At 43.7% G+C, this 288358-nt stretch overlaps 1 protein-coding gene across 2 annotated transcripts; it reads right to left on the bottom strand.

Moving 5' to 3' along the window:
* Window positions 1–110117: 110117 nt before the first annotated feature.
* LOC126251590 (15-hydroxyprostaglandin dehydrogenase [NAD(+)]-like) lies at window positions 110118–263608 on the bottom strand. 2 transcript variants are annotated; one of them, XM_049952122.1, is made up of 8 exons: window positions 263460–263608; window positions 203131–203264; window positions 185045–185138; window positions 164451–164574; window positions 157619–157725; window positions 148304–148462; window positions 119336–119490; window positions 110118–112273 (listed from the first exon to the last, which is right to left on the bottom strand). In XM_049952122.1, the coding sequence occupies exons 2-8, from the start codon at window positions 203223–203225 to the stop codon at window positions 112159–112161; spliced, it is 849 nt and encodes a 282-aa protein (XP_049808079.1). In that variant the 5' UTR covers window positions 203226–203264; window positions 263460–263608; the 3' UTR covers window positions 110118–112158. The 2 variants fall into 2 exon arrangements, with proteins under 2 accessions (XP_049808079.1, XP_049808080.1); XM_049952123.1 differs by lacking the exon at window positions 148304–148462.
* Between the last annotated feature and the right edge of the window lie 24750 nt (window positions 263609–288358).

The raw sequence follows: 288358 nt of genomic DNA, 5'->3' as shown, positions 1-288358 counted from the left end.
AGGACGAGTCACGAGTCGGCACACGCAAGCAACCCATGAGAGATCGTCGGCCAACATACACGTCGTCTGACAAGACGACCGACCGACGACCGACCAAGGTGGTCCGCACTCAACTGATATCTATCGGCAACCGTCGGGCGAGTCATGGCTGTCCAGACCCCACTGCAGCCGCCCCCCGACTGAACTTTTGCCGCGTCCTAAGTCAAACACTGCCAGGTCCGAACTGCACTGCTAGCGCCTCCCACTCACTGGCAGATCCGAAATAACTCCGAACACACGACAACTGGGAAGTAATAGCAGCAGCAAAGATAATACGCCAGGGCTTATATCGGTAAGGGCCGCTGCTGCCGCTCACGGGCAGGCAAGGCGGCAACTCAGTGACACCAGTAATTGAATTAACATAACGAGGTGGTAGTACAGTAAAAACTGGATGTCTAATGAGATATGACACGAACACGAGCCACGCATGGCTCGATATGTTTATTAGTTTCAGAAATATAGACGTGCCAAATTGGACGTTTCTTTTTGATACATCCTGTACATTTAGTAACTGCGAACAGTGAATCCTACCACTTAGAGATCTACGAATGGATTCCCCACGAATCGGTGTTAGACATCGTTTTGTACACAGTCTATAGGACTTGATGCTATACCACGCATAAACAAAAACCACAACGTAGATGACACCGCAGTCTTACGTAAAAGCCGATCGTCCGTCGACATCGAGGTCACTAGAGAAGGCAGTCACAGGCTGTTACTCAACACCGACTGTAGGATGCTTGCCGAGATTTCGAAAAGTAGGCGACAGACTGACGAGTGGGTTTCGATAAAACAAAATGTTAGGAACTCGTACCCACCAAGAGACGATTACCAGAAACTGAACACGTAAGGCTGTTTGACGTTACATTTCAACGGACATAACAAGCAAATACGAAGTGTTGACCATTACCATGGCAAACACTTGTAATCATCTGCGAATCCAGAGGTGACTGTTCAGTCTAATGCGAGAGGTGCACAGTTTGCTGCTGTGACTACACGTGGAGCAGCTTCTACCCTTCCACTGCGACTCAGCATTTCTTTTCTACGCTGGCTCTTGTCGACTGTTTTCATCAAACAGAGATGCCCCATGATGGACAAGTAGTACCCATGATGAACGGTCGAACGATGAATTCTCTCAGTTATTAACGCGTTAATGTGACACACTGCGGCGCCACTCCACCTTTTGGACGTTATTATTTAAACAGACATTAGTGGGAGTCGTACCTCTGACGGAAATATTGAATCAGGTACGTATTATAATTCAACTTGACCGTTTCAGATTCTTTTCCGGAGGGAGCATCACAGCAGATATGAACTAGTTCAGTGAAATATGCAGACTGAGACGATGAATGGAAATTCGTACCAAGGCCGGGATTCGGACCCGGTCTCCTGCTCGTTAGCCATATACCCTAACCACTGTGCCACCCTGGCTGGTAAGCAGTAGACGCACGTTCAAATCTTGGTCTTAGTACAAATTTTCATCCGTCGGCTCAGTCTGCATACATACATCATAGATGTCTGAGACTTGAGGTCTCTGGAACCATACAGTATCATTTGATTCAGCGAATTGGTTAAGTTAACTTTCTGGAAGCCCGGATGTAGAAACACACAAAAATTCAATCACTTGCGTAACCTAAGTTTCATAAAAGTTTGGTGGCTTTTCAGAAGTTGACATCTGGGATATTATCTGTGCTCTTGCCTTTAACTATCGATTACCGATTCTCTTCGAACTCCAATTACACCAGTATTCTCAACAAAACTCAGTCAAAAAGAAAATCAATCTCCTCCTCTGGAAATCAAGTGCAAACTCCATCTATCATCGCCATAAAGACACTCACTTTAGAAATCTTGATGGTTGAATAAATTATTTCTCACTTTGAATGATGTGTCTCATTAGAACGTCATCTTTACAATAACGTCGATGTTGATCAACGTTCATGCATTTATTTTATTTGATTCACGCCGATAGGATGTTCTACCGCACCGTGGCCTTCACCTGGTGGACAATAGCGTTCAACTCTCTGATTGGCGGCTGCGCCACACTGTCGTCGACGTGTTACTGCGCTCTCCTACGACATGAAACAGACATTAAATAAACCCTTTAAAACCACTGCTCCAATTTTACGATCACGCAAATAACATTAACAATAATCTTTCTAAATTCTAACCAATGCCAGCAGAATACATGCATCATACGGCTTACATTGAAATACTTGAAATTGAACAACACACATTATTAAATACATAAACAATTAAATAAACACATATCAAAAGAAAAGAAGCAAAAGGTAGACAGGAGCCTAATGTTTCTGTGTTTTCTGAAACACAGTAAATATTTAACCAATTTCTTCATGAACAGTATATATCGGATATATACAAAGACATAGATGAATAAATATATTTTCTTGTAAATGTGGAGTACTTATGGGTTGACACGATCGATAGTAATCGGCCTCTTTGACCTCTAATAACTCGAATACTATTTAAGTTACATGCCTGTAATTCATACCAGTTTAGGTTTACACAAATAGCTTTCTAAAGACACGTAGATCGACGAAATCGGAAGAACCTTTTAGATTTTGGACATCCGTTGCTGGATGTTACTTGTATAATTTACCGTCAGATACTAAACTTTAAACTAATAAAGATATTGAAAATCTGATTACATCATCAGAATCGTCGTGTAATTAATGGTAATGTACATGTTTCTTTTTGAAGTATCATGATTTATCTGGCTACTATTAATTTCTATACGAACTGTGAAATGTCTGCCATTAAGGTTTCACAAAGTCCGCCATCTTTGGCACTCCCGCCGTGTCTGCTTCATTGTCACGAAGCACCGTCCTCGTCACAGCGGAATTGCCAGCCACGCGGCTAGACCATGCGCTGGGGCTGGGGCCACCCCTCTCGTCCGGCTAACGTTTGCCACCACGTGTTTGCTGCCGGGCCCCGGCTTTGACGAGCGTCCTGTGCGGCCACGCCAACTTAGAATATTTTCAGGGCGCCACAATTCGACCGTTACCTCACACGGTTACCACCAAACTGGTTCATGGTGTAGCTGTCACGGTATTTGGTTACACTAGAGCTTCTTAGTGTTAGCCTCAAATCATTTCCTCTGACCTCCTGCACATCGTGTGATCACTGTTAACTGAAACACTTGTACGGGAACGTGAAGCATTACTTGAAGAACGTCATTTCTTTTTATGCATAAATTACTTTAAAATTATTTTCTTTTGTTAAAGAAGTATCTTAAGGTACCTAAGAAAAATGTAATAAAACGTCTATTAACTAATTCAGATCAACGATATCCTAGAAATCAACTTGTGGCTGAAACAAATTAGAGAAACTACTTTCATTTCTTTAAAACACGGTGGGATGCTGTTAACACGGACACAAAGTTTACAACCATTGCACACGTAGCAAATCTGTGAGAGATCTCCGGTATAAACGGCCGCTGTCAATACTGGACTGTGCTACGGGAACTCATTGTTAGAGTGTGGCGTTAAAGTGACTGAATTTAAACGAGATGTCTGTACTCGAGTGACATTGTAGATAGGACAAAACGTTCGTGCGCACACAGATATTAGTTTACTGCGAAGTGAAAACATTAAATAATGAATTGCTGTAGCAGCAAAACGAACTAATTTAGTTTGAATAATCTAGTTTGTGAAGCCAAGCCACGGACACGAGCCAATGCGACCTTTGAATCTGTGTACAGCAACAGACCCCACGCCTACATATCGTGATCACATTAATTGACTGCCAACTCATTTTACGTCAGTAAACGATTTGACAGTAATATTTATGTTGCCAGCTTAGTGCTTTACATTCATTGTCATTACAGTTGATACTGCTGTTTCATCTCTCCATAATCAAATGTGGACGTCGAAGGCAACAGTCAAGGTAGCTAGACATATAAGATAGGTCATTCCGGTAGTGTCCGCGAACAATTTACCCACAGTACCCTTCGCGCTGTGACGTCACCGGGCAGAGAGCATTGAGTACGGTAGCAGTGGGTTGAATAGAAATACGAGTAATTGTGCCGTTGCAAACTGTAAAACCGAGCGAGGTGGCGCAGTGGTTAGACACTGGACTCGCATTCGGGAGGACGACGGTTCAATCCCGCGTCCGGACATCCTGATTTAGGTTTTCCGTGATTTCCCTAAATCGCTCCAGGCAAATGCCGGGATGGTTCCTTTGAAAGGGCACGGCCGACTTCCTTCCCCATCCTCCCCTACTCCGATGAGACCGATGACCTCACTGTCTGGTCTCCTTCCCCAAAACCAACCAACCAACCAAACTGTAAAAATTATGGAACTAAGACTAGTGGCATAGTGTATCATCGTTTTCCCAAGAATTCCCTACAAAGGAAATGGATATCTCGGTGCAAACGAGCTGACGAAATTAGTGTTATTAATGCCCGTATCTGCTCCACTCATTTTTTTCCTGAGGAATACGAGCGGGATTTGAATTCCTGGGTTTGCCGCAAAAGAAGAAACTTAAAGCAGATGCAGTTCCGTCTCAACATTTACCCAAGTGGCACGGAGATTTACGTACAGCTGAAAACAGCACTGAACCTGACAATGAGGTAAGCAAGCTGTTGTGTTATACTGATCAATTGGATTAAGGTACTAATTCGTTAACTTTTCATCTTCTCAAATGAGTTATCATTTTAGTACTAATTATTAATCACAAACGAAACAATTAATAGGCTTTTTTTTTTCCTGTAGGATGTTCGTGAGCGAGCTCTACGTTATCAGAAGAGAGATGTGTGCAAGAGAGCAATTGATACCTTGCAGTCTTGTGTCCGTCAAGGAAAAGGAAACTAGACCAAGACACAAATACAGTGCCCATTTGTGAATTCTCTGATTTGAAAGTGAAGGACGAAGTAAGAGAAAGTCTGAAATCAGAAATCGAAGTTCTTTGTAAGAAAAATGCTGTGCTTGAAAGTACCCTTAAAAAGTGTGAACCAGCCCTGAAGAAAGCCAATACTGTTAGACGCGCCTTATTAAAGAAGACAAAATTAAGTGCTACAGTGAAAGAAAGTGTCGTAAAGAAAAATACACTATTATTTTTACAACAGTGTGCCATCTTAGGCAATGTATAACACTTAAAACACTTGGTAATGGCACTTTGAAGCCGAAATCATGATTGTGTAAGCGTAAATGTAAGACTGTAAATAAACAACAGTCTAATGGCGGTACTGACTTTAAAGAAATATGTTATGACTGTGGCTCGACATTATGAAAAACTTAGTAAGTGTGTAAATTCCCATAAAGCAAAGAAAATTGAGTTAATTGCTCTCCATTTGTTATAAGGTCAAATGAAGGAACTCTTAACAAAAACGAAAAAAAAAGGAAGATTTTTTTACTTGTTAGTAATTTAATATGTATCAACTTATAAGATCAGACTACACGTACATCTATGTACATTATTGTTTTCACTTTCCACATACATAAAAGAAGTTGGCATTCGATTTGTGCAATACCAAATATTTAAAAGTAAGCGTAACTAGTACAATTAATAATCAGACATCGCAATCAAATACCTTTTTTCTCAAATGAACTCAATTTAATGAACATTTCCCAGTTTTGTCAAATCCTTGAAGGCAGTTTGTGTGCACAATAGCTTCAAGCCTTCAAGGGGGCGTCGAAGCATAACTTGAAAGATCTCATCTCTTTTTACATATAAATTATTTCAAAGTAACTTTATTTTGTGGACATGGTTCAAATGCCTGTAAGCACTATGGGACTTAACGTCTGTGGTCATCATTCTCCTAGACTTAGAACTACTTATACCTAACTAACCTAAGGACATCACACACATCCATGCCCGAGGCAGGATTCGAACCTGTGACCGTAGCAGCCGCGTGGTTCCGGACTGAAGCGCCTAGAACCGCTCGACCAAAGTGGCCGGCTTTATTGTGCGAATGTGCGCTCTCTTGTTAAGGAAATATTTCAGGTTGTCTGTGAAAAATGAAATAAATCGCGTATGAAATGTACATTCAGATCGACTACATAGCATAAACCAGCCTGTGGCTGAAATGAAACTCCTCTCAATAAACTGAATTTTCCCCACTTCTCTTGTCTCCATTGAACTGAGCAGACGTATTTTGTGTAAGTGTCTCTGTAGTAGATATAGATTTGATTTACAATGAAATATGTTAAAATGGGTTATATTCTTATTATAATTTATAACTAATAGTTATACATGCAATCATTTAGTTGTACATGAATTGTGGTTTTTATATTACTTGATTCAGAAAAACTACCTGGAACCGCGAGCTCAGCATATCATGGCATAGAAACGCAATATGCCGAGAGCAATTTACCTTCAGTCGTTGAGTTCAGTCTGCCATAAGCAAAGCGTGTCCCTGAGATTATCTGCGGATTATTTAACAGTGACTTGCGATTATTCTGAGGAGGTGGAAATTATCTGTGATCTGACCATTGTCTCCGAACCGTGTATCTGCTGTTCTCGATCCTGTCAGATAGATCCCATAGAAATGAGGGTGGTGTTAAATTACTACGGCTCGTAAATGGTAAAAGCTTCTGGAGTCAGTTTTGTTCTGAAGTCATTGCATTCCTTTTAGATGCGTATGAAATGCAGTTTGAAGACTGCGCGCCGCCATTAATAATGACCGTTGTTCCATAGCCCAATGAGAAGGAAATTAAATTCGTTTGACAAGTTGATTTTTTACACATTTTGCTACTTTATTCACTGCAAAATGTACTGAAGAACCAAAGATACTGATACACCTGCTTAATATCGTGTAGGCTCCCAGTGAGCACTCAGACGTGCAGCAATACGACGTGGCACGGACTCGACTAATGGCTGAAGTAGTGCTGGAGGGGAATTGACACCATGAATCCCACAGGGCTGTCCATAGATCTGTAAGAGTACGAGGGGGTGGAGATCTCTTATGAACAGCACGTTGCAAGGAATCCCAGATATGTTCAATAACATTAATGTCTGGGCAGTTTGGTGGCCAGCGGGAGTAACACAGAGGAGTGTCCCTGGAGCAATTCCGGACGTATGAGGTGTCGCATTGTCCTGCCGGAATTGTCCACGTCCGTCGGAATGCACAATGGACATGAATGGATGCAGGTGACCAGACGGGATGCTTACATACGTGTCACCTGTCAGAGTCGTCGTATTAGGGGTCCCATATCACTCCAACTGCACACGCCCCTGACCATTACCCACAGAGACAGCACCAGCTTGAACAGTTCCCTGCTGACATGCGGGGTCCATGGATTCATGAGGTTGTCTCCACACTCCTATACGTCCAGCCGCTCGATACAACTTGAAATGAGACTCGTCCGACCAGACAACATGTTTCCAGTCAGCAATAATCCAGAGAGTGTTATCGGGCCCAGGCGGGGTGTAAAGCTTTGTGTATTGCAGTCATTGAGGCTACACGAGTGAGCCTTCGGCTCCGAAAGCCCATATCGATGATCTTTCGTTGAATGATATGCACGGTGACATTTGTTGATAGCCCAGCACTGAAATCTCTAGCAATTTGCGGAAGGGTTGCACTACTGTCACATTAAGCGATTCTCTTCAGTCGTCGTTGGTCCCGTTCTTGCAGGATCTTTTTCCGGCCGCATGGATGTCGGTGATTTGATTTTTTACCGGATTCCTGATATTCGCGGTACACTCGGGAAATGGTCGTACGGGAAAATCCCAACTTCGTCGCTACCTCGGAGAGGCTGTGTCCCATCGCTTATGCGCCGGCTATAACATCACGTTCACACTCACTTAAATTTTTATAACCTGCCATTTTAGTAGCAGTAACCGATCTGCGCCAGATACTTGCTATCTGATATAGGCGTTACCGACCGTAGCGCCGTATTCTGGCTGTTTACATATCTCTGTATTTGAACGCGCATGCCTATACCAGTTTCTTTGGCACTTCAGGTAGCACAATTTGACCAAAAGAGGGGTCGTTTGATAGGACCCACACTGAGGCAACAAAAAATCTTAAATTTGGCAATGGAAGCCACTGTGAGGGGTGAAATTTGTAGCCGGCCGGAGTGGCCGAGCGGTTCTAGGCGCTACAGTCTGGAACGGCGCGACCGCTACGGTCGCAGGTTCGAATCCTGCCTCGGGCATGGATGTGTGTGATGTCCTTAGGTTAGTTAGGTTTAAGTAGTTCTAAGTTCTAGGGGACTGATGACCACAGCAGCTGAGTCCCATAGTGCTCAGAGCCATTTGAACCATTTTTTTGAAATTTGTAGGAGGAGATGAACGCTTGAGTACATGCAGCAGGAGCTAGACAGAGATGAAGAGGCTTGCTTAGAATAGACCAGTGTGGAGACCTGCAGCAAACAAGTCTTAAGACTGAAGCACAAATTACAACAACAAGAATAGGGGGTAGTGAGTGCCCAGTATTTGGGAGGTCTTCTCCCACATTACCTCACCTGGCCATCAGTTAATACCTGATGATTATGCAGCTGCAGCTCAGTCCGAAAAATATCTAGTGTTAATTCTGATTGCCTTCTCGGCAGCAGAGGTCTCAAACTGAATACCAGGAATACACCGATTCTTCACCAAACAGCACCTAGGGAAGGACAAAAAATATTAGTGTCACCGTCGATAGTGTGATAGTTAACACCTTTTCGTACCTTGACAGCATCCTGCGGTGAAATGTAAACCTAGATTCAGAGATTCAGTACAGAATTAACAGTTATACGAATGCGTTGTGTCTGTTCATGTGACTAGGGCGTCCCGTCGGGTAGACCGTTCGCCGGGTGCAAGTCTTTCGATTTGATGCCACTTCGGCGACTTGCGCGTCGATGGGGATGAAATGACGATGATCAGGACAACACAACACCCAGTCCCTGAGCCGAGAAAACCTCGACGCAGCTGAGAATCGAAACCGCGCCCTTACGATTGACATCCTGTCGCGCTGACCACTCAGCTACCGGGGTCGGACTGTTCTTCGGACATTTCCGAAAGAACAGACATCACACGGGATCTGCAGCTGTGATACATATTATGTAAATTGAAGATGGGGGGGGGGGGGGAGAGGGGGGATAGAAAGGAAAGGAGCTATTGATGTGCGCTGCATCGATAATTTATGCACAATCAGCGGCGATGAGTGAAAATGTATGCAGGCCAGGATCGAACCCAAGATCTCTTGCTTACCAGGCAGTTGGGTTAACCACTGCACCACCTGGACACAGTGGTTATCAGACTATCTGAGCACCCCTCCCGGCCTACCCACGTTCACCCCAGGTTGGGATGGTGTAGTGGTTAAACAACTGCCTCGTAAGCAGGAGATCCCAGTTTCGGATCCCTCTCTGGCGCACATTTTCACTCGTCGGCGCGGATTCCGCATAAAGTTCTGATGCAGCTGACACCAACAGTTCCTTCCCTTTGCTTTCCTTTCTCCCTCCTCCACCGTCAATTGACAAAACAGTAAGTCCTGATGGAGCATCCTATGCCACACAAACATCTCGAGTATTTGACAACCACGATCTCAATGCCGCAACCAAGATCCTCGTGTACAGTGCATTTTTTAACGCCCAGCCTGCTTTATGGATCTGAGTACTTGGCATGATACAGACAGTACCTCAAAAAAATGTAACAGTATCACCAGAGATGCCTCATGACAAGAGAGGCACACAAGTGTCAGCATCCTTGAAGAGGCACACGCAACCAGAAAGACACCAGTTACAATGGGCAGGGCATGTAACCGCACGACCAATCATCACATTCGAAGCGTTTTGCTCGTACTCTTACAGATCTATGGACAGCCCTGTGGGATTCATGGTGTCAATTCCCCTCCAGCACTACTTCAGCCATTAGTCGAGTCCGTGCCACGTCGTGTTGCTGCACGTCTGAGTGCTCACTGGGAGCCTACACGATATTAAGCAGGTGTATCAGTATCTTTGGCTCTTCAGTGCATACATGTCTTTTTCTCGATTCCACCTACAAGTGAACTTACCCAACGGGTACACTTCGATTTTGATCAGCTTTGAATATGTTGTAATATAGAGCGAAAGAAGAGACACATATTTCTTTATAGGTACCAATACTGTCAAGGAGGGATCCACCAGCTTCAAAAAAATATTTGTCAATGAATACCGTTGGAACGGTAACAGATATAAAAATCTTCAATGGCTTTTAATGTATGTCATTACAGTACACCCAATTTGTCAAAAAAGGTCACTTTTTTCAAAATACCCTCCTCATCACTAACTTGTTCATTTTGACGTTCGACTAATAGCAAAACGTATAGCATTGTTAGTATCAAATTCAATCATATATGATGAAGTGGTATTCTGAAGACTCATTTGTCAGAAATAAGCTAGACATATCTCCATATTACTGAACGCGCGCCCGAAATGTGTTTGTTTCAGTGCGTACTGTCTTGTTGGCTTGTTTAATAAGTCCCCCTAGGTAAATAAGTTCTAAATGTGTATTTTCTGTACTTTGTTTCACATATTTCTATTTTTATTTTATGAAATATAAAATATCTTTAGTTGTATTTGTGTTTTTTCTTTTACATTTAGTGTATTTCGCTCTTTTGAAGTTTAAGATATAATTATGTTAAATTTGAAATTGTTTGTACGTTGTTGTTGTAACACTGTTCTGAATTTGTACAATAATGAGGAAGCACACATTGTTCGGGTCAAAACAATGCTGCATTCTATATCTGACTGCTGTCATAAAACTTCAATTTTCCAATGTGCTTGGTGGGCAAAATCAAAGTACATACAGCATTTTTTTTCTCCAATCCGAACAATCTCTTTCAATGGTATTCATTCGGAAATATTAACCGCAAGGTTTTTGAAGGCGATGTTTCATCCCTTGAACGGCCGTATGGGCACGTTTGAAAAGTATGTATGTATCTTTCCTTCGCTCCACTGCAACATATTTGAAACCGATCAAAATATAAGTCCACCCCTTGGGTAGGTTTACTTCTTAGTATCTCCTAGTTATTTATCGGATTTACTCATCTTATCTTCAAAAGCTTCTGTTGCCTTCCTGACTGAATTGTTCATAGTCCACGTTTTACTTTCGTACAAGGCCCCTACAGACAATTAGTTTCAGTATGTCTATCTCTTAAATCTGTTTGATGTTAACAAATTTCTTTTTTCAGAAATACATTTCTTACTCTTGCCAGCACGCATTTTATATGCACTCTCTTGCATCCTGCATTAACCCGAAAAAAAAGACGGGTTGCATTTACCCGTATGACATCGCTAACCTCTCTCATGCGTGTCTTACCACGAAATACTTTTAGTGGAAAGTCGATTTCTACATTTCAACGCAGAATTTCACGTGCCCCATTCGTTAGAGTGGTCTCAAATTACTCTAGTGCGATATTCGTTTTATCGATATGTATTACAGCACTACTCAGTTGCTGCTGGACTATGATTATTGTTCGTTTATACAGGGTGCAGCTAAAATCCCTATACTGACTTTGAGTACAGGTTCCTTACACCAAAACAAAAAACAAATGTCTAGTAAATATGAGCCGTAAATGCATACCTTAAGACTTTTGACCATTTGTTCATATTCCATACTGTAAAACATGCTCTTTGCTTCCATATTTTGGGAGGAGATAATATGTAACAAACCAAGAAAAAAATGCCCACTAAACATCGACTCTAAAATGCGTACTGTAAGATCTATGATCTCTTGCTCATGGCCGCGCCTGGTAGCCTCGCGGTCTAAGGATCCTTGTCACGGTTCGTGCCGCTCACCCCGTTGGAGGCTCGAGTCCTCCCACAGGCATGGGTGTGTGTGTGTGTTGTCCATAGCGTAAGTTAATTTAAGTTAGATTAAGTGGTGTGTAGGCTTAGGGACAGCTGACCTCTGCAGTTTGCTCCCTTAGACCTTACCACAGATTGCCAATTTTTTCTTGCTCATGTTCGCTATTGTGAAACACATCGCTTCTATTGAACAAGTGCTGATAGCACTTACAGTATGAAATTTAGACCTCAAGTTACAGGACTTTTTTTTCTTGTTTTGGTCCATACTACCTGCTTCCAAAACAAGAGCTTACAATAGAAGAGATATTTCATAGTATCCAAGATGAACAGGTACACATAGCTCTAATGACATTTGTTTCTTGTTTTAGCGTAAGGAACCAGTCCCCAAGGCCTCTAAAGGGGATTTAGTTACACCCTGCATACTTCTAGTACTCTCTCGATACCATCTAGTTCGAAACGAAATCTATGTCGTCGCTTTCGGCCTCAACTTTTCTCCGAAAGCGTAGTGTCCTAAACAGCTTCGGAGGCGTTACCAAGAGTGGCTCTCGACTAGCCTACCGAAAGTAGTCGAAATCGGAGAGTCGCAGCGTGTGTGTTCTCTTTGTTGGCCTCAGCTGTAGCACCAGATTGCCTCTGTTAAAACTACAATTAGTATTATAGGCAGAAGTGAAATCTGCTTTAAAGCGTGAGACTTAATACGATCGTCAAAATTGAGCGTAGGATCTTCAGAAGCCGCTGCGATTTGCAGAGTCCTGTCTGTGGACGACAAGGAGTGATGAGGTTACGTAAGCAAACTATTTGCTTCACAAGTCGTTGATTATCGCGGCTACCTGGCAGCTGTAGCTTATGCAGTCTGCGACCCTGAAACTTGCCAATGGTGTTAGCATTCAGCCTTCAGCGCGACAGCGCGAGATAGATTACGTGCCAAAGACCTTGGCTGTAGGAGTCTTCATTTCGACTCTTCAAGAGGCGTCACACCTCGAAAACCACTTGATCGTCATTCTTGCAATGGCAGCCACGCAGTGGTTTCTTCATCCGAGGAAAGAGGAAGAAGTCACTGGCTGTCACGTCAGGACAATACAAGACAACTTTATAGTCCAAAGAATCGGCATGTGTAACTGCTTCCTGTGCCCTGTGGCGTTACTAGGAGACCGCACCTGCTCGTATTAGTCACATTTAACCTACAAATTTATGGTATATGCAGAACGTCGCCAGGAATGAAAGCGTTTAAAAAAATTTGTATTTAAGGTGCGAGTCGGATGAGGCACGAGCGATTTATGTTGAAGTACTTTGGAGGCAGTGATTAGTGTATTGGAAACAGTACAGAATGGTAAACCGAGGGTCGTGGGGTGGGGTCCCTCCGCAGAAAGTATTTTTTATTTTTTATATTTTCAACTTTAAAGTTTCTTATAGTGCAAAAAAAAAACACAAATAATGCTCAATATAATGTGTGTATTAATATTTTCATAAAAGGCATGGAAGGACAGGCAAAAGAAAATTTGGGATTGCAAATAACCAGGTCTGTTCAAAAAATTCCGGAACATTCGTAATTTCGCGCCAATAGTGTGTTGGAGCGAAATGCGGTTGACGCACACGCCTGTGTTTAAAGTGTATCTGCCGGAAGTTTGGAGCAACGCGTCTACATCAAACTTTACGTGAAATTGGTCCGCAGCTCGTGGTCCTGCGGTAGCGTTCTCGCTTCCCGCGCGCGGGGTTCCGGGTTCGATTCCCGGCGGGGTCAGGGATTTTCTCTGCCTCGTTATACTGGATGTTGTGTGTTCATCAACATTTCATCATCATTGACTTGCAAGTCGCCGAAGTGGCGTCAACTAAAAAGGACTTGCAATACGGCGGCTGAACTTCCCCGCAAGGGGCCTCCCGGCCAACAATGCCATACGAACATTTCATTTTTTTTACGTGAAACAAAGAAAAACATTTACAGGCACACATCAAACGATGCAGGTAGCCTGCGGCGGTGACAAGTGTTTAAGCCATACTCGATATTGCGAATGGTTCACACTGTTTACAAATGGCCGGACGGAATTTAAAGGTAACTCCCGTTCAGGATGCCCTTAGATGTCTACCGACGACGCTCATGTCAGGAACGGAAACGAAATGGCGTGTGCCAATCGAAAACTGACTGTCTGAGAGAGTGCAGAAGAATGTAACATTTCGGTTGGAGTCCGCAGCTCGTGGTCGTGCGGTAGCGTTCTCGCTTCCCGCGCCCGGGTTCCCGGGTTCGATTCCCGGCGGGGTCAGGGAATGTTGTGTGATGTCCTTAGGTTAGTTAGGTTTAAGTAGTTCTAAGTTCTAGGGGGCTGATTAGAATGCATCGTATTGCCGCCAAGACCGTCCCACGGCTCATAAGTCAAGACTAGAAAGACCCTGGCCTCGCCATCTGTGAAGAGCTTTTTGATCGCGCAAAGGGGAACGAGATATTCCTTCAGAAAATCATAACTTGCGATGAGACGAGGGTCTACGGTTATGCTGCTGAGACCAAGGTTCAATCTTCTCTGTGAGCCGGGGAATGTTCTCCAAGACTAAAAAAAGCTTGTCAGGTCAGGTCAAATGTCAAAGCCATGCTGATTGTTTTGTTTGACTCTGAAGGATTAGTTCATCACGAATTCGTGCCGCAGCTTGTCAGGTCAGGTCAAATGTCAAAGCCATGCTGATTGTTTTGTTTGACTCTGAAGGATTAGTTCATCACGAATTCGTGCCACAGGGACAAACTGTTAAACGCTGGTACTACTGAGACGTACTGCGACATCTGCGAGAAAAAATGAGAAGGAAGAGTCCCCCATTTCAAAAACAGGCGAGACATAAATTCGCGGAGCAGGTAAAACCCCAAGGGGAAGGAGACTTCCCCCCAGGCACTAAAAGAACACAGGCAACGAACACGACAGACAAGAAGAGTACAGATAAACACCAGACAGAAAGAAACAGAAGAAAAGAACATGGCCGGAGACTGGTTGACTGACCACCAGAACAAAAAAAGGGAAAGAGTCAACCATCTTGCGATGAGACGAGGGTCTACGGTTATGCTGCTGAGACCAAGGTTCAATCTTCTCTGTGAGCCGGGGAATGTTCTCCAAGACTAAAAAAAGCTTGTCAGGTCAGGTCAAATGTCAAAGCCATGCTGATTGTTTTGTTTGACTCTGAAGGATTAGTTCATCACGAATTCGTGCCGCAGGGACAAACTGTTAAATGCTGGTACTACTGAGACGTACTGCGACATCTGCGAGAAAAAATGAGAAGGAAACGGCCTGAAATGTGGCGAGACAATTCAGGATCTTGCATCACGATAGCGCACCCGTACATTCATCTCTGTTGGTGCGTGACTGTCGCACAAAAAATGAAATCACTGTGCTGCCTCATACTAAGTACTGTCCAGACATGGACCCTGCGGACTTTTTTCTTTATTTCCAAACTTGAACACCCCGTTGAAAGGACGAAGATATGCAACGTTAGACGAGACAAAATTCACAGAGCGTGCTTCGCGCGATCCAGCAAGAGACGTACGAAGCCTGCTTTCGGAAGTGGAAACGGCGTTGGCAGCGGTGTATTAATTGTGGAGGAGAGTATTTCGAAATAGACCATGCACAATAAATAGTAGGTAAGCGAAGAAAAAATTTGTGGACAAAGTTCCGAAATTTTTTCAAGCGACCTCGTACATGGCAAGGAGTGGATTGTGAGGCGATTTCTATATAAAATTAGGTACTTTTGTTACTTTAAAATTGTAGATTTACACTTACTGGGGAGATATTCATCGTGAAAACAGTGTAAGCAGTACAGGGTGTCCCTAATCACATAAATTGATAACTCAGGCTAGAAGTAAGATATAAATATGAAACTTGTGTCGAATTGTTTACAAACTATCAAAGTTTTTTTTCTGCTTTAGGTTCACAGTACGTAAGTAGTGGATGACGTGCAGTGCCCAAGAAGCCATGTTAACCAATCAGGAGAAGGCACAGTGTGTCCTGTGGTAACATGAGACACGATCACCAACCACAGTGCAGAGACACTTCCAGACAACATTTGGAAGGAATCCACCTGATGTCAAGAGCGTTAAAGCCTGGTATGAGAGGTTCAAGAACACAGGATCGGTTGCTGACCTTCCGAGGTCTGGTCGACCAGGAACCTCAGCAGACAGGGTGGAAGCTGTAAGGCAGTCCTTTCTGCGAAGCCCGAAGAAATCGATGCGCAGGGCCTCAGGTGAATTACAGATGCCAAACAGCTCTCTCCATGATATATTACAAACGTTTATTGTTTTGTGCATACAAAGTGTAAATCGTGCAGGCCTTGTTGCCCAATGACAGTACACGTCGATATGACTTTGCGGTCGAAATGCTATCACCTATTGAGGACGATGATGGTTATCTCAGACGAATTGCCTTTTCCGACGAAGCGACCTTTTTTGTCAGTGGAGTAGTGAATCGCCAGAATGTGCGCATTTGGGGTTCACAACTCCCTGGCGAGGCCATGGAGTGCACAAGAGGCAGTCCAAAGGTGAATGTTCGGTGCGCGCTATTGCAAGATCGAATTATCGGGCCATTCTTCTTCGCTGAGGCTACCATCACATCTGCAGTGTATCTCGACATGTTGCAACTGTATGCTGCTTCAGTATCACCCCGACGTCCTGTTTCAGCAAGACGGTGCACCGCCTCATTGGGGTTTGGACGTCCGTGCCTATCTCGATATGACTTTTCCTGGGCGATGGATTGGTCGTGATGGGCCAACGGTTTGGCCCCCACTCTCTCCTGAGATAACCCCATTAGACTTCTTTTTATGGGGTTATGTGAAGGACGAGGTCTATCGAACACGTGTACCAGATCTTGAAACCCTGCCGCAACGGATAACCACAGTCGTTGAATCGATCCCTCCAGTGATGTTGACTAATGTGTGGACGGAAATTAAATATCGCCTAGATGTGCTACGTGCTACCAAGGGTGCTCATGTGGAAGTTTACTGAAGTGTGAAAAAAACTTTGATTGTTTGTAAACAATTAGACGCCAGTTTCATATTTGTATCTTACTTCTAGCCTGAGTTATAAATTTAAGTAATCAGGGAAAGACTTTTCGGACACCCTGTAATTTTCTCGGGATCTTGCTGAGTATTTATAATTACGTGCATCTTTTGAAGCGTCTATATAAAAAAAACAATATTCTCACTGTGTTCTAACAATATTATCGAAGAATTCACGTTTTTCGGTCGAGGGTCAGCAAGCGAATGAGCTCCGCAGCCGTACCAAGCGTCGTCCCAACCGACCGATGGAGCGATTTTACCAGTGCCTCAAAACCTACTGCCTGCTCGTGTGCACCTTCCCGGAGCACCTCGAAGGTCACAATGAAACTAACGGAATACGGAGTCCTACACGTATTAATTACAGTACCTTCCTGGAAAATTATCTGCAGAGACCTCCTCGACATTCCAAGTACAATCCTTTCTTGGACATTTAGTTACAATCCCAAGTTTTCCATTGCCCTTCGTTCTCACATCTTTTATGAAAATACTAGTTTAGTGCCCGCTGCTTCGCTCACATACACTGTATGGCCTGCACAGATTTTTTTCGTTTTTCTTTAATCGAATTTGTCTGTCGTGCACAAATTGCAACACCTTCTTACCTTTTCACGCTACTTAAAGCCATGGGAAGCATGGTCTTTCCCAAATGTACTTCTGGCCAAAAAGCGAGTCTGATAGCTTGAATCTACGATTTTTGTTATAACTTTTTCATTTTTGAGGTGATATTACCGTAGAAAGTTTCATCCCCTAACACATATTTCCTTACATCGAACCGAGAAGTGAAATATCAGTTTTCATAGATTTAACTTTACAAAAATGTTTAGTATAAATACTTTCTTTAAATTTTCGTCCCCTATTTCACGCCTTTCGGGCTTGGATTTCCTAAAACAATGAAACATTTTTTTAAATTTCTAACACACAAACAAAATACACATTTTCGTACATTTAGCTCTGAAAACGCTTTCATAACGAGATAGTTTCGTAATACTTTTTATCCCATATTTCACTCCCCTAAGTGCTTGGATTTCCAAAAACACTGAAACACATTTTTTTTAATTTCCAGCCGAGAAGTGAAATACCAATTATCTATGTAGGTTTAAAAAAATCTTTTAGTAGTTCTTCACTGATGACTTATTTAAAAAAAAACTTTCTGCTACTTTTATACCCACGGCTACTCCGTGGTCTAGGGGTAGCGTCTTTGATTCATAATCAAAAACGTCTTCCGTCTCGGGTTCGATCCCCGCCACTGCCTAAATTTTGATAAATAATCAGCATTGGCGGCCGAAGACTTCCGGCATAATAAGTCAGCCTAATTCTGCCAACGGCCTTGTCAAAGACGGCAGAGGAGCGGATAGAGGTTCAGGGCACTCTCTTGTCCTAGGGGTGGGAAATTGCCCCTAAAGGCGGAAGAATCAGCAATGATCAACGACATGAGGATGCAGAAGGCAATGGAAACCACTGCATTAAAGACACGTAACGTGTATCCACAGGACATGTTGCCTGTAATTGAAGAAGTGTCATGATGATCTCTCCATTGGCAAAATATTCCGTAATAGTCCCCCATTCGGATCTCCGGGAGGGGACTGCCAAGGGGGAGGTTACCATGAGAAAAAGATTGAATAATCAACGAAAGGATAACGTTCTACGAGTCGGGGCGTGGAATGTCAGAAGCTTGAACGTGGTAGGGAAACTAGAAAATCTGAAAACGGAAATGCAAAGGCTCAATCTAGATATAGCAGGGGTCAGTGAAGTGAAGTGAAGTGGAAGGAAGACAAGGATTTCTGGTCAGATGAGTATCGGGTAATATCAACAGCAGCAGAAAATGGTATAACAGGTGTAGGATTCGTTATGAATAGGAAGGTAGGGCAGAGGGTGTGTTACTGTGAACAGTTCAGTGACCGGATTGTTCTAATCAGAATCGATAGCAGACCAACACCGACAACGATAGTTCAGGTATACATGCCGACGTCGCAAGCTGAAGATGAACAGATAGAGAAAGTGTATGAGGATATTGAAAGGGTAATGCAGTATGTAAAGGGGGACGAAAATCTAATAGTCATGGGCGACTGGAATGCAGTTGTAGGGGAAGGAGTAGAAGAAAAGGTTACAGGAGAATATGGGCTTGGGACGAGGAATGAAAGAGGAGAAAGACTAATTGAGTTCTGTAACAAGTTTCAGCTACTAATAGCGAATACCCTGTTCAAGAATCACAAGAGGAGGTGGTATACTTGGAAAAGGCCGGGAGATACGGTAAGATTTCAATTAGATTACATCATGGTCAGACAGAGATTCCGAAATCAGATACTGGATTGTAAGGCGTACCCAGGAGCAGATATAGACTCAGATCACAATATAGTAGTAATGAAGAGTAGGCTGAAGTTCAAGACATTAGTCAGGAAGAATCAATACGCAAAGAAGTGGGATGCGGAAGTACTAAGGAATGACGAGATACGTTTGAAGTTCTCTAACGCTATAGATACAGCAATAAGGAATAGCGCAGTAGGCAGTACAGTTGAAGAGGAATGGACACCTCTAAAAAGGGCCATCACAGAAGTTGGGAAGGAAAACATAGGTACAAAGAAGGTAGCTGCGAAGAAACCATGGGTAACAGAAGAAATACTTCAGTTGATTGATGAAAGGAGGAAGTACAAATATGTTCCGGGAAAATCAGGAATACAGAAATACAAGTCGCTGAGGAATGAAATAAATAGGAAGTGCAGGGAAACTAAGACGAAATGGCTGCAGGAAAAATGTGAAGACATCGAAAAAGATATGATCGTCGGAAGGACAGACTCAGCATACAGGAAAGTCAAAACAACCTTTGGTGACATTAAAAGCAACGGTGGTAACATTAAGAGTGCAACGGGAATTCCACTGTTAAATGCAGAGGAGAGAGTAGATAGGTGGAAAGAATACATTGAAAGCCTGTATGAGGGTGAAGATTTGTCTGATGTGATAGAAAAAGAAACAGGAGTCGATTTAGAAGAGATAGGGGATCCAATATTAGAATCGGAATTTAAAAGAGCTTTGGAGGACTTCCGGTCAAATAAGGCAGAAGGGATAGATAACATTCCATCAGAATTTCTAAAATCATTGGGGGAAGTGGCAACAAAACTACTATTCACGTTGGTGTGTAGAATATATGAGTCTGGCGACGGAAAAGCATCATCCACACAATTCCGAAGACGGCAAGAGCTGACAAGTGCGAGAATTATCGCACAATCAGCTTAACAGCTCATGCATCGAAGCTGCTTACAAGAATAATATACAGAAGAATGGAAAAGAAAATTGAGAATGCGCTAGGTGACGATCAGTTTGGCTTTAGGAAAAGTAAAGGGACGAGAGGCAATTCTGACGTTACGGCTCATTATGGAAGCAAGGTTAAAGAAAAATCAAGACACTTTCATAGGATTTGTCGACCTGGAAAAAACGTTCGACAATATAAAATGGTGCAAGCTGTTCGAGATTCTGAAAAAAGTAGAGGTAAGCTATAAGGAGAGACGGGTCAAATACAATATGTACAACAACCAAGAGGGAATAATAAGAGTGGACGATCAAGAACGAAGTGCTCGTATTAAGAAGGGTGTAAGACAAGGCTGTAGCCTTTCTCCCCTACTCTTCAATCTGTACATCGAGGAAGCAATGATGGAAATAAAAGAAAGGTTCAGGAGTGGAATTAAAATACAAGGTGAAAGGATATCAATGATACGATTCGCTGATGACATTGCTATCCTGAGTGAAAGTGAAGAAGAATTAAATGATCTGCTGAACGGAATGAACAGTCTAATGAGTACACAGTATGGTTTGAGAGTAAATCGGAGAAAGACGAAGGTAATGAGAAGTAGTAGAAATGAGAACAGCGAGAAACTTAACATCAGGATTGATGGTCACGAAGTCAATGAAGTTAAGGAATTCTGCTACCTAGGCAGTAAAATAACCAATGACGGACGGAGCAAGGAGGACATCAAAAGCAGACTCGCTATGGCAAAAAAGGCATTTCTGGCCAAGAGAAGTCTACTAATATCAAATACTGGCCTTAATGTGAGGAAGAAATTTCTGAGGATGTACGTCTGGAGTACAGCATTGTATGGTAGTGAAACATGGACTGTGGGAAAACCGGAACAGAAGAGAATCGAAGCATTTGAGATGTGGTGCTATAGACGAATGTTGAAAATTAGGTGTACTGATAAGGTAAGGAATGAGGAGGTTCTATGCAGAATCGGAGAGGAAAGGAATATGTGGAAAACACTGATAAGGAGAAGGGACAGGATGATAGGACATCTGCTAAGACATGAGGGAATGACTTCCATGGTACTAGAGGGAGCTGTAGAGGGCAAAAACTGTAGAGGAAGACAGAGATTGGAATACGTCAAGCAAATAATTGAGGACGTAGGTTGCAAGTGCTACTCTGAGATGAAGAGGTTAGCACAGGAAAGGAATTCGTGGCAGGCCGCATCAGACCAGTCAGTAGACTGATGACGAAAAGAAAAAAAAAAGAGTTTGAATTTTCAGACATGCTGAAACACGTATTTCTTTAAATTTCTGACTGAGAAACCAAAAACCAATTTTCGTAGCACTAGGTTATAAATTGCCTGAATAGCGATACTTTTAAAAGAGCTTTTAATCCCCCATTTGATCTTCTTAAGGGTGAACTTTCAAAAAAAGATCTTAAACGATGCCTACAGTATAATATCCCCGCCCTCTCCACATTTCAGCTTTCTATCCTTAGCGCTTTTGGACTGGACGATGATGGGTCAGTCAGACAGCACATTGCCTTTCATACATACAGATTGATAAATACAATTTACTAAGCAATATCACGGTTTATTTGTAGTGCAACATAAAAAATTGGACCAAAAAAAGTTTCCCTGTAGGAAGACGATCTCACGATCCTCGTATAATCCTTCAGAATTCTTTCTGCAGACTACGCTAACATTAATGGCACTTGACTCGCCCGGCCGCGCCAATTTGCTATTTTTTCTCTAATCGCTTTCCCATTTGGCGCTCCCACTTCCGTCACTTTTTTTTGGCCAAGCCCTACGTATACCATAAATATGGACTAAATGGCGAGGAACAGTTTGCCGCTTACGAGCAGAATCTGTCAGCACTGGAAATTCCAGAAAACACTCATCATCACCTGAGACAGTGCGTCTGTGCCTTTTGCGCCTGTGATCCATCCCTAACTTTACAGTTGCACTTGCTACATTGCTTCTCTGTCTCGGGGTCGTAGTGACACAACCAGCACTTTTCTACAGAGATCAAGTGGCTCAAGAATTCATACACATTGGCCAGACACAGCCGAAACATTTCCGATGCTGCCTGCGCTGGGCGCGCTTTTTGAATGGGTCCGAGCAGTCGCGGAACCCAGCGACCTTTCTAGTGTTTATACTTTCGTGCAAGACGTTGATAACTAATCAACTATTGCTTTTCACATTTTACACTGTCGCCCCGATTGTGACACTGTGATGTTTCAGCACCAGAAACTCCACATCTCTCGTGATTTCAGAGCTTCCACACCCCCTTCTCTCGTGATCCCCGTTTATTTACAGACTGGTGGTCTGTCACTTTGTTCATTGTCATTTGGACATGTTTGACTACAGGGGAAGCGTCTCCTCCACATAAACACCTGTCGTTTAATGTTGCCTTGCTACCGTACACTTTCACCAGCTCAGCATGAATTGCTGCGGCGTTGTTCCCCTTCAAATATAGAAAACTAGTTATCCACTCTATCACAGGAGTGAAGCATTTGTTTTGGCTCCCCTAGCGGCAAGCAGTGGTACTGTGACGTGGGTAATTAATTGTGTACCACGACAACAGCCACGTACCTGCGAAGAAATTGATTACTTGGCTTAACATTTAGAGATGATAATTAAGATATTATGACTGCTCCTATTATGTGTTCGCTACCAATAGACTGCCACGCACAAACTGTATGGTGCTCCTCAAATTTATTTGTCGCATTCTTGGGCCAAGAAAAATTTCATGAGCTGTTGGAAATTGCTGTCGAAATAGGTTTGGCAACTGAAATGTTCTGTTCCAAATATTTCACTTTAATACATTTATTTTCGAAAGAAACCTCTCTGAAAGTAACATGGCAAACTTGAACGAGCGAAGTAGATCACAAAAGCAGGAACTACGGCGCATCAACATTTCAACTTCTCGTCATAGAGAGAATAATCACAATTTCGCTGATATGGAATTTCTACAATAATTTCAGTTGGTAACACTTGTTTCTGCTGTGAGCACGTACGGTAATGGGGGTTTTCTCACGCATGAGATGGTAATTTCCAACCAAAAATTCTACTACTGCTCTCTCCTGTTCAACGAGCCTGCCTGAAGACCTAGTATCCACTCATTGCTACTAGACGCTGCCTCTAAGGTGAGATTCTGGCATGTGCTGTGCCTGAAAATACTCCTTCAATCACAGAAACCACTCGTGGACCCTAGCAATTTACTTTTGTATCTTCCAAACGAGAAAAATATTTTCCAGTAGAATTTATTTCTCTTCACGAGGTCTCCGTTATTTCCTCTGTGAATGTGCATTTTTCATTGTCAGATACCTACCGCTTCTATAGCAAAATTTTTCGCTCAGTTCCTTCCGTTCCTAGTGAAAAGTCGAAGATGCTTTGAGAAGGTAGTGAATCCCAACGTCAACTATATATGTAGTGCATTTATTCATCGAACTTGCCTATCAAAGTATTACAAAAGATATAACCTTGTTAAAAATAGTTCCGTGACTGATTTATGATGGAAACCTGTTCGTTTTTAGAGCCTATAAAATTTATTTCACACGTGAGGCGGCAATTACTACCACTGATGTAGACCTAATCATTAATACTAAAGTGGCGTAACAAAAGAAACAGAGTAGTGTGTCTTTGTGTGTAAGTGTCAGTCATCAATATGTTTCACGCTGTTGCGAAAATAATGCCACGTACATTTAAAGTACGCTAGAATGCTGCATTGTAACACGAGCTTCAATACAAGATGCAGAAAGAACATACAGGTATCTAACAAAAGTGGAAAGTTTCAGTAGACACGAAAAACTTCATAACTAGTTTGAAACACAGAGTTTGCACATGAAATTTTTCTGCAACTTTTAAGTCGTATTTTGTCACAATTCTGAAAGTAAAATTACTCCGAAATGTGACGTATCAGGCAGTCATTGTTCATTATATATCCTGTATATTGTATGTATCCCTTTTTGCAAAGTATGACTTTCACAATCATAGAAATTTTAGAAATTGTAATGAAATAAACAGTAAACTGTCAGGAAAAGCTTTTATGATATTATTTCACATTATACGAGGGCAGTTCAATAAGTAATGCAACACATTTTTTTTCTGAAACAGGGGTTGTTTCATGCAGCATTGAAATACACCAGGTTATTCCCCAATCTTTTAGCTACACAACACTATTTTTCAACGTAATCTCCATTCAATGCTACGGCCTTACGCCACCTTGAAATAAGGGCCTCTATGCCTGCACGGTACCATTCCACTGGTCGATGTCGGAGCCAACGTCGTACTGCATCAATAACTTCTTCATCATCCGCGTAGTGCCTCCCACGGATTGCGTCCTTCATTGGGCCAAACATATGGAAATCCGACGGTGCAAGATCGGGGCTGTAGGGTGCATGAGGAAGAACAGTCCACTGAAGTTTTGTGAGCTCCTCTCGGGTGCGAAGACTTGTGTGAGGTCTTGCGTTGTCATGGAGAAGTTCGTTCAGATTTTTGTGCCTACGAACACGCTGAAGTCGTTTCTTCAATTTCTGAAGAGTAGCACAATACACTTCAGAGTTGATCGTTTGACCATGGGGAAGGACATCGAACAGAATAACCCCTTCAGCGTCCCAGAAGACTGTAACCGTGACTTTACCGGCTGAGGGTATGGCTTTAAACTTTTTCTTGGTAGGGGAGTGGGTGTGGCGCCACTCCATTGATTGCCGTTTTGTTTCAGGTTCGAAGTGATGAACCCATGTTTCATCGCCTGTAACAATCTTTGACAAGAAATTGTCACCCTCAGCCACATGACGAGCAAGCAATTCCGCACAGATGGTTCTCCTTTGCTCTTTATGGTGTTCGGTTAGACAACGAGGGACCCAGCGGGAACAAACCTTTGAATATCCCAACTGGTGAACAATTGTGACAGCACTACCAACAGAGATGTCAAGTTGAGCACTGAGTTGTTTGATGGTGATCCGTCGATCATCTCGAACGAGTGTGTTCGCACGCTCCGCCATTGCAGGAGTCACAGCTGTGCACGGCCGGCCCGCACGCGGCGATGATGACACACGCTATGCCCAACGACTCACCGTGCTTTTGTCCACTGCCAGATCACCGTAGACATTCTGCAAGCGCCTATGAATATCTGAGATGCCCTGGTTTTCCGCCAAAAGAAACTCGATCACTGCCCGTTGTTTGCAACGCACATCCGTTACAGACGCCATTTTAACAGCTCCGTACAGCGCTGCCACCTGTCGGAAGTCAATGAAACTATACGAGACGAAGCGGGAATGTTTGAAAATATTCCACAAGAAATTTCCGGTTTTTTCAACCAAAATTGGCCGAGAAAAAAAAAGTGTTGCATTACTTATTGAACTGCCCTCGTAGAATTAACAAGTAAGCAAAACTAATAAGAATCTTCAGAAAAACACATGAACAGAGTAATTACGAGCAATTTTTTCTCGTAAAACTCATTGTATCCTGCAGGAATTGTAAATTTTCTATGATTATTGGAACATTGCCAGTGATATATGCTTTCTTGTAAGGAAGACTTGGAGGGATATCGTAACATTTAAGAGCAAATATAATCAGAAACAACTACCTTCCCTTTCATATTTTATTCATATTTAATATGCTTCCAATAGGGCGGTTGATAAGTAATATTATTTTCCTTAGGAATAACTCTTCACGCTGTTTCATCTGAAAGACACACATTTTTATAGTACCTCGTCCACCATTTCTTGAAAGCTAGAATATCATGTGGAATCACCATTATGATGGCGACACATCCAGACACACCGCTCCTCTTCATAAGCTCACGGTATTCCTCCACAGTACGTATTCTGTCGCTCCTCCTCATGAGCCGTTTAACAGCTTCGAAGTCCCGGTCACATGGCAGAAAGGAATGTCCTCATACAGGGAAAGAGTAGGTTATAGTTTTTAATGTATCATTGTCAACCACATGAAGCAGAAAAAGAACCAGTGTATGATTTCTGTTTTCTCGAGGACATGCGCCAGTGAACAATTTTAGATGCTGCACATTTATTGCTATCAACTTGAAGAGTTCCCTTGGCCGTTCCTTCATTGTAAACATACACTGTCGCATGGCCGGTCTTCGTAGGTTGTCTATGAAAAACATTGTGTCATGCTATTTTATATATTTCGTGCTACTGCTCGTGGGTAATAGCAATCAAGTTACTTTACTTAAAAGAACCAGTAAACTAGATGATATGACCCTGTCGGCTGGGTACAGACTCTCTAACCACAAGAGTGAACGACCTTTTAACGTACCTGACTACGTTTAAAATTTTTCAAGTAAGATTCATAGGTTCTGGGTTGCTCTGTAATCACTCACACGCTTGTGAATTATAGCCTCATAGATGTAAAAGTAGTGCACTTCGATAATTACGCAATATGGGTTACACCTACCCATATTTAAATCGAACACTAAAAAGTTGTAGTAAGCATTTAGGACTTAACTTTGAATACTATATTAATAACCCGTTAACCTAAAAGTGTGCTTAAGAAAGTTCACTTCACTTTGCAAAAGTTCGTGATGTTATTAATGAGAAAATTATGAAAAGTATAGGCTGCTATTCACCATATAGTGGAAATGTTGAGTCGCAGACAAGCACAACGAAAAGAACTGCTAAACGAGTACGCTTTCGATCAAAAAGCCTTCTTCTGAATTAGACAACACACACACACATACACACACAAATTCACGCAAATGCAACTCTTCCTGTCTACGACTCAACGTTTGCGCTATATGGTGAGTATCAATCTATCCTTTTCATAACATTCTCATTATTCCATCCCGGATTTGCCATTGCTAGATGTTGCTAATGTTTAGGTATCTGTGGGTTGCTAATAGGCAGAAATAATTATTTACTTTTCCTCAATAACGGAACTCTAATATTCTGAGGACCATGCCCCCAAGTTTGCAATCTCTTTCTCTAATATTGCCTACGATCGAGATATCATTAAGCAGACGGTCTTTTAAAATACATCACTAACGCGACCAAAGATGTTAGGATTCGGGTGCATCTTGCTATGAAGCTAGCGATATTGACTATTTCTTAACAGTTGTTACTATTTTCCAACAAAATGATATCAAATTAAATCTCTAGCTGGAAAATAGCATTGTTGACGGTCGCATTATCTAGATATTTGTTTGTGTGATTCCTCTCCAAAAAAAATTAATAATTCACTTAACAATTACGTCAACCATAGACGTTACAACTGATTACTGTTTCTACACTCCTGGAAATGGAAAAAAGAACACATTGACACCGGTGTGTCAGACCCACCATACTTGCTCCGGACACTGCGAGAGGGCTGTACAAGCAATGATCACACGCACGGCACAGCGGACACACCAGGAACCGCGGTGTTGGCCGTCGAATGGCGCTAGCTGCGCAGCATTTGTGCACCGCCGCCGTCAGTGTCAACCAGTTTGCCCTGGCATACGGAGCTCCATCGCAGTCTTTAACACTGGTAGCATGCCGCGACAGCGTGGACGTGAACCGTATGTGCAGTTGACGGACTTTGAGCGAGGGCGTATAGTGGGCATGCGGGAGGTCGGGTGGACGTACCGCCGAATTGCTCAACACGTGGGGCGTGAGGTCTCCACAGTACATCGATGTTGTCGCCAGTGGTCGGCGGAAGGTGCACGTGCCCGTCGACCTGGGACCGGACCGCAGCGACGCACGGATGCACGCCAAGACCGTAGGATCCTACGCAGTGCCGTAGGGGACCGCACCGCCACTTCCCAGCAAATTAGGGACACTGTTGCTCCTGGGGTATCGGCGAGGACCATTCGCAACCGTCTCCATGAAGCTGGGCTACGGTCCCGCACACCGTTAGGGCGTCTTCCGCTCACGCCCCAACATCGTGCAGCCCGCCTCCAGTGGTGTCGCGACAGGCGTGAATGGAGGGACGAATGGAGACGTGTCGTCTTCAGCGATGAGAGTCGCTTCTGCCTTGGTGCCAATGATGGTCGTATGCGTGTTTGGCGCCGTGCAGGTGAGCGCCACAATCAGGACTGCATACGACCGAGGCACACAGGGCCAACACCCGGCATCATGGTGTGGGGAGCGATCTCCTACACTGGCCGTACACCACTGGTGATCGTCGAGGGGACACTGAATAGTGCACGGTACATCCAAACCGTCATCGAACCCATCGTTCTACCATTCCTAGACCGGCAAGGGAACTTGCTGTTCCAACAGGACAATGCACGTCCGCGTGTATCCCGTGCCACCCAACGTGCTCTAGAAGGTGTAAGTCAACTACCCTGGCCAGCAAGATCTCCGAATCTGTCCCCCATTGAGCATGTTTTGGACTGGATGAAGCGTCGTCTCATGCGGTCTGCACGTCCAGCACGAACGCTGGTCCAACTGAGGCGCCAGGTGGAAATGGCATGGCAAGCCGTTCCACAGGACTACATCCAGCATCTCTACGATCGTCTCCATGGGAGAATAGCAGCCTGCATTGCTGCGAAAGGTGGATATACACTGTACTAGTGCCGACATTGTGCATGCTCTGTTGCCTGTGTCTAAGTGCCTGTGGTTCTGTCAGTGTGATCATGTGATGTATCTGACCCCAGGAATGTGTCAATAAAGTTTCCCCTTCCTGGGACAATGAATTCACGGTGTTCTTATTTCAATTTCCAGGAGTGTATTTGGGTTTTATCAGAACCCGTAGTTTCAACTAAACATTTCTTTAATTTTTATTAATGAAGAGCAAACTAATATTTTCTGTTTACTTCTGTTCCTATTAGATTCTTTTCCAATTAACTACTTTTCATCTTTTAACCCTTTCACGTACATGGGACACATTTGTCCCACTTATAAATCACCTTACTAATTGGACTGTAATCACAGTTGATGTGCTGCAGATGCTCTACTTGAAGCAGAGATATTTGTTTCCTTTAATATCGTACATCTTTGGTGGCAACAATTACTATAACTACCTTTAGTCGTCGGTTATTGTTGGTGGTTCTCATTTCGAGCAGACGCACAAATTTATTCACTTATTGTGTGCGTACTGTGTTCTCTGCCTTACTGTCAAAGCTTGAAAGTATATTCAAGTAAGTTTCTCTTTTACGTTAGACCATTCATTTAGAAAATAACTGCATTTCATCAGTGGAAATCTTTATTTTCATTCTTTCGGACATAGTTGTCCCATTGTACCACAATGGTAATTTGTGTACTTGTTTTTGAATGTCATGAAATCATTAATATTACGTAAAAAAAACGAGCAGAATGGTATTTAAAATTTGTACTGGTATAATTTCAAATCTGCTTTTAGGTCATGTGCTCCAGAAAAAGAGAATTTTTCATCATTGATGAAAGTGTTATACAGACTTTGGAGGCTTGCAGTAGTGATGACGAAGATAATCTGTTACTGGATGAAGAAGAAAAAATTTTTCTTGAAGGAGATATGGAAGATGAACATGTTATTATAGAAGATCCTGAAAAAGAAATACGTATCCCACATAGCAAAAGAAGGCATACAGACGAAATATCAGAACGACATGCTGAGGTACCTGATTCCCTTCCAGATTTACCAGAATTTATATGGTCCAGAACTTGCCAACCAAGACAGTACAGTGATAACATGAATCATGAATTTGGGAAAGTGCTTTTGTTTAGTGTCAGTGAAAATCGTGAAATACCACAGCCATTTGAAATTTTTTCTTCCACTATTGGCCTAAAAGATTTGGTGCATGATATATTAATTCCTGAAAGTATTCGGTATGCAGAACAATCAAGCAACGCATTCAGCACAAATGAAGATGAAATCAAGGCATTTCTTGGTATGAACCTGGTAATGGGGTACCATATTTTGCCTACATTTAGAAGCTACTGGGCAACTGAACCCGATTTAGGTGTTCCTTATATAGCTCAGATTATGCCACTACATCGGTTTGAAGAGATTCGGAAGTACTTACATTTTTCCAACAATGCAGATTTGGTGGATAATAATAAATAAAGGAAGACAGCACATACAAAGTGAGACCTGTAATTACCCATTTGAACAAAACCTTCCAGGAATCTCTTAGTGCAACTAGGGCTCAATCTGTAGATGAGCATATCATCAGATTCAAAGGACATAATATTATGCGACAGTATGTCAAAAATAAGCAAGTCAAATGGGGTTTCAAAATGTGGTGCAGATGTGATTCGGAAACTGGCTACCTATTTGAGTGTGATTTATACATTGGCAAAAAAAGCTCAGAACCTGAAGTAGGGCTTGATGAGTCAGTAGTTCTGCAACTGCCAAATCACTATCCCGACTGGAATGTGAAATTTACATAGATAACTTTTTTTAAATCTGCAGCTTTGCAATATTACCTTGGTTTACAAAATATCAGATCATGTGGAACAGTGCGCACCAATCGTAAAAACATCCCAAAGACATTCCCTCCAGACAAGGAAATGAAAAGAGGTGATTCATACAGTCTCAGTAGCAATGGTCTGACATTCCTCAAATGGATGGATAACAAGCCAGTTTTTCTACTGACTAATTTTATTTCCCCAATACCATGTACGACAGTGAAGAGGCGTCAGACTGGTTCTTCTGAAAAGATCAGTGTTCAGTGTCCTCTTATGATAAGAAAGTACAACAAGTGGATGGGAGGGGTGGACCTTATGGACCAGAAGAAAGTGACTTATGAGATCGATAGGAAGGCAAAGATTAAGTATTACCTGAGAATTTTCTTTGATCTTCTTGACATTGGTGTAAACAATGCGTATGTAATATATTCAAAATTGGCAGAAGAATCAGGATTGAAATCAACACTATCATCCCTAGAGTTCAGACAATGCATTGCGAGAAATCTAATTGGAAATTATTCAAGTCGACAAAGGAATTTATCAACAGTAGTGAAAACATCAAGAAGGTTGCAGACCAGTTGCAATCCAAAGAGTCCAGAGCACCGAATGATAAAATCAGACATAAGGAAGAGATGTGTTCATTGTGATTCAAAGTGTGTTGAAAATCGCACTTACAATATTTGTGAACAGTGTGGTGTTAATTTATGCTTTACTTCAAGCAGAAACTGTTTTGCAGAATTTCACATCATATAGACAACATATACACAGCCTCTGTAATTTTTCGATGTATTAAGTGTATTGTGTTCTGTAACTGTCCTTTAAGGACCACAGGGACAAATACGTCCCAGCTTTTTTTTAGCAGTACAAATAAAAATGTTTGAAATAATAACATATTTTGTTTATAAAACCTCCAGTTACCACAGAGATACAAAAATTATAATTGCTAGCACTTTAGTTTTCTTATGTACCTGAAAGGGTTAATAGTTAGTAAATATAACTTGTCTTTTCTGTATATGAGAGTGACATCTTGTTTTTTTTTTTTTTGTTAATGATCTTCACTTTAAAATTATCTTTAATTCCTTTTTTCACATGAAACTTTCTCAGTTTCAAAGGTAGTGTTGAAAGAAATAAACGTACACAGCTTTTCAGTTTACGTATGAGCGTGAATTACATGTGGGTCATTCGACGTAATATTTCCAAGTGTACGATATCGTCAGTCGTGATTCTCATTTAATGGGTCCAGTGGGCGGAACGTTACTAAAACTCAAAATTATGGATATCGGTAGAGTTTAAACAGTTTGGCAGTGGTACTGTACACCTGAGTTTCGCAAAATTAACCACATTGGGGGCTGTGTTTACTGAAGCTAGTGACGCATTCACTGCTCACTACAAATGCACGCCAATATGTAGCTATTGAGACGATACCTTGCTCAATTCTCCAGAAACCACCAATAAATGGGATAATGTCTTGCGTGTACCAGACTGTTGGGTGTTACCCTTACAGAACCACTAGGTTCTCAGCTGGAACTCGATCGGTACTACGCCGATCAAAACCGTTTCCTCAACGTACTAACTTTCCCCACAATGCTGGTCACAATAACCACTGTCAGTGAACCATGCGAAGCGAATTTCACTATAAAATATTATCTTACACTGACCAAGATCTCTGCAACATTTTCCAGCTTGTCGTAAATACCTCTTCAACCACTTCTATCCTCCACGGTATCTAAAATTATTCCTGCAAGCGGAACATATTTCGACCGATAAAGCACTAATGCATTAACGGTAAAATACCGTCCGATGACTTCAGCTTTAGAACCCAACCACAACCGTATGGTTGGCTGTGCGTCGTATTTTCTTTGCCACTGACTATGCGGGTGATCCCGAACGACAGCATCGCGCGTACCTCTCCTTGCTTCTAAATTTAACAAAAAAATATAAGACACACATATTAATAACAAAAAAAAGCAGGACACCCCAAGATCCATTACCGTGGACAGATCCGTGGACAGATCGATTTGTCTGCGTTGAGGCGACGTCTTGTACTACTCACAATTACGGTCAGTCCTTTTGACACGTTACTGCGTGAAGGCCATCATCTTTCTTACATAAAATTGTATATCTTGAATTGGGATGGTTGGTAGAGGAAGGTTTTGCATGAATTCGTAACACAGTGCTAAGTTATGCTTGTCAAATTCTAGGTCTTTCTGGAGACTCATTTTTAATTACTTTTGCTTCATGAACAAGTAACATCGACATTCCTTACTTTGCAGAAAGGGAACAGCGGAGCTAAATATGTCCATTCTGAATCTTTCATGAAAATCAACAGCCAGTGGAATCACGTTCCAGTGAATATATGTATTAATTACACTCCAGCTGTTGGTTGATGCAAACAAACGAAAATTTCAGATTTTGTTAGAAGTGCCCTTTCTGCATCTTGTTGCGCCGGAACTGAATAAATTTATTGAACATTCATCGTATTGTAACACTGTCAGTCCCGACTGCTCTTTGTTGGCTTCAAATTTTATTAACGTTTCCATTATTGAGCCGAAATTCCGTCACTCTCAGCACTTAGATCTCGTGCATAGCTACGTATGTAGTGTGTGTGTGTGTGTGTGTGTGTGTGTGCATTCCTAAGTGACCGAACTGCTGAGGTCATCGGTCCCTAGACTTACACACTACTTAAACTAACTTAAGCTAAGAACAACACACCCATGCCCGAGGGAGGACTCGAACCTCCTGCGGAAGGGGCCGCGCAGTCAGTGACATGGCGCCTCTAACAGCGCGGCCACTCCGCGCGACATAGGTACGTATGTACATCCAACGAACGTGAGTACACGAATAGCTAAGTAACAGCTCAGTGCACAGCAAATAACTGGTTTCTACAATCCTACCACAACCCCAAGTATATATTGCTGACATGCGAAGTTCACCTTTTAGTATTTTGTTTACTAACAGCCGCTCACATGGTTGCAGATGACATGAATTCGCTGAGTAAAAAACGGCAACAGAAAAAAGCACAGGAAATATGTCGCAAACACGACAATAATGGCTTAAAACATGCTGTAACATACCATAAGTAGGGTAGTATGAAAGTATTTAAAAAAACGAATAGTAAAAAAATGTAATTATGTGCTACTGTGTGTGTATAACCATGCTATTTTCTGCGTGTTTTGGATTAACGCCACTGGTGATGGTGATATTTGTCGTCGATACTAGTCTGGGAGAATAAAGAAATAAACCAATAACAAGGTGTTTTGCAACAAGGCGGACTCAATTTCTGATATTACTGAGGGGGGTTCAATAAATAATGCAAAAAAAAAAAAAAATTCTGAAAGCAGTTTGGTTTTATTCGGGGTTCCAATACACATATTATTCCGCACTCTGTGGATACAAAACCCTGTTTTTCAACATAATTTCCGTCAGTGCGAAGGCCTTACATTACCTTACTGGGAGGGCCTGCATGCCCTGGGGGTACCGCTCTACTAAGCGACGTCAGAGCCAACGACTTACTGCATCAATAACCTACACATTATCCACGTACTGCTTCCCATGGAACGCATCCATCTTTGGGCCAAACACATGGAAGTACGAAGGTGAGAGATCCGGGCTGCAGGGTGCATGAGGAAAACACTCTAATGAAGTTTTGAGATCTCCTTTTGCTTGCGCAGACGTGTATGAGGCGTTGCGTTGTCATGGAGAAGTAGGTTTCTATTTTTGTGTCGACGAACACTCTCGTTTCTTCAGTTTCCTGAAGGAAGCACAGTACACTCGAGAGTTGACCATTGTTCCATGAGGGAGGACATCAAACAGAACAATCCCTTCAGAGTCCCACAAGACCGTCGCCGACTGAGGGTGCGGCTTTGAAATTTTTCTTCGGAGGAGAGGTAGTGTCGCTCCACTCCATGAATTGCCGTTTTGTATCCGGTTCGAAGTGATGAACCCGTGTTTCCTCTCCTGTGACGATGTTCGACGAAAAATTGTCGCGATCAGCCTCGTGATGCGCAAGCACTTCTTCACATATGGTCCTACGTTGGACCTTATAGTCTTGTGTTATGTGGCGATGAATCCAGTGAACACACACATTTGAATACCCAAACTAGTGGACGAGTAAGTCGGAGCTACCAACAGAGACGTCCAGTTGGGCAGCGAGGTGGTTGATCGTGGTCCGTCGGTCACCTCGAATGAGAGTGTGCACACATTCCAACATTGGTGCTTTTGTTCGCTGCCAGGTCTCCGTAGATATTCTGCAAGTGTCTATGAATAACTGCTCTGGTTTTCCGTCAAAAGAAAATCAATGACGGCTCTCTGCTTGGAGCTCACGTCCTACACAGACGCCACTACGTCAGGCTACGTATAGCGCTGCTATCTCTCGGAACTTCATGAAACCACAGGGGCTGAACTGGGAATATTCTACGATGACCCACAACAAACTCCGCATTTTTTCAACTGAAACCTATTAAACACCCCTCTTAAATGGCGAATGGTATGAGCATTATCGCCAGCCGTTGTGGCCGAGCGGTTCTAGGCGCTACAGTCTGGAACCGCGCGACCGCTACGGTCGCAGGTTCGATTTCTGTCTCGGGCATGGATGTGTGTCATGTCCTTAGGATTAGTCAGGTTTAAGTAGTTCTAAGTTCTAGGGGACTGATGACCTCAGAAGTTAAGTCCCATAGTGCTCAGAGCCATTTGAACCATTTATGAGCATTATCGTTTCTGTAAACGAAGCGGGTTCAAAAGTTTATTAATGTCAGCGTTCCTGTATGACCATGCTCGAGGGTCTACGATCGCGGTTGCAGCTGTAGCAAGAGCTCCAATGTTTCTGTCATTCCCAGTTCGACGGCAACACAGGTATAATACTGACGACCGGGCAGAATCTTATGGGTCCTCTTTGGTCCCTCGCCCCATACGACTTTTCTCTTTCGATAATGGCGACGGTCATGCGTTCACAACGTTGTTCCTGCGTAATTCCACGCAGTCAGTGGGAACGGCTAAGCAAATACACTGAAGCACCAGAGAAACAGCTGTAGGCATGCGTGTTGAAATACAGAGATGTGTAAACAGGCAGAATACGGCGCTGCCATTGGCAACGGTTATATAAGACAACAAGTGTCTGGCGCAGTTGTCAGATCGGTTACTGCTGCTACAATGGCAGGTTATCAAGATTTAAGTGAGTTTGAACGTGGTGTTAGAGTCGGCACGCGAGCGTTGGGACACAGCATTTTCGAGGTGGCGATGAAGTGGGGATTTTCCCGTACGACCATTTCACGAGTGTACGATGAATATCAGGAATCCGGTAAAACATCAAATCGCCGACATCGCTCCTAATCCTGCAAGAACGAGACCAAGACGGAAGAGAATCGTTTAACGTGACGGAATCGCAGCCCTTACGCAAATTGCTGTGGTTTTCAATGCTGGGCCATCAACAAGCGTCAGCGTGCGAACCATTCAACGAAACATCATTGGTATGGGCTTTCAGAGCCGAAGGCCCACTCGTATAACCTTGATGAGTACACGACACAAAGCTTTACGTCTCGCCTTGGTCCGCCAACACTGACATTGGACAGTTGATGACTGGAAACATGTTGCCTAGTCGGACGAATGTCGTTTCAAATTGTATAGAGGGATGGACGTGTACGGGTATGGAGACAACCTCATGAATCCATGGGCCCTGCATGTCAGCAGGGGACTTTTCAAGCTGATGGACGCTCTGTAATGGTGTGGGGCATATGCATTTGGTGCGATACTTCTAGATGCGACTCAACCAGGTGAGACTTACGTAAGCATCCTGTCTGACCACCTGCATCCACTCATGTCCATTGTGCGTTCCGACGGACTTGAGCAATTCCAGCAGGACAATGCGACACTCCATATGTCCAGAATTGCTACAGAGTGGTTCCAGGAACACTCTTCTGTGTTTAAACACATGCGCTGGCCACCAGACTCCCCAGACATGAACATTATTGAGCATATCTGGGATGTTTTGTAACGTACTGCTCAGGATTTATGGACAGTCCTACAGGATTCATGGTGTCAGTTGCCTCCAGCACTACTTCAGACATTAGTCAAGTCCACGCCACATCGTGTTGCGACACTTCTGCGTGCTCGCGGTGCCCCTACATGATATTAGGCAGGTGTACCAGTTTCTTTGGCTCTTCAGTATAATTGTTTAGTTATCAAAGCTAATTAGCGATCGTAAATTTTGTAACAGTACGAGCTACTTCTAGTCCAAGCTGCCTGATATCGCTGATTAATTAGCAAATGCCGATAGTGGCAACGCCATAAGACATACTCTAGACTTTGAGAAGTCTGAAACCGTGTCCACACATACATACCATCAGGTAAAAATGTAGTTATAACACTAATCAAAGAGTAGAAGTAACCGAAGTTCTCAGATTACTTGAAATCGTTCGAATTAATTCTGTAAGTTAATGAGACTTTCAGTGCAATGAAATGAGTTCCTTTGATCCTACAGCCACTATGAATCGAGACAGAAAGGAATTATAGATATTAGTTGCGTTGATTTACATCTATGGGGCAACCTGTTAATTTGCCTGACTGGGATCTGTTCAACACACGTCTCTTGCTTACTAGGCCGAAAGTCACTACGTAATTCGGGCACAGTGGTCACTGCAGTCGCACGGACTACCCCAGCAAGCCTTCCATCAGACCCAAAATCTCAACGGTTACGACACACTATTGATATAGTGCCTCTGCTCGTTTGCCTCTTTGTCGTCATTACATGTCCGAAAGGACAGACACGGCATATATAACTAAGGTGATATTGGCAAATTATCCCTTGAGAGAAAATGCACACAAAACTGGAACTCTTACGGCAGTCGGTTAGATGCCGTGTGCAATGGGCACTGGCAGCCCGCTGGCAGCTAATATCTTTAATTCTTTCGTCTCTTACAATGAATTCTATTGAGACGGAACTGTTTTAGAGAAGCTGAAACTCGTCAGATTTTAGGTCATTTGAGGAAATATTAACTGAATAAAGTGATGTTCAAGCTGTCGACTCGCTGGGCACTGGTCTGTTTCTTTCCAGTTTGATGGCTGCTACTCGATTCTTGGCGGAATCGGAGACGCAGCGAACTTGGCGACATCGACTACCGCTTAGCGCAGTCCCAAAAACTCCTTGTTTTCCGACGTCCATTTAATCTGCACGCTGGAAGGGCACTTTAAGGTGAGTTTGGAGGCAGATAACTAAAATAATCGCGAGCACATTGTAAATACTACTTATAATCAGTTCAAAAATTCAGTATTTCCCAGTCAACAATTGTATTAACTCATTTGGGCACTCCACGTGGATACATCAAATAATACGAGGGTAATCCCAAAAGTAAGGTCTCCTAATTTTTTATAAGTACATAGACATGCTTATTTCTACAGTGGTTTGCATCAGTTTACCGCTTGAACATTTAGCTATTTTTCGACATAATCACCATTTCTGTCGATGCATTTTTGTAGACGCTGTGGCAGTTTTTGTATACCCATGTCATACCAGCTCGGCACCATGCTGTTCAAAAGGTCATGAACCTCTTCTTTCACCTCGTCGTCGGAGCTGAATCGCTTTCCGGCCAAATGTTCTTTTAACCGAGGGAACAAATGATAGTCACATGCGCCAAGTCAGGACTGTAGGGTTGGAGGGTGATTATGTTCCACTGAAACTGTTGCACGAGAGCAACGGTTTGCCGAGCGATGTGTGGGCGAGCGTTGTCACGGAGAATGTATATGCCCTTGCTTAACATTCCTCTTCTCCGGTTCTGAATTGCCCGTTTGAGTTTTTTCAGAGTCTTATAGTACGTGTCAGCGTTAATTGTGGTCCCAGCGATTCAGCTCCGACAACGAGGTGAAAGAAAAGGTTCAAAACTTTCTGAACATCATGGCGGCGAGCTGGTATGACATGGGCATACAAAAACTGCCACAGCGTCTACAAAAATGCATCGACATAAATGGTGATTATGTCGAAAAATAGCTAAATGTTCGAGCTGTAAACTGATGTAAACCATTGTAGAAATAAACAGGTCTATGTACTTAAAAAAGATAGGAGACCTTACTTTTGGGATCACCCTCGTACGTATTAAACGAGATGTTGAAGCCAACTGCGTGTACTTTTGATCGAGTTCCATAGCGTATTACAGTCTTCATACAATTGCCACGAGTTAGTTCACTGTGTTGTTTCACAAGTGCGTTAACAGCGTCCTTTCCGTGAACGTCCCATCCGATGTATGAAGTCAGAAACTAATTTAGAAACTGTGCACAATTGAAACTCCGCTCTCCCCCTCAATCGAGACACGAACTTCGTCTTGAATTGCTAAAAACGTTTGTCCTTCGACTCGCGCTCGTGACCCAATGCTTTTGTAATCCAACACATCTTCCCCACATCCGGCATCCCAAAGTGTGACGTTCTACCTGCCTTGCTAAGCCGTCGGTGGTTGTTTTTTGGAGGAGGAGACCAAGCAGCGAGGTCATCGGCCCCACCGGATTACGGAAGGATGGGGACGGAAGTCGTCCGTACCCTTTTAAAGGAGCCATCCCTGCATTTGCCTGAAGCGATTTAGGGAAATCACAGAAAACTTAAATCAGGATGGCCGCACGCGGGTTTGGACCGTCGTCCTCCTGAATGCGAGTCCACTGTGCTAACCACTCCGCCACACCGAAAGCCAGGTGTTGGCTGTTTCATATACCTTGCCGGAATGGCTTCCACACATTTGCTTCCAATTGGTATTTTTCTGATAAACTATAGCATGTGATTTAGCTATAGGTCTCTACCGTCTTTTTATAATTTAACTTTTATATTCCTTACATGTGTTCTCTTCTCATATATAACAGTAAGACAAATTACTTCAAACAATCAAATGGGCTCCCCCTTTGTCGCCCCCCCCCCAATTCAGTGGGATCCCTGAAGCATTGTCTTATTATGTCGTTTTTTCGGCCGCTGTGGCCGAGCGGTTCTAGGCACTTCAGTCCGGAACCGCGCACCTGCTACCGTCGCAGGTTGGAATCCAGCCTTGGGCATGGATGTGTGTGATGTCCTTAGGTTAGTTAATCTTCATCTACATCTATATTCCGCAAGCCACCTGACGGTGTGTGGCGGAGGGTACCTTGAGTACCTCTATCGGTTCTCCCTTCCAGTCTCGTATTGTTCGTGGAAAGAAAGATTGTCGGTATACCTCCGTGTGAGCACTAATCTCTCTGATTTTATCTTCATGGTCTCTTCGCGAGATATACGTAGGAGGGAGCAATATACAGCTTGACTCCTCAGAGAAGGTCTGTTCTGGAAACTTCAACAAAAGCCCTTACCGAGCTACTGAGCGTCTCTCTTGCAGAGAGTGTATCTATCATCTCCGTAACGCTTTCGCGACTACTAAATGATCCTGTAACGAAGCGCGCTGCTCTCCGTTGGATCTTCTCTATCTCTTCTATCAATCATATCTGGTACGGATCCCACACCGGTGAGCAGTATTCAAGCAGTGGGCGAACAAGCTACGTCCTTTGTTTTCGGACTGCATTTCTTTAGGACTCTTCCAATGAATCTCAGTCTGGCATCTGCTTTACCGACGATTAATTTTGTATGGTCATTCCATTTAAAATCACTCCTAATGCCTACTCCCAGATAATTTATGGAATTAACTGCTTCCAGTTGCTGACCTCCTATATTGTAGCTATCCTATGTATTGTAGCTATCCTATATATTCGCGGCACATTACACTTGCCTACATTGAGATTCAATTGCCATTCCCTGCACCATGCGTCAATTCGTTGCAGATCCTCCTGCATTTCAGTACAATTTAATTGTTACAACCTGTCGATATACTACAGCATCATCCGCAAAAAGCCTCAGTGAACTTCCGATGTTATCCACAAGGTCATTAAAATACATTGTGAACAGCAACGGTGCTACGACACTCCCCTGCGGCTCTCCTGAAATCACTCTTACTCCGGAAGACTTGTCTCCATTGAGAATGACATGCTGCGTTCTGTTATCTAGGAACTCTTCAATCCAATCACACAATTGGTCTGATAGTCCATATGCTCATACTTTGTTAATTAAACGACAGTGGGGAACTGTATCCAACACCTTGAGGAAGTCAAGAAACACAGCATCTACCTGGGAACCCGTGTCTATGGCCCTCTTAGTCACGTGGACGAATAGCGCGAGCTGGGTTTCACACAACTGTCTTTTTTGAAACCCACCCTGATTCCTATAAAGCAGATTTCTCGTCTCCAGAAAAGTCTTTATACTCGAACATAATACGTGTTCCAAAATTCTACAACTTATCGACGTTAGAGATATAGGTCTTTAGTTCTGCACACCTGTTCGACGTCCCTTCTTGAAAAAGGGGATGACCTGTGCCCTTTTCCAATCTTTTAGAACGCTACGCTCTTCTAGAGACCTACGGTACACCGCTGCAAGAAGGGGGGCAAGTTCCTTCGCTTGTCAGGCAATTCCATAATCATGATGAGATGATTTTCGAGATGAAACGGTTTCTGTACAGTAAAATGCAGACTTCTGGAACCAAGGTCTCCGCGAGTCACCCATCGTTGGGAATAACGAGTTCCATTGGAAGGTGTAGAGGAGGACTGACACCATCACCAACATTCATAGTCGTAGTTTGGCTTTTAGATGTGGTAACTGTAACTTTATGGCTGACTGTAGTACAGGAAAGTTCATGCAACGGTCTTACCTTGACAATATTACGTAACACGAATTTATACATTTGTTTCCCACTAATGTTGACAGTTGTCACACCCCTTACATGACTGAAATACGGACTCATAAACAAAAGATCAGGAGATGATGAAACGTAAAGCGCGAAATATGGCAGATGTTAAGAGCATTTGTTATAGACAACGATATGTGTTATCAGCATCCAACAAACAGTATTAAAGTACTAGTGGCCCATCTGTTTAGAGACGGTCTCTTTATTGCCTTATCGTTTAAGACTGGTGACACTCTTTAGCCATTACACACGAGATAAGTGAGTGTCAGATAAGTACCGTGAAAGTGCAAACATACACATGATTTTCTGTCAGTAAAAACCTTTTTACAAGCACCTCTAACTTTTCCTCTTCACTGTGAACTCGCATATATCTTGCGACAGTTGTAATACCAACGCATGTTTTTCTGTGTCTTTCTTTCATTTCTTCAGGCAGAGAAGTGCAGTCACTATTTTCATTTTTACCGTTGTTCAGTAGGGAGATATTACAATCACAAAAGTTGACCTCAAAGTATGTAGAAGAAGTTTAAAAACAGCTCTTGTCTGGTGACATACCACACAATTGTTCGTTGTAGCCACTGGTGTTGCAATCTGCATTTTTGTCCTTGCTAACGTTGTGGTGAAGCACTTAGCAAATCTGCTAGAGCAAACTCATACAGTGAGGTGACAAAAGTGTTAGGACACCTCCTGATATCGTGTCAGACCTCCTTTTGCCCGGCGTAGTGAAGAATTCGACGTGGCGTGGACTCAACAAGTCGTTGGAATACTGAGCCATGCTGGCTCTATAGCCGTCCGTATTTCCGAATATGTTGTCGTTATAGAATTTTGTGCACGAACTGACCTCTCGATTACGTCCCATAAATGTTCGATGGGATTCGTGTCGAAAAATCTGGGTGGCCAAATCATTCTCTAGAATTGCCCAGAATGTTCTTCAAACCAATCGCAAACACGTAGGGCCTTGTGACATGGCGCATTGTCATCCATAAAAAAAATCCATCGTTGTTTGGGAATATGCAACCCCTGAATGACTGAAAATTGCCTCCACGTAGCCGAACATAAGCATTTCCAGTCAATGATTGGTTCAGTTGGACCAGACGACCCAGTCCATTTCACGTAAACACAGACGACCCCATTTTTGAGCGACCATCAGCTTTCACTGCGCCTTTCTGACAGCTTGTGTCCTTGGCGTCCTGGGGTCTGCGCCACATTCGAATCCTAACATCAGCCCAGGAGAGGCGCTCCAAACGATCGCGTGCTGTTTGCAAAGAAACTCGCGTCGGTCGTCTACTGCCGTAGCTCATTAACGCCAAATTACGTCGAGCTGTCGCAGTTGTAGGGCAACCACTAGCGCCCTATCGCAAATCGCCATTTCACTTTATTAAACATTAATGATTAAAGTCCTCTTTTGACATAACTGGTACTAGGAGCAGCGTACAGGTCATCAGGGCATCGCATTAATAACAGCGCTTTGCAGCAAACCCATACATTCAATTAACAAATGAATATTGTTAATTTATTGAAGACGTTCAAAGTGTTACGATACAAGCAAGATTTTTCGGTTTCGCTCCAAGCATGTCAGTCAGTGACAGGATGTATTCTGCGCCCGTTCAGATGCAAGAGTCGACAATAGAATATATTCAGGTACTGTTCACATACACTGAAGAACCAAAGAAACTGATACATTTGCATAACACCGTGTAGGGCCACCGCGTCCACGCAGAAGTGCAGCAACATGACGTGGCATGAATTCGACTAATGTCTGAAGTAGTGCTGGAGGGAACTGACACTATGAATCCTGCAGGGCTATCCATAAATATGTAAGAGTACGAGAGGTTGGAGATGTCTCCTGAACAGCACGTTGCAAGGCATCACAGATATACTCAATGTCTGAGGAGTCTGGTGGCAAGTGGAAGTATTTAAACTCAGAAGAGTGTTCCTGGAACCACCCTGTAGCATTTCTGAGCGTGTGGAGTGTCGCATTGTACTGCTGGAATTGCCCAATTCCGTCGGAACGAACAATGGACATGAGTGGGTGCAGGTGATCAGACAGGATGCTTAAGTAAGTTTCACCTGTTAGGGTCGCATCTAGAGGTATCAGGGGTCCCATATCGCTCCAACTGCACATGCCCCACACCATTACAGAGCCTCCACCAGCTTGAACAGTCCCCTGCCGAAATGCAGGGTCCAACGATTCATAAGGCTGTCTCCATACCCGTACACGTGCATCCGCCCGATACATTTTGAAACGAGACTCGACCGACCAGGCAACATGTTTCCAGTCATCAACTGTCCAATGTCGGTGTTAACGGGTCCAGGTGAGGCGTAAAGTCTGCGTCGTGGAGTCATCAGGGGTACACGAGTGGACCTTTGGCTCCGAAAGCCCGTATCGCTGATGTTTCATTGAATGGTTCGCACACAGAAACTTGTTGATGGCCCAGCATTGAAATCTGCAGCAATTTGCAGGATATTTTTCCGGTCGCACCGATGTCGGAGGCTTGATGTTTACCGGATTCCTGATATTCACGGTACACTCGTGAAGTGGTCGTACGGGAAAATCCCCAGTCCATCGCCACCTCGAAAATGCTGTTGTAAGTAGGCTGTATAGGTTTTTATGTTGGTAACGCCACGTAGCGCTCTGTATGAAAATCACTGACTATGCTGTGTGCAGTCTGTGGATGGTTGGCGTTGTTGGAATATTCGCTATTGTAGTGTTGGGCAGATGGATGTGAACACTGCGTAGCGTTGTGCAGTTGGAGGTGAGCCGCCAGCAGTGGTGAATGTGGGGAGAGAGATGCCAGGGTTTTGAGAGCGGACGATCTGGACGTGTGTCCGTCAGAAAACGGAAATTTGTAAGACTGGATGTCATGAACTGATATACATGTTATGACTTCTGAACACTATTAAGGTAAATACATTGTTTGTTTGTTTGTTCTCTATGCCGGCCGCGGTGGTCTAGCGGTTCTAGGCGCTCAGTCCGGAACCGCACGACTGCTACGGTCGCAGGTTCGAATCCTGCCTCGGGCATGGATGTGTGTGATGTCCTTAGGTTAGTTAGGTTTAAGTAGTTCTAAGTTCTAGGGGACTGATCACCACTGATGTTAAGTCCCATAGTGCCCAGAGCCATTTTTTGTTCTCTACGAAAATCTTTCGTTTGCTAACTATGCCTATCAGTAGTTAGTGACTATAATTACTATAATCTTTTATTTAGCTGGCAGAATTGGCGCTTGCTGTATTGCAGTAGTTGGAGTAACGAAGATTTTAATGAGGTAAGTGATTCATGAAAGGTATAGGTTATTGTTAGTCAGGGTCATTCTTTTGTGGGGATTGCTGAAAGTCAGATTGTGTAGCGCTAATATTGTGTGTCAGTTTAGTGATGATCAGACTAAGTAAAGAGAAAACTGTTTGAGTACGTTGAGTTTTGCTCAGCTGTTAGAAAAACAAATAACGTCATTCATAATTTTTCTAAGGGGACGTTTCACTGTGCACCATCGCTCGTTCGCCGACTATAATATCACGTTCAAACTCATTCACATCTTGATAACCTGCCATTGTAGCAGCAGTAACCAGTCCAACAGCTGCACAAGACGCTTATTGTGTTATATAGCCGGCCGAAGTGGCCGAGCGGTTCTAGGCGCTACAGTCTGGTACCGCGCGACCGCTACGGTCACAGGTTCGAATCCTGCCTCGGGCATGGCTGTGTGTGATGTCCTTAGGTTAGTTAGGTTTAAGTAGTTCTAAGTTCTGGGGGACTGATGAGCACAGCAGTTCAGTCCCATAGTGCTCAGAGCCATTTGAACCATTTTTTTGTCTTATATAGGCATTGCCGATTGCAGCACCGTAATCTTCCTGTTCATGTACCTTTGTATTTGAATACCCATGCCTATACCAGTTTCTTTGGCACATCATCATACAATAATTAGCTCTACCTTGCTCTCGAAACTTATTAATTTTGTGAAAGGAGTTATTTCATTATACTAAACTGTTACTATTTTAGAGTTTTTGAAAATAAACGCATTCTAATGGTATCCCAGGACTTATTTCACAGAAACTAGTTACCTGCATCACTAATTAGAATCACAGGTCGCCTGCTCCCATCTTCTGAAGAATCCAGTGCACTACCAGATCTTATGAGGGGTCCACTTGCCCGATTTTCTAATACACTACTGGCCATTAAAATTGCTACACAAAGAAGAAATACAGATGATAAACGGGTATTCATTGGGCAAATGTATTATACTAGAACTGACATGTGAGTACATTTTCACGCAATTTGGGTGCATACATCCTGAGAAATCAGTACCCAGAACAACCACCTCTGGCCGTAATAACGGCCTTGATACGCCAGGGCATTGGGTCAAACAGACCTTGGATGGCGTGTACAGATACAGCTGCCAATGCACCTTCAACACGATACCACGGTTCATCAAGAGTAGTGACTGGCGTATTGTGACGAGCCAGTTGCTCGGCCACCATTGACCAGACGTTTTCAGTCGGTAAGAGATCTGGTGAATGTGCTGGCCAGGGCAGCAGTCGAACATTTTCTGTATGCAGAAAGGCCCGTACAGGACCTGCAACGTGCGGTCGTGCATTATCCTGCCGAAATGTAGGGTTTCGCAGGGACCGAATGAAGGGTAGAGCCACGGGTCGTAACAAGTCTGAAATGTAACGTCCACTGTTCAAAGTGTCGACAATGCGAAGAAGAGGTGACCGAGACGTGTAACCAATGGCACCCCATACCATCACGCCGGGTGATACGCCAGTACGGCGATGACGAATACACGCTTTCAATGTGCGTTCACCGCGATGTCGCGAAACGCCGATGCGACCAACATGATGCTGTAAACAGAACCTGGATTCATCCGAAAAAATGTCGTTTTGCCATTCGTGCACCCAGGTTCGTCGCTGAGTACACCATCGCAGGCGCTCCTGTCTGTGATGCAGCGTCAAGGGTAACCGCACCCATGGTCTCCGAGCTGGTAGTCCATGCTGCTGCAAACGTCGTCGAACTGTTCGTGCAGATGGTTGTTGTCTTGGTAACGTACCCATCTGTTGACTCAGGGATCGAGACGTGGCTGCACGATCCGTTACAGCCATGCGGATAAGATGCCTGTCATCTCGACTGCTAATGATACTAGGCCGTTGGGATCTAGCACGGCGTTCCGTATTACCCTCCTGAACCCACAGCCTACTCATGAACGATCGGCGAGCCAAAACGCATCGTCCGGTAGGATGACCGACCGACGATCCACCAAGACCGTGGCCTGTCTCAAGTGATGCGTGGCGGCAATGGTCGGGTGAGTCATGTTGACGCAGACCTCACTGCTCCAACCTGACTGCACTAGTGCTGCATTACAACTCCCTAACTGGCAGGTCCGTATTGTGCTCGAGATGTGTTCCAACTGACTGGCAGACCCGAACTCTCTTACGACAGACAACAACCAGGAAGTAATAGTAGTCAATCCAAGGGACTATGATAGGGGATATATGGATATGCGCTGTTAGCGCGACTGATGGTCAGGCAAAGCTGCAACTCAGTGACAGCAGTAATTTAAACTAGCGTAGTGAAGTTGAAGTACGTTAAAAACAGGGTGTAAAATACATGATGGCGGGAACACGAGCCAAGCACGGCTCAGTGGGAAAACTGGAGTGTTCCAAATTGGTTGAACTCATTAACTGATCTTTAATGCCTCGCTGAGTCGTTTCCGATCAATACGCAGATAGAAATGCATTTTGGAAATCTTTGATGGAGTGACATTGGCTTGCTATGGGTCTCATACACATCGAAGGTTCTTCCTGTAAAAAGCTACAGTCGAGTTGTTTGTCACTGGCCAGTTTGGTGGCAGCGAAAATGACAATTGGTGTACACAATCAAGGGGATGCAGGTCTGTGTGGTTATTTCTAAATACCTTGATTTTCTTTACAGACAGAAAATGTTTATAGTCGAATCCTTCGCGTTGTAGATTTTGAGAGGGTTCAGTGGCGTAGAACTGATTGTGAGATGACTGGCTTGTATGAAAATCACACACTCTTTGTAGTCTGCTCATATTACTGTGAGGCTGAAAAGTTGGTAACTGTTGCTATTGCACATTAGTTTGAAACATGGAGAAAATTTTCTGATATTGTCTACTTCCTGAAGTAATCTGTTAACTTTCCTATGTAGTGAACTGTTATGTGCACCAAGCTGGTTTAATGTTTGCTGCTTGGACTGATATTCTTGAGATTCAGTGAATGGAATGGGAGCTGTGTCGTCTGATTTCTTTTAGGTTTGATTTTCAAGTGTTTCTAATCTTGCCGATAGCTCATCACATCTTTCTGTGAATGTAAGCATGTGTATGGAACTGTTTGAATCTAAACATGACTTAATGTCATCTATACACATTCCTTCAACGTTCTGGATTCGTATGTCAACAGTTTTTTGAAATCAGTTACATCTGCCTGTATTTGGTTCTGTGATTGTTTTACTCTGCTAACCTCGTCTGTAACGGAATTTATACTAGCGTCAATATGGGTTGCAAGACCAGTGAGAAACTGCTGTACTTTTTTATTAGTATTTATTGTTATTTCACTCCCCAAGTGGGGCGGGCTGGTAGCGGCACAATACGCCGCTCTTCAGCCAAGAGAGGAAAGAACACATGACAGAGAATGGTATAAAGTGATGAAAAAGAAGCAAGAACAAAAAATAGATAAGTATAAACAGTAGATTTAAAAACAACATAGACGAGAGCCACACATACATGCGAAGAATGAACAGTGTGAGTCGACACAAAAAACAAAGAAACACCAGTGGGAAAACAAACGAATGATGCTGGCGACACTGTTGGTGCTGGTGGAACGTAGCACTGCACGTGGCACTGGAGTAACACTGACACCAAAACGAAAACGTTAAAAATCACTACACCTGAAGGAGACCTACCACCAGGTGAATGGAGGAGGGGAGGGAGAGGGAGAAAAGGGAGGGGGGAGAGATGGTAGGGGGAAAACCAGGAGAGGGTAGGAGGGGGTCACTGGAGGGGTGAAGGAAACGATCTAGAAGCCTGGGGGCAGCGAAAACGAGAAAGAAGATGTTCGGCAAGGGAAAAGGAGGAAGAAAGGAAGGGGGAGAAGGAGGGAGGCAAATGCTGTTCTACTTCCTGTATTTGTAGACCCTACTCCTAATACTGTAACAACTGATTGTTTTAGTCAGCGTGTTTACGGAGAAAGTCTTGGCATCGCTTTCCTGAGGTCTCAGTGTGAACTTTAAGACGTGCATCTAAGCGAGTGTCTTGTTGATCATTTCTTTCATTAACTGATTGGATTTCTTTAGAATGATATTTTCACTCTGCGCTGATATGAAAGTTCCTGGCAGATTAAAACTGAGTGCCGGACCGAGACTCGAACTCGGGACCTTTGCCTTTCTCGGGCAAGTGGTCTACTAACTGAGCTACCCAAGCACGACTCACGCCCCGTCCTCACAGCTTTACTTCTGCCAGTATCTCGTCTCCTACCTTCCAAACATTACAGAAGCTCTCCTGCGAACCCTGCAGAACTAGCACTCCTGAAAGAAAGGATATTGCGGAAACATGGCTTAGCCACAGCCTGGGGGATGTTTCCAGAATGAGATTTTCACTCTGCAGTGGAGTGTGTGCCGATATGAAACTTCCTGGCAGATTAAAACTGTGTGCCAGACCGAGACTCGAACCCGGGACCTTTGCCTTTCGCGGGCGTGAGTCGTGCTTGGGTAGCTCAGTTGGTAGAGCACTTGTCCGCGAAAGGCAAAGGTCCCGAGTTCGAGTCTCGGTCCGGCACAGTTTTAATCTGCCAGGAAGTTTCATATCAGCGCACAATCTGCTGCAGAGTGAAAATCTCATTCTGGAAACATCCCCCAGGCTGTGGCTAAGCATGTCTCCGCAATATCCTTTCTTTCAGGAGTGCTAGTTCTGCAAGGTTCACAGGAGAGCTTCTGTAAAGTTTGGAGGGTAGGAGACGAGATACTGGCAGAAGTAAAGCTGTGAGGACGGGGCGTGAGTCGTGCTTGGGTAGCTCAGTTGATTGGATTTCATCAGCAAGTTTTTTATAGGTTTCACTGCATTGATGTCTTAAAGCATTAATGTCATCTCTCAAAGGTTTGGTACTGTCTTCGCATTGCCTGGCTATCGCTTCATTTTTATCGCAAAGACGTTTTTCAATGGCCATAATGTCTGTATCTACCTATTTGAAACGGTAATCAGTCGTTTCTCTGTACGATTTAAGTTCGTCATTGAACTGATTGGTGGTGTCAACTTGTATTTATCGTATTTCTTGTCGCATGACAGAAAAGTGTTCATCATTTTTATTAAATCGTTCATTAAACTGAGCAAACTGCTTAACCATCATTTGCATGAAATTTTGAAGCGTCGCTTCTGTATTCTTTTTAAGTGATGCGTCAGGTGACACTTGTGTTTTGTGGTGTGGAGACATCATGTACAACCATGTATGTCTCATTTGTTGCGTTATCTGCATAATTACCATTTGCGGAATCTGAAGGATTTTTAAAAACAGATTGAGTACTTTGCACTATTGTTTCCTCAGAGATGCTATTGGCAATCTCTAAACTGTGTGAAAAGTAGGTAAATCACTGACCTCTTTCGGTAACCAACCAAACTTTGAATTGTGCGCGTCAGCCATGCACAGATCAGCGGCGTCCGCAATATCGGAACCTACCGTCCGACTGATAGTCAACTTAGTGCGTGAAATTATAGGTTTAGGAACTTGTTCATTAATTGGAGAAGCGGAACTCACGTTTCCTGTGGTGCTTTGCAGCTGTTGCAAATCCAATGAATATTATTTAAAAGAAATGATTTTTCAATCTGAGCTGTGGCGAGTTGGCGCCAATGTTATTGTTCATGTATCAAAATGGTTCAAATGGCTCTGAGCACTGTGGGACTTAAGTTCTGAGGTCATCAGTCCCCTAGAACTTAGAACTACTTGAACCTAACTAACCTAAGGACATCACACACATCCACGCCCGAGGCAGGATTCGAACCTGCGACCGTAGCGGTCGCGCGGCTCCAGACTGTAGCGCCTAGAACGTCCATGTATCGTTGAGATCGATTGTGGTTGAGCTAAGCTATTTTTGTTTTTCGCGTGTCTTGTCTTCTGGGTTGGCGGGCGAAGGGATTGGCTTGTAAGCTTTCGACGGGTAACCCTTGATATCTCGTGACATTCGCTGGGAGACGAGTGTCAACGGCTGCCGAACGAGCGTGATGACCGTTTCATGTTGTGGTGTGAAATTGGTCGGGCGACATGGGGAAGCGGCAAGGCTGTGGAACCCGCTCCTTCGTATTGTGTACGTGATATGAAGTAAGTTGTCGTAATTGTGTGTTGTTGACCGACGCACTCGGAGGCATTTAAATTTTATTACTATGGTAAGACTTTCATAATCGAACTTTAAGTTTGTGTGGAAAAGTTCAGTTGGCCTAGTTAAATGGTGGCCATTGTTTGAAAGTTTTCTCAGAAGTTTTACTAGTGATCTGTGTTTCTTGTAATCAAATAATTTTATGTTGGCGTTTTCAAGGCCTGCACTCTATTAATACAGTTGTCCATGTGTAAAATGATGAAGGTCAAAGTTGCGAATTTGTCAGCAGTATAACGTGTTCCTTTACACACCCATATATCGAGTCAAAGGTTCTGCCGAGTGTTTCTACACTCCTGGAAATGGAAAAAAGAACACATTGACACCGGTGCGTCAGACCCACCATACTTGCTCCGGACACTGCGAGAGGGCTGTACAAGCAATGATCACACGCACGGCACAGCGGACACACCAGGAACCGCGGTGTTGGCCGTCGAATGGCGCTAGCTGCGCAGCATTTGTGCACCGCCGCCGTCAGTGTCAGCCAGTTTGCCGTGGTATACGGAGCTCCATCGCAGTCTTTAACATTGGTAGCATGCCGCGACAGCGTGGACGTTAACCGTATGTGCAGTTGACGGACTTTGAGCGAGGGCGTATAGTGGGCATGCGGGAGGCCGGGTGGACGTACTGCCGAATTGCTCAACACGTGGGGCGTGAGGTCTCCACAGTACATCGATGTCGTCGCCAGTGGTCGGCGGAAGGTGCACGTGCCCGTCGACCTGGGACCGGACCGCAGCGACGCACGGATGCACGCCAAGACCGTAGGATCCTACGCAGTGCCGTAGGGGACCGCACCGCCACTTCCCAGCAAATTAGGGACACTGTTGCTCCTGGGGTATCGGCGAGGACCATTCGCAACCGTCTCCATGAAGCTGGGCTACGGTCCCGCACACCGTTAGGCCGTCTTCCGCTCACGCCCCAACATCGTGCAGCCCGCCTCCAGTGGTGTCGCGACAGGCGTGAATGGAGGGACGAATGGAGACGTGTCGTCTTCAGCGATGAGAGTCGCTTCTGCCTTGGTGCCAATGATGGTCGTATGCGTGTTTGGCGCCGTGCAGGCGAGCGCCACAATCAGGACTGCATACGACCGAGGCACACAGGGCCAACACCCGGCATCATGGTGTGGGGAGCGATCTCCTACACTGGCCGTACAGCACTGGTGATCGTCGAGGGGACACTGAATAGTGCACGGTACATCCAAACCGTCATCGAACCCATCGTTCTACCATTCCTAGACCGGCAAGGGAACTTGCTGTTCCAACAGGACAATGCACGTCCGCATGTATCCCGTGCCACCCAACGTGCTCTAGAAGGTGTAAGTCAACTACCCTGGCCAGCAAGATCTCCGGATCTGTCCCCCATTGAGCATGTTTGGGACTGGATGAAGCGTCGTCTCACGCGGTCTGCACGTCCAGCACGAACGCTGGTCCAACTGAGGCGCCAGGTGGAAATGGCATGGCAAGCCGTTCCACAGGACTACATCCAGCATCTCTACGATCGTCTCCATGGGAGAATAGCAGCCTGCATTGCTGCGAAAGGTGGATATACACTGTACTAGTGCCGACATTGTGCATGCTCTGTTGCCTGTGTCTATGTGCCTGTGGTTCTGTCAGTGTGATCATGTGATGTATCTGACCCCAGGAATGTGTCAATAAAGTTTCCCCTTCCTGGGACAATGAATTCACGGTGTTCTTATTTCAATTTCCAGGAGTGTATGTTTCAGAGTTATTGGAATGTCTTTGTGATTCGCGCAAAAAACCTTTGATTGTGCCAGCGCCTTGGCAGGGAGTGAAATGTCATCCGAGGTCTGGGCCTAGCTGTGTTTAAGGACCTGGCCACTACCGGGAGTTGTTCACATACCGCCTTCCAAAGTTTAGTATTTATCTTCCTTCCGCCAAGACGGTCTTAAGCTGGAAGATATATAAATATATATTGTATGTAACCTGTTCTTATACAAACACGTTTCCTTAAATATTAGCGACTGGCAACTGGCTAAACTTTAAATTGCATGGTGTCTCCAGAGTTCCTTGTGCAGCTCTTTCTAGTAGTCTTTTATTAACACGTGCTTCTTTAACGGATTGAAAGAGTAAGTTTATAAGGGTATTTTAGTGAAGAATGTTAAGTGTGGCCATCTTAATGTAATAACTCGTTTTAAGGAGTTTGATGAAGTGGCTATGTGAAGTAATTGATAATTGCTATGCTTAAGGTTCCCATAAATGCCTGGCGCATTAAGTTTTTATAACTTTCTATTAATGAGTACTGAGTACGTTGAGTTTCTAACTGTCTTTGCAAATCTTTATCTAGTGGCTCGTCCACAATTTGTAATTGTCAAATTCCTTAAAAGGCCTAATGTCAATAAACTGTCTTAATTATAAATTGTGACTACCAACCATGATTCCATCCCGCTTCCTCTTTTATGGTATCTAAGATATGGTGGGTAATTGTGGTACGAAAAGTGATACGTGCACCACAATCAGAGTAAAAAAAAATATTTAATGTGCCAGAATCAGAAAAGTATTAATCTTTGTAACAGCTTTAATGCGGGCAGCATTGCACAGCGCTGAGCCAATATCCAAAATTATCAGTGAACATTTGCGGGGTTTGAAACTTCCCCTTTGAACAATTATAAATGACTGTGCTTAAACTGACACACAATATTTTTTAGCGCAACGCAATCTGACTTTAAATAATCTCTACAAGAGAATGGCCCTGACTAACATTAACCTGTACTTTTCACAAATCACTTACCTCACAAAAATCTTGGTTACTCCCACTACTGCAATATAGCAAGCGCCACTACTGCCAGCTAAATAAAAGATTCAAACTATGGAAGGCACTAACTACTGATAGGGATAGTTAGCAAATGAAAGATATTAATAGAGAACAAACAATGTATTTACCTTGATATCATCATATATAAATATAGCAGTTCTTGACAAATTTCAAAACTCCGCCATCTCTCTCCCCACATCCACCACTGCTGGCGGCTCACCTCCAACTGCGCAACGCTATGCGCTGTTCACAGCCAGCTGCCTAACACTACAATGGCGAGTATTACAACAATGCAAAGCAGCCACAGACTGCACACAGCACAGCCAGTGATTTTCATACAGAGGTGGCGTTACCAATAAAAAAACCTAAACAGCCTACTTACATAGCCCCCATGCTACCCACAAAAAATTTTACAAATTTTTTTGGGCACTGGCCAATACATATTTGTTAAAAGTTTTCATAATCGTAATTACAATAACAAATAAATCAAATGCACACACTTATTGATACAATGTTGGTCAAAAGCTAAAATTTTCTCACAGTCCATAAAGACAGTCCTGATCATTCATCACATTGCAGTGTTTTCTCAAAGTCTGAGCAGTAAAAGAAAATGCACACTGAAGTAGTGGATTTCCATGCAATCTTGAAGAAGTAGCGTTGTCCTTCCAACGGAAAGACAGTACTGACTCTCGACATGCAGACAGGTCATGGGCCACAACAGAGCAAACCCACAGCGGAGTCAATCGAAGTTTTGAAGAATATCGTTTGGTAGGTCATCACAGAGCAGACCCACTGTAGTCCTGGTAGAGAGTACGGTATTGGTGGGCCGCCAGAGGCGCAGACCCACTGCAGTCCTTGCAGAAATAATGGTACTGGTGAGTCATCAAAGATGCAGACCCACTGTAGTCCTTGTAGAGATAATGGTACTGGTGAGTCAGCAAAGACGCAGACCCACTGTAGTCCTTGTAGAGATAATGGTACTGGTGGGCCACCAGAGGTGCAGACCCACTGCAGTCCTTGTAGAGATGGCCTGCAGCCATCTGTTGTGACTGTGCAGGTGCACAATCACCATTGAAGAGTCTTGCGGATAATATAGCAAGTCCATAACCACCACTTGTGCACTCACAAAGTTTTTGGAATTGTCCTTAGAACCAGCAATGCTGTTAACCAGTCCCTTGCTGAATTATTAACACACATGCAAACACTAACAGTCCCTACTTCTCACATATTGTCCATATACTATGACCAACAGAAACGTGTGCAGGGAAATGTAACTTACAAGTTAATAATATGATGAACTGGTGACAATTACAATTTTATAACATGAGAATACAATTACAAAGGTACAAAATACATCATTAAAGAACATAACAATACAGAGAACATTTGTAATACAGGCTTTACAAAAGAATCGAAATAACATATACATCAGTGTCACAGGAATTATGACATAAGTACATACATGAAAGATCAGAATAACTTTTGGAATATCAACTTCACACATGAGCATTAAAACAAAACAGAATAAATAATGTCTAAGCATATTTACAAGGTAAATAACATATTATTAATGCCAATTATATTTGTGGATAACAGTATGCCTCATCATAGTGAATGGAGCTTAGTATTAGAAAAATTCTACAACATAAGTCTTATCAGATAAACATATAAATACAGGAAAAACATAAATACACAAGGGAACACAAACACATAGTGGGATAACACAAGGAAAGGACAGGGTTTCTTTTACTGCAGTATTTTGCAAAAAAAACTTTCTTTACTTCTCGGAGATCTCCCTTCGTTCCTCACTATTTCCAAAAAGTCCTATCAATACCTGCTTTCTCTACTCTGTTCATATTTCTTTCAAAATAATTATGGATCATTGTACAATATTCATTTTGGCCCAAAACGTTTTCATATACCTTCAATGCATTTCTTTCCATTCATCACAACTAGTTTCTTATATAGTCTACCCCCTCTTAAGCTAACTTAAATCTACTGAGCTCAGATGCTAAACTAAGGGACGAGGCAATGCAGCAGCACATAAAACAATTAACGCAAACAGCAATGACAAAAAAGTGCAGATTTGCAAAGGAAGCAGCATTTTAGAAATTAGCGAAGCAATTGCAATATTACGACTAATATAAGGCAATGTGCAACAAACAAGAAAAGTAAATCTGGTTTAGCAGAGTAACACAAATTAAAATTCAGTAGCACTATGCCTGGCAAGCAGCATAACTTATACCTAAACATGACAAAGTTCAAGCAGAAAAAGTATTACACTAAAAATGGCCATGTCTAATACCTATGTCACATCTTAACACTAGAGTGATGCATCACAATTTATTCTACAAAAGAAATTAACAAGTACTTGAAAAGAAAACTATGATTGCAGTACCTGTGAAGGTAAATGTCTTTTTGTGCTCCCTCATTTTTTTTAAAAAAAATTATTATTTACTCGATCTGTAGACAGAAAATATTTATATTAGTACATCTATAAAATTTTGTTTTAACCAATGCTGCAATGCAGCTAGAAACTAGATATTAAACAAAATGAGTAAATATGTACAAAGGAAGGCATGAAACATCATTCATTAGCCATAGGGCATTTCATAAGGTAGTACAGAAAATCTCTCAACTCTCGTAGAAAGACGCTTGTCATAATCAGGTGTGCAGATGTAAAAATATTTCTCGTCATTTCATTAGGCATTTCTGTAAATATCATAAATTAAGAGCTCCACAGTGTCAACATATGTTTTCAAGTTCGACCGTGTCGTTTTTGCGATGCTCTCTACAAAGGAACGTCAATAACGAGGATAATGGCCTCCCCTTTTTTTTTTCTACCTGTGCCGCTGAAAAGGGCTCGCAATAATGGCTTTTCCTCCAGGCGTCTGACACACCTGGCCGCTCAGCTGGGCGCCCACGACGCATTACGTGCAGGTGGTCACTGAACTTTCTTACCGAAATATTTACGACACCAGTTTCCGCTACAGTGACAGTCTCATATAAAAATATTTCACAGGTCAAGAATTTGGGTTACAAATCTGTAGAAACAAAATCCTATAAATATAACAGCGTCCAAAAATTTTTCGCCAGCATTGTGATACATTTACGCATTTACACACATTTCCTACCTCTTAAAGTACGATTCTTGGTTTCCAACATCCTTTTTCACAAGTCAGTGTCCCTAACCGCTACTCATTACTCCTTACCTTATTACACATATATATATTCGTCGACGCTTCTTTAATATTTCATTATATGAAATATGTAGCATAATCAAATTCCTCATATAGCATCAGCTTCTTGACCATAAACATACCTCAGCAGCATAATACACATCGTCGTCGTAAAAATAACATCATAACACCTCAGTCAACTCTCGAAATCGTCGTAGCTTCCTCCAATAGTTTCAAAACCTAAAAAAATTCTCTGCTCATTTCAATAGTGTCATCAACCTCAAACGTACTTTAAAAATCATGATCCCATACCAAATACATCATTCAAAGCTCTCATAGTATCACAATGGTTCCGAAAAAATATGAACAGTTCACAAAGTACCGACAAAATACAATTTCATAAGTGTGAAATTATTCAACTGTGTAATTACGTAAACATCTGTCACTAATATAGTAAAAAAATGTTTGTTTCTCTCGGGTAAATAATCAGATAGCTGTGTAATTTGTGTGTTAGAGAAATATGGTACCGATGTGTAAAGTTGTATAAGCAAATACCACATTAGCTAGGGTTCCTTGTGCTTGCCAAACACATGGTACACAAAGTAAGCGTGTACCCCCCTGAGGATAAATGAATAATACCCTCAGGTGTTACAGATTACAGCAATGGAATGAAATGTATCACGGAATACCTTTGTATCATTGTACTTCAAATATCTTTAAAAATAAATGTTTTAAGTACAAAATTAATCACTCAAATACGTGTCCTATAGCGCTAAATGTGCGTCTTGCTGTAAGATAATTCTGTGGAAGTGTCGTAATTATCGTCCTCCGAAAGCTAAGTTCTGCAGAAGTCAATGTACTTACCTGATGATAAACAAAAGTGAAATGCTTCGAGTATAGATATCTTAGTTATTACGCTTATTGCCGTGATGAAGAAAGTACTGTGCTGTAACGTATTGTTGTGCTACGGAAAAGGCTGTGTCATTGTAGCTATACCACAAAAGTTACTACTAAAACATGTTTTACTTTCCAGAAGAATCCAGAAAAATTGTGCAGATATAAAACAGACACACCGCAAAAGCAACATTGTATATTGTCACTCGTCAGTAGCGTCTATGTTATTTTTCCCTGAGCCAGCGGGCGCACGTGGCTGCCTCCGGTGCGAGTTATTGTCTGTTTCTTTGTTGGCGCGCGTCGTTACTGGGATTAGGAGACCTAACTTCTACAAATTCGCCTTGCCGAGAGGGCCCTGCCCTGTTTAAATCCCGCCAGTTCTGATGCAATTCAGGTCTGTCGTTACGAATATATCGTCTGTCGTCATGTCGGTAGGTTCCGTAGTTTCTTCCTTGTCCGTCACGTGGTGGAGAATTTCTCCCTGAATCGTAGCTGTGCGCCGAACTGTTGCGTCTGAAGTTATTGTCTCCCTTGATAATAATTGTTTTGGTTCCCATATTGTCTGTTTCCATGGTAATCTCTATCATATTCACTACTATGGAAGTGCGATCTTTCTCTGTACCTATTATTCTGCCAACGGTTGTCATACGGGTGGTGTCTGTTTTGGTCGCGATTTACGTTATAAGAATAGCCTTGTCGTGTCCAGTTATTGTTTCTGTCGTCACGAAACTGTGATGTATGTGACCTGTAGTGATTGTTTTCCTGTTTTCGCATCCGGCGACTGTCTGTGTCAATTTCTAATTCTTGTAGGAGTCCCTGAAAAGCTTCAATGTCGTCTTTGCAACGTCCTGCTAAAATAATATGCCGTAAATGTTCAGGTAATTTGATTAAGCAAATGCGGATGAGTTCTGAGGGGCTGTATGGGTTTGAAAGATACTGATTCTTATGCAACATGTCTTCAAAATATTTCATAAGACTGGAAAATTCAGATTGTTCGAAACGTTTCATCATTATGATGCTGTGTTTTACTCGGTCTTGTGTAGCTTGAGACCAATACGCTGAGAGGAAGGCATGATAAAATTCTCCTTCACTGTGACAATCGTGAATGACCGATCGCATTCTTACAGCTGGTTCATTCTCCAAGTAGCCACACATAAATTCTAACCTGTGCTCCAATGACCAGTTGGGAGGAAAACAATGACAGAATTGATGAATGTCGTTGCCAGAATTCTTAAACGTTTTGAATTTACGTGTAGTAATGAACAGCTTATAGTCAAAATCATCATGTCGGCGAGTCGCATGTCGGTCATTGTTACGTCGTGTCGGCTGTTCAGTCTCAAAATTCGGTGCACATTGCCAATTTATTTCATAATTTCCGAAATGCGCTGTGTTATTATTTTGTGGCTGTTCCGTATTTCTATGTCCCTCTTCCCGTATTGGGGCGCGAGTGTCCTCTGAAATACGTAATTCTTGTACTACTTGTGCCAACTGATCTTGCACTTCCCAGATTTCTCTTTGGTGTTGCGTATTAATTTGATTCTGATTTTGTTTGAATTTCCTAATTTGTTCGCACTCTTCTGTGTCATTAAAGACTACCGATTTTGTGTCATTCAGATTATCATCTACCTTCGTAGATAAATTATTTAGCTGATCGGAAAGTTCAACTACTTTCTCTGATAATGAACTAATTTCCTCCATGTGTCTTTCTGAACCAATTTTCAGAGTATCTACTGTGTCCTTTAAGTTTTCCTGAGTTTTTGCAAGTTGCGTAACCGAATCGGTAGATGCAACTGAGTCAATTTTAGCTTGCAAGGTCTCATGATTTTCATGAACAATAATTTGCAGTTCTTTTATGGCTGCTCCGTGATTCTGTAATGCATTTTCATGCCGCGAAAAAATGGGTTGAAAATGCTCTCAAATTTGTGTTTTTACGTCGTTACAGACTTTTTGACATTTCGATTCGATTTTATGTAACTCAGTAGTCAAATGTTCACGTGTTTGTTCAAGCGTGGTGTGAAGATTTTGTTCCATTGCGTCTAACTGTTGCTGTGTTTGTCTCTGGTGTTGTTCCATTGTGTCTAACTTTTGAAGCTTTTGCTGTGTTTGTCTCTGATTTTGTTCCATTGTGTCTAACTTTTGAAGCTTTTGCTGTGTTTGTCCCATTTGTTGTATTAATTGTAATAACAATGCATTGGTGTCTGAAACATGTTCCTCAGTGCTTTTCGGCAGTGAATTTGCACCGGCAACATTCACATTTTGACAAGCGGAAAATGTGTCTTGACTCATTTGAGTAAACGGTGAGGACGCAAAACCTGAGTCTACAATATTTGCAAAATTGTGTCCTGTCATTCCCGATTCCTGAGGCGGGCTGTTGTCGACCGACCGATCGATAATGCTTCCCTCTTCACTAATTGTTTCACTGTCCACGCCATCGTTTGCCGCCCGCTCCATTTCCCTATGCACAATTACCAAATTATTACTTTGAACATCAGTTAATTCATTACTCGGTGGCGCTAACACACTGCTTTCGTTTTCACTGTCATTTCTCAGTTTACTTTGGAGCCTAGTATTACGTTTTTCACACGCCATTATTGTCACAGTATTTCACACGACAACACAGAAAAACACAATTTGAAGAGCAAAAATAAGAGAACACATTAACATAGCACTGAAAATAATATCTAGTTAATTGCAGCTGCGAAATACTTGGTGCAAATCTACATGCATGCCACAACTGTTTTACTGTACAACAATGAAAGACTGCAACTACAAAGGAGATTTTCTCTACAATTACGCGCTAGCAATAAACAAAAGCTACACTAATTACACAAACTACAAGAAAAAATCAGAAGATTCCAGTGAGGTATCCTAGGCTAAGGGTCGACATATGAAACTTCCCCTTTGAACAATTATAAATGACTGTGCTTAAACTGACACACAATATTTTTTAGCGCAACGCAATCTGACTTTAAATAATCTCTACAAGAGAATGGCCCTGACTAACATTAACCTGTACTTTTCACAAATCACTTACCTCACAAAAATCTTGGTTACTCCCACTACTGCAATACAGCGAGCGCCACTACTGCCAGCTAAATAAAAGATTCAAACTATGGAAGGCACTAACTACTGATAGGGATAGTTAGCAAATGAAAGATATTAATAGAGAACAAACAATGTATTTACCTTGATATCATCATATATAAATATAGCAGTTCATGACAAATTTCAAAACTCCGCCATCTCTCTCCCCACATCCACCACTGCTGGCGGCTCACCTCCAACTGCGCAACGCTATGTGCTGTTCACAGCCAGCTGCCTAACACTACAATGGCGAGTATTACAACAATGCAAAGCAGCCACAGACTGCACACAGCACAGCCAGTGATTTTCATACAGAGGTGGCGTTACCAATAAAAAAACTTAAACAGCCTACTTACAGGTTATTCATTTATCGATAAATCTACTAACGTTATTTATATGAAACTATTTTACGGCGGCATTGCACTTCGCTGTGACAAGATTGAATATTTTGTATGCATACTGTGGAGAAAGAATACCTAGATTACATCCGTTGCGGCCCAAGAGCCTAGGAAAATGTATTTGTTTATTTGCGTACGGAATTTTATCAGTTTGTTGCACAGGGCCATATAACTCGGTGCTCACGAGACTGAGTAAATTTCAGAGGGATTGATTTCATTACAGGCATTACATATGGTTTTCCAGATTAGGTTGTTTAAATTTTCTTTGGATTACACTAAAACTGATCAAGCACACCATTTGCTCAACAACGCATTACACAGTAACTTTCCGGAAGACAAACGTTTAAGCACTGTATATCCATTAGCAAAACACAAATATTATAACAAAAGAAAGAACGTTACAGTCTCTTTTTGAGGACATCATCTACGATAGCTTTACAGAGTACAGATAGGAGGAAATTCACTAAGGTAATCCAAGAAAGGATCATCTCCGGTGCAGTCTACGGCGGGAGGGCTTGAGCAGTACGCTGTAAGCAACTATACCACTTTCTAAGGAATCGCTATTGAACTGAATAACTTGTATGGAACTTTGAACACGCAAAGGGAGTTTGCACCCTTAAAAGCGAAAAAAAACTTCATAAAATGGTTGTAATTATGTTTAAAGATTGTTGGAAGTCGTTCAGTGCTCTGATTGTCATGAATGACTGTATTCTCCGTTTTAGGAAAAAATAGTTCTTAACGCACCTCCTTGTCATATCACCTGAACTGTGTGTCGTACAACGACGTAATTTTGCAGCTACTTTCAGTTGGATATGTGGATACGGTCTGTAAAAGTTTTGCGAGGAGAATTAATAATAAAGGCGTAGTTAACTAAAACGTCATACTCGATTGCTGAAGTTTTACGGCAAAAAAGCAGCCAGCGATATTTATTTCATTGTTTTGTGGCAGGTGGTAGCGAGAAATGTTTCGAAAATGTTTTAAATTATGTGTAAATTTTGTTACAAGTCGCTAAGTACGCTCACTCTTAAACACTGGATGAATACAGTCTGGGTAATTTGCGCGCAGTGAGGTACACTGCCTCAAGATGTATACGCAGTTTCTAACTTTAATACTTGATTTACTGTGCAAAACATTTAAAGTACTCACACTACTATACCTCCAAATGAGTGGGTTATGACAGCATATTAAATTTTTAAATTCGGTCAATAATCGTATGAGGTACTGAAAATCAAATTTTTAATGCCTCTGGAAGCTCTTAGATAAGCAACCTTCATCTGAGACCAGTTTAGCTCGTGATTGTTCCAACCATTTAGTAACATAGCTGTAGTGATTGCTAAATCGGTTTTCAAATGGTCACACCGCTATTATCAGCGTATTTAAGAACATTGATATTTGCGTCGACACGCCAGAGGGAAGATTGATTCCAAGACTGTCAGCAGATTACAACTTACATGTGCATTACTTCAAAAGGGAAACACCTGACCACGTGTGACAACGGATGTACAGGTCTGCTTGAAAGGGCGGGGGCCTAGAGTTGTTAAGAAGAGCATCAGCGTTCCTGGAGCGTTGTTAAGAAGAGCATCAGCTTTTCTGGAATCGCTGACACTAGCATCTGGCGCTCAAGTGATGACAAAACCTCTCCCCATCTCCCCTATTGCTGATTGTGTTAACGCTGAGACGTCCTCGGAGCATCAGTGACGTGGATGGCAGGCTTCCCATCCTTCGAGCAATTTTGATTTTTGTAGTTTGATCGCATGCATGCTGTCATTTACCAACTGTACGTCTGACCACCTTGTACGAAGCGACGCCAGCATCAACAGCGTTCAGTTGGGAGGAAGAAGACTATCAGTAAGTATTCATCTGTCTCTAATTATTATTATTATTGTTATTATTTCTGAGAACGTGTTTCGTTAACTTAGGTCTTTGTTATTATTATTGCCACAGAAAAAGACATGCAGATGTTCCTTCCTGAACCACAGTGACAGCAACAGTCATTGTTCACAGACAGGATGTCTACCCAATCTTTCAAAGCTGGCGTCATTCGACTGTGTCTTAGCCCATCTATAGGCAGAACTTCAGTCTCATCTAAGCGCTGGCAGAATACTGCCATTCACCATTACGCACAGTTTGACTACAAGTGGAGCTAAGCATGTGGTCTAGGATGCCACAGGGACTTCAGTGTGGTGACTGAGATAGAAAGCGTTCAGAGTCTTGGTTCTAGAGTGCAATATTCGTAGTGCTATTGGGACACTCTGTATACACACCTGGAAATTGAAATAAGAACACCGTGAATTCATTGTCCCAGGAAGGGGAAACTTTATTGACACATTCCTGGGGTCAGATACATCACATGATCACACTGACAGAACCACAGGCACATAGACACAGGCAACAGAGCATGCACAATGTCGGCACTAGTACAGTGTATATCCACCTTTCGCAGCAATGCAGGCTGCTATTCTCCCATGGAGACGATCGTAGAGATGCTGGATGTAGTCCTGTGGAACGGCTTGCCATGCCATTTCCACCTGGCGCCTCAGTTGGACCAGCGTTCGTGCTGGACGTGCAGACCGTGTGAGACGCCGCTTCATCCAGTCCCAAACATGCTCAATGGGGGACAGATCCGGAGATCTTGCTGGCCAGGGTAGTTGACTTACACCTTCTAGAGCACGTTGGGTGGCACGGGATACATGCGGACGTGCATTGTCCTGTTGGAACAGCAAGTTCCCTTGCCGGTCTAGGAATGGTAGAACGATGGGTTCGATGACGGTTTGGATGTACCGTGCACTATTCAGTGTCCCCTCGACGATCACCAGTGGTGTACGGCCAGTGTAGGAGATCGCTCCCCACACCATGATGCCGGGTGTTGGCCCTGTGTGCCTCGGTCGTATGCAGTCCTGATTGTGGCGCTCACCTGCACGGCGCCAAACACGCATACGACCATCATTGGCACCAAGGCAGAAGCGACTCTCATCGCTGAAGACGACACGTCTCCATTCGTCCCTCCATTCACGCCTGTCGCGACACCATTGGAGGCGGGCTGCACGATGTTGGGGCGTGAGCGGAAGACGGCCTAACGGTGTGCGGGACCGTAGCCCAGCTTCATGGAGACGGTTGCGAATGGTCCTCGCCGATACCCCAGGAGCAACAGTGTCCCTAATTTGCTGGGAAGTGGCGGTGCGGTCCCCTACGGCACTGCGTAGGATCCTACGGTCTTGGCGTGCATCCGTGCGTCGCTGCGGTCCGGTCCCAGGTCGACGGGCACGTGCACCTTCCGCCGACCACTGGCGACAACATCGATGTACTGTGGAGACCTCACGCCCCACGTGTTGAGCAATTCGGCGGTACGTCCACCCGGCCTCCCGCATGCCCACTATACGCCCTCGCTCAAAGTCCGTCAACTGCACATACGGTTAACGTCCACGCTGTCGCGGCATGCTACCAGTGTTAAAGACTGCGATGGAGCTCCGTATGCCACGGCAAACTGGCTGACACTGACGGCGGCGGTGCACAAATGCTGCGCAGCTAGCGCCATTCGACGGCCAACACCGCGGTTCCTGGTGTGTCCGCTGTGCCGTGCGTGTGATCATTGCTTGTACAGCCCTCTCGCAGTGTCCGGAGCAAGTATGGTGGGTCTGACACACCGGTGTCAATGTGTTCTTTTTTCCATTTCCAGGAGTGTAGTACGAGAGAGTTAATGTAGGTACGAAATGAGGATTACTGTACCCTGGGCTACCAAGTCTCAAATACTTTTAAATAACTTCCGGGAATTCAGCCAGGTAACACTTTCAGCGACCGCCGATATTTCGGCGGGAGAACACCCCGCCATTTTCAAGGCAAACTGCAACGGACAGGCGGCGTGCATGCAAATTTAATACCTCGGTTCTGCGACAGAAGCAGGAAAGATAACACACACACTGAAAACTAGTGCCACCAAAGATGACCAAAGTCAGAGCTATCGATAGTGAGACTATGAATTCACAGGTGAGGCAGCATTGACTCTGTTCCTCTGTTTTTTGACAAGGGAGAGAGCCGGATTCCAAACAGAGTTTAAACAGAAACCTCCATCCCTGTTAACGAGGTTGCTCGCTAGTTTAATCTCAACTGCCTCCTTAATGACACTGTCCCAATAGCTGGACGTGCATGCCAATATCTCGGTGTTATTATATAACATGGGGTGACCAGTATCCAAGCAATGTTCGGCAATAGCAGATCTATTTGGCTGCTGTAATCGTGTGTGCCGTTTATGCTCAGTACATCTGTCCTCCACGGTCCTGATAGTTTGACCAATATATGCCATACCGCAGCTACAGGGAATACGATACACACCTGCCTTACGCAATCCAAGATCATCCTTAACGGAACTCAAAAGTGCTCTAATTTTAGATGGAGGTCGGAAAACACATTTCACATCGTATTTCCGTAAAATACGACCGATCTTATTGGACGTGTTTCCTACGTAAGGCAAAAAGGCAGTGGACTTAGGTGTTGACTCAGAATTATCATCAATCACCCGATGTACAGTTGGTCGATAGCGCAACGCACGTTCAATCTGTCTATCACTATAACCATTTTGACGGAATGTAACTTCAAGATGGGACAGCTCAGCTGGCAAAGTCTCAGCGTCAGAAACGACATGTGCCCTGTGTACCAAGGTACGAAGTACCCCTTCACGCTGAGCCGAATGGTGACAACTATTAGCTTGTAAGTACAAATCGGTGTGAGTACGTTTCCTGTAGACTGCATGTCCCAATGATCCATCATCCTTCCTCCTAACCAACACGTCGAGAAAGGGAAGGCAACCATCCTCTTCCACCTCCATCGTAAAACGAATGTTCGGGTGGATCGAGTTCAGATGTTCTAGAAAGACATTCAAATTTTCCCTACCGTGAGGCCAAACAACGAAGGTATCGTCAACGTATCTAAAGAAACAGGCGGGTTTTAAAGGCGCCGACTCCAATGCACGTTCCTCGAAGTCTTCCATAAATAAATTTGCGATCACAGGAGACAACGGACTACCCATCGCAACTCCATCTGTCTGCTCGTAATACTGGTCATTAAATAAAAAGTAAGTGGATGTCAACACATGCCTAAAGAGATTAGTTAAATCAGCACCAAACCTGGCTTCAATTAACCGCAACGAATCAGACAGAGGAACACGAGTGAAGAGAGAGACCACATCGAAACTCACTAAAATATCAGAGTCATTCAGCCTCAGTCCCTCCAAACGACGTAAAAAATCAGCTGAGTTCCTGATATGATGTTCACACTGTCCTACTTGTGGACTCAACAGAGAAGCAAGATGCTTGGATACACGATATGTCGGAGCGCCGATGTTACTCACTGTAGGACGGAAAGGAACCCCTTCCTTATGAACCTTTGGAAGGCCATATAACCTAGGGGGAACGGCACTATAGGTGTTAAGCCTCTTGATTGTGTCCTGCGAAAAACCACTTTTCTTCAGGAGGCTGTTGGTCTTTCTCTCAACACTTTTCGTGGGGTCAGCATCGATTCTGCGATACGCTGAATCAGATAGTAAACGTTGCATCTTTTGTACATAATCAGGTTTATTTAAAACAACGGTGGCATTGCCCTTGTCAGCAGGTAAAATAACAATACTGGGATCAACTTTGAGAGAGCGTAAAGCAGCCCTCTCTGCTGCTGTTACATTACTCTTGGGTGGACGAGCCCTAGTCAAAACACGGCATGCCTCCCTCCTAACTTCCTCTGCAGCGTCAGGAGGTAGTTTGCAAACTGCCTGTTCAATTGAACTAATAAAATCAACTACCGGCAAATTCTTCGGAGTGGGTGCAAAATTTAAACCCTTCCCTAGCACGGATAAGGTTGCGTCGTCAAAAGATTTCTCTGTGAGATTTATCACAGAACGTCGAGATATAACATCCGACTCCGCGCGATGAAAACGTTCAAACTTTGCCAAATGCCGGGCAGTAACGGAGTTGTACTCCCAGTCAGCTTGGGTCCATGAGGCACCGTCCAACCAATCCCAAGTGAAATCAGACACTTCAGATGCAACCATTAAATGAAAACGATACAATTCTTTGGAAACAGAATCCAAACGTCGACGAGTAAAACGAATCCTTTCGCGAACAAGAGCCAAGCCAGCACGTTGCTTGATACGATTGGCGGCAGGTGAATTAATATGGTGCACAACCTTAGCAAATGTTGGGACATGATTTTCATCACGACACCTCAATAAAAACGACAAAGCACATTGCAGTCTAACTCGACAGCTACGAAGTTTATCCAACTTACGTAAACACCGATACATTTCCTCCCCGTAGAGGTAAACAATGTGAGACCTGAGTTTCTCCTGGCGTATACAACTTTCAAATAACTTCCGGGAATTCAGCCAGGTAACACTTTCAGCGACCGCCGAACATTCGTTTTACGATGGAGGTGGAAGAGGATGGTTGCCTTCCCTTTCTCGACGTGTTGGTTAGGAGGAAGGATGATGGATCATTGGGACATGCAGTCTACAGGAAACGTACTCACACCGATTTGTACTTACAAGCTAATAGTTGTCACCATTCGGCTCAGCGTGAAGGGGTACTTCGTACCTTGGTACACAGGGCACATGTCGTTTCTGACGCTGAGACTTTGCCAGCTGAGCTGTCCCATCTTGAAGTTACATTCCGTCAAAATGGTTATAGTGATAGACAGATTGAACGTGCGTTGCGCTATCGACCAACTGTACATCGGGTGATTGATGATAATTCTGAGTCAACACCTAAGTCCACTGCCTTTTTGCCTTACGTAGGAAACACGTCCAATAAGATCGGTCGTATTTTACGGAAATACGATGTGAAATGTGTTTTCCGACCTCCATCTAAAATTAGAGCACTTTTGAGTTCCGTTAAGGATGATCTTGGATTGCGTAAGGCAGGTGTGTATCGTATTCCCTGTAGCTGCGGTATGGCATATATTGGTCAAACTATCAGGACCGTGGAGGACAGATGTACTGAGCATAAACGGCACACACGATTACAGCAGCCAAATAGATCTGCTATTGCCGAACATTGCTTGGATACTGGTCACCCCATGTTATATAATAACACCGAGATATTGGCATGCACGTCCAGCTATTGGGACAGTGTCATTAAGGAGGCAGTTGAGATTAAACTAGCGAGCAACCTCGTTAACAGGGATGGAGGTTTCTGTTTAAACTCTGTTTGGAATCCGGCTCTCTCCCTTGTCAAAAAACAGAGGAACAGAGTCAATGCTGCCTCACCTGTGAATTCATAGTCTCACTATCGATAGCTCTGACTTTGGTCATCTTTGGTGGCACTAGTTTTCAGTGTGTGTGTTATCTTTCCTGCTTCTGTCGCAGAACCGAGGTATTAAATTTGCATGCACGCCGCCTGTCCGTTGCAGTTTGCCTTGAAAATGGCGGGGTGTTCTCCCGCCGAAATATCGGCGGTCGCTGAAAGTGTTACCTGGCTGAATTCCCGGAAGTTATTTGAAAGTTGTATACGCCAGGAGAAACTCAGGTCTCACATTGTTTACCTCTACGGGGAGGAAATGTATCGGTGTTTACGTAGGTTGGATAAACTTCGTAGCTGTCGAGTTAGACTGCAATGTGCTTTGTCGTTTTTATTGAGGTGTCGTGATGAAAATCATGTCCCAACATTTGCTAAGGTTGTGCACCATATTAATTCACCTGCCGCCAATCGTATCAAGCAACGTGCTGGCTTGGCTCTTGTTCGCGAAAGGATTCGTTTTACTCGTCGACGTTTGGATTCTGTTTCCAAAGAATTGTATCGTTTTCATTTAATGGTTGCATCTGAAGTGTCTGATTTCACTTGGGATTGGTTGGACGGTGCCTCATGGACCCAAGCTGACTGGGAGTACAACTCCGTTACTGCCCGGCATTTGGCAAAGTTTGAACGTTTTCATCGCGCGGAGTCGGATGTTATATCTCGACGTTCTGTGATAAATCTCACAGAGAAATCTTTTGACGACGCAACCTTATCCGTGCTAGGGAAGGGTTTAAATTTTGCACCCACTCCGAAGAATTTGCCGGTAGTTGATTTTATTAGTTCAATTGAACAGGCAGTTTGCAAACTACCTCCTGACGCTGCAGAGGAAGTTAGGAGGGAGGCATGCCGTGTTTTGACTAGGGCTCGTCCACCCAAGAGTAATGTAACAGCAGCAGAGAGGGCTGCTTTACGCTCTCTCAAAGTTGATCCCAGTATTGTTATTTTACCTGCTGACAAGGGCAATGCCACCGTTGTTTTAAATAAACCTGATTATGTACAAAAGATGCAACGTTTACTATCTGATTCAGCGTATCGCAGAATCGATGCTGACCCCACGAAAAGTGTTGAGAGAAAGACCAACAGCCTCCTGAAGAAAAGTGGTTTTTCGCAGGACACAATCAAGAGGCTTAACACCTATAGTGCCGTTCCCCCTAGGTTATATGGCCTTCCAAAGGTTCATAAGGAAGGGGTTCCTTTCCGTCCTACAGTGAGTAACATCGGCGCTCCGACATATCGTGTATCCAAGCATCTTGCTTCTCTGTTGAGTCCACAAGTAGGACAGTGTGAACATCATATCAGGAACTCAGCTGATTTTTTACGTCGTTTGGAGGGACTGAGGCTGAATGACTCTGATATTTTAGTGAGTTTCGATGTGGTCTCTCTCTTCACTCGTGTTCCTCTGTCTGATTCGTTGCGGTTAATTGAAGCCAGGTTTGGTGCTGATTTAACTAATCTCTTTAGGCATGTGTTGACATCCACTTACTTTTTATTTAATGACCAGTATTACGAGCAGACAGATGGAGTTGCGATGGGTAGTCCGTTGTCTCCTGTGATCGCAAATTTATTTATGGAAGACTTCGAGGAACGTGCATTGGAGTCGGCGCCTTTAAAACCCGCCTGTTTCTTTAGATACGTTGACGATACCTTCGTTGTTTGGCCTCACGGTAGGGAAAATTTGAATGTCTTTCTAGAACATCTGAACTCGATCCACCCGAACATTCGTTTTACGATGGAGGTGGAAGAGGATGGTTGCCTTCCCTTTCTCGACGTGTTGGTTAGGAGGAAGGATGATGGATCATTGGGACATGCAGTCTACAGGAAACGTACTCACACCGATTTGTACTTACAAGCTAATAGTTGTCACCATTCGGCTCAGCGTGAAGGGGTACTTCGTACCTTGGTACACAGGGCACATGTCGTTTCTGACGCTGAGACTTTGCCAGCTGAGCTGTCCCATCTTGAAGTTACATTCCGTCAAAATGGTTATAGTGATAGACAGATTGAACGTGCGTTGCGCTATCGACCAACTGTACATCGGGTGATTGATGATAATTCTGAGTCAACACCTAAGTCCACTGCCTTTTTGCCTTACGTAGGAAACACGTCCAATAAGATCGGTCGTATTTTACGGAAATACGATGTGAAATGTGTTTTCCGACCTCCATCTAAAATTAGAGCACTTTTGAGTTCCGTTAAGGATGATCTTGGATTGCGTAAGGCAGGTGTGTATCGTATTCCCTGTAGCTGCGGTATGGCATATATTGGTCAAACTATCAGGACCGTGGAGGACAGATGTACTGAGCATAAACGGCACACACGATTACAGCAGCCAAATAGATCTGCTATTGCCGAACATTGCTTGGATACTGGTCACCCCATGTTATATAATAACACCGAGATATTGGCATGCACGTCCAGCTATTGGGACAGTGTCATTAAGGAGGCAGTTGAGATTAAACTAGCGAGCAACCTCGTTAACAGGGATGGAGGTTTCTGTTTAAACTCTGTTTGGAATCCGGCTCTCTCCCTTGTCAAAAAACAGAGGAACAGAGTCAATGCTGCCTCACCTGTGAATTCATAGTCTCACTATCGATAGCTCTGACTTTGGTCATCTTTGGTGGCACTAGTTTTCAGTGTGTGTGTTATCTTTCCTGCTTCTGTCGCAGAACCGAGGTATTAAATTTGCATGCACGCCGCCTGTCCGTTGCAGTTTGCCTTGAAAATGGCGGGGTGTTCTCCCGCCGAAATATCGGCGGTCGCTGAAAGTGTTACCTGGCTGAATTCCCGGAAGTTATTTGAAAGTTGTATACGCCAGGAGAAACTCAGGTCTCACAAGTCTCAAATACTTTTGAAGGTCACCCACCTACCAACTTCACATACATGTGGTTTGTGAAAACATCACTAGTTGCGACTTACGTAACAGTCTTTTTTCTGTTTTCTTTCTTGCTTTTTTTTCTTTTTTTTCTCGTAGTTTTACATGAATTTCTGGTCATATACGTAGCATAATGTTTATTTTGTCCTGTAATGTAACGAGTAACTGTTTGTAAAAAATAATAATATGCAACTGATATTATTTTCCTTTTGGACATTAATAATTAGGTTTTCTTGTCTATTGAATATGTAAAATATTTTGATTCTTCGTTTAACATTTATTGCATTAGTTTTGATTGGAATGACTCTGCAAAGAAATATGTACTGAGATTTTGTACAAGCAGAGCGAGAGCGATCAGAAGATCGATTATGAGGTCGAACAGTGTGAGAAGGGCGTGCGTTGTACTTATGTTTTGTACCGAGAAGGCGGAAGGAGGTTGACAGTGTGCTGACTATGTCGTGATGTGGAACAATCGGTGCGAACGAAACTGATTAACAATGAGATACATTTCTGCTCCTTACTGTAATAGAATGTAAAAACGCTTAAAGTGGACAGAGGAGCTGGACTGTGTCCAACCGTCAAACGAAATGTGTCGTGTGACTACGACGATGTAGCCCTGGACAGACGACACTGTAGTTACTGTGTTCTGGAAAGTATTGTGCTCGCTGTGACTATGCCTTGTGCATTTTACAGACTTTATAATTTCTATGCATATTCGCGCCGTCGCTGATTACCGTGTGGATGAACCGTTAATTGTGCTACAGGCGTATAGTAACTGTTTATTATGAGTCAGCTTAACAGTGGCGAGGTAGTGGGCGCGTTATTCGCTTGGTAGACGAACGCACCGTAATTACGCGATCGAAATAACTTTAAAACCCTCTTATGAACTGTGTTACTTCAGCGTTGTGCATGAGAGACGTAATAAACCCCTGAATGTTGGCAACAACTGTAACAACGTCCAACTACACGGTGGCCTATAATAACCCACTGATGAAATCGTCGCCGATCGGAAAGTAAAATTCCATGTGAGATAATTCATCTGCAGCATCTATACACGACGGAACTGATTTCAACACGCCGTCTGCAACGATAACCTGCCGACGACATTGCAACTTACTGCCTGCATCGTAACAGATAAGGATAGCTGCGCCGGCCGCTGTGGCTGAGCGGTTCTAGGCGCTTCAGTCTGGAACCGCGCGACCTCTATGGTCGCAGGTTCGAATCCTGCCTCTGGCATGGATGTATGTGATGTTGTTATGTTAGTTATGTTTAAGTAGTTCTAAGTTCTAGGGGACTGACGACCGCAGATGTTAAGTCGCATAGTGCTCAGAGCCGTTTGAACCATTTTTAGAGAGACGCTCGGCTCTAAATCGATATCAGTGAACACTAAAATGAAAATCTACAACACAGTGATATGGCCAGCAGTAATGTACGGTTCAGAACCATGGAGCATGACTAAGCGAGAAAGGGAAGAACTATTAATATTTGGAAGAATGGTAATGAGGAAGATATGGGGACCAGTTTTAGATAACGGAGAATGGAGGAGGAGGAAAAACGAGGAAATCTATCTTCTGATGCGAGAACCAACTATCCTACAGAAGATAAAGAGCAAAAGAATACAATGGCTGGGCCATGTAGCCCGTATGCCAGATGGAAGACAGGCGAAGATGGCACTAGCGGGGAAACCAAACACCAAACGCCCCATTGGACGACCAAGGCAGCGCTGCATGGACGACCTGGCGAAGGACCTAGCAGCCCTGGGAATTGAAGACACCTGGAGGATCCGGGCACAAAACAGGAAGGAATGGAGGCAGTTTGTGGAAGCAGCGTGTGGTCTGCAGGGCCTGTGATCGCTGAATATCTATCTATCTATTACCAGGCTCGAGCTACAGAATGGATCATTTGTTTCATTCTGTGCAGGACTGTTTAAGTGTATCAGATACGAACAAACAGTATTCACAATATCCTCCACTCTACTCTCTGCCAGTTGCTTCCATGTGGCATCAACTTACGAACAACTTACGGAACAGTTGCTCTATGGTGTTTAAAAATATTCTGCAACTTTGGGATAATACGAATACACGAAAACTGACTGGCGTATAATTAAGTCTTGTAGACACTCAAGAGCAAGAAAAACTTATAAACTATGTTCTGTCTGCATGCAGTTTTAATTACCTACCTGTAAACTATGTGGAGATTCTTAACACGGAGTCCAACAAAGACAATATGAGTGTTGTACAGAAGTGCTACACTGTACAAGGAGAAACATAACTCTCTCGGTCTAGTACCTTGTTCTCCACAATACCATCAAATATAGATATTGTTATGTTAGCATTGGTTGCTATCAAAATCGTTAAGAAAAAGAGTAAGTGTACCACACAGACTTCAATGATTCCCCATAACAAAAATCACACCTCTAAGTGCAGTTTATGTGCGATGCACATGAAAAAGAAAACTGGAAATCGGGGGTCAAAGTCAAAAAAGAAAAACTGGAGTATATGGCAAAAAAAATTGCCGTAAAGGAAGAATATAAACTGCAAGTGGAAAAAGAAGTTACGGCAGACGGGTAGACAAGGTTTACTAAAGGCTTTAAACACACTTATGGAGAAATCTCGCTACGACTGGATGTTAGCATTTACTGTATACAGCTACAGTAAACGGCCGTATGTTAAGAGTTCTTGCTGCAAAAGACGGACGAGAGTATGTTTACTACGTTAAAGGACGCACGTAAAACCTGTTTATAAGACTCGATTACCACCTGCATAATGGGGGTGGTTACATTGTATATAAATGCGGTGGACTGGATACTGTGCAGCTGGCAACGGAACAACTGACTGCAGACTGAAAAATCATGGGAATAACGGAATGGTGGTAATTCGTTTGCACAAAAATGTGGAGCAGAGGGGTTGGTAGCGTAGGCACAGAAAGACCGAGTGCTGTGACAATAGTGCTATGCAGGAAATAAGAGGTAAAATAACACTCCCCGAATGCTCTCGGCTAGAAGATTTGCAGAAAGGAACTAAATACTAAAGCCACAGAACTGATATTTTACAGGACAAAAATTAGATGCATATTAGAATTCGAAAACACAGATACCTTCTCTGTACTTGTCAAATTACTGGCTGGAGAAAGAGTTACAAACTTCCAATGTAGATTTCAATAAACTGTTGATTAAAATTAAGTTTGATGTTATTAGAATTACACCAAGCAAGAATAAACAGTTGTTTTCTGGGTATAAAGGTATACGTAGAATTCAATAAAAAAAGTTACAAGAAGAAGATATATATTCTGTATTCCTACCAAAAATCCTAAAAATCCTGGGAAGGAAGACGTTATTGCAAATGCGCAAGCAAGGTTTACATATTGCTTTAAACACGGAGATATTTGCATTTACTGTAAGTAGCAGTGGTAAGTAGCCATACGTTGAAGTACTGTTCGAAAATATCCTAATCGCGATCGTTTACTGCATTCAGGAACGCACGAAGAAAATCTCTTGATAAAACTCCATTCACGTTTTGGTCTGCTTGTACGTTGTACTCCTAGCAACATAACAGCCGTTTGCAGGGTTAAGAACCAAACGAATAACAGATTTTAACGGTAATTCGTATGCAAACAAAAAATTTGACCCAAAGTTCAATATTATTATGCAACTTTTGAAGAGGAAGAGGTCCACAGCAGCCTGCTTTCAAATTAAGATGGGGGTCCTCTCTGCATACAGAAAAATGCCAATCTGTGTGTCGTGTTTAACAAAGTTCTGCAGATAGCCGACTTTATAATAAGCCATTAACAACGGCTATTGTCCTACAAATATGACAAAAAGTGAAAATGGAGCACATCGAAGTCGAGAAACCAAAAACTGGAGTGTAATGCATAGGCATCTCCCATAAAGGAACGAAAAGTGGTCCTTAATATCAGGATGGTGCTTAAGTTCGAAATGTTTTTGTTTCGCAGCTTAGTATTCCGGTTGCTATGGGTTTATTTATCGATTGTCATTTTTCATTTGTAGTTCACTGTTGCTATCTGAGTTTAGACATTGTTATTTTACCACCTGGGGATAGCGGATGCTAGAAAATGGAGTGTCAAGTGGAGAAATCGGAACATTTCCGCCATATTCTTCCGTTTGAGTTCAACACAGGAGTGAGAGCAGCGAAGGCGGCCAGAAACATTTTCGTCACGTATCGGAACACCACTGGGCAGAGCACGACGACAACTGTTTCTCTCGCTTTAATGAGAATCGTTTTGACATAAGTCACTCCCCATGTCAAGAAAGACCTTCGTGGTTTGATGGAGATCATATAAACGCATTAATCCACAATGATCCAAGTCCGTGTACTCGAGAACTGGCAAATGTGATTAACTGTGATCATAAACATAGCCAAAGCCTTGCAGACATACAGAAATTACACGAAGCGAAATGTAGTGTGAGGAGGGCTATGCGAGAGGCGTTCAGTGAATTCGAAAGTAAAGTTCTGTGTACTGACTTGAGAGAAAATCATAAGAAATTTTGGTCTTATGTCAAAGCGGTAGGCGGATCAAAACAAAATGTTCAGACACTATATGACCAAAATGGTACTGAAACAGAGGATGACAGACTAAAGGCCGAAATACTAAATCAGGGCTTAACAACTGGCTGGTTTTGAGCGCGAGTACTCGCGTCTGCTCAGGCACGTGCTCGCGAGCAGGTGCAAGGTCGCGGAGTAGGGAGGGAGGGGAGGGAGGGGAAATGCGCGCGCACGTTTGAATGTGATCTCGCGTAGCAGATTTAACTAGCCATCTGAATGCTTTGAACATTTTACTACAAGGTAAAGATCTGCTAATTACTCATTTCATAGATTGAATACGAGATTTTAAAATGAAATTGACACTTTGGGTGAGTCAGCTGTAAACAGGAAACCTAACGCATTTTCCTAAATTATCATCCATTCAAGATGTTCACAAAGACTGTGAACGTTATTCACATAGTTTAGTTGATCAGCGCTTTCAAGATCTGACACCACTAGACAGTGATTTTGATCTGTTCTCTCCATATTCAGCGAATATTTAAGAGATTCGTCCTGAGCTGCAGCAAGAAATTATTGACCTGCAGTGGGACAGGGAATACAGAGACAAATTTCAGAACGAGAAAAACATTTTGGAATTCTACAGACACTTCCCTCAGGATAGATTTCCTCGTTTGCACAAACTGGCGGCTACAATAATATCAATGTTCGGTTCCACGTATGTTTGTGAACAACTGTTCTCTGCAATGAAATGTAACAAGACGCGCCTGAGAAACGCGTTGTCTGATCGAAATTTAAATTGCACGCTGCGCCTAAAATGCACAAGAACAATTACTCCGAACATAGACGCAATTGTAAAGGGCAAAAAGTACAAGATAACCGAGAATCCCACACTTCAGTGACACCTTTTATTGTGTAACAGTTCACAAATTAATGCGAATGTAGAGGCATACACTAAGCTAATAAAATTATGTGTCACGTGTACATTCTCCTTTATTTGTTTCATTTGTCGCAGTAATAATTCGTGAGTGATATCCCTGTAGGTGGCCGCGGATTTACATTGACTGGCGGCAGCTGTTGTGTGCCCCACGTGACTTTCGCTCTGGTCCGGTAGTGGGGGTAGCGTGCTCGCGCTGCTCCGTGCTCGCACCTTGCTGCTCACAGCTTGCTCCGCGAGCACGTATATTGTGAAGCCCTGTACTAAATGTCTTTTTCCAAAGCTGTTTCACAGAGGAAGACTGCACTGTAGTTCCTTCACTAGATTGTCGCACAGATGACAAAATGGTAGATATCGAAATAGATGATAGAAGGACAGAAAAACAATTAAAATCACTCAAACGAGGAAAGGCCGCTGGACCTGATGGGATACCAGTTCGATTTTACACAGTGTACGCGAATGAACGTGCTCCGCTTCTTACAGCGGTGTACCATAGATCTCTAGAAGACCGTAGCGTGCCAAAAGGTTGGAAAAGGGCACAGGTCATTCCAGTTTTCGAGAAGCGACGTCGTACAGATGTGCAGAACTATAGACCTGTATCTCTAACGTCGATCAGTTGTAGAATTTTGGAACACGTATTATGTTTGAGTAGAATGACTTTTCTGGAGACTAGAAATCTACTCTGTAGGAATCAGCATGGGTTTCGAAAAAGTCAGTCGTGTGAAACACAGATCGCGCTATTCGTCCACGCAACTCAGAGGGCCATAGACACGGGTTCACTGGTAGATGTCGTGTTTCCTGACTTCCGCAAGCCGTTTGATACAGTTCCCCAGAGTCGTTTTATGAACAAAGTAAGAGCATATGGACTATCAGACCAATTGTGCGATTGGATTGAAGAGTTCCTAGATAACAGAACGCAGCATGTCATTCTCAATGGAGAGAAGTGTTCCGAAGTAAGAGTGATTTCAGGTGTGCCGCAGGGGAGTGTCGTAGGACCGTTGCTATTCACGATATATATATAAATGACCTTGTGGATAACATCGGAAGTTCACTGAGGATTTTTGCGGATGATGCTGTAGTATATCGAGAGGTTGTAACAACGGTAAATTGTACTGAAGTGCAAGAGGATCTGCTACGAATTGACGCAAGGTGCAGGGCATGGCAATTGAATCTCAGTGTATACAAGTGTAATGTGCTGCGAATACATAGAAAGAAAGATACTTTATCATTTAGCTACAACATAGTAGGTCAGCAACTGGGAGCAGTTAATTCCATAAATTATCTGTGAGTACGCATTAGGAGTGATCTAAAATGGAATGACCATATAAAATTAATCATCGGTAAAGCAGATGCCAGACTGAGATTCATTGGAAGAATCCTGAGGAAATGCAGTTCGAAAACAAAGGAAGTAGGTTACAGTACACTTGTTCGTCCACTGCTTGAACACTGCTCACCGGTTTGGGATCCGTACCAGATAGGGTTGATAAAAGAGAGAGAGAAGATCCATCGGAGAGCAGCGCGCTTCGTTACAGAATCATTTAGCAATCGCGAAAGCGTTACGGACATGATAAACTCTTGTGGAAGACTCTACAAGAGAGACGCTCAGTAGCTCGGTACGAGCTTTTGTTGAAGTCTCGAGAACATACCTTCACCGAGGAGTCAAGCAGTATATTGCTCCCTCCTACGTGTATCTCGTGAGGAGACCATGAGGATAAAATAAGAGAGATTAGAGCCCACACAGAGGCATACCGACAATCTTTCTTTCCACGAACAATACGAAACTGGAATAGAAGGGAGAACCGATATAAGTACTCAAAGTACCCTCCGACACACACCGTGAGGTGGCTTGTGGAGTATGGATGTAGATTCCACCATCATGCGGCATTTGTATTAAATGGGGACGGGTGAAAAATCACGACAATCAGCGTGTGGCAATACGTGCACCTCTGCTTGCTCGTCATCATTTGGCTCGTGAACAGCACCAACCACTCCTATGCTGTACCGTCACCAGTTATGAGAAATGGTGCCTTTATGCTAACACAAGAAAAAGATATTAACGGTTGAGCTCAGAAAAAGCACCAACTCCCCGTACAAAGATCTGCACGCATCCACTATGCGCCTGTTGGAAGAGCGACCTACCAGTGACCTACCAGGAATTGTTTCCTCAAAGTGTAACTATCATTGAAAACATTTGCGCTGAGGAGAAAAAAAGCGATGTGACAGCGATACGCACAGATAAAGATGGCGACAGTGTCGCGTACACAACATATAAAAGGGGACTGCGTAGGCACAGCTGTCATTTGTACACTGGTGATTCGTATGAAAAGTTTTCCGACGTCAACACGACCGCACGACGGAAGTTAACAGACTTTGAACGCTGAATGATACTTGGAACTAGACGTATGTCAAACATTAACTCTCACCGCAGAAAATGCAGTGGCCGACGACCTTCAGTTAACAACCGAGAGCAGCGGCGTTTGCATAGCGTTGTCGGTGCTAACAGACAAGCAACCCTGCCAGAAATAACCGTAGAAATCAATGTAGGATGTATGAAGAACTTGTGTTTTAAGTGTAAGAGTGCCATAACGATGCAACGTTCATCTCCCACAGTCTTATACACTGAAGCGCCAAAGAAACTGATATAGACATGCGATATTTAAACAGGCAGAATACGGCGCTGCGATCGGCAGCAACCATATAGGACAACAATTGTTTTTAGATCGCTTATTGCTGCTACAGCGGCAGGTTATCAAGATGTGCGTTTGAACTTACTGTTATTGTGGGCGCACGGCCGATGGGACACAGCACCTCCGAGATGGCGATGAGGTAGGGATTTTCCTTTACTACCATTTCACGAGTCTACCGTTAATTTCAGGAATCTGGTAAAACATCAAATCTCCGACATAGCTCCGGCCGGAAAAAGATCCTGCAAGAACGAGACCAAGACTGAAGACAATTGTTCAACGTGACAGAAGTGCAAATTGCTGCAGATTTCAATGCTGCAACATAAACAAGTTTCAGTAAGCGCACCATTCAACAAAACATCATCGATATGGGCTTTCTGAGCCGAAGGCCCACTCTTGTAACTTCAGTGACTGCACGACACAAAGCTTTACGGCTCGCCTGGGCTCGTCAACACCGACACTGGACTGTTGATGACTGGAAACATGTTGCCTGGTCGGACGAGTCTCGTTTCACATTGTATCGAGCGGATATACGTCCACGGACATGGAGACAACCTCATGAATCCATGGACCCTGCATGTCAGCAGGGGACTATTCATGCTGGAGGAGGCTCTGTAATGGTCTGGGGCGTGTGCAGTTGGAGTAATATGGGACCCCTGATACGTATAGATACGACTCTGACAGGTGACACGTACATATGCATCCTGTCTGATCACCTGCATCCATTCATGTCCATTGTGCATTCCGACAGACTTGGGCAATCCCAGCAGGACAATGAAATGTCCAGAATTGTTTCAGAGTGGCTCCAGGAACACCCTTCTGAGTTTAAAAACTTCCGCTGGCTGCCAGAGTGCCCAGACATGAAAATTATTGCGCGTATCTGGGAGGCCTTGCAACGTGGTATTCAGAAGAGATCTCCACACCCTCGTACTTTTACTGATTTATGGACAGTCCTGCAGGATTCATGCTGTCAGTTCCCTCCAACACTACTTCAGACATTAGTAGAGTCCATGCCACGTCGTGTTGCTGAACGTCTGCGTTCCCACTGGGGCCTCACACGATATTAGGTAGATGTAGCAGTTTCTTTGGCTCTTCAGTGTAAGAGTAACTAGAGTCATCATTTTTCTTATCTATGTAGATGACAACATTACTCCTTAAATCTAGCGCAATACTGCCAGGTAAATGTAATGGACCCAGCAATGTATGTGTGTACAGAAGTTCAAATGGAAAGTTACTCATCTTACTATTACGATTATGCCATTAATTTAATGCATAGGTAACGAAAACACGTCGCACAATATTCGCAGTATCAGAACCTGTAAGAGAATTCCTCAAGTGAACAGAATTGTTTTGTCAGCTAATTCGGTTTTAAGTTAACAAACACGTCTCGAGTAGTTCAACTTCTTCGTTGCTTGTTTAGTACAACGAGAAGCCAACTGTGGACTTACGCTGCACCATCAATTCACCGTCATTAAACTTTGAAAAAACCCACTATATGCAGTTTAGAATCCGTAAGAGATTTCCTTCCAGAATGCGTATAAAACATGAAGACGTACATGTCCCTGACGTTGACACTGCTAATCTCTGGAATTACAACTGGGTAATAAATTCAGTTGGGAAGGACATACCACAGAATTGCTGAAGCGCCCAGTATGCCTGTATTTGCAGAGTGAATTATGTCAGATGTAAGAGATATAAATACAAAAAAAACTTGCATACTGTGCTTATTTTCATTGGTCTGAGGCGTCGTGTCACGGTTGGCGCGGCTGCCCCGTCGGAGGTTCGAGTCCTCCCTCGAGCATGGGTGTGGGTGTTGTCCTTAGCATAAGTTAGTTTCAGTTAGATTAAGTAGTGTGTGAGCTTAGAGACGGATGACCTCAGCAGTTTGGTCCCATAAGATCTTACCACAAATTTCCAAATTATTATATCATACGCGATCATATGACTCGTCAAACCGGGCAAAAGGTTTTAGATTTCAAAAGTGTGTAATAAGACTCATTTGTGGTGTAAGTTCAAGAACGTTATATAGAAACCTGTTCAAGGAACTGGGTATTTTAACCACTGTTTCTCAGTATATTTATTGCTTAGTGAAATTTGTTGTAAGTAATACGTCTCTATTTCCACCCAGTGGTGTAGTACATAGTATCAGAACTAGGAATAAGAACAATCTACACGAAGATCTAAACTCACTAGCGCTTGTCCAAAAAGCGGTCCACTGTTCAAAAATACACATTTTCAAAAATTGTCAGCAACCATTAAAAACTTGGTTTCAGATAAAGCATAGTTTAACCAAAGTTTGATAGACTTCTGATAGGCAACTCTTTCTCCTCTATAGATGAATATCTTAACAGGGGCCGTTCTGACAGCTTAAGTAAAAATGTCTGAAATGTCTGTTAGCTTTCAGTTTTGACAGCACTTGGTCACAACAGTATGTAAAAGTGTACAACTATGTTTCATTCTGACTGTATTAATTCTCTAAATATTAGTAGCTCCAGTTTACTGTAACGTATTCACGTAGTTTGACAATCTCCTAATGGTCAGGGAAGTGAGTATTACATTCAAATGTTTTGTGTTATAGCTCTGACTTTTTCACACCAACGAGAATCTATCTCATTTTTGGGTCTGTGGAAAAAAAATGAATCTAATCTAATTTAATCAAGATTCTACACTAAGCACTATTTGCTAAGCCAATAAATATCTGCAAATAAAAAAATGATAGCGCAGAAGAAACAATAGTGCTAACTTCATCGATGAATTTGTTGCATAACTCAGTTTGCGTGTTTAACACTCGTACAAGTATGCAACTGAGGAGTCATTTGTAGGTTTTTTAAATGGTATAACTAATTATTTGCTGCATGCAGATGTGCGCTCGAAAGCTGGTAAGCAACTACACGTTAAGAGAAGCACACTGTTTCGAAGGATACTGTTTCGATTCTCGGCCGCCAGGTGGCAGCTGGAGTACTGTAGTACAGTGGTGGTAGAGAGCCTATAAGCAGGAACCGTAAGCGGCGGGGCAGGAGAGCCGAATGATGTTTTTTTCCTTTCAATTTATTGTCTTTCAGGCAGTCCGCCTTCAACCAACTCAACAGTGTGATGTCAGTTATGACGATACGAGCGTAAAGACAACACAGCACTCAGTCCCCGAGAGGAGAAAATCCTTGGCCCGGCCGATAATCGAACCCGTGTCCGTTCGCTTAGCAATCTGCCGCTCTGACCGTGAAGCTAGCCTGGCGGACAAAAATGACGTTAACAAGTTGCTCGCTGCCAGTAGAGTGACGCGAGTGTGAAGCAAAAGTACTTCCGACAAGAAATACCACATGCATAATCGGTATGCATGCAACAGCATGTGTACATAATACGTTCCAAAACGCCGCACATAAAAAGGTGGTTTTCCGGTGCTCATGCCTCTATTGGTGATAAAAAGGGAGGGTCAAGTGTTTTGGATAGCCCTTTGGCTAAGGACCTTTCATCTATCCAGCAGAAGGATCGTCTTAGAGTTATTATACTACAGTATAGGATCAAAGTACGAATATTACACAGTTCTTCCTGCTTAAGCAAATGGAGCAAAGCGGTTGGTTCGCATGCCAAAATTTTTTGGAATTTTTAAAGTTGCTGAGGAAGGTCAAATGAGACAGCTGGTACACCACTTTTCAGTCAGTCTTTTAAATAAACAGGAACATATTAGCATTTCTTTTTTTTTGTGCTCGATTGGACCATTTTTTCGCTGGTGGACTTATCCGCGGTTTCTGTTGGTTGGTTGGTTGTTTTGGGGAAGGAGACCAGACAGCGAGGTCATCGGTCTCATCGGATTAGAGAAGGACGGGGTAGGAAGTCGGCCGTGCCCTTTGAAAGGAACCATCCCGGCTTTTGCCTGGAGCGATTTAGGGAAATCACAGAAAACCTAAATCAGGATGGCCGGACGAGGGATTGAACCGTCGTCCTCTCGAATGCGAGTCCAGTGTCTAACCACTGCGCCACCTCGCTCGGTGCGGTTTCTGTCATAAGACTCTTGCCTGTCGTCACATCAAGAAACACGCATGCTACAGAATTGGAAGTTATGTTACATTTCACGTACTTGTAGACAAATGTTCAGGATTACAGAATAGACTTGATTATGATGTTGTACTCTGTGGATAATTTATGCGACAACTCACTACAATACGGAACTTAGAATTCAAATTACATTTCTTCTGCGAAACATTGGTTCGTTACTGGCTATCTACAAAACTGGATTTTTACTCCAATCAATAAAAATTCAGTAAATGAATCCCAACCACAAATAGATATTATCTATTACGAAATTCATCTACAGAGTAGGAGCAGTTGATTATGAATTATTTCAATTTGTTTTTAAAATTTTAATTACTAACCAGCTTTTTTAAAAGTGCAGGAGAACTGGTAGATTAATTGTGCTATGAGATTGTTGTTAGCATGTCTGTTTTTTCCAGTAGTTGCCTGCATGGACATCAGATTTTTTTTCCGTGAGTGCAATCTACGTCTAGAGCTATAGTTACAACTACACTCTGCAAGCCACTTTCCGGTGTATAGCGGAGTGTACCTCTGGTATCTCTCACCCCTTCCCCTTTTCCGTGTTACATTCGCAAATGGTTCAAATGACTCTGAGCACTATGGGACTTAACATCAGTCCCCTAGAACTTAGAACTACTTAAACCTAACTAACCTAAGGACATCACACATCCACGCCCGAGGCAGGATTCGAACCTGCGACCGTATTTTCGCAAATGATGCGTGGAAGAACGACAGTATGTAAGACTATGTGTAAAATTATCCCACAATATTATTCCATACAACACTGGAAAAAATAAATGAATGGAAATTAACTCAACTTTCTGATACTTGCATCCACAGAATTAACAGTTACAAGTGGAGCAAGTATTGCGGAAATTAAGTGACATAGAGGTTCTACAACGTGTGATTTCCAATTCTAGTTGTGATAAATATTCACACTTAGCAATTATGAACATTCAGTTTAAGTAATACACTCTGTTGTTCTTGTTGAGAACATAGTTTGCTTGCTACGTAACTGAATGAACTGAGTTTTTCTAAGTGACAGGCGATTTTTCAGGATATTTCATTTACTGTTGTATTGGCCTTGATCGTCATGCTAGATTCATCAGAACAAAGCACTCTCTCTACTTTGGCCGATTAGAATGGAATGTCATTAATGTATAACAAGAACATCAGTTGATACAAATACGACATGGACAATGTTCTTTGGAATTTCCTTGTCGGCAGTTTGTCCGTAATTCTACAAAAAATCAACAATTCTGCTGGAGGATCGCGATGAACACTATACCGACTACTAGTATTCTAAATTTCGATGGACGACATGTCAGGCGAACCCGCAGGTCAGTGAAGCAGCACGGGTCGTTGTTCCCTGAAAAAGGACTGCACATTCCTTTCCACTTGTGGCGTGCAGAGCAGAATCGATTACCTAGTAGCAAAAACTAGAAAAACTGGTTTTCTTGTGGCATGTCACATTGCGAAAGAGAGCAGTGCGTTTGCCGACACTGAGTTCTTCAAGAAACGTAGACTTGATGTTGATCCAGTCGTCTGTCAAGACAACAAAACAACTTTTCAAAGTATCAGCTTATTGCGAAGAATATCACACGCCGAAAAGAGGACATAGACCCCAACCTGTATTAACAGTTGCTGAGGAAATGTGATGAAGGTAGAAACACGGTTAGCACTAAACAACTTTATTTTCATCCATGATGTCAATCACGACTAAGGCACAACCCAGTAAATGCTTGCAGTAGAGCCAATGAAAGGTGCCGCAACAGAAGGTGTGCTTCTTTAAGTTAAGGGTTGCATCAACAACCCTGCCTTTCCACGGTTAAAGTTGAGGAGTGTTACCATTGGCAGGTCTTCGAATTTAATTGGTATGGATGATGGTATTCTGAGCAGAATTCAGCAAACTCCTTATAAATATGTCACGATCAGGAATCCACGTTTATCCGCTGTATTATGTACCAGGAAGCACTGTCGTGGACTATGTTGTGGGTCTTGTAATATAACTTATGGATGTTATTAAAGCAAGAGGGTTACACTATCGACATTTTTTCTTGTTTTTGGAAGAAACTGCAGCCGATCATAAAGGCTCATTTCCGTTGACCCATTTCGGGAAAAGTTGTCAAACGAGTGTAGAAAGTGCGAGAATATATTGCTCCGTTTTTGAGAATGAAGGGGGAGAGAAATACTTTATCAGAATCTTTTTTTTTTTTTGTTTCTAACAGTGTACGTATTTTGCTTCGTCGATTTCATAGACCATTTGAGTAACCTGAATGTGATTATGGACGGCAAATACAACCACAATGAACAAAAAAATGAATCACCCTTAGAAGACATCAACCTAATACTGTGTAACTCTGCCTCCAGACATTGACAATGGCTCCAACTGGACGAAGAGAGTTGGCAAGTTTCTTCTGGTATGCCGTAACAAAGTGAAGCCAATCATCGATGGTTAGACAACGTAGGGCCAGTACAGTGTAAGGAGTCTCCAGCGGGTGTCCGTAGTGTGAGCAGCTACGATGAGCAAAACTATGTTTCATATATTAAGTTATCTGGAGCAAATTGTGTTTCAATTAAAGAACAAATACAACAGAGGCCAACCGTATGAGGCAGTGCAGTTGCTAAAAAACGGACCTCATTTTCAGAAGCATCTGTGTTTGTGGAGCTATGCTCAGCAAGTGCGGATTTTTCCAGTTATCGATTTTTAACGTTCCGTTGATGTTGTGCACAGCGGTCGGAAACGGTACCGATAGATTTTCCGATTTAATTGCTTCTGCACTCATAAGGGGTGTTATAAATCACAGGGATCCTGAGGCCGAGAGCTTGACAGGGCGTAGCACATCCTTTAGCTTCTTAGGAGATCGGAAAATAGGTCTTGTACCCAGTATTCTTAGCACTTGGGTTATTTTGCTGGATGTAGCGACACAGAAAGGAAGGAATACAACTATTGGTTCATTACATGAATGTTCAACATTTTCATGTCACCTTTTCTTAGATTACGCTGACATCTCATAACGTGAACCATAGGCGTTCTTTCGAAACACATACTTCAGTTGATTACTTTCGAGATCCAAGCGGTCCCCTGTCAGAGACAGTTTTTACTCCGTGTACCAATGTATTTAAAACTGCTCTCCTCTGGACTGGATGATGAAAACTCCGGCCGCTAAGATATAAATCGGTGTGTGTCGCTTGCGGTACAATGAGTGGTCGAGACATTCGTCCGACTTTAGTTGTACCAAAACATCTAAAAATGGCAGCCTTCCTTCTTTGTCTAGGCAGTGTAATGGATGTTAGGGTGCACGCTGCTCATACATTCAAGGAAGTACTCAAGAGCTTCTAACCCATGCTGGCCAGACGTATCATCAGCATAGCGATAAAACTAAGTCGGGTGAAGGAGGGCTAAATTAATTGCATGTTGCTCAAAATATACCGTAAAAAATTGGCACTGCTGGAGACAACGGAGAACCTATAGCCATTCCGTCGCTCATTTCATAAAATTTACCTCTATGTGAGAAGTAGATGTTCATTATAACACATGGGAACAACTTCATCGTTTCAGGAGGAAAATGCTCTGCCAACAGTTTCAACATGTCTTCCAGAGAAACTTCTGTAAATAGTGAGACCATATCCAGACTGACTAAAATATCGTTTGGTTCAACTGTAATCTGTTTAATTTTCTCAGTCATATGGTGCTCGCAGCGGCCAACAGAAGCTGTTTATGGGCTACAGAGGGCCACAACGACAGATGTTTAGACACTCATTTGCTCCTGATGAAGACGATGGAGGTTATCGTCGAAAGCTCGAGGTTTTACCCTCAACTGACACGGCAAGAATACAGAGAATGTTTTATACGATAGTAAAACACAATAATACAGCTGTGTGTCATGCACTTTGTTGTAAAAATAACTAGTGCTGTTATTATGTTGTTTTTATTCCACAGATAATTCTTTTCAGTTTCAGCTCCCATGGAATGCAAGTCGACACGTGTTTGCAGATAATCGGGCGTGTATAAATGCTCGTGTACTCGCGGCTTGAGGTGTACTGCGGCTGCTGCACGTGCCGGGACAGGATACCGCAGCAAACCCTCCACCTTGCCGCGGCTCACCGCACTTCCCGCCAGTGGCTGCACTTCCTCTCCCCACAGACCGCGCCGTCCGCAAACTGCGGTCCAGTCCAATGTCACGCGCCAGATACGCTCTCTGTTTTGCGTGGCCCGTCGACCTGCTGAGACTTTCATTTTACTGGACAGATGTGACCACTTGTGTTCCAGTATTCTAAGACAGGCCACCGGTGGAAAAATGCTTCAAATGGCTCTAAGCACTATGGGACTTAACTTCTGAGGTCATCAGTCCCCTAGAACTTAGAACTACTTAAACCTAACTAACCTAAGGACATCACACACATCCATGCCCGAGGCAGGATTCGAACCTGCGACCGTAGCTGTCGCGCGGTTCCAGACTGTAGCGCCTAGAACCGCTCGGCCACTAAGCCCCACCGGTGGAAACTGGCCTGGTGTTCATGAGGACGGCGATTCAAACACGTGTCCGACCATCCATATTTATATTTTCCGCGGATTTCCTCTATCGCTAAAGAGAGCATCGGGACGGTTCCTTTGAAAGACAATTAAAAAACATTTTTCTAGCACACGTATCAAGTTGAAATTTATATCACATAAAAAGGCGTATGGCCTCTTGACAGCATAATAAGCGTTAGCTTCTAAGTCAATACATGCAAAAACTACAGCCATTTATGTCCCGTATTTTGACACTCGCACTCATCAAAAACTACGGGGTACTCACATTGACCCAGAATCATGAAATTCGGCCAGGATCGAGCTCTAACAGTACAGGAAAAGGAAAAATTCCGAGAATTGTTAATGTGTAATTTTTTTATAATTTGTTGTCCGACTGTCTGTCCGTCTGTTGAGACCCGTTTTTCTTAGGAACGGTGTAATATTAGTATCTGTTTCGATATCTTAAATAAACTTACGTTCGATAATCTAACCTCGCAGGCTCATAAAAGCCATGCAATTTGTGTAAAGGTTTCTTAGATCGTCGCTGAGCAGCGACCACAAGGTATTTCAAAGAATAACGTACACGCTACGGCGCAGAATACGAATTGTTCATAAACTGTATCGATAGAGATATTATGTGTTTTTTCGTGATATTTTGTAAAGACGGCGGACGCGTATATGGCGTGGTCCGCAATCACTAATTAGTTATTATAGAATATTACTATTGTGCAGTGCTTTGTAAGAATTTATGTGTGCAGCTAAGACGAAGTGTCGAAAATGTTAAAGGGCTATATTTAAAGAAACAGCCAGCAAGATATAAAATTGAAATGTACGGAGCCTATTGTTAGCAACACTGACTAAGGTAATTAAATTGGTTATTGTGCTCTCAGATACTGTAGTGCCTGCTTATTACTTAAATTATTTCTGTGCTATCCATCTCCTATTAATAGCAACAGAACTAACGGTGTTTTCATAGCTTCCATACAGCTACCAGGGACCGACTGCATGTCGCCAAACGTCGTAGATAAGGCAGAAGGCGCATTGCTGTTTACCTTGTTTGTGATTTAAATCCAACTTCTTTTAATGTATGGTGTAGTACAGCAAAGAAAATTTCCAGCTCTGTCTGGTCCCTTAGGTTTCTCTGTTCGTAGTTGCTATGTCTCATATCCGGTCGTGATTGAACATGATCACGACACAAATTAATTAAGTGGCAATGCGAACTCTGTTCTTAATCTTGAGAACGCTACGCCTTCTGCAAACGATTTCAGGTGACATATAAACTCACACATACAGTACTTAAGTTTTTGAAAAGTCTTTGCTCTTCCCGCCAAGAAGTGGTGCAAAACTCACAACAGATTTCTGAATCTTCTCAAGAGAATAATAAATTAATCAAAATATACATATTTTCTTTAAAAAAGAAAAAAAAACACCACAACGGGTAGACGTATCAACTTGAAATCTATGTCACATACTAAGGTCTACAGTCCCTTGGCAATGTAAGAAACGTAAGCTTCTAAGTCACTATAGTCAAACGAAACGGCCATTTATTTCACATATTTCGATACTCGCAAACTCACTCATTACAACCTCAAGGGCACCTCCCGTTGATCTGGAATCACCAAATTTGGCCAGAAGCCAGGTTTCACAGTACAAGTAAAGGAAGGAATTAGAAAATTGTTAATCTGTCATCATATCACACCGAAAAAGTATTTCTTTGTCATTTGTTATCCGACTTCAGTCTTAAAATTACGACAGTCTTGAACGTCTTGGAATTCCTGGAAGCCTTATCTTGCCAGCCTCAATGTCATTAAAAAGTAAAAATCGAAATTCCTTCCTTTACTTGTACTGTGAAACCTTGCTTCTGGCCAAATTTGGTGATTCCAGATCAACGGGAGGTGCCCTTGAGGTTGTAATGAGTGAGTTTGCGAGTATCGAAATATGTGAAATAAATGGCCGTTTCGTTTGACTATAGTGACTTAGAAGCTTACGTTTCTTACATTGCCAAGGGACTGTAGACCTTAGTATGTGACATAGATTTCAAGTTGATACGTCTACCCGTTGTGGTGTTTTTTTTTCTTTTTTAAAGAAAATATGTATATTTTGATTAATTTATTATTCTCTTGAGAAGATTCAGAAATCTGTTGTGAGTTTTGCACCACTTCTTGGCGGGAAGAGCAAAGACTTTTCAAAAACTTAAGTACTGTATGTGTGAGTTTATATGTCACCTGAAATCGTTTGCAGAAGGCGTAGCGTTCTCAAGATTAAGAACAGAGTTCGCATTGCCACTTAATTAATTTGTGTCGTGATCATGTTCAAATACGACCGGATATGAGACATAGCAACTACGAACAGAGAAACCTAAGGGACCAGACAGAGCTGGAAATTTTCTTTGCTATACTCCTGGGAGGGCTGTACTGTCCATATACACAATTAAGTTTGTACGGAACCCTCAAGGGCGAGTCCTATTCGCACCTGGCCAAAGTTTTTGTTATAGTGTGAAAATTTCGTCCTTCTTCTGTCCGATATTGGTGGCTGACATGCTTCTCTTTATTTAACGGCACTCTGCAGAGCTCGAGTTCCTCTTTATAGTTGTTTCTATACTCTAAAACAAAGGGAATATCGGTTGACCAGAAATAACCAAATAACCTTATAGGTCATGCAACCACAGCTAAAAAACTTGTACATAACGTGAAGCACAATCAAACAATTTAAAATCATAGATGGTAAAATAGTCTATATTAATCTGAGTGAAACTCCAAATCCGCATAAGCATTTTATTGTATTTTCGCTGTGTGACGACCAGTTTCACACCCTGGATGTATGTCTTCAGATCACACCTGCATATAGAGTCAAACTGCATAAGTAAAAGGTTTAACAGTCAACATAGCCTACCGAACAAAGAAGACAGTAAAGCGATGCACCCACAAAGCTAATACTTCATGTGCCACGACTTCCAAGGCGCAAATATATTTATATTTTTTCTCCACTCTTAATAGTATCCCTTATTACGCTCAGTATCCCTATACGAACTTCAGTGGTTGCCGAAGATACATTACAAGAAACTTGTGAATGCTAATATGCAATTCTTCACCATGGACAAATACCAAGCTCAACAGTATAAAGCCGGAACCATTATACAGTGAAATACGACTAGTCAGTAATTTGCAGAAAAAGGACGTGTTAGACTTGTTACCATACATACTCCCCGTTCATCACGTGTTTTTCCATTATCTGAAGATGTGTTTTTGTGTTAATTCAAACTGAATTCATGCAATTTATAAATAGTCATGATGATAATATTAATATTACTACGCTTACTGAATTTGTTGCCAAGATAATTGATACTTTAATTCGTTAGTTTTACGCTTAACTACTGCCTTCTCGAAAGCTACCCTTCTTGCTTCATCTGTAGTACAGTAAATGGCTGCTTTCTTCCTGACCAATGTTTTTATACCAGTCCGACTCTGCTGATAGTTCTTCCTTTTGCCTGGAGTTCCACACAATCAAAATCAGCATCGTTCGACAGATACGAGTGCCCACTTATAAAAGTATGATGAAGAACATCCATTTTAAGTAGTGGATATCTCATAAGTCTGAAAGAGGGAAGTACCATTTTAAAATATCTATTTAGTGAAGAGCAGGCACCATTGAACATTATTATGTCTTTTCTTGTAGTAGGCACTTCCTTTATACACTCCTGGAAATTGAAATAAGAACACCGTGAATTCATTGTCCCAGGAAGGGGAAACTTTATTGACACATTCCTGGGGTCAGATACATCACATGATCACACTGACAGAACCACAGGCACATAGACACAGGCAACAGAGCATGTACAATGTCGGCACTAGTACAGTGTATATCCACCTTTCGCAACAATACAGGCTGCTATTCTCCCATGGAGACGATCGTAGAGATGCTGGATGTAGTCCTGTGGAACGGCTTGCCATGCCATTTCCACCTGGCGCCTCAGTTGGACCAGCGTTCGTGCTGGACGTGCAGACCGCGTGAGACGACGCTTCATCCAGTCCCAAACATGCTCAATGGGGGACAGATCCGGAGATCTTGCTGGCCAGGGTAGTTGACTTACACCTTCTAGAGCACGTTGGGTGGCACGGGATACATGCGGACGTGCATTGTCCTGTTGGAACAGCAAGTTCCCTTGCCGGTCTAGGAATGGTAGAACGATGGGTTCGATGACGGTTTGGATGTACCGAGCACTATTCAGTGTCCCCTCGACGATCACCAGTGGTGTACGGCCAGTGTAGGAGATCGCTCCCCACACCATGATGCCGGGTGTTGGCCCTGTGTGCCTCGGTCGTATGCAGTCCTGATTGTGGCGCTCACCTGCACGGCGCCAAACACGCATACGACCATCATTGGCACCAAGGCAGAAGCGACTCTCATCGCTGAAGACGACACGTCTCCATTCGTCCCCCGATTCACGCCTGTCGCGACACCACTGGAGGCGGGCTGCACGATGTTGGGGCGTGAGCGGAAGACGGCCTAACGGTGTGCGGGACCGTAGCCCAGCTTCATGGAGACGGTTGCGAATGGTCCTCGCCGATACCCCAGGAGCAACAGTGTCCCTAATTTGCTGGGAAGTGGTGGTGCGGTCCCCTACGGCACTGCGTAGGATCCTACGGTCTTGGCGTGCATCCGTGCGTCGCTGCGGTCCGGTCCCAGGTCGACGGGCACGTGCACCTTCCGCCGACCACTGGCGACAACATCGATGTACTGTGGAGACCTCACGCCCCACGTGTTGAGCAATTCGGCGGTACGTCCACCCGGCCTCCCGCATGCCCACTATACGCCCTCGCTCAAAGTCCGTCAACTGCACATACGGTTCACGTCCACACTGTCGCGGCGTGCTACCAGTGTTAAAGACTGCGATGGAGCTCCGTATGCCACGGCAAACTGGCTGACACTGACGGCGGCGGTGCACAAATGCTGCGCAGCTAGCGCCATTCGACGGCCAACACCGCGGTTCCTGGTGTGTCCGCTGTGCCGTGCGTGTGATCATTGCTTGTACAGCCCTCTCGCAGTGTCCGGAGCAAGTATGGTGGGTCTGACACACCGGTGTCAATGTGTTCTTTTTTCCATTTCCAGGAGTGTATGTTCCACTATGCATGATGACGTTTCCTGCGATTCTCTCAAGGCTACAGTTTCGCCCCATACATACATGGAAGTAGAGTCAGTTATGGGATCGTGACAGACAAGATTATAACGATATAAATTGTGTTTACAATAGGCTACTTGTTGAATCCTGCCTCGTTGTCAAAGATGGGGTGTCTAGGAAACCTCCTTCTCGGATGGCTAGACAAAAACTCAAGCAAATCGTATTAATGAGTTTTATTACGAAACGTACATGACTTTGTGTTAAACAGGTGTGTCGCAAGCAAAGGGCGACAGACAAAGCAAACAATGTTCTTCAGTAAATACGATTTCTAAGTCGCTGAAGTGTCTAGTCTTGATGCTGCTGTAGAAGTGGGCCGTCGCACAGCGATTTGATTCACAGATCCAGTTATATGGCTCCTTCCGTGTATAGCGATTTTAGGACTATGACGTGTGGGGACTGAAGATGGCATCAATGTAATGCCGAAACTGGTAGTACATAAGAAGCTCATAAAATAAATTTCTACAATTGATACGGCTGTTGATAAATTATTGCATCAAGAAATAGATGCCAGCCGTTGCCCCACGGTCCATAATGGATCAACAAAGACTAATGGTTACAGATTTGTCCGACACGCTGAAGAGCGTCACGGAAATACTGAAAAATTAGCCGACTCTTGAAGATGGACAATTATCCCTCGGAAGCCTACTTACAAAGTCTCAAGACAAGGATCTAGAGATTTCCTTCATGTTCCTAAGCATTTCTCCAGTAGCGACCGTCAAGACAAAATCAGACTAATGACAGCGCTCACAGAGGAATTTAAACAGCCATTGTTCCCGCGTTCCATACGCGTGCAGAACGGTAAGTAACCATAACGTATGATACCATGTTACGTACGCTCTGCCGTGCTATCCACTGTAGTTTGCAAGGCGTGTATGTCGATGTAGATGTAAATGTAAATGTTACTGCGGTGTTTTGGGCACTGGTATTAGTTTATTTCCTCAGAATTTCAGAGGATTAAAAAGTAAAGTAGGGACTTCAGAAAGTACGAGGGACGTCCAATAAGAAATGCAACACTTTTTTTTTTTAAGCTGGATGATTTTATTCAGGATTCCAGTACGCCACATTATTCCCCATTCTTTTGGCTACAAAACTCATATTTTCAACATAATCTCCATTCAATGCGATGACCTCACGCCACCTTACGGGGAGGGCAAGAATGCTCGCATAGTACCACTCTACTAGTCGTCGTCGGGGCCGACATCTTGTTGCACAAATAACCTCCCCATCATACACGTACTGCTTCCCGCGGATTACATCCTTCATTGGACCAAACAGATGGAAGGTGCAAGATGCGGGCTGTAGTGTGGATGAGGAAGGACAGCGCCAATAAAGTTGCGAGCTCCTCTCGGATTTGCAGTCTTGTGTGAGGCCTTCGCTTGTCATGGAGAAGGAGGAGTTCGTTTGGATTTTTGTAGCGACAAACACGGTGAAGTCTTCTCTTCAATTCCCTGAGGGCATTTATTTATTTATTGCCAAATTATAGAACTTTTACCTCATGCTTAAAACAGGTTGTACATCTTACAATTTTCGTTTTTCATCTTTTTTCAGTTTTCTTTTCTTTTGTTTTATCTGCAACATTTACAAGGAATGATACTTTTCAAAATAACAATAATCTAAGGTTGAAATACAAAAAAAATTGTTGCTTTTTAAGAAGAATATAAAAAGAAGATAGGATAGAGATTTGGTAGTACCATCACCGCATATGACTGACGGTGAATACCTCGGATTGGTTTCTTCGAGCCGTTGACCGCCAGTTGCACACCCACAGAAACACACACACACACACACACACACACAGACACACACACACACAAATGGTTATTAGTAGAGAAATAATGAAATAATGTTGCTTATACTATTTATTACTAATCCTACGTATTAACTACTTTAGATGCCCATCCATGTACAGCATTTGGTGATTTCTTGGCTATATCGCCAGCGCCTTATGCTTATTTACTGTCACATCTCAGCTTCCTCCTCCTGTTCCTCCTCATTGTTGGCCGGCCGGAGTGGCCGTACGGTTCTGGGCGCTACAGTCTGGAGCCGAGCGACCGCTACGGTCGCAGGTTCGAATCCTGCCTCGGGCATGGATGAGTGTGATGTCGTCAGGTTTAATTAGTTCTAAGTTCTAGGCGACTGATGACCTCAGAAGTTAAGTCGTATGGTGCTCAGAGCCATTTGAACCTCCTCATTGTCACTATTTTCGCTGTCACTGTCGGTATCGCTGTCCACCCTCTGGAGATTGTTGTTACACTGCACATAGGCATGTCTGTAATGTAGTGTCCACATGTACTCTTCATATGTTGTTTTCGAAATACTGTTTGTCAGTGCGTTTAATTGTGCCCATTGGTCTTCGTCTCTTATTGCTTTGTCTATATCTATGTCTGTATCTGTTTAGTCTAAGTGCAGTGTATGTCTATTGTTCGCGTATTGCTCCCTGAGGGTAGCACAGTACACTTCAGAGTTGATCGTTGCACCACGAGGGAGAAGATCAAACAGAATAAGTTCTTCAGAGTCCCATAGGGCTGTCGCCATGACTTTACTGGATGATGGTGCGAATTTGAACATTTTTCTTTGGAAAAGAAGTGGCGTAGCGCCACTCCATGTTTTGTTTCCGGTTCGAAGTGATGAACCCATGTTTCATCGCCTGTGACGACGTTCAACAAAAAATTGTCACGATTAGCCTCGTAACGAGCAAGTAACTCCTTCGGTTGCTCTTTATGGTCCTCTGTTAGCCAGCGAGCAACGCAGCGGGCACACACCTGTGAGTACCCCGACTGGTGGACGCGTGTGTCACCACTGCCGACAGAGGCGTCCAGTTGAGCAGCGAGGTGTTTGTGATCGGGCCGTCACATCGAGTGAGAGTGTCCACACGTTCCAACACTGCAGTATTCACAGCTGTGAGCGACCAGCCGACATGTGGGGGATCGGACAATATTGCGCCACCTTGCTGGGACGATGAGAGACACCTCGCCCAACGACTCACCGTGGACAATCTGCGAGCGCCTATGTACACTCCTGGAAATGGAAAAAAGAACACATTGACACCGGTGTGTCAGACCCACCATACTTGCTCCGGACACTGCGAGAGGGCTGTACAAGCAATGATCACACGCACGGCACAGCGGACACACCAGGACCCGCGGTGTTGGCCGTCGAATGGCGCTAGGTGCGCAGCATTTGTGCACCGCCGCCGTCAGTGTCAGCCAGTTTGCCGTGGCATACGGAGCTCCATCGCAGTCTTTAACACTGGTAGCATGCCGCGACAGCGTGGACGTGAACCTATGTGCAGTTGACGGACTTTGAGCGAGGGCGTATAGTGGGCAGGCGGGAGGCCGGGTGGACGTACTGCCGAATTGCTCAACACGTGGGGCGTGAGGTCTCCACAGTACATCGATGTTGTCGCCAGTGGTCGGCGGAAGGGGCACGTGCCCGTCGACCTGGGACCGGACCGCAGCGACGCGCGGATGCACGCCAAGACCGTAGGATCCTACGCAGTGCCGTAGCGGACCGCACCGCCACTTCCCAGCAAATTAGGGACACTGTTGCTCCTGGGGTATCGGCGAGGACCATTCGCAACCGTCTCCATGAAGCTGGGCTACGGTCCCGCACACCGTTAGGCCGTCTTCCGCTCACGCCCCAACATCGTGCAGCCCGCCTCCAGTGGTGTCGCGACAGGCGTGAATGGAGGGACGAATGGAGACGTGTCGTCTTCAGCGATGAGAGTCGCTTCTGCCTTGGTGCCAGTGATGGTCGTCTGCGTGTTTGGCGTCGTGCAGGTGAGCGCCACAATCAGGACTGCATACGACCGAGGCATACAGGGCCAACACCCGGCATCATGGTGTGGGGAGCCATCTCCTACACTGGCCGTACACCACTGGTGATCGTCGAGGGGACACTGAATAGTGCACGGTACATCCAAACCGTCATCGAACCCATCGTTCTACCATTCCTAGACCGGCAAGGGAACTTGCTGTTCCAACAGGACAATGCACGTCCGCATGTATCCCGTGCCACCCAACGTGCTCTAGAAGGTGTAAGTCAACTACCCTGGCCAGCAAGATCTCCGGATCTGTCCCCCATTGAGCATGTTTGGGACTGGATGAAGCGTCGTCTCACGCGGTCTGCACGTCCAGCACGAACGCTGGTCCAACTGAGGCGCCAGGTGGAAATAGCATGGCAAGCCGTTCCACAGGACTACATCCAGCATCTCTACGATCGTCTCCATGGGAGAATAGCAGCCTGCATTGCTGCGAAAGGTGGATATACACTGTACTAGTGCCGACATTGTGCATGCTCTGTTGCCTGTGTCTATGTGCCTGTGGTTCTGTCAGTGTGATCATGTGATGTATCTGACCCCAGGAATGTGTCAATAAAGTTTCCCCTTCCTGGGACAATGAATTCACGGTGTTCTTATTTCAATTTCCAGGAGTGTATATCTGTGATGCTCTGGTTTTTCACCAATAGTAGCTTAGTGACAGCTCTCTGCTTGGAACGCACATCCACTAAAAACGTCATTTTAAGCAGTACATTTACATTTTGCTGGAAAGAGAATATTCCACGACGTCCCACAAGAAATGTCGTATTTTTAACCGATATTGGCAGAGAAAAAAAAGTTTTGCATTACTTACTGAAATCCCTCGTAAGTTACAGACTTCGTCCCACGATAAGACAATTGCGCAAGAGTGACGCATTGTCAGAAGAGAGTACATGTCCTGGGTTTGCTGCAAAGACAGCTCTGCCGCGGTGCGGTTAACAGATACGTCACTGTGTGGGAGCGACGTATTCCAGCGTCGAAGTACGCCGGACTGTAGCATTCTAGTGCACAAAGCGTCTCAATTGCGCACAGATTCACCGTGAAATTCTGACGGTGTATAGGCCGATGTTGCCAACAATTTGACCAAGGCCGCAGACGTGTATGCCGTTGATTGGGAAGGAAGGCCTTAGACGTACACCACAGAGGATGATGTGTAGGCAAATGAGGAACTAATGCGCAGAAATCACAGATTTTGGACGACGAGGACGTCCAAACAACGGTTCTCTAATGGCCTCTTGACCAAGGAACGGAATTCCATCGTCGAAGAACGGAACTACTAGTACAGCGCTTGGATCGTTGTTTGCAGAGATGCTGACTGTTTCATGTCTCTGCGTCACTTTGAAACGTAGCAGAGCATTCAATAAGTTACTTGTCCGTTTTGAAGTCTCCTCGTACATATATTTTGAGGCATGAAGTGTTCCCGTTCAGGACATTTAAATTAGCTTAGTACTTACAGTTGTTGGTTTGTGATTCAGCAAATGCTTCTATGTTTACAATAACTTTCGGGTCTTATGTGGACACTAGGTGTACACAATACATGTTCCCAGTTCATTGCACGTCACAGTAATGCAATTCACCGTAACTAACCTTTCCTCCTGCACACTGAACATGGCTTTGCTGTAGGGTTGGTCGAAGGACCATAGTATCCGTAAAGGACGACATTGGTGTGGGGGTGTTAGGGTGGGTAGGGATAGAGGGTGTGTAGTCGCTGTGGCGCTGTCGCAGTGGCGAGTTGGCGACGCTGTGCCACATATCGCTCAGGATAGTCCTTTGGGTACTTTCGCCAGTTCCCTGTAAGATTTACACCAGGCTGGCTGCATAGCAGTCGAAAAACCTGGAGTCCAAATTTCAGTAAATTGCTTCTGAGAGTGTGACCTCGTCGTATGTGAAAAAACCACCAACATTTCGGATCCTGTTATAGGCAGTCTTCATAAGTCGCCCTGATGAATTATGCGTCTAATAACAGCTGCAACGTTAACGGTTTTATCGCTTACAATACTTTACATTGTCGGCAGCCGCGCACAAATTTCCTCTTTTTGAGTGAAATGATCCGCAGTGGCTGTGAAATACTTTTATACAAAGTCACAGCCAGTTTCGCGTCAACTGAAGACGCATCCTCAGGTTATCTGTACAAAAATTAATGAATAACGTTTTTACAGATAATTCCTAATAATAGTCTGAGGAATAAAGGGATATTGAAGAATTGCATCGTACAGCAGTACCTGAAAAATACTTACAGGATTCTGTTTGATAACCAGTACAGGTCATTTCATTCAACTTATAACAAGGTCACACACCCAGAAGCATTTTATTTAAAATGGATTCCGGTTGCGAAAGTCTACGGTCTGAACTCAAAATCCAAACTTCAGTTATTCCTTTTTTATTGTATGTGCTGTCTATATTTCTTGTTTGTATTTGTTAAGGTGCCAGAAGTACACCTTATTTCACATCGATCCAGAGCATTAAATGCTAAATGACAATAGATGCCGCTTGTACAAAGCCACTGAATATCGTACAAGAGGCGTTGAAGGACGCTGCAGCAAAGCAAATATTACTATCTTATCTGAAACATCACCTTTCGACAAGGCCACAGTCTGATCTTCGATTGGTAAGTGATATCACGAAGTTTGAGATACTCGTCAAGTGTTTTTGTTCAACTCATCGGCGTTTTCGTTTAATCTGCGATGCATTTAGTTACAAGGGGCGAATTTGTCACTTTTAATTTTCTTCACAAACTGTTCCATCTTACGGAATTCATCACAGACGAGCCAATTAGACAAAGGAATGGTGTCTGTCCAACTTCTTTTCTTAATTGTTATTTCAATGTCCTGGTCCCTTGTGGGTAGGGGTGGACTGACAGCGGTAAAATATCACACTCTTCAAGTAATTCAGACGTGTTCTTTCATATCATCCTCCAGCCAGCAATCTTCCGAACTGATGCAGATGGCCAGATATTCTTCAGGGTGACATTCACAGGCTGTTTGTTTGCTTCTATCCCTCGACAAATACCGTGTGGTTGTAATGAAACTTACGGTGTTCCGAGTGCTCCATTGCAGGCTGTATACATCACAGGACGCTGAAACATCGCACCTTACATCATTAACTGCTGCGCTCGTGGCGTACTCTTTTACTAAAAATAAAAAAAATTCGCTTTCTCCCACTAGGTGAAAATACGTTTTGACCTCAGTATGATATTTGTACACTACTGGCCATTAAAATTGTTACACCAAGAAGAAATGCAGATGACAAACCGGTATTCATTGAACAAATATATTATACTAGAACTGACATGTGATTCTATTTTCACGCAATTTGGGTGCATAGATCCTGAGAAATCAGTACCCAGAACAACCACCTCTGGCCGTAATAACGGCATTCATACGTCTGGGCTTTGAGTCAAACAGAGCTTGGATGGCGTGTACAGGTACAGCTGCCAATGCAGTTTCAACACGATACCACAGCTCATCAAGAGTAGTGACTGGCGTATTGTGACGAGCCAGTTGCTCGGCCACCATTGACCAGACGTTTTCAATTGGTGAGAGATCTGGAGAGTGTGCTGGCCGGGGGAGTATCGACCATTTTCTGTATCCAAAAAGGCCCGTACAGGACCTGCAACATTCGGTCGTGCATTATCCTGCTGAAATGTAGGGTTTCGCAGGGATCGTATGAAGGGTAGAGCCACGGGTCGTAACACATCTAAAATGTAACGTCCACTGTTCAAAGTGCCGTCAATGCGAACAAGAGGTGACAGAGACGTGTAACCAATGGCACCCCATACCATAACGCCGGGTGATACGCTACTTTGGCGATGACGAATACACGCTTCCAATGTGCGTTCACCGCGATGTCGCCAAACACGGATGCGACCATCATGATGCTGTAAACAACACCTGGATTCATCCGAGAAAATGACGTTTTGCCATTCGTGCACCCAGGTTCGTCGTCGAGTACACCATCGCAGGCGCTCCTGTCTGTGATGCAGTGTCAAGGATAACCGCAGCCATGGTCTCCGAGCTGATAGTCCATGCTGCTGCAAACGTCGTCGAACTGTTCGTGCAGATGGTTGTTGTCTTGCAAACGTCCCCATCTGTTGACAGGGATCGAGACGTGGCTGCACGATCCGTTACATTCATGCGGATAAGACGCCTGTTATCTCGACTGCTAGGGATACGAGGCCGTTGGGATCCAGCACGGCGTTCCGTATTATCCTCCTGAACCCACCGATTCCAAATTCTGCTAACAGTCATTGGATTTCGACGAACGCGAGCAGCAATGTCGCGATACGATAAACCGCAATCGCGATAGGCTACAATCCGACCTTTATCAAAGTCGGAAACGTGATGGTACGCATTTCTCCTCCTTATACGAGGCATCACAACAACGTTTCCCCAGGCAACGCCGATCGACTGCTGTTAGGTTATGAGAAATCGGTTGGCAACTTTCGTCATGTCAGCACGTTGTAGGTGTCGCCACCGGCGCCAACCTTGTGTGAATGCTCTGAGAAGCTAATCATTTGCATATCACAGCATCTTCTTGCTTTTGGTTAAATTTCGCGTCTGTAGCACGTTATCTTCGTGGTGTGGCTATTTAATGGCCAGTTGTGTAGCTGGGCAAAACATGCTGATTTCTTTTGAAGTGACAGTTGGTGTAAAAGTTTAAGAAGATTGAAGTTTTCCGTCTGAAAAGTGAATATTATTGTGGGGAAAGACCCTGTCTTGCTGCTTAAGTTCTTTTATCAGAACGACAATAAAGCAGGGCTGTGTTCCGGGAACGTCGCCGACCGAAGTAGCTGCAAAGGGGACCCATGTCAATAAACAGGTCAATGATGAAATTTGGAGAAAGAGATGAATTAGATGGTACAGCAGGGAGAGGGGGGCGGCCCAGTCCCAGACCAGTTGTTGATGAAATTGCTGTAGCCGACCGTGCAACACTGCCTCAAATTCTGCAGCCAGTGTTCGAGCTCTTCGTGGTCAAGAGCTCAAAAGCTTTTGCGGCGCATTTTACACTGGTATCCCTGCAAGATTCGGAATGTGCACCAGATGAAGCCCCAGGATAGGTTACAACGCCGTGACTTTGCCTTTACCCTTCGTTTTTTTACCACGGATGGAGATGGATGACATGTGGTCGGGGAATATTCTTTGGATGGGCAGGACACATTTTACGCTGTATGGTGCCATGAAAGTACAGAAGTGTCGCACATGGGTATCTACTCCGTCACATGTTGTGCAGGAACATCCACTGCACACAGCATATGTGAGGTTTCACAAGTTCCTTCATTTTCGGTCCATTTTTCTTCGAGGAGATGACACCACGAGGGCCTGTTGTGTGTACGATGATATCTGCACGTTATAAGGACCGACTCGCGCAAAACGTGACTCCAGCTTTGCAAAACCGCAACTATGTCCACACCACTATTTTCGTACTGGAGGTGCGACACCACATTTCATTTGCCAGGTAACGATGTAATCATCTCTAGGCAATTTCAAGATGTGTGACGTTTAAATTTCCCGATCTAAATCCGTCTGGTTTCTGGCTGTCAGGATATCTGAAAGGTCGTGTCTATGAGGGATATATCCGGATTCTTATTGATCTGAAATTTTCCTGCATCCACACCATACTTAGAGAGCCTGTATACAGAGAGAGTGGCCATAGGTGAAGTTGCCCGTGACTGGTTGATTAGCTTTGGCAGAAAAATGGCGCCAAACGTCTCTCGCGCTTCCTATGTTCGCCGTGCTTTTGAGTTGAATTGAAGTTCAGAGGACTTTTGGAAACGATTAGAAGGTATTTGAATTATTGAGACACTTGTTATGCGTTGTGCATGCATATTAGATTTAGTTGTATATCTTTTTTAGTACGTAATTAGCGTTTGCTATCTTAAATACGAGTTGAAATAATGAAGCGTTTTGTGGTGAAGTCGGTAGGCATACATGTTCGAAGTAAACACGTTAGTAATTGTACAGTATTGTTTTTGACATCTGTAATTCGTTCTCCAGACGCTCGTAAACGATGCCAGGTTGTGCTGCATTTGGTTGTTCCAATAGAGGCGAAGGTGGATTTCGCATGTTAGCATTTACACGCAATGAAGAAAGACGAAAGCAGTGGGCAGCCGCAGTCAACAGCGCTGACACAAATCAAACAGGAGCGTTGTGGAAACCAACCAAGTACTCTTATCTATGCGAAGTAAGTCGTTTTTGCTTTTTACTACATATAAAACAACTTGCAATGTACATAGTTAAATTTGAAAATAAACCTGTAAACTGGCTGTGAGAAAATTATTATAACACATTATTCTTATAAACAAAGGCATTTAACGAATGATTTCGCCATATTGTCTTGTGCTTTTGATTCGGTGAGTGTGTACTCCACTACTCCACTACTGGCCATTCAAAAGTCCCGCCCGCAGTTTGGCGGAAAAATGGCCGCCATATCGTCCGGTTGGCCACTCTCTCCCTATACAGGCTCTCTAATCATACTCTGTTTATTGCGCTGTATTCTCGCCTGGTGGCAGAAAGTGGAACTATTACTTTCTTGCAGCTCGCTGATCCAGCGGACTGATTAATGAACGCACCTATGAGGTTTCAGCGTGCTGCAGTGTATACCGCCTGCACTGCTGCATTCAGGACTCTCTCAGCTTACATATAACCACTCGGTACAGGGCTGTGTGTTTGTTCCATCAAACTGATGACGATCGATATCGGTACCGAATGGAATAAGAGTTTAATTAGTTAATATATATTATGTGATGAACCTCTACATCGATGTTGTGGCTCGCAAGTGGGTGTCTAGATTTCGATAGCCAGTCGGTCCTTGGACTGTCCTCTGTCACTTATCACTTCTTTCAAGTATGGCAATAATTTTTATATGTGAAAATCGCCCGATTCGTATTGTTTCGACTGACACATTATACTGTAAGTTTCTCTATAACTGGCTGACTGAATCAGTTCAAAAGCTGGAGGAATAGAAGAGTCCAATAGGGGCACGTCAAGGAAAGCACTGCAGCTTCCAAACAGGGCTTCAGCTTGTAGACAGCTTTATAATATGTGCTACTGAAGACCAGAAAGGTGTTCCTCTACTAATTTCACGATGTGCACTCCACTTAAGACGAAACTTTCTGTTCACTTGCCAGTTAGCAGAATAAAATTATGAGCAGATATCAAAGTGATTTTGTGCAGAGACCATATCTTACTTAGCTCGCAAATCCGAGGTGACATACAGCGTCTTCTCTTCATGATTGGTCAAAGATATAACAGTATTGGTTGAGTATAACGCAATTTATAATTATTTCATGAGACAACCAATACCACGCTAGGCCGTTTTGTTGTTCGTTTTGCGCCCATAATTCGGTAACTGTCACTAGAGCTGCTTGCACTCCCCTATTAGTCGTGCGGTAGCGTTCTCGCTTCCCACGCCCGGGTTCCCGGGTTCAATTCCCGGCGGGGTCAGGGATTTTCTCTGCCTCGTGATGACTGGGTGTTGTGTGATGTCCTTAGGTTAGTTATGTTTAAGTAGTTCTAAGTTCTAGGGGACTGATGACCATAGATATTAAGTCCCATAGTGCTCAGAGCCATTTGAACTCCCCTATTCAGGAGACACCGGCTTGCACTCTTGATTATACTTTTCATTTTCGCCGTTGGTCCGTATCTTCTCGTGGAATAAATCTGCGTCACAAATCTCTACGTTTTATTGTAAATTTATTTGTCGGGTAACTTCTAGTTGATGCCTTTTTTGTAACAAGAGTCTAGAAATCACGTAATGACTGAGGGTAATTTTCTCTCTAGTTCTGCCAAGGCTTCCTTCAATGATGAACCTGCCATGATTTCTAATGCACTCCTTTACATTTTACATTGTGCCCTTTCTCTCTTAAAACTGGTTATTTTAGAAGTGACGATTAAATTGATTTCACTCTGTGTGTGTGTGTGTGTGTGTGTGTGTGTGTGTATGTGATAGAGGATAGAGAAAGAGGGAGACTCATCTTGATGTGTATATGGTAGAGACAGAGAGAGAGAGAGAGGAAGATTCATCTTGATTTTTTAAGGTACTGATAAGCTTTAACTCGTGCTGAATTTATTTGAACCACACTCGTCTCGATCTTCGTAAGAGTGCTTAAGACCATGACGTCGTCTACGCAACGTTCATCATCATCATCATCTTCGAAGACTTACTCACATTCAGTGTCAGAATTACAAATGAACCTCGTACAGAACTAATCTCTGTACACAGCGTGATTTTTTTTCCACCGTGTACAAACTCTTGAGCGTGATCGATGAGAGGATGCGGAACAGAAAAGTTCTAATGAACTTATGTCCGGAAATGCCTGCTTTCCATGTTAGAGACCATTTATTCATTCATACTTTGTTACAGAGACTGCGGTCTAGTACGCGCTATACGATGCTGCCATAGTTACAGTATGCATGGTTTCCTCCTAGAGGATGTTACTGTTCCTCGTGCCCTAACGACCTCTCCAGCCATAGTAATTGGTAATGTTTGTCCGATTAACTTCTTTTGCTGACTCACCTTGTAGTGGATGTAATCCAGCGTTGTACACAATGGTTCCGTATTCGAATCGAGGCAAATGGCAACGAGCGGCGGGCAGCTTTAACTCGTGCTGAATTTATCAGGAGACCTCTCCCCGCCGACAACAACAATAGCATTCAATGTTTGCAAAAATTTTTCGCCGGTTGTCTGAGACAGGGTCGTTTCAGGAAGCAGGGAATCACGGAGGGCGTACGTGACATGTTCGGTCACCAGATCAGGAGGAAAATGTGGCACTGTGAAAGGCGACCAGGCAGCTGACCCGCCAGTACAGGGTAAGCCACACGACCATGTGTAACATTCCCCTTGACAATTGTTGCTACCTTTATCACTTACAGTGAGCGCAGGGCTTACTAGCGACAGACTTTCCACGTCGGGAGCAGTTTTGCACTGGTTTCTTCACTAACCAAACATGATTCCGGGATTTCTGTCATTCATCCTATTCACAGATAAGGCCATCTTTACGCGGAGTGGTATCTTCGATTTTCTGAACAATCATCTGTGGGATAGTATGCAGAACCCCTTGGTATGGTGACAGCGAATCATCAGCACCGGTGCAGATGCAATGTGTGGTTCAAATTGGTTCAAATGGCTCTGAGCACTATGGGACTCAGCATCTGAGGTCATCAGTCCCCTAGAACCTAGAACTACGTAAACCTAACTAACCTAAGGACATCACACACATCCATGCCCGAGGTAGGATTAGAACCTGCTACCGTAGCGGTCGCGCGGTTCCAGACTGAAGCGCCTAGAACCGCTCGGCCACACCGGCCGGCGGAATGTGTGGGCTGGGAGAATTGGTGGCCGTATTTTGGGGTCTCCTAACAGGCCGCAACTATCGACGTTTCTTGCTGGTGATTTTGCGTCCCTTGCTGGAAGAAGTGCTATTGATGATTCTAAGGGCTATGTGGCTGCTACATTGTGGTCCTCCAGCCCACTTCGCCGTTAACGGTTGGGCGCGTCTCAATCGTGTCTTCCCTGGTCGATGCATCGGACGAGGGGGTTCGGTTGCATGGCCTGCTCGTTCACCGGATCTCAACCCCGTGTGATTTATGGTTATGGGGCCATACCAAAAGTATTGCGTATGCAGAGCCCATTCCGGATGTGGAGACACTGGAGCAGCGTTATTCGTGCTGCCTTTGACACTGTTCGGATGCAGCCTGACCGATGTGAACGTGTGAGACAGGGCGTGTTACGGCGCGTAAACGTATGTGTTGAGGCGCATGGAAACCATTATCAACACGTACTGTAACTTTTTTTTTTCTGTGAAATCTTATGGGACTTAACTGCTAAGGTCATCAGTCCCTAAGCTTACACACTACTTAACCTAAATTATCCAAAGGACAAACACATGCACCCATGCCCGAGGGAGGACTCGAACCTCCGCCGGGACCAACCGCACAGTCCATGACTGCAGCGCCCTAGACCGCTCGGCTAATCCCGCGCGGCGTACTGTAACTGTGGCTGCCTCCGTACAGCGCGTATTAGATCGCAATCTCTGTAACAATGATGGCTGAATAAATGGTCTCTTACAAGGGAACCTCCCCATCGCACCCCCCTCAGATTTAGTTATAAGTTGGCACAGGGATAGGCCTTGAAAAACTGAACACAGATCAATCGAGAAAACAGGAAGAAGTTGTGTGGAACTATGAAAAAAATAAGCAACATATACAAACTGAGTAGTCCATGCGCAAGATAGGCAACATAAAGGAGAGTGTGAGCTGACGAGCGCCGTGGTCCCGTGGTTAGCGTGAGCAGCTGCGGAACGAGACGTCCTTGGTTCAAATCTTCTCTCGGGTGAAAGTTTTAATTTTTTATTTTCAGATAATTATCAAAGTTCAGGCACTCACACATAATCAACTTCGCTCTCCAAAATTCCAGGACATGTTCAGATTTGCTTGGACATATACAGAATTTGACGGTCTACGCACGGAAACATTTGAAAACGTAAAAAACATATGTTTTGACAGAGCACAGGGAAAACTGTGCGACTCTGAAACTGTTGCATTCATTTGATGCAGTTTATGTGACAAACTCTTATGTTTTCATCACTTTTTTTGGAGTGATTATCACATCCACAAGAAAACCTAAATCGGGCAAGGTAGAAGAATCTTTTTACCCATTCGCCAAGTGTGCAAGTTAGGTGGGTCGACAACATATTCCTGTCATGTGACGCACATGCCGTCACCAGTGTCGTAAAGAATATATCAGACGTGTTTTCCTGTGGAGGAATCGGTTGACCTATGACCTTGCGATCAAATGTTCTCGGTTCCTATTGGAGAGGTACGTCCTTTCGTCTACTAATCGCACGGTTTTGCGGTGCGGTCGCAAAACACAGACACTAAACTTATTACAGTGAACAGAGACGTGAATGAATGAACGGACAGATCGTAACTTTGCGAAAATAAAGAAAGTAAAATTTTCACTCGAGGGAGGACTCGAACCAAGGACCTTTTCGCTCCGCAGTTGCTGACTCTAACCACGAGACCACGGCGCTCATCAGCTATTACTGTCCTTTATGTTGCCTATCTTGCACATGGACTACTCAGTTTGTATATTTTGCTTATTTTTTCATAGTTCCACACAACTTGTTCCTGTTTTCTCGATTAATCTGTGTTCAGTTTTTCAAGACCTATCCACTGTATTTATAACCAAATCTGAGGGGGGTGCGATGGGGAGGTTCCCTTGTTAGCATGGAAGCCATGCATTTCCGGACGTAAGTTAATTAGACCTTTTCTGTTCCGTATCCTCTCAGAGATTGTGCACAGTGGAAACAAATCACCCTCTACAGGAGGCAATGTCCCGATTGACTTAGTCACTGACTCATTATCAGCCAGCCCAAGCCAGTAAGGATACAAAACTAAAATTTGTAGAGGATGTTGATCTTATACTGTAGGCGTCGTTTAAGAAAGGAGTTTTGCAAATTCCACCCCTAAGAGGGTGAAATATGGCACGAAACGTTTTTTGAAAATATATTGTTCGTAAGGCAATCTTGAAACTAGGCCTACGAATATTGGTATTTGGTTTCTCGGTCAGAAACAAAGAAATAGGTGTTTCAGCATTTTGGCAAATTTACCCTTATGGGGCTGAAATAGTGAAGGTTTTTTAAAAGGTAAATCATTATTAAAGAACCGCTAAAATATTTTGAAGCTACATCTATAAAATTGGTATTTGATTTCTCGCACACAAATTTAAAAAAAAATGTGTTTCACTGTTTTTTGAAATTCAATTCCTATGGGGGTGAAATAGGAATTTTCTTGGAAATATTTCATTATGCTACCTGTTCTGAAGCTAAATCTATGAGAATTTGTATTTGGCTTCTCTGTTAGAAATAAAAAAAACCGCGTTTGGTTGTTTTTGGAAACTGAACCCCTAAGGTGGTGAAATGGGGGGGGGGTTAAACGTTTTATGGAAATATTTTATTGTGAAAGAATTTTTAAAGCTAAATGTTAGAAAACTGTGATTTTGCTTCTTGCTTAGAAACGAAAAAAATTTGTTTCAATGTTTTTGGAAATGCAACTCGTAAGAATATCAAATATTTTCTTATATTAAAAAAAATTGTAAAACTAAATCTGTGAAAATTGGTGTTTCTCTTTATGATGAGATATAAAGAAATATATGTTAGGGGATGAAAGTCTCTACGGAAATCACAGGAATGTAAAGAGCATGCTTAATAAAATCAGTGGCCTCCAGCTTCCAGAATCTCTTTTTGGTAAGAAGAACATTCCCAAAAGACCATACTTGAATGGCCTTAATTAGTGTGAACGGTTTGGAAGGTGTTGCAATTTGTGAAAAACATAAAAATTCGATTAAAGAATAGAAAAAAGTGCAGACTATAGGGTTGACGCAGCGAAACAGCAGGTGCTAAGCTTGTGGAGTTAAGGATTTTTGTAATGGTGTTTCTGGGAACATCGTTTTTGTCACACAGGGTGGGTAAAATGAAACTGGCCAGGAGAATATTTCATGCAGTTGGGCAACCAACCTAAATCGTCCATACCTGGCTGTCAATGTTGTATTTTGGGTTGCCTGTCTTAAAGTGCATGAAATAGTTTATTTTATTTTGGCTTCACCGTACATCACTCTTGAGTTACTGTATGCTGTTTTGAAGGAGAGTATTTCGGCATTTCGAATTATGGTGATTAATCCATAATCTTCTTCTAATAAAGTTCTTTCAGTTGATTCGGGAATCCATGTGTGTCTTAAACCAGGAAATATTCAGTTAATTTTCTCTTTTCTGTTCTTTAATCTTCTTCGATTCACAAGAGCGGTTGAGCTGTGTGCAGTCACACTTATATCTAATCTCTAGCCATAGAATTAAAAACTATATAAACATAAAAGTTATTTGATTGCATTAAAACTATGTTATGTTACAGTGGTTTATGAGTGAACATATTAATGATCTCCTCTGAGTAATTCTCAAAAGATAAACGCCACTTTTCTTAATTGATTACGTAAATAACACTGACATCTTCCACGGGTGACTGGTGTGATAAACGCCACTTTTATTAATTGATTACGTAAATAACGCTGATGTCATCCACGGGTGACTGGCGTTATTTGCGATAAAGGTAGGGCACGAACTGACTGTCAGGAAATGCGGATGGATGAGCAATGAGTTTTATAAATTTTGAGAGTGAAATAATCAGGATATCAGGAGTGTTTTTTGTGGTAGAGTTTTGGGAAAGAATGTAGAATAAAAATGACGAGGATGAGGAGCCTAGAGCAAGAAGATCCACAAGAAGGATAGGCAGAAATTTCGAGGATCCAAACAAAATGTCCAGATACTCTGTGACCAAAATGGTACTGAAACAGAGGATGACAGACTAAAGGCCGAAATACTAAATGTCTTTCTCTAGATTGTCGCACAGATGACAAAATGGTAGATATCGAAATAGACGATAGAGGGATAGAGAAACAATTAAAATCCCTCAAAAGAGGAAAGGCCGCTGGACCTGATGGGATAGCAGTTCGATTTTACACAGAGTACGCGAAGGAACTTGCCGCCCCCCCCCCCCCCCCCTCTTGCTGCGGTGTACAGTAGGTCTCTAGAAGAGCGTAGCGTTCCAAAGGATTGGAAAAGGGCACAGGTCATCCCCGTTTTCAAGAAGGGACGTCGAACAGATGTGCAGAACTATAGACCTATATCTCTAATGTCGATCAGTTGTAGAATTTTGGAACACGTATTATGTTCGAGTATGATGACTTTTCTGGAGACTAGAAATCTACTCTGTAGGAATCAACATGGGTTTCGAAAAAGACGGTCGTGTGAAACCCAGCTCGCGCTATTCCTCCACGAGACTCAGAGGGTCATAGACACGGGTTCCCAGGTAGATGCCGTGTATCTTGACTTCCGCAAGGCGTTCGATACAGTTCCCCACAGTCGTTTAATGAACAAAGTAAGAGCAGACCAATCGTGTGATTGGATTGAAGAGTTCCTAGATAACAGAACGCAGCATGTCATTCTCAATGGAGAGAAGTCTTCCGAAGTAAGAGTGATTTAACGTGTGCCGCAGGGGAGTGTCGTAGGACCGTTGCTATTCACAATATACATAAATGACCTTATGGATAACATCGGAAGTTCACTGAGGCTTTTTGCGGATGATGCTGTAGTATATCGACAGGTTGTAACAATGGAAAACTGAAATGCAGGAGGATCTGCTACGAATTGACGCATGATGCAGGGAATGGCAATTGAATCTCAATGTAGACAAGTGTAATGTGCTGCGAATACATAGAAAGAAAGATCCTTTATCATTTAGCTACAATATAGCATGTCAGCAACTGGAACCAGTTAATTCCATAAATTATCTGGGAGTAGGCATTAGGAGTGATTTAAAATGGAATGACCATATAAAATTAATCATCGGCAAAGCAGATGCCAGACTGAGATTCATTAGAAGAGTCCTAAGCAAATGCAATCCGAAAACAAAGGAAGTAGGTTACAGTACACTTGTTCGCCAACTGCTTGAATATTGATCACCGGTGTGGGATGCGTACCAGATGGGGTTGATAGAATACATAGAGAAGATCCAACGGAGAACAGCGTGCTTCGTTACAGGATCATTTAGTAATCGCGAAAGCGTTACGGAGATGATAGATAAACTGCAGTGGGAGACTCTGCAAGAGAGACGCTCAATAGCTCGGTACGAGGTTTTGTTGAAGTTGCGAGAACATACCTTCACCGAGGAGTCAAGCAGTATATTGCTCCCTCCTAAGTATAGCTCGCGAAGAGACCATGGGCATAAAATCAGAGAGATTAGAGCCCACACTGAGGCATACCGACAATCTGTCTTTCCACGAACAATACGAGACTGGAATAGAAGGGAGAACCGACAGAGGTACTCAAAGTACCCTCCGCCACACTCCGTCAGGTGGCTTGCGGAGCATGGATGTAGATGTAGATATAGTGTCGTTGTCATAGAACGTGGTGAGGGTGTATGCGTAAGTTTCTGGGGACGTGCTGCTACGAGCCCGTCGTGCAGAAGAGTAGTCGAGCGGGGAAGAAACGATTAGGTAACTGGTGTCGAGTTTCTGTCAAGTGTAGGGAATTCGAAAGTGGTTAGTGTGGAAGTGGAGAGGGAAACGAGCTACTAACCTGGTAAGTATATGCCTACGGAAGGTGAAGCGAGTTTGTGGTATTAGAGAATTAGGAGGGAGCGAAACACTCCAGCGAAACCGGCTATGAGAGGAGAAGTTGGATCAGGGCTTTGTAGGTGTTTAGTACGGCACACAAAAGCCTCTCTCCATGTTCTGCCGGTTATCAGTTGTACTCTGTAGTGGTGTTTCGGTATTACTGTTAGTAACAGGGTCTGCTTTGTTAGTTTTTGGTCGAGCGGTAGTCCCAGATATTTAAATGCGTTATCTAATTAGATAGAGTGTATGAAAATGTCGAGGTAGAAGTCATGGGAGCTACCTCCGTCTTGCATTATTAGACTTGCAGCATCTAACACATCGTCGTCGCCATGCTCTGCAACGAAGCGTGGTATGATAGCAAGTCTTATATAGCTCATTCACGAAACCTCCTGGAGAGCAGAGGGTAGAGAGGCCCCTCTAGAGGAGCTGCGGGAACTCCACGGGCGAGGCTCGACCCTCGTGACACACCCACACCGAGCCGGAGGTGGCGTCTCGCAGCACGTGCATCACTCCCTCCGCCATCTGCTCCGGGCTGCAACAGACAGATCAGCTCTGGAACATTCTCACACGTGACCGAAGTATTGTTGTTGTTTCTTGCCCATTCATTTCTTTCGATTTTCTGAGTAACACTTAGTAAAATCACAATAGGTGTCGTTACATGATTACAAAAATGAGTGATCCAACTAATTAATCTCGGCCCTAACAACCGCATGCCTGTAGAAGCAATATGGGTCTACACTTTTTTTAAATTCTTATGTGCACGTCCTGTGTCCTGCTTTCCGTTTTTCACCCTTCCTGAAAGCGTGTGATCAAGTGTGATTGATTTGAATGCAGTAGCAGACAAACCAGAGAAGTGGTGGGTATCTTACTCTTCTACCAACCTAAACGGTGTCGCTGGAAGGCAGAGAGCAGGAACAGGAGGGCTTGGCCAAAGATGAGCAAAGCAAAACGTTTTCCTTGCAGAGGTTGGTCATGGGCCTCCCCCACCACCTCGGGCGGTTCGGAGAGAGCTCCGAGCGACGGTTACAGGTGGAGTTGTTCTGAAGGCAAGTAAGTGACCAAACGTTCCCTCGGAACGTCAGTGTCGAAAAAGGGACAAAAGGTATTTCAATCTGTTAATAATAATTTGTTAATCTCAACAATTTCTTCTCGTAGCCATTTTTTGAATTACCATTTAGGTTCTGGTTACAATTTTTGGTTCAGTTAATCAGTATTATAGTAGTGTGGTTTCCGTTAGGCGCGACCACGCGGTCTATAGATTCAAAGCGCAGCCCAAGCCTTAAAAGTTACTGTATGTACATATTATTTTATTTGTGCGGGACATTTTAAATTATCAATAAAACTGTACCGAGCGTATATTCGGCAAGATGAATCGATTTGATTCCAAGCGTTTCACGCAAAGATATGCAACCACCAAAATCCTGCTCGATGCCAGCCACGAGGTGCATACAATTCTTCCCACTAATAAATGCTGTCGAGATTTTGTTTGCCGTGTGAATTAGTGCATGTCAATGTCTGTGTTAAGCCGGGCGGGGTGGCCGAGTGGTCCTAGGCGCTACAGTCTGGAACCGCGCGACCGGTCGCAGGTACGAATCCTGCCTCGGGCATGGATGTGTGTGATGTCCTTTGGTTAGTTAGGGGACTGATGACCTTAGGAGTTAAGTCCCATAGTGCTCAGAGCCATTTATTTGTCTGTGTTACAAACTTGAGCAGAGTGACCACGTGCTCCCCAGATTTTCCCACCCCACAGGACTCTGCAGATTAAGGCCAACGTGGCTTGTTATTCTCGTATGAGAAAGCCATAGGATCGTATGTAAATGTACCAGGAATGTTTTGTCCATCTATTAAATACAAAAAGATTACTGTTAACGTGCGAAATATTAGTCAAAAATAAATATTTTATCATTTGAAGCTATTTCAGTGATCGTTAATTAATTTTCAACACATCTGAAGATAGTGTCGCATTTGTAGTACTGATGATTACGCTCTTACAATCTAAAGTGCTTGGCTCAACTTTAGCTAACGGTACGTAACTTTCTCTGACTGCCCCATAGAATACCACTGCGTTATCCGTTGCGACGTTAATAAATTCAATCAGTGAAGGAATTGTTCCTAAAATTTACATGGGCCTAAATCTATTTCAAATAATGGGCAAAACTATTCAGAGAAGGTTACTCGCTAAAGAAAAATAAGGGCGAATGTGGACAGGACATGCCATCATAGCAGGCTGGAACAAAAGAAATAATAATAATAATCAAAAGGAGCTCCTGTTAGTGAAAGTAAGTAACCCTCCTTAGGCTGCCACTGATTGAATGGTAAGATGCCAGTGGTGAGTTACAACTTGCTCCCAGGACTTCACAATCTTTTGATAAATTCAAAAATGCCAAAAGTCATGGGAAACCTAACAACCTACCAATATCGTGTTGGACCTCCTTTTGCCCAGCGTGGTGCAGCAGCTAGGGTGCTATGGACTCAACAAGTCGTTGGGAAGTCCCCTGCAGAAATATTGAGCAATGCTGCTTCTATAGCCGTCCATAATCGCGAAGGTCTTACCGGCGCAGGATTTTGTGCGCGAACTAACTTCTCGATTACGTCCCATAAATGTTCGGTTGGATCCATGTCGGGCGCTCTGGCTGGCCAAATTAATCGCTCTAACTGTCCAGAATCCAGTCTCGAACAGTTGTGCCCAGTTGACATGCCACGTTGCCACCCACAAAAATTCCATCGTTGTTTGGATTAGTGGCTGCAAATGGTTTGCAAGTGGCTGAACTATTTCTAGTCAGTGATCGGTTCAGCTGGACCGGAGGACACAGTCCACTCCGTGTAAAAATAGCTCACACCACCACCAACTTGCACAGTGCCTTGTTGCCAACTTGCGTCCATGCCTTCGTGGTGTCTGCGCTACAACTGAACCCTGCCATCAGCTCTTATCAAAGGAAATCGGGACTCATCTGACCAAGCCACGGTTTTCCAGTCGTCTACACGAGCCTGGGAGAAGCACTGCAGGCGGTGTACTGCTGTTAGCAAAGGCGCTCAAGTCGATTATCTGCTGCCATAGCATGTCTGCTGACATAGCCCTTTGACGCCAAATTTTGCCGCAACATCCTAACGGATATGTTCGTCGTAAGTCCTACATGATTTTTTCACGCGGTGCTGCTTGTCTGTTAGCACTGACAACTCTACGCAAACGCCGCTGCTCTCGGCCGTTAACTGAAGGCCGTCGGCAACTACGTTGTCCGTGGTGAGAAGTAATTCTTGAAATATGGTATTCTTGGCCCATTCATCACTCAGTGGATCTCGGCATATTGAACGTCCCATGCGTCAAGAGCCAACTACCACTCCGCGTTTAAAGTCTCTTCAAAAAATGGGTCTGAGCACTTCGGGACTTAACATCTGAGGTCATCAGTCCCCTAGAACTTAGAACTACTTCAACCTTTTTTTTTTTTTTTTGGTCATCAGTCTACTGACTGGTTTGATGCGGCCCGCCACGAATTCCTTTCCTGTGCTAACCTCTTCATCTCAGAGTAGCACTTGCAACCTACGTCCCCAATTATTTGCTTGACGTATTCCAATCTCTTTCTTCCTCTACAGTTTTTGCCCTCTACAGCTCCCTCTAGTACCATGGAAGTCATTCCCTCATGTCTTAGCAGATGTCCTATCATCCTGTCCCTTCTCCTTATCAGTCTTTTCCACATATTCCTTTCCTCTCCGATTCTGCGTAGAACCTCCTCATTCCTTACCTTATCAGTCCACCTAATTTTCAACATTCGTCTATAGCACCACATCTCAAATGCTTCGATTCTCTTCTGTTCCGGTTTTCCCACAGTCCATGTTTCACTACCATACAATGCTGTACTCCAGACGTACATCCTCAGAAATTTCTTCCTCAAATTAAGGCCGGTATTTGATATTAGTAGACTTCTCTTGGCCAGAAATGCCTTTTTTGCCATAGCGAGTCTGCTTTTGATGTCCTCCTTGCTCCGTCCGTCATTGATTATTTTACTGCCTAGGTAGCAGAATTCCTTAACTTCATTGACTTCGTGACCATCAATCCTGATGTTAAGTTTCTCGCTGTTCTCATTTCTACTACTTCTCATTACCTTCGTCTTTCTCCGATTTACTCTCAAACCATACTGTGTACTCATTAGACTGTTCATTCCGTTCAGCAGATCATTTAATTCTTCTTCACTTTCACTCAGGATAGCAATGTCATCAGCGAATCGTATGATTGATATCCTTTCACCTTGTATTTTAATTCCACTCCTGAACCTTTCTTTTATTTCCATCATTGCTTCCTCGATGTGCAGATTGAAGAGTAGGGGCGAAAGGCTACAGCCTTGTCTTACACCCTTCTTAATACGAGCACTTCGTTCCTGATCGTCCACTCTTATTATTCCCTCTTGGTTGTTGTACATATTGTATATGACCCGTCTCTCCCTATAGCTTACCCCTACTTTTTTCAGAATCTCGAACAGCTTGCACCATTTTATATTGTCGAACGCTTTTTCCAGGTCGACAAATCCTACGAAAGTGTCTTGATTTTTCTTTAGCCTTGCTTCCATTATTAGCCGTAACGTCAGAATTGCCTCTCTCGTCCCTTTACTTTTCCTAAAGCCAAACTGATCGTCACCTAGCGAATTCTCAATTTTCTTTTCCATTCTTCTGTATATTATTCTTGTAATCAGCTTCGATGCATGAGCTGTTAAGCTGATTGTGCGATAATTCTCGTACTTGTCAGCTCTTGCCGTCTTCGGAATTGCGTGGATGATGCTTTTCCGAAAGTCAGATGGTATATCTCCAGACTCATATATTCTACACACCAATGTGAATAGTCGTTTTGTTGCCACTTCCCCCAATGATTTTAGAAATTCTGATGGAATGTTATCTATCCCTTCTGCCTTATTTGACCTAACTAACCTAAGGACATCACACACATCCATGCCCGAGGCAGGATTCGAACCTGCGACCGTAGCAGTCGCGCGGTTCCAGACTGAAGCGCCTAGAACCGCTCGGCCAGACCGGCCGGCCACACCCCGTCATGACGATCATGTTTCCTAACGGACATAGCAATTTTCAGTAAGATAATACGTCGTATCACATGCCAAGAGTGTGATGGAGTGTTATGAGGAACACGCTGACGAGTTCCAATTGATGTTCTGGGTCCCCAACTCGCCACACTTGAACCTGGTAGAACGCATCTCGGATCCCTCCCCGGGATGTACGGGAATTAGGTGTGTGTACAGATGTGGTGCCACCTCTCTCCAGTGAAGTACCGGTGCCTCGTAGCTCCCATGCCACGTGGCGTCGCAGCTGTTATCCGTGCTAAGGGTGGACGTGCCGGTTATTAGGTAGGTGATGATACTGTTCTGGCTGACCAGTGTACATGAGTGTTAACTTTAAGATGTTCTTGGCCTTTTCATCTCAGATCTCGTATTGTACGAAGTTGCAACTAAGAGATATAGAACATTCAAGCGTATAAGACTTATACTGATCATTTAAGTGCTGCTGACTAATGTTCATTATAAAAGTTTATCTCACGCATATTTTGTTTTACATCTCGCTAAGATTAAACTGTATAAAGTTCAAATGTTTCTTTATTTCCGGCATATTTGGTCACGAAAATTGCCTTCAGGCTGTTGCTTTCGGTCTGTTACGAGCATCGTCAGATCTGTTTGAACATATCCTAATACAACAAAGCCAGAGTGGCATCGTCAATAAATACAAAACAAAATTATCATGGGTATTGTCGAACAGAACATAGTTTGCAGTGAACAGTACCGCAGGTCGCATTAAGTGGCTAATTTACACAGTACTATTAGTGTGGTGTCTCCGCAAAGCACGACACTGGCTACTTCGTAGGCTTCAAATAGGCCGCTGTCCGTCAGTACACATAGGATCCGCGAGTCGCCAATGTCGACGCTAGCAGACCGAGCGCCGCCACTCGGCTGGTCTTGTGAGACAAGGTAGCGCACTGGCCAGTTCTATAGTCGACTTTAATAGGAATGGTTCACTTGTTATAGCTTCAGAGATCTCATTTGCGGAGACGCTAATTAGCATAGCCTTCAGCTAAGTCAGTAGCTACGACCTAGCCAGGCGCCACATACAGTTTATTCATTGACAATTGATCTATATGTGTGAAGCAATCAGAATTGTAAAGCAGTATTCGCAGTTCAGTCTATAACTGCACTTGTAAATATTATTGTACAAAGTCAAGATCGACGTTCGTCGCTGATGCTGAATTAAAGCTAAGTATTTAATTGTATTCCTGTCTACTAACTTTCTAATCACCTAAAATGTTCCAGATACATCCCGTCAAGTATAGTTCATTGATCCTCACGTCAGCCTACGTGATTATTAATGGCCACGCCTCGTTATCAGACCAAGAGTCAAATTGCGTGACTCAGCCGGATCACCCTTTTTCCATGAGGCCTATAGTTCCGCCTTATACATAAAAATTAGTTCTGTTCGACGATGGGCGTGCCAATTTTGTTTGGCGGCCTCTGCTGCCGTGCACTTACAGGGTCCGCACTGCCCCTTATGAAGGCGTATGATATATTCCATTTGCATATCGCTTCCCGCTGATGGGAAATCGTCGTCGCTAATTGGACAACCTGACGTGCTAGGAAACAACTGGTGTACTGAGAAGCAGAACAGACAAGAAGGAGGTGCACAGGTAAATTCACTGGGCAGGATAGGTGGGCACTTTAAAGATGAACAATTTTTGTCCACGTCACTAAATTCCGTGACTGCTACTTTGCATCTTCAAATTCTTCTGCCTGATGATTAAAAATGGACGGCCAGATGATGAATCTGTGACTCACGAAATGCCTGATTGTTGAATAGTTTGTACTGTGTGCTGAACAAATACAGGTCGTCCCAGAAATTTTGCGTAAAACTTCGAATGGCTGTAGAAGGTGTCATGAGGAACAAATCGAGAATAGGAATCCGTGTCTGGGAACGTCATCCAACAACACTACAGAGCTTCGAAGTTATAGGCGCCGGCCCCTGACTGTAGGTCACCCCTTCGGCAGCAAAAGAGACTTTGCAGGCAGAACGTCTCGCAATATTGTTTGTTTTTCAGTGATCACGACTGATTGCCACCACCGCCAGTGGAGGAGATGAAGTTAGTTGCTGCGATGACAGGCCTTGTCTCCTGTGAATGAGATGCTCTGTTGCCTCTGTGGATCACCATTTTGGACACAGGTTTCCATCTGCAGTTTATTTTTCTCCCGGAAGCCTGTAAAACTTCCAGCGTTTCTCGGCATACAGGAGAAAAATAAACTGCAGATGGAAACCAGTGGTCGAAGATGTCATCCACCAAGGCAACAAAGCATCGCATTCGTAAGAGACAAGACCTGTCTATACAGAAGCTGGCTACATCTTTCCCACTGGCGATCGTGGCAATCATTCTCGATCACTGAGTAACAAACTACCTTCCGAGATGTTCCGTCTACCATTCGTCAGCGTAAAAACTCACGTTTGATGCGGGAAGAGTGGCCTAGTGGCACACGCCGGTGATTATAACTTGAGCCCTCTGTACTCACTGGCCGCACCCTCTGGATGGGGCAAAGAGAACAGAGAAGAGGCTGCTCACCTGGAGACTCCGAACTGCTGGACCAGGGAGTAGAACTGCTCCGCCTGCCAAGCCTCGGGCAAGTACCTGCCCACGTTCTCCAGCAGCGACGTATCACAGGGCCCGGGGCACACCGCCACCACCGACACACCTGTCTTCTGCGTGTGCTCTGCTGCCTGCAATACACCAGTGAAACTGAGTATGGACAATTTGGCACCATGTGAGGGAGTTTGTTAGGTGGAGTAAGCGAAACGATATCCGGAAACCAGATTATACACCACCTGTAAGAAAAAAATAAACTCACGAAAAACATGGTGGGACGTCAATGTACACTATGTGATCAAAAGTATCCTGACACCACCAAAAAATATGTTTTTCATATTAGGTGTTTTGTGCTGCCACCTACTGCCAGGTACTCCGTATCAGCGACGTAAGTAGTCATTAGACATCGTGAGAGAGCAGAATGGGGCGCTCCGTGGAACTCACGGACTTCGAACGTGGTCAGATGATTTGGTGTCACTTGTGACATACATCTGTACGCGAGATTTCCACACCCATAAACATCCCTGGATCCACTGTTTCCGATGTGATAGTGAAGTGGAAACGTACAGCACAAGAGCGTACAGTCCGACTCGTTTGTTGACTGACGGAGACCGCCGACAGTTGAAGAGGGTTGTAACGGGTAATAGGCAGACATCTACCCAGATCATCACACAGAAATTCCAGACTGCATCAGGATCCACTGCAAGTACTATGACAGTTAGGCGGAAGGTGAGAAAACTTGGATTTCATGGTCGAGCGGCTGCTCATAAGCCACACATGACGCCAGTAAATGCCAAACGACGCCTCGCGTGGTGCAAGAGGCGTAAACATTGGACGGTTGAACAGTGGAAAAACGTTGTGTGGAGTGACGAATCACGATACACAAGGTGGCGATCGGATGGCAGAGTGTGCGTATGGTGAATGCCCGGTGAACGTCATCTGCCAGCGTGTGTAGTGCCAACAGTAAAATTCGGAAGCGGTGGTGTTACGGTGTGGTCGTGATTTTCATCGAGGGGGCTTGCACCCCATGTTGCTGTGCGTGAAACTATCACAGCACAGGCCTCCATTGATGTTTTAAGCACCTTCTTGCTTCCCACTGTTGAAGAGCAGTTCGAGGATGGCGATTGCATGCTTCAACACGATCGAGCACTTGTTCATAATGCACGGCCTGTGGCGGAGTGGTTACTTGACAATAACATCCCTGAAATGGACTGGCCTGCACAGAGTCCTGACCTGAATCCTATAGAACACCGCTGGGATGTTTTGGAACGCCGACTTCGTGCCAGGCCTCACCGACCGACATCGACACCTGTCCTCAGTGCGGCACTCAGTGAACAATGGGCAGCCATTCCAAAAGGAAACCTTCCAGCTCCTGATTAAACGTATGCCTGTGAGAGCGGAAGCTGTCATCAAGGCTAAGGGTAGGCCAACACCATACTGAATTCCAGCATTACCAATGGAGGGAGCCACGAACTAGTATGTCATTTTCAGCCAGGTGTCCAGATACTTTTGATCAAATAGTGTATCTTATTGTCGTCCTAGGGAGGGGTTCGTCAGCGTGCTATAGGCTGACGTCGTGTCGCAGCCCTCTCTGCTCTTCCATTCTTGATGGTCGTGAAGGCCCTTGTCATTACGCCGGAACATGTTGAGTGATCACTGTGAAGGACATGGAATGCCATGTACTCGTACGAGACAGCGCTGACAGCACCTGACACAGTTTGATACGGGCCTCAAAGTGGGTCTTCGTTTGGCCGCTTTGTCGAATCGTGCAATATTGAGATACGTGGTGGATTTGGAAGTGGTAGTTGCCAGATTCTGGACTGCATTGGAACGTGACAGCAAGCAGTCTGGTGATGAAGGATCCGATCGATCACATCTGTCGGTCATAAGGGAGGATCGTCTTAATGTGCTTCAAGCACATAGTAAGCCCTTCACACCTGTGACATTATTTCACTTCTGAAGACCAAAGCTATAAATAAATCGGCGGTACTGAAATCGGTACACCCATGGCACCATGCTGTGCAACTTATGCATGGGCCCTCTGGAGGAACCTTTCCTATCCATCCATTCAACACCATACGAGAACAAGCAATGGACTCCCTGTAACAATCTATGTCATCCCTCACAATTGATAGGAAATAAGCAGCAGCTGGACCAGGGAATTACCGCCCCATGCTACCATTAACACAACAACAGAAACAGCTACATCTGTAGAAGTGCTGTAAGAGGGAAGTATGGACTATTGATGGATGGCACTGCATTGTGTTTGACGATGAATCACGGTTGTGTAGTACTCTGAATGACCAACGAAGGTTACCAGGGCGGCGACCTTGGAAGTGGTTCCATTCTTTCAATGTTTTCGAGAGACACAGTGGTGTTATTCCTGCCAACATGGGGTTTGCAGCCATCGGGAATTGACGTCCAAGATGATCCCACATCTTTCGAAGAGGGGCAGATCTATAGATCTTTCTGTCCACAGCATTACCTCAACATCACGCAGACAGTTTGTAGAGATAGGTACTGTGTTTGACATTGTTCTGTTGATAAATGGCGCCACAATACAGTCGCATTAGAGGTAACACACGAGGACGAAGGATGTCCACATTGCACTGTTGTGCTGTCAGAGTTCCCTCAATCGCTAGCAGCAATGACCAGAAGTTATGCTGGTAGTGATAGAGGGAACTGACAGCACAACAGTGCATTGTGGACATCCTTCGTCCTCACGTGTTACGCCATTTATCTGTATTGCCATTTATCTGTATCGTGGTTCCATTTATCAAACTTCCTGGCAGATTATAACTGTGTGCCGGACCAAGGCTCGAACTAGGGACCTTTGCCTTTCGCGGGCAAGTGCTCTACCATCTGAGCTACCCAAGCACGGCTCACGACCCGTCCTCACAGCTTTACTTTCGCCAGTACCTCGTCTCCTACCTTCCAAACTTTACAGAAGCTCTCCTGCGAAACTTGCAGGGCCAGCGGAAGTGCAGCTGTGAGGACGGGTCGTAAGTCGTACTTGGGTAGCTCAGATGGTAGAGTACTTGCCTGCGAAAGGCAAAGGTCCCGAGTTCGAGTCTCGGTCCGGCACACAGTTTTAATCTGCCAGGAAGTTTCAAAAATTTTGAAGCTTGCCAATGACAAGGGATGGATAGTGTCATGAAAACAGATTATAAGACATACCTCCATGATATATAGTTACTGTGCAGAAGCTTCGAAAGAAAGAGGCACTAGCGCACTACAGGTGTAAAACAAAACGTGAGACTATAGATAGCGGAATAATGAATGAAACGCGTTTGGCTGTCAAGAGCGAAATGCGAGAAAACTTCAATGACGACTTTACCTTTCACAAAATAAGAACAAATTTTGGTCATATGTAAAGACTATTACTGTCACCAAAATTACTGTCCATACATTCATGGACTAGACAGGAAATGAAACTGAGGTTAAAAAAGCAAAAGTAGAAACATTGAACCCTGCTTTCAAATGTTCCTTTACAACGCAAAATGCACTGTTATAATGCCAATTTAATTCTCGAACTACTGCAAAGATTAGTAACATAGATAATAGCGTTTGTGGTGTTGAGAAACAGTTGAAATCGCTAAAATTTAGCAAAGTTCCATGGTCCGTTCGGATGGCTTTAATACTCTATGTCGAATTTGTGGCTGAGTTTCCTCTTTCAACGTTAATCTATCACAGATCTTCGAACAAAGAACTATGTTCAGTAGCTGGAAGAAAGCGCAGCTCACACCTCTCTACAAGAACGGTAGCTGAAGTGAAACACAAAGCTATTATCCAGTATCACTGACATTCATTTTTGAAAAATCTTAGGACGCATTCTGGACTCTAACGTGATGAAGTATCTCGAAAAGAATCACCTGCGCCACGCAAAGCAGCATGGATTACCAAAGTATCGGTCACGTGAAACCCAACACGCTACTGACCAAGTGAGTCACATTTATGTTGTGTTTCTTGATTCCCAAAAGGGATTTGACTCAGTACGACACATGCTTATCGAAAGCACAGCCATGTGGATAATGAAGTGAGATTTGTGACTGGATTGAGGATTTCTGGTGGGAAACAGCACCTTATTTTGGAGAGACAGTTATCGACAACGCGGAAACAGCTTCGGGCGTGTTCCTGGGAAGTGCGTTGTGACCCTATCTTTTCGTACTTTATGTTAATGACATTACACACAGTCTTAATAATACCCTCAGACTATTCGCCGGCGCTCGACCGCTACGGTCTCAGGTTCGCATCCTGCCTCGGGCATGGATGTGTGTGATGTCCTTAGGTTAGTTAGGTTTAAGTAGTTCTAAGTTCTAGGGGACTGATGACGTCAGATGTTGTCCCATAGTGCTCAAAGCCATTTGAACCATTTGAACTATTCGCCGGTGGTGCAACTATCTGCCGGACGCTGTGGCCGAGCGGTTGTAGGCTCTTCAGTCCTGAACCGCGCTGCTACTACGGTCGGAGGTTCGAATCCTGCCGTGGGCATGGATGTGTGTGATATCCTTAGGTTAGTTAGCTTTAAGTAGTTCTAAATCTAGGGGACCTCAGTTGTTAAGTCTCGTAGTGCTTAGAGGCATTTGAACCATTTTTGCAACTATCTATAATGAAGTACAGACTGAAAACAACTGCACAAATACACTTTCAGATCTTCATAAGATTCCAATGCGGTGCAAAAAATGCCTACTAACATAAAATGTTCGTAAATGTAAAATTTTGCACTTCACAAATAAAGAAACGTGGTATCCAAAGGCTGCAATGTCAATTAATTCCAGGGATGATAGTACACTACTGGCCATTAAAATTGCTACACCCAGAAGAAATGCAGATGATAAACGGGTATTCATTGGACAAATATATTATGCTAGAACTGACATGTGATTACAGTTTCATGCAATTTGGCTGCATAGATCCTGAGAAATCAGTACCCAGAACAACCACCTCTGGCCATAATAACGGCCTCGATACGCCTGGGCATTGAGTCAAACAGAGCTTGGATGGCGTGTACAGGTACAGCTGCCCATGCAGCTTCAACACAATACCACATTTCATCAAGAATATTGATTGGCGTATGGCGTATGGCGTATTGTGACGAGGCAGTTGCTCGGCCACCATTGACCAGACGTTTTCAGTTGGCGAGGGCACCAGTCGAACATTTTCTGTATCCAGAAAGGCCCGTACAGGACCTGCAACATGCGGTCGTGCATTATCCTGCTGAAATGTAGGGTTTTGCAGGGATCCCCTCCGCCACACACTGTCAGGTGGCTTGCGGGGTATGGATGTAGATGTAGATGTAGATCGAATGAAGCGTAGAGCCACGGGTCGTAACACATCACAAATGTAACGTCCACTGTTCAAAGTGCCGTCAATGACAAGAAGAGGTGACCGAGACGTGTAACCAATGGCACCCCATATCATCACGCTGGGTGATACGTCAGCATGGCGATGACGAATACACGCTTCCAATGTGCGTTCACCGCGATGTCGCCAAACACGGATGCGACCATCATGCTGCTGTAAACGGAACCTGGATTCATCCGAGAAAATGACGTTTTGCCTTTCGTGCACCCAGGTTCGTCGTTGAGTACGCCATCACAGGCGCTCCAGTCTGTGATGCAGCGTCAAGGGTAACCGCAGCCATAGTCTCCGAGCTGATAGTCCATGCTGCTGCAAACGTCGTCGAACTGTTCGTGCAGATGGTTGTTGTCTTGCAAACGTTGTCACCTGTTGACTCAGGGATCGAGACGTGGCTGCACGATCCGTTACAGCCATGTGGATAAGATGCCTGTCATCTAGACTGCTAGTGATACGAGGCCGTTGGGATCCAGCACGAATTTCCGTACTACCCCCCTGAGCCCACTGATTCCAAACTCTGCTGATAGTCATTGGATCTCGACCAATGCGAGCAGCAATGTCGCGATACGATAAACCGTAATCGCGATAGACTACAATCCGACCTTTATCAAAGTCGGAAACGTGATGGTACGCGTTTCTCCTCCTTACAGGAGGCATCACAAAAACGTTTCACCAGGCGACGCCGGTCGACTGCTGTTCGTGTATGAGAAATCGGTTGGAAACTTTCCTCATATCAGCACATTGTAGATGTTGCCACCGGCGCCAACCTTGTGTGAATGCTCTGAAAAGCTAATCATTTGCATATCACAGCATCTTCTTCCCGTCGGTTAAATTTCGCGTCTGTAGTACGTCATCTTCGTGGTGTAGCAATTTTAATGGCCAGTAGTGTATAATGGGCGATCTAAAAGTTTGAGTCCGAAGGCCTCACAACCTAAAATCGGTATGCCAACCAAGCAAACTCGCCGTGAGCATTGGGTCAATCATTCTATCGATACACCAGGTTGAAGATGTACCTCCGGTAAAACTCTGCATCCTGGTGCGTGGAGGAGTCAGGAACTGCCGCGTGCACATCCTAGTCCGACAGGAATAGTCGATCCTTCAGGGACTTTTTTAGGGTCCCAGAGGCGTGATAATCGCATGAGGGGGTGCCACGACTATAGGGCAGGTACTCCAGTGTCTCCCATTTGAGTTGCCGTAGCTTCTGCATTACGACATTTGCGACATGGGGAAGTTCAACAAAATATTTAGGGATTACAATTACAAATAACCTAAATTGGAACGATTACATAGATAATATTGTGGGTAGAGCAAACCAAAGACTGCGATTCATTGGCAGAACACTTAGAAGGTGCAACAGGTCTACCTAAAAGTCTGCTTATACTACGCTTGTGCGCCCTATTCTGGAGTACTGCTGTGCGGTGAGGGATCCGCATTGGGTGGGGCTGCCGGATGACACCGAAAAAGTACAAAGAAGGGCAGCTCGTTTTGTATTATCGCGAAATAGAGGAGATAGTGTCACAGCCATGATACGTGAATTGGAGTGGCAATCATTAAAACAAAGGCGTTTTTCGTTGCGACGGGAGCTTCTCATGAAAATTCAATCACCAGCTTTCTCCTTCGATTGCGAAAACATTCTGTTGGCACCCACCTACATAGAGAGATATGATCATCACGATAAAATAAGGGAATTCAGGGCTTGCACGGAAAAATTTAAGTGCTCGTTTTTCCCGTGTGCCGTTCGAGAGTGGAACGGTAGAGAGACAGCATGACGGTGGTTCATTGAACCATCTGCCAGGCACTTTGTTGTGAATAGCTGAGTAATCACGTAGATGTAGAGGCACGAAACTTGGCGCACCATTCCACAGCGGCATGCTGCCCCATACATGTTGTTCACTTTCCGATGGATGTCTACCGATATTTGTCCTTCGGAAACCAAGAAAAGGATAACAGCCCGTTGGTCCTGTTTGGACGTAGTTCAATTTACCGCCTTTACTGCACCCACGACGGAAAGACGCGAATGCCACACTAATTCCTTACCTACATCGCAGTCGCGCTACGTTGCATACGCGCTGCAGCAGCCCTTCAAAGGAAACTTTTTGGTTATTTTGTGACAAGACGTTGTATTTCATTCTACTGGAATTTCTGCTTTACTGAAACGACGCGTAGGTCGGAAACAGGCGGATGAATCGGTACCACAAACGAAACTACGAATTTTAATACAGCGAAATGGGTAGGTGTTCAATTACACCTGTCCCACTAGTCTGAGCTAGAAGACAGCTTCCGTTGAGATGTGTCTTGGCCAGCTCATGAAACCTTCTTTTTGTCATCAGTCTTCTGACTGACATAATGCGACCCGTCACGAAATCCTCTCCTGTGCCAGTCTCATCATCTCAAAGTAGCATTGGCAAGCTACGTCCTGACTTATTCGCTCGATGTACTCCAATTTTTGTCTTCCTCTACAGTTTTTGCTCTCTCAGCTCCCTCTAGCACCACGGAAGTTATTCCCTGATGTTTTAACAGATGTCTTACCATCCTGTCCCTTCTCCTTGTCATTGTCTTCCATACATTCCTTCCCGCTCCGATTCTACGCTGAACCTCCTCATTCCTTACCTTATCAGTCCACGTAATTTTCAACATTCGTCTTTAGCACCACATCTCAAATGCTTCTATTTTCTTCTGTTCCGGTTCTATCACAGCCCATGTTTCGCTGCCATACAAGTAAGGCCTACACTAGTAGATTTCCCTTTCCAGGAATGCTCTTTTTGTCAGTGCTAGTCTGCTTCTTATGTCTTCTTCCTCCGTCTGTCGTGGGTTATTTCGCTGCCTAAGTAGCAGAATTCTTTAACTTCTTTAACTTAATAGAATTCCTTAACTTCATCAAACAGGAATGCGGGTAAGCTACTATGAACAACATAGTGAACGCATTATTGTAGCCAAGATAGACAGGAAGCCTATAGCCACGACAGCAGTACAAGTTTATATGCCAACTAGCTCCGCAGATGATGAAGAGATTGAAGTAACTGTACGAGGTGCATTCAAGTTCTAAGGCCTCCAATTTTTTTTCTCCAGACTGGAAAGAGATAGAAACATGCGCATTGTTTTAAAATGTGGTTGCGTTCATTGTCAATACGTCCCAGAGATGGCAGCACCGTACGGCAGATGGAATTTTACTGCCTGCGGCGAGAATGAGAACTGTTTTAAATACTTAAAATGGCGACGTTTTCCTTACTTGAACAGCGTGCAATCATTCGTTTTCTGAATTTGCGTGGTGTGAAACCAATTTAAATTCATCGACAGTTGAAGGAGACATGTGGTGATGGAGTTATGGATGTGTCGAAAGTGCGTTCATGGGTGCCACAGTTTAATGAAAGCAGAACATCGTGTGACAACAAACCGAAACAACCTCGGGCTCGCACAAGCCGGTCTGACGACATGATCGAGAAAGTGGAGAGAATTGTTTTGGGGGATCGCCGAATGACTGTTGAACAGATCGCCTCCAGAGTTGGCATTTCTGTGGGTTCTGTGCACACAATCCTGCATGACGACCTGAAAATGCGAAAAGTGTCATCCAGGTGGGTGCCACGAATGCTGACGGACGACCACACGGCTGCCTGTGTGGCATGTTGCCAAGCAATGTTGACGCACAACGACAGCATGAATGGGACTTTCTTTTCGTCGGTTGTGACAATGGATGAGACATGGATGCCATTTTTCAATCCAGAAACAAAGCGCCAGTCAGCGCAATGGAAGCACACAGATTCACCGCCACCAAAAAAATTTCGGGTAACCGCCAGTGCTGAAAAAATGATGGTGTCCATGTTCTGGGACAGCGAGGGCGTAATCCTTACCCATTGCGTTCCAAAGGGCACTACGGTAACAGGTGCATCCTACGAAAATGTTTTGAAGAACAAATTCCTTCCTGCACTGCAACAAAAACGTCCGGGAAGGGCTGCGCGTGTGGTGTTTCACCAAGACAACGCACCCGCACATCGAGCTAAGGTTACGCAACAGTTTCTTCGTGATAACAACTTTGAAGTGATTCCTCATGCTCCCTACTCACCTGACCTGGCTCCTAGTGACCTTTGGCTTTTTCCAACAATGAAAGACACTCTCCGTGGCCGCACATTCACCAGCCGTGCTGCTATTGCCTCAGCGATTTTCCAGTGGTCAAAACAGACTCCTAAAGAAGCCTTCGCCGCTGGCATGGAATCATGACGTCAGCGTTGTGAAAAATGTGTAAGTCTGCAGGGCGATTACGTCGAGAAGTAATGCCAGTTTCATCGATTTCGGGTGACTAGTTAATTAGAAAAAAAATCGGAGGCCTTAGAACTTGAATGCACTTCGTATGACGAGATGAAAGAAATTACTCAGGTAGTTAAGGGAGACGATAATTTAGTTGTGATGGGAGACTGGAATTCGATAGTAGGAAAGGAAGTGAAGGAAAAATAGTAAGTGAATATGGTCTGGGGGAAAGGAATAAAAGAGGAAGCCGCCTGGTAGAGTTTTGCACAGAGAGTAATTTAATAATCGCTGACACTTGGCTGAAGTATCCTAAAAGAAGGTTGTATGCGTGGAAGAGACCTGGAGAAAGTTTCAGACTGATTATATAACGATAGTACAGAGATTGAGGAACGAGATTTTTAATTCTATGACATTTCCAGTTGCAGATGTGGACACTGACCACAATTTATTCGGTATGAATTGTAGACTAAAACTGGAAAAATTGGAAAAGGGTAGATGTTGCTGAAAATTTCAGAGAGAGCAACGGTTGACTAGCACAGGGGAAAGAAATAGAGTAGAATACGAATGGGTAGCTTCAAGAGATGAACAGTGAAGGCAGCCGAGGATCAGATAGGTAAAAAGGCAAGGCCTGCTAGATATCCTTGGATAACACAAGGGATATTAAATTTAATTGATGAAAAGAGAAAATACAGAAATGCAGCAAGCGAATCAGGCGACAGGGAGTACAAACGTTTAAAAAGTCAAAATGACAGGAAGTGAAAAATGGGAAGCAGGAATGGCTAGAGGACGAATGTCAGGATTTAGAAGCATATTTCTCGAGGGGAAAGACATATACCGCCTACAGGAAAATTAAAGAGCCCTTTGGAGAAAAGAGAAGCGGCTATTTGAATAACAAGAGTTCAGATGGAAAACCAGTCCTAAGCAAAGAAGGGAAAGCTGAAAGGTGGAAGGAGTATATAGAGGGTATATCCGAGGAGGATGTTCTTGGAGGCAATATTATAGAAATGAAAGTGGACGTAGATGGAGATGAGATGAAGATGTCATACTACGAGAAGAAATTGACAGATCGCTGAAAGACCTAAGTCGAAACAACGCTCTGGCTGTGGACGATATTCCGTCAGAACTACTGATAGCCTTGGGAGAGCCATCCATGACAAAACTCTTCCATCTAGTGTGCAAGATGTTACGAGACAAGCGGAATACCCTCTCACTTCAAGAAGAATATAATAATTCTAATTCTAATGCAAGAAGTTGATGGCAAGTGTAAAAATTTCCGAACTATCAGTTTAATAAGTCACAGCTGCAAAATACTAATCCTGTACAGAAGAATGGAAAACCCCGTAGGAGCCGACACTGGCGAAGATCAGTTTGGATTCCGGAGAAATGTAATAACACCGACCCTACCACTTATCTTAGAATTGAAGTTCAGCAAAGACAAACCTACATTTATCGCATTTGTAGACTTGGCGAAGGCTTTTGATGGTGTAGTCTGGAATGCTCTCTTTGAAGTTCTGAAGGCAGCCGGGGTAAAACAAAGGGAGCAAAAGGCTATTTACAAGTGGTGTAGAAACCAGACGGCCGTTATAACAGTCAACGGGCATGAAAGGGAAGCAGCGGTTGAGAAGGGAGTGAGACAGGGTTGTACCCTATCCCTGATGTTATTCAATCAGTACACTGAACAAGCAGTGAAGGAAATCAGAGAAAAATTTGGAGTAGGAATGAAAGTTCAAGGAAAAGAAATAAAAACTTTTAGGTTTGTCGATGACATTGTAATTCGTCAGGAACAGCACAGGACTTCGAAGAGCAGTTGAACGGAATGGACATTGTCTTGAAAGGAGGATATAAAATGAACAGCAAAAAAAGCAAAACAAGAGTAGTGGAATGTAGTAGAACTATGTCAGGTGATGCTGGGGAAATTAGATTTGGAAACGACACACTTAAAGCACTAGGTGCGTTTTGCTATTTGGGCAGCAAACTAACTACTGATGGCCGAAGTAGAGACGATGTAAAAAGTAGACTGCCAATGGCAAGAAAAGCATTTCTGAAGAAGGCAAATTTATTAACATCGAATATAGATATAAGTGTTAGGAATTATTTTCTGAAAGTATTTGTCTGGAGTGTATGGAAGTGAAACAATTTAGACAAGAAGAGAGTAGAAGCTTTTGAAATGTGATGCTACAAAAGTATGTTGAAGATTAGATGGGTAGATCAGCAACTAATAAGGAGGTACTGAATAGAAGTGGGGAGAGAGGAAATTTGTGGCACAAATTGACCAAAAGAAGGGATCAGTGGATAGGACACGTTTCGAGGTGTGAAATGTTCACCAATTTGGTACTCGAGGGAAGTGTGTGTGTGTGGGGGGGGGGGGGGGGGGAGGGAGGGGAGGGGGGGGGGTGAAAACCGTAGAGGGAGAGCAAGAGATGAATACAGTTACAACATCTACATTATGATCACCAATCCTGATGTTAAGTTTCTTATTTCATTTCTGCTACTTCTCATTACTTTCGTCTTTCTTCGATTTACTCTCTGTCCGTATTCTGTACTCATTAGACCATTTCATTCAGTAGATCCTGTAATTCTTCTTCACTTTCACCGAGGAGAACAATGTCATCAGCGAATCGTATCATTGATATCCTTTCACCTTGAATTTTAATTCCACTCCTGAACCTCTCTTTTAATTTTCGTCATTGCTTCTTCGATGTACAGATTGAACAGTAGGGGCGAACGACTACATCCCCGTCTTACACCCTTTTTAATCACTTCGTTCTTGGTCTTCTACTATTATTATTATTCCCTCTTGGTTCTTGTACATGTTGTATATTATACTTGTCTCCACCTAGCTAACCCCAATTTTCCCCAGAATTTCGAACATCTTCCACCATTCATTATTATCGAACGCTTTCCCCAAGTCGACAAATCCTATGAACGTGTCCTGATTTTTCTTTACTCTTGCTTCCAGCATCAATAGCAACGCCAGAACTGCCTCTCTAGTGCCTTTACCTTTCCTAAAGCCAAACTGATCGTCATCTAACAGTTTTCTTTTCCATTCTTCTGTATGTTATTCTTGTCATCAACTTGTGGATGCATGAGCTGTTAAGTTCATTGTGCGATAATCCTTGCACTTGTCAGTTCTTGCAGCCTTCGTAATTGTGTAGACGATAGTTAGAGTCAGTCATCCCGACAATCATTTCTTCTCCGCTTTCTTCACATGTTTAATGCAGTCATTTCGTCTTAGCTTCCCTGCACTTTCTGTTTATTTCATTCCTCAGCGACTTATATTTCTGTATTCATGAATTTCCCTGGACATTTTGGTACTTCTTTCATTCATCGATCGTCTGAAGCATTTCTTCTTTTACCCATGGTTTCTTTGCAGTTACCTTCTTTGTACCTATGTTTTTATTGCCAACTTCTGTGAAAGCTCGTATTAGAGATACCCATTTCTCTTCAACTGAGCCGGCCGCGGTGGTCTCGCGGTTCTAGGCGCGCAGTCCGGAACCGTGCGACTGCTTCGGTCGCAGGTTCGAATCCTGCTTCGGGCATGGATGTGTGTGATGTCCTTAGGTTAGTTAGGTTTAAGTAGTTCTAAGTTCTAGGGGACTGATAACCACAGCAGTTGAGTCCCATAGTGCTCAGAGCCATTTGAACCATTTTCTTCAACTGAGCAGCGTACTGAGCTATTCCTTATTGCAGTATCTATAGCCTCCGAGAACTTCAAAAGTGTCTTTTCATCCCTTAGTACTCCCGTATCCCACTTCTTCTCACTTGATTCGTCCTGAATAGTCACCTAAACTTCAGCTTACTGTTCATCACTACTACATTGTGACCTGAGTCTATATCTTCTCCTAGGTACGCCTTACAGTGCAGTATCAGATAACAGAATCTTTGACCATGATGTAATCTAACTGAAACCTTCCCGTATCTCGCGGCCTTTTCCAGTGTACCTCCTCGTCTTGTTATTCTTTAACGGAGTATTCGGTATTACTGGCTCACATTTATTGGAGAACTCAAGTAGCCTCTCTCCTGTCTCATTCCTAGTACCAAGCCCATATTCTCCCGTAAGCCTTTCTTTCATTCCTTCTCGTAGAACCGCTTTCCAGTCCTCCATGGTTATTTGATTTTCATCTCCCTTTATGTACTGAATTCTTCGTTCAATATCCCCATATATTTTCTCTACCTCTTCACCTTCAGCTTGCGACGTCGGCATGTATACCTGAACTATCGTTGTGGATGTTGGTTTAGTGTCGATTCTGATAATAAAAACCCTGTCACTGAACTGTTCACAGTAACACACTCTCTGCCCTAGTTTCCTACCCATAATGAGAATCCTACTCCCGTTATACCATTTTCTACTGCTGTTGATATTACCCTATATTCATATGACCAGAAATCCTTGTCTTCTTTTCATTTCACTTCATTAACCGCTACTATATCTAGATTGAGCCTTTTCATTTCTCTTTTCAGATTTTCTATCTTCCCTACCAAGTTCACAACGCTGACATTAAACGCTATGACTCGTAGAACGTTATCTTTTCGTTGATTATTCAATCTTTTTCTCATGGTCACCTCCGCCTTGGCAGTCCCCTCCCGGAGATCCGAATGGTGGACTATTCCGGAGGCTCTTGCCAAAGAAGAGATGAACATCATGACACTTTTTCAATTACAGGCTACATGTCCTGTGGATACACGTTATGTGTCTATAATGCAGTGGTTTCCATTGCCTTCTGCATCCTCATGTCGTTGATCATTGCTGATTCTTCCGCCTTTAGGGGCAATTTCCCACCCCTAGGACAAGAGAGTGCCCTGAACCTCTATCCGCTCCTCCGCCCTCTTTGACAAGGCCGTTGACAGAATGAGGGTGATTTCTCCGGCCGGAAGTCTTAGGCCGCCAATGCTGATGAGTTTTATTCAAGATTTACGCGGTGCCGGCCGCTGGTGGCCGAGCGGTTCTAGGCGCTTCAGTGTGGAACAGCGCGACCGCTACGGTCGCGGGTTCGAATCTTGCCTCGGGGATGGATGTGTGTAATGTCCTTAGGTTAGTTAGGTTTAAGTAGTTCTAAGTTCTAGGCGACTGATGACCTGAGATGTAAGTCCCATAGTGCTCACAGCCATTTGAACCATTTACGTGGTGATGGCGTTCGAACCAAAGACGCTACCCCTAGAGAACGGGTGCATGAAATCGACAACCACCGTGACACACCAAGAAGATGTGAAAAATCGTTAAAGTTCATCAGAGATACTGGTTGATTACTGTGTCAACGAGCCAAAGTTGGAATATAAATTAATTCAAATAAACAAAACCATAAAAAACCTAATTAAAAAAAACTTTTAATTTATATTTTTGATTCAAATTCCTGGATATACAATTTGTTGAGATGTGAAATGGATTACGTAGATTGAGTAGTAGGTAAAACGGGTGGTAGATTTTTTTTCACTGGTAGAATACTAGGGAAATGCAATCGGTCTGCCAATGAAATTGAACACAAAACACTCGTGCAAAACACCGTAGAATATTGCTCAAGTGTGTAGCACCTGTATCGCATAGTAGTAACAGAGGATATTAAAAGTGTACAATGAAGGGCAGGCACGAATGATCTTAAGGTTTTTTGAGCCATAGGAGAGTGTTACGTGGATGCTGAAAGAAATGAACTGGCAAATGATTGGTGGTAGATGCAACTATCCAATGAAATTTTGTTTCTGTGTGGATTCATAGCCTCTAAATAATTTACAAGCGAAAACATGGTGCATGGCAGGCTGTATACTAATGTTCCTTATTTAATTTGTGTGATAACTAATTTCGATTTTACGTCATTTTCGAGTACATGCCTGACATCATTTTCCGTACATCACATTTTACATTGTGTAAGTATCGGATTCATTTTACAAATGTGTGTCCACACGCCATAATCCAAAATGAATCCAGATCATGATGATACATCGTCACATGTCACGTAACAGAATCCCTCTCACACTGGGTGACGTCAGGAGGGCCGAGGCCGAAACGTGTGACCTACCTCAGCAGTGACACTTCGACCAAGCATGCCAAGGAGTATCCAGGAATATTACAGCGGCTAGGGTGGAGCAAAAGGTTTTTTACCCAAGAACAGATGCTGATTTCACAGGTGTGTAACGATATGCACTTTAGAATAAACTACGTCTGTTTTTGTCATCTGTTTTATTTTTGTTTCATACCTTTTTAAAAGTTTTATGAAGTATATTCCTTCGTTCCCTATTCCCCTTGAATGTAAGCCCAAATAAACTGCCTGACAAAAAAAAAGTGATCCTGTCAGAAGATATAGCCGGACGTCAATATAACTTTGTAGATGCACACACACCATCGACGGATATGCAAATGATTAAGAGTTGCAGCTCTTTGTGTCAGGTGGAACGGCCACCAGAGTGCACTAGCGTTGTTCGTGTTTAGTGCTGTTACTAGACCTGGCAGAGCATGTAAGGGGCGTAAACAGCATGGTATTTTCAATTCCGATGTTTCTTGTTTGGGAAAGCAAATAAAAGTATCATTAATGAATAACTTCATAGCTCCAAGCATTCACCGCGGGACACAAAGATATTGAGCATCTTTGGTCGGAATTTAAAGGTATTGTCCACCATGTGCTAGAGGAGTATGTGCCTAGCAAAAGTATAGGGGAGGGAAAGGATCCACCTTGGTACAAAAAACATATTAGGAAGTTTCTGAGAAAGCAGATAATTTTGCACAGTCGTTTTAAACGTAGTCACCGCCCCGCTGACAAACAGAAATTATGCGAAATGAAAGCAGCTGTCAGAAGGACAATGAGAGACTCTTTTAACGAATCTGAAAGTAATATTTTATCTGCAGATTCTAAAAATAACCCCAAAAAATTTTGGTCGTACGTAAAATCTATGAACGCTACAAATGATTCAATACCTTCACTTGCTGACAGTATGGGTAATGTAACTGATGATGATAAACAGAAGGCCGAAATTCTAAACCTAGCTTTCAAAAACTCGTTTACGATAGAGGACTGCAGCACCATTCCCCCTTACAATTATCGAACAAACGAAAGGATGGTTGACATAGTGTTTAGTGTATCTGGGATTGTAAAAAAGTCAAGATCCTTAGACACCAGAAAGGCACGTGGCTCAGACGGTATCCCCGTGAGATTTTATGTTGACTATGCTACAAATATAGCACCATTCTTATCCATCATCTATCAGAGATCACTGGAACGGCGGAAAGTTCCACTGGATTGGAAGAAGGTCCAGGTCACAGCAATCTATAAAAAGGGTAGAAAATCGGATGCACATAATTACCGGCCAATTTCACTCACATCGATTTGTTGTATAATCATGGAACATATTTTGTGTTCAGACATAATGACCTTTCTAGACTCTGAGAAGCTCATCTGCAGAAACCAGCACGGTTTTAGGAAACAGCGGTCATGCGAGACACAACTGGCCCTCTTTGTGCATGGTATACAACAGGCCCTAGATACCGGCTCCCAGGTGGATGCCATATTTCTCGACTTTCGAAAGGCGTTCGACTTAGTTCCGCACTGTCGCTTGCTACAAAAAGTGCGCGCTTACAGTCTATCCAATGACATATGCGGTTGGATAGAAAGTTTTCTAACAGACAGGGAGCAGTATGTCGTCCTGAACGGGGTAACTTCAACAGAAACAAGAGTAACTTCAGGTGTGCCCCAGGGTAGCGTAATAGGTCCTCTGCTTTTTACGATTTACATAAACGATCTGGTTGATGGTATTGACAGCGGCCTTAGACTGTTTGCCGATGATGCTGTAGTCTACAGGAAAGTAGTATCACATGAAAGTTGTGAACAAATCAATGAGGATTTGCAGAAAATAAATGCGCGGTGTAATGACTGGTAGTTATCTCTCAATATTAGTAAGTGTAACCTACTGCGTATAACAAGGCGAAAATCCCCACTAATATATGAGTACAAAATAAATGATCAGTCTTTGGAAACGGTAACATCGGTCGTGTATCTGGGTGTGACTATTCGAAATGATCTCAAATGGAATGATCAGATTACACAAGTAACGGGTAAGGCGAACTCTAGATTGCGGTTTACTGGTAGAATCCTGAAGCGATGCAGTCCTTCAACAAAGGAAATAGCTTACAATACGTTAGTTCGTCCAGTCTTAGAGTATTGTTCGTCTGTATGGGACCCTTACCAGTTGGATCTGATTCAAGAGATTGAGAAGGTCCAAAGAAGAGCGGCAAGATTCGTGACTGGTACATTTAGCCATCACGGAAGTTTGAAGTGGGACACACTTGCAGATAGACGACGCGCTAAACAGAAGGGGCTGCTCACTAAATTCCGAAATCCAATCTTCACCGAGGATGTAGAGCATATATTATTACCACCAACTTTCAGATCGCGTAATGATCATCATTCAAAGATAAGGGAAATAAGAGCTCGTACTGAGGCGTTCAGACAGTCGTTTTTCCATCGCGCGATCCGCGAGTGGAACAGAGGGGGGGAAATATGACTTTGGCGCGAATTGTGCCCTCCACCACACACCGATTGGTGGCTAGCGGAGTATATCTGTAGATATGAAGATTTAGATGTATACTGCATGGAAACTGGAGGGTCGACCGTGGCTGAACACTGCATGGGACGATCGCTGTATTGTGCACCAGTCGCATCGTAATCCCTCACACTTCCGCCTGCTATCCGAGGACAAGTGATGAGCACTCTGCGACATCTGTGTCATAACATACCACTGGCCAGAGATAGCAGCAGCCGGACCGGGGAATCACAGTCCCTTGAGTACTCTGCCGTCAACACCTCAACACAAATAGCTGCGTTTGGAGAGGCGCCGTAACTGGGATACATGGACTGCTGATGAATGGCGTCGCATTTTTTTAAGCGGCGAATCACAGTACTGCTCTGCCCCGGATGACCATCGTCAGCTTGTATGGTGGGTATCTGAGGAGAAGACCCACTCTCCAGCGTTCTGAACAGAGACAGCGTTGTTACTCCAGGCGTTATGTTGTAGGGAACCGTGTGGTATGACCTCTGGTCAAGACTGAACTCTGATGGCATAACGGTACCTCATGGGGATACTACCTCGTCATGTGTTATCTGTCCTATAACCATATCGTGTGCCATTTTCCAACAAAACAGTGCTTATTCACACACGGCACGCATCTCTATGAACTATCTGTGTGAAGCTTAGGTGCCCCCATGGCCAGCAAGATCCACAGATCCGTCACCAATAGAACATGTGTGAGATCAGCTCGGATGTCATATACATCCCAGTGCCACACTCCAGCTTATCAAGGACCATTTACAACAGTCGTGCACCAGCTTGCACCAGGTGAGGGTACAAAGGCTTTATGGCACCATTCCCGACTGGACCAGTCCAAGCAATTAGGCCAACGTCGTACCGATCTGTGGGTTCGCACTGGCAAGTTCTTTGTGAAAGTGGCTCAATTTTGTAACGACTTAAGTAGCGCCAATATCCTCTCGACCCGTGAAGTTTCTTTTCATTTCCTCGCCCGCCCCCCGCTCTCCCTCCCCCTCCTGGGTGCTTCATTTTTTGTTTGGCAGTGTACGTCCGCAGACGTGCAAGTAGGACAAAACTACTTTTATTTACAATGGTGTCCAGAAGTTAAAGACGAAAGTAACTTCGCATGATGTGTCATTGCCAAGTAACATAGCTCGATGAAGTTTGGACCATATACAGAAGTATGTGATAAAGATGTGATAGACAATAATTACACAGAAGTCGTCGCGATTCATGATGGTCCGCTGGGCATTACAAAAGGTGATACATGGTCCTCAATATTCTGTGTGATGACTGAGGACGGCAGGGCATGTTCGATTATATCCGACGATGTTCCTGGATTCATTAGGTGTTCCCACCTCTCTCCATATGGGGATACGTACAGCCTTCTCGAATATGGTAGTTTTGAGGGTCTAGGTGTTGCGCTGTGGGGAGGCATAATGTTGCAAGGGCTTACTGATCTCCAGAGAGACTGTACTCTTTCCCCGTGAGAGCCTTTTTAGAGTTCATCCGGCCCTGGCTTCATTTTTATGAATGACAATGCGCGGTTGCTTCGAACTGCGCCGGTGGAGGAGCTGTTGGAACGAGAGTATATTCGGCGAATGGATTGGACTAGCCGTTCCCCCGTCTTGAATCCCATTAAGCACTTGTCGGATGCGATGGGGAGATCTAAGGCAGCAATTCTGCATGCACCAAGGTCAATCCAGTTGTTGTCAATCGTGCTGTTCGAGGAATGGAACGAGTTACACTGAAGAGCCAAAGAAACTGGTACACTTGCCTAATATCGTGTAGGGTCCCCGCGAACATGCAGACGTGCCGCTGCAGGACGTGGCATGTACTAGACTATTGTCTGAAATGGTGCTGGAGGGAACTGACACCATGAATCCTGCAGGGCTGCCCATAAATCCGTAAAAGTAGGAGGGGGTGGAGATCTCTTCTGAAGAGCACGTTGCAAGGCATCCCAGACATGCTGAATACGCTCAGACGCTCCTTCCCACTCCGGAAAGCCGTGCGTTAGACCGCACGGATAGCCAGGCGGGCCCTGTTGCGTTGACTCACTGGTGTACGCAGCAATGGACGCCTTGCGGACAGTCCATTCAGCTGCAGACGACGTCGAATAGTAGGCGTGGACACTGCTTGTTAGGCAACAGACCAAGCTTGTTGTGACATAGTTCGTGGCGTGGCAGACCAATCCACCACTTCCATGCGCACTATATGGCTGTTATCGTGGCCCGCATCTCGTGGTCGTGCGGTAGCGTTCTCGCTTCCCACGCCCGGGTTCCCGGGTTCAATTCCCGGCGGGGTCAGGGATTTTCTCTGCCTCGTGATGGCTGGGTGTTGTGTGCTGTCCTTAGGTTAGTTAGGTTTAAGTAGTTCTAAGTTCTAGGGGACTGATGACTGTAGATGTTAAGTCCCATAGTGCTCAGAGCCATTTGAACCATTTTGAGCCTGTTATCGTGCGTAGCGGTGCCGCGAGGTGTGTGTTGTTGGTCCCGTCGGTCCGTCGTTCCCTCCTGCATCCAGCGATTACAGATCCGGATCACAGTTGCTCGGTTCCGTCCGACACGATCACCGGTTTCTCTGCAAGATAATCCGCAATCTCTATAGGCAGCTATTCTTTCTCGGTCGAATTCCGAAACATTCTCGAAAGACGCTCGCTGTCTTCTAAGACGCATACTGGAACTGTTTACGCAAAACAAAAGCGCGAAGAAACAATTCCAGTACGTCCATAAATATAGCGCTTGCAGGTGGCGCTATTGGCGCCAGTTATGTGCGCCAGCGCCGAAATGCTAATCGTGTGCGTCTCTAGTCACAGCAAACGCATGCTGTGAATTTCACCTGATACAATATGCGTTAGATGAGTATGTGCCAAACAAGAAGGTAAGAGATGGAAAAGAGCCACGGAGATGATAGTGGAAGACTCTGCAGGTGAGACGCTCAGTAGCTCGGTACGGGCTTTTGTTGAAGTTTCGAGAACATACCCTCACCGAGGAGTCAAGCAGTATATTGCTCCCTCCTACGTATATCTCGCGAAGAGACTATGAGGATAAAATCAGAGAGATTAGAGCCCACACAGAGGCATACCGACAATCTTTCTTTCCACGGACAATACGAGACTGGAATAGAAGGGAGAACCGATAGAGGTACTCAAGGTACCCTCCGCCACACACCGATGTAGATGTAGATGTAGATGTAGATTTGAATGCTTGCTTCAGGGTGTTGCATTTTGGGTACACAGCAGTGCAATATTACACTGATCAGCCAGAACATTGTTCAAAAATGGCTCTGAGCACTATGGGACTTAACATCTGAGGTCATCAGTCCCCTAGAACTTAGAACTACTTAAACCTAACTAACCTAAGGACATCACATACATCCATGCCCGAAGCAGGATTCGAACCTGCGACCTTAGCGATCGCGTGGTTCCAGACTGAAGCGCCTAGAACCGCTCGGCCACACCGGCCGGCCAGAACATTGTGATCAGTTACCTGATAGCCAGTATCCGCACCATTGGCACAGACGACAGCGGTGATGCATCATGGCAAGGAAGCAATCAAGCTTTGGTCGGCCGCGCGGGGTTAGCCGAGCGGTCTGAGGAGCTTTAGTCATGGACGGTGCGGCTGGTCCCGGCGGAGGTTCGAGTCCTCGCTCGGGCATGGGTGTGTGTGTTTGTCCTTAGGATAATTTAGATTAAGTAGTGTGTAAGCTTAGGGACTGATGACCTAAGCAGTTAAGTCCCATGATTTCACACACATCTGAACAACAATTTTAAATCTTGGTCGCTTGAGGAGTTGGCACCACACCTGCATCCACAAGCCACCTAATTCCCGTAAATTCCGGAGAGGGAGGCAACGAGCTCTGACGATGCATTTCATCACATCCTAGATGTGTTTGACTGGGCTCGGATCAGGCGAGTTGGGGGGCCCAACATCAGCTGGATCTCGCCACTCCATCACACTTCTGGCCTTGTGACATGGCCTATAATCTTGTGAAAAAATGCCATTGTCGTCAGGAAACATGATCGTCGTGGAAGGGTGTACGTGATGTGCAACCAGTCTACAATACTCCTTGGTCGTCAGGGTGCCTTGGGTGAGCTCCACTGGACCCATGGATGCTAACGTGAATGTCCCACAGAGCATAATGCAGTTGCCGCCAGTTTGTCTTCAACCTGCAGTACATGCGTCAGGGAGCTTTTCCCCGGAAGACGACTGATTTGCGCCCTCCCATTAGCACGATGAAGAAGGTGTCAGGATTCATCAGACCATGCAGCGCTCTGCCACTGCGCCAATGTCCAGTGCCGATGGTCACGTGCTCATTTCAGTCGTAGTTGCCGATTTTGTGGTGTTAGCATTGCATGGCTCATCTGCTGCAGGGCCCATCATTGGGCTCCACCCAGCTTTAAAGTCTGATGTTAGTACTGCCACAGTTCGCAACCTGTCCTGTTTTATCAGTCTGCCCAGCCTACAATGTGCGACATCTGTAATGAGGGGTGGCCATCCAACTCCATGATGTTTGGACTTGGTATTCACCTTGGTTTCTCCATGTGTTGAAGACGCTCACCACAGCACTCATCGAACACCTAATAAGTCGCACGGTTTCCTAAATGCTTATCCCGAGTCTCTACAGTGTCCCCGGTGAAATAATAAGAAAAGACTTAAAAAACAGCATTTTTAAAGAAGAGACATTTAAAAATTGAATTATAAGTGGACACCAGCCGCTCAGGCGAACATACATTTTTCTCATGTATCCGTATTATAATAATTTCTCTGTGTAAGTTTCGAGGGCAAAGAAATATAACAAAATGATCTAAAGAGACGACAAGATACGCTCTTTTGTTAATTTTTTAGTCGTCTTTACTTCTTCTCTTGTCTTTGTTGCGTGTAGACGGACATATTGCGAGTGCTGGCAAATGTAAGCATATTTGTACTAATTAAGCAGATAATATATTGATTTAATATTATTGTTCACTTTTAATTTGGAAGAGGTGATGCCGATTTCATGTCCGCTTTCCTTGAATTACGCTGCATTCGAGTAATTTACAGTGCAACAATCGCAGCGGGCCAAGCAGCCAACTACGTCATTACGTGGCGATATTAACTTATAAAAATTAGCGGAAGCGAAAAACTCGCTCGCTATTAACATAATATACATTTTTCTCCACAGCCGTCCGACGTTGCAGAAAATACGTAGCTTTAAGATTCTTATTTTCAGTATCACAGCCGAGAGCCAGAGCCAGGACTCCGACTACAATGCAATGGTGAACGTAGGTAAGAAAAAATATTCTCGGGCGTGTATTGTAATTAATAACTAAAGATTTTTTGCTTTAAAGAGAACTGACTAGCCGAGGAAATTAATATGAGAAGTTCATTCCCTTGTTCAACTTATATGCTCATGTTTTAAGATTAGCGAGTCTAACGTTCATTAACGTAAAAATCATTTCCACTGAAGATTAATATTGTTAAAAAAGAGAACTTCACAAAAGCATGTAATTGTAAATCAAAATTGAATGAAATATGATTTTGATTAAGGCGCACGACGTAAGTCGGTAACAATCACCAGTACCAATCAATTTCTGTAGTAAATAATAAATTAAATTACGACGGCCGACGGACGCGAGATCTCCACGCTATCATAATCTGCCCTCGGTCAAACAGACAGATTACGCACCTTCCTCGTTCTACAAATAGAGAGCACGCTCACTTATGCTACCTACATGCACTGTGCGTGTGTCTGTCTAGCAGTCATTCCTCGCCAGGTGATGCTGCTATCACTTGGCCGGCCCTATATCGACAGTAGGGAGGTGCCCATAATGTTCTGGCTGATTAGTTTATATGGGTTAGATGATACGTAGGGCCAAGGAATGCCAGTACTCTATTAGTTTACAGTGGACCTAAAGATGACGTAAGTGTTGGAGTCGAAACTAGTCCTTTGAAACAAATTTCTTTGACGGTATGGCTGTGGCGTTTCATTTCTTTTACTTATGGTTGATGTTTGTTACACGAGAGCCCCGTCCATTCAGCATGCCTCCTTCCTCCGTCACTGTGGTAAGACAGCGCTTACGGAGTCTATCAGAGCATCTGTCGCAGGGAGATACACTGTTGTTGTTGTGGTGGTCTTCAGTCCTGAGACTGGTTTGATGCAGCTCTCCATGCTACTCTATCCTGTGCAAGCTTCTTCATCTCCCAGTACCTACTGCAGCCTACATCCTTCTGAATCTGCTAAGTGTATTCATCTCTTGGTCTCCCTCTACGATTTTTACCCTCCACGCTGCCCTCCAATGCTAAATTTGTGATCCCTTGATGCCTCAAAACATGTCCTACCAACCGATCCCTTCTTCTAGTCAAGTTGTGCCACAAACTTCTCTTCTCCCTAATCCTATTCAATACCTCCTCATTAGTTACGTGATCTACCCACCTTATCTTCAGCATTCTTCTGTAGCACCACATTTCGAAAGCTTCTATTCTCTTCTTGTCCAAACTAGTTATCGTCCATGTTTTACTTCCATACATGGCTACACTCCATACAAATACTTTCAGAAACGACTTCCTGACACTTAAATCTATACCCGATGTTAACAAATTTCTCTTCTTCAGAAACGATTTCCTTGCCATTGCCAGTCTACATTTTATATCCTCTCTACTTCGACCATCATCAGTTATTTTACTCACTAAATAGCAAAACTCCTTTACTACTTTAAGTGTCTCATTTCCTAAGCTAATTCCCTCAGCATCACCCAATTTAATTTGACTACATTCCATTATCCTCGTTTTGCTTTTGTTGATGTTCATCTTATATCCTCCTTTCAAGACACTGTCCATTCCGTTCAACTGCTCTTCCAAGTCCTTTCCTGTCTCTGACAGAATTACAATGTCATCGGCGAGCCATTAAGTTTTTATTTCTTCTCCATGGATTTTAATACCCACCCCGAAATTTTCTTTTGTTTCCTTTACTGCTTGCTCAATATACAGATTGAATAACATCGGGGAGAGGCTACAACCCTGTCTCACTCCTTTCCCAACCACTGCTTCCCTTTCATGCCCCTCGACTCTTATAACTGCCATCTGGTTTCTGTACAAATTGTAAATAGCCTTTCGCTCCCTGTATTTTACCCCTGCCACCTTCAGAATTTGAAAGAGAGTATTCCAGTTAACACTGTCAAAAGCTTTCTCTAAGTCTACAAATACTAGAAACGTAGGTTTGCCTTTTCTTAATCTTTCTTCTAAGATAAGTCGTAAGGTTAGTATTGCCTCACGTGTTACAACATTTCTACGGAATCCAAACTGATCTTCCCCGAGGTCCGCTTCTACTAGATTTTCCATTCTTCTATAAAGAATTCGCGTTAGTATTTTGCAGCTGTGACTTATTAAACTGATAGTTCGGTAATTTTCACATCTGTCAACAACTGCTTTCTTTGGGATTGGAATTATTATATTCTTCTTGAAGTCTGAGGGTATTTCACCTGTCTCATACATCTTGCTCACCAGATGGTAGAGTTTTGTCATGACTGGCTCTCCCAGGGCCATCAGTAGTTCTAATGGAATGTTGTCTACTCCCGGGGCCTTGTTTCGACTCAGGTCTTTCAGTGCTCTGTCAAACTCTTCACGCAGTATCTTATCTCCCATTTCGTCTTCGTCTACATCCTCTTCCATTTCTATAATATTGTCCTCGAGTACATCGCCCTTGTATAAACCTTCTATATACTCCTTCCACCTTTCTGCCTTCCCTTCTTTGCTTTGAACTGGGTTGCCATCTGAGCTCTTGATATTCATACAAGTGGTTCTCTTCTCTCCAAAGGTCTCTTTAATTTTCCTGTAGGCAGTATCTATCTTACCCCTAGTGAGACAAGCCTCTACATCCTTGCGTTTGTCCTCTAGCCATCCCTGCTTTGCCATTTTGCACTTCCTGTCAATCTCATTTTTGACACGTTTGTATTCCTTTTTGCCTGCTTCATTCACTGCATTTTTATATTTTCTCCTTTCATCAATTAAATTCAATATTTCTTCTGTTACCCAAGGATTTCTATTAGCCCTCGCCTTTTTACCTACTTGATCGTCTGCTGCCTTCACTACTTCATCCCTCAGAGCTACCCATTCTTCTTCTACTGTATTTCTTTCCCCCATTCCTGTCAATTGTTCCCTTATGCTCTCCCTGAAACTCTGTACAACCTCTGGTTCTTTCAGTTTATCCAGGTCCCATCTCCTTAAATTCCCACCTTTTTGCAGTTTCTTCAGTTTCAATCTGCAGTTCATAACCAATAGATTGTGTTCAGAATCCACATCTGCCCCTGTAAATGTCTTACAATTTAAAACCTGGTTCCTAAATCTCTGTCTTACCATTATATAATCTATCTGATACCTTTTAGTATCTCCAGGATTCTTCCAGGTTTCCAACCTTCTTTTATGATTCTTGAACCAAGTGTTAGCTATGATTAAGTTATGCTCTGTGCAAAATTCTACAAGGCGGCTTCCTCTTCCATTTCTTCCCCCCAATCCATATTCACCTACTACGCTTCCTTCTCTCCCTTTTCCTACTGCTGAATTCCAGTCACCCATGACTATTAAATTTTTGTCTCCCTTCACTATCTGAATAATTTCTTTTATTTCATCATACATTTTTTCAATTTCTTTGTCATCTGCAGAGCTAGTTGGCATATAAACTTGTACTACTGTGGTTGGCGTGGGCTTCTTATCTATCTTGGCCACAATAATGCGTTCGCTATGCTGATTGTAGTAGCTTACCCACTTTCCTATTTTCCTATTCACTATTAAACCTATTCCTGCATTACCCCTATTTGATTTTGTATTTATAACCCTGTATTCACCTGACGAAAAGTCTTGTTCCTCCTGCCACCAGACTTCACTAATTCCCACTATATCTAACTTTAACCTATCCATTTCCCTTTTTAAATTTTCTAACCTACCTGCCCGATTAAGGGATCTGACATTCCACGCTCCGATCCGTAGAACGCCAGTTTTCTTTCTCCTGATAATGACGTCCTCTTGAGTAGTCCCCGCCCGGAGATCCGAATGGGGGACTATTTTACCTCCGGAATATATTATCCAAGAGGACACCATCATCATTTAATCATACAGTAAAGCTGCATGTCCTCGGGAAAAATTACGGCTGTAGTTTCCCCTTGCTTTCAGCCGTTCACAGTACCAGCACTGCAAGGCCGTTTTGGTTAATGTTACAAGGCCAGATCAGTCAATCATCCAGACTGTTGCCCCTGCAACTACTGAAAAGGCTGCTGCCCCTCTTCAGGAACCACATGTTTGTCTGGCCTCTCAACAGATACCCCTCCGTTGTGGTTGCACCTACGGTACGGCCATCTGTATCGCTGAGGCAAGCAAGCCTCCCCACCGACGGCAAGGTCCATGGTTCATGGGGGGGGGGGGGGGGGAGATACACTACTGGCCATTAAAATTGCTACAGCAAGAAGAAATGCAGATGATAAAAGGGTATTCATTGGACAAATATATTTTACTAGAACTGACATGTGATTCCATTTTCACGCAATTTGGGTGCATAGATCCTGAGAAATCAGTACCCAGAACAACCACCTCTGGCCGTAATAACGGTCTTGATACGCCTGGGCATTGAGTCAAACAGATCTCGGATGGCGTGTACAGGTACAGCTGCCCATGCAGCTTCACCACGATACCACAGTACATCAAGAGTAGTCACTGGCGTGTTGTGACAACCCTGTTGCTCGGCCACCATTGACCAGACGTTTGCAATTGGTGAGAGATCTGGAGAATGTGCTGGCCAGGGCAGCAGTCGAACATTTTATGTATCTAGAAAGGCCCGTACAGGACCTGCAAATATGCGGTCGTGCATTATCCTGCTGAAATGTAGGGTTTCGCAGAGGTCGAATGAAGCGTAGAGCCACGGGTCGTAACACATCACAAATGTAACGTCCACTGTTCAAAGTGCCGTCAATGAGAAGAAGAGGTGACCGAGACGTGTAACCAATGGCACCCCATATCATCACGCTGGGTGATACGTCAGCATGGCGATGACGAATACACGCTTCCAATGTGCGTTCAGCGCGATGTCGCCAAACACGGATGCGACCATCATGCTGTTGTAAACGGAACCTGGATTCATCCGAGAAAATGACGTTTTGCCATTCGTGCACCCAGGTTCGTCGTTGAGTACGCCATCACAGGCGTTCCAGTCTGTGATGCAGCGTCAAGGGTAACCGCAGCCATAGTCTCCGAGCTGATAGTCCATGCTGCTGCAAACGTCGTCAAACTGTTCGTGCAGATGGTTGTTGTCTTGCAAACGTCCCCATCTGTTGACTCAGGGATCGAGACGTGGCTGCACGATCCGTTACAGGCATGCGGCTAAGGTGCCTGTCATCTCGACTGCTAGTGATACGAGGCCATTGGGATCCAGCACGGCGTTCCGTATTACCCTGCTGAACCCACCGATTCCATATTCTGCTAACAGTCATTGGATCTCGACCAACGCGAGCAGCAATGTCTGCGATACGATAAACCGCAATAGCGATAGGCTACAATCCGACCTTTATCAAAGTGGGAAGCGTGATGGTACGCATTTCTCCTCCTTACACGAGGCATCACAACAACGTTACACCAGGCAACGCCGGTCAACTGCTGTTTGTGTATGAGAAATCAGGTGGGAACTTTCTTTATGTCAGAACGTTGTAGGTGTCGCTACCGGCGCCAGCGTTGTGTGAATGCTGTTAGAAGGTAATCATTTGCATATCACACCATCTTCTTCCTGTCGGTTAAATTTCGCGTCTGTAGCACATCTTCGTGGTGTAGCAATTTTAATGGCCAGTAGTGGACTTAGACTGTCGTGGCGGGCACTGACCCCGTAGCAGCGGGTGAGCGCGACGACGGCGTGCTTGGTGGCGGTGTAGACGGGGACGCAGCAGAAGGCGCCCAGCCCGGCCATCGACGCCACGTTGAGCACACGCGCGCCCCTGGTGGCCAGCCGTAGACCCAGCAGCGTGCCGCCCACCACGCCCTTCTGCAACACACCGCACAGCACTTTTGTTCACTCTTACCCGTACATCGTGGATAATATTACGGTACTTCCAAATGGCGGCATTTACCAGGCCGTCCACAGAAGAGAACGGGTGTCACTAACCAGGTTTCTCTGGTAGAATATTGATGTGACAGTGGCGGTGGTAGTGCTGGTGGTATGGCGGGGAGAGGGGTGATCGGAGGATGGAATGGTGACATCGCTGCATTAACAAACATTTGACAAATTCGCACGATCCTATATTCTTGGGGCTGACGCTACAGTTCACGAAACGCTAATCGGCTTTAGAAAACGCTGCAAGTTCAGAATGTATATTACATCTAAACCGGCGAAGTTGGGCCTGAAACTTCACTGTCCCACCGATTCCAGGAGTAATTATGCCTTCAACACCTATCTCTAGCGAGCAAGACTTTCCACAGACAAGAAGAAATACCCCGTCCCTACCCAGAGCTCAGATGGAGACCCAGTTCTAAGCAAAGAAGGGAAAGCAGAAAGGTGGAATGAGTATATAGAAGGTCTATACAAGGGCGACGTACTTGAGGACAATATTCTGGAAATGGAAGAGAATGTAGATGAAGACGAAATGGGAGATACAATACAGCGTCAAGAGTTTGACAGAGCACTGAAAGACCTGAGTCGAAACAAGGCCCCAGGAGTTGACAACATTCCTTTAGAACTGCTAACGGCCTTGGGAGAACCAGTCCTGACAAAACTCTACCATCTGGTGAGCAAGATGTATGAGACAGGTGAAATACCCTCAGAATTCAAGAAGAATGTAATAATTCCAATCCCAAAGAAAGCAGTTGTTGACAGATGTGAAAACTACCGAACAATCAGTTTAATAAGCCACAGCTGCAAAATACTAACGCGAATTCTTTACAGACCAATGGAAAAACTAGTAGAAGCCAAGTTTGGGGAAGATCAGTTTGGATTCCGTAGAAATATTCGAACACGTGAGGCAATACTGACCTTACGACTTATCTTAGAAGCAAGATTAAGGAAAGGCAAACCTACGTTTCTAGTATTTGTAGACTTAGAGAAAGCTTTTGACAATGTTAACTGGAATACTCTCTTTCAAATTCTGAAGGTGGCAGGGGTAAAATATAGGGAACAAAAGGCTATTTACAAATTGTACAGAAACCACATGGCAGTTATAAGAGTCGAGGGGCATGAAAGGGAAGCAGCGGTTGGGAAGGGACTGAGACAGGGTTGTAGCCTCTCCCCGATGTTACTCAATCTGCATATTGAGCAAGCAGTAAAGGAAACAAAAGAAAAATTCGAGGTGGGTATTAAAATCCTCGCCGATGATATTGTGATTCTGTCAGAGACAGGAAAGGACTTGGAAGGGCAGTTGAACGGAATGGACAGTGTCTTGAAAGGAGGATATAAGATGAACATCAACAAAAGCAAAATGAGGATAATGGAATGTAGTCGAATTAAGTCGGGTGATGCTGAGGGAATTAGATTAGGAAATGAGACGCCCGCATCTCGTGGTCGTGCGGTAGCGTTCCCGCTTCCCACGCCCAGGTTCCCGGGTTCGATTCCCGGCGGGGTCAGGGATTTTCTCTGCCTCGTGATGGCTGGGTGTTGTGTGCTGTCCGTAGGTTAGTTAGGTTTAAGTAGTTCTAAGTTCTAGGGGACTGATGACCATAGCTGTAAAGTCCCATAGTGCTCAGAGCCATTTGAACCAGCGAAATGAGACGCTTAAAGTAGTAAAGGAGTTTTGCTATTTGGGGAGCAAAATAACTGATGATGGTCGAAGTAGAGAGGATATAAAATGTCGACTGGCAATGGCAAGGAAAGCGTTTCTGAAGAAGAGAAATTTGTTAACATCGAGTATAGATTTAAGTGTCAGGAAGTCGTTTCTGAAAGTATTTGTATGGAGTGTAGCCATGTATGGAAGTGAAACATGGACGATAAATAGTTTGGACAAGAAGAGAATAGAAGCTTTCGAAATGTGGTGCTACAGAAGAATGCTGAAGATTAGATGGGTAGATCACGTAACTAATGAGGAGGTATTGAATAGAATTGGGGAGAAGAGAAGTTTGTGGCACAACTTGACTAGAAGAAGGGACCGGTTGGTAGGACATGTTCTGAGGCATCAAGGGATCACAAATTTAGCATTGGAGGGCAGCGTGGAGGGTAAAAATCGTAGAGGGAGACCAAGAGATGAATACATTAAGCAGATTCAGAAGGATGTAGGTTGCGGTAGGTACCGGGAGATGAAAAAGCTTGCACAGCATAGAGTAGCATGGAGAGCTGCATCAAACCAGTCTCAGGACTGAAGACCACAACAACAACAACCCAGGCTGTCCTCAGATCGTGCAAACCAATAGCACATAGTAACCGAAACATTACCGCTGGTAACTGGTATTCGACAATCGAACTTGCAGACGTGCTGCGGAAAAATGGTTTGACCGTAATGGGAACAATGCGAAAGAACCGAAAAGACACTCCAGTTTCTTTCTAGCCCTCCCGTGGACGTGAAGTTGAATCAACGCTGTAAGAATTTATCAAACCCATCACCCTGAATTCCCACGTGCCTAAGAAAGGAAGAGCAGTAATGCTTATAGTAAAAATGCATCACTCCATAGAAGGTGATGTGGAAAGTCAAAAAGCTGTAATTATAGCCCACTATCATAACACAAAGGGTGGTATTGATACTGCAGATGGGAAGAGTGCTAAATATTGTTGAAGTCTCAGTACCGAATGGCTGTGTATTCCCGTATTCTTGATATGAGTGTTATCTATGATACACTGTTCATCAGTCATTCAAGGAAAGAACTGTACTTAGCAGGATGAACTTCATAAAAGCTCTTTGAAAAGAACTGATCGAATCAATAATCAACAAACACCTTCCACGAGAATTGAGATTTTATATCGCTCGAGTTCTAGGAGCTGAGGTACGTCTCAACGAAGATCTGGAAAAGGACTAACTAAAAGGGAAGGAAGGGAAACATGTCGCGTATGTCCACCAAAAAAGAAGAGGAAGACAAGCTATTTGTGTCGCAAGTGCAAGGTCCCAATTTGATTGGAATTCTCAAGTAAGATGTGTCCGCAGTGCGTGTAACGTGACGCGAAATGTGGCCACTTTCAATAGTGTAGATTTTTTGTGTGTAACTCACTGTCAAGAATACTCATTAATTTTAGCACTGATGGTACTATTTCAACATTAACCTGCAACAACCAAGTTTCAAGTAAGGAACTACACTTAAATATTTTGATATGTGTCCATCACTGGAATTTTCCATGAGAATTTAGAGTGCAATAAGAATAGGATTTTTCCATAGCACCGAAACAGTATGTTACTATTTATACGAGGGTCACTCCAAAAGAAATGCACACTATTTTTTTAAAATCCATCTTTTATTCTACATATTTGAAAGTTTTACAGTGTGTAGACACATCCTTTAGGAAAAATATTTTCATTTCTCCACATAATTTCCATCCCTCTCTACTGCCATACGCCATCTTGGGACCAGCGCCTGTATACTCGCACGGTAAAATTCTGGACCAACCTGTTGGAGCCACTGTTTGGCAGCGTGCACAAGGGAGCCATCATCTTCAAACCTTGTTCCACGAAGCGAGTCTTTCAGTTTCACAGAGAGATGACAGTCACATGGAGCCAGGTCAGGACTGTAAGGCGGGTTTTTCAGTGTTGTCCATCCGAGTTTTGTGATCGCTTCCATGGTTTTTTGACTGACATGTGGCCGTGCATTGTTGTGCAACAGCACAACATCCCTGCTTGATGTGGTCGAACACGACTCAGTCGAGCTTGAAGTTTCTTCATTGTCGTCACATATGCATCAGGGTTTATGGTGGTTCCTTGGTTTTTTAATTTTTTTTTTCTTGGGTAAGTTTGCATGGTGCCACTCCATTGATTGCCTCTTCGTCTCAGGTGAAAAATGATGGAGCCATGTTTCATCACCTGTCACAATTCTTCCAAGACATTCTTCACCACCATTCTCGTACTGTTCCAAAAGCTCGCTGCATACCGTTTTTCTTGTTTCTTTGCGAGCCGCTGTCAACATCCTGGGAACCCACCTGGCACAAACCTTTTTAACGCCAACACTTTCAGTATTCTGCAAACACTTCTTTCCCCCATCCCAACGTAGCATGACAATTCGTTCACTGTGATGCGTCTGTCAGCTGTCACCAATTCGTTAACACTCTGCACATTGTCTGGAGTGTGTGCAGTACGAGGCCTGCCGCTGCGAGGACAATCCTCAATATTGCCGTGCCCGCTTTCGTCACGTAACCTGCTTGCCCACCGACTAACTGTACTGCGATCGACAGCAGCATCTCCATACACCTTTTTCAACGTCTTATGGATGTTTCCCACTGTCTCGTTTTCACAGTACAGGAATTCTATGACAGCACATTGCTTCTGACGAACGTCAAGTGTAGCAGCCATCTTGAAGACATGCTGTTACGGCGCCACTCACGGGAAAAGGTTGAACTAAGTTTGAAAACAAGCGGGAAGGATGTATCTGCACACTGCAAAACTTTCACGTATGCAGAATGAAAACTGTACTTTTACAAAAATAGTGTGCATATCTTTTGGAGTGACCGTCGTATGCCGGCCGAAATGGCCGTGCGGTTCTAGGCGCTGCAGTCTGGAACCGCGAGACCACTACGGTCGCAGGTTCGAATCCTGCCTCGGGCATGGATGTGTGTGATGTCTTTAGGTTAGTTAGGTTTAACTAGTTCTACGTTCTAGGGGACTAATGACCTCAGAAGTTGAGTCCCATAGTGCTCAGAGCCATTTGAACCATTTTTTTTTTTTACCCTCGTACATAATTGAAGAAAAAGTATGTAGTACTAAATGCAAAAAGTAGCGATAGATGGTGGTCTTGAAGTATTTTTCCCGCCGCCTGACCGCACGATTCTAGCTGCGTGACAAGTACTCACGACTGTGGTTGCGGATTGAGCAAGTCAGTAACACGTTGGTCTCTCTCTGCCCCTTACGCAGGCAGTTATTCGGCTTGGTCATGATTGATACAGTTGTAGGATGTCCTCCTGAGGGATATCGTGCCAAATTCTGCCAGACTGGCGCGTTAAAGCATCGAAGTTCCGAGCTGGTTGGAGTGTTCTGCCGATAACGCTCCAAAGATTCTCAACGGGAAGAGTTCCAGCGAACTTACTGGTGACGGCAGGGTTTTACAAGCACGGGCACCAACAGGAGAAACTCTCGTCACGTGCGGTCATTACCTTGCTGAGATACAGAGGGGTCCAAAAAATGTATCCACTGTTTAAAAGTCCATAACTGGTAAACTAATTGACGCAGTTGTCGCATCTTTGGTAGTGTAATGGTTTGTAGTTCCGGCAATCGCCACACAAGCGTTGTATTGCGTTGTTTTGTTTTGTCAGATGACAGTCGCCAGATAGTCAGTGTTATGTTATTAATTGCACCTAGTTACTCGAGTAAATATGGCTGGCACAAGGCTTACATTCGATGAAAGGAAAGTTTTCAAGTGGTATTTTAAGTACGAAAACATTAATGTGGTTCACCGGCAATGGCGAAATGAGCATCAAACAGAGCCACCGACATCATTAACGATTCGTCGCATTCGAGACAAATTTGAAGCCGAAGGCTGTGTTAAAGATGTACACAAACAATGATCAGGACGACCTGTAACAGTAACAAGTCCAGCTAACTCTCGTCGTGTGTTACAATTCACTCGTTCACCACAGAAGTCTGTGAGACAGTGTGCCCGTGAAACTAGAGTGAGTCGGCGAATTTTGAAGACAGCAAAGTGGAAATGCTACATCTACACGCAATGAACGAGGACGACCAAGATCGTAGAATGGAGTACTGCGCGTGCTTTACCAACATGATGCGCAACGATGAATGCAGAGATGATCGTGTGGTCTGATGAGACACAGTTCAAACTCAATGGTACAGTAAATCGCCACAATTGCGTCTACTGGGCCGCCGAAAATCCGAACGTCCATGTAGACAAAGCCATGAATTTGCCAGGACTAAATGTGTGGTGTGGGTTGTCTTACCAGGACTTGATTGGGCCATTCTTCTTTGATGGCACAGTTACCGGTGAATCGTACCTTCAGAAGCTTCAGACATCCATTTTACCTGCCGTCCGAGACTTGTATGGAGACGGAAGAGTTTACTTTCAACAAGATGAATCCCCAGCCCACTACCAAAATCGTGTTATGGCGTATCCCGACGAAAATCTACCAAGAAGATGGATAGGCCGTAGAGGTGCTGTGGAACATTCACCAGGTTCCCCAGACCTAACTCCTCTGAACTTTTCTCTGTGGGGAACGCTAAAGGACATCGTTTATCGACAAAAGCCACGCACATTGGATGAACTTCGAGAATCCATCGTACATTTATGTGCAAATATCCAACTGAACACGTTGCAGTCAGTAGTTCGTGCTGCAGTTCGGCGGCATCGTTTGTGTGTAGATGTTAATAGTGACAATTTCGAACACCTACAGTGATATCTCTAAGTTGGACTTTAAGCTACACTTTCACCAAAAATGAGACAACTCTGTCAATTAGTTTGCAAGTTATGGACTTTTAAACAGTGAATACATTTTTTGGACCCCCTCGGTGTAAGCTTAGGATGGCTTGCCATGAAGGACAACAAAACGGGGCGTAGAATATAATCGACGTACCGCTGTACTGTAAGGGTGCCACGGATGACAACCAGGGCGATCCTGCTTTGAAAAGAAATGGCGCCACTGACAATCACTCCTCGATGTCGATAAGGCGACATTCAGGTTGGTATCCGGCCACTGTCCGGGACGCCTCCAGACTCGTCTTCGGCCTGGAATCTCATTGACTGGAATAGAATTGTCTTCAGTGATGAGCCCCACCTCGAACTGAGCTCCGATGACTAGCAAAGACCTCTCCAGAGGCGCGTTGGACAACGGTGGAACACGTTTCAGTACGAACTATCAGGCCAATCCATTCGCCGAACATTCTCTTGTTCCAAGGGCTCCACCACCAGGTTGCTCGATGCAGTCGCGCACTGTCATCCATAAAAATGAAGTTAGGGCCAGAAAAGACGCACATTGGGGAGTAGTAGTTCGGTGTCACAATAACGTTGACCAGTGAGTGTACCGTGTTCAAAAATTTGTGGGTCAATATGCCCAGGTAAAATGATGCCACCCCACACCTGGACTACCAAAAAGATGATATTCGACAATGTTCCTGGGTGCATCGCCGTATGTTGACACTTCCAGGATTGTTGAACAGGATCGTTTTGGTGGTCGAGGTGTTATGGTGAGCGTGTGGGTGGGGGGTGGGGGTGGAGGGGAGGGGGAATGACATAATCTTGCATGGGCGTAATTGGACAACAAACTTTAGATCATGACACAGCCATCGGTCAACGTTTTTGTGACACTGTATTCCTTCTGGATAGCGTCTTTTCAGGGGTGCATTTGACCCTAAACTCATTTCTTCAACTGCGCTGGTGGAGAAACCACCGATACACCTGTCTTCTGCGTGTGCTCTGCTGTCTGCAATACGCCAGTGCAACTGATTATGGACAATTTGGCACCATGTGTCCTACCATAGGAACTCCTTACCATGTCAGCATGGGAGCAATGTTGTCGCAAGTGATAGCACATCCTGGTGTTAAGAACCATCACACACCCTAGTAAGCCGGCCGGAGTGGCCGTGCGGTTCTAGGCACTACAGTCTGGAGCCGAGCGACCGCTACGGCCGCAGGTTCGTATCCTGCCTCGGGCATGGATGTGTGTGATGTCCTTAGCTTAGTTGCGTTTAATTAGTTCTAAGTTCTAGGCGACTGATGACCTCAGAAGTTAAGTCGCATAGTGCTCAGAGCCATTTGAACCATTTGAACACCCTAGTATTAAGAATCATGTCCCGCCTTTGGTAATGTCCTGCGGACCACCACAAATCGCTATGACTCCGACGTAAAATGGTTCAAATGGCTCTGAGCACTATGGGACTCAACTGCCGAGGTCATTAGTCCCCTAGAACTTAGAACTAGTTAAGCCTAACTAACCTAAAGACATCACAAACATCCATGCCCGAGGCAGGATTCGAACCTGCGACCGTAGCGGTCTTGCGGTTCCAGACTGCAGCGCCTTTAACCGCACGGCCACTTCGGCCGACTGACTCCAACGTAATAATTGACTTTTAACAAAAGTGTCATTTTGTTGTACTATACCGTAGCAGTTTTTCGTATGTATGCTCCAAATTTCATCGAGCCATGTTACTTGGCAGTGACACATTATGCGAAAGTTATTTTCCTCCTTAAGTGTATAGTCACTGTCACATAGCACAAAATTCTAAGTTAATTCTAGTTGCGATGTCACCCGTGGTCTAGGGGTTAAAAAAGAGAAGGTGCGTGATTACACAGGAGAGGAATTCGTGGGGGCCTCATTAAACCATTCAGAAGACTGATGTAAAAAAAAAAAAAAAAATGTATGAGGCTGGAAGGAACTAGTCTCCAGGCAAAGTAATTCCATTATATACTTATTGATACTTTGTTTTGTGAAATCACATCTCCTAAATTGGTTGAGTGAATGATATCTTTAAATACATTTTGTGTAGACGCCAAACGTCACATGAGAAAGAGTTAATTTTTATTTTTGTGAAATCCAACGACATGTAAGTTTACAACAGTGTGTAATCAAGCTGGATGACAAGTGCCACTTCGTTTGGTTGTTCCCAAAATAAATGTTAAACTATGAAGAAATGTTTTATTTATTAATATTTACCTCGTATATAGCTAGGAAACCTGACAACTCAAGTGAACTTCGAGATCAAAGACCTGGAATCAGCTGCAGTCATCAAAGTCATCATATCTCACAGATGACGTCAACAAGGTGGATGTTAGGAGTACATGTGCTACACTGAACGTCGGCTCAAACTTATTCAAATGGTTCAAATGGCTCTGAGCACTATGGGACTCAACTGCTGAGGTCATTAGTCCCCTAGAACTTAGAACTAGTTAAACCTAACTAACCTAAGGACATCACAAACATCCATGCCCGAGGCAGGATTCGAACCTGCGACCGTAGCGGTCTTGCGGTTCCAGACTGCAGCGCCTTTAACCGCACGGCCACTTCGGCCGGCGCTCAAACATTAATCGGTCCCAAGCATAGGTAACAATGCAAGGGCGGAAATAGGAAACGACCACTCACCAAATTAATATCGATCTCTCGTTGCCACTCGACATCATTTCCGACACCGGCGTTATTTATGACGATGTCCAACCCATTGAAAGTCCCCTTCGCCATCTCAAATGCGTCTGTAACAGAAGAAATAACAATTAAAAATAGCTGACGAAAAGAGAGAAGGTGCGTCACTGTTGTGGTATCACAGTGGGGATGAAAATTCGCTTGTAGTAATGATGGAGAACAAGGAGGGCACCAAAGAAAGCTGCTTCATGCAAGTGAAATGAATCTTAACACTCTCAGAGAATTAACCTTATAGACGCCTACATCTATGTTTAGATGTTTTTCAGTTACTGGGCACAAAACTGAGGAAGGTGGGAGACATAAAATGTAGACTGATAATAGCAACATAAGATTATCTAAGAAAGAGAAACATGGTAACATGGAATGTAAATCTAAATATTAGGAAGTAGGAGAGAGTTGCCTATATTTTACCGGCTCCTAATTCGTACCAATGTTATAAAATTCGTAACTCTTGTATTAACTGACATTTAGTGATGTCAGCGTGAGCTTCTCGGAGCTCCATGCGTTTAGCGGTCAGCATTGATTACGTTTTAGTTTTGAGAATTACTGTTATAAGGTAAGTGGCAACATAATGTTTCATTTATGGGTGAAAATACAGGAGCTAATATTAGTTTTTAGACAGTCATGAATGTACGCTGAAGAGTCAAAGAAACTGATACACGTACCTAATATCGTGTAGGGCCCTTGCGAGCGGGCAGAAGTGCCGCAACACGACGTGGCGTGGACTCGTTTAATGCCTGAAGCAGTGATGGAGGAAACTGAGATAATGAATCCTGAAGGACTGTCCATAAATTAAATCCGTAAGAGTACGAGGGGGGGGGGGGGGGGAGAGGGGTGCGGTGAGAGATCTGTTCTAAACGGCACGTTGCAAGGCATCCCATATATGCTCAATAATGTTCGTGTTTGGGGAGTTTGGTGGCCAGCGGAAGTGTTGAAACTCAGAAGAATGTTCCTGGCACCACTCTGAAGCAATTCTGTACGCATGGAGTGTCGCATTGTCCTGCTGGAATTGCCCAAGTTCGTCGGAATGCACAATGGACATGAGTGGATGCAGGTGATCAGACAGGATGCTTACGTACGTGTCTCATGTCAGAGTCGCATCTATACCCTATCAGGGGTCGCATATCACTCCTACTGCACACGCACCTCACCGTTATAGAGAGCCTCCCCCAGTTTGAATAGCCCCTGCTGACATGCAGGGTCCATGGATTCATGAGGTTTCCATATCCGTACACGTCCATCCGCTCGATACAATCTGAAACAAGACTAGTCCGACCGGGCAACACGTTTCCAGTCATCAACAATCCATTGTCGGTGTCGACGGGTCCGGACGATGCGTAAAACTTTGTTTAGTGCAGTCATCAAGGTTACACTAGTGAAACTTCGGCCCATATCGATGATGTTTCGTCTAATGGTTCGCACCCTGACACTTGTTGATGGCCCGGCAGTTGCAATTCTGTCACGTTGAACGATTCTCTTCAGTCGTCGTTGGTCCCGTTCTTGCAGGATCTTTTTCCGGCCGCAGCGATGTCAGAGATTTGATGTTTTATCGGATTGCTGATATTCAGGGTACGCTCGTGAAATGGTCGCAGGGAAAATCCCCACTTCATCGCTACCTCGGAGATGCTGTGTCCCATCGCTCGTGCACCGACTATAATACGACGTTCAAACTCACTGGAAACATGATAACCTGCCAGACCTAACAACTGCGCCAGACACTTGTAGTCTCATATAGGCGTTGCCGACCACAGCGCCGTATTCTGCCTGTTTACCTATCTCTGTATTTGAATACGCATGCGTATACCAGTTTTATTAGCGCTTCAGCGTATTTTCCTTGTGGTTAGTTTGTAGGAAATTTAGAAAGATGAACTTGTGGCGTAGCCTGTAAAGTATGGCTATACGTTTCCGATATTGTACTTGTGCAATTTGAAGAACTTGGTCGAATATGGTAGCTTTGAGATTTAAAAAATGGATTTAGCTTTATTAGTGCGGCATAATATTTAGAAATGATGTGTTGAATTTTCTGGGGTGTTCTTTATCCTAAGTTATGAATTCAAAATAATTATTTTGTGTATTATGGCAACAACAAGATGTTATGGAATGTGGAGCACAGACGAAATGCATTTAGCTGTAAGGGTATTTCTAAGATGGAATCAGGGATTAAATATAAAATGTGCATAAGCCAACAGTTAAGATATATGCTGAAAATGAAAACGAAAATTCAAACTGCGATGTAAAAATTTTTGAACGCAATGAATTGTTTTACAACAAAGCTGAAAACCAATTGGAAGATCATATTCTTAAACTGGAAGAGATGATGTTCGGTTTAAACATGTCGAAGTTGAATGGAATGAATGATGAGGTACATAAAATGCAAAATGTGGACTCATACAAGGTGTGCAGGGATGGGAAAAGGAGAGAAAAAGTTGCAATGGTCTCAAATAGTGGTGTGAGAATTAAAATAAGGAATATTTCCTTAAAATTAAACTAGTACATTTCTTCAATCTGAGGGACATAGTTTATGACGTTGGCACAATTTATGCACATACGGGTACCAATTAGAAAGCCAGATTCCTAATTTGTACGAAGAGCAGATGATTAGAAGTGTAGTGTGTTTTTGTTTTCCTCAGAATTTCCAGTTTTTAAATCAGATACCAAGAACAACATTTGCGGTTTAGGGTGGCATTGTTTAAACAATTTTGCAACTTACTGTTTAGGCTATAATAAATAAAATCTGAAAAGTTGTATAATGTCTGCCCTTGGAAGTTTTTGGCTAGAGTGCAGTCATACACTGATGGCCAGAAAAATTGCAACACGATGAAGGCGGCATGCAATTAACATCATATTGGCCTCAAATATATAGAGGGAAACATTCCACGTGGGAAAAAAATATATCTAAAAACAAAGATGATGTGACTTACCAAACGAAAGCGCTGGCACGTCGATAGACACACAAACATACACACAAAATTCTAGCTTTCGCAACCAACGGTTGCCTCGTCAGGAAAGAGGGAAGGAGAGGGAAAGACGAAAGGATTTGGGTTTTAAGGGAGAGGGTAAGGAGTCATTCCAATCCCGGGAGTGGAAGAACTTACCTTAGGGGGAAAAAAGGACGGGTATACACTCGCAGACACACACATATCCATCCACACATATACAGACACAAGCAGACATATACAGAGGCAAAGAGTTTGGGCAGAGATGTCAGTCGAGGCGGAAGTGCAGAGGCAAATATGTTGTTGAATGACAGGTGAGGTATGAGTGGCGGCAACTTGAAATTAGCGGAGATTGAGGCCTGGTGAATAACGGGAAGAGAGGATATATTGAAGAGCAAGTTCCCATCTCCGGAGTTCGGATAGGTTGGTGTTAGTGGGAAGTATCCAGATAACCCGGACGGTGTAACACTGTGCCAAGATGTGCTGGCCGTGCACCAAGGCATGTTTAGCCACAGGGTGATCCTCATTACCAACAAACACTGTCTGCCTGTGTCCATTCATGCGAATGGACAGTTTGTTGCTGGTCATTCCCACATAGAATGCGTCACAGTGTAGGCAGGTCAGTTGCTAGATCACGTGGGTGCTTTCACACGTGGATCTGCCTTTGATCGTGTACACCCTCCGGGTTACAGGACTGGAGTAGGTGGTGGTGGGAGGGTGCATGGGACAGGTTTTACACCGGGGGCGGTTACAAGGGTAGGAGCCAGAGGGTAGGGAAGGTAGTTTGGGGATTTCATAGGGATGAACTAAGAGGTTACGAAGGTTAGGTGGACGGCGGAAAGACACCCTTGGTGGAGTGGGGAGGATTTCATGAAGGATGGATCTCATTTCAGAGCAGGATTTGAGGAAGTCGTATCCCTGCTGGAGAGCCACATTCAGAGTCTGATCCAGTCCCGGAAAGTATCCTGTCACAAGTGGGGCACTTTTGGGGTTCTTCTGTGGGAGGTTCTGGGTTTGAGGGGATGAGGAAGTGGCTCTGGTTATTTGTTTCTGTACCAGGTCAGGAGGGTAGTTGTGGGATGCGAAAGCTGTTTTCAGGTTGTTGGTGTAATGGTTCAGGGATTCCGGACTGGAGCAGATTCGTTTGCCACGAAGACCTAGGCTGTAGGGAAGGGACCGTTTGATGTGGAATGGGTGGCAGCTGTCATAATGGAGGTACTGTTGTTTGTTGGTGGGTTTGATGTGGACTTCAAATTAAGCACTCAAATGTAAGCACCAAGTTCAAAAGTGTTCCTATTGCCTTTTTATTTGGGAACATTAAAAATCACTATCACTCTCAATTTTGTTTGTGTGTCTGTCGACCTCTTTGCCTCTGTATATGTCTGCTTGTGTCTGTATATGTGTGGATGGATATGTGTGTGTGTGCGAGTGTATACCCGTCCTTTTTTCCCCCTAAGGTAAGTCTTTCCACTCCCGGGATTGGAATGACTCCTTACCCTCTCCCTTAAAACCCACATCCTTTCGTCTTTCCCTCTCCTTCCCTCTTTCCTGATGAGGCAACAGTTTGTTGCGAAAGCTTGAATTTTGTGTGTTTTTGTGTGTTAGTTTGTGTGTCTATCGACCTGCCAGCGCTTCATTTGGTAAGTCACATCATCTTTGCTTATATATATATCTCCTCTGAGCCTCCAAACAGAGATGCTTTCATGTGAAACAATAAACCACACTCTCGATAAGCAACTATCCTGTCGCTGAATGGCGTTTTTCCTTCAAATGAGAACCATAACACGGTGTTCTCTCAATAAACATCATTTAAATGCGATACCTTAATTTGAAAGGTACTGTGTAATATTTATACACACCCACGGGGTGAATCACTGAATTAAAAAGTCTTAATCACAGGCCGCTGATTAATGCTATCACATACGTGGGCCAGAGCTAGTTAAAGATTGAATCTGAGAGTGTTTTCAAATTTTACGATTAAATGATATGTTGTGCACCCACGGGGTGTAGTGTTGACTGTGCTGTGATCAAAAACCACAGGAATTAACAATAGACATCCTTGAAAAAGGACTGCTGTGTACTCTTTACTGCAAATTAATTAAGGATATCTTCCAATTATCACCAATTACAGCACCACTTCTGTACAAGGCCATGAACGAGCGCCTCCTCTGTATCGAAGGGACATCTTTAGAACAATCAAGGTGAGTTGTTTTCAGAGAACAATCTCGACATGTGATGGACATGCACATTTCCAGCTGTACAAGGCCACGAGTGAGCGCCTCCACTGTAGCGAAGGGACATCTTTAGAATAATCAAGGTAAGTTGTTTACAGAGAACAATCTCGACATGTGATGGACATGCACATTTCCAGCGACAAACCTCGCTTGTACAAATACTCTGTTACAACCAAAGACTGGAGCACATCTTGTCAAAACAAAGGAATATTGTAACCTCTACTTCACACAGCGGATGACTGGGACAGCAAGAGACACATTTCTAACGAGTTAAGGCTAGTGGCTGCGCCCTGTCTTCGACATACTTCTAATGTTGCCGCTGAATGAGGTAAGGCAGTACCTCGTTTTCCTGTGTCACCCTGCTATATCTCGATTCTGTGGTTTTTCGACTGTTGCTCTGGACTGTGTTTTCTGTGATGTCTCTCCCAATGGAAACATGTGAGCATGTTCTGCCAAGAGACTGGCTGTTACCAGCCACTACAACCGATGACTCTTGGCACAGAGCTGAAGCAGCGTGAAATGATATACGCTTATCTCTCATCCGAATCCAGCTTAAGTTGATGCCTTGCCAGTCTGTAATCATCGTTGCTGCCAGATGCCAGAGCTATGAGTACTGCAGTTCTCACACAAATCCCCTACAGGAGTAATTATATATTCTTCCTGCCTATGACAAAAAATGTTCAAATGTGTGTGAAATCTTATGGGACTTAACTGCTAAGGTTATCAGTCCCTAAGCTTACACACTACTTAACCTAAATTATCCTAGGGACAAACACACACACCCATGCCCGAGGGAGGACTAGAACCTCCGCCGGGACTAGCCGCACAGTCCATGACTGCAGCGCCTGAGACCGCTCGGCTAATCCCGCGTGGCCTGCCTATGACGTATGTGCAGAATAAGTAAAATTCGTCATTAATCTGATGTTGCAATTTGAATGACCACTGGTGTACGCTATCCCCAACTGTATTATTTTTGAAACGCCATTACTCACGTAATGTATACTTGTGAGGAAACAGAAATAAAGCTGATTCCTGCATGAACTAGAAACATGCTACCCAAATTAATGAGGGGAACATCTGTATCAAAGTCCGGTATGTTAAATCTGTGTCGGTACATACGCTACCTGTGGTCTTATTGCATGGGTTGAGATCTTCGCTTTCAGTGTAGGCAGCCATTAAAATCATTCGCCATCGATTGGCTGTGTTATGCATTAGTGTCAGGTGACCCCTCATACAAAAACTCTGGAGGGAAAGCAAGTCTAGAATACACTAAGCAGGTTGGAATGGATGCAACTGCAGAGATGAAGAAGCTTCCACAGGTTATATTAGACAGCATATGGAGGAAGCGTGCGTGCAAGAGCATCAACACATTACAGAAGAAAGTAAAAGCTTCTGCAGTGGGCTGTTACGCAAAGAGATGAACCCCAGAGTCGTGTGAAAGTATAGGGTCACAGAGTCTGAGAGGTTACACGGTCGCCAAATCGACAAAGATTTTCTTTCCCAGCATACAATGGCTCGCTACGTCACGATGTACGAAACTGCGTCTTCGGCATATGTGTTGTGTGTGGGTGAGTGCAGTGGAAAGGGCAGAAGAGGACAACTCACCCTGGAGGCGCGCGAAGTCTGTGACGTCAGCGTGCAGGAAGATGGCGCTCCCGTCGCCTGCTGCGGCCCTCAGCCCCTGCACCAGGCGGCTACCCGCAGCAGCATCCACGTCCACCACCGCCACCTGCTCACAGCGATACATTACATGCCAATGCTCAGTAAAATGGAAAGAATTCCATTTAAAAGATGTTAAGTCATATGCCACCGTTGTATGAGAGATCCCAAGAGGTTGGTTCAGCTACCTAGTCAAAAAGGATTCCTTCCCTTGCAGATATGTAAAAGTTTTCCGATATGTGTGGTTGTTATAGACAGGTAATTGTAATGGATTTGTGTGTAGTGTTGTCTTACATTTGGGTCGGCAGTTCAGAGTTCCCATCCAGCTGATGAATCACCATCAACAATGTCACATGTCCTTACTTCATGAGACCTGAGAGGTTTGGAATTTAATCCATTGGCGCAAAGTCTGGTGCTCAGGAGCGTTACACCACCATCTTTTCTCCCCTTGTCAGCCAAATACTATCAGTGAAAATTTCATCCATCGTCCACCAGCAGGATTCAAACTAGGGCATCTCCCAGTTGAGCGTCACCATGCGTTAGTGACTCAGGACATGGAAGTGGGACACTGTGGTACTGACTACCTATGATAGAAATATTTTTGTATAGACGTTTGTACACAAAGAAAAGAAAACTAAAATAATAGTTTTTGCAGTAGGTGGACACATTGGATGGATAAATACTAAACATGCACAAGCGCGACATCTAGGAATGAACGAATTTTGCTATTTTGTAAATAACGTGAATAAAAAATGAAAAAGCAAGAATGACTTATTGGCAAAACTTGCAGAAAGACATGCAAAAATGTAAACATTGAGACTAGAAACAAATCCGTACAAAATTATGTTTGAAGCACATCACTCTGGATAAGTGCGAAATATGCATAAAGGAGTAGACAGAAAAGAAACGATGAGACGCTTTTGAAACGTGATGGTACAGCGGACTGTAGAAGAGCATATGGACTGGCCTACCAAGGAATAAAGATGCAACAATCAATGACAAAAAAAGTCTAGTAAAGCACACAAGTAGATGAAGAGAGAGAATGGATGGCTTATTATAAATGACTTTGTACGCCTTATCACACACCTTTGTGAAATTATCGTCAGAGTGAGGTATTCGCAGTACCGTGTCACAACGTGTATCCTTAGTGACATAACCTGCTGGAGCCTCTCCTGCGTGACTGTCTCGCATTAGGTGCAATGTACACAATTTTACAAGCGGCTATCTGCTTCTCGTACCACAGGAATCATGAATATGTAACAGACAATGCCGCGTTGTTCTAGCGCTCAACTCTATTTCTCAATCTCACTTGACAGCTTCATTGAACGTTCTATTGCAATGTGTCAATAAATGGGTCCTAAGATGGAGCCCTGTGGGCATCTCTCTTGGATAGAAAAGCTTAAATGACGGAAGACGGTAAGAACCGCAAGGCAGGTCTAGATACTAGTACGTGAGGCAGATCGTCGATGACGTTGGAACCAAGGGTTACGCTTAATTGAAGAAGATAATTGGCAAACGACAGGTACGCAGAGTTACATCAGATTGACAACACTGGTAGCTGGTTAACATGCCGTCACGTTCCGCGATCACTTCTCACACTTCACAGTTATACACCTTGCTCGTCTCAAGCCTATAGTGACTTTCTAAATATCAGAAGACATGTAATTTTTCCTCACTGGTACATCTGTTAGCCTGTGAAGCCTGATCGTCAATAGCAGTACACTCCTATCCAATTATTTCCATTGAAAAACATTTGTTTCTTTAAGTATGTGTAAATAAACGATGCACAATGATATTTCAGCTATGGTGGCAATTTTGGACTCTTCGCAGTGATCTGACTGTGGCGCTGACTTCCTGTTACACCCATAATTAATCTCGATGAATGAATATAGCATTCACTGTTATCCATCCCTGCCAGTCGGACGCTGGATGGCATTCTGCACCCTTTCATTTGCTATCACTGGTCCTCCTTCATGCAGGATTATCCCATTTTTGCGCATATCAGCTGCGTAGGCATTGCGGTTTATATTTTTAGTAGATACCTAAATAGTATTTCGGAAAGTGTCTGCTATTCACAATAAAGTGCCTTGCAGAGAGTTCAATGAACCACCTTCAAACCATCTCTCTACCGTTCCACACTCGAACGGCGCACGGGAAAAACGAGCATTTAAATTTTTCTGTGCGAGCCCTGATGTCTCTTATTTTATCGTGATGATCATTTCTCCCTATGTAGGTGGGTGCCAACAGAATGGTTTCGCAATTGGAGGAGAACACTGGTGATTGAAATATCATGAGAAGATCCCGTCGCAACGATATCTCCTTTGTTTTAATGATTGCCACTCCAATTCACGTATCATATCTGTGGCACTGTCGTCCCTATTTCGCGATAATAAAAGACGAGCTGCCTTCTTTGAACTTTTTCGATGTCATCCGTCAGTCCCACCTGATGCGGATCTCACACCGCACAGCAATACTCTAGAATAGGTTGTTCTGCCAATGAATCGCAGCCTTTGGTTTGCTCTAGCCACAACATTATCTACGTTATCGTTCCAATTTAGGTTATTTGTAATTGTAATCCCTAGGTGTTTAGTTGAATTTGCAGCCTTCAGGTTTGTGTGACTTACCGCGTAATCGAAATTTAGCGGATATCTTTTAGTACTCACATGAATAACTTCACAATTTTCTTTGTTCATGGTCAACTGCCACTTTTCGCAACATAGGAATATCTTATCTAACGCATTTTGCAATTCGTTATGGTCATTTAATGACTTTACAAGACGGTAAATGACAGCATCATCTGAAAAATAACCTCGAAGGCCATACAGATTGTCTCGAATGTCATTAATATAGATCAAGAACAATAGAGGGTCTATAACACTTCCTTGGGGAACGTCAGATGTTACTTCCCTTTTTTTCGATGACTTTCCGTCTATTATTACGAACTGTGATCTTTCTGGCAGGAAATCACGGATCCAGTCGCACAACTGAGGCGTTATTCCATAAGCACGCAGTTTGGGTAGAAGGTACTTGCAAGGAACGGTGTCGAAAGCCTTCCGGAAATCTAAAAATATGGAATCAATTTGACATCCCGTCGATAGCACTCATCACTTCAGGAGTATAAAGAGCTAGTTGTGTTTCGCAAGAACGATATTTTCTGAATCTGTGATGATTATGTGTCAACAAATCGTTTTCTTCGAGGTAATTCATAATGTTCGAATACAGTATGTGTTCCAAAACAATACTGCAAATATTGTGCAATAACTACTGATATGAGCCTGTAATTCAGCGGATTACTCCTGTTTCCCTTTTTGGGTATTGGTGTGATTTGAGAAATTTTCCAGTATTTAGGTGCAGATCTTTCTATGAGCGATCGGTTGTATATAATTGCTAAATATGGAGCTTTTTTATCAGCATTCTCTCAAAGGAACCTGATTGCTATACAATGTGGACCGGAAGCCTTGCCTTTATTAAGAGATTTAAGCTGCTTTGCTACACCAACGATATCTGCTTCTACTTTTCCCATCTTGGCAGTTATTATTGATTGGAGTTCAGGAATATTTACTCCGTCTTCTTTGGTGAAGGAATTTCGGAAAACCGTGTTTAATAACTCAGCTTTAGTGGCATTGTCATCAGTAACTTCACCGTTGTTATGGCGCACTGAAGGTATTGATTGCGTCTTGCCACTGGTTTGCTTCATATATGACCAGAACCTCTTTGGGTTTACTGCCAGATTCCGAGACAGAGTTTCAGTGTGGAAATTATTAAAAGCATCTCGCATTGATGTATGCGCTATATTTCTAAATTCCTCAAAACTTTGCAAATCTTGGGGATTTGAAATTTGGCATGCTTTTTTCGTTGCTTCTGCATCAGCGATCTGACCCGTTTTGTGTACCATGGGGGATCAGTACCGTCACTTATTAATTTATGTGGTATATATATCTAAACTACCGTCGATACTATCTCTTTGAAATCATTCCACATCTTTTCTACTCTTACATGATCAGAACGGAAGGAGTGGAGACTGTCTCTTAAAAAGGTGTTAAGAGAATTTTTATCGTTTTTTTTTAAATAGATGTACTTTGCGTTTCTTTTTGATGACTCAGTGCGTAACGGTATTCAGCCTAGCAGCAACTGCCTTGTGGTCTCTAATCCCTGTATCCGTCATGATACTGCCTATTTGTCTAGGATTATTTCTTGCTAAGAGGTCAAGTATGCTTTGAGTGGGCTCATGAACGAATTGTTCAAAACAATTTTCTGAGAAAACATTCAATACAATTTCGGATGACGTTTTATGCCTGCCGCCGGCATAAAGTGAGTACTTAGTGACTTCCACCAAACTTTAAACATAATTTCAAACACAGCCTAGACTTTTCCTCGCTTGCATTCTTAAGGTCAAATATTTGACACATTTATAGTCGTAGGCTTCTGCTGCCATTGTCACGTTCAATAAATTTTTTCTGGGTTTGTGATCGTATTGTCAATATATACAAGGTGAGTCACTAACTATTGCCATCTAGGATAACTCCAAAAGTATGATAGTAGCTGAAAAGTTTATGGGACAAATGTTGCATGGGACAACGGGGGTCATAATACGACCCTGGTTTTTTGGTGCAAGGTGGGGTCGCTTCGGAGATATGACGGTCGACTTTTTTTTGTAATGAGATGCTATAGTTTGGTACTTATTTTTTGAGTTTTTGATAGCGGCTATCGAGGCGAATCCAATGATTTGTAACAGTAAAGTCTTTGAAGCTCAACGAAGGTCACAAAGGTGGCATGAACGTCCATTTACATAAGGTGCTCGAAGTGATGACCATTGGTATCAATGCAGTGTTGCAATCTTCTTTTCGTGGATTGAGTGGTATTCCTTATAACTTCGGCACTTATCGAAGCACATGCTTTGACAATTCTCTCTCGTATATCGTACAAATACTAAATATTCGCCGAAAGCGGCGTATCCAGCTAGCGTGCCCTTGACACGTGAACATCATTCGACGGTTTCGCAATACAACACTAGTAGGAACGATAAGGCTAGAATCGTCGAATGAAGCGAATTTGAATGATGTGTTCCTTCGAGAAAGAAGTCGATATGCTTCTCATTTACAGAGAATGCCATCGAAATTCAGTGAAAGCTAGACACTTATACGCTGAAAGATATCCTCAACGTACTTACCTTACATATCGTACATTTAAATATGTGTATTATAAATTGAGAACAACTGGATCTTTAATCCATCAGAAACATATCCAGCAGAGGAAAGTTACTAACATGGAACGGAAATTGGCTCAACTTCAGATTCAGAGGGATAACACATATATTAATTTGATTTCATTTACTTAGAAGGCTACATTCACGAACCATGGAAATGTTAATTTGCATAACATGCATTATTGGGCAACTGCAAATCCATGTTTCCAGGAGCGAATAGCACACCGAAAACCGTGGTCGGTGAATGTATTGTGTGGGATTCTGGAGGACAGAATTATAGGCCCCTAATTCATCGAAGGAAATGGTAAGAAGCACACCACATTCCTGCAAGAAACATTAGATCTGTTATTGGAAGAAATACCTTTAGGAACAAGGAACACAATGTGGTATCAACACGATGGGTGACCGGCACATTTTTCGCTGGTGGCAAGAAATGAGCTGTAGAGACAATTCCCAAATCGTTAGATCGGACGCGGAGGAGATGTGTCGTGGCCGCCTCGTTCGTCAGACTTCGACACCTCTGGATTTTTTCTTGTTGGGATTCGTAAAAGACATTGTTTATAAAGACGTCCCAACTACACCTGAAGATATGCGAGAAAATTGTCAGAGCATGTGCTTCGATAAGTGCCGATGTGATCAGGAATACCACTCAATCCATGATAAGAATACTGCAGCACTGCACTGATACCAGTGGTCACCACTTCGAGCACCTTCTGTAAATGGACGTTCATGCCATCTTTGTGACTTTCGTTGACCTTCAAAGACCTTACTGTTAAACATCAATGGATTCGTCTCGATAGCCGCCATCAGACAATAAATAACAAACTATAGCATCCAATTAAAAAAAAAGAAACAAAAAACGAAATTGACCTTCATATCTCTGAAGCGATCCGACCTAGAAACAAAAAACCAAGGTCGTATTATGGCCCCCGTTGTCCCATGAAACATTTGTCCCATAAACTTTTCAGCTACTATCATGCTTTCGGAGCTATTGTTGGTGGCAATAGTTAGTGACTCACCCTGTATAAAATGACAGACGTTTCGGACCCTATTGCAAGCGACCTTCTTCAGGGTGTTTTTTTTACTATAAACATCCGTAGTTTTATATACAGGGTGCAAATTTTAAGTTGACAAACCCGAATAACTCGAAAAATAAGCTTCATAAGAAATAATGTATAGAACCCAAAGATGATCATATTCGAGAGGGACATCTGCTTGTGCTAATATTTGCCCGCCACCCCAGCTCCCTGGGGTAGGGCGGGAGGCAACTTTAAAATTTCAAATGGGAACTCCCATTTTTTATTGCTGAATCAGATCCTGCATAAAAAAAATTCGCACATTTTGTCTTAAACATTTGTTTTGATTCTTGGTAGTTGGCGCTGTAATTCAAGAAAATCCATGTTCTTATTTTTGCGTGGAAAATGGTAACAGATAAATAAAAAATACTTATTTGAGAGATAAACAAAACTTATGCGAATCTGCGGAAAAAATTAATATGTGGGTCAACATTTGTAAAACTGTAATTGCTCTCTCTCAGACCACTATGGGGAGAGAGGGTGAGTTTTAGTGTTAGCGAATCAAAATTTACGCAGTAAATAAGAATTTTTTATTTATCCATAACCATGTGCCACGCAAAAAATGATAACATGCATTTTCTTGAATTACAGCGCCAACTACCAAGAATCAAAAGAAATGTTTAAGACAAAATGTACGTAGTTTTTATGTAGAATCTGATTCTGCAATAAAAAATGGGGGTCACCATTTGAAATTTTAAAGTATCCTCCCGCCCCACCCCCAGCAGATGTCCCCCTGGAAAATAATCAACTTTGGAGTCTACAGATTTTTTCGTGTGAAGCTTATTTTACGAGTTATTCTGGTTTGTCAACATGAAATTTACATCCTGCATATTGACAATGTGGTCACAAAGCCAGAAAAAGTTTACTGAATGTGACACTTTTGTACAATAATTTTTCGACTAGAGTAGTTTCATACCTAGTAGATTGATTCTTTAAAAGAAATGGGTGTTTAGTGGTATTTTCTACTCAGCACAGTGTTTAAGGATTTAGTGGAAACCATACATTGTCTACACGTATCTGGGCACTACTTCGTTTCTGATTTAAAAAGGACGCAGTGTGACGGTCAGTGTAGTCAGTGTGCAGCTGGTAGTACGTAGGCAAGAGGAGAGCAGGGACTGGTGGGTTTCAAGCGCTCTTATCTTGTGGCCGCAAAACTTACGTCTTTGAGGTCACCATCGAAGTCTCATTCCAGTGCGACAGAAAAACATATACAGGGCGTCTCTCTCAAGATTCGCCGGGCACATTTTCTCTGTTGTTTCATCAGATATTTGGAATGTGCAGCGACAGCGCTGCTGTGGCCCGTGTTGACTGCCTCAGTGAAGCGTGCAGCACCACTGAGTCTCTGCTGGGGCACTGGTCATTCTTCCTGTTTTACTGACCCCGTTAATATACAGGGCTATTACAAATGATTGAAGCGATTTCATAAATTCACTGTAGCTCCATTCATTGACATATGGTCACGACACACTACAGATACGTGGAAAAACTCATAAAGTTTTGTTCGGCTAAAGCCGCACTTCAGGTTTCTGCCGCCAGAGCGCTCGAGAGCGCAGTGAGACAAAATGGCGACAGGAGCCGAGAAAGCGTATGTCGTGCTTGAAATGCACTCACATCAGTCAGTCATAACAGTGCAACGACACTTCAGGACGAAGTTCAACAAAGATCCACCAACTGCTAACTCCATTCGGCGATGGTATGCGCAGTTTAAAGCTTCTGGATGCCTCTGTAAGGGGAAATCAACGGGTCGGCCTGCAGTGAGCGAAGAAACGGTTGAACGCGTGCGGGCAAGTTTGACGCATAGCCCGCGGAAGTCGACGAATAAAGCAAGCAGGGAGCTAAACGTACCACAGCCGACGGTTTGGAAAATCTTACGGAAAAGGCTAAAGCAGAAGCCTTACCGTTTACAATTGCTACAAGCCCTGACACCCGATGACAAAGTCAAACGCTTTGAATTTTCGGCGCGGTTGCAACAGGTCATGGAAAAGGATGCGTTCAGTGCGAAACTTGTTTTCAGTGATGAAGCAACATTTTTTCTTAATGGTGAAGTGAACAGACACAATTTGCGAATCTGGGCGGTAGAGAATCCTCACGCATTCGTGCAGCAAATTCGCAATTCACCAAGAGTCAACATGTTTTGTGCAATCTCACGATTTAAAGTTTACGGCCCCTTTTTCTTCTGCGAGAAAAACGTTACAGGACACATGTATCTGGACATGCTGGAAAATTGGCTCATGCCACAACTGGAGACCGACAGCTCCGACTTCATCTTTCAACAGGATGGTGCTCCACCGCACTTCCATCATGATGTTCGGCATTTCTTAAACAGGAGATTGGAAAACCGATGGATCGGTCGTGGTGGAGATCGTGATCAGCAATTCGTGTCATGGCCTCCACGCTCTCCCGACTTAACCCCATGCGATTTCTTTCTGTGGGGGTTATGTGAAAGATTCAGTGTTTAAACCTCCTCTACCAAGAAACGTGCCAGAACTGCGAGCTCACATCAACGATGCTTTCGAACTCATTGATAGGGACATGCTGCGCCGAGTGTGGGAGGAACTTGATTATCGGCTTGATGTCAGCCGAATCACTAAAGGGGCACATATCGAACATTTGTGAATGCCTAAAAAAAACTTTTTGAGTTTTTGTATGTGTGTGCAAATCATTATGAAAATATCTCAAATAATAAAGTTATTGTAGAGCTGTGAAATCGCTTCAATCATTTGTAATAACCCTGTATATCGGTAAAACGAATATGGCACTAGACTAATGTGGGACCGCTCTATCGAGTGTGCAGATAAAATTTCACTTTGAAGGTCATTGTGTTCGTAAAGAGAATGAAACCGACGCTTTTTGTCGACTCGAGGCATCGCATGAAAGACGTGATGAGCAGTATTTCTTTGGGTCGATTCCAACTACACGTTCCAGTGCGAAATTCCAAATATCTGACACACTGACAACTCAAGTGTGACAAGTGTACACTTGACGACTCATAAGAGAGACTCCCTGTGTACAATGGCTGAAACGGAAAATGTTACACCGTGCACATCTTGCACGAGCACTACCAAACTGTTACTCTAGTATTTCCAGGCTTGAGGAATATGATGATTAAAATTTCATACTTACACGAGCTTATTTTAAGTTTACTGCTGACACAGTACAGAGGCAACAGAGATTTTCAAGCTGTTAAGCCGGAGGTAACAGGAACAGTGACTCGAATTGTCTGTTGTTCATAGATGAACCCCGCCATAGTTTGTGGCGGGCAAATCGACGCCAACATCTTCGTAGACGACCTGGTGAGAGGCCACAGGAAGTGGTATCCTAGGGGCCCATTCCTCTTCAGTTCCCAGAAACCCGATGTACGAAACTGTTGCATGTGACACCAGGACTAATGTGGCAATTGGTGAAGGGAGGTATACGCCCGCTAGCTTGTGCCAAGAATGGTAAACCGTGTTTTGATACCTTTCACGACGATAATACCAAAGGGCATATTCCAGCTAGATAAATCAAGACCCCTACACTGCACCTCACACCACAAACGCCTTAAGGAGAGTAACTGGTCAAAAAGTGACATTTTCAGATTATTATCTCTTAATAATATTTAATCCATCTTGAAAAACGTGACTAGAAGGCTACGGTTTTCAGCTATTTATTCTCTGAATTAATGTTAATGTTCGTGTTAAGAGGCTGGATGCAGTGTTTGATCAGAAATGGCGGTATGGCACATGCATATTGCGGAGAAAGACTCTAAATGTTAGACTTACAGACAAAAACACTGATGAACTCTAGCAGTATTGTGGAATGGCAATAAGAAACAATACACATGACCCCAAGGGCTAAAAGAGCAGTGTGGGCTACATTCATCCACAAATTATTCACTGACTATACACCTACACATAGTCTTTGCCCAACTGGTGCTGATTCATGTTGCAAGTACCGCAAAGATCAGGCAGCGGGTACAGAGGAACAATTTAGGCACAAAGTAGCATACCATCTGCAGTGATGGAAGCTATTAAACCAATATATAGAGTGTTAGCTCATTCTGAACTTCTTTTCAAATGTCTCTTTGGTCGATCGCAAAACCAGACTGAGTCTATCAGGAATGTCATTCGGACCGGCATACCAAAAACGTCTTTGCAGGAATGAAAACTCTATGCTTGGGTGTTTGTGACGCTGTGATAATGTTTAATGATAGTAATAAGCGAAGAAATAGGGTACTAGAGCAACTTGTTATCACTTCAGGAGCCAACACACTGCACGCCTTCCAACGAATGGATCGGCTTAGCTTCATGAAATCCCAGCGTGTAGCAGAGAATATGACTAAAGAAGCAAGAGGCAGGAAAAGAAACAACCTTTTAGGTTTGCAGGACGATCAAGAACAGGATCCACATAATGCTGATTATGGGCCTGGTTGTTTCTAGGAGCTGCCATGCCTCCATATGTGAGTTAATATCAAATGATACGTTTAAACTTGCTTTAGTGAAACTGACTTTTTCAAAAAATATTTGACCGATTGTCTCGAGAACTATTACAGATATGTATTTCTAATTTTGCACTATGTTACTCCTAGTATATTGCTGCTGCTGAACCACCAAAACATTTCTACCTGTAACCGTTTTTTACTTACAGGAACAAAAGTGGATTTTAAAAAATTGAACATAAATATTAAAAAATCGCAACTAACTAATTATTTGTCTATATATTACGATTCTGGTTCAGTAATCAGAAAAGGACTGAAACCATACTTCCCAAAAATTTCAGATCTCTCTCTGTCAAAGGTTCTGAGATAATGGTCATGAACATTGCAAATTTAACACTGTAGGTATAGGATGCACGTGCTCCCCTTAAGCAACGAACGGACCTTCGACTGGCCTACCCAGGCCCTTGACTTGTCACCCAGTGAGCATATGTGCGACGGATGTAAGCCACACTGTGTCTCTCTCAGGCGTAGCACGAAATTCGTCAATGCGGCATTCAGACGCTATGTTGTTCCATGCCACAATAAATACAAAATTGTACTCGTGTCTGTGGGGGTGACACCTCATACTGATGACGGTGGACATCAGTTCCGAATGGAATGAAAGATTAATCATTTATGTGATAAACATCTCCACAAAGTCGGATAAATGTCGAACTGGTGCTTCATTGTGTACCATACTTCCTTCAGTGTATTTCCATGAAAAAAAATGAAAAAGAGAAGAAGTCGGTGTATTAATTCAGCACCTATAAACGTTAAAAATTAGTTGCGTGTGTCAGAAAATACGCTTCATTTTCCGCTCTAAATCTTACGACATCCGCACCTCGGTTTACACACAGGAAAGCGGAAAATAGAGTGCCCAGAGGGAAGAAAGGTACAAAAGCGAAACTTTGCAAATAAGTACAGTGAGATTCAATGGAGAATGATCCAAGGCTGGTGCTAATGCAAATGCCCACAGATCTTACAGTGGCGCTGCATTCAGGCAAGGGACCCTATTTAAGGCCGGTATTACACTATCATATTTCTTTGTCAAAGTTGATATGTCAAATATTTATGTCAAAGAAATTTGTTGGTGTAATAGGGAACTTTGTCAAATATCGCCTGTCGTCAAATAAATATGATCAAATCTAGGGCCTCGCTGTAGATCTGATCCTAAAAGCCGCTTGTCTTCTGTTTACTATAATGTGAAATGTGACCACGTGGAGCGCTAGCACCGCTACAGCGTTCTGTCACCAGTCGTGTGTTTGTAAACATGACTGCGAAGTTTAATTCGTGTTTGCCGTCGACTACATAATTAATCGAAATGTATGAATCTGATGAGGTGCTTTTCAACGCGAGGCACCCTGAATACAAAAATACACTCCTGGAAATGGAAAAAAGAACACATTGACACCGGTGTGTCAGACCCACCATACCTGCTCCGGACACTGCGAGAGGGCTGTACAAGCAATGATCACACGCACGGCACAGCGGACACACCAGGAACCGCGGTGTTGGCCGTCGAATGGCGCTAGCTGCGCAGCATTTGTGCACCGCCGCCGTCAGTGTCAGCCAGTTTGCCGTGGCATACGGAGCTCCATCGCAGTCTTTAACACTGGTAGCATGCCGCGACAGCGTGGACGTGAACCGTATGTGCAGTTGACGGACTTTGAGCGAGGGCGTATAGTGGGCATGCGGGAGGCCGGGTGGACGTACCGCCGAATTGCTCAACACGTGGGGCGTGAGGTCTCCACAGTACATCGATGTTGTCGCCAGTGGTCGGCGGAAGGTGCACGTGCCCGTCGACCTGGGACCGGACCGCAGCGACGCACGGATGCACGCCAAGACCGTAGGATCCTACGCAGTGCCGTAGGGGACCGCACCGCCACTTCCCAGCAAATTAGGGACACTGTTGCTCCTGGGGTATCGGCGAGGACCATTCGCAACCGTCTCCATGAAGCTGGGCTACGGTCCCGCACACCGTTAGGCCGTCTTCCGCTCACGCCCCAACATCGTGCAGCCCGCCTCCAGTGGTGTCGCGACAGGCGTGAATGGAGGGACGAATGGAGATGTGTCGTCTTCAGCGATGAGAGTCGCTTCTGCCTTGGTGCCAATGATGGTCGTATGTGTGTTTGGCGCCGTGCAGGTGAGCGCCACAATCAGGACTGCATACGACCGAGGCACACGGGGCCAACACCCGGCATCATGGTGTGGGGAGCGATCTCCTACACTGGCCGTACACCACTGGTGATCGTCGAGGGGACACTGAATAGTGCACGGTACATCCAAACCGTCATCGAATCCATCGTTCTACCATTCCTAGACCGGCAAGGGAACTTGCTGTTCCAACAGGACAATGCACGTCCGCACGTATCCTGTGCCACCCAACGTGCTCTAGAAGGTGTAAGTCAACTACCCTGGCCAGCAAGATCTCCGGATCTGTCCTCCATTGAGCATGTTTGGGACTGGATGAAGCGTCGTCTCACGCGGTCTGCACGTCCAGCACGAACGCTGGTCCAACTGAGGCGCCAGGTGGAAATGGCATGGCAAGCCGTTCCACAGGACTACATCCAGCATCTCTACGATCGTCTCCATGGGAGAATAGCAGCCTGCATTGCTGCGAAAGGTGGATATACACTGTACTAGTGCCGACATTGTGCATGCTCTGTTGCCTGTGTCTATGTGCCTGTGGTTCTGTCAGTGTGATCATGTGATGTATCTGACCCCAGGAATGTGTCAATAAAGTTTCCCCTTCCTGGGACAATGAATTCACGGTGTTCTTATTTCAATTTCCAGGAGTGTAGATTAAGAAGACTGGAGAGCTACAAAAATATTGCGGAGGTCTTTAGCCGTGAGATACGGCCAGGGTGCACGGCTGACGAGATGAAAAAGAAAATTAATCGCCTCCGCTCAAGCTACTCTCACGAGAAAGTAAAAGTACGTATCGACATACTTATGTCATTAATTCAAAAAGTCTCTCCGCAGTGCTTCATGATTGGCAGCCGCCTGTGCTGTATGCCACAACGAATATACCAAAATTAAACTCAGAGAAACACAAGTTATTAACTTATTGAATATTCATTTTTACTTACAAATTTTCACATTAAATGTTGAAAGTGTCCCCCCTATTGTTGAATACACATTTCATTTCGTGTAATCATGTTTCCAAACACAAGCTGTAACATTTCTTTTGCAACAGAAGCAGTGAAAGTGGATATTGCAGTTTTCAATTCATCGATGGATTTTGGACTGTTTTTATTGACAATTGCTTTAGCTGCACCCCAGAAGAAAAAGTCAGGTGGTGTTAGATCAGGCGATCGTGGAGGGCAAAGTCCCTGTGAACTTATGCGATCACCAAAAACATCACCAAGTAGTGACAATGAAACGCGAGCTATAGGCATGGTTGCACCATCTTGTTGAAAATAACCGTTCAGTATTTCACTTAACACAAGTTCTCCTATAAACGGGTACAGAATACCACTGCAGTATCGTTGTGCGTTTATTGTTTCGTTGAAAAATATGGGATCCACAATCCGACGTCTAGAAGTTGCAATCCAAACTCCTATATTTTTGCAGAATGAAGTGGTTCCTCATGAATACACAATAGACTTGCACATACGAGAATTTTGCGAGTTCATGTATCTGGATAAATGAAACCACGCCTCATCAGTGAAAAACGTTTCATTAAGAATATCCCTTCCATTTTGTTGAACGAAATTTTTGAACCATTGACAATAATGCAGTCTCTTGCCATGATAAGTATTTTTCAGTTCTTGCACGACTGTCACTTTGTACCGGAAAAGTTCAATTTTTTCCTTACAGCTTTGTGGGCCGTTCCGACACTAACATCGATTTCCTGGGCGAGTTTCCTTACTGACTTATTTGGACTTATGGCCTTTTTATTGGAAATATCGAGTAGTTTATCCTCAGACAAAACGCTAGGACGACCACTTCTCGGTGCATCTGTCACTGAACCCGTACTTCGAAATTTGTTAATCAAATCTCGCACAGTATCTCGATGTGGGAGTGTTGTCTCCGGGAAAACTGAATTAAATGTTTGACGAACTGAAACTGTGTATTTACCGCCAGCTATGAACATTTGTTCGATTAAAAACACACGTTCTTCAGTAATTAGCATTTTAATAGTGACCAAAAGGAAACAAACGAACAAAGGAACTAAACTTAAACGTTAACGTCAACACGTAACGACACACACCAACGATACTACTGACGCTGGCTGAGATAAACGAAACAGTGGAATGTTGGAAGAGTCCACTTGAAGGGAAATAATCCAGGCAGGCGAACAACTATACGGCACTGCGGACTTTTTGAACACCCGTATGTTCTGAACTCTCCAGTCTTCTTAATCTGTTTTTTTACTCCGGATGCCTCACATTGTAAAGCGGCTCATCAGCTTCATACATTTCTATTAATTTTGAAGTTGTGGGACACAAAATGTAATTATTACTTCGATCTACAATAAAAATAGTTCTCAATGCACATACAGTGTATTGAACATTTATTTACTTTCAGATATTGGTCCTTTAGTGCTTTATAATTTGCTTCCCACGTTTCAGGTATTATTTTAGTTAATGTGCACTGTGGTATTGGAGTGCTGTACTGTAAGCTAGAATAACTCTCTCCTGTAGCAAAAAACCAGAGTGTTACGGTGAAGCTGTCTTCTGCAGATACAGCAGTTCTTAAGTGAGTATTGTGCTTTGTGATATGACGAGATACTTCACTGAGCAAATACTGAAGTGTATGCTCATCCAGTCTTAAGTAATTTCTGTAGGACTTGACGTCCTCCACTAGAAGCTCACGTAACAAATTTTGTGTAATGCTTTTACCGTCTCGTCGTAAAATCCACGGCTTCACCCACGTACATTTCTATTTTTCCCGCGCTTCTCTTCCAAATGCGCAGACAGTGCAATTGTGGTACATGCAACTGCTGCGCATAATAACAAGTTGTTGTCAGCCATCTTGAACTTTGACGAAAAATATGACAATAGTGTAGTACCCCTGTTTAGCGCCACATCAAATATCTTTGTCAAACAAATTTGAAGAATATTTGATCATATACTTGATAAAATCTTTGTGAAAGGAGTATGATAGTACCTGGTGAACGAGTCATACACGTGACGACCACACCCTGACTCAAGGAGGATGGTAGTAGACGCAGAATGCCAGCTAGATGTGTTAGACGACATTTCTTACAGTTAAACCAGTTTTGGAGGGGGCAACCATCGGCATGAGAATCGCACGCTGGTCGACACGGCGTATGGCTCGCCAGTTCGATCGTTCGGACGATGTGGGAGCAGTGGACACGAGATGGCATCCATGTGCGACGCACCACGTCTTTAGCGATTAGAAAGACGATAAGGCGAGAGGACCGAAGAGTCTTGTGGCAAGCGATCAGGGATCTTACAGTGACTGGCATCATCATACAAGCAGATGTACGAGTCCCAGTTGTTCCGCAAACCGTTTCGAGACGCGTTGCGAATTTGCAGTACAATCGCTCTTGCTGTACACTGCCGTTAGACATCGAAGACTCCGCCTGCAGCGGTGCCAAACCGGAATGGCGTAGACTGCCATAGACTGGCAAAACGTGGTGTTTAGCCATCAATCCCCATTCGTTTTGGGGATGGATGATAACAATATACGGGAGTTCAGGCCGCCTGGTTCCACCCACTCTGTCGCGCGCTAAATTGCCCACTAGGTAACGATAACCGAACCTCTCAAGCTGCAGTATGTGGAACCTCAACGGGTCAGCGTTATGCTGATGCCGTTCTTCGACCCCATGTGGGATCTTGATTTTGGTTCAAAATGGTTCAAATGGCTCTGAGCACTATGGGACTCAACTGCTGTGGTCATAAGTCCCCTAGAACTTAGAACTACTTAAACCTAACTAACCTAAGGACAGCACACAACACCCAGCCATCACGAGGCAGAGAAAATCCCTGACCCCGCCGGGAATCGAGCCCGGGAACCCGGGCGTGGGAAGCGAGAACGCTACTGCACGACCACGAGATGCGGGCCTTGATTTTGGGGTTAATTGGATCTCTATATGGTACGTTCAATGAATTTTATTTCGATTCGATGCTCTCCTCTATTTTACATGTTCCTGAGTGTTCCGGATATATTTGGATTGGCCTATCTTAACTACCTCGCCCTATATACAGGGTAGCCCATTTATCTTGACATTTTTGCCACAAGCGAAATAAAAAGTGTCAAGTAAATGTTGTTTGTTACCAAGGGACTATAGCCAGCATGTAACTTCGTCTGTTACGAAGATCTAAATAGCGAACTACAGTTTTATTCGCCTACGCACTTCCTCTTCTCAAGCCCTGTTCAAAAACTTATCACTGTGCACCATTCACGTAGACATGACGTTGTTAAAAATGTACGAGGGTGGTTTGAAAAGTTCTCGGAATCACCACGAGAGGTCAGCGCTAGCGCAACGAGTTGTTCACGTGATATTCATGGGACTGTTGCCAGTAAATACGTGCCACGTCAGTGCTCTTGGAAGTAGCTGTGGCGCTGACGTGGCTCTGTTGTTCGCGCGTAGTGATTTGCCAAGATGGAAAAGATCGAGATCCGAGCAGTGATTAAGTACTTCGTAAAGAAAGATATGAAAGCAAAGGACATTCATGACGATCTCTGGGGGGACTCTGCTCCTTCATATTCAACTGTTGCCAAGTGGACAAATGAATTTAAATTTGGTCGAGAGAGCTTAGATGATGATCCGCACAGTGGTGGGCCAAGATGTGTCACTACTCCAGAAATCATTGCAAAAGTGCACAAAATGGTCATGGAGGATCGCCGATTCAAAGTGCGTGAAATTGCTCAGCTTGCCATCTGAAAGGGTATATCACATTTTAACTGAAGAATTAGAAATGAAAAAATTATCTGCAAGATGGGTGCCGTGACTCTTGACGCTGGATCAAAAACGCATGAGAATGGGCATATTCGAACAATGTTTGGTCCGTTTTAGGAGAAACGAACAAGATTTTTTGTGCCGGTGTTTGCGACCACAGATGAATCTTGGGTGCACTACTATACCCCAGAGACAAAACAACAGTCAAAGCAGTGGAAACATGCTGATTCTCCGCCACCAAAGAAAACAAAGACAATTCCTTCGGCGGGAAAGTGTTCTGGGATTCAAAGCGGATTCTGTTTGTAGATTATCTCCCCACTGGGCAAACAATTACTGGATAATGCTATGCTAACCTCCTGGACAAATACCAACAAAAGATACGCGAAAAAAGGCCAGGTTTAGCAAAGAAGGAAGTCATCTTCCATGACAATGCGCGCCCGCACACATGCGCCTTCGCCATGGCTAATTACACGAACTAAAGCATGAATTGTCGCCACAACCGCCTTATTCACCTGCACATTTCAGTAATGTAAGTACTTTTTTTTCTATTCCGTTCCGAGAACTTTTCAAACCACCATCGTAGCATAAAATTTGACTTTGACTCTCGTGTACTAGCGAACAGTGCAGGCACCTGGCGTAACTTAACTCGTCCACCTGACGTAGTTCACACCAAAACAAATGAAAACATAAGGAAGCATCATATCGAGCGTTCAACAGACCCTCTTCAGTTGAATGGTTGTATGAGTACAGTATACATACACCAACAGAGAAAAATTGAAAATGCTAGTCATCTATGGAAAAAATGGCTCTGAGCACTATGGGACTCAACTGCTGAGGTCATTAGTCCCCTAGAACTTAGAACTAGTTAAACCTAACTAACCTAAGGACACCACAAACATCCATGCCCGAGGCAGGATTCGAACCTGCGACCGTAGCGGTCTTGCGGTTCCAGACTGCAGCGCCTTTAACCGCACGGCCACTTCGGCCGGCAGTCATCTATGGAGAATGTAAGTTATCAGAACAGTAATTGCTGTCATGCTTTCTTATTTACAATACGGGTGCATCTAAAACAGTACTGTAGCACTTTTAAATGATATGTTGAGTACTATATAGTCCTTATTTATTTACATAAACCTTAAAACGAAGACGATTGACTGACTGGTGTGCAATTTTCTTGTGTTTGTATTTATTTACCGTGAACTCCAGCAAGTGGGCGTGTTACGTTACCCCGGGACGCCTACACCTTAATTGTGTGCTAGTACAAGAGAGTCAAAATCAAATGTAGTGCTACTTTTTAATAACGTAGTGTTTCCGTGAATGGTTCACTGTGATAAGTTTTTGAACAGATCGTGACGAGATGAAGTGACTTACCAAATAAAAATAATAGGGTGCTATTTGAAAAATACGTACCGCTGTTCGTTTCTTAGTAACGAACCAAGTTAGAAGAGAAGCAACCGTGCTGGTTAATGTCCTTCCGGTAGCTAAACATTTGCGTCATATAATATTAATAGCTCATCAGAAATTAGTAAGTTCAGATTTACGCGAACGGCTGCCTGCCATTCTGCTCGACGGTATTCTAATACCATATCAGGAAACAGTTAAGAACTTGGATGTTACTTTGGATGAGCATCTCAACAGGGCAGAGAATACAGTCGTAGTGTGCCAGAAGACGTCCGCTTGTCTCTATGCTCTCAAAAGTTTCGGAGCGTGTTTCCACAGGACGTGAAACGCCAGCTCGTGCAAGCACTCGTTCTACCGAACCTCCACTATTGTGATGTAATTCAACATGGCATGAGTAGTGAAAACAACCATGAATGCCTGTGTGCGTTACACCTGCAACATTCGCCGATATGCTCATGTTAGTGCTTCATACTCCCAATTAGGGTGGCTGTGGCCGGACAAATTTACGTCACTACCACACTATGTCTACTTCTCCAGCTCCTCGTCGCGCAAGCACCCCAGTACATTGTTTCAGAGATTAAGCACCTTTGATGCCATCATAATAGAAACACGGGGTCACTGTTGTTTAGTACCCTAACTGTGCCCACTCACAAAACAAAAACTTTTTCAAACTCCTTCTCAGTTGCCGCCGTCCGCCTCTGGAACAACCTGCCCCTTAACTTGTGCGAAATTCAATCCCCTGCTGCTTTTAAGAAGAAGTTGAAGCATTTCCTGCTATCATCCTCAAAACGTTTCCCACAAAATTAATGTACAAGGCTACTCCTCCCCTCTGTCAAATAGCAAAGCTAGCGTCTCCTATCTTGCTCCTTTCTCTTCTTCCTCTTCATCTATCTCCATTAGCCATACAATCGTCTTTTCCCTTATATTTCCTTAGCTGTGTTTCACCATGTCCCTATTCTTCTCCTCCCTTCACCATCAGTTTCCCTCATACCCACTGCTGCTAGCACTCCTATCTAAAATCTGTCTTCATCATAATGTCTAATTATAGCAGTACTTATCATCTACGAATATAAACTGTATGTGTACGTATTTTTCCAAGTTTACCTTTGTAATTGTTTATTTCACTTCACTAGATGTAGTTTAACACGCCTATTAATACGCATGAAAGCAAAATATGTAGAATGCGTGGTTAGATGTAAGAGAAGGCCTGATGGCCCTAATATTACCAGGTTAAATAAATCAATAATAAATAAAAAAAAGGAAAATTTTTTTTGCTTTTGGTAAAAAAAGTTATTTGGTGTGGTCAGCATAAAAGGGACATCCTGTATTTACGTTAAATAGAGCTGTTAACAAAGGACATCTTTGTCTAACCCCTCGATTTATGTCAGCAAGTCGTTTACCAGGAATAACGTACTTTAAATAATTTATTGCGTCACTGACCACATGGCACACATATGAATACGGTAAGAGAGACATATCCTGGCTGCTGCCGTGGAGAATGAAAACCAGAGACGCTGGTTGGTGCCGTACCTTGGCCCCTGCCGAGACCAGCGCCTTGGAGACGGCAGCACCCAGGCCGGCTGCACCGCCTGTAACCAGCGCCACCTTGCCGCGTGGCTCCAGCCTGTAACACCGGCAATCACAGTTAAGGAAATATAAGGGAAAAGACGATTGTGTGGCTAGTGGAGATAGTTGAAGAGGAAGAAGAGAAAGGAGCAAGATAGGAGACGCTACCTGCTATCGACATCACATATTAACTACTAGCAACAGCATGACTAGTGGTATCGGCAATGTTTGTGAAGGAAGAAACGAAGATTGGGGTTTAACGAACACCACCTAGATACAATACCAAACAGGCCGGCTGAGAGCCAAGACTCGGCCCAGGGCAAGATGCGTGATTGGGCCCCATCTAAAAGTATAGCAACCAATTTCATTGTTATTTTAAAGAAGATTTGACATTATTTACAGACAACACAGTTCAGGGAATGTTGGAGATACACAAAGAACACTCACTGATTTTAATTTTAAAAACCAACAGCCTCAGTTGCAAAGTTTATCTAGATTTACCTTGGTTTCAGTCGGGATAACCCAACCTTCTTCAGAATAAAAGTAACTACCGTTTGTCCATAGTGGACATCGTCAAGCTAAAACTAAATACCCATAAATTATCGTCAAACTGTAAAAACTTACCCGGCCGGTGTGGCCGAGCGGTTCTAGGCGCTTCAGTCTGGAACCATGCGACCGCTACGGTCGCAGGTTCGAATCCTGCCTCGGGCATGGATGTGTGTGATGTCCTTAGGTTAGTTAGGTTTAAGTAGTTCTAAGTTCTAGGAGACTGATGACCTCAGATGTTAAGTCCCATAGTGCTCAGAGCCATTTGAATCATTTTTTGTAAAAACTTATCTGGCACTGTCTCGGCCCCACTTCGCGACCGCGATGCGGCAGCCACGAGCGCTGTACTGGAACTGACCGTAGTGTCATGAGGCCCGCCTAGGCGGACACAATACCTTGCGCCTGCGCAGAAACTGTATGATAGTTACTTGGTGGGACAAAACGTGAACTTAACTCCTGACCTTGGATTTATTAGTAAAGTGAAATAAAAGGTATAGCTAAGGAAAAGGGCGTATATGTTATCCTGTGCAGAACGTACTTAGATCGACTGTCTTAACATTTATGAAGTATTTGTTGGTCATGCTATGAGGAAGACATCACGTGCTTACAACGTATGGCCTGTATAGGAAAATTTTGTGCTTAAGCACGAAGTTTAACCACCTAAATAGAACTTAGGAGTGGAGAGAATAATATAAAGCCAACATCGTCATCATGAAGACTAGGTCTAAAAATTTTTTAAGACGTAAATGTTAAGCATTTACTTGGCTATGGTTGCAACGTATGAACATAGTAGTCACTTAGCACACAAACGGAAATGAATGTACTTATGAACACGTCTACATCTAATCTGTAACATCCGACAATACGGGCCATATAAAATGGATGGTCATTATTCAAGATTAGTATATTTGACCTGAAATTCTCTAGAATCGAATCAAAATAAACTAATTCACGTGCCTGATTGAGCTTCATGACGAAGTTATGGTTATGAGTTACAGAAAACACTAAAGTAGGGGATAATGGGCGGCAATGGGGTACTCAGTTTGTCTTCATGGAGGTGATCCACACACATACCGTGGAAACTGTGTGTGGAACACTGCCATCATAATTCGGGCCTGGTGACCATTGCCACTGGACTTAGGGAATAACAGCGGAATTATATTTAAAGCTAAAGTGTGACTTGGCGAACATCGCTCCCGTCAACACACTTAAAACTATTGACCGACAGAATTATGCTCTGAGCTAAAGTGTGACTTGGTCTGAATGACATTACATGCTTCCTGTATTCGTCTGCCGAGAATGTCGCGGTGTTCTACACGGCGTAGTATAAAGGTTACTTTCAGGTGACCCAAAAGGAAGAAATCGACCGGCCTGAGAGCGGGTGATCGTGGTGGTCACGACAACCACCCACTTATCCCAAACGCAATTCACACCAAACGTGCCAGTGGGGTGTTTTCGCACACGACAGATAAAATGCGGTGATGCGCCATCATCTTCCAACCACAGTTTCACTCATAAGTTCATCGGACTGCCTCTTAGCAGCTTGGACAAGTCATTTCCCAGAAAGTTGTGACACATTCGGTTGATTTCTAGACATGCTGAAAAAATAGCGAATACAATAATATGTTCGACGACGACATCAGCCCATACGTTTACTAAAAATTGTGTTGGTGGCGCATGGCAGCAGTTGAACGAGGTTTTCTTCTGCCCACACGTGACTGCTGTGGATATTTATTCGACCATCTCTCGTAACACACGCATCGCTTGTAAACAAGACGCACGATGCACACTATGCCTCCGCAATGCATTACTGCATCAACCACTGTGAAAACCGCATAGGGGTCCAGGGGCTTGTACCTCTTGTGAAAGGAATGTGTGAAACTAGTGCTGATGGAGCCACACTTCACACGGTGGTGACACCCACATCTTTCGTGATCGCTCATGTTCTTGTTGAGGGGTTCGCTTGAATCCTATATACTATTTTCTCTCCAAATTGCAGCGCACAAACACCTCTCGTGTTGAAACTTCCTGGCAGATTAAAACTGTGTGCCCGACCGAGACTCGAACTCGGGACCTTTGCCTTTCGCGGGCAAGTGCTCTGCCATCTGAGCTACCGAAGCACGACTCACGCCCGGTACTCACAGCTTTACTTCTGCCAGTACCTCGTCTCCTACCTTCCAAACTTTACAGGCTGTGGCTAAGCCATGTCTCCGCAATATCCTTTCTTTCGGGAGTGCTGGTTCTGCAAGGTTCGCAGGAGAGCTTCTGTAAAGTTTGGAAGGTAGGAGACGAGGTACTGGCAGAAGTAAAGCTGTGAGTACCGGGCGTGAGTCGTGCTTCGGTAGCTCAGATGGTAGAGCACTTGCCCGCGAAAGGCAAAGGTCCCGAGTTCGAGTCTCGGTCGGGCACACAGTTTTAATCTGCCAGGAAGTTTCATGTCAGCGCACACTCCGCTGCAGAGTGAAAATCTCATTCTGGACCTCTCGTGTTGACGCCCTATTGTCGTGGATGGGAAGTACTATAGCCGCACAGTCTCCGATGTAGCCTCTGGAGCACTGCGTCATATTGCTGTCTCTGTTGGTAGCATTCCTCATACACACGTTTTACTAAGCGTCCACGACCTGTAGCTTCCCCGTATAGCAAATGCATATGTCCCAGTTCCGCCGAGAAAAAAATGTTCGTGACTGGTGTGGGGTACGACGTACAGTGACCATCAACACACCAATGTTTCGCCATAGGCGGTGGCAACACGTAGCTGTTTGCTGGGAGAGGTACTACGGACAAGAGACACAATGAACTGCTGTTCTTGTTGTTGTGATGCTACCTCTTGGAGAGCTGCAGGGCTATGTCGCACCTAATCAAGCAGATAATATGGCTAGACTGTAGGCAACACACATTACTTGTACACGGCACAGAATGCCTACGCCCTGACACATCTCAGGGAAAAGTCGATAATAAAAAGTCAGAAAGTAGCCTAGTGTCACCGGGAAGCACCAGCGAAGTTTTCCCTGTTGCGCATGACGTAGTATATCACCTCCAGATTTTTGGTGAAAAGATATATATATTTCCAAGCCTGGGGAGTCGCCTCGCAAGAGATGAGGAAGGAGGAACGGGAGGAGTAACATCATTAAAATTTATTGGGTCCATCTGGCTCTGGATGGTAGCACCCAGTGACGGCCCCTGCCTAGCGTTACAGGTGAAACTTCAAAATCCAAACATGTCTGTAAGGTCGACGCCTGTATTCTGGTCAGCCTCTGTTGGCTCTGTGAGCTCGGCTGTGATTGAATCTTCTGGAACTCAAAACTTCAGTAGAAATTACGTGAGATCCTTTGTGATTTCACCACCAAAATCTCTACACAAACCAGTAATCATTACAGAACAATGGGAAAAAATCCTCTAGCCGGGGCTCCAGTCAATAAGTCTGGGTAGAAGACCTGACTGTAGGATTCCAGGGGATCAGACATGTCATGAAGAGAAGAGTCAGACCTTCTCAAAAACCTTCAAAACTAAGAGAATATCTTACATGGGAACGCTCAACACGAGCAGTCTACTGAAACCAGGTAAATTGAAACAAATGACAAACACAATGGATAAATTCAATATTAAAATTCTGGGAATACAGGAAACACGATTCTCAGATGAGACCCACATTGACGCGGCAAACTCCTGAATAAACAAGGAGAAACCAGCCATAACTGTTCCAAGAAGAAATCTAAAACACTTCGGAACGGGATATGTATGTAGTACACAAATGGATACTGGACTGTAATAGATTACACTTCAAAATCAGAAAAAATATCACCAGTCACGATACGATCTGGAAACAAAGCTATACACTAATCAATGTACGTGCCCCCACAAACAATTACAACAAGAAAATCCACAGAAAATATCAGATTTCTGATAAGGTCTGGATGAAACCACCAACAAAATCCGCACGAGTCACGTGAAAGTTTTCCGAGGAGATTTTAACGCCCAGTCAGGCAGGGAAAGAAAATTCAAAGACGCAACAGGAAAAGACACAGCCCACAAAGGGACAAAAATAAATGGGGAGAACCTGATAAACTTTTGCAGGAATTTCGACCTCAAAATCATGTCCACGCAGTTCCAGAAACCACACAAAAAACTCAGGACTTGGAAATCCCAGAGGAACGAGCTAGGAGAGTTTCACATAGATCACATTGCGATATCCATGAAAAACACCAGAGTAATTATGGCCGGCCGAAGTGGCCGTGCGGTTAAAGGCGCTGCAGTCTGGAACCGCAAGACCGCTACGGTCGCAGGTTCGAATCCTGCCTCGGGCATGGATGTTTGTGATGTCCTTAGGTTAGTTAGGTTTAACTAGTTCTAAGTTCTAGGGGACTAATGACCTCAGCAGTTGAGTCCCATAGTGCTCAGAGCCATTTGAACCATTTTAGTAATTATGAATCTAAGAACAAGGAAAGAATTTTTCGAATACGACTACCACCTACTCCAAATTAAAGCGACGTGTATACCCAGGAGACAAATCAAGAGAACCAACAGAAATTTCGGAACAGACACGGAGTTCCTGCAACTAAACAAGAAAGAAATAATAGAAAAAATTAAGAAAATTGGCAGTAGCGACTGGACAGAACTGTAAGAAAAAGTTAAAGAATTGTTAAAACGGGGCAACCACCGAAGAAAAGGGAACACAAACGCTGAAACACGACATGTGACAGAGCCATAGAAGTCAGAATACAAGCCTGGAAAAAGTTTAACAGTCATAGAATTCAACAGGATACAGAGACCACTTCGAAAATAATCCGTAGAGAAAAAAGAGATTATCAAAACGACAAACTGAAAGAGATGGAAGAGGACTTTAACGAAAACAACACACGAAACTTTTACAGAACATTCAAAGAAAATATGAGAGGATACCAACCATCGAGCCCATGCTTCAAAAGACAAGACGGAACACTGGAGACAAGCCCGAAAAACAATTGTGAAATATAAGCGCAGTACTTCGACACACTACTAAACTGTGATAAAGCGTTGCAGATCCTACAGTTCGAGAAACGAGAACCCAACCTCGATTGCAAACCTCTAACACACGAGGAGACCACGAAAATAATAAAATCACTGAAAAATAACAGTGGACCTAGGGAAGATGGACTCACTGCGGAAATCTGGAAATTAGACCATGACCACATCACACCCAAAATACACAGAATCAACAAAAACCTCTAGGAAACGGAAAATATACCAGAAGAATGGAAGTCAGCCATAATACAAACCTTCCATAGGAAAGGATACAAAACACACCCTATAACTACAGAGGAATTTCACTGCTGCCTGTGACATACAAAATTCTATCATAAGCCCTGTTAAGTCGGCTAGAGCCTTAAATATATCCGCAGATAGGAGAATACCAAGGAGGTTTCAGAAACAAGATCATACAACGAACATCTCTCATGCCCTAGAACAGTACTGACAACAAGAAAGTCCAGTAACAGCACAATAACATTATTTTCGACTTCAAGAAGGCCTACGATTCCATAGACAGAGGAACACTCTCCCACACACAGGAAGAAATCAAGGTGGACAACAAAATCAGGAAGCTAATCCAGGAACGTTAACAAACGCAACATCCAAAGTAAAGTTTAAGGGAGAGATCTCGGAACCGTTCGAAATCAAGACAGGAATGAGGCATGGAGATAGGCTGTTATCCATTCTATTTAATTCGGCTCTGGCTCTGAGCACTATGGGACTTAACATCTCAGGTCATCAGTCCCCTAGAACTTAGAACTACTTAAACCTAACTAACCTAAGGACATCACACACATCCATGCCCGAGGCAGGATTCGAACCTGCGACCGTAGCAGTCGCGCGGTTCCGACTGAAGCGCCTAGAACGGCTCGGCCACCGCGGCCGGCCATTTAATTCGGTTTTAAAGAAAATAATGAGGACATGGCACAAAGGAGTCATTGGGGTAAAGATGGGGGAGAGACAAGGATAGAACTGTCAACATAAAATGTCTGGCCTTTGCCAATATATAGCCATCATAAGAAATAACAGGAAAGAAGCCAAGGAAGCTCTAGGGGCAGTACACGAAATGTCAGTCAAAATAGGACTACAAACCTCATATGAAAAAACGCAATACATGGACACAAAATCCACAGACAGACACCCACTGGCAACGAAATTTTGAAAGATAGCACAAGTAAATAGTTTCAAATACCGGAGAGAGATTAAACAGAAAAGAGGACTGAACACAATATCCAATGAAGGAAGGATCACAAAATTACAAAAATGGAACGATTACAACAAAAGAAATATTTCCATCAATGCCAAATTACGACACTGCAGTACAGTAGTCTTACCAGAGGCCGTGTATGCCTCAGAAACAACAATAATCAAGGGAAGAACGAAAATTAAGGAGATGGAAAAACAAGTGAAGAAAATACTGAAAGATCTACAGGTAAGTTCAGAAAGAGAGGATCTGGATAAAGAGACCGACAAAAGAACTGTACAGACATAGACGATTACAAACAACATCAGGAAAGGAAGGACGGACGTACACATTAGACGAACGAAAATAGATTGATCAAGAACATTTTTAACATAGTGGCAACTAATACAGCGAAAAAAAATTGGGTGAAGGAAATCATGGAAGACCTCAAGAAACTGAACATCTCCGCAGAAGACATGACAGACAGGAAGAAATACAGAGGAAAAAGAATCAGAAATCAGAAATGTCAGCAATCGCCCAAAGAGAAGAAAACAAGAAAGAAGTGGACAGAAGAGTGGAAGAAGAAACAAAGCGAATATGAGAGGTTTTTGGGAAGAAAAGAGATAGAAAAAAAATGTCATGAAAATTGATTGTGTTTTAGCGCTCTCCTTAACGGGGAATCAACGTTAATAATAATAATGATAATAATAACAACAACAGAGAGAGAGAGAGAGGAGTGACGTTATACATTCGTGTCATACATCATATCTCTATTTTTAAAATGAATAACACACACATCAAATAAAGTTTTGCATCACCTCGGTTCGGAGAGGTCCCGAACCTGTACAGAAAATTGGAATAGAAATCTACATAAACATCATTTCGGCCTTTTTATTGCTCATGAAAACCACACATTGCATGTTGTACCACCATACAGCGAGACCTTCAGAGGTAGTGATCCACATTGCTGTACACACCGGTACCTCTAATACCACTAGTACGTCCTCTTGCATTGATGCATGCTTGTATTCGTCATGGCATACTATCCACTATCCACTGGCGATTTAGTGGTGTCGTCCATAGGTCTTTTCCATCTATCTCAGGCATGTTCGATAGCGTTCATGTCTGGAGAACATGCTGGCCACTCTAGTCGAGCGATGTCGTTATCCTGAAGGAAGCCATTCACAACATGTGCACGAGGGGGCACTAATTGTCGTCCATGAAGACAAATGACTCGCCAATATGCTGCCGATATCGTTGCACTATCGGTCGGAGGATGGCAGTCACGTATCGTACAGCCGTTACAGCGCCTTCCATGACCACCTGCGGCGTACGACGGCCCCAAAACAGCAGGCAACCTCCACCTTGCTGCACTCGCTGGACAGTGTGTCTAAAGCGTTCAGCCTGACCGGGTTGCCTCCAAACACGTCTCCGGCGATTGTCTGGTTGAAGGCATATGCGACACTCATCGGTGAAGAGAATGTGATGCCAATTTTGAGCGGTCCATTCGGCATGTTGTTGGGCCCATCTGTACCGTGCTGCATGGTGTCGTGGTTGCAAAGATGGACCTCCCCATGGACGCTGGGAGTGAAGTTGCGAATCATGCAGCCTATTGCGCACAGTTTGAGTCGTAACACGACGTACTGTGGCTGTACGAAAAGCATTATTCAACATGGTGGCGTTGCGGTCAGTGTTCCTCCGAGCCATAATCCGTAGGTAGCGGTCATCGACTGCAGTAGTAGGCCTTGGGCGGCCTGAGCGAGGCATGTCATCGACAGTTCCTTTTCTCTCTGTATCTCCTCCGTGACCGAACGACATCGCTTTGGCTCATTCAGAGACGCCTGGACACTGCACCTGTTGAGTTGACACAAAGTAACAATGCGGACGCGACCGAACAGCAGTATTGACCGTCTAGGCGTGGTTGAACTACAGACAATACGAGCCGTGTAACTCCGTCCTGATGAAATGACTGGAACTGATCGGCTGTCGGACCCCCTCCGCTGCTCATGCATGGTTGTTTACATCTTTGGACGGGTTTAGTAACGTCTCTGAACAGTCAAAGGGACTGTGTTTGTGATACAATATCCACAGTCAACGTCTAGCTTTACGAGTTCTGGGAACCGGGGTGATGCAAAACTTTTTTTGATGTGTGTAAAACGAATGTGTGAAAAGGCCAGTTTCTACTCTGCTTAGGTAGAAACACAGTCGCACTGGTGGCAACGTGGAGACCGGCGGAAGGAAGACAGAAGGATCCGTACGTGAATGACGGTTAAGACCACGAGGACAATGAATAACCAACAGAAGTCCAAGGCGTAGCCAACTCTTCTAAACATATATCACAGGCCAAGCTATAATCCAGATCTCAGAACATAACCAGGCAAAATACTCTGATATTCAGTGGAACGATACTCAAGCTTCAGAAGCTAGCGAGAAACTACTATACTGCAGTGTTGGTGGTTTGTGGGATTGAAGGGACCAGACTGCTAAGGTCATCAGTCCCTATACTGCAGTGCCTGCGTTGTTAAGAAGAAGGATGCGTGTCCGAAGAAACACTGCATCGTTCTTCTTAACAACGCAGGCACTGCAGTATCCGCCGATACCATGCAACGACATCCAATAAAAATGTGTTCCCCTGTACGGGAATTACATAATGTGTGTACGAGAACAGGTTGTGATGCAGGAACGAAGACATGTGGGAGTTTGGGCCTGGCCGTGAGTCGTGCACGGATAGCCAAAGTGGTTAACGCGACCGATAGCGTAAAGTGGGAAAGCCCGTCTCGAGCTCCGGTCGGCACAAATTTTCATTTTCGTCATTCCCTTCTACAGGTGATGGTCATTCGTATTCGCATCTGCCAGCATATTTCATGTATATCGAGAAGCTGTGCAATCGCTGGGCTGCAGTGTAATGGCGAACAGTCGTCAGATGGAGGCGCCACCTGTCGTGCTCGCCGCAGCGTCTGTAGTCTGAAGCAGAGAATCTCAGTATCTTTGACATTATCTCCCTGTCGATACTAGGGCTGGGCGGAGAATCCAAGTCACTCTCACATGCTAAAAGCCGTGTATCGACTCTTTTCAAATATAATCCGAGAATGTAATGTATAATGCAAGTTAAAAGTACAAAAACAATTTGGAATGACCTTAAGGCAGTATTTATACAGGGTGTTACAAAAAGGTACGGCCAAACTTTCAGGAAACATTCCTCACACGCAAATAAAGAAAAGATGTTATGTGGACATGTGTCCGGAAAATCTTAATTTCCATGTTAGAGCTCATTTTAGTTCCGACCACCTAGGCTCAATGGAGCACGTTATCATGATTTCATACGGGATACTCTACCTGTGCTGCTAGAACATGTGCCTTTACAAGTACGACACAACATGTGGTTCATGCACGATGGAGCTCCTGCACATTTCAGTCGAAGTGTTCGTACGCTTCTCAACAACAGATTCGGTGACCGATGGATTGGTAGAGGTGGACCAATTCCATGGCCTCCACGCTCTCCTGACCTCAACCCTCTTGACTTTCATTTATGGGGGCATTTGAAAGCTCTTGTCTACGCAACCCCGGTACCAAATGTAGAGACTCTTCGTGCTCGTATTGTGGACGGCTGTGATACAATACGCCATTCTCCAGGGCTGCATAGCGCATCAGGGATTCCATGCGACGGAGGGTGGATGCATGTATCCTCGCTAACGGAGGACATTTTGAACATTTCCTGTAAGAAATTGTTTGAAGTCACGCTGCTGCGTTCTGTTGCTGTGTGTTTCCATTCCATGATTAATGTGATTTGAAGAGAAGTAATAAAATGAGCTCTAACATGGAAATTAAGCGTTTCCGGACACATGTCCACATGCCATATTTTCTTTCTTTGTGTGTGAGGAATGTTTCCTGAAAGTTTGACCGTACCTTTTTCTAACACCCGGTAGATTTGGATCTTAAATGTATTATATAAAAACCTTATGTAACATGCAACAGGAAAATGATCATATGACGACATGGCATCATTATTACACTGATGGAAGTGGGACGTGTAAAACCATGAAGCAACAGCCCCATATATATCAAACTTTGTGGAGTTGTCAATAACGCAATTTAATGCGATTCTGTCTGTTTTAATTATTCGGGAGTTGACCGTCTGGTTTTAAAGTTTCTTTGCTTTTTGCGTTTAATTTGATTGGGAAACCGTTAATATTGAACTTAACATATACATGGATGGACATGAGAAAGGAAGGGTTGCAATAAATCGTCTGTGATTATTACTTTACGTATGAAACATTCTGTTGCAGATTAATAAAAATGAATTTCTTTGAATATTCCAAAGTAATGATTCAAGTTTTACTTTTATTCAAGTTCTAAAGCTGTTAGTGCAAGAATGAAAATATTATTGTCCATCGAACTTAGCAAACATTTTCACGTTGCAGTGGATTTTTGTTTAACTGGATATACCCCGACTAACTTTGAAGCATAAGACTATCTTTACCATATGAAAATGTTTACTTTTTTTATATTGCTAAGCTCTCATGAAAATTATCCACTTTTAAATACACTTCACGATATGGTCAGAATTTATCACTTTTTTGAATGAAAATTTACAAAAGCTGCAGCTTGTATCCACCTGTGAATGCACAAGACAAAATCTACTATCTCTTTTTATTCTGCGCCTGGAATGCTGTGAAAAGAAACACTTTGTTATTTTCCTTCACCTCTACCTGTACCCTTTTTAGTATGTGGTCGTTATTGCGATCGTATATTTAAATCTGCCGCTGCTGCAGACCACTCGCTCGCGGCGCAGCTCCGCACCGCCAGCGATATCCAATAAAATGCTGAAATTTCTTAAATAAAATGGGTAATGTCCAGTGCGAACTTTGCGGTAATTTTGACAAACAGATTATACTAGATAAATATATTTTAACAGCTACAATTGGCGTCGATCATCGACTTATGACAAATGAAGACTACCTAAGAGCCTAATGCAACGTCACTAGTTCCTCTCACATTCAGTCCGTGCAGAAGACAAGCAATTCTATTACACTATATTGCCTATTTATATCTTAACTAATTGTTGTACAGTCTTTGTCATTTTTAATTACATATCGTTTCTTCTGTGGCGGTTTTCGCATCCTCCGCCACAGATAGCATTTCACACTCTTTGAATAATCATTTATAATAGCAAAATTCATAATTCTCTTTTTCCTCACAAAATTAAGTGTCCTTTTGAAATTCAATTGACAGAAATACATATAAATTATTTGTTACAGTGAGCATTATACATCGAAATGTTCTTTTTACTTTCACTTTGGATGTGTGCTGCCAGAGAACGTTACAGCAACTTATATTAAACGATTAACGTTTGATTCCATTTGTAGCTGACGCCTATCAACATCACTGTGTATTCGTGTGACAATAAAGCAAATTGTGTCCGAACGTCATCTTGAACAATTTCGTTCCACGCCTGAAACATTTGCTGTATCAGTTCATTCGAATTGCTAGCGGAGGCTGGTGTCAGAGTATACGTCTCTGACCATCACTTACCAGAAACGCTCAATGGACGACAAATCAGGGAATCAGGAAGGCCACTCAAGGAGGGGTACATACTACAAGCGTTTGTGATCTGAACTGCAGCTTGGGGTCCTGCAGTATCCTGCTGGAATATACTATTTTGTACGCTAGTCATGAAAGGTATGATAACAGGACTTGCCATTGCTGACACATACTGGCGGACTCTCAGCCTCTCATGGCCAAGTTATCAAATCAGTTTTACTGTCATATTCAGTAGTGCCGCGCACTGTGATCCAAGGAGTCGGAGAGAACTGAGAATCACTTCTCCCTGTGACCTTGCATCAAGTCATCTAAGGAGACGCTGGCGTCGATTTGGCCGCCAAAAACAGAAGCGAGATAACTTCCCAATACCAAGAAATGCTACTCAGTGTCTGCACTACCTGATCAAAGCATCTGGGAGCCTGTATATTATGCGTGATTGACCATTAGATGTCATGAGAGGCGGACCCACCACTGTAAAAGGAAGCGGAGAGTATTCTATTGTGAGTAGAGAATGGGTCGGACTGGAGAGCTCAGTGACTTCAAACATAGACCAGTCACTGGATGTAGCATGAGACAAATCCACCAGGGACATTCCAGCCCTCCTGAAGCTGCCCAAGACGACAGTTGGTGATATGACTGGGAAGTGGAAATAAGAAAGGACAACCACAGGCAGATATCATGTACTGATGGACAGGGCCTCTCAAGCCTTGCTGAGTGTGGTTGTAACAAATCGCATGAAATCAGTGGAAAGATTCAATCTTGAGCTCCTAAGCGCTACCGACAGTCCTGCTAGCACAATGACTGTGCGTTGGAAGATAAAAAGCATCGGGTATAACGGCCGAGCAACTCCTCGTAAGGCACACATTTCTAAGAGTGACACCCGTGGACAGCGAATGACTGGGGACGAGTATCTTGAGAGTGACGAATCATCATAAATCCTGTGTCAATCCGATGGAAGCTTTTGAGTTTGGTGAACGTCTGGAGATCGTTTCCTGCCATCGTATGTAGTGCCAACAGTGAAATATGGAGAGGGTTGTTGTTGTTGTTGTGGTCTTCAGTCCTGAGACTGGTTTGATGCAGCTCTCCATGCTACTCTATCCTGTGCAAGCTTCTTCATCTCCCAGTACCTACTGCAACCTACATCCTTCTGCATCTGTTTAGTGTATTCATCTCTTCGTCTCCCTCTACGATTTTTACCCTCCGCGCTGCCCTCCAGTACTAAATTAGTGATCCCTTGATGCCTCAGAATATGCCCTACCAACCGATCCCTTCTAGTCAAGTTGTGCCACAAATTTCTCTTCTCTCCAATTCTGTACAATACCTCTTCATTAGTTATGTGATCTACCCATCTAATCTTCAGCATTCTTCTGTAGCACCACATTTCGAAAGCTTCTATTCTCTTCTTGTCTAAACTATTTATCGTCCACGTTTCACTTCCATACATGGCTACACTCCGTACAAATACTTTCAGAAAAGACTTCCTGACACTTAAATCTATACTCGATGTTAACAAATTTCTCTTCTTCAGAAACGCTTTCCTTGCCATTGCGTCTACATTTTATATCCTCTCTACTTCGACCATCATCTGTTATTTTGCTCCCCAAATAGCATAACCCATTTACTACTTTAAGCGTCTCATTTCCTAATCTAATTCCCTCAGCATCACCCGACCTAATTCGACTACATTCCATTATCCTCGTTTTGCTTTTGTTCATGTTCATCTTATATCCTCCTTTCAAGACAATGTTCTTTTCGTTCAGCTGCTCTTGCAGGTCCGTTGCTGTCTATGACAGAATTACAATGTCATCGGCGGACCTCAAAGTTTTTATTTCTTCTCCACCGATTTTAATTCCTACTCCGAATTTTTCTTTTGTTTCGTGTACTGCTTGCTCAATATACAGATTGAATAACATCGGGCATAGGCTACAACCCTGTCTCACTCCCTTCCCAACCATTGCTTCCCTTTCATGCCCATCGACTCTTATTACTGGCATCTGATTCCTGTACAAATTGTAAATAGCCTTTCGCTCCCTGTATTTTACCCCTGCCACCTTCAGAATTTGAAAGAGAGTATTCCAGTCAACATTGTCAAAAACTTTCTCTAAGTCTACAAATGCTAGAAACGTAGGTTTGCCTTTCCTTAATCTATTATCTAAGATAAGTCGTAAGGTCAGTATTGCCTCACGTGTTCCAACGTTTCTACGGAATCAAAACTGATCTTACCCGAGGTCGGCTTCTACCAGTTTATCCATTCGTCTGTAAAGAATTCGTGTTAGTATTTTGCAGCCGTGGCTTATTGAACTGATAGTTCGGTAATTTTCATATCTGTCAGCACCTGCTTTCTTTGGGATTGGTATTATTATATTCTTCTTTAAGTCTGAGGGTATTTCGCCTGTTTCATACATCTTGCTCACCAGATGGTAGACTTTCGTCAGGACTGGCTCTCCCAAGGCTATCAGTAGTTCTAATGGAATGTTGTTTACTCCGGGGGCCTTGTTTCGACTTAGGTCTTCAGTGCTCTGTCAAACTCTTCACGCAGTAAAATATCTCCTATTTCATCTTCATCTACATTCTCTTCCATTTCTATAATATTGTCCTCAAGAACATAGCCCTTGTATAGACCCTCTTATACTCCTTCCACCTTTCTGCTTTCCCTTCTTTGCTTAGAACTGGGTTTCCATCTGAGCTCTTGATATTCATGCAAGTGGTTCTCTTTTCTCCAAAGGGCTCTTTAATTTTCCTGTAGGCAGCATCCATCTTACCCCCCGTGATATGCGCCTCCACATCCTTACATTTGTCCTCTAGCCATTCTAGCCATCCCTGTTAAGCCATTTAGCACTTGCTGTCAATCTCATTTTTGAGACGTTTGTATTCCTTTTTTTTCCTGCTTCATTTACTGCATGTTTATATTTTCTCCTTTCATCAATTAAGTTCAATATCTCTTCTGTTACCGAGCGAGGTGGCGCAGTGGTTAGACACTGGACTCGCATTCGGGAGGACGACGGTTCAGTCCCGCGTCCGGCCATCCTGATTTAGGTTTTCCGTGATTTCCCTAAATCGCTCCAGGCAAATGCCGGGATGGTTCCTTTCAAAGGGCACGGCCGACTTTCTTTCCCGTCCTTCCCTAATCCGATGAGACCGATGACCTCGCTGTCTGGTCTCCTTCCCCAAACCAACCAACCAACCAACCAACCATCTCTTCTGTTACCCAAGGGTTTCTATTAGTCGTCGTCTTTTTACCTACTTGATCCTCTGCTACCTTCACTATTTCATCTCTGTTCTACTGTTCTACTGTTCTTTTCCCCATTCTTGTCAATCGTTCCGTAATGCTCTCCTTGAAACTTTCTACAACCTCTGGTTCTTTCAGTTTATCCAGGTCCCATCTCCTTAAATTCCCACCGTTTTGCAGTTTCTTTAGTTTTAATCTACAATTCATAACCAATAGATTGTGGTCAGAGCCCACATCTGCCCCTGGAAATGTCTTACAATTTAAAACCTGGTTCCTGAATCTCTGTCTTACCATTAAATAATCTATCTGATACCTTCCAGTATCTCCAGGCCTCTTCCATGTATACAACCTTCTTTTATGATTGTTGAACCAAGTGTTAGCTGTGATTAAGTTATGCTCTGTGCAAAATTCTACCAGGCGGCTTCCTCTTTCATTCATTACTCCCATTCCATATTCACCTACTACGTTTCCTTCTCTTCCTTTTCCGACTATCGAATTCCAGTCACCCATGACTATTAAATTTTCGTCTCCCTTCACTATTTGAATAATTTCTTTTATCTCATCATACATTTAATCAATCTCTTCGGGTAATGTTACCGTATTGGAGTGTTTTTTCTTGTTTAGCGTGTCGTCCCGTTATTGTGCTTAAGAAAAGGCTAAATGCGGAAGTATAGGAACACATTTTACAGGATCGTGTACAGCGTGCAGTAGAGGGACTGTTGGGATCCGACGATTATATCAGCATGACGACGCATCCTGTCATAATGAAGTGTCTGTGAGGCAATGGTTTGTGGACAATAGCTTTCCTGAAATGGATTGGCCTGCCTTGAGGCTGACGTGAAACCATTGAGACGCCTTTGGGATGAATTCGGACGTCGACTTTGCTGCACAACTCAAAGTTTATCATCACTAGCTTCTCTGGTTACGGCTCTTGTGGAATAATGGGCTGCCATTCCTCCAGACATTCAGACACCTCACAGGGAGTGTAGCCAAGAGTGGACACAAGGGTGGACACACACCATACCAATGGCTACTAATAGGAGTCCAGATACTACTGGTGTGATAATGTAGCTAACTATGAGACCTTGCAGATTTCTGTCCTCTGTAGTATGGCGTCAACAGAAAATTATGCATGGCAATTGGAGATGCCAACCTAGCTTCCAGGAATGTGTACCAAGTGGTTCGTGGTGATAGACTACCGGAATTTCACCTTTTAATTGACATATTCTACAGGCATGGAAATACCAGAGTTGAGCCGTGCATGGCTCGCCGTCCCACCATTTGGTATTTTATACCCTGTTTTAACATTTCTCCATCTCACCACGTTGATTTAAACTACTGGCGTTACCGAGTTGCTGTTTTGCCTGACCGTCATCGGCGCTAGTAGCGCGTATCGATGTATCCGTGACAGGATCTTTGATCCACTGCTATTACTTCCCGGTTGTCATCTGTCGTGGAGTCAGTCGGAAAGTGCGAGGAGGAGAGTTCGCGGCGGCAGTTTGGGTCGTGAGTTGGGCCCTGGCAGGGAGTTGCAATGCGTCTGGAGCGCAGCCCGGGCCAGCCAGTCACCGGCTTGCAGCAGCACTGAACCATGTGTGGACATCGCCCGCCAGACCGTTGCTGCCACGCATCACTTAAGCGGGGCCTGACTTTTGGTGGATTGTTGGTCGGTCGGTTGGTCTGAGGACATCTCTGTGCAGCGTGGTCGACTGGGCCCGCTGGCGGTGTCTCTGTAGTGTCAGAGTCTGTCTCGAGCTGTCCGACCGGTACGAGAATCGTCGCTCGCCGACCCAGGACGTGAAGGTTGAGTGGTTTTGAGCATAACGTTGTTGGTTCCGGCGTTGCTGTTGTGGAGGGTTTCCTGTGAGCAACAACGAGTGAAGTGTTCGAGATTGCCGCCGTCAGGTGGAATTGATCAAATTAATTCATCCATAGTCAAGTGCACCAGCGGAATTTTCTGCCTTGTGGCCGTTAGTGTTCTGGTTACCTGCCCTGGCCACTAACGTAAATTCAGGCAGTGTTCATTTTGGGTGAATGTAACCGTATTATCTTGTTTCGCAGTTAAGTGAACCAGTGGAATTTTCTGTCTTGTGGCCGGTAGTGTTCTGGTTACCTGCCCTGGCCGCTAACGTAGATTTTAGACAGTGTCTTTTCCTCACCTGTTGTGTGCCATGTCTTTTCAAAACTGAACTTATTCTGAAGCATCTGTTTGAAGGCCTTCAGCCGCGAAGCAAATTTAATTCTTTCAAAAGCGTATTTGTGAACCAAATGATAATAAATTACAATTGTGAAATGAATCCGACCGGAACTCCCTTGGCCCTTTCCACAATCCTAATTACCTGTGAGCCGTGCGTGATTTAGCTGGCGTTTCAAGAGTATCCGCCGAGATGACATTCAGTCATGGTGTTCATGATGAAATGATTTACGTTTCCATCAGTGTTTTATGGCATTATGAACGTGTACATGGAGAGAGGAACGGATCCGACTCTGAAACAGTCGATCATGTACTACGGAGAAATTAACAACAAAGCTGACGGGACTCACGGGGGCGTGGTCGCTGGTGCTGGTGTGGAGCTGTGGTGGGCGTGGCGAGCTGCCCTCACTAGCAGCCGCAGCGTGGTCGCCGCTCTGAACAGCATGGCCGGCTCGTGTCTCCTCAGTCAGGCTCCTCCTCAAATCTGTAACAAGGGGCAGCCGTCTGCAGGAAAGCCGACTTAAAGACTCAAGCGATACATGCGGTCATAAGAACTGCCAGGCTGAGAGGAGCTCCAAGTGAAAATTTGTGTACAGGCTGTATCAATATTAGTAGTGAAACCTAACGTGGGTGAGAGTATACGACAACCCTGTCGAAGCAAAAAGCTTCTAACAAACATAGGGCCGCAAACAAGACGTTTCGGATCTATTTGTGAATATCTTGTTCAGATCTCCCACTGACTTTAGTATCAAGTGCCCTACTGAGTAAAACTGCATCTGAAACGTAAACTCTTCGAAGTCCCCATATAATTCTGCTGAAATTTCACCCAAGGCGTACCTCAACAAGAGATACCCTACTGGCCATTCAAAATGCTACACCAAGAAGAAATGCAGATGATAAACGGGTATTCATTGGACAAATATATTATACTAGAACTGACATGTGATTACATTTTCACGCAATTTGGGTGCATAGATCCTGAGAAATCAGTACCCAGAACAACCACATCTGGCCGTAATAACGGTCTTGATACGCCTGGGCACTGAGTCAAACAGAGCTCGGATGGCGTGTACAGGTACAGCTGCCCATGCAGCTTCAACACGATACCACAGTACATCAAGAGTAGTCACTGGCGTATTGTGACAACCCTGTTTCTCGGCCACCATTGACCAGACGTTTTCAATTGGTGAGAGATCTGGAGAATGTGCTGGCCAGGGCAGCAGTTGAACATTTTATGTATCTAGAAAGGCCCGTACAGGACCTGCAACATGCGGTCGTGCATTATCCTGCTGAAATGTTGGGTTTCGCAGGGATCGAATGAAGGGTAGAGCCACGGGTCGTAACACATCTGAAATGTAACGTCCACTGTTCAAAGTGCCGTCAATGCGAACAAGAGGTGACCGAGACGTGTAACAAATGGCACCCCATACCATCACGCCGGGTGATACGCCAGTATGGCGATGACGAATACACGCTGCCAATGTGCGTTCACCGCGATGTCGCCAAACACGGATGCGACCATCATGATGCTGTAAACAGAACCTGGATTCATCCAAAAAAATGACGTTTTGCCATTCGTGCACCCAGGTTCGTCGTTGAGTACACCATCGCAGGCGCTCCTGTCTGTGATGCAGCGTCAAGGGTAACAATAGCCATGGTCTCCGAGCTGATAGTCCATGCTGCTGCAAACGTCGTCGAACTGTTCGTGCAGACGGTTGTCGTCTTGCAAATGTCCCCATCTGTTGACTCAGGCATCGAGACGTGGCTGCACGATCCGTTACAGCCATGCGGATAAGATGTCTGTCATCTCGACTGCTAGTGATACGAGGCCGTTGGGATCCAGCACGGCGTTCTGTATTACCCTCCTGAGCCCAACGATTCCATACAGTCATTGGATGTCGACCAACGCGAGCAGCAATGTCGCGATTCGATAAATCGGAGTCGCGATAGGCTACAATCCGACCTTTATCAAAGTCGGTAACGTGATGGTACGCATTTCTCCTCCTTACACGAGGCATAACAACAACGTTTCACCTGGCAACGCCGGTCAACTGCTGTTTGTGTATGAGAAATCGGTTGGAAACTTTCCTCATGTCAGTACGTTTTAGGTGTCGCCACCAGGGCCAGCCTTGTGTGAATGCTCTGAAAAGCTAATCATTTGCATATGACAGCATCTTCTTCCTGTCGGTTAAATTTCGCTTCTGTAGCACGTCATCTTCGTTGTGTAGCAATTTTAATGGCCAGTAGTGTACAATATTGCCTCGGCACGCTAGATGTTACAATCTACCTCTTAAAGCAGGTGTTCCATGTATCGTCCTCATATTTGGATGCAGTGCTGCCCACGCCTCTGAAGTAGTGAGGAATCATTTCACTTCTCCCCTCCATCCGTCTCCCTAACCCTCTCGCAAACCCTGTCAAGACTGTAAAATTCGCTGCTCCAGTTCTTCAACTGCATCAGCGCCAATATTGTACTGTTTTGAGATGAACACAGAGTGTAAAATCCAGAGGTCAGATGACGTTAGAGGCTCACGTTCAGGCGAAACGCGACCTACCTGTCTCGGACTGCACTGCTGCCTTACCTGTCGTCTTACACCAGCAGTAAAATGTGCCTGTGACCCATTATGCATGCACCATATTCCACAACGTTCCACGAGATAAGGTGGGTCATGGGAGCAATTTGAACCCAGTTGTAAGCGCTAGTTTCACGGCTGTCCGTAAATCCGCAAGAGTACGAGGGGGTGCAAATCTGAACAGCACGTTGCAAGGCATCCCATATGTGCTCAATAAAGTTCGTGTCTGTGGAGCTTGGTGGCCACCGGAAGTGTTTACACTCAGAACAATGTTCCTCGAGCCACTCTATAGCAATTCTGGGCTTTGGGGTGACGCACTGTCCTGCTGGAATTGGCCAAGCCTGTCGGAATACACAATGGACATGAACAGATGGAGGTGATCTGTCAGAGTGTCACCTGTCAGAGTCCTATCTAGACGTATCAGGGGTCGCACCTCACTCCACCTGCACACGCCCCACACATACAGAGCATCCACCAGCTTGAAAGTTCCAAAAGCCCATATCGATTATGTCTCGTTGAACGGTTCGCACGCTGAGACTTTTAGATGGCCCAGCATTGTAATCTGCAGCACTTTGCAGAAGGGGTGCACTTCTGTCGTCTTGAACGATTCTCTTCAGTCGTCGTTGGTCCCGTTCTTGTAGGATATTTTTCAGGCCGCAGCGATGTCGGAGATTTGATGTTTAACCGGATTCCTGATATTCACGCTACGTTCGTGAAATAGTCGTGGGGGAAAATCCACACTTCATTGCTACCTCGGAGTGCTGTGTTCCATCGCTCGTGCGCCGACTATAACACTTAAATATTGATAAACTGCCGGTTTAGCAGCAGTAACCGATCTAACAACTGCGCTAGATACTTGTTATCTTGTAAAGGTGTTGCCGACCATATTGCCGTATCCTGCCTGTTTACATATCTCTGTATTCGAATACCCATACCTATACCAGTTCCTTTCGCGCTTCAGTGTATATTCCAGATTTACAAGACATAGTTGCACGTAAGATGCATTGTTGAATGACAAGTGTTTTGATGACACTAGGCAGAGAAGGAAAACATGAATAAGAAGACTATTAATCAAAATATAGATAAATTTTGTGGTAAAATGAGTATTTTTATGAATAATTAATGACTAATCAATAATGCTTTCTTCCTTTTTGCATTTTAGCACTTGTTAATTTTCTTGCCATGGCTAGGGTTAGTATTGTGAAATGTTTGTAATATTGTTGCATGATATGACTTGCTTAACATAGCGTTCCTCTCTCTTAGACTCATCCGTTACACAATTACTGATGCACCAGCATACCTTGTATTTTTGTGATGACATACTTGACTTCAGTTACTGTATTGCTTTTATGATGAAACTTTTGTGTGTGATTCGTCTTAGACTAAGAATATGTTCTTCACTTTTGTTTACTGAATTTCTATAATGATTTTTGTTGGGTATGTGTAAGATAAAATATTTCCCTGCATTGGCTTTCTGACGAAAAACTTGTCATATTCATGATAATGGCTTTCACTGCATTTCTTTTCAGATGGACTATCTTTACGATTATATGTATATCATGATACCTATAATTTTGAGGCTGCAAATGAGGTAAATGTCATGAAATAACAGAATAATGAAAAACGGGCATAGGAAGAGAGTAAGTTGAAAATGTAACAGATGTACCTAGAAATGAGACACAAATGAGAACTAAAAAATGGGAGTAGTGAAATGTGTGAGTGGGCAAGTCAAATCAAATTGCATGTATGTTATGGTTGATGAAAAATGTTGACTGCAGTCTGGAAATATCAATGAGTAGGCAGGTTGAATGATTATTATGTGATTATGATTATATGGTAATGAAATGCAGACAAACTGACATGATGTTTTTGGCAGCTAAATTGACATGAAAGGTATTATTATGTGAAAATGATTTTTTGACAGGTAAATTAAGGCAAAACATATGAGACAAGTACGACGTTTCAGTGAAGGTATAATGGACATACAGCACAGAAGCTGGAAAGCTGAGCGATACATGACACCAGGGTAAAATATTATACAGACTGATTGAGATTTTGATTTTGAAATACAATCAGTTCCTTTTCGTTTTCTCTTAAATGAACAATGATACATGTTTGTTTGTCCTTTATTTCTGGTTTATATACATCCTTGTTCTTACATTGTGTATGTTTTTCATGTATGTATTTTTGTTACCTGTGTTTCTACTTTTGTCATCTTAGAGCTGGGTAACTAAGCACTTTCTGTAAAGTAAGATCTATTATTGTGTGCACATTCGATTTTCTTGTACATTTTACGGCCATCTGTGAACATTAGAGGATGTTGATGTTTTGTCAGCTACTCCTCTTATCAACTTTGTGTTTGGCAGAGAATATTGCATAATTCACTTTGTATGTATATGATTTTTATTCACACTGATTACTGTACTGTACAAATACTCATGTTTCGTACATAAGCTTCATCTGACATTTTCATGCAATGCTCTTGTACAATTTCACATATTTCTTAGCAATAAGGACATTTTTTAAACATACAATACCTATATGCATTTCCGACTCACTATGTGATCAAAAGTATCCGGACACCCCCAAAACCATACGTTTTTCGTATTAGGTGCATTGTGCTGCCACCTACTGCCAGGTACTCCATATCAGCAACCTCAGTAGTCATTAGACATCGTGAGAGAGTAGAATGGGGCGCTCCGCGCAACTCGCGGCCTTCGAACGTTGTCAGGTGATTGGGTGTCACTTGTGTCATACGTCTGTACGCGATATTTCCACACTCCTAAACATCCCTAGGCCCACTGTTTCCGATAGTGAAGTGGAAACGTGAAGGGATACGTACAGCACAAAAGTGTACAGGCCGACCTCGTCTGTCGACTGACAGAGACCGCGGACTATTGAAGAGGTTCGTAATGTGAAATAGGCAGACAGCTATCCGGACCATCACAGAAGAATTCCAAACTGCATCAATATCCACTGCAAATACTATGGTAGTTAGGCCGGAGGTGAGAAAACTTGGATTTCATGGTCGAGCGGCTGCTCATAAGCCACACATTACGCCAGTAAATGCCAAACGACGGCTCTCTTGGTGTAAGGAGCGTAAACATTAGACGAGTGAACAGTAGAAAAACGTTGTGTGCCGTGACGAATCACGGCACGCAATGTGGCGGTCCGATGGCAGGGTGTGGGTATGGCGAATGCCCGGTGAACAACATCTGCCAGCGTGAGTAGTGCCAGTAAAATTCGGAGGCGGCACTGGTGTTATGGTGTGGTCGTGTTTTTCATGAAGGGGGCTTGCACACCTTGTTGTTTTGCGTAGCACTGTCACAGCACAGGCCTACATTGATGTTTTAAGCACCTTCTTGCTTCCCACTGTTGAAGAGGATTCTGGGATGGCGATTGCATCTTTCAACACGATCGAACACCTGTTCATAATGCACGGCCTGTGGCGGAGTGGTTACGCGACCATAACATCCCTGAAATGGACTGGCCTGCACAGAGTCCTGACCTGAATCCTATAGAACACCTTTGGGATGTTTCGGAATGCCGACTTCATGCTAGGCCTCACCGACCGACTTGGATTCCTCTCCCCAGTGCAGTACTCCGTGAAGAATGGGCTGCTATTCCCCTGGAAACCTTCCAGCACCTGATTGAACGTATGCCTGTGAGAGTGGAAGCTGTCATCAAGGCTAAGCGTGGGCCAACACCATATTGATTCCAGCGTTACCGCTGGAAGACGCCATGAACCTGTAAGTCATTTTCAGCCAGATGTCCGGATACTTTTGATCACATAGTGTATTTGTTATGTATTGTATAATCACAAAGTAAGTGAAGTTCCCAAGGACTTAGCTAAGTTTTGCTCTCACATAATGGAATAGTAGTACTGAGAGCAAAGATAATTACAAGACTTCAAATGAGTATAAGAGTCATCAGTGGAAAATTTCTTCCCTGAGTCTGCGCCTATTTGATTCTACATTTATTCCCAGTCTTCAGAGTGTGGTCATTGACGGACAGTTCAAATGGTTCAAATGGCTCTGAGCACTATGGGACTTAACTTCTGAGGTCATCAGTCCCCTATAACTTAGAACTACTTAAACCTAACTAAACTAAAGACATCACACACATCGATGCCCGAGCAGGATTGGAACCTGCGACCGTAGCGGTCGTGTGGTTCCAGACTGTAGCGCCTAGAACCGCTCGGCCACTCCGGACGGCGACTGACAGTCAGTTGCCTTACTGAGTCAGCGTCTGATATAACTTCATCAATGATTCGAGAAATGTGGCCAGCCGAAGTGGCCGAGCGGTTCTAGGCGCTACAGTCTGGAACCGCGCGCCCGCTACGGTCGCAGGTTCGAATCCTGCCTCGGGCATGGATGTGTGTGATGTCCTTAGGTTAGTTAGGTTTCAGTAGTTCTAAGTTCTAGGGGACTGATGACCTCAGCAGTTAAGTCCCATAGTGCTCAGAGCCATTTTTTTTTTTCGAGAAATGTGTCAATATTGTACTAGTTCCATTCCTTTTCTTAGCCACAAAATTAATGGCAAAGACACATTAATAGTATCTTCGTTAGTGCTAAGTGATGCAACATTTTACCTCGAATTGTATTCTCATACTGGCTTCAAGATTAATGACGTGAAACATTACAGCCAATCTGCGATAATTGTGATGCAATATTTACCTACAGTCTACAGAACTTGGCAAATAGTACGTGTGCTTCCTCCCTGTGCAAAGACAATCTTCACGTGTAAAACGCAAATCAGACCATTTTCTTGCACCTGTCTTACCATAGCTAAGACAATCCGTATAAAACGTTTCCTTGGGGGGGGGGGGGGGGGGAGAGGTGAGATAGCAGGAGATAATGTGTGATCCCCATATGTTTTCTGCTGTTGTAAACTATTCACCGCTATTGCACTGTAAGATGAATGAGCGCACCGCACTGTATGAGTGGTGAATAAGATCCTTGACTCTGTGTTTAGTTTTATGTGGTTGAGTTCCTAATCAGTCAGTTGTGCAGCGCTGGGGCATTCTTATTTGAGCTTTTGTGGCGAGCAGTTTAGTTTTTCAGAGAACGAGATCTGCTTTTTGTGAATAGGGGAGAAACTATCTAGAATACTTTATTCTGGAGATAAAAACTCATTTATAATACTTTCTCTTTCTTTATATTGATAGAGAAGACTTTGGAGAAATTTTAAAGGTAACGAAGAAATCTACAAGAATGAAATGTTTGTTTGTCAGAATTATTAACTGAAGGAAATCGTTGTCCCTGAGATAACCAATAACTTTTATGATTAGAGTTAATTTGATCTCTTTGTTTTTCATTATGACATGTATAGCTCAATTGATTGAAATGTTTGTAGGTTTTTGTAATGAGACAATTTTGCAATTAATTCGTCAGTAATCACAGATTAATTTGTCAAGGACAATTTTCTTCAAAGTAAAACGCACCTCCACGGTTTGTAGTAAAGTTTTGAATATTTTGTCGTCTGCGTGCATTGCGCCTTCCGCTACACGAAGTGACAGATTGTTTCTGACAATCAAAAAGAAATAAATTGCTAGTGAGTAGTTTATTTCCCTTTAGGTGCTGCATCTGCTGAGTTGTATTTGCTATCGAGCACGTCAGTACTCCAGAGACAAAAACAGCATGGTGAGTAAGAGGTGAGTCACTTTTATTTCAAGGCAGATCTCTCCTTGCATTCTTGAGCAAACTGTGTGTTGTCAGGATTGTCAGGTGTCGTGCTAGCAATCATATTAATTTCCAGTAAACAGTGTTCCTAATTTCAATTTTTTCTTCCGAACAGAGCAATAATTTATTTTCTTGAATATTCTTATTCTAACATTGCACTTCACATTACACAACGTTCATAACGTACTTTGGTCTTGAATTTTAGTTACATAGTTTTCATTGAACACATAATTAGGTTATTTATTTTGTAATTTACTTAGATTCATTTTCTTTATTTCAAGTTTTGCATTTCATGAAATTTAAAGTTTTATTTCACGACACGGTTCGCGTGCGCAACATAGAGCCAACCAACAGCAAGTTTTGTTCACTAACTGAATGTGGTATCTAAAGCATGCGTTAAATGAGGAGAAAGTTTTTGAAATCAGTTTTCTTACATGAAGGCAGTCTTTTATAGGAAGCTTACACGTTGACATGTTTATACGATTTGCTACACAATTGCATCTTACTGCTAGGAGGAATAGGTATTCATTGGGCTGAACGTAAATAAATGTAGCGTACTACGAATAAAGAGGTGTAGAGATTATACTACTGGCGACAAATCACTGCAAATACGAGGGCTATTCAGAAGATACGGAACGTTTCCGTCCGACATCGCTAGGCGCGCCGATCGCATGTATTTTGGTATGTATGTGCGTGCTCGGCAGCTCAATCGCCATCCATCCCTGACAGCGGGAACGTCTCTGCGCGTCTGGTTTTTCGATATTCGAATTTGAAATGTGCGCTGCAATTGAAAATCCCGCCAGTTGCGAGGTGCGGTCTGTGATACGGTTTTTGTTGGCGTAAAACCTTAAACCTATAGAAATTTATCATGAACTGTGTGAAGTGTACGGAAACAACGTAATGAGTGAATGTTCCGTCCGGAAATGGTGCATTCGGTTTAAAAATGGCCGAAGATGATGAAGAGAAGAGTGGACGCTCGAGCATTGTGACTGACGATCTTGTCGCTAAAGTTGATGAAACGGTTTGTGAAAACCGTCGCTTCGCAACAACGGAGCTTTCGCTTTCTTTTCCACAAGTTTCACGGACTTTGTTGTTTGAAACTGTCACCCAAAAGCTAGCCTACCACAAATTTTGTGGACTATGGGTGCCCAAAATGCTTACAGAGCACCATAAAGAACAGCGAATGGGTGCAATGTTGACATTTCTGGAGTCCTACCACAAACATGGTGATTCATTGCTGGATCGAATCGTAACCGATGACGAGACTAGGGCGAAACACGTCAATTGCGAAACAAAATTACAGTCCATGGAGTAGGGGCACACAAGGTCCCCCCCCCCCCCACCCCAAAAAAAAAAATATATTTGCAGACCTTGTCAGCAAGGAAGCTGATGGGGACAGTGTTTTGGGATAGGCAAGGTGTGCTTCTTATTGATTTTCTCGAACGTGGAGCAACCGTAAATTCTGCATGGTACTGTCAAACTTTGCACAGCCTTAGAAGAGCAGTTCAAAACAAACGCCGAGGAAAGCTGACGTCCAAAATTTTGTTTTTGCACGACAATGTCCGACCTCACACGGCAAACTGCACTAAAGAACTCGTTAATTCATTCAAATGGGAAATTTTCCTTCATCCGCTCTACAGCCCCGATCTTGCACCAAGCGACTTTCACTTGTTTCCCAAGATGATGAACTGGCTTGCAACGCAGCGCTTTGATGACGACTAGGAACTCCTGGCTGAAGTCTCAGGCGGCAGAATTTTACGACGAAGGTCATTCAAAGCTTGTCCACCGCTACTATAAGTGCCTCAATGTGTTTGGTGACTATGTGGAAAAGTAGCACGTCAGTCGCTCTTTCAGATGTATATAATGAAATGTATTTCTTGTACTTAGTTTTCTTTAATGCCAAAACGTTCCCTACTTTCTGAATAGCTCTCGTAGTAAGAACCATAAAATACCTCGCGGTAACTGTCTGGAGAGACCTAAATTAGAATTGCCGTATAAAACTGAATGTATGATAAGCAGATGTCAGGCTCACATTTATTGGAAGGATCTTAAGGAAACGTATTCAACTGCGAAAGCAGTGGCTTGAGAAACACATATATCGCGACCACCACGTTCTCATTCCTGCGGATTTCACTTTTTCTGTTGCAGATGAAGCGTGTGGAGTACGACACACCGACAGACACTTCAGAAGAGATATTGACTCGTTTGGCTGAAGCTGCAGCCTTTATTCGTGAAACAGTTGATTTTTTGGGACATGTTAGATAATCATTTGCACGCAAATGCCTATTGTGCATAGTGTTAAGGGACTACGTCTCAGCAACATCTCTAAAACAATACTCATCACACGGTAGTCTGAACATCAAATCACTAGCGTGAAAATCCTCATGGACCTCCAATGTGAAAACGGTGTACTTCTGACATTTTTGTCACACAAAAATGTGTTTCCCATTATCATGTCTAAATACTCTAAAACCTTGTATAAGTATCATTTTTTTCACACTGTATACACTCTAAGACAAACAGAATGAAAAACACGCACCACGAAGGAATTATCAGAATGGGACCGAAATTGGCAGATGTCATGTAGATATACAAACGATTACAATTTCAGAAAAATCTGATGATTTTCTCAAAAGAAAGAGCTTCACAAATTGAGCAAGTCAGTAATGCTTTGGTCTACCTCTGGCTCCTGTGAAAGCAGTTAGCTTGGCATTGATTTTAAGATTTTGTATGCGTTCCTGAGTGATATCGTGCCAGATCCTGTCCTATTGGTGCGTTCAGTCGTCAAGAACCTGAGATGGTTGGAGGGCCCTACCCGTAATGCTCTTGACATTTTCAATTGGGGAGAGATCCGGTCCGCTTGCTGGCCGAGGTAGGGTTTCGCAGGTATGAAGACAAGCAGTAGAAACTCTCGCCGTGTGCGGGCGGCATTATCTTGCTGAAATGAAGTCCCGGGATGGTTTGCTATCAAGGGCGACAAATCGGGGCGTAGAATACCATGGACAGCTATACTGTAAGGGTGGCGCGGATGACACCCAGATGGTCCTGCTATGAGATGGAATGGCACCCCAGACCACCACTCCCGGTTGTCGAGCCGAATGACGGGTGCTAGACTGGTGTCCTACCACCGTCCGGGGCGTTTCCAGACATTCTTTGCTGGTCATCGTAGCTCAGTTCGAAGTGGGACTCATCGCTGAAGACAACTGTGCTGTTCTGGAACAGATATCTATAGTGTGATCTGTGACAGGTATAGCATCAGTAACGGTAAACACACGTGCTGCCCAGAGGCGTTTCGCGTATGGAATTGGTGTGAGCGCGTCTTGAAGTTTTGGGGCGAGGTGGATAGGGGTGTGTGCTGTACCTCCCGTGATCGGCGAGGACGTGACGGCGGAGGAGGAGGAGACACTGCGCAATCGGACCGCTGCGAGCACCCTGGCTGCTGTAGCCCTAAGCTACTAGCCTGAGGGAGGGCGGCCCATGGACGCCATAGCGATGCTTTGGCTGCCGCGGCCGGGAGCAGCAGCGGCGGCGGCGGCGGCGGCGGCGGCCAGCGAGTGGCGGGATGTGCTTTTTTATTAGTGGTTTTTTGTTTAAACTGTATTCCATCGATTTCACAGACCAATAGGATGGTGTGAACTAAAAAGAACCACCTCATACATGTGAAAAATGTCGATTTAATAAATTTGCATAAATTTTTTATATCAATGTGGTGCTAGGAGTATAATAGTTAAGGGGAGTGTGTGTGTGTGTGTGTGTGTGTGTGTGTGTGTGTGTGTGGATGCCTTGGAGCAAAGCAGCAGGTTAAGTCGAGAACACTAGGTTAATTTGCATAGTTTTTATGGAAAATGCGGTACAGTAGTTTAAGGGGATGGGTGGCAAAGAAGAATGCACCAGAAATGGCGTTCAGAAGCATGTGAAATTCGAAAAGTGTACCAGAAAATGGTGGGAGGACATAACGAATTATTTAATTTGGTATCAAAGGCGGTAGAATAGTTTAAGGAAATGGGGTGACATGGAAAACCACTTAACAGAACAATTGCTCAAGTGCCGACAAAGGGCCAAACATTACGTTAAGACACCCAGAGTACAGTGCCGAACATTAGGTTATGCAACATATTTGCTCCATGTAATTACTTCTTACAAGACCTACATGTTTCCAAACAACAGAGAATGATGAGCAAGAGAAATCCAACCCCCACAAACTGAATTTTTTATAAATAAACAATATACCCTTGAATTTCCTGTTATGAGACCCTTCCTCTCCACCACCAGGCCGCCACCTTGGATTTCGTCATGGAAGGGATGATAGCGTGCTCTGGTGGCAGTATTGTGCACTAGGTCAGTTCAGAGCCCATGGCGACCACACTGTTTCGCACCATCTTGGATTATGTCACGGAATGGATGACAGCGCCCTCTGGTGACACTACTGTGTATTAGGTCTGGACCTCATAGTTAACACACTGGATGGAGGTACTGCCTCTAATTGTTTAAATAACAAGTGCATGCAAAATAAAGATTTATGTCCAGCACAGGTTGAGTCCTCTTCCCACAATTCCATAGGACGAGGTGGTGGTTGGATGACTTAGGTTAGTGGAGGTAGCCCAACTGACCTTTCTTTCCTGCCATTTTTTCAGGTTAGTAGAGATAGCCCTATTGACCTATCTTCCCTCCAAAATTCAAACTTCCCGCCAGTTCCTAGGAAGAGGTGGCGGTTGGATGGCTTTGGTTAGTGGAAGTAGCCCACGTGACCTATCTTCGCGCCATTTTCTTAGGTTAGTAGAGGTTCCATTGTCCTGATGGAATTTGAACTTTCCGCCGGAGGGGTATGGCAGGGGGTGTGGCACTTTCCCAGCAGAGGTTAATTAATTGATCAATTTATTTAAGTAGTCAATCAAATTGATAAGAGTGAGAGGGGGGGGCTATTCCAATAACTCAGATCTGAAAGTGTACCTGTAGGTGTGAGAGGGGAAGGGGTTGGGGGAGGGGAGGGGGTGGGGGGAACAATAAGTTAAGTGCCTGTCAATCAAAAGGAAATGGGGGGTGATATGGAAAAGCACTTAACAGGACAATAGGTGAAGTACCTGTCAATCAAAGGAGAACAATAGGTTTACCGCTGAGTGCATACCTGATCCTGATGTAGGCAACCCACACTAAGAAAATGAATTGAAACATACTTGTCCCACTACTGCCACTGATTTGCATACGTGGCGATGGCCCCTGATGGTGGTCCAGATGGGTTCCATAGCACTTACAACACACGAGTGTGGTCGCTGAGAGATCAACGTGAGTTCACTAGCATGGTTCTAGCTCCGAGACATGAGCAAATTATACTGCCCAAAGATGACATCGCTGTCGGGGAAGACAGCGACCATGAAGGGATGCAGATGGTTTGCAGCGGTCAGTGTGTCTTCAATTGCAGCCACAGGAGAATGTCTCCCACAGCATATTACTGTTTCCACCAGCCTGGTCTGAAGCGCGCTGCACGGTTTTGAGCCACCGTTCACCTCAATTACGTCGTTTGTGGAGACGACCATCGACATAATGTGGCAAAAACGTAAATCACCCGAAGAGCCGACATGCTCCCATTGATCCACGGTCGAATCCCAATGGTCCCGTGCCCACTGTAATCGTAATTGACTATATTGTTGGGTGAACATGTGAACACATAGAAGTAGTCTGTTATGATGAACGGTGTGCTCTGAAACACTTGTGCGCCAACCAGCAGTGCGCTCTTTCAGAAAAGATGCCACAGATCACCATCAATCCTAATTTACAGAAGAGACAAGTCTCCGAACCCACACTGTGTGAAGATTCGTGGACCATTTAGCGCTCAGTGGTAGTTTCACTGTTCTTCTACTTCTTTTCGTAGATACTCACGACAGTAGCACGTGAACATCCGACCAGCTTCGTCGTTTTTGAGATACTCGTTCACAGTCTGTGAGTAGTAATAATCTGCCCTTTGTCAAAGTCGCTTATCTCAAAGGATTTCCCCATTTGCGACCAATATCTACGCTAGGGTGATCCGCCGTTCGTGTCTGCTACGCTTACAAACTTTTGTTACCGCGTCACGTGCCAGCAACGTCACCAGGCGGCATCTAACGCCGCAGTGGGCAGTGGAAACAATATTTTGGCTCTCTTTTTTTTTTTTTTTTTTTTTTGTCATCAGTCTACTGACTGGTTTGATGCGGCCCGCCACGAATTCCTTTCCTGTGCTAACCTCTTCATCTCAGAGTAGCACTTGCAACCTACGTCCTCAATTATTTGCTTGACGTATTCCAATCTCTGTCTTCCTCTACAGTTTTTGCCCTCTACAGCTCCCTCTAGTACCATGGAAGTCATTCCCTCATGTCTTAGCAGATGTTCTATCATCCTGTCCCTTCTCCTTATCAGTGTTTTCCTCATATTCCTTTCCTCTCCGATTCTGCATAGAACCTCCTCATTCCTTACCTTATCAGTCCACCTAATTTTCAACATTCGTCTATAGCACCACATCTCAAATGCTTCGATTCTCTTCTGTTCCGGTTTTCCCACAGTCCATGTTTCACTACCATACAATGCTGTACCCAAGACGTACATCCTCAGAAATTTCTTCCTCAAATTAAGGCCGGTATTTGATATTAGTAGACTTCTCTTGGCCAGAAATGCCTTTTTTGCCATAGCGAGTCTACTTTTGATGTCCTCCTTGCTCCGTCCGTCATTGGTTATTTTACTGCCTAGGTAGCAGAATTCCTTAACTTCATTGACTTCGTGACCATCAATCCTGATGTTAAGTTTCTCGCTGTTCTCATTTCTACTACTTCTCATTACCTTCGTCTTTCTCCGATTTACTCTCAAACCATACTGTGTACTCATTAGACGGTTCATTCCGTTCAGCAGATCATTTAATTCTTCTTCACTTTCACTCAGGATAGCAATGTCATCAGCGAATCGTATCATTGATATCCTTTCACCTTGTATTTTAATTCCACTGATGAACCTTTCTTTTATTTCCATCATTGCTTCCTCGATGTACAGATTGAAGAGTAGGGGCGAAAGGCTACAGCCTTGTCTTACACCCTTCTTAATACGAGCACTTCGTTCTTGATCGTCCACTCTTATTATTCCCTCTTGGTTGTTGTACATATTGTATATGACCCGTCTCTCCCTATAGCTTACCCCTACTTTTTTCAGAATCTCGAACAGCTTGCACCATTTTATATTGTCGAACGCTTTTTCCAGGTCGACAAATCCTATGAAAGGGTCTTGATTTTTCTTTAGCCTTGCTTCCATTATTAGCCGTAACGTCAGAATTGCCTCTCTCGTCCCTTTACTTTTCCTAAAGCCAAACTGATCGTCACCTAGCGCATTCTCAATTTTCTTTTCCATTCTTTCCATTTTGGCTCATCAGTGCATTTGAAAGCCCCCAGGCAACTGGCCTCAAATTTCACGCATAACTCGTGGCTGCGCATGTGGTAGATGCATGTTGGGGCACTGGCACATTTTGCTACTGATGTAAGAAGTATTATGATGCTTCAGTATGGTTCCAACGTGGAATGGTCCAGCAAGACCAGTATTTTCGGCTCCAACATCCCCTGACTTCAAATCTTAGGATTTTCCTCAGGTGTTTTCAAAAGCGTACAGAACTGCAGTTGATACGATGCAGTAACAGAGCCAGAGAATTGTTCATTCTTCTCAAGATATAGAAATGGAAATGAGCCTTTGGCGCGATTCACCGTGAGGCCCCTTGCGGATCAGGTCCAGCCGCCGTGGTGCAGGTCTTATTACATTCGACGCCATACTGGGCGACCTGCGCGCCGGATGGGGATGAAATGATGATGAAGACAGCACAACACCGAGTCCTGAGCATAGGAACTCCCCGACCCAAGCGGGAATGGAACCCGGGCCCATAGGACGGCAATCCGTCACGCTGACCGCTCAGCTATCGGGGCGGACTCAAGATATAGAAGATGATACGGAGGTGTTTGATAGAATTCATAACTCCTTGCAAAGGCGTGTGCAATACCGCATCTAAACGCGAGGACGACACGTAGTACACTTCCTTTTACAGCTACTGGTGTAGATTAAATTGTAACGTGAAAAACGCTGTATTTTTCGTTAGGGTTGGCCTAGGATGAGATTTGAGCATTGTTAGATGGGAATTTCATTGCAAAGTTTATAGTCCAAATATATTTGCACAAAGTAGGTCAGTACTTAATACTGAAACCAATAGCGGCTAGTAACCACACACTCGCAGTTATCTCACAAATGCTTCGTATTGTAAACCCTTGTCGCCAGTTTTGTAAACGCCGCGTCGCAACTGCTGTGGAGGCCGAGTTGCCAGTGTTGTTGCGGTAGGCCGAGTTTGTGAGTTCGTGAAAAGGCTTCTGGCGCAGTACACCGCTAAGACGATTTCTCCCTGATACCATTACACAGTTATGCCCCAGGTCAAGTAACAGGATAGGGGAACGAAGGTTCTACGACACTCCAACAAATTAGTAACAAAGTCAAAAGACCCTCAATTGCTAGGTGTAAATAATTGTAGGTAGACTTCACAGTACATAGCAAACAAATCTACAACTGTCTGTTCACTTCTGAGTGTTCACTATGCCACGTTCCCTGTCCAAGTCAGCTCTGGACGATGTTTTACAACAAAGTGGGTGACAACTGCTCTTCTATCTTCCGAGTAGGCTGCTGCCCGTTGTCTTCGGGTCGTTGGCGCATTGTACTCGGCCGGCAATTGGCCGAGGCGAAGTCGATATCTTCATCCTCAGCGCCGCCCTGGCGCTGGTGGAACTCTAGCAAGTGGAGCCAGCTCGCATCTTTGCTCCTGTGGTGCTTTAGCCCTAGCTATGTCTTGTCCGGACAACACAGCACCTCGTACGTGACCCCACCTTCACCTGGAAAGTCATTCCTTCTAGTATCGCAAAAGGCGTCACCCGCGTCAATTTTTGTTACTAATTGTAGTGCATACTGTAAAGAGGGTGTTTGGCTAATGCAGGCGCAAAGGAAAGGGGCGAGTAGAGGATCATGAAACATGAAAAGAATCCTAATAAACATAGAAGTGGATACCAGTTGCTTCCCCGATACGACATATTACGACTGAGTACGTGAACATATTACACAAGAGCCTCCAAGCATCCAAACTGCAGATAAGCACTTGAGGACACACACGTGACAACGACTAGCACTTCTCCTCGTCGATGCCCGTACACGTTCAGAAACCCCAGGCGTGTTCCTAATACATTGAGAACAAACCGCATTGTGACCCCGTTCATCGACAGTATTAGCAGTGCTGGAATATACCGAAGCTTTTAAATGTCCCTCACAAAAAACCAGCACGTTGAAGTTGGGTGCCCTGGAGGCCATGAAACTGGGGAACAACGACTGATGCACTTCTTTTCGCAAATTTTGTGCTACGTATTCCCGAACAGCCTGAAAGGGGTCTATGTAAAACTAAACAACACTACTGGCCATTAAAATAGCTACACCAAGAAGAAATGCAGATGATAAACGGGTATTCATTGGACAAATATATTATACTAGAACTGACATGTGATTACATTTTCACGCAGTTTGGGTGCATACATCCTGAGAAATCAATACCTAGAACAACCACGTCTGGCCGTAATAACAGCCTTAATACGCCTGGACATTGAATCAAACAGAGCTTGGTTGGCGTGTACAGGCACAGCTGCCCATGCAGCTTCAACACGATACCACAGCTCATCAAGAGTAGTGACTGGCGTATTGTGACGAGCCAGTTACTCGGCCACTATTGACCAGACGTTTTCAATTGGTGAGGGATCTGGAGAATGTGCTGGCCAGGGCAGCAGTTGAACATTTTCTGTATCCAGAAAGGCCCGTACAGGACTTGCAACATGCGGTCGTGCATTATCCTGCTGAAATGAAGGGTTTCGCAGGGATCGAATGAAGGGTAGAGCCACGGGTCGTAACACATCTGAAATGTAACGTGCACTGTTCAAAGTGACGTCAATGCGAACACAAGGTGACCGAGGCGTGTAACCAGTGGCACCCCATACCATCACGCCGGGTGATACGCCAGTATGGCGATGACGAATACACGCTTCCAATGTGCGTTCACCGCGATGTCGCCAAACGCGGTTGCGACCATCATGATGCTGTAAACAGAACCTGGATTCATCCGAAAAAATGACGATTTGTCATTCGTGCACCCAGGTTCGTCGTTGAGTACACCCTCGCAGGCGCTCCTGTCTGTGATGCAGCGACAAGGGTAATCGCAGCCACGGTCTCCGAGCTAATAGTCCATGCTGCTGCAAACGTCGTCGAACTGTTCGTGCAGATGGTTGTTGTCTTGCAAACGTCCCCATCTGTTGACTCAGGGATCGAGACGTGGCTGCACGATCCGTTACAGCCATGCGGATAAGATGCCTGTCATCTCGACAGCTAGTGATACGAGGCCGTTGGGATCCAGCACGACGTTCCGTATTACCCTCCTGAACCCACCGATTCCATATTCTTCTAACAGTCATTGGATCTCGACCAACTCGAGCAACAATGTCGCGATACGATAAACCGCACCCGCGATAGGCTACAATCCGACCTTTATCAAAGTCGGAAGCGAGATGGTACGCATTTCTCCTCCTTACACGAGGCATCACAACGTTTCACCAGGCAACGGTGGTCAACTGCTGTTTGTGTATGAGAAATCGGTTGGAAACTTTCCTCATGTCAGCACGATGTAGGTGTCGCCACCGGCGCCAACCTTGTGTGAATGCTCTGAAAAGCTAATCATCTGCGTATCACAGCATCTTCTTCCTGTCGGTTAAATTTCGCGTCTGTAGGACGCCATCTTCGTGGTGTAGCAATTTTAATGGCCAGTAGAGTAGTATATTATAAACGACGTATGTCTCTGATAGGCTGTATAATGCGGTTCGCTGACTGAGTACGACCGCAGAGCCAAAGTTACTGCTTCAGGTCTGAGTTTGTAGTGTTGGAGTAAGAGAGCGCTAGGCACACAGTTGTAATTAGCTGTCTGTGAGTGAAAGAGGATGGTGTAGGTAGTTTACGTGGTGTGCTCTGTGAAGCCAGCAAGTGTTAGATTCTTACAGGAATTACGAGAACATGGATACAGAAGTCTTCTCATAGGCAAGTTAAAGATGTTAAATAATTAGGACTATCGTTTTTCCAGCATTCATTCTACGTTATCAAAAAGCTTTTTTATTTTAAAAGAAGATTACAAGCCAGCCTTAGATTGAAACGAATATTAAAAAATCTGTAGTGAAAGAAGTTACTCTGAAGGCGTTTCTAATCTCGGAGAGCCTAACTTGGGCTATTCCAAGAATTGAATTTCCAAAATGAGGCAAGAAAAGGCTTTCAACAAACTTTTCATGTAATGATATTGCCGCTAAAACTACAGAAACTTCCGATCTTACGGAGGACGTAGACCTTTGAGCGTGGTCGGAAAGTTAGAAAGTCTGGAAAGGGAAATTTAAAACGTCGCTCTATATGCAGTGGGGCTCAGTGAAGAGCTCAAATGAATATGGGGTAATATCAACAGCAGCAGAAAATTATATAAGGGTCGTAGGATTTGTTATGAGTAGGTTGGTAACACAGGGAGTGATTAAGAGTGATAGGGCTGTTATCATAATCGCAAAAACCAACGCGAACAAGAATACTTAAGATATTAGCGCCGGCGTCACAAATAGAGGATACAGAAAAAGAGAAGGTATACGAGAATATTGGGCGGTTGGGTGACTATGAAAAGGAAATAACAATCTAGTAATCAAGGAGGGTTCAAAAATGTTTCAAATGGCTCTAAGCACTACGGGACTTAACCTCTGAGGTCATCAGTACCCTAGACTTAGAAGTACTTAAACCTAACTAACCTAAGGACATCACACACATCCATGCCCGAGGCAGGATTCGAACCTGCGACCGTAGCAGCAGCACGGTTCCGGACTGAAGCGCCTAGAAGCGCTCGGCCATAGAGGCCGGCTCAAGGAAGGTTGGGACACAGTTGTAGAGGAGGGAACACGTGTGTGCGTGTTTTTGTACGTTTTGTAGCCGTGCATTACAAGATAGACGTTGACCTTGCTACTCATAAATACGCATGGCACCCAATTTTATGACTAGACGAGGGCACTGTATCCACATCAGCTGTTATAGACGCACTTTAGACTGAGCCGTGCCCGAAATTGCAAAATAAAGAAATTTCAAATATAGCCCAGTGGAATAAACGTCCTTCGAATTTATCGAGACTGTGGTGCCCACCGAGAAGAAAATGATAAAAGACAGTTATGTGTGAATATGGACTTGGTAGTAGGCACAAGAGAGTAATAGAAAAAAAAAACGTTCAAAAATCCCAAGAGGAGGAGGTATATGTGGAAAACGTCTGCAAATATAGGAAAAGTCTACCTGCATTACATCATCGTCGGATAGATACCGAAAACAGATATTTGATTTTAAGGCTAACTTACAAGCACATACAGAGTCGTGTCACAAGGCTGAAGTTTGAGAGACTAGTTTGGAAGAATTACTGTGCAGAAAAGTGATACACTGAAGCACTGAGGAATGATGAATGTCTCTAAGGCTATAAATACTGAGATAATGAATGTCACAGTAACCAGTTGAGATGAATAGTAATGAATATTACTAAAAAATATAATTACAGAAGTTGAGTAAACAAATGTAGGTAGAAGGAAGGTAACTGCGAAGAAATCTACGTCAAGCGCAAAGGAGAGAGTGGACAGGTGGAAACAGCACATTTAGGATCTCTAAGCGAGGGCTTGTCTGATGATGTGACAGAACAAGAAATGGTAGTCGATCTGGAAGACATAGGGAATCCAGTATTACAGTCAGACTTTAATAGCGACTATTCAGGTAGATGTGTAGAAATTGTAGACATGCCATCACATTTTACACACAGTACAAAGATAGTAAAAGCAAGAGTGGAATTAAAAAGTGAGTACCAGTTTGTCTTTTGGAAAGGAAGGGGCACCAGAGAAGTAGTTCTGACATTGCACTTGATAATACAGCAAAGACTTCCGAAAAATCAGGATACGCAACAGGATCTGTTGATCTGAAAAAAACGTTCGACAATGTGAAATGGTGGAAGATGTTCGAAATTCTGAGAAAAATAGGAGTAAGCTGTAGGCAAGACGGATAACATAAAATACCAAAAGGGAACTATATGAATGGAAGACCAAGCACGAAGTGCTCAGATTAAGGGGGGAGTAAAGCCGGGATGTAGTCTTTCGCTTTTACTGTACAATCTACAAAATGAAGGAGCAATGACGGAAATAAAGGAAGATTCGAGAGTGGGATTTCTGTTTAGAGTGAAAGGTCACCAATGATAAGATTCGCTTATGGCACTGCTGTCCTGAGTGAAAGTGAAGAAGAGTTACAGGGCCAGTTGAAAGTAATGAACAGTCTAACGATGCAGAATATGGATCAACAGCAAACTGAGGAAAGACGAAAGCAATGAGATTTTTAAAAAATTGTTCAAATAGCTCCACGCGCTATGGGACTTAACCTCTGGGTCATCAGTCCCCTAGACTTAGAACTACTTAAACCTAACTAACCTAAGGACATCACACACATCCATGCCCGAGGCAGGATTCGAACCTGCGACCGTAGCAGCAGCGCGGAAAGCAATGAGAAATGGCAGACATAAGTTTAGCGATAAACTTAGCATCAAAACATTGCAAGTTAAGGTATTCTACTGCCACGGTAGCAAAATAACACATGGAGGACGAAACAATGACGACACAAAAAGCAGATTAGCAAATGCACAGAGAGCGTTGATAGCAAATTTCTGAGAATGTGTACTTGGAGCAGAGCATTGTATGGTACTGAACCTTAAATAGTAAACCTTAGACTGTGGAAAAACTCGAAAATAGGAGAATCGAAGCATTTGATATATGGCGCTAGAGAAGGATGTTGAAACTGAGCTGGAGTGATAAGATAAGGATTGAGGAGATGCTCCCTAGAATAGGTAAAGAAAGGAACGTGCGGAAAATATTGACAAGAAGAAGGGACAGATGGTAGGAAACGTCTTAAGATGTCAGGGACTAACTTCTATGGTACTAGAGGGAGCCGTATAAGGTAAAAACTGTAGGAAAAGACAGAAATTGGAATACATCGAACAAATAATTGAGGATGTCGGATGCAAGTGCTACTATGGTATGGAGAGGTTGGCACATGAGATGAATTAGTGGCGTGTCGCATTAAAACAGTACAGAATTGATGACTCGAAACTTTCCGCTTACCATTCGCAGCTGAGGTGGGGACGCAGATAGGTGATTGAAATACTCCGTGAGTATTCCACAAGACACCGTAATCTCTGAGTACAGACGTAGATTTAGACACATTTTACACCATTTAGAGTCAAATGAGGCATACTGTTATCACGCGTCAGGCTGACTATCGCCCTCGTCAAAAACGCATCAGGTCGCTAAGAAGCGGCCTTTTCCGTAACAACACAGGGGAAACAACACAGTCGTTGGCCACCTTTTGATATCTCATACGAGTCATCTGATTGGTTCACAGGTAACATCCATAGGCTCTTCTTGTACAAGCAATTCAAAAGTATATGTACAGGTTGTAGCACTGCAGAACAATAGTTGAAAATCCGTTTTATGATGCAGTGTTATCATACCATATGGGACAGCCTTATGAATTTTTAGGGGTTACAGTTCTAGGTATCTTTTCCATTATTACATAAATTTAAAACTAGAAATATAAACTCTGTTCCGGCGTAACATCAATCGTCGGCATGTCGGTCCGGAACGTAACTGCAGAGAAGGCTGTGAGACGACGTCAGCCAATAGTAAGCTGACTAGGACCGCACCACGACGGGAGCGTCCTCTACCCGAAGAGAATACAATCGCCGCTCCAGCCAGCCTCGGCCGCACTAGAAGAGCCGCACTAGAAGACGAGCCGTCATCCTAACTCTCTAGTCGTGACTTGCGATCTGTATTATTTACTTACATGGAAGTTGTATGTGTCAAAGGACTCTGATTATTTGCATGTCGCCAATTGCTTGCGACACCTGTTTGTGAAAAGGCAAAGTTAAGTATTGTCATTTCCATTTCTGCAATAAACTCCATTGATAAGATTTGCTTGAATGTTGCCGAGCTATCCGAGAAAACAGATTCCTAGGCCTCTATATTAGACTAGTGGGCAGGATCCCACAGATTCGTATGTGACGAAAGAATGTGATTCACGTATTTTTTGAAATATAACCGAAAATATCCTCGTGTATACTGATACATTTTTCACTGATTGACAACCCCGGAAATCATTGAAATATGAAGTGTCCAATAACATAACATTAATTGTCCTTCACAGATACCTATATTATTATTTGGCTCTTTGGCACTACACATTATGATAAGAGAAACAACAGACAAGAGTCGTCCTGTAACTCCACACGCTGGAAAGATCATCCTGGACTCCAGTAGTGCCCACTTTGTAAACAGTGGGCCAATTTATGATGGTTTTCAAACAACATCAAAATCTGTTAAGAGGGTTATTTAATTATGACTACACGGAGGAATTCCTGGTGTGACAGGGGCGCCTAAGCGAATGGGCAGCCATCAAACAGAGAGGCAGCCTTATGGAATCACTTCAGAGGTATAGAAAAATGTTTGAAAAAATACAAAAAAGCGGAACGACCAGGAATTTGGAGGGGAAATATCCAAATTAGCAGAATATGAAAAGCGTACTGCTGCAAAAACCTCATCTATCAAGCAAGGAGAAGTAATAAACCCTCTTCGCTTTCTGTTCCACCTGCAAGAGAGCAGCGAAGACGCAGGGGAGAACAGCTACAGTGTACGCCATAAATTACGAATAGGCCTATACTGTAAGAGCCGTATTCCAAAGGCACACCAGTACAATATGCGTGAAACTGGTGAACACGTGTTCATATACGTACCACAGCTGTTAGAAGGAAGATTCGGCTAGAAGCTCATTGGAAGCAGGTCCATTCGACAGAGAGCCTAAGTCTCCTTATGAAAATGTCTATAGGTTACTAAAGACAAAGAGCTATAGATTTCATGTCAGTTTTGTGAATATAATAATCGCCGGTGTGTGTTTTAATTTAATTATAGCAAGGTTGAAAGTGCATAAGAATCTTAAAAGCAAATGCGAAAGCTCATCTCTGTATTAGGAACATCCAGTATTTGCATTTTGTAGGCTTATCTAATAGCCAATCACTGTGCTACCTGTGGCCAATAACTATTTTATGGCCAGTGACTGTATGGGAATATAAATTTCATTCTATCTTCGAATACAAGCAATATAGGCCTAATATAAAAGTAAATGGTTATTTTAATTGACATAGAGACAAAGGCTTTTTGCTGAATTACTAAAATTAAAGAATCAGTTGTCTAACTGTAATTTTTTGTACAAGTTCCTCAGAAGACAACTATCCTTATGTGGCCATCACTATACCGCTTACCCTACGCTACGTACTACACGGACGAGTGAAACAGTACAAAAAAATTTAAGCAAGTCAGATGAGCCACGTGATGTATCTGTGGCTTCTGGGTGTGGAGTAAAAGAGAGAGATTCCGTGCTCTTAGTCTCAAGCAACATGCATAGCCCAAGGGCGAATTAAAGGGTTGGGGGTGGAGGGGGCGCTCCCCCCCCCCCTCACCCCGCCGTGAGTTGAAATTAAATTAAAATGAAATAGTAATTTTTGTAATCTGCGCCAAAGTTAAGCACGCGAATAGAGTCTTGGACAGTGGATTGAGTCATTTATTCCCCAAGCCACCTTAATTTGCGTGCCAGTTACTTGTGCTGCCCGTCCTGTTCGAATAGTGGGAGCCAAATATTAGCAGAGCTTTCCGATCTGCCACATCAGCACTCGCTTCGCGTTTCCCTTAGGCCACTACCTGCTTTGCCCCCATTGTTGCCGTTGCTACAATGTTCCGCCAGCAGTAGCTCAATGTGAAGCATTCACGCGCTTAGACTGCAATTTTGTAAAAAAACTGAAAGTAAGTGCGGGTCGACGAATATCATTCTGAAATGTATTGAAATCAAAAATTAGAAAAAAAATTTGAATATCTAGACTTTACAATTATTATTTTCAGAACATAAGCATAAATATGAACTAAACTGGCAAAAATAGAACTGTCAACAAACTACAGTTTCAAAAGTATTTTATTCTAATTTCAGTTTATTTGCTTTTAATTGGCATATTTGTTAACATAAGGTTTATGAGCTTGTTGCTGTATGATAACAATCATATAAAAGAAGTTATTCAGAAAAAGGTTGTGTATACTTTCACAAGAAATTTTAAATTCTCTCGTCTAAAATAAAACACATTTTTGCAATTGTTTGATATTTTTAAGTACCCAAACAGCTTAAAACAGTAGTTTTTGAAGGCTTTTTCCTTAACTGTGGAGGGGATGACCCCTGGGTCTTCTTCCTCTTCTAGGCAACCGCCCCACGCACAGAACTTTATAGCCCGCCCCTGGCATAGCCACCTGCTTAGGGAAGCGAGAGCCGTGGCGCTGCGACTTACCGCAGGCTGTGGTACGCGCAGCGCGGACGTCGCCGACACGTGTGGCTGAGTGAGATCCGCTGTTAGAGACGCAGTGAGTCCATCGGCTGCCACCAAACTTTCCCAGCCAGTCTGTGTGGGCCAAGGCCACCTAGTTTCGTCACTCCCCGGCGTCCACTAGGACTATCTTCCGACTGCTAATGCCCTCTCCAGTCTTAAATTTATCCGTCCAGAATAGATTCAATCGGGCTCCGTAAGTTTCGTACATCTTATAGTGCTTGTGGGGGAAAGGAATGAAAGAGGAAGCTGCCTGGCAGAATTCTGCACAGAACATAATCATCTCTTTAACACTTGGTTTAAGAATCATGACAGAAAGCTGTAAGCGAGGAGCCGCGCGGGATTAGCCGAGCGGTCTCAGGCGCTGTAGTCATGGACTGTGCGGCTAGTCCCGGCGGAGGTTCTAGTCCTCCCTTGGGCATTGGTGTATGTGTTTGTCCTTAGGATAAGTTAGGTTAAGTAGTGTGTAAGCTTAGGGACTGATGACCTTAGCAGTTAAGTCCCATAAGATTTCACACACATTTGTAAGCGAGGAAGAGACCTGGAGACATTGGCAGGTATCAGATTGATTATATAATGGTTAGACAGAAATTTAGGTATCAGATTTTAAATTTTAAAACATTTCCAAGGGCAAATGTGGATACTGAACACAATTTATTGATTTGAGATGTAGATTAAAACTAAATAAATAGCAAAATGGTAAGATACTAACGAGATGGGACCAGGATAGGCTGAAAGAATCACAGGCTGTTGAGAGTTTCAGAGGGAACATTAGGCAACGACTGACTAGAACAATGGAGAGGAATACAGTAGAAGACGATTGGGTAGATTTGAGAGATGACTTGAAGGCAACAGAAGATCAAGTAGGTAAAAAGGCAAGGCAAGGGCTAGTACAAATCCTTGGATAACACAGGAGATATTGAATCTAACTGATGAAAGGAGAAAATAAAAAAAATGCAGCAAATGAAGCAGGCGTAAGAGAATATAAAAATCTATAAATGTGATTGACATGAACGGCTAGAGGGAAAATGTGAGGATTCATAACCATGTTTCACTAGGGGAAAGATAGATACCAACTATAGGAAAATTAAAGAGGCCTTTGGAGAAAAGAGAAATAAGTATGTGAATATCAAGCACTCAGATGGAAAACAAGTCTGAAGGTGGTAGGCGTATGTAGAGGATCTATACAAGGGAGGTGAACTAGGAGGCAATATTACAGAAATGGAAGAGGGTGTAGATGAAGATAAGATGGGAAATATCGTACTGCGAGAAGAATTTGACAGAGTACTAATGGATCTATGTCGAAACAAGGCACCGGGAATAAATGACATCCAGTCAGAACTGCTGATAGCTCTGGGAGATCCAGTCATGATAAAAGTATCCATCTGGTGTGCAATATGCATGAGATAGGCGAAATATCCTCAGACTTCAAGAAGAACATCGGTATACCAATTCCAATGCCAGAGTAAGAAGTTGAAGACAGGTGTGAAAATTACCAAACTATCAGAGTAATAAATTACGGTTGCAAAATACTAATACGAATTCTATACAGAAGAATGGAAAAAGTGGTAGAAGCCGACCACGGGGAAGATCAGTTTGGACTCCCGAAAAATGCGGGAACATGCGAGACAATACCGAGCCTACGACATGTCTTGGAAGAGAGGTTACGGAGAGACAAACCTACATTTATAGCATTAGAGAAAGCTTTCGACAATGTTGACGGGAAAACTCCCTTTGTAGTCTTGAAGGCAGCAGGGGTAAAATACATGCGGCGAAAAGCTATTTACAACTTGTACATAAACCACATGGCAGTTATAAGAACTAAGGGGCGTGAAAGGGTAGCGTGGTTGAGAAGGGAGTGAGAAACAGTTGTAGCCTATCGCCCATATTGTTCAGTCTGTACATTAAGCAAGCAATGAACGAAACAAGAGAAAATTTGGAGTATGAATTAAAGTTCGGGCAGACAAAATAAAAACTGAGTTTGCCAATGACATTGTAATCATTGTAATTCTGCCAGAGACAGCTAAGGATTTGGAAGAGCAGTTGAACGGAAAGGACAGTTTTTTGTTGTCATCGAATATAGATTTGTCAGAAATTCTTTCCCGAAAGTATTTCTATGGAGAGTAGTCATGTATGGAAGTGAAATATGAAAAATAAACGGTTTAGACTAGAAGAGAGTAGAAGCTTTTGATATGTGGTTCTACAGAAGATTAGGTGGGTGGATCACGTAACTAATGAGGAGATACTGAATAGAATTGGGGAGAAAAAATTATGGCACAACCTAACTAGGAAGAACGGGTCGGTTTGAAAGGACACCAAGCGGACACCAATTTAGTGTTGGAGGGAAGAGTGCGGTGTAAAAATTGTAGAGGGAGAGCAAGAGAGGAATACAGTAAACAGAATCAGAAGGATGTAAGATGCAGTAGTTACTCACAGATGAAGAGGCTTGTATAGGATACAGTAGCGTGGAGAGTTGCATCAAACCCGTCTTCGGACTGAAGACCACAACAACAACAACAACAACATAGTTCTTCGACAGTCGGCACAATTCAGGACTCGTGAAGGATCAGTAAACTCGGAAGAAGTAGTCGATGCAACCATATTCTCATTTTACAACGCCCAAAATAATACTAGTAGATGTATTGCAGGACCCAAGTCCGAAGATTACGCAGTTGATTGATTTCTTCCGAGTGGCCACCAAAATCTCTATAAATTCAACTCCACCAGCGGAGTTTGTTAAAACAAGTACATCATTTGTGTGTCCACATCCCTTCGTGCGTTAATAAATGAGCTGACTCGATACCGGACATTAGTGCAAAATAAAGTACTTGTTTTAAATAAACTACTTGGTCAGAATGACGTATTTCTTTGGATTAATCGGTTGCCAGAGCTATGTTACCGATCAGTGCAACCCAAACAAACAGTTATGGAAATTTTAATAGAAGTAAATTCGTCCAGTGGACTCTACCATTCGGTAAAAATATTGCATGAAATGAAAGCAATGTGTGAAAAAGACTATTATAAATTCTTGTTCGTTCGTGAAGAGTTAAACCTATCTTGAAGTGGAGTATGCTTTTGGATTGCCTTTAAATATGAAAATTTATGAGTCTGAGATATCTAATTCTGAAACGAATTGCATTAGTGGAAGTTAAAGTTCTAAAAGCCCTGGACTGTTTTAAATCAACGTTATAATCTGAAAGTACTGAACTGCCTTACGATTTTATATTATGTACTGAAAGGTGGCTATTTGCATTGCTTTACCGGTGACACTATGCGCCTCGAAATCTCTGTGTGAGCCTGCCCTGCGTCTTGTCGACTCTTACTGAGGCGAACTCGCAAGTTGCTTTTATGTTCCTGTCTGTATACTATCTACACAGCTCAACATGTTGGAGAAGAGTGTCATTCTGACCTTGGAGAACGATAAGGAGGGAAGTACGAAACATTATGCAAAAATATTACCGACAACCTTGAGTGAATGTACAGGGTGTTTCAAAAATGACCGGTATATTTGAAACGGCAATAAAAACTAAACGAGCAGCGATAGAAATACACCGTTTGTTGCAATATGCTTGGGACAACCGTCATTTTCAGGCAGACAAACTTTCGAAATTACAGTAGTTACAATTTTCAACAACAGATGGCGCTGCGGTCTGGGAAACTCTATAGTACGATATTTTCCACATATCCACCATGCGTAGCAATAATATGGCGTAGTCTCTGAATGAAATTACCCGAAACCTTTGACAACGTGTCTGGCGGAATGGCTTCACATGCAGATGAGATGTACTGCTTCAGCTGTTCAATTGTTTCTGGATTCTGGCGGTACACCTGGTCTTTCAAGTGTCCCCACAGATAGAAGTCACAGGGGTTCATGTCTGGCGAATAGGGAGGCCAATCCACGCCGCCTCCTGTATGTTTCGGATAGCCCAAAGCAATCACACGATCATCGAAATATTCATTCAGGAAATTAAAGAGGTCGGCCGTGCGATGTGGCCGGGCAGCATCTTGCATAAACCACGAGGTGTTCGCAGTGTCGTCTAAGGCAGTTTGTACCGCCACAAATTCACGAAGAATGTCCAGATAGCGTGATGCAGTAATCGTTTCGGATCTGAAAAATGGGCCAATGATTCCTTTGGATGAAATGGCGGCCCAGACCAGTACTTTTTGAAGATGCAGGGACGATGGGACTGCAACATGGGGCTTTTCGGTTCCCCATATGCGCCAGTTCTGTTTATTGACGAAGCCGTCCAGGTAAAAATAAGCTTCGTCAGTAAACCAAATGCTGCCCACATGCGTATCGCCGTCATCAATCCTGTGCACTATATCGTTAGCGAATGTCTCTCGTGCAGCAATGGTAGCGGCGCTGAGGGGTTGCCGCGTTTGAATTTTGTATGGATAGAGGTGTAAACTCTGGCGCATGAGACGATACGTGGACGTTGGCGTCATTTGGACCGCAGCTGCAACACGGCGAACGGAAACCCGAGGCCGCTGTTGGATCACCTGCTGCACTAGCTGCGCGTTGCCCTCTGTGGTTGCCGTACGCGGTCGCCCTACCTTTCCAGCACGTTCATCCGTCACGTTCCCAGTCCGTTGAAATTTTTCAAACAGATCCTTTATTGTATCGCTTTTCGGTCCTTTGGTTACATTAAACCTCCGTTGAAAACTTCGTCTTGTTGCAACAACACTGTGGTCTAGGCGGTGGAATTCCAACACCAGAAAAATCCTCTGTTCTAAGGAATAAACCATGTTGTCTACAGCACACTTGCACGTTGTGAACAGCACACGCTTACAGCAGAAAGACGACGTACAGAATGGCGCACCCACAGACTGCGTTGTCTTCTATATCTTTCACATCACTTGCAGCGCCATCTGTTGTCGAAAATTGTAACTACTGTAATTTCGAAAGTTTGTCTGCCTGAAAATGCACTGTTGTCCCAAGCATATTGCAACAAACGGTGTATTTCTATCGCTGCTCGTTTAGTTTTTATTGCCGTTTCAAATATACCGGTCATTTTTGAAACACCCTGTATGTTAAAGTTCACCACAGAGGTATCAATAGCCGGTCGCGGTGGCCGTGCGGTTCTAGGCGCTTCAGTCCGGAACCGCGTGACTGCTACGGTCGCAGGTTCGAATCCTGCCTCGGGCATGGATGTGTGTGATGTGCTTAGGTTAGTTAGGTTTAAGTAGTTCTAAGTTCTAGGGGACTGATGACCATAGATGTTAAGTCCCATAGTGCTCAGAGCCATTTGAACCATAGAGGTGTCAATAGTACCGTGTGATGACTGTGTCAAGCCCAGCACAGTCGATATTATGAATTTGCATTCACTCCATGTCAGTGAATTTCATTCACATAATGTATGTTCCCATGCCATGGCCACGATCCTGTCCTAAATCGATTCCGCCAACTGTGTTATTTCCACACACCCAATTGAAGATCTTGTGCTTGTAGTGTTCAGCACTAACGAGTAGCACAGTCTCAGCAGCGAAACTAAATTTGTACTGGTACTGGAAGCGTGCTCCCAATAAGCAAGATAACCCGTGTCGCGTTGTGGCACAGATATTCATTCATCACGGAGCTCGGTGTGTTCCGACCGAACCGCTCAGAAGTTTAGAACGCAGGAGGCTCATAGTACACACGCCAGGCCGACAGATGGCACAATTGGCCACAGTCGCCTAAAGCTCTTTTACACAGAGCATTACAGTTGACAACGCCGAACGTTGGCCGCCTGCGAGACGTGGCGCGGAATCAGTGCTTGTGGATGTGTGAAGAAATGGAAACGCGAGGGAAAGCTGTGAGACTCATAGCAGATGGTACTTCGTACCGATATTAATGACCACTAGTCCTTTTTTCTTTCGGATAAGGGAGGGGGGGAGGTGGGGGAAGGAGGTGTGTATTGCGTGTCAGAACCCTACCAACTACTTCCCCTCTATCCCGACAAGCAACATTTTGTGAGCGGTGTTTATGATTTTACACATATTTCAAAATTTTCAAGCTAACTTTCAGATAATATACACTATGTGATCAAAAGTATCCGGACACCTGGTTGAAAATGACTTACAAGATCGTGGTGCCCTCCATCGGTAGTGCTGGATTTCAGTAGGGTGTTGGCCTACCTTTAACCTTGATGACAGCTTCCACTCTCGCAGACATACGTTCAATCAGGTGCTGGAAGGTTTCCAGGGGAATGACAGCCCATTCTTCAAGGAGTACGGCACTGAGGAGAGGTATCGATGTCGGTCGATGAGGCCTGGCACGAAGTCAACGTTACAAAACATCCCAGAGGTGTTCCATAGGATACATGACAGGACTCTGTGCAGGCCAGTCCCATACAGGGATGTTGTTGTCGAGTAGCCACTCCGCCACAGGCCGTGCATTATAAACAGGTGCTCGATCGTGTTGAAAGATGCAATCAAAAAAAAATGGTTCAAATGGCTCTGAGCACTATGGGACTCAACTGCTGAGGTCATTAGTCCCCTAGAACTTAGAACTAGTTAAACCTAACTAACCTAAGGACATCACAAACATCCACACCCGAGGCAGGATTCGAACCTGCGACCGTAGCGGTCTTGCGGTTCCAGACTGCAGCGCCTTTAACCGCACGGCCACTTCGGCCGGCAAAGATGCAATCGCCATCCCCGAATTGCTCTTCAAGAGTGGGAAGCAAGAATGTGCTTAAAACATCAATGTAGGCCTGTGTTGTGATAGTGCCACGCAAAACAACATTGGGTGCAAGCCCCCTCCACACCATAATACCACCACCTCCGAATTTTACTGTTGGCACTACAGTCGCTGGCAGATGACATTTACCGGGCATTCGCCATACCCACACCCTGCCATCGGATCGCCACACTGTGTGCCATGATTCGTCACTCCACACAACGTCTTTCTACTGTTCAATCGTCCAATGTTTACGCTCCTTACACCAAGCGAGGCGTCGTTTGGCATTTACCGGCGTGATGTGTGGCTTATCAGTAGCCGCTCGACAATGAAATCCAAGTTTTCTCACCTCCCACCTAACTGTCATAGTACTTGCAATGGATCCTGATGCAGTTTGGAATTCCTGTGTGATGGTCTAGATAGATGTCTGCCTACTACACATTACCACCATCTGTCGGCGGTCTCTGTCAGTCAACAGACGAGGTCGACCTGTACGCTTTTGTGCTGTACGTGTGCCTTCACGTTTCCACTTCACCATCAAATGGAAAACAGTGGACCTAGGGATGTTTGGGAGTGTCGAAATCTCGCGTACAGACGTATGACACAACTGACACCCGATCACCTGACCACGTTCGAAGTCCGCGAGTTCCGCGGGGCGCCCCATTCTGCTCTCTCACGATGTCTCGTAACTTAATGAGGTCGTTGATATGGAGTAGCTGGCAGTAGGTGGAAGCACAACGCTCCTAATATGAAAAATATATGTTTTTCGCGGTGTCCGGATACTTTTGGTCACATAGTGTAGCAGCATGAAAACTAAGAAAGTCTAAAACTGTAAGAGGTTCTAAAAAATTAGAAGCTTCGTTTAACATGGGATGGTTTCCAGGTGCTTCCGTGAGGGTTAGCCTACGTCGACTGGTTTGTGGCCTGAATGACTGCAGAGAAGATTCCAGTCAGCTGAAGGCATCCAGCCACAGGATGACCACGCCGGATGGTAGCAGCTATGGTTCACGGGTCCACAGGTGGAACTACCAAATCATGGGAATTAAAGACGAAAGCTGCTCCACAAAATTACAGTAAGACTGACTTTACCGAGCGTACGCCCTTCGTCCATTGATGTTTTCGCGTGTCCAAAGTTTGAAAAACTGTGTTTACAGTCTTAGTGACAAGCGAAATACTGAAAATGCAGAGGGCATATCCAAGTTTTATATTTTATATTGAAAGTGATGTGTAAAAGTTGAACTCGTGTTTTTAAGTGTCACGATGGTATCTGAGAAACTCATTTTGATATCGAAATGAGTAAATTTCGATGCATGGCAAACAGAACTATGTGAAAATATAGTTTTGAACGGAATTATGTGGAGCTCACGCTACAGGATGCGAAATCCAGTCCAGCCAATATATCAAACAATTCGTCTGCGAGAAAGCAATCCGTTTTCAGTGAAATTTACATATGCCACCTGACTGCTAAACAAACAACTCACATCAAAATGTTCGCCCTGAATATTTATAATCTATCTTTAGTCCTGTGCCGGCCGCTGTGGCTGAGCGGCTCTAGGCGCTTCAGTCCGGAACCGTGCTGCTGCTACGGTCGCAGGTTCGAATCCTGCCTCGGGCTTGTATGTGTGAGATGTCCTTAGGTTAGTTAGGTTTAAGTAGTTCAGGTATACATGCCGACGTCGCAAGCTAAGATGAACAGATAGAGAAAGTGTATGAGGATATTGAAAGGGTAATGCAGTATGTAAAGGGGGACGAAAATCTAATAGTAATGGGCGACTGGAATGCAGTTGTAGGGGAAGGAGTAGAAGAAAAGGTTACAGGAGAATATGGGCTTGGGACAAGGAATGAAAGAGGAGAAAGACTAACTGAGTTCTGTAACAAGTTTCAGCTAGTAATAGCGAATACCCTGTTCAAGAATCACAAGAGGAGGAGGTATACTTGGAAAAGGCCGGGAGATACGGGAAGATTTCAATTAGATTACATCATGGTCAGACAGAGTTTCCGAAATCAGAAACTGGATTACAAGGCGTACCTAGGAGCAGCTATAGACTCACATCACAATATAGTAGTGATGAAGAATAGGCTGAAGTTCAAGACATTAGTCAGGAAGAATCAATACGCAAAGAAGTGGGATACGGAAGTACTAAGGAATGACGAGATATTTCCAGAATGAGATTTTCACTCTGCAGCGGAGTGTGCGCTGATATGAAACTTCCTGGCAGATTAAAACTGTGTGCCCGACCGAGACTCGAACTCAGGACCTTTGCCTTTCGCGGGCAAGTGCTCTACCAACTGAGCTACCGAAGCACGACTCACGCCCGGTACTCACAGCTTTACTTCTGCCAGTATCTCGTCTCCCACCTTCCAAACTTTACAGAAGCTCTCCTGCGAACCTTGCAGAACTAGCACTCCTGAAAGAAAGGATATTGCGGAGACATGGCTTAGCCACAGCCTGGGGGATGTTTCCTGAATGATTTTTTCACTCTGCAGCGGACTGTGCGCTGATGTGTGCTTCGGTAGCTCAGTTGGTAGAGCACTTGCCCGCGAAAGGCAAAGGTCCTGAGTTCGAGTCTCGGTCGGGCACACAGTTTTAATCTGACAGGAAGTTTCAATGACGAGATACGTTTGAAGTTCTCTATCGCTATAAATACAGCAATAAGGAATAGCGCAGTAGGCAGTACAGTTGAAGAGGAATGGACATCTCTAAAAAGGGCCATCACAGAAGTTGGGAAGGAAAACATATGTACAAAGAAGGTAGCTGCGAAGAAACCATGGGTAACAGAAGAAATAATGCAGTTGATTGATGAAAGGAGGAAGTACAAACATGTTCCGGGAAAATCAGGAATACAGAAATACAAGTCGCTGTGGAATGAAATAAATAGGAAGTGCAGGGAAGCTAAGACGAAATGGCTGCAGGAAAAATGTGAAGACATCGAAAAAGATATGATTGTCGGAAGGACAGAAACAGCATACAGGAAAGTCAAAACAAACTTTGGTGACATTAAAAGCAACGGTGGTAACATTAAGAGTGCAACGGGAATTCCACTGTTAAATGCAGAGGAGAGAGCAGATAGGTGGAAAGAATACATTGAAAGCCCCCATGAGGGTGAAGATTTGTCTGATGTGATAGAAGAAGAAACAGGAGTCGATTTAGAAGAGATAGGGGATCCAGTATTAGAATCGGAATTTAAAAGAGCTTTGGAGGACTTACGGTCAATTAAGGCAGAAGGGATAGATAACATTCCATCAGAATTTCTAAAATCAGTGGGAGAAGTGGCAACAAAACGACTATTCACGTTGGTGTGTAGAATATATGCGTCTGGCGATATACCATCTGACTTTCGAAAAAGCATCATCCACACAATACCGAAGACGGCAAGAGCTGCAAAGTGCGAGAATTATCGCACAATCAGCTTAACAGCTCATGCATCGAAGCTGCTTACAAGAATAATATACAGAAGAATGGTAAAGAAAATTGAGAATGCGCTAGGTGACGATCAGTTTGGCTTTAGGAAAAGTAAAGGGACGAGAGAGGCAATTCTGACGTTACGGCTAATAATGGAAGCAAGGCTAAAGAAAAATCAAGACACTTTCATAGGATTTGTCGACATGGAAAAAGCGTTCGACAATATAAAATGGTGCAAGCTGTTCGAGATTCTGAAAAAAGTAGGGGTAAGCTATAGGGAGAGACGGGTCATATACAATATGTACAACAACCAAGAGGGAATAATAAGAGTGGACGATCAAGAACGAAGTGCTCGTATTAAGAAGGGTGTAAAACAAGGCTGTAGCCTTTCGTCCCTACTCTTCAATCTGTACATCGAGGAAGCAATGATGGAAATAAAAGAAAGGTTCATCAGTGGAATTAAAATACAAGGTGAAAGGATATCAATGATACGATTCGCTGATGACATTGCTATCCTGAGTGAAAGTGAAGAAGAATTAAATGATCTGCTGAACGGAATGAACAGTCTAATGAGTACACACTATGGTTTGAGAGTAAATCGAAGAAAGACGAAGGTAATGAGAAGTAGTAGAAATGAGAACAGCGAGAAACTTAACATCAGGATTGATGGTCACGAAGTCAATGAAGTTAAGGAATCCTGCTACCTAGGTAGTAAAATAACCAATGACGGACGGAGCAAGGAGGACATCAAAAGCAGACTCGCTATGGCAAAAAAGGCATTTCTGGCCAAGAGAAGTCTACTAATATCAAATACCGGCCTTAATTTGAGGAAGAAATTTCTGAGGATGTACGTCTTGAGTACAGCATTGTATGGTAGTGAAACATGGACTGTGGGAAAACCGGAACAGAAGAGAATCGAAGCATTTGAGATGTGGTGCTATAGACTAATGTTAAAAATTAAGTGGACTGATAAGGTAAGGAATGAGGAGGTTCTACGCAGAATCGGAGAGGAAAGGAATATGTGGAAAACACTGATAAGGAGAATGGACAGGATGATAGGACATCTGCTAAGACATGAGGGAATGACTTCCATGGTACTAGAGGGAGCTGTAGAGGGCAAAAACTGTAGACAGAGATTGGAATACGTCAAGCAAATAATTGAGGACGTAGGTTGCAAGTGCTACTCTGAGATGAAGAGGGTAGCACAGGAAAGGAATTCGTGGCGGGCCGCATCAAACCAGTCAGTAGACTGATGACAAAAAAAAAAAAAGTCTAGGGGACTGATGACCTCAGGTGCTAAGTCCCATAGTGCTTAGAGCCATTTGAACCATTTAGTCCTGTAAACAATCACTGTACCAGAATTGTTGTTGTAATTACAGAGCAAAGGAACAAACCAATAAACGCAAATGACTTTGCTAAAATTGCTTGAAAATTCACAAGATGGCGCTTCACCGAACTCCTCTAGTTCTGACGTGATATTATTTTCACAGATACGCTCTGACAGTCACTGTGCCTTACGGTGGACGTGAGCTTTGATGGTAATTAAATTTGTTGGCTTACCTGTGCGCACGGAACGCTCGTCTGTTCTGCAACCTGTCACTGTTTGGATAATGATGACACTGTGAAAAATCAAGTTTCATCTGCCGTACTTGCAGTGTGCAACGCAAGAAAGTATATTACCAGTTTTCATAGAAATGCTTCTTAGTACACAACTCGCAATGTGCCATGCGAGTATGCAAACACTGTTATGGAAGTAAAGAATGAAAAATGAGGAACTAAACAACTGATAAATGAGAAGAAAGACGGCAAGTTTCACTATGCTTCATTAATCCATAACAACAATACACCGTTTCATAAAGTTCTCACACCTAAACAAATTAGCAAAATATTTCTTACAAGGGAACCTCCCCATCGCACCCCCCTCAGATTTAGTTATAAATTGACACAGTGGATAGGCCTAGAAAAACTGAACACAGATCAATCGAGAAAACAGGAAGAAGTTGTGTGGAACTATGAAAAAATAAGCAAAATATACAAACTGAGTAGTCCAAGTGTAAGATATGCAACACAAGGACAATGTAAACTGAAGAGCGCCGTGGTACCGTGGTTAGAGTGAGTAACGGCGGGACGAGAGGTCCTTGGTTCGAGTCCTTCCTTCGAGTAAAAATTTTACTTACTGTATTTTCGCGAAGTTACGATCTGACCGTTCATTCATTGACGTCTCTGTTCGCTGTAATACGTTTAGTGTCTGTGTTTTGCGACCGCACCGCAAAACCGTGCGATTAGTAGACGAAAGGACGTGCCTCTGCAAATCTGAACATGTCCTGGAATTTTGGAGAGCGAAGTTGATCATGTCTGAGTGCATGAACTTTGATAATTGTCTGAAAATAAAAAATTAAAACTTTTCACTCGATGGAGGATTGAACCAGGGACCTTCCGTTCCGTAGCTGCTCACGGTAACCACGGGACCACGGTGCTCCTCAGTATACACGTACCTCGATGTGGCTTATCTTGGACACGGACTACTCAGTTTGTATATTTTGCTTATTTTTTCATAGTTCCATACAACTTCTTCCTGTTTTCTCGATTGATCTGTGTTCAGTTTTTCGTGGCCTATCCCTGTGCCAACTTATAACTAAATCTGAGGGGGGTGCGATGGGGAGGTTCCCTTGTTAGCAACTCGTTTGTGTATAATTGCCTTCCTTGACACTTATTTCAACTATCAGACAAGTCCACATGCTTCACCATAAAATTTCTGCCGCTGACTTTCACCATACACAACGTCCTAACAGTAAGGAACTATACACTTATAAATTATACAAAAAAAAGTGGATTACGTTAACTGTTGGTTTTACCATTCTTAATAATATACTCTCCTCAAAAACTTCTTAAAATATATTCTTACAGAATCCCTTTCTAAATAACGCTGTCTCCACTACACGACAGGTGAGCTTCCATCCTTTTCAAATAAAGTACGCAGCCAGACTGTGCAGTTAAAGGCGCTGCAGTCTGGAACCGCAAGACCGCTGCGGTCGCAGGTTCGAATCCTGCCTCGGGCATGGATGTTTGTGATGTCCTTAGGTTAGTTAGGTTTAAGTAGTTCTAAGTTCTAGGGGACTAATGACCTCAGCAGTTGAGTCCCATAGTGCTCAGAGCCATTTGAACCATTTTTTTTTGAACCAGACTGTGCAACACACTCTGCCTGCTACTGTCTTGAAAAGAAGTAACGTCTCTGACCAACATCTATGGTCTCAAGAACGGACTTAACAAAGAACACGGTTATGTCGATATTACAGAGGTTGAGTACATTCATCAAATTCGCAATTTGATTCACATTTATGGGCAAAACCTCTTGAAAATCGTGATGGCAAATAAGACAGCCCCTTTCCCAAGTCTACGACGTTCCCTAACAAGGGGACCGTACAGGACTTTTTCTCGCCGATTCGATTCATATTGACAAGCTGTGTAGGGCACGAATATGACCTCAGCGTGCGTAAACAGCAAGACGTAAATCTCAACTGTTTTCGAGAAGATCGAGTTACATTCACCGTATGTTCCACAGTAATCACGGATTCTCCAGCCAAGCAGTAAGCTCTTAGTCCATAAGCGCGAAATCTCTGGATCAAATCTCGCTCTCTATGTCATTCCCATGCAATTCTAACAAGAGATATGCGCTGTACACCGCGAAATTTGCATCATGACTAGCCGGCCACTGTGGCCGAGCGGTTCTAGGCGCTTCAGTCCGGAACCGAGCGACTGCTACGATCGCAGGTTCGAATCCTGCCTCGGGCATGGACGTGTGTGACGTCCTTAGATTAGTTAGGTTTAAGTAGTTCTAAGTTCTAGGGGACTGATGACCTCAGATGTTAAGTCCCATAGTGCTCAGAGCCATTTGAAACTTCTTTTTTTTTTTTTTTTGCGTCATGACTTCTTAGTAATGAGGCTCGCCCTACTTGTTTCCCTGCAAGAAATAAAGAATGTACATGTAAATAAGCAGCACAGTTCCTGTAAACGTTTACGCATGTTAGTTGTCAATAAGCTGGGAAAGAATAATGCTAGACGAGGCGGTAGAGAAGTTTACTTCTGTATCTCCTTAAGCTGACTTCTCCGACCCCAAATTGTTCAGTGGAGCATTCTCTATGTCCTGTGACATTTTCGCACGCTCTTACGGAAACACCCTGTAGAATATGGAGTGGTCTCTCCTTTATCGCGCGACTTCAGTGTAGGCCTAGTAGGAAATGAGATCTGCGGGAGCAATATGAGGGCTCAGCCGATAGTTGGGAGTAACGGCCGCAGTGTGGGCCATTGCGCTATCTGGTGCATGAGTGTGTGCGTGTGAGAGAGAGAGTGTGTGCACGCACACGCATCCTGCCTCGGCGCCGCTCCTAGCTGTACCTGCGTATCGGCCGCTAAGGCGCCGAGCTGCCAGATAAGATTGCTTATCGGTTCCCACAGTCGCCCCTTCCGGCCCGCCGAACGCTGTCGAAAGCGGCCGGCCTCCGTCTTAGCGAGACATTTCCTCGTTCAAATATTACAGCACTGTGGCTGGTATTTCTAATTTCCTCGTTCCGGGCTCCGTATTGGCAAAACTTTCCCCGTTCAGAATGTTGTAGCCCTGCCGTCAATCTTTCCTGCTTCCTTGTTCTGCCGGTCACTATTAAGCGTGTGATGAGAAATTTTTACCGGAGTAGGTACAGGACTTCTTTCCTACTTAACAGATGGTTCTTCGCAAGTACCCAAGTTATGAACATACTCCACTAAAGCTATGAATGCAATAAACGAATAGCATACGTTTTTGGAACTACAGACTGATCACAAACTCAGCTGGAAAACCCACGTCCTAAAATAAAGGGATCGAAAAATATAGCTACACAACCAGTGTAAAACGTGTATATTTCTATTGTCTATTGTCAAACCACAATTTATGAAAGATGTTTTTATTTTATTAATAGGATTAAGTAGGAATAATTAATATTTGTCATTCTGGAAATAACTGTGGTAGCAGGGAATGTCTGCAGTTGTTGGCGGGAGAGACCGCACATTGATATAATATTAAAAAGGGCGGGAGAGACGGCGAATGGATACATTTTAAGACAGGAGCGGGAAAGACCGCGCATTGACACATTTTGTAATGATAGCATGGATTGTCTGCACCAGAAAGCATTGTTGGCGGGAGAGACCGCACTTTAACGTTCGTAGAAAGTCTAGTAAGTGAGAAGTGAAGCGAGTCGGTAGCGGGTCTGAAGCGAGAGGTTGAGAGGAGCGGTGTGTCTGCCAGCCACCAGCTATGTTTTACAAGAGATTATAAACGGATGTACAGAGACATGAGCTAACTATTATCATAAGAGGAACTAATATTATAGAATTATATTTTTTTAGAAACTCAAGACTACTGAAGGTATGTTTGCGCAATGCTAGTTGTAAGATTATTGTAAAAAGTAAGTCTCATTTGAACGTTTGTAAAAAACATTTCATTACCAACAGTAAATATTTGAAGAATCATTTTCAGAATATAATTAATTTTTGCCAGCAATATTGATTTACTGATTATAATTCATCCCAAAAACCATCAACGTAAAACTTTCCAAATTTTGTTTTTGTCCAGAAAAAGTTTAACTATGAATTACGTAACTTCAGTCAAATTAATTAAAGAATAAAGTCAGCTTTGCTATTAAAGAATAACGTCAGCTTTGGTAATAAATACAGCCACTTATTATGACAGCCCACCAGCGGTTAATATAGTAAAACAGAGGAAGTATATTCATGTCGCAGTTCGATGTAGCAGTCAGATGGCAATCCAGTAACAGTAAAAAAAGGTAAGGAACAGTTTTGGGTTATTGCAGATAACGATTGAGGGCCACGACGACGACACATTCTATGTTTCGTCGAAATAATCAGCAAATCACTTTTAATAAGCAACATTTAAATTTGTATGCAAAGATTGCATTTATTATTACTGAGAAAGAGAACTAATTTCAAAGGGAAGATTTCATTTGTTATTATTAAGCAAGAGATAGATATCCGAAGGGAAGGTTTCATAGGTTATTGTAGAAGGGAAGGTTGCGTAACAAAAGAGATATAGAGGAGACGGGAAGGTTTCACCAGTGAGCGTGATTTTTCTACAGATGATTTAAAAATTCCCAGGGAATAGTAAATGCCATGTAGATGAAGTGTACTGGAATTTAAGAATATATTAAAGAACTTTTTGTTGAGCAAACTTCTTCTGCTCCATTGAAGAGTATCTTCACAAGAAATCTTCATATTAACGAATTATGATATTTTTATTGTTATTCGGTAAGCACACGACGGCATGTGCTACCAATATGCTCCAAAACGTCAAGCATAAAAACGGGATTTATGCGGGGCTCATGCCTCGGGTTCTATTGGTGATAGAATGGTAGAGTCAAGTGCTTTGGGTAGTCCTTCTTACTAACTACCCTCCAGTGCAGGGTCAAAGTTTGAATATTACACACTTCCTCCAGCTTAGGCTAATGGAGCAAACCGGTTGCTTCTTTTTGCATTAGATGTGGTCTACGGTGCGCCCTTAAGGGGCTTATGGAGGCACCATATAGTTCGTGGGTGGTTTCCGAGAAAACCCGAAAAAAGCGTTTTTCATCACTTTTTCACCTTCAGCAGCGGATACATAAATAACTAACACAGCAGTTTGTACAAATTTTAAGTGCATATTCTCTAGGCCAGGGGTTCCCAACAAAATTTTCTCGAGGACCCCCTCATCGAGCGTGATTGGTACCTTGTCATATCACAGTATCATATACCTAAAAAAAGCCAAATTAAGAGTATTTTTATACGTTTTCTATTTTTGGTACTTAGAAAAAACATTGACATATTCGTTATTGAAAAATCAGCTGCAAAGAGGCAGCGCGCGCAGTCTAACGGCATACAGCAGAACTATTTGCCTCTGTCTAGTTCTAGTTTTGCGCTAGAGTGTGCTAGTGTCAGTTGGCTCTAGGAAGACGCTACACGCAGATGTTAGCGTTCGCTAAAGCTCTGCTCATGCAGGAAGCGGCCAAAACAAAAAATGATACGGAATATATTTAAAATATTTTTTATTCTAATAGCATCTCGCGGACCCCTCTGGCATACCTCGCGGACCCCTGGGGGTCCGCGGACCACCTGTTGGGAAGCACTGCTCTAGGCATTCATCTAGAAGTTCCATCCACACATTTTTAAAAGTTTTTATACGTTGTCGAGAAACACACTAAAAATATGGTGTTTGAATACCAAAATCAAGCCGCTGATTCCAAGTCGTCTATGCTGAGCAAATGGTTGTAATTTTTACGATAAACTGTATTTCTAATATTCCTATTTCTAACACACTTGAAAATTCTTTTGGTATCCGTTTTCGAGATTCGAAGACTCAAAGTTACCCTATATGTGCACATAAATTCCGGTGTGAGGCGAAAACGTAGTTTATAAAGTGGCGTAACAGGAAAAATATGCTGTGCAGTGTCTCCGTTATTTTCAGAAGAGTTCTGGGAACCCCACGTACTAGTACTGAAGCACATGCAACATTTTTGTGCACGTAAAATCCGGTCTGAGATGTAAAATTAGTTTTGCGTTATTTCAGTTTCACTTAAGTAAACTATAAAAGTTTTACTGACCCGTAAAGTTACTTTCGTATAAGTCACGTGCCTTTCTGTGACAGGGAAAAAAAGGGAATCAGCTGAAAAACGCTCCTATCGGCGCACAAAAAAGGCGAATATACTCCTGTTTAAAAGAATCTATCTGAAAAGTGGGTACCAGCTGCCTCATTCTATCTTCATAAGCACTATTAAAAATTTTTCAAATAAATTTGGTATGCGAACATACTCGCGCTTTTTCATGCTGCGAGAGAAGTAGACAGTGGAAGTGGGAGTGGACGAAAAAGTAATAAATGTTGGAAGACAGTAGACAGTGGTTACGGTACAGAAAGAGCGAAGGGAACAATGGCACTGTTGCAGAAAGATAGTGACACAGTGGCAGTGGAACAAAATTGACAGTGACAGAACAGTGCTAGAAAAATAGTGAAGGAGACGGTGCCTCACTGGCACCGAAGACAGAGTGTATGACAATGAGAATGAGGAAGAGAGAGGTAGTGAGAGTAAGAGGAGGCAACATCATTGGGAAGGAATGAATGAGATACTGGCAGTAAGATGTAGTAAGAGGTAGATAGTGACAGTGCAAGGAGCCAGAAGTAGTAGTAGGACAGAACGAAGGGGATTGTGGCTGTGAGACAGGAGACAGTGACAATTAGAGAGAGACATAAATATAATGATAATGAGTTGGGCTGTATGAGTGAGTGAAACTGGGCAATTGAGAGTGGATGGGTATGAGCAACTTACAGTGATGGACTACTGGGTGCGAGCGAGTTACAGTTAGGGGAGCCTGAGGGAGTGAGCAGCATGTTAAAAAGAGCGCGAATATATTCGAATATGCTGAGGAACATAAAGTGAGGCAACAGGTACAATTTTCAATCAGAATCTTTTAAAACGTATTCACCAGTTTCGTGCTCCGACGGGAGCACTACCCGCCTAGTGCAGTAATAGTTCAGTCTACTGCACTTCTTTGTACATCCCAGAGACTTGTCTCTATAGTAGTAAACTGTTAGCCCGGAAGTGGGTACCAGTTGCAGATTGCGTAATGGCCTCCAGGCGCAAAAAATCTTCTACGAGGGCAGTTCAATAAGTAATGCAACACATTTTTTTTTTCTGAAACAGGGGTTGTTTTATTCAGCATTGAAATACACCAGGTTATTCCCCAATCTTTTAGCTACAAAACACTATTTTTCAACGTAATCTCCATTCAATGCTACGGCCTTACGCCACCTTGAAATGAGGGCCTGTATGCCTGCACGGTACCATTCCACTGGTCGATGTCGGAGCCAACGTCGTACTGCATCAATAACTTCTTCATCATCCGCGTAGTGCGTCCCACGGATTGCGTCCTTCATTGGGCCAAACATATGGAAATCCGACGGTGCGAGATCGGGGCTGTAGGGTGCACGAGGAAGAACAGTCCACTGAAGTTTTCTGAGCTCCTCTCGGGTGCGAAGACTTGTGTGAGGTCTTGCGTTGTCATGAAGAAGGAGAAGTTCGTTCTGATTTTTGTGCCTACGAACACGCTGAAGTCGTTTCTTCAATTTCTGAAGAGTTGCACAATACACTTCAGAGTTGATCGTTTGACCATGGGGAAGGACATCGAACAGAATAACCCCTTCAGCGTCCCAGAAGACTGTAACCATGACTTTACCGGCTGAGGGTATGGATTTAAACTTTTTCTTGGTAGGGGAGTGGGTGTGGCGCCACTCCATTGATTGCCGTTTTGTTTCAGGTTCGAAGTGATGAACCCGTGTTTCATCGCCTGTAACAATCTTTGACAAGAAATTGTCACCCTCAGCCACATGACGAGCAAGCAATTCCGCACAGATGGTTCTCCTTTGCTCTTTATGGTGTTCGGTTAGACAACGAGGGACCCAGCGGGAACAAACCTTTGAATATCCCAACTGGTGAACAATTGTGACAGCACTACCAACAGAGATGTCAAGTTGAGCACTGAGTTGTTTGATGGTGATCCGTCGATCATCTCCAACGAGTGTGTTCGCACGCTCCGCCATTGCAGGAGTCACAGCTGTGCACGGCCGGCCCGCACGCGGGAGATCAGACAGTCTTGCTTGACCTTGCGGCGATGATGACACACGCTTTGCCCAACGACTCACCGTGCTTTTGTCCACTGCCAGATCACCGTAGACATTCTGCAAGCGCCTATGAATATCTGAGATGCCCTGGTTTTCCGCCAAAAGAAACTCGATCACTGCCCGTTGTTTGCAACGCACATCCGTTACAGACGCCATTTTAACAGCTCCGTACAGCGCTGCCACCTGTCGGAAGTCAATGAAACTATACGAGACGAAGCGGGAATGTTTGAAAATATTCCACAAGAAATTTCCGGTTTTTTCAACCAAAATTGGCCAAGAAAAAAAAGTGTTGCATTACTTATTGAACTGCCCTCGTACATTTCGCGTAACTATTGACCAAATTCAAACATTAAACATTGGAAGTTACCTGTATGTGCTGTAACTGTTCATTTGTACGTCATGATACGTATACAGGGTGAGTCACCTAACATTACCGCTGGATATATTTCGTAAACCACATCAAATACTGACGAATAGATTCCACAGACCGAACGTGAGGAGAGGGGCTAGTGTAATTGGTTAATGCAAACCATAAAAAATGCACGGAAGTATGTTTTTTAACACAAACCTACGTTTTTTTAAATGGAACCCCGTTAGTTTCGTTAGCACATCTGAACATATAAACAAATACGTAATCAGTGCCGTTTGTTGCATTGTAAAATGTAAATTACATCCGGAGATATTGTAACCTAAAGCTGACGCTTGTGTACCACTCCTCCGCTGTTCGATCGTGTGTATCGGAGAGCACCGAATTACGTAGGGATCCAAAGGGAACGGTGATGGACCTTAGGTACAGAAGAGACTGGAACAGCACACTACGTCCACATGCTAACACCTTTTTATTGGTCTTTTTCACTGACGCACATGTACATTACCATGAGGGGTGAGGTGCACATACACACGATGGTTTCCGTTTTCAATTACGGAGTGGAATAGAGTGTGTCCCGACATGTCAGGCCAATAGATGTTCAATGTGGTGGCCATCATTTGCTGCACACAATTGCAATCTCTGGCGTAATGAATGTCGTACACGCCGCAGTACATATGGTGTAATGTCGCCGCAGGCTGCCACAATACGTTGTTTCATATCCTCTGGGGTTGTACGCACATCACGGTACACATTCTCCTTTAACGTTCCCCACAGAAAGAAGTCCAGAGGTGTAAGATCAGGAGAACGGGCTGGCCAATTTATGCGTCCTCCACGTCCTATGAAACGTCCGTCGAACATCCTGTCAAGGGTCAGCCTAGTGTTAATTGCAGAATGTGCAGGTGCACCATCACGATGATACCAAATACGTCGACGCGTTTCCAGTGGGACATTTTCGAGCAACGTTGGCAGATCATTCTGTAGAAACTCGATGTATGTTGCAGCTGTTTGGGCCCTTGCAATGAAGTGAGGACCAATGAGGTGGTCGCCAATGATTCCGCACCATACATTTACAGTCCACGGTCGCTGTCGCTCTACCTGTCTGAGCCAGCGAGGATTGTCCACGGACCAGTAATGCATGATCCGTAGATTCACTGCCCCTTGGTTTGTGAAACCCGCTTCATCGGTAAACAGGTAGAACTGCAACGCATTCTCTGTTAATGCCCATTGACAGAATAGCACTCGATGATTAAAGTCATCACCATGTAATTGCTGATGTAGCGACACATGAAACGGGTGAAAGCGGTGACGATGCAGTATGCGCATGACACTACTTTGACTCAGTCCACCGGCTCTCGCCGGCCGAAGTGGCCGCGCGGTTCTGGCGCTGCAGTCTGGAACCGCGAGACCGCTACGGTCGCAGGTTCGAATCCTGCCTCGGGCATGGATGTGTGTGATGTCCTTAGGTTAGTTCGGTTTAACTAGTTCTAAGTTCTAGGGGACTAATGACCTCGGCAGTTGAGTCCCATAGTGCTCAGAGCCATTTGAACCACCGGCTCTCGCAATGTCCCGTGTACTCATGTGTGGGTTCATGGCAACAGCAGCGAACACAACAACTGCACCCGCTTCTCCTGTGACGGGCCTCTTACGGACCCGTTTGCGTGCTACGACCATACCTGTTGCATACAGTTGGCGGTAAATGTCTTGGAATGTGCGGCACGTTGGATGCTCTCTGTCCGGGTACCGTTCTGCATACACCATGCAGGCTTCAGCTGCATTTCGTCGACACTCGCCATAGATGAGTATCATCTCCGCCTTTTCAGAGTTCGAATACACCATGGTCACAGTTCCTACAACACTACACTATCACAGACGTCTGGTAACACGGTGTACTACAGTTGGTCTGCGTGCGGAGACGAATGCAGAATAACAATAGCAGCAAGCGCTACATGCGGACAATGCGACAGCTAGATCAAACCACAACAGTGCACTACAGCCACACTCGTAAAAACGGTCGTCATCGTAAACATGTCCCTGCAGATGCTGCTCCCCGACCGTGGCCCGTGTTTGTTACAACACGCAACTGAACGTCGGAGGTTTCAAGCGTCAACTTTAGGTTACAATATCTCCGGATGTAATTAACATTTTACAATGCAACAAACGGTGCTGATTACGTATTTGTTTATATGTTCAGGTGGCTAACAAAACTAACGTGGTTCCATTTAAAAAAACGTAGGTTTGTGTTAAAAAACACACTTCCGTGCATTTTTGTATGGTTTGTATTAACCAATTACACTAGCCCCTCTCCTCACGTTCGGTCTGTGGAATCGGTTCGTCAGTATTTGATGTGGTTTACGAAATATATCCAGCGGTAACGTTAGGTGACTCACCCTGTATACTTCTCTTGACATGGTTTTTGTATTTTTCGAAATACCATTTTAAATATCTGGAGGATTGGAAAAGTGGATCCCGACCTGAAACTAGTCATTAAGTAAATAAAAAAGTGAAATTTGCAACTTTGGCTGGTTTGATGTTGTACTGATTAACAGATGTTGCTAACCTGCAATTATTCCAGTATGCTGGAAGTTAGCATTTAAAGGGCTGTCATAATCTACTCAGCCGGCCGAAGTGGCCGTGCGGTTAAAGGCGCTGCAGTCTGGAACCGCAAGACCGCTACGGTCGCAGGTTCGAATCCTGCTTCGGGCATGGATGTTTGTGATGTCCTTAGGTTAGGTAGGTTTAACTAGTTCTAAGTTCTAGGGGACTAATGACCTAAGCAGTTGAGTCCCATAGTGCTCAGAGCCATTTGAACCATAATCTACTCATTAAGCGGCATAATCTTATATTAAGAGTTTAACACAATAAGAGGAGCATTACAGTCAGAAATAGTGCATTTATGTTGAGGCGGAATAACTGATGTCCCACAAATACTCCGACTTTATTCATCCAGTATTTGATTGAAGATGGAATAACTAACAACGGGATATCATTCTTGGAATGTCAGAAGTTTGAACTTAATAGAAAAGCTAGGAAATCTGAAAGGGTAAGTGCAAAGGCTCAATCTAGATATTATGGGGATCAGTAACGTGAAATGGAAATAAAATGAGCAGTTTTGTTCAGAAGATTTGGCTCTGAGCACTATGGGACTCAACTTCTGAGGTCATCAGTCCCCTAGAACTTAGAACTACTTAAACCTAACTAACCTAAGGACATCACACACATCCATGCCCGAGGCAGGATTCGAACCTGCGACCGTAGCGGTCTCGCGATTCCAGACTGCAGCGCCTAGAACCGCTCCGCCACTCCAGCCGGCTTTGTTCAGAAGAATAAAGGACAATATCAACAACGGCAGAAAATGTGATAACGGGAGCAGTATTCGTTATAAATAGGAAAGTATGGCAGAGAGTGAGCTACTGTCAACAGTTCAGTGATAAGGCTGCTCTAATCAGATTTGACAGTAAACCAAAGCCAACAGCGATGGCTCAGTTACATAATTATGGCTACATTGCAAACAGAAGATGAAAGGACGGAGAAAGTATATGATGATAACCAACGAGTGATTCATTATGTAAAGGGACATGATAATCTAATAATCTTTTGAGATTGGAACGCGGTTGTAGGGAAAGCAATAGAAGAAAGGGGTACAGGAAAATATGAGTTACACAGGAGTAATGAGAGAGGAGAAAGACTAATAGAGTCCGCCAACAAATTTCAGACGGTAATAGCGAATACTCTGTTAAAGAATCGCAAGAGGAGGAGGTATATTTGGAAAAGACCATGGGGCACGGGAAGATTCCAGCTGGATTACATCATAGTCCAACAGAGATTTTTTCTCTGCCTCGTGATGGCTGGGTGTTGTGTGATGTCCTTAGGTTAGTTAGGTTTAAGTAGTTCTAAGTTCTAGGGGACTGATGACTATAGATGTTAAGTCCCATAGTGCTCAGAGCCGTTTGAACCATTTTGAACCAACAGAGATTTCGAAGTTAGATGTTGGATCGTAAGCAACACCTAAGCAGATATAGATCCAGATCAAACTTTAGTAATGGTGAAGAGTAGATTGAAATTTAAGAGAGTCGTCTCAAAGAATCTGTGTGGAAGGAAGTGGGATACTGAAGTACTGAGGAATGATGAGAAACCTTGGAAGTTCGGTAAGCATGTGGATACTGAAGGCGTACCAGAGTAGGCAGTTTAGTAGGAGAGCAGTGGACGGTTCTAAAAAGGACAAGCCGGCCGGTGTGATCGAGCAGTTCTAGGTGCTTCAGTCTGGAACCGCGCGACCGCTACGGTCGCAGTTTCGAATCCTGCCTCGGGCATGGATGTGTGGTATGGCCTTTGGTTAGTTAGGTTTTAGTTCTAAGTTCTAGGGGACTGATGACCTAGATGTTGAGTCCCATAGTGCTCAGAGCCATTTGAACTATTTTTTAAAAAGGAGAATCACAGATGTTGCACAGGCAAACATATGTACTAGGAAGATAACTGTGAAAAACCGTGGGTAACAAGAGACACACTTCAACTGACCGTCGAAAGAAAAAGGTACAAAAATGTTCAGGGAAAGATAGGAATACTACAACATAAATCCCTTAGGAATGAAATAAATGGAAATTGCAGGGCACCCAAGGAGAAATAACTGCAGGGAAGGTGTGAAGACATCGTAAAAGAAAATCGTCAGAAGGACTGACTCAGGATGTAGAAAAGTCAAAACTATCTTCAATGAAAGTGAAAGCAAGGGTGGTAACTTTAACAGCGCAAGGAGAATTCCACTTAAGCAGAGGAGAGTGCACTGAAAGCCTCTATGAGATAGAGGACTTCGCTTATGACGTGATAGAATAAGAAAGGGGAGTCGATATGGAATTTGAAAGAGTTCTGTGAGACTTGATATCAAATACAAGTAAGGCAGAAAGAGTGGATAACATTCCACCGGAATTTCTAAAATTAAAGGGTGAAGTGATAACCAAACGACTATTCAAGTTGGTGGATAGAATCTCTGAGGTCACTAGTGTACCATCAGACTTTCGGAAAAATATCATCCACACAATTCCGAAGATAGAAAGAGCATCAATCGCACAATCAGCTTAACAGCTCATGCATCAAAACTGCTGACAAGAATAATGTACAGCAGAATGGAAAAGAAAACTGAGGATGTTAGATGACTATCAGTTTGGTTTTAGGAAATGTAGAGGCACCAGAGAGGTGGTTCTGACGTTGCGTTTGATAGTGGAAGCTAGACTGAAGAAAAATGAACACATGCTCGTAGGATATTTCGACCTAGAAAAACTGTTCGACATTGTAAAATGGTGCAATATGTTCGAAATTATGAGAAATGCATTCTTTTGCCCCTACTGTTCAGTCTACAGGATGAAAAGTATTTAAACTGACAAACCCAGGGAGGTCGTAGGGAACATCAAAACAAAAATTTTTCCCTAATGTCATTTTGTGCTATGAGGATTATTTAAACCGGTGGAGGCCGTATTACGCTCTTCAGTTGTTAGAGGCCGTATTACGATCTTCAGTTGTTGGAGGACGTATTACGCTCTTCAGTTGTAGGCAACTGCTGTCCACCAGTGCAGTAGTGCATTGTCTCTGTTTACTAATGTAGTGATACACCTGGAGTGAGTACACTGATATGGTTGGTGCGTACTACGTATCGCACCACAACGGACGAGCTGCACAGCGGGTTTATCAACAACAGTATCCTAATCGCCGTATCCCGCATCATACGTCCTTTGCTGCTGTGTACCAACGTCTGCGTGAGACCGGGTCATTTAGCAGATTACCTGGACAGGGACGCCGTCACACGGTAAGAACGCTGCAATTTGAGGAAGCTGTCTTGCAGCATCTGAAGCGGGATCCTTCAATCAGCACTCGTGCAATTGCACGTAACATCGGGACGAATCAGATAAATGTAAGAACAGTCCTTCAAGAGCAAATTGTTACGTCCATTTCACTTACAGCGTGTCCACAACCTGGAACCAGTTGATTATCCACCCAGAGCACAGTTTTCGCAGTGGTACCTGGAACAGTGTGAAATCCATCCTACATTTCCATCCTCTGTGTTGTTTACCGATGAAGCAACGTTCGGGAGTGATGCAGTCTTCAACATGCACAATTCGCATGTTTGGAGTGAGAATAACCCACATGCCACAGTTACTAGCGCTCATCAAGTGCGGTTCTTCGTTAATGTGTGGGTCGGTGTTGTCGGGGACTGTTTAATTGGGCCTTATCTGCTACCTAGGCCATTGAATGGCAGACATTATTACAATTTTATCGCCAGAGCGTTGCCAGAATTGCTGGAAGACGTCCCGCTCCCTACAGGACAACGCATGTGGTTCCAACATGACGGGGCGCCGGCACATTTCAGTTGTCGTGTGCGTCGATTCCTGGACCGACGGTTCCCAGAAATAGTTTTCACCCTGTATACGTCGAAGATGCAGTGACGGAAAGAAAAAAAAGATTCAAGAGCGGGATTAAATTTAAAAGTGAATGGATATCAATGATAAGATTTGCTGATGATATTGATATCGTCAGGGCAAGTGAAGAAGAATTACAGGATCTGTTTTATGGAATGAACAGCCTAATGAGTACAGAATGCGGAATGATAGTAAACCGGACAAAAACAAAAGTAATGAGAAGCCGCAGAAATAAGAGTAGCCTGAAACTTAATACCAAAATCTGTGACTACAAGGTAGATGAAATTTAGGAATTCTGCTACCTTGAAAGTAAAATAACCCATGACAGATAAATTAAGGAGAACATAAAAAGCAGACTAGCACAGTCAAAAAGGGCATTCCTGGCCAAGAGAAGTCTACTAGTATCAAACATATGTCTTAATTTGAAGAAGAAATTTATGAGAACGTACGTTTGGGGCACAACATTGTATGGTAGTGAATCATGGACTGCGGAAAAAACGGAACAGAAGAGAATCAAAGTGTTAGAGATGTGATGCTACAGAAGAATGTTGAAAATTAGGTGGACTGATAGATAAGGAATGAGGAGTTTCTCCGGAGAATCTAGGAAGAAGGGAATATACGGAAAACATTAACAAATAGAATTGACAAAAATAAATAATGAGAATACCTAGCGACTTTGCACTGTGCATGAATTTCCGTCTTTAACTTCATGTAACCAACCTTGAATCTTTTTTTTTCTTTCCGTCACTGCATCTTCGACGTATACAGGGTGAAAACTATTTAAACCGACAAACTCTGGGAGGTCGTAGGGGACATCAAAATAAATATTTTTCTCAAATGTCATTTATTCCTATAAGGAGTATTTAAACCGGTAGAGGAAGATTTCTCTGGCGGCAAATTAATGAAACGAACAAACACTTTTCCTTTTTTATGATCAAGAGACAACACATTAACATAACCCAATTTCAATTACAGTAGATTTTCAGAAATGCTTACATTGACACGTAAACAAAGGTTACACCGTCGCATCATGTTGCCCCAATAAGAGAAGAAATTGATAAAACAGAAAAAAAATTACATAGTCTTCAGAAATATGATTTATAATCCGAAGGAACGGGGCGGTAACACTCACAGAAGTTCATATTTTGGGGAATTTCGATTGAGCACACAAACGGGAGCTATTTGCGCAGGTTGTTATGGATATAGTTCTTAAATGCCTTTCCGTTACGTATTATTATTATGTTAAGGCCAATAGCAGTGACTTTTATGAGGTAGTTCTTCCTAGATCGACGTCAACACACTAACGAAAAAATGCAATTGCGTATTGTACAGTCCAGCAATACCAAAGATTAAATACTATAAACTGATCGAAATTATCAGAATGAGATTTTCCCTCTGCAGCGGAGTGTGCGCTGATATGAAACTTCCTGGCAGATTAAAACTGTGTGCCCGACCGAGACTCGAACTAGGGACCTTCGCCTTTCGCGGGCAAGTGCTCTACCAACTGAGCTACCGAAGCACGACTCAGGCCCGGTACTCACAGCTTTAATTCTGCCAGTACCTCGTCTCCTACCTTCCAAACTTTACAGAAGCTCTCCTGCGAACCTGCAGAACTAGCACTCCTGAAAGAAAGGATATTGCGAAGACATGGCTTAGCCACAGCCTGGGGGATGTTTCCAGAATGAGATTTTCTCTCTGCAGCGGAGTGTGCGCTGATATGAAACTCCCTGGCAGATTAAAACTGTGTACCCGAGCGAGACTCGAACTCGGGAGTCGTGCTTCGGTAGCTCAGTTGGCTGCCGGCACGGTAGCTCTGCGTGTTCGGTCAGAGTTTACTGCCCTTTGTAATAAAAAAACTGAGTTAATAGATCAACGACGAACTAAAACGGGTGTCTTCCGGCGTCCGCCACGAGCAGATGCAACGAACTAAGACGAATAAAATGAGATTTTATGCCGGCACGGTAGCTCAGCGTGTTCGGTCAGAGGGTTAGCAGCTCTCTGTAATAAAAAAAAAACTGAGTTAATCGATCAGCAAGGAACTTCCACCCCAAGCAGATGCAACGAACAAAAGCGAACAAAATGAGAATTAAACAAACAAAAAAAGTTGCTAGAGCACTTGCCCGCGAAAGGCAAAGGTCCCGAGTTCGAGTCTCGGTCGGGCACACAGTTTTAATATGCCAGGAAGTTTCTGATCGAAATTAATATGAAATTATTTTGTCTCAGCATGAATGTAAGTGGTAGCGCTCTATTACTGTTCCTATAACGGAAATAGTTTAATTTTCTTACTCGTAACCTTTTAGAGTAGCCAAGAATCACTACTAGCAGAACACACACCAAACCGCTCTTTAACATAACTCACAGACCTTAAATGACCTCACTTCTCTCTTCAGCTTTTGGTAAAATCACAGTAAAGGTTGTTATATCTTGCTACCTTCTTACTTACGCGTACCTTCACCAAAAGTCAAAATTGTTTCGAATGTATGAATTTTGACAGATACAGTCAGCAACGTTCGCCAATGATATAGACAATGTCTCTGTCTTTATTTTACTACGTTCCTAAACTTTCAACTTTTGATCAAAAATAAGGCAATCCTTCAAATTTTTCTGTGCTTTTGAATAGACGACTCCCTTTACATGCTTTTAAACACAAACTGTAGCCCTAATTATTTTGTTATGATTTTGTCAATTAAATGATCTTGAAGTGAAAATTCTTTAACCCATACATAATTTGGATTATCTATATTGCATTCATTTGTCACTCAGGAATCTCTGACTTTGACAGCTGTCTACTTGTTAATATTCAATCAATGGAAAATCCAGGGTAGAATGTAGCTTGTTAATATTCCGCAGTTTAAGATCTCACTTGTTTACGCCATAAGGAATGATTTGTCTCAGATAGCGATTATTTAGTAACTTCGGGTTAAATGAGAACTCGGGGACTAGGCTTGATTTTGAAACAAAATAACGGTTTATTTCCTTCTCTTTATAAACTACGTGCAGAGACAAACGTCCGTAAGTGGTCAAGTGATAAATGAAACTAAATACTCACTCTAAGCGAAATGAAAAAAATCTCCTAGGTGCTACCACCGATTTTTAACTCAATTTAAAACACAAATTCCAAAATTCTCAGCCACTTCAGGTGTCAGCGATCCTCGATGGCACTAACATTACTCACTGAAAATGCCACTTGCAACTGTTAACTACATGAATAATGATTACGATGGAATTCCGCTGAAATATGGTTCAGCCAGGGTCCGGATCAACACGAAACGCTAGTACCACAACTCTGAGTGAGGTAAACTTTGTCAAAGTAATAATAATAAAAAAACACCGGTCTGGATGTTCGGTAACAATCTTAAAATCTCTTCAACAATGGAGAACTCCGCTCGACAATAAAGTAATTCAGTATCCACAAAATCCTACTCACATATCATCTCAATACCAAACCCATCCAATATATTCACGGCCTTACTCCATGCCTTAGATAATATCAACCTACAAAAAACTGAAGTTAATATCTGTGCATATTGATCACTTTTATAATTAATCACAGCACTCACTTTATAGGCATGCTACAAATACACCATAACCGGAACTTCGGCTCAAATAGCTTCAGTCAAATCGCTGATATCAAACAATACTTCATCGAACACGATTCACAATCCGCAGAAAACTCGTAACCGCGTTACAAGTACAAAACTTAAACCCCCACTGAGCTAATTGAAGAATGCGCCATTGCGATAATTATTCAATGTAAATCGAGGAGGGCAATAGCATTAAATTATTTCCAGTCTTTAATATACAGACCTATACCCGTTGTTGCAGTCTTTCGCCGAAATACGCTTTCAGTCATACGTCTAACATTGCGGAAACTTCCCACATGCACCATAAATCGATACAACCACCCGATTAATTAATGTCGATAGCTGACCGCGTCAGCTCCAGTTAGCGAGCAAACAGCAACTACATATCCGGTCCTTCCGACCCTTTATCCACAAACTTAGTTTCTCTTAAGTGTTTCTCACTGCTCCTAGACAATAACTGCCTTTCCTCAGGCACAAGCCCACAGCAGAACCATTTCGTTGACAAATGTACGCTGCCACCATTATTCTTTAACAATTATCAGTGAGCGACATACAGCAGTCGGCCCGAACACGCTGTACAAGGTACTGAACTGTCTGCACGAATACGTAAGACATACATTACATACAGAAAGTTACAAATGTTTACATGCTCCTTTTCCCTTATTTTATTTGCCTCGTGCTGTTTTAATTAAGCTGAACTTTTATTAGATGTTGATGTGGACCAATCAGTCTGCAGGAGTCGCGAGCAGGACTGAAAGCTGTAAAGACGTGTGTTCTAAGTGACTGACACTGAAATGCTTCGTGCCGTATTATGGAACATATATAAAACAACTGTTAAAGCATATTGCTTGCAATGAGACGGTTATTCACGGTGTTCAGGAAATATTTCAAGTTTCTGAATTTACTTTTACTGGCTCTATGCGTCTACAGGCTGTACACGCCAAAGTTTGACTAAATTTGGAGAGGCATTTGTGGCAACTTAAGTCACTGTTCGTTCCCTTATTTCGGCCAAGACATACTTTCGAATTTTTTACACCATTGTTCGTCCTTGCACCGTTCAGAATAGGAATAACGAATTCGAGACCTACTGAAAAGAAGGGTCCAATAGGGACATCCATATCTACAAAAGGCATCCACGAGACTTCTATAGAAGAAGCCAGGTGAGCTAGAACACCTCCAGATAAGCAGTGAAGATGTTGTTGTTGTGGTCTTCAGTCCTGAGACTGGTTTGATGCAGCTCTCCATGCTACTTTATCCTGTGCAAGCTTCTTCATCTCCCAGTACCTACTGCAACCTACATCCTTCTGAATCTGCTTAGTGTATTCATCTCTTGGTCTCCCTCTACGATTTTTACCCTCCACGCTGCCCTCCAATGCTAAATTTGTGATCCCTTGATTCCTCAAAACATGTCCTACCAACCGAACCCTTCCTCTAGTCAAGTTGTGCCACAAACTTCTCTTCTCCCCAATCCTATTCAATACCTCCTCATTAGTTACGTGATCTACCCACCTTATCTTCAGCACCCGCCTTATCTGAAGCAGTGAAGATACAAGGCGTAAATGGGAAACAGTGTAAGTGACTTTAATTTCATAGCGTTCGCGATATCTTCGTGTAACGAGAACGGTGAAGTTCAGTGCCGGCTGGTGTAATTTGAGGAAGCGGAAGTGTGCATACCATTTTCGGCAGTATCTAGTGAGCACTGAGCATATGCCTTGAAGACCACCGTTTAGGTGAAGAAAGGCACACTTTCCACTGCTCATTTCCACTTCGCTATTTTTTCACCGTATTTGTGTTATAATGTTACAGGGGATAATAACGTTTACTCCCTACTGCATTTTGAAGCCATCGACTTAGCGCCTGTCTAGGTTTGTAGGCTTTACGTAACTGGCTGTACCGACCGGCCTAGTTTGTTTCAGGCCACGGTACAAAAAGTGCCGTTACATATACAAATGTTACATCATAAACAATAGCTTTCAGTGTCATGTCCCGAGTCAGCCTGTGTGGCCGAGCGGTTCTAGGCGCTACAGTCTGGAACCGCGCGACCGCTGCGGTCGCAGGTTCGAATCCTGCATACAAATGTTACCTCATAAACAATAGCTTTCAGTGTCATATACCGAGTCAGTCGGTGTGGCCGAGCGTTTCTAGGCGCTACAGTCTGGAACCGCGCGACCACTGCGGTCGCAGGTTCGAATCCTGCCTCGGGCATGGATGTGTGTGATGTCCTTAGGTTAGTTAGGTTTAAGTAGTTCTAAGTTCTAGGGGACTGATGACCTCAGAAGTTGTCCCATAGTGCTCAGAGCCATTTTGTCATGTCCCGACGGTATGAGGAAGCTACATAGCGCGTCCAAGGAATCGATAACTTCGGTATGACGTCACAGTCGATCAGCAGTAATCTTTCCGTGGTAACTGAAGGGCGACAATTATTGAACTATATGAGAAGAAACGTAAAAACGGTTCGATGCTCTCGGGTACTGGCATGCACAAAAATGAAATTCGGGCCGAATGCACTCCTCAAACGACACACATGGGAACAGAATACAGTGTCACAATATCGTTGACCAGTGGGTGTAGCAAGTTTTAAGATTTGTAGGTCAGCAACACGTAGTTCACCCAAGAACTTCTTAGCATAGATCGTCTTTGTGTTCCAGGTGTTATGGCGTGGGAGGCGTAATGTTTCGTGCGGATACTGATCCCAAAATCTTTAGACACGGTTCACTCTCTGGTCAATGTTGTTATGAAAGTGTTCATTCCTCGAACAGACTGGCCTGCACGTACTCCCCCCCCCCTCCCCCTCCCTCCCCCTCCCCGATTTCGAGCACTTGTGTATGCGTTGCAGCATGTCCACATCCACCATCGGCCATTCAGAAGTTGTCAATCACGGTGGTGGAGAAATAGAACCCCTCAAGTGATGGAGAAATAGAACGCCCCACCACAAGAAGTCGTAGCCAAGACTGTGGCCAGTATGGGAGCTATTTGCAGACCATGCATTGATGTCCATAGTGATCATACACCGTATCAAGAACCATGTATCGCCTTTATAATCTCCAGGAGACCATCAAGAATCGAATCGTAATGACTTCAGTGTGTTGATTGCCTTTGAGTAAAATGCAATTTCTGTTTATCTCATTGCGTATCTTTTTCAGTTACCCTCCGCTGTATACTTCGCGGTTCTTTCAGTGTTTTGTCCAAGTTTCATCTATGTTACTTGGCAGTGACATATCATGCAAAAGTTATTTCCCTCCTGAAGTACTGAAATTAAACCGTTGAGAAATACTTCTCTGCTGGGTTTCTTGGTCTTAGTATAACATCCCACGAGCGTTTCCATTGTTGAGACTGACACCACAAACGGCAGCATTCCCGGGCCGCGTTTACTGTACGTTTCTTAGTAACCCTATAAAGACTAATTTAGACCGTATTCTTCTATGATGCCAACCAAACTTCCTTTTCCACCTCTGCAGCCGGACGCTGTGGCAGAGAGGTTCTAGGCGCTTCAGTACGGAACCGCGCCACTGCTACGGTCGCAGGTTCGAATTCTGCCTTTGGCATGGAGACGTGTGATGTTCTTAGGTTACTTAGGTTTAAGTAGTTCTAAGTTCTAGGGGACTGATGACCCCAGATGTTAAGTCCCATAGTGCTCAGAGCCATTTGAACCACCTCTGCACAAAATATTGACTAACAAGGATGATAACGCTCTGATGGTGTGATTCCGCAGTGTTCCGCAGCCTACGTTCATACTGCAGCATTAGTTCCTCGATACTGCTTTGAGATCAAGCGTTCTCATTTCCTGCTGTATATTCGTGGAGAGCACAGATTAAAATTACGTGCCCCGGAGTGCAACATGTGGGTTGGAATTTTATTGCCAAGGTTGTTTCGATTATGCTGCAAAAGTTACACTGGGAAGCCCTTACACATCCTACGTACAGCCTAGATTTCTCCCCACACTATTTCCGTATGTATGGAGCCCTGAAGAAAAACATTTGTGGCCGTCCATTAGCTTCGACAAACCATTGCAAGCCTACGCAACCCTACGCAACCACAAACATCTTTCCATGAAGGCTTTGACCGTCTTGTCTCACAGTGGGGTAAAGGTATCCATATTCATGGCGATTACTTCTTAAATAAAAAGCAGTTTACTTACTTTTTTCTCATCTGTCTCGTGTTCTTTGACTGTCTGTTACAGTAACACCTTGGAGATTTATGAACGATTTTATGTAACTTATGACACATTAATATAAAACTTGTTCCATAATAGCTCACTGCAGCCCTTAATACTCGTCATTAGCATGTTCCAGAACGCTTTTAACAGCCCCGTACCACTGTAGACTAATCACAAATCGATAGGATAAGCCATGTTCGTTGTTTCAGACCGCTACTGGCTGACAATAAGAACGGTCTAAATATATCACACATAATGTATTTCATATAAGGAACAGGACAGGAATTTGGAATTACCTCTTATCGGAATTCTTTTCTTTTTTAAAAAAAAAAAATATGTTGGTAGCAGCTGTACGCCACTTGTGCTGTTGAGGGTGTAAATATGCTAAAGAAATGGAATAATCGGGACGTACTTCTTCACTCTAATACCAGCGGTGCGGAGTCGAGTGATTGACGCTACAATGGCATAAACCTCGTTACTGGAAGAGAATTAGCAACAAGACGTGGTGGCATTTCAAAAACGACAAAAAGGCAATATAGTGAATAATTAGATCTTTCTGAAGGCAGAAACAAAATTCAAACAAAAACATTTCTATCAGTATATATTATCGCAGCTACGCAGCCGAAACAACGTACCTTAGCGTTGGGTATACACCACCAAGCCGCTCCGGTGTATTAATCCGCGCAGCCTGTTTGAACTGCAGTAGCTACACAACTGCAATGGCTGCAAACGCTGACTTCCAATGACACCTGTGTCGCAGCTGAAACAGGCCTTATTGCCTGTCTCGTAGAGACTGCTGCGATCCACAGCCTCTGATAAGCCCCCGACGTAAATAAAATGGCTGCTGACAGCTTCAACAAGCGGTGTCAACAGAGTCAATGAACTGGGAGTGCTATTGAGGTTAACCAAACTTGTGAACTGTGTTCAATTTCGTATTTGTGAAGGGTATGACGTTCTAAGTAACTTTTGATTCTGCTCATTGTAAGGCTCCTAGATTTCATTCGTGATATAGTCCGCCTAATAGGACTAGAATAACAAATATTGTTGATACTGTTCAGATTATAATGTCTGATGTTTTGAAAATAATTACAATTGGTAGAATTAGTGCGATTTCTACATCAAAGTTTAGAAAAATTACTGAGATTAAGAAAAGTGTTTGGAAATGTTTTTGTATTTTCACTTAAAGACTTTTCTCCTTGTTGTTCAACTTGGTCGCACATGATGTAAAATTAAAAGAACTTAAAAAGTACCGTATTGTACCAAAATCTGTATTAATTTGCTGCATAGTGAGAGTCTAGAATTCCCTCCCGCCGGAGGTTCAAGTCCTCCCTCGGGCATGGGTGTGTGTGTTGTTCTTAGCATAAGTTCGTCTAAGTAGTGCGTAAGTCTATGGGCCGATGATCTAAGCAGTTTGGTTCCTTAGGAATTCACACACATAAGCAGGTCTTGGGTTGAGATCTGTAAGAGTGTTTAATTTACCGTTCGAGGTGTAGCTGGAAAAGATTACAGAAGATCTTAGTTTACTTGGGACAGTTTACAGTATCAGAGAAAAAGAGTTGTCAAAAAGCTTTCGGCTTGGCAAGCTCATCAGCAGCCGAATAGCTGAAGTAGGATTACAATAGCACATACTCTTCTATGTGGGTGCATGCGGCCATAGGGCGTATGTTGTGTACGAAAACTTGCCTCGCACGTGTTGCGTATGCAGTTCCACTGAACATCTGAGGCAAATAGTGACTGCAGACACCCTGTACAGTTGCCTTTTGAAAAATAACAACCAGAGGCAGTGACATATGTAGTTTTTCTGACCCCACTATGGGTACATCAGGGCCTGGAAGTGGGAGAAATGTGAATGAGAAAGCTACAGAATCCAACCCTGACCAGCAATAAAACCAAATGGAGTGCGATCAAACTGACAGTTCAAGTAAATCAATCGGTAAAGATGCTATCTGCGTCACTGATGACACACTTGATAATCAACAACAGAATGAGCCTATGGAAGTGGAAGAGCATGTGGAGACGGCGCCGACTGTTAGTGAAACTGCCACCGCAGAGCAATGGGACGCAATGGAGAGCGGCTCAGCAGACAACCGTGGTAAATTAATAGACCAAGCTGCCAACGTACAGGGTGGCGAACATCAGAGTGCGACTATGGAAGTGGACGTGAAGATGGCAGCAAGTGTTAGTAAAAGCGAAGAACAACTCAAAAACTGTGAAAATAGCTATTCTACATGCACAGAAAACAAAGTCGATGGCGAATCTATGACCGATGAGACTACCATCTTGGAAAAATTCGTGGAAAATAGATGCGATAAAAATAGCCTTCTTCTAATCTGTGACATTCACAATCTTCATCGCGAAACACAAACGAACAGCAGTAACTTGTTCAAAGCAAATAAGCCAGGCAGTGAAGATTCTGAGAAGAGCAATCCAATGTCCATTCCCGAATACCATAAAAGGGAAGAGCAGGACAATGAAATCATGGCAATCTCTGTGCCGCAACTCAAGTAATCGAATCGCCACGTATAAAACTGTTTCAAATTTTCGATTTCTCTACAAATGAGTTAACTTGCTAAATAATTGTTAAGCACGTAAATGTGAAAAAATTTATAGAAGGTTTGGAACTTCGTTAAATATTTGTTGGATGTCGTTAAGTGCTCTCATTATCAAACACCGGATGAGTATAGTCAGCGTAGTTGGCGCTCCTTTTTAAACAAAAGCTGGTTTTTCACGCATCTCAATGCTTATACCGCCATATCTTCCGAAACGTGTGTCGCACAGTTACATAATTTTGCAGGTACATTCAATGGTATATGTCGATGCTGATGCGGTAGCTTTACTACGAAAATGTAAAATCCGAAATTTTTTTCCATTCATCATTTTACGGGAGATGTCAGCGAGGAAAAGTTTCATAATAGTTTGAAATTACGTGTAAAGTTTGTTGTAAGCCACTAAGTGCTCTTATTCTCAATATTCATTGAGTACAATCTGATCATTAGTGCGCTGTGAGTTGCGCTGTCTCAATAATTTACACACATCACCACATTTATGACGTGTCTCTTCAAATGGCTCTAAGTATTATGGGGTTTAACATCTGAGGTCATCAGTCCCCGACACTTAGAATTGCCCGAGGCAGGATTCGATCCTGCGACCGTAGCAGCAGCGCGGTTCTGGGCTGAAGCGCTTACAACCGATCGGTCACAAAGGCCGGCGTATCTCCTCAACTACTTAAACCTAACTAACCTAAGGACATCACACACATCCATGCCCGAGGCAGTATTCGATCCTGCGACCGTAGCAGCAGCGCGGTTCTGGGCTGAAGCGCCTAGAACCGCTCGGTCACGACGGCCGTCGTATCTCCTCAACTATGTGTCGCACAATGATGTCATTTTGCAGATGCGTTCATTGTTATGTGTAGATATTGTCTGCAAAATGTAGTAAATAAGTATTAGGTTAAAAGGTCTTGCCTAATGAAGTTTTTTGATATAATCAGCGAAAATGTAGTATGTGAAGTTTTTCCTTTCGGCACTTTGTCTGGGGTGTCACAGAGAAAAAGTTCCGTCATGTTTGTGTAAGGTTTGTTGGAGATCGCTAGGTCCTCTCATTTTCAAGTACTAAATGAATGAAGTCCGTGAATCTGTGCGCTGTCAGTTACACTGCCTAAAGACAAACACAAAGTTTTTTACTATTTTTACTGTAATACTTGCCTTATGGCAAACCTACGTTTCTAGCATTTGTAGACTTAGAGAAAGCTTTTGACAATGTTAACTGGAATACTCTCTTTCAAATTCTGAAGGTGGCAGGGGTAAAATACAGAGAGCGAAAGGCTATTTACAATTTGTACAGAAACCAGATGGCAGTTATAAGAGTCGAGGGGCATGAAAGGGAAGCAGTGGTTGGGAAAGGAGTGAGACAGGGTTGTAGCCTCTCCCCGATGTTATTCAATCTGTATATTGAGCAAGCAGTAAAGGAAACAAAAGAAAAATTCGGAGTAGGTATTAAAATTCATGGAGAAGAAGAAAAACTTTGAGGTTCGCCGATGACATTGTAATTCTGTCAGAGACAGCAAAGGACTTGGAAGAGCAGTTGAACGGAATGGACAGTGTCTTGAAAGGAGGATATAAGATGAACATCAACAAAAGCAAAACGAGGATAATGGAATGTAGTCGAATTAAGTCGGGTGATGCTGAGGGAATTAGATTAGGAAATGAGACACTTAAAGTAGTAAAGGAGTTTTGCTATTTAGGGAGTAAAATAACTGATGATGGTCGAAGTAGAGAGGATATAAAATGTAGACTGGCAATGGCAAGGAAATCGTTTCTGAAGAAGAGAAATTTGTTAACGTCGAGTATAGATTTAAGTGTCAGGAAGTCATTTCTGAAAGTATTTGTATGGAGTGTAGCCATGTATGGAAGTGAAACATGGACGATAACTAGTTTGGACAAGAAGAGAATAGAAGCTTTCGAAATGTGGTACTACAGAAGAATGCTGAAGATAAGGTGGGTAGATCACGTAACTAATGAGGAGTTATTGAATAGGATTGGGGAGAAGAGAAGTTTGTGGCACAACTTGACTAGAAGAAGGGATCGGTTGGTAGGACATGTTTTGAGGCATCAAGGGATCACAAATTTAGCATTGGAGAGCAGCGTGGAGGGTAAAAATCGTAGATGGAGCCCAAGAAATGAATACACTAAGCAGATTCAGAAGGATGTAGGTTGCAGTAGGTACTGGGAGATGAAGAAGCTTGCACAGGATAGAGTAGCATGGAGAGCTGCATCAAACCAGCCTCAGGACTGAAGACCACAACAACAACAACAACAACTTGCCTTATTGTCTTAAAATTTTAACAATGTTATACTTCTCAATGAGTACATCATGGAAGGATTTAATTTCTTTTATTCGGGAGGACGACGGTTCAATCCCGCGTCCGGCCATCCTGATTTAGGTTTTCCGTGATTTCCCTAAATCGCTCCAGGCAAATGCCGGGATGGTTCCTCCGAAAGGGCACGGCCGACTTCCTTCCCTAATCCGATGAGACCGATGACCTCGCTGTTTGGTCTCTTCCCCCAAAAAGCAACCAACCAACCAATTTCTTTATTTGGTCAATAATTATGCGGAATATTGAAAATCAAATTATTGATGAGGCCGGCCTCTGTGGCCGAGCGATTCTAAGCGCTTCAGTCTGGAACCGCGTTCTGCTACGGTCGCAGGTTCGAATCCTGCCTCGGGCATAGACGTGTGTGATGTCCTTAGGTTAGTTAGGTTTAAGTAGTACTAAGTTCTAGAGGACTGATGACATAGTGCTCAGAGCCATTTGAACCAAATTACTGATGCGCCTAGAAACCACTAGGTATGCAATTCGCAACTGCCACCGTGGACCACGAACGGGAGTGACCGTTTAGTGAGGTAGATGATCATCTCACGTAGTCTGCTACAGTAAATGCAGAAAGAAGCGCTAAACTTAATGATACCACAGGCGCTGGTTCCCAAGGTCACTTGACAAAAGAAAGATTGAAAGTACTCACCTGTCTTAATATGGGAAGAAAGAAAAAGAAATCCTAACTAAATCAATGTTAAAACATCGGTTCAAACTCATTTTAACATCGATTTTTAGAGTCAGGAAATCATATACGTCATGCGCTTCATAAGAAAAGCTTTCAACATACGCAGTCACATAGAACAAAGAACAATGGTAGTCCTAAAGTTCGCCAGCCGCTGTGGCCGAGCGGTTCTAGGCACTTTAGTCTGGAACCGCACTGCTGCTACGGTCGAAAGTTCGAGTCCTGCCTCGGGCATGGATGTGTGTGATGTCCTTAGGTTAGTTAGGTGTAAGTAGTTCTTAGTCTAGGGGCTGATGACATCAGATGTTAAGTCCCATTGTGCTTAGAGCCATTTGAACCATCCTAAAGTTCTAAAGAAATTTTATTTCAATCAATTTCTAAAATGTGGGAGTTTCTCCTTTACTATATACATAAAGCTCACATAACCCGAAAAGATATTTAACATTAACAATCTACAAACACAAAAAGCGCTACCGGTAATTTAGATTTATACTTACGCTGGAAGACTCACAATTATTTTTGAAATTTTTAATCAGTTGGACTAAGTTTCTAACAGAAAGTTGAGTCTAAAACTCAGCTCATCAAAAGGATGTTAAGTTTACAATTTCTTTCGTTTTCCACATTTCTCCACTTTAGAAGGTGTTATTTGTGTCACTGGGAGAGAAAATCTTTTTAATTTATTCACTATGGAGGACTTAATTGTAAGAAGGAAGGTCATAATTTTGAGAGGATATGTTACATTTACATTATTTCACCAAGAAGTACCTGTTTTTTTTATTACTCTAATTTCTAAAGAAGGAGAAGCAACTAAAAGAAAAAATGCTAACAGTACATAGAAAAATGGAGCGGAAAAGTGGTAAAACTGGGAACCTGTAAGGACGCTGATAACCGCGACGATGAGCGCCCCACAAGCCAAACAGCATCATCATCATCATCATCATCATTACACAACCACATATATTTTGTGTAGTGAAGGCGTGCCTATACAGAGTGGCTTTTTGACTTGTATCGGCTGGTCCCGGCGGAGGTTCGAGTCCTCCATCGGCCATGAGTGTGTGTGTTTGTTCTTAGGATAATTTAGGTTAAGTTGTGTGTAAGGGACTGATGATCTTAGCAGTTAAGTCCCATAAGATTTCACACACATTTGGACATTTGACTTGTACAGAAAAACAAACGACGTACAGGTAATGCTGAAAGGATCTGCAAAGTCATGTACTGTTTTTCACGCAAATCAACATTTACGGAGCTTTCGTTACATTTTCGTAGCTCGTAAACCACAAGTCGGAGGAACATAAAATTAACTCATAAGTAAAATGATCACATTATAAAAATCGCACGGAGATGATTCGTGTAAAAGAAACTCGTTGGCCGCAAGAAGGACGAAAAGTTTCAGTAGTGAACCAAGCGAAGCTGTGAAAACATTGCACTCGGAAGTTACAATTGGCGAATGTCGTCGAGTCAGTGTGGTTGTGTTTATCGTCGTACGTACAGTATATCTGCTGTGCAGTGTCAACAAAACAGGAAGCCTCTAGCGCGACTGCTCGTTCCAACATCCGCATGCAGCTGCCTGTTCCGGCCACAGGCTGATTCCAAAGGTCGTTCCTATAAGAAAGTAAAAATAAAACAAAACAAAAACTTTTGCTTTTATCTGTGTTACTAAACGGCTAAAACGGCAACCGGTCACCAAATGCTGTTGCAGGTTGCCTATCTGACGGCTTCCAAATGCAACAACTACTTGAGTTACAGTATTTGACCGAACTGAAATATTTAAAATGGAGTTCAAATGGTTCAAATGGCTCTGAGCACTATGGGACTCAACTGCTGAGGTCATTAGTCCCCTAGAACTTAGAACTAGTTAAACCTAACTAACCTAAGGACATCACAAACATCCATGCCCGAGGCAGGATTCGAACCTGCGACCGTAGCGGTCTCGCGGTTCCAGACTGCAGCGCCTTTAACCGCACGGCCACTTCGGCCGGCGAAAAATGGAGTCATAATCTACTTATTGAGAGGTGTAATTTTACGCTAAAGGTTTAACACACTAAGGCAAGTATTAAAGTTAGAAACTGTATATACGTCTTGCAGCATAACTCACAGAGCGCAAATTACCAACAGTATATTCATCCAGTGTTTGAGAAACAGAGGGTTTAGTGATTTCGAACAAACTTCGCACTTAATTTCAATCCCATTCGAAATGGTTTCTCGCTGACATCCCCGCAAAATAATGACACGAATAATGTTTATCTCCTACTATATTTTAGCGTTTTATGCAGTACATCTTCAGCGTCAGGCAGGACATTTTAGTTTATTACTTCGTTACTACCAATTCATATCTGCATATAATAAATCAACTCCTAAAAAATTTTCTCCAGTCTCAGATTTCCACAGAACAAGAGGGCTTCGTGTCAGGTAAAGGTACTCGAGAGGCAGTCTTGAATTTAAGGCAGATAATTGAAAAATGTTATGAGTTCTGTGTCCCTGCCTACATCTTCTTCATAGATTATAAAAAAAGCCTTTGACTGTGTCGTGTGGGACAAGTTGTGGCATGTGCTCAACGAGTCTGGGCTTCCAAAACACCTGATATCGCTATTAAAAGGTCTTTACAACAGCCATACCGCAACCATAAATGTAGATGGTGAATACTCGTAATTTTTCAATGTGACAAATGGCGTTGCATACTGACACCTCAGCTCTACGATATTTATGCAGAGTCTGTAATCAGGAAAGCGCTGGATGGCTGGGACGGTGGGTTATCAACTGGAGGCAGGAAAATCAACCATTTAGGCTTCGCAGATGATACTACACTCATAGCAGGAAGTTAGGAAGAACTTGGTAATCTGTTCTCAAGAGTTAAAGATATTAGTCTAAGCCTTGGCCTACAGATAAACATAAGGAAAAAAAACTAATGGTTATACACAACTGGGCATTAAAATTGCTACACCACGAAGATGACGTCCTACAGACGCGAAATGTAAACGACAGGAAGAAGATGCTGTGATATGCAAATGATTAGCTTTTCAGAGCATTCACACAAGGTTGACGCCAGTGGTGACACCTACAACGTGCTGACATGAGGAAAGTTTCCAACCGATTTCTCATACACAAACAGCAGTTGACCACCGTTGCCTGGTGAAACGTTGTGATGCCTCGTGTAAGGAGGACAAATGCGTACCATCACGTTTCCGACTTTGATAAAGATCGGATTGTAGCCTATCGCGATTGTATTTTTTCGTATCGCGACATTGCTGCTCGCATTGGTCGAGATCCAATGACTGTTAGCAGAATATGTAATCGGTGGATTCAGGAGGGTAATACGGAACGCCGTGCTGCATCCCAACGGCCTCGTATCACTAGCAGTCGAGATGACAGGCATCTTATCCGCATGGCTGTAACGGATCGTGCAGCCACGTCTCCATCCCTGAGTCAACAGATGGGGACGTTTGCAAGACAACAACCATCTGCACGAACAGTTCGACGACGTTTGCGGCAGCATGGACTATCAGCTCGGAGACCATGGCTGCGGCTACCCTTGACGCTGCATCATAGACAGGAGCGCCTGCGATGGTGTACTCAACGACGAACCTGGGTGCACAAATGGCAAAACGTCATATTTTCGGATGAATCCAGGTTCTGTTTACAGCATCATGATGGTCGCATCCGTGTTTGGCGACATCGCGGTGAACGCACATTGGAAGCGTGTATTCGTCATCGCCATACTGGCGTGTCACCCGGCGGGATGGTATGGGGTGCCATTGGTTACACGTCTCGGTCACCTCTTATTCGCATTGACGGCACTTTGAACAGTGGACGTTACATTTCAGATGTGTTACGACCCGTGGCTCTACCCTTCATTCGATCCCTGCGAGACCCTACATTTCAGCAGGATAATGCACGATGTCATGTTGCAGGTCCTGTGCGGGTTTTTCTGGATACAGAAAATGTTCGACTGCTGCCCTGGCCAGCACGTTCTCCAGATGTCTCACCAATTGAAAACGTCTGGTCAATGGTGGTCGAGCAACTGGCTCGTCACAAAACGCCAGTCACTTCTCTTGATGAACTGTGGTATCGTGTTGAAGCTGCATGGGCAGCTGTACCTGTACACGCCATCCAAGCTCTGTTTGACTCAATGCCCAGGCGTATCGAGGCCGTTATTACGGCCAGAGGTGGTTGTTCTGGGTACTGATTTCTCAGGATCTATGCACCCAAATTGCGAGAAAATGTAATCACATGTCAGTTATAGTATAATATATTTGTCCAATGAATACCCGTTTATCATCTGCATTTCTTCTTGGTGTAGCAATTTTAATGGCCAGCAGTGTAAATTGCCAAGGAATCGATAAAAACCAACTTACAGGGTGTTTAAGGAATCTGAAGATACTGGGTCATTATGTATATCTAGGCTGTCTGATCAATTGCAGAGGAAAGTGTGATGAAGAGATAAGACGACGAATCATTCTTGCCCGAGCCGCAACGGTCAAACTTACTAAGATATGGCAGAATGGGTCAATATCCAAGACAACGACCATGCGCTTGGTAGAAGCATTGCTGTTTCCTGTACTCTTATGGGAATGCTAGACCTGGACCGTGAAAGGTAGTCATGAGAACCGCATAGCTGCCTTCGAGATGTGGTGTTGGCGGCGGATGCTACGTGCATCGTGGACACATAAAAGAACAGATGTTTCAGTAATAGAAGAACTTAAAATTACAAGGAGGTTATCTTCTCCTGCCAGCCAAAGATACCTTCAGTTCCTTGGGCAGATATTGAGAAGGAAAGGGGATAATTTAGAGTAGGCCATCGTGCAGGGAAAAATTGAGGGCAGAAGACCAAGTGGGAGAGCAGCAAATAGATGGTTGGCTCAAGCGAAAAAGATTCAAATCATATTAAGAAAGGCCAAAGGTCGCTGTGGATGAGACATGTGTCTGAAGTTTCAACTACGTACAAATGAATAACGAAATGAGGTCACGACACTCAGCAATGAGTAAAACGACTAATGATGATGACTACCAACTCCATTCGCAACACATTTTGGAGACGGCATCCACAGACACTACTGAATGTCCCTGCAAAATTATATCACTGTACGATACGTACTTCACGAGATACGACGTCGTAAACATGGAGATATGTGAAAAATGTGATTTTCTTAAAACTGAGCTGTTTTATACCTGATAATTCGGTTCTTCATAGAATTATGGATGGGGGAAAGGGTTACTGGTTGGAGAAGAAATTTTCGACAGCAAATTACTTATACTTTCTGCAATTGGCGTTTTCGAAAGTCACCCTTTAGATCACGAGCGGCCAACCTGCGGTCCTGTGACGTAAAACCCACAAAAGAGCATTCTATCAAGCGTCTTTTGCATCATAGCCAATTACAATAGGAATATCTCAGTCCATTGATTCAGCTATCGTTAGATTTCGTCTATATTCCTGCTCCAAAAAATAACTGTGTTAGATATGATTTGGAAAGCCCCGGACGGCCGGAGTGGCCGTGCGGTTCTAGGCGCTACAGTCTGGAACCGAGCGACCGCTGCGGTCGCAGGTTCGAATCCTGCCTCGTGCATGGATGTGTATGATGTCCTTAGGTTAGTTAGGTTTAATTAGTTCTAAGTTCTAGGCGACTGATGACCTCAGAAGTTAAGTTGCATAGTGCTCAGAGCCATTTGGACCATTTGGAAAGCCCGGGCGCCATCTCGAAGAAACTGTAGTTCGCCTTGACGATGTGCAACCAACAATCAACAATAGTACGGATTCCACAATCGGATATGTTTTTAGCGCTGCGCGAGTGAGACGAGTGTCAGACACAGCCAATACATTCCATATTTAATTTTTCTGCAAACTCATAACACTATCAGGCGAATAGTTACGTGTATACGTGGCGCACATTCGATCGCGATAGGCCTATTATTACTTCAGGTAAGTAAAGCGAGCTTTTATCTTTTTACAATTAATCTGTGATGCTTGTTTTTAATTTTAGTGGACTTGCATTTTTTTCATGTATTCAGTTACGGTGTGCAGGTACACCAATCGACATTAGCAATGGTATATACATCAGTACCTCCTTTAAATTTTAGCAGGACAAAATAAATAAACACTTAAGTGTAATAACGTGTTTTTATTGATTACGTTTAAGGATTACGCATTACAGAGGCAGAAAAGGAACCCTCCTAGTCCAACTTCATCCATTGTCTTTCCCTCTTATTCACAGTAACTAATAATGTTATCAACCTGAGATGTAGAATAATTACAAAAGAAGTCGAAATTTTAAGGCAAGGCTGTTAGGATAAGTTATATTTATGACACATGACGTTCAGAACTAAAATATCAACTTTCTAAAGCAGTCGAATATTACTCTCAAAAATTCTCCAGAGAACAGACTATAAAGTTTCCCAAGTGCGTTTAATACTCAAGTGTAAGACCGGTAACTCGACAAGCAGAGTAGCCTTGTGGTACGAGGCTAGCGTTCCATGTGGAGGGCCAAGGTCCGATTCCCAGGTGAGTTGCATTTTTAAACATAAGTGCATAATATATATATATATATATATATATATATATATATATATATATATATATATATATATATATATATATATATATATATATATATATATATATAGTCGCATGCTCTATTCCGTGAAGCATAAAATACATAAAGATTGAAAAAGGAAAAAAGCGCCCGAGGCTGGTAATTGCTGGATTGCTGTTTCGAGTCTAGTTTCGGTCATTACCTCTTTAGTTTTTTTCTGTTCAGTTCAGATACCTACGACATATAAATATATGCTAAGTAGCACACTTTTCTCATCTTTATGAAAAATGCAGGTCTTCTAATTTTATTTCACACACAAAAATCCAGTTTTCATTGCAGATATACGTCCCTATCATCGATCCTTTATATATAAGGTTGTTTAAATAAGCGAAAAACATTTCAAATTATTTTTTTCGATCTTCATGTACCCTACGGTTCCCAGAGATGTCCGTGGAACATGAACCTTTCTTTAAAAGCTTATCACAACTGGGAATCGAAGGCGTCTCACGTGCCAGTTAGGCATCCCACGACAGAGCCACACAGTCCATCAAAACAGTCACTTCGCTTTACGGTGTTAAACAACTCCGGGGAATTTTAAAGTAGATTTTGTAGGGAATTTTTGAAACTTGCATCGAACTACTTTAGGTAACTGGTATTTGATTCCGAACTTCACGCACCACATATATAAAGAATTATTAAACTTCGATTACCGTCTGATCTCTTTGTCAGTTTCCAACTTGTGGTAAAATAATGTCTGTTTCAGATCAAGACATAAACTCGGTACGGCGTCAACTAGTAAAAAAATAGGACCAAAGAAGAGGAAAGTTACAGAGGAGATGCAAACTTTTCAAGTAAGTGGACTCTAAACCGTTTTTTGTGGAATATAAAACAAAACCCATATGTCTGATATGCAGTGAATCTGTCTCGGTCCCAAAATAATGTCACATCAAACGGCATTATGATACTCAACATGCAGTTATGTTTGATAAGTACAAAGGACAGTTTCTACAAGAGCAGGTGACCGACTTAAGATGAAAACTTTCTTCTCAACATGAGATATTTACAAGGGCGAATTCAGTGTCAACATGCTATGTGAAAGCGAGTTCAGCAGTATCTCTGATAGCGCCAAAAAAATCAAATCCATATTCACATGGCGAAATGGTTAAGGAATTCTGTCTCCAGAAAAGGAAAAGAATTTCTCAAAAATAAGCCTGTCTCGTCAAGCTGTTACTAAACCTGACGATGGAAGACAAATTGAAGATGCTTCAAAAAATCGTCATCTGAGTTTGTATTTCATTCTCTAGCTTCGGATGAATGCACAGATACGGTGTATACCGCCCAAGTGGCCATTTATATCAGAGGTGTTGATGCCCATTTTAATATAACAGAAGAATTAGCGGCATTGTATCCACTTATGGATACCACGAAGTCACGCGTTTTGTTGGAAGCGGTTATGTCGGCATGAAGTCGCTTTTCGTTAAACCTTAACGTCAGCCGCTGTGGCCGAGCGATTCTAGACGCTTCAGTCCGGAACCGCGCTGCTGCTACGGTCGCAGGTTCGAATCCTGCCTTGGACATGGATGTGTGTGATGTCCTTAGGTTAGTTAGGTTTAAGTAGTTCTAAGTTCTAGGGGACTGATGACCTCAGATGTTAAGTCCCATAGTGCTTAGAGCCATTTGAAGCATTTTAAACCTTAACGACCTATCAAGGATAACAACGGACACTGCTCCAGCAATGGCTGGGAAACAAGAAGGTTTAGTTCAGTTGATTGAAAACGAGTCCCCCAAAGTTGGTAATACGTCGATGCAAAACTTTCATTGCATTATCTATCAAGAGAAATTATGTGCCAAGTCCCTCAAAACGGACCATGTCATGAAGGTGATTGTCAAAACAGTGAACTTTATTAAGTCGAAAGGATTGACTCGCCCTCAGTTCTAAGAATGGTGGCCAATTGTGGGAAAACGTGGAAAAGAGTGTTTGATTTGAAGCAAGAAATACAATCATTCTTTGAAAGCAAGTCAAAGAGACTCTCGGGGTTCGAAGATAAAGAATAGTTTGCCGATTTTGCGTTCTTGGTCGATATAATTAATCACCTAATTGATACTAATACTCTACTCCAAGGAAAAGATCAGCTGATCGATGCATGATGTCATTACCGCATTCGAAATCAAACTTGGGCTTTGGGAACAACAGTTACGAACAAAAAAACTTCGCACATTTCCTACATTGTCAAATCAATCGGACGTCACACAAACGGAAGCGATTAAATACGTTTCTTTGATATCTGATTTTTTTTTATGGTTTCAGGGCGCAAAACTGCTACGATCATTAGCGCCCGGATATCTGAGACACAAATTCGAAAACCGATTTCAAGATGTTAACAAACACGTCTGCTTTTTTCTGTATTTGCTATGTCATTCTCCTTGGACGTGAGTTCAGTACCGTGACATTTACAAACAGAATACTGAGAAATGCAATGTGATGCACAGTTAAAAGAGAAATTTAATCATGTTGGTTTTGAAGAGTTCTATAAAATATATTGAGACAAGAAGAAATATCCTTCGTTTTAGAAACATGCTTTAAAAATGATTTCATTATCTGGTAACACTCACGTATGTGAACAGCTTTTTAGTCGGGTGAATTACATCAAATCACAAATGAGAACTCGAATTACTGGTGTTCACCGGGAAAACCTTTGCATGTAGCAGCAACTTCAGTTGACATCAGCATTGACTCACTTAGTTCAGTCAAAGCCAGACATCCCGCTAACATCATATTTCATTACGCTGTATAATAAAAATTCTTTCGTCTTTAAAAAATAAATATTTCTTGCTTGTTTTGGTTCACAAAACAAAAATTTGTAATTTGGTCCGTGAGGAAATTTCCTCTCAAAAATTTTACCCGCCTGCCGAAGAGGCTGGCCACCCCTGCTTTAGATGATCCATAGTTACGTGCATATTGCGGCAAATAAATTACTCTTTTCGTCTTTTTTTTCTAAATTTTCTTGATAGTGTTTCGCGAAAAGAACGTCGTCATCCTTCCAGCGATTCCCATTTACGTCACGAAGAATCTTCCTAATGCTCTCGTACTGTCCGTACCTCCCGGAAACAAATCACGCATCATGCCTTTGAATTGCTTCGACGTGTTCCTTTCACCCGATCTGGTGGGTATCCCAAACTCTCTAGCAGTACTCGGATTTCTTTTCGCGAAACACTATCGAGAAAATTTAAAACTTGCATTAGTGAGTGACTGCAGACCGATTCTACTGCCGCCAACGTACATCATTTCGCTTGAGGAACACGCAGAGAAGATGAGAGTAATCGCGGTTCGTACGGAGGGATATGGACAGTCGTTTTCGCTCGCTCAGTTCGCGAGTGGAAAAAAAAAATGGTTCAAATGGCTCTGAGCACTATGGGACTAAACTTCTGAGGTCACCAGTCCCCTGAAAATTAGAACTACTTAAACCTAACTAACCTAAGGACATCACACACATCCATGCCCGAGGCAGGATTCGAACCTGCGACCGTAGCGGTCGCGCGGTTCCAGAGTGTAGCGCCTAGAACCGCTCGGCCACCCCGTCCGGCGGTGTGCAGTGTTCCTTTGACGTAAAACCTATGACAAGAATGAAGTGTGAAGGCCGCGGGTCGAGAATTTCGGCGTCGTTACAACATCGGCCGGCATGGCCGCGCATGCAGTCAACACCTGCGTTCGCAGTTTTGAAGCAACGGTTCTGAATTGAAAAAGAAATATGCAAGAAGACCCGATCTCGCTCGTACGAGAGACAAGTCAAACTTCTTTCGTAAACTGCTTAGTTCGTCACGCAGAGTCTCTACACTTGCATCGAATATCGAAAGAGGATTTAAAGTTCCATCTGTACTGGATGCAGATCATTCAGCAACTTCAATCTAATTATCTGCTAATGCATGGACAATATGCTGAACGCATGTTAGCCAACATGCACGACGAGGACAGTTTTATTAAGAACCTGTGGATGTCGGACGAAGCTCATTTCCACCTGTACAATTTTCAATAGACAGAATTTTCACTGTAGGTCTCAGCAAAATCCACGTCAGCTACACGAGCCTCCATCGCACAGCGGCAAGGTTACTGCATTGTGCGCCTTGTCATCGACTGTCGTTAGACGCCCCTACTGTTTTGAAGATTGTCACGGTAACAGACATTGTATGTAATTATCAGCATGTTGCCATAACGAAAAGTTTTCTTGCGCATGCGCTGCCCTATTTTCCTGCCAACAGTTGTTTTCAACATCACGGAGCAACGGCACGTACGGTACGAATATCAACGGGAGCTGTGCGACGATTGTTTGGTAACCGTGTTACTTCTAGGCACGATGACACTGTATGGTCCCCAAGATCGCCTGACCTGACAGCATATGGTTTTTTTCTTGTGGGGTCACCTTAAGATCGCGATTTACCGTACTCGATCTGCTACCAGATGGCAAAATCATCTTGGTGGTTGGTCAGTGCGTCCCCACCAAGACTGTTCGCTCTCTGTGCGCAGAGGCGAGGCAGTTTACATTCGAGACCGAATCTTACCAGGGCACGGAGGAGTCCAGCCACAGAAAGCGGTCGCTGCTCAGCGACCAAGTAAGTGTGACATGCTGTTTCTGTACGCAGTTGAAAATGATTTTGGGGTGGGAGTTAGCTCGATTTTGAGTTAGAGCGAGTAAACTAAACCGTTAGGAGCAGTGCGGAATTCTCGCGAGTGACGTTTTACGTAAATTTATATAGAATTGAAATCGGCCTTCAATCGAATACAATCCACATCATGCATCGTGTGTCCAGTTACCTCTCGTGATTCTGTTCGCTGTGAGTCACGAGTAAGCTTTGATGATTCATATACTAATATTTAGTGGTGAAATTTGCTTTGTGTGTGAGTAATTGCGCATCCATGATGCTTTCCTTGGTCCACAAATTCCTGCTAAAAATGATCGGTACGTTAGTATCGTTCGCTCGTATCAAACAAAAATATTTGTGCTTTAATGTGTGTTCCACGTGAGATCAGTTTCAGGAATATGCTCCAACTATTTACTACACTACTGGTCATTAAAATTGCTACAGCAAGAAGAAATGCAGATGATAAATGGATATTCATTGGACAAATATATTATACTAGAACTGACATGTGATTATTTCACGCAATTTGGGTGCATATCTCTTGAGAAATCAGTACCCAGAACAACCACCTCTGGCCGTAATAACGGCCTTGATACGCCTGGGCATTGAGTCAAACAGAGCTTGGATGGCGTGTACAGGTACAGCTACCCATGCAGCTTCAACACGATACCACAGTTCATCAAGAGTAATGACTGGCGTATTGTGACGAGCCAGTTGCTCGGCCACCATTGACCAGACGTATTCAATTCGTGAGAGATCTGGAGAACGTGCTGGCCAGGGCAGCAGTCGAACATTTTCTGTATCCAGAAAGGCCCCGTACAGGACCTGCAACATCCGGTCGTGCATTATCCTGCTGAAATGTAGGGTTTCGCAGGGATCGAATGAAGGATAGAGCCACGGATCGTAACACATCTGAAATGTAACTTCCACTGTTCAAAGTGCCGTCAATGCGAACAAGAGGTGTCCGTGACGTGTAACCAATGGCACCCCATACCATCCCGCCGGGTGATACGCCAGTATGGCGATGACGAATACACGCTTCCAATGTGCGTTATCCGCGATGTCGCCAAACACGGATGCGACCATCATGATGCTGTAAACAGAACCTGGATTCATCTCAAAAAACGACGTTGTGCCATTCGTGCACCCAGGTTCGTCATTGAGTACACCATCGCAGGCGCTCCTGTCTGTGATGTAGCGTCAAGAGTAACTGCAGCCACGGTCTCCGAGCTGATAGTCCATGCTACTGCAAACGTCGTCGAACTGTTGTGCAGATGGTTGTTGTCTTGCAAACGTCCCCATCTGTTGACTCAGGTATCGAGACGTGGCTGCACGATCCGTTACAGCCATGCGGATAAGACGCCTGTCATCTCGACCGCTAGTGATACGAGGCCGTTGGAATGCAGCACGGCGTTCCGTATTACCCTCCTGAACCCACCGATTACAAATTCTGCTAACAGTCATTGGATCTCGACCAACGCGAGCAGAAATGTCGCGATACGATAAACCGCAATCGCGATACTCTACAATCCGACCTTTATCAAGGTCGGGAACGTGATGGTACGCATTCCTCCTCCGTACACGAGGCATCACAACAACGTTTCACCAGGCAACGCCGGTCAACTGCTGGTTGTGTATGAGAAATGGGTTGGAAACTTTCCTCGTGTCAGCACGTTGTAGGTGTCGCCACCGGCGCCAACCTTGTGTGAATGCTTGAAAAGCTAATCATTTGTATATCACAGCCACTCTTCCTGTCGGTTAAATTTCGTGTCTGTAGCCATTCATCTTCGTCGTGTAGCAATATTAATGCCCAGTAGTGTAATTGTTTATTATGCTGCTGCTTACCTTCGACATGCCATCACATTTTCCCACTTCAACCACATTCTGCAGCACAGTGATTTCATCTTTTCTAGAATAGTTACGCACCAACAGGGGTGATTGTGCGGGTGCGTTATCGTGATACAAGAGCCATGATTGGATCGCCACATTTCAGGCCGTTTCCTTCTCACATTTTCTCGCAGGCGTCGCAACACGTTCCGATATTACTATCGATTAACAGTTTGTCCCTGTGGCACGAATTTATGATTCATTAATCCCTCAAAATCAAAGAAAACTATAGCATGGTTTTGACCTGACCTCTCCCGACCTAATGTGAAGATTGAACCTCTGTCTCAGCATCGCATTTCTCATTTCTCATTGTCAGTTTTGATTCTCTTAAGGAACCTCTCGTTCTCTTTTGCGTGATCCAAAAGCTCTTTAAGAAAAAAAGATTGGGAAGCGAAGGTCTTTCTGGTCTTGATCGATGAGCCGTGGGGACGAACTTGGCGACAACACGATGCATTCAAAGATGCTGTGTCAGGATTTCATGACATGACCCAACTGAAATCTTTCATTGTTCTGCAATCTCTCGGACAGTCAGTCTTCAACTGGCACGCACAATTTCCTGACACGAACGTCGTCGGTAGACATCCTGAACGAGGATCATCTGTAACTTCCTTACAGCCATTTTTAACTGTCTGAACCATTTCGTAACACAGAGTACGGCTTAAGCACTCACCACCGTTGACTTCCTGCATCATTTAGTGTGTCTCTGGAAAGTTTTTCTTGAGTTTCACCCAAAATTTAATGGAGACGCATTGCTCCCCTAACTCTGCCAAATTCACATACTGTACGACGCAACGTTGTACTTACTACAGCTCTGAACAATAATTAACAGACATACAATTTCCGGCAGTAACACATTAAAAGCAGGCGTGTATAGGAATGCCAACCGCATTTCGCTTCAGCACAGCATTGGCGCGAAATTAGAACTGTTCCGGAACTTTTTGAACAGACCTCATATTTTAGGCTACTTTGTGTTACGTATAACGTTGTTCTGTAATGCGGAGTGAGCCCACCTAATTGTGGCGGGGATGGAAATCCAAGTTACCGCAGGAGTAGAAGCAGGGTGGCAATTATTGAACTATACGAAAAAAACTTAAATTAGTTACAAACAAACGGGGTGCACACACTTTATTCAACATGTAAACTTCACTACAGATATTCAGATTTAGGTTACGACATGTTCGATACGCCTGACATCATTGGCGATGATGTGGCGCAGACGAATAGCGAAATTCTTCCTGACCCGATGAAGTGTCGAAACATTGATGCTGTCGATGACCTCCTGAACGGCTGTTTTCAGCTCAGCTCCACGAAAAAGAGTCGCATAAGTTGAGAATATGCTGGCCAATGGCCAATCGAGGGCCATGCCACTGGCCTCTGGGTACCCCAGAGCCGGAATGCGGTGCCAAAGTGCTCCTATGGGACATCGAACACTCTCCTGCTTCGATGGTGTCGAGCTCCGTCATGCTGGAACCACATCTTGTCAAAAATCAGGGTCACTTTAGATAATAGTGATGAAATCATCTTCCAAAACCTTCACATACCGTTCGATAGCCACTGCGGCATCAAGGAATAGCGCACCGATTGTTCCGTTTCTGGACATTGCACACCACACAGACACCCATTGAGGTTGAAGAGCCTTCTCGTCGCGAAATGTGGATTCTCAGTCCCCCAAATGCGCCAATTTTGCTTATTGATGAACCCATGCAAATTGGGATTCGACGCTAAACCCAACCACATCAAAGTCCTGTACGTCAATTCTGTGGACAATAGTGTTGGCGAAACACAACCGCTGTTCCATGGCCCTAGGGCTTAATGGCTAACGGATTTGAATTCTGTATGGGGAGAGATACAGGTCTTCAACAACAATTTGCATAGTGTCCCCTGCTTGATTCCCACCTGCTTTGCAGCTCGTCTGGTCGAATTCCTGGGTCTGGTTCGAAACACAGCGCGTGTCTTCACGATGTTTTCAGGCGTTTTTACCTCCTTGGACGACTGACGTTGCCAACACTGTCATCCCTCAAACTTGCAAATCAAGTACTTGATTGTTAGCACACTTGTACCGGTTGTCTTCAGCTCGAACTCGGTCGTAAAACTTCCTTTGAGCCGCAGCTGGGCTGTTATTGCTCGCATAGTAGGCTTTCAGAAGGGCTATACGCTCAGACACCCTGTAGTGTGACATTTTCACGAGCAAATGGCCGACAACAGCAAGGCGCATGCGCATGCGCGTACTAATTCCCATCATTTTTTTAATGGCATCCGTCCATCCTTGAGGGATGATGGTGTAGCATGCTTGGTTCAGAGTCTGCAGCGCCTGCTGTGGCTAAAAAGGCCCACTCGAGAGTGGCAGTCCCTACTGCAGTTTGGACATGTGAAATTTGAGGGACTTCGAACAGAAGCCGCTCCGTCTCTTCGCTTTGTCCTCTTCCTGATTTGTTCCTGTGTGCGATCGTCCTCTGAGAGATTGACGCCGTTGCGCACAGTTACTCGCCACTTGACACGGTCATCTGCAATGCTTTCCCAGCGACTTGGATTGATTCTGGTCTTGGTCAGGTCTCTCTTGCAGACATCCTTGAAACGAAGATGCGGTCGTCCCAATGGCCTCACACCCTCCTGAAGTTCGCCGTACAGCAGCTGTTTCGGTATCCGTTCAGGATCCATGCGCCTGACATGTCCCAACCATCTTAGACGTCGATGACCCAGGAGTGCAAAGATGCTGGTTGTGCTTGCACGATGAAAGACTTCGGTGTTGGGTACTCTATCTCTCCAAGAGATCTGAAGAATCTTCCGGAGACAGCGGAGATGGAAGCTGTTGAGTCGAGATTCATGCCTAGAAAGAGTTGTCCATGTCTCACAGCTATAGAGAAGGGCGCTTATAACACAAGCGTTGTAGACTTTTAATTTAGTTTTTGTGGTAAGCAGTCCGTTGTTCCATACTCTGTTTTTCAATCTAGCCATGACAGATGATGCCTTTGCGATTCTGTTAGTAAGTTCAGTGTCCATGGACAAATTGCTGCATATTGTGGATCCCAAGTAGGTAAAGTCATCAACTATCTGGAGAGGATTGCCATCAATGTTAATGGATGGAAGGTTGATAGTGCTCTGCGCCATGATCTTAGTCTTTTGAAGGCTGATGAGTAGACCAAATTTTTCACAGGCATTTGATAATTTGTTGATAATATACTGCAGCTCGTCTTCTGTGTTCGCTACTAGAGCTGCATCGTCCGCATATAACAACTCACGGATAACAACTGTATTTACTTTGGTCTTGGCCTTGAGGCGAGCAATGTTGAAAAGATTTCCATCAGACCTCGTATGTAGATACACTCCCTCCTCACAGTCTTCAAAGGCAAATCTGAGCAGAAGGGAAAAGAAAATCCCAAATAATGTAGGAGCTAACACACACCCCTGTTTCACACCGCTATTAACGGGGAATGCTTCTGATGTTTTACCGTTGAAGCAAATTGTTGCTTGTGTTTTCTCATGGAAAGAGACAATTATCTGTAGTAGTTTAGGTGGGCATCCAATCTTCTGCAACAGTTTGAAAAGCCCATTTCTGTTCACTAAATCAAACGCTTTAACAAGGTCAATGAAAGCAATATAAAGTGGGCTCTGCTGCTCACGACATTTCTCTTGTAGCTGTCTTAAGGAGAAGATCATATCTACGGTTGATCGGCCGGGCCTGAAGCCACACTGAGATTCTGGGTAGATTCTGGAAGCTAAGATCTGTTTAGGATAACTCTTGCATAAGCTTTCCCGGCTACACTTAGTAATAAAATGCCTCGGTAATTGTTACAGTCACTTCTGTTCACTTTATATAGAGTAACTATCCTCGAATTCCGCATACTCATCGGGACATAACCTTCTTCCCAGCTGGTTGTGATAAGTGAATATAAATGTTTGAGAAGAACAGACTTGTTATACTTAATAACCTCTGCAGGGATCCCATCTTCACCTGAGGCCTTTCCGTTAGCAAGAGAATCTATTTCTCTACTAAGTTCTTCCATAGTAGGCACTGCATCTAGTTCTTCCATAACTGGCATTTGTTTGATGGCGTCACATGCATCCTTGCTGACTTCATTCTCGGCTGCATACAACTCGAGGTAGCGTTCAACCCAGCGTTCCATTTGTTTGCCTTCATCAGTAATGACTTCACCCGTTTTGGACTTCAGAGGAGCTGTTTTTCTGACAGTTGGTCCAATTGCTTTCTTAATACCATCGTACATTGCCTTAGCATTCCAAGAATCGGCCGCTTTCTGTATACCTGCACATAAATTCAGCCAGTAGTTATTTGCGCATCTCCTGGATGTTTGCTGTGCCCTGTTCTTTGCTTTTCGTAGGTCATCCGGAGTTCTTTCATTTGGGTTTCTTTTGTAAGCAAGCAGGGCTTTCCGTTTAGCCTCAGTGACTGGTTCCATTTCTTCCAAATTTTGCTCGTACCAGTCCTTATTTCTTTTTCCTTTTACTCCATAGGCCAATACTGCTGAGTTGTAGATTGCACCCGAGAGTTTTGCCCATTTCTTATCAACATTCCTTTCTGCTTGCACGTTTCCTGGGAAAGCACTTTCAAAATTACTGGCAAAATCCTGCTTTCTTTGTGTGTCATGAACATGATCTGTGTTGATACGGGGATGACCTCTCGCTTTAGCGTGGTGACATTTCTTAGGAGTGAGCCTCAATGTGCACGCCACCAGGGCGTGGTCAGTGTTGCAATCAGCACTATGATAACTTCGTGTCAGTAGCACATTTTTGAGACCAGTACGCCTAGCTATGACTAAGTCAAGTTGATGCCAGTGATGAGAGCGCGGGTGTCTCCAAGACACCTTGTGCTGATCCTTAAGCTGGAAATATGTGTTTGTGATACAGAGTCCATAAAAGCAGCAAACTTCAAGCAGTCTCTGGCCATTTTCATTCATTTTTCCCACCCCATGATGTCCCAGGCAATTAGGCCATATGTCGTTATCTGATCCGACTCTAGCATTAAAGTCCCCTAGAATATACAGTGTCTCGGTGCTAGGTACCTTGGCTATTCTGTCACTGAGTAAGTCATAAAACAGATCCTTCTCTTCCATGCTGGACGATAAGGTAGGAGCGTACACATTTAGGATGTTGACAGTGCCACTTGAGGAGCATATTTTCAAAGCAATAATTCGCTCTGTTCCACCGGATGGTGGCACAGTACAGTCCAGGAGGGTGTTTTCAACAGAAAATCCTACACCATGAAGTCTTGGCTCGTCTTGAGACTTTCCTTGTAATTATCCTCCCTGACAGAGCCCGCGTCTCCTGCAGTCCCGCGATGTCAACATTCAAACGATGGAGCTCTCTGTCAATTACGGCAGTCTTGCGGATGAAATCAACCTCTTGGGCATTGTCAATGTACCTTGGACACATGGTCCTAACATTCCAGGTGGCAATACGAAATAGTGATTTCTTTATTATTTCATTTTTGTTGTTGGTAGGTGTACTATATCAAACCGCTTGTCGAAGATTACTTCTAAGCTTCACACACCCCGTGAAGCAGGCGGATAGTGGCGGGACAGCACCTTATTGGCTGGGGGCTGCCCAGCTTGAGGGGGGCGGTAGCAGTCCAATGAGATGCAATGATCTCTCCCAACGTCGGAAGTGGCCCCTGGCACTCGAGTCTTATGCCAATCAGACAGAGCTTATAACCGGTAACTGCCTCTTCCCGTGTTGTGCCGAAGTCCTTGGACGTCGCTGAAGTGTCCTCTCCAGGATGCTACAAGCCTGAGCGATAAATATGAAGACACGTGAGTTGCCCAATCATCACGGTCTCCCTCTCGACCTAAATGATAATATCCAGAGGAAAGGCAAACCAATACGTCTGGTATCATTTCGGTTGCAGGAGCTGCCGAAAGGGGACGTAGTATGCCTTCCAACCGCCTTTGGGGCCCCACTCCAGATTTTTTTTCAGTGTTTTCTCCCTTAGCCTTCATCCCTCCCGAGACCAACCACAAGGCAGTGGTGTGTTAAGGTAATTAGAGAAAGAAAAGGAATGGTAACCGAGGAGAGGGTAGGGAATAGGATATATAGGATATAGGATGTAAGACGGGTCGTTGTGAGGCACACTTTGTCAGGCTCCTCTGCTGAGACCTGCCCGGCTAGGTTGGACCTGCCAGTAGCTACGCTACCGCCGATATAGCTCTCAGCTTCCTTGGAGCACACAAACTCTCCCGCCCACATGGACAGTGCTACGATAAGGCGGTGCCTCATGGGAGAGAATTCCCATCATACCCCGCAGACAACCGTGCAGTTTGAACATTCTAACTAGAGATGGGTCGTTCGCGAACTAACGGGTCCAAAGGAACGGTTCACCAAGATGAACGGAACGAGCGAGGAACGAATTCTAAGGAACGGTCTTTCATAGTTCACTTCGGTCGCGGCTTTCTACTGATAGTTGCAGGGAACGGGAAGTTGGTCTCGTTCCCGCAACAGTACGTCGGTCGGTCTCGTTCCAGCCTCGGTCCAGTTCCCGTCTGTCTCGCTCGGCCGGACTCGCCCTTCTTCGCGTGGCCACTCGTCTCAGTTCCACTCCCGACTGCTCATGGTTAGTTCAGTATCGAGTTGTTGTTCGTTTCGTTCGCTGCTCACCCCCATTCATCTGCTTCAAACCTTTTTTGAACTCTAAACTTCTGGTTTGTTTTGTATTCTATTTAGCGTCCACTACTGGTAATTAAAATGTATTTATAGCTACGTTAATTACATAAAAATTACGTGTTATGTAATATACACATCTTCTCAGGTAACAAAATGGCATATCAGCTTACTTCACTATTTCGATAAACAGCAGAAGAAATACTTGTAAAAAGGCGAGTCGGCGCGGCACACAAGAGAGGCCATTTTCCGTCGTTTTTGATCCAAGGTAAAGAGGCTTGTTCATTGTTATGGAGGGCAGACCGACTTACAACCGAA

The sequence above is a fragment of the Schistocerca nitens genome, chromosome 4 (genome assembly GCF_023898315.1).
Source record: "Schistocerca nitens isolate TAMUIC-IGC-003100 chromosome 4, iqSchNite1.1, whole genome shotgun sequence".
Lineage (NCBI taxonomy): Eukaryota > Metazoa > Arthropoda > Insecta > Orthoptera > Acrididae > Schistocerca > Schistocerca nitens.
Note: the sequence above shows the minus strand (reverse complement) of the source record. Positions and strands in the feature narration are given on the sequence as shown.

Coding starts and splice junctions, on each gene's coding strand:
- LOC126251590 (XM_049952122.1), bottom strand. CDS start 203,225: ATGCTGTTCAGAGCGGCGACCACGCTGCGGCTGCTAGTGAGGGCAGCT. Junction 148,463..157,618: donor GAGAGATCGATATTAATTTG/GTGAGTGGTCGT, acceptor GGTGTGTTGCAG/AAGGGCGTGGTGGGCGGCAC. Junction 119,491..148,303: donor CGCTCACCCGCTGCTACGGG/GTCAGTGCCCGC, acceptor GGTGTATTGCAG/GCAGCAGAGCACACGCAGAA.